At 44.3% G+C, this 284395-nt stretch overlaps 7 protein-coding genes, 3 long non-coding RNA genes and 1 other non-coding gene across 23 annotated transcripts; 6 read left to right on the top strand and 5 right to left on the bottom strand.

Annotated features, from left to right (window-relative positions):
- Window positions 1–382: 382 nt before the first annotated feature.
- REEP1 (receptor accessory protein 1) lies at window positions 383–67467 on the top strand. Of its 6 annotated transcripts, none has more exons than XR_001332214.2 (10): window positions 383–539; window positions 27407–27479; window positions 30269–30345; window positions 32146–32266; window positions 33834–33959; window positions 40823–40873; window positions 46622–46790; window positions 53156–53191; window positions 54067–56913; window positions 57222–57368. XR_001332214.2 is itself a non-coding variant. In XM_088056483.1 (10 exons), the coding sequence occupies exons 1-10, from the start codon at window positions 399–401 to the stop codon at window positions 63623–63625; spliced, it is 1023 nt and encodes a 340-aa protein (XP_087912609.1). In that variant the 5' UTR covers window positions 383–398; the 3' UTR covers window positions 63626–67467. The 6 variants fall into 6 exon arrangements, 5 of the variants coding, with proteins under 5 accessions (XP_087912609.1, XP_014117790.1, XP_014117795.1 ...); XM_088056483.1 differs by lacking the exons at window positions 54067–56913; window positions 57222–57368 and adding exons at window positions 61413–61552; window positions 63554–67467 and having other exon boundaries at window positions 383–568; window positions 33834–33947; XM_014262315.2 differs by lacking the exons at window positions 54067–56913; window positions 57222–57368 and adding exons at window positions 61413–61552; window positions 63554–67467.
- An 808-nt stretch (window positions 67468–68275) lies between these two features.
- On the bottom strand, window positions 68276–70652 carry MRPL35 (mitochondrial ribosomal protein L35). Its single transcript, XM_005518066.3, has 4 exons — window positions 70618–70652; window positions 70379–70529; window positions 68872–69016; window positions 68276–68632 (listed from the first exon to the last, which is right to left on the bottom strand). Exons 1-4 carry the CDS (start codon window positions 70649–70651, stop codon window positions 68444–68446), a joined length of 519 nt encoding a protein of 172 aa, XP_005518123.1. The 5' UTR covers window position 70652; the 3' UTR covers window positions 68276–68443.
- Window positions 70653–71818: 1166 nt separating this feature from the next.
- IMMT (inner membrane mitochondrial protein) lies at window positions 71819–92765 on the top strand. Of its 5 annotated transcripts, none has more exons than XM_005517915.2 (15): window positions 71819–71922; window positions 76632–76708; window positions 77101–77290; window positions 78650–78770; window positions 80944–81024; window positions 82083–82184; window positions 82732–82868; window positions 83858–83961; window positions 85856–85991; window positions 86925–87054; window positions 88696–88710; window positions 89724–89947; window positions 90793–90924; window positions 91364–91493; window positions 91814–92765. In XM_005517915.2, exons 1-15 carry the CDS (start codon window positions 71878–71880, stop codon window positions 92419–92421), a joined length of 2232 nt encoding a protein of 743 aa, XP_005517972.1. In that variant the 5' UTR covers window positions 71819–71877; the 3' UTR covers window positions 92422–92765. The 5 variants fall into 5 exon arrangements, with proteins under 5 accessions (XP_005517972.1, XP_014117660.1, XP_014117649.2 ...); XM_014262174.2 differs by lacking the exon at window positions 71819–71922 and adding an exon at window positions 73998–74018; XM_014262185.2 differs by lacking the exons at window positions 80944–81024; window positions 88696–88710.
- A 334-nt stretch (window positions 92766–93099) lies between these two features.
- PTCD3 (pentatricopeptide repeat domain 3) lies at window positions 93100–110107 on the bottom strand. Its single transcript, XM_014262191.2, has 24 exons — window positions 109998–110107; window positions 108304–108353; window positions 107601–107640; window positions 106540–106585; window positions 105758–105826; window positions 105224–105328; window positions 104719–104842; window positions 103963–104081; window positions 103496–103569; window positions 103103–103190; window positions 102945–103005; window positions 102579–102661; window positions 101768–101912; window positions 101116–101166; window positions 100199–100282; window positions 99628–99656; window positions 99246–99349; window positions 98555–98633; window positions 98373–98463; window positions 97616–97701; window positions 96400–96548; window positions 95498–95539; window positions 94466–94624; window positions 93100–93768 (listed from the first exon to the last, which is right to left on the bottom strand). Exons 1-24 carry the CDS (start codon window positions 110087–110089, stop codon window positions 93681–93683), a joined length of 2058 nt encoding a protein of 685 aa, XP_014117666.2. The 5' UTR covers window positions 110090–110107; the 3' UTR covers window positions 93100–93680.
- LOC148184091 (small nucleolar RNA SNORD94) lies at window positions 102729–102870 on the bottom strand. The gene has a single exon (XR_015772857.1). It is a non-coding gene; the product is annotated as a small nucleolar RNA SNORD94 (small nucleolar RNA).
- A 98-nt stretch (window positions 110108–110205) lies between the features above and the next one.
- Window positions 110206–139548, top strand: POLR1A (RNA polymerase I subunit A). Its single transcript, XM_014263161.2, has 34 exons — window positions 110206–110370; window positions 110842–111046; window positions 112136–112285; window positions 112378–112485; window positions 113413–113498; window positions 113602–113711; window positions 115213–115299; window positions 115956–116058; window positions 116519–116678; window positions 117629–117802; window positions 117970–118092; window positions 118844–119071; window positions 120082–120336; window positions 120687–120878; window positions 121319–121462; window positions 121905–122088; window positions 123351–123433; window positions 123546–123704; window positions 124036–124134; window positions 125045–125197; window positions 125390–125472; window positions 126237–126402; window positions 126892–127113; window positions 128181–128395; window positions 129019–129186; window positions 129836–129971; window positions 130702–130859; window positions 131358–131472; window positions 132061–132177; window positions 132912–133193; window positions 133785–133985; window positions 134733–134850; window positions 136025–136189; window positions 138632–139548. Exons 1-34 carry the CDS (start codon window positions 110294–110296, stop codon window positions 138730–138732), a joined length of 5127 nt encoding a protein of 1708 aa, XP_014118636.2. The 5' UTR covers window positions 110206–110293; the 3' UTR covers window positions 138733–139548.
- Window positions 139549–151328: 11780 nt separating this feature from the next.
- LOC148184092 (uncharacterized) lies at window positions 151329–153557 on the top strand. Its single transcript, XR_015772760.1, has 3 exons — window positions 151329–152415; window positions 152612–152741; window positions 153008–153557. It is a non-coding gene; the product is annotated as an uncharacterized LOC148184092 (long non-coding RNA).
- Window positions 153558–164296: 10739 nt separating this feature from the next.
- Window positions 164297–188253, top strand: ST3GAL5 (ST3 beta-galactoside alpha-2,3-sialyltransferase 5). Of its 4 annotated transcripts, none has more exons than XM_005517914.3 (7): window positions 164297–164463; window positions 176021–176132; window positions 177798–177912; window positions 180561–180904; window positions 182263–182449; window positions 184319–184477; window positions 185649–188253. In XM_005517914.3, exons 1-7 carry the CDS (start codon window positions 164397–164399, stop codon window positions 185910–185912), a joined length of 1248 nt encoding a protein of 415 aa, XP_005517971.2. In that variant the 5' UTR covers window positions 164297–164396; the 3' UTR covers window positions 185913–188253. The 4 variants fall into 4 exon arrangements, with proteins under 4 accessions (XP_005517971.2, XP_014118579.1, XP_005517970.1 ...); XM_014263104.2 differs by having other exon boundaries at window positions 177798–177906; XM_005517913.3 differs by having other exon boundaries at window positions 164326–164463; window positions 176021–176142.
- A 30103-nt stretch (window positions 188254–218356) lies between these two features.
- Window positions 218357–225940, top strand: LOC148184093 (uncharacterized). The gene is made up of 3 exons (XR_015772853.1): window positions 218357–223174; window positions 223394–223479; window positions 225567–225940. It is a non-coding gene; the product is annotated as an uncharacterized LOC148184093 (long non-coding RNA).
- Window positions 225941–239380: 13440 nt separating this feature from the next.
- Window positions 239381–263579, bottom strand: ATOH8 (atonal bHLH transcription factor 8). Its single transcript, XM_014258848.2, has 3 exons — window positions 263157–263579; window positions 248983–249174; window positions 239381–241025 (listed from the first exon to the last, which is right to left on the bottom strand). The coding sequence occupies exons 1-3, from the start codon at window positions 263577–263579 to the stop codon at window positions 241020–241022; spliced, it is 621 nt and encodes a 206-aa protein (XP_014114323.2). The 3' UTR covers window positions 239381–241019.
- A 4418-nt stretch (window positions 263580–267997) lies between these two features.
- Window positions 267998–278656, bottom strand: LOC106628527 (uncharacterized). Its single transcript, XR_001331939.2, has 3 exons — window positions 278327–278656; window positions 271539–272463; window positions 267998–270105 (listed from the first exon to the last, which is right to left on the bottom strand). It is a non-coding gene; the product is annotated as an uncharacterized LOC106628527 (long non-coding RNA).
- Between the last annotated feature and the right edge of the window lie 5739 nt (window positions 278657–284395).

Raw genomic sequence — 284395 nt, forward strand, 5'->3', positions numbered from 1 at the left:
GTTGTACCTGGACACTTGGCAGGGTGTGGGGAAACAGGGAAATCTTTCTCTTTGTGTGGATCGAAGACACCCCTCTACCCCGAGCCTTAGCCTTGCTTTTCCTTTGATGTGAAGTCCGTAGGGTTTCTTTCGTGTCCTGCTCCGCTGCGGTGGTCCAGGAGCGCCCGCGTACCTGCCCGGTGCCGTGGGTGGGGCAGGGACCCCTTCCGCAGCCAAAAGCTCCGCGCACAGCCCGGGGTCTCTCTCTGGGGAGTCCGGCGGCAGCGGGGAGCGTGGGGGGCTCCTCCTCCTCCCGCGGGGGGCGGCTGCGGGCCCTGCCCAGCGTGGGCGGCTGGGCCCGGCTGCGCGTTGGCTGCGGGCGGTGCCGCCAGTGAGGCTGCGCTGAGCTGCGGGGCCGGATGGCCGAGCCGCCCGCCCCGCGCACTCGGGCGGCGGCCGGCAGCGGGCGAGGACACCGGGCGAGCCCTCCCTGCCGGGAGAGCCAGCCCTGCGGCACACGGCAGCGCCATGGTCTCATGGATCATCTCCAGGCTAGTGGTGTGAGTAGCTGCCGCTCGGCACCTGCCGCGTGTGCCCGGGGTGCCCGCATGTCCGCGCGTGTGTGCGTGCGGCGGCCGCGCCGCCGGTCCCGCTCGCCCCTGCTGCGGATACTGGGCTAAATTTAGCAGGTTGTAGTCGGGCCCGGGGCGCTCGGCTGCCCGGCGGGTGAGGCAGGAGGCAGGTGGGTCAGATGGGATTTTCCAGCATAAGAAAATCACCCGGGGGGTGGCGGGCAAAGCGCTGCCGCGCTGTACAGCGCAAGGTGACAGGGGAGAAAGAGAGCGAGGGACATCGCCCGACGCTCGGCCATGGCCGGGCTCGGGTCCGGAGGGGGAACGGAGCATCAGCGGGTGGGAAAATGGACACGGATTTGGGCAGCGGCGCTTTGTTACCGGGCTCGGCGCGGCTGGGGTCTCGCGAGGGGGCGTGGGAGAGGCGGCCGCGGGGTCTCCCGGCCGCCGCCACCGCTTTCTTCTTCTGTTTTGTAAAAGAAATATCAAATATTCCTTCCCTCTTTGCAACTTGCCGCCCACCCTCTCAAAAGACGATCTCGCTCTCCCTTTAACCCGTCAGCCTGGGGAGAAGAAACATGTGGCTCTTTACACTTGTCCTACAGCTTTTCCGTGGCTGAAACTGCTCTAGGTGGGAATACATGTAAAAATTCCCTGAAAAATCTTCCCAGGCAACAGGGGAAAACGGAGCAAGCTCCAGGTATATGTTTATCTGCTCCACCTGAGAAGAGGTTTAGTGAGAAAAAAGAATTTTTGATGCCATTTGGAAAATTCGTGGAGGACGGGGATTACAGGCTTAAGGTGGGGCAGCAGGATGGCTGATCTCCCTTCTGGAAATGTGACTGGGGAGGGCTAATATATGGCATCAGGTGAGTAATTTGCCAGCTTTCTCTGTCATGTACATACAGATGCGTCTCCTGCAGATTCAGGAGGACATCTGTTGTGCTCTTAAGTTATTTTAGAGCGTCTGCAAGGGCCCGTCACTTTCTTTGTCTGAAAGAAATGTGCCATGATGTTGCACCATCAGCATGTTTCCAGAAAATAAATTTCACAGTCTCTTTTGCCATATGAGATGAAACATCAAAAGGAAAACTCACCTTCATCCTGGTTATATTTCTGTATCAATAAGACATTAAATGTCAGATATGAAGATTTTAGTGGGCTCTAGAGTTGAATTTAGACCCCAGAGGTCTGTCATTTGGATTCAGCTGCAGCTAGCCATTATTTGGCTTGCACTTCATTCTGGGAAAGAGTGTTAAATATTTAAAAGATTTAATGTGAACAGTATAACTGTGCAGATATCTCTGCTAGCAATGTGAGATGTAGCATGTATTGTCTAAGGCAGCTTTTCTTTCTTCTCTATTATACTAATTTCCACTTTGAAAAAACCCACATTATCGTGTAACCCAGCTAATCCTCAAGAACAAAGAATATCTACACAGAGATGGTAGTTTAACTTACTTGTCTCAGCACATGCACATCTACACAGATGATTTAATCTAAGACACACAGACTGGGTAAAAATGTGATGGGAGCAGGACCTGGAGCAGTTGACCAGTCAAGTAATTAGCTGAGCACACAGACCTTCCTGTTCTCTTCAGTGTTATCTGAATAACATGTCACAGCATGGACTCAGCTGTGCAGAGGGCAGTACCAGTTATTTGTTACACTGCATTTTCAGTAGCAAATAATGAATATGCAATGTAAATATTAATTATTTAGTAGTCATAGTAATAAGTAAGAATATTGCAAGGAAACCTAGGGCAAGCCTAGCTTGGTCACTACTTTCTTTCCACTGCTGAGTGTACATCCATTCTTTAAGAATATTTTGCACCAGGAAGTGCTGGTTTGTTACAATCCCAGGAAGAAACTCAGACACTTTAAGTATTGCTTAAAACACCATTTGCTAGAGGTAACATTGCAAAAAAAAAGAGGAGAGTATAAATAATCTTACATTCCATCAGATCCTGGAAACCCCGAGGTGTCTGACATGGAAGAGCTCTCCAGTCTGACACAGCACACTATGCAGATCTGTCTGTGGAAAGGTTCTCTTGCACTTTGATCTTTTCAGGTCTCAGAGCATTTTCTTTTTATTTCTAAAGATGTTTCCATTTATCACTTCTACTGCCAGATGAAAAGGATGTTCACAAGAGACCTTTTTGCCACACTTAGATGAAGATGGGCAGGTGGTTTAATGTCAGGTGATGAGCAAATTGCTTCTGCATCCAAGAGGTATGTGCATACCAGACAGGATACACCTGCAGCACAGTACAGGCCTGCACCCATTCAGAGTAACTGTGAGTTGGATCCCTGATTCCTTGTTCTACAGTGGTCTTCAGATTAGGATCATGGCAGAGATTTAATCTGTCTAATCCGGTTTCCCCATCTCATTATGAATCACTAGTTGATCCATCAGTGCAGATAGCTGTGCTTTAAGTACATGTTTAAGTAGAATGGCCACCTGGTTGGGGTTTTTTCCCCCTCTGCTTTTATCTATGTAGCTGCTTTTTCATTAAATCCTATTAACTGATAAGGATTATGAAGAAAGTGGTGTGGTGTGGTTTAGTCACACTGTGAGTGTTGATTTGTGCTCTTATGACTTCTGCTGATCCCCACAGGGGTTATGTCTGATATGACTCAGCTAACAGAAAGGGCTTTAAAACAAAAGCAAGCATTTGCTTTGTCTCTTTGGTGCTTTGCTGCTTCCACTGTCTCTGATTTGGTTGTTACTGGTTCTGTCCTGGCAGTTTCTATTTCTAAAACATTGCTGAAGGAGAACAACCTGTGAGCATTTCTCACCTTTTTCAGCAGGAAGGCAGCTTACTGAAAACCTTCTCTTACCTCATTTCACCTTTAGTGTTTGGGCTTTGTGTCCAGAGTGCTGGCTGGTTCTGTTCTGCCTGCAGAGCTGTGTGCTGGAAACCCTCAGAAGAGAAATGATACCTTCAGAGCAACATATCTGCCATAGCTATGTGTTAAAGATACTATGTTCAGGATCTGCCCTAGGTACTGTACAAATGCGAAACAAAAAGGTAATCGTGTCCCTGGATATCTTTTTCCTCTAAGAGCTCAATTATCATTTTCCTGTGGTACTACTCCCAGGTAGTTTTTTCATTCATCTCAGTGAGAACAAAATCAGGATATTTCTTTTCTCATGGCAGTGGATTACAGATGACTTTTCCACCAAGGGATGCCTGTGATCATTGGAACTGCAATTGTTGCATCTTGGAGTGGCTTGTTCCTATGTCTCTCACAATAACTGGAATGGGATAACAACATTATTTGTGGGTTAATTACAGCCTTTTTTTTTTATTCATCTCTGAGTACATCTCAAAGGACATCCTGGAGCACCTGTATCTCAGTTTCCTCATCTGTGAAGTGTAATGAACTGTTGTGAATTTATTTTCCCTGAGGCAGACCAGAAGGGACCATTGGTCTGTCTCACCAACTACAGGTTATTGCTATCCATTTCAAAGGAGATTCAATTTGCCTCAAATGGCAGAGGCCTCTCTAGGAGAAGGACTTGGGATCTGTCTTTGTCATTGCAGACCAGTTCAGCTACAGTGCACAGCACTGGCAATCCTGGATAACTGCTTTTGGCTCTTGTCTGCAGGCACTTTGAAGTTAAAAGTGGTGTATGTAAATGCTGCCTATTGTATATTGCTCCCCTATTGGTAGGGGAATCCTGTCCCTTCTCAGAAACATGAAACTTTGTTTGTGTGCTTGGGATCACACAGAACAGAAATAAAGGGTTTTGGCTCCCGTTCTGGAAGTTAGACACATCACACTGCCTGTTGAAAGATTTTAGATGTGGAACACGTGGCAGAGGAAGGAAATATCAATAGAAATGAGGCTGGGTTAGACAGGTTATCAGTAGATGATATGATGCTGTGTGATGACTTAGGCATTTGAATTCCTCCTGTGAAAAGCTTAGAAGTACATTGCAAATTAATATAAAATTGTTAAATATGCTCTTCATGGTGAGAATCCACAGCCTTAATTATGCTTTTTTTTGCCTCCATTTATTTTCTTTTAAATCAAAATATCATTAATGGCCTCTCTGATCTCTTATGTTTTGATGTGAAAGAGAATGGCATCCTTAGATATGTTCACTGGGAATTCCCATCCCTGTGTAGAAGCATCAGGGATTTGGAGATCTGTCAGAGGCTTCCTTTCTTCCGGCTATCCCTGGAAGCAGTTGAATTCTGAAAAAAGTCAAAGGGGGAACCAAAAAATTATTTAACCTGCTGAGTGAAATTTCCTTCCCTATCACAGTTTGTTAGCTTTCTCTTTCTTGGTTATTGTGATGATGCTGTTTTAGCAAGGCTGTGAGATTGGCCACCCCCAACCTCATCTGGTGTTAATCTCAGTGCTACTGAGTCAGACATTGATTTTATCTTTATATCTGTAAAGAATTTCCATTTTAGAGAAACTTAGCAGATCCTTCCTCCTCCTGCTTTTCATGTGTATGGGAAGCCTAAAGAAATTTGTGAATGAAACAAAACCTGAAAAGTCTTATAGATATTATCTGAAGGTAGAAAATGATAACTTGTGCCTTTACGAGAGGCAGATCCACTCAAGCAGGCAAGGACTGCTCTCATAAAAGCAGAGTGCAGCTTTAAGCTGTTGGTTATTGATACATCAGCATTAGCATTTCAGTTGATGTATACCACCTGATATATATCATGGATTGGTTATTGATACATCTGCCTTTGCATTTTAGTTGACATGCATCATGTATGTGAAGGTTCTTCATAGCCTGCTTTATTTACTTGGTTTTATTTTCATGGCAGGTGACATGAAGGATTCAGGTATTTGTTGCTCTCTACAGTCCTCACACCAGCAGTGTAAAATTATCTGAAAATACAGCAAAGAACCCAAAATGCTGCTTGAGCTCCCAGCCAAGGCTGTGGGATGAGTTTGCAGTAGACTCTTCTGTGCTCTGGAGCTGGGAAGTAGGAAGAACAGACCACCTGCCATACTTGCAAAGTTTACTGATACACTTTACCTTTATAAAAAGTGGTGTAATCTGTCCAAAACAGAGGCTGCAGCCTTGCACTGCTGCTGTCCTTTGTGTGAAGAGCACATGGTCTCTGTGCCCAGCTCAGTTTGTGTGCATCCCTGCTGCAGCCTTTGGCTCAGCTGAGGGGGCAGAACCTGTTGGTGACAGTAAGTGACAGAGGAGCACCCAGCGCAGGTGCGACATTTGCCGTGCCCTTGATGTGAAATGTGAGCGTGTGATCACGCTGCAGGGGACAGCACTGCCTGCTGCTCTGGCAGCCATGACCCAGATTCTCCTGCCCAAGCACAGATGTGCTGGAAATGCTCCTGGCCCCAATGGGGAAGGTTTTCTGGTATGCACATCACAGATCTTACTGGTTCTGGTGTGGTAAGGAAGGATGTTTTACCAGCCTGGCAGCTATGGAATACAACCAAGGGGCTTGGCCTTTGCAGCTGCCTTTGTACAGCATTTTTCCTTTGTGGGATCTTTTCCATTCACTGTATTAAAGCACTTTGAAGCATTAATTTAGTGTTGTGTCATTAGAGGGATTTTTACTGCCATTGTATGGGTAAGGGCACCAAGACACATGGAGATCAAGTGATGTGTCCAGTATTTCAGAGTAACAGGTAACATATCTCCTCCAGGCACCTTGCTCAACAAATTAATAAAAGGGAACCTGATAAGGGGAATTGGGAAGTGTGTTTGGCTTTTGTATGGATTTTTGGTGGTGTGAGAGAGATAGAGCAAAACTACAAACTTAAATAGATTCTACTGAAGCAGTCAAACAACCAAAGGCTGAAGTATTTTGAATCATGACCTATTCCCTTTCAGATCCTCAGTGCTGTCCTTAGTGTCACAGTCAGCAGAAAGCAGGAGCCAGACTGCTTAATACAGTCTACTAAGTCAGGCATTACATGCCTAAAATTGGTTTCCTAGTCACAGGAGGGAGATTTAGATCCAAGGTACTGGAGCTGTAGTCTACAGATGGCTGGCAGTCCACAAAACATCAGTCAGTGTTTCAGCTCAAACCAGAAACCCTGATACGGGCAGTTATATGCTAACTGATTTATATAGAAGATACCATTTTTTAATTTTTTGTAGTTACAAGTTTTGTAATTATATCTACTGAATTACAGTTTTGTAAAATATTAACATTTCAACATTTTGCCAATTCCATGTGATTTATTATTTGTCATCTATCCTTAAGCAACAGCAGGATATAAAATGAGTTGTGCATTTCTTCCAAGGCCTGGATGGTCCACTGATTAGGAAAGGTTGAGAAGCACTCTTACATGCTCTTACTGCAGTTAACAGAGCAAGACTGGCATCTCTAAGGATCTTCCATCAGGGGTTGTGTGTTGCATGGAGAGCTGTTGGTTCAAGGGGAAATACTTGGTATAAATTGGATGAAGGAGGACACCATACAATCACATCTACTTCTTGGGCAGTTGCTTCTGAATACTGAGTACTGCATTTGTCTTTCTGCTTCTGTGTCTCAGCAGACAGAGCTGATACCTTGGGAACTTTCAGGCCAATCAGGCAAAAGGTGGATAAAGATCTGAGTGCTGCAGAAGTATTGGCCAGATTGGATTGCTGCAGAATCTTCATATGACAGAATTTCTTCTATGTCTTCACTAGGCAGCAAGGATCTGAGTCTAGATTTCCTTTTGTTAGCTTGTCCACTTGGCTGGATTGGGGCCACTCAGATTTCAGGTGGGTCTTGTGAGGTGAAATGGCCTAATGAAGGGATGCATCCAGGTAATCAGGCTCTTTGCAAGTAAAACACTCATATGGCAAAATCTTCCTCACCTGTATGGTTGACGTTAATCACATGCTGCTTTTTGCAGGGAAGGTCTCACATACTTTTGTTATCACTTGTATGCTACTTAGATTGCAAGCTCTTTTGGGCAGCAAGTTCATGTAGTATTTTTTATCTTACAACACTTAGACAGTGGGGATTAGTCTCTATCTGGTTCTTCTAAGTTCTATAGTATTTGAAACAAATAAGGTATGAATACATGCAATTCTCCATTCTAGGTGAATCATTCTTGAGACTGATCCTGCGCTCCTCAGTAATTTCTCTGTGACACTTGCTGGTACAATGTTCATGCTCTGATTTGGCATTTCACATGCATGTAGTAAGACAGAATTTAAACCGATAAGTAAAGTAAAAAGTAAAACAGCTGGTGAACAGGGTGGTGAGAAAGAGCTAGAAGAAGTGACAAAATGAAGACTATGTTTTATCTTTTCATGACTTGTATACTTTTGAAGAGAATGACTGACGTAACAGGACACACCTGTTCATTCCACAGGTAGGACTTGGGAACACACTCCAGACCTGGAGCACCATGCCAGAGCTAGAAACATGAGTGGTGCTTTCCCAAGATTTGTACACAGAACCACTCCATCTTTTGCTATGAGCCTCAGAACAGGCGTAACTCCTTAGCAGAGTACCCTTCAAACAAAGGTGTTTCTTGCAGACACATTTTGCAAGAGAAGGGGAGAGCAAGGGGTTTTAATTTACTCTGGGTGGTAAAGCAGTGATCTGCAGGCTGGTAAAAGTGGTCGCAGAGTCAGAAGCAGGGCAAAGATGGCATCAAAGAGAAGCTGTACAGTAAGTAGAAATGAAGAGCAAGGATTATGTTTCAGAAGCGACACACATTTGTACGGAGGCAGAGGACTGGGTGTCAAGTTGGAGATTTACTCTTGGCAGTGACAGGGGGACAGCTGGTGTCGTGCTTAGGAAAGGCTTGTTTCTTCAAATGCTGCTTGCTGCATCCCTTACTGCTCATGCACTAATTGCTAATAAATAAATAAATATCCACTTTCAAAGAAGGAATCAATAAATTGGTCAGTAAAGCTGCATTCTCTCTTTCCCCTTTCTTTCTCTTGGAGCCAACAGAAATATTTTGCTTTCCAAAAATATCAAATTTTACAAGAGAACAAAACTAATATTGCAGAACCGATTTGTGAGGGGCTACAAAGAATGCCTCTCATGTCTGGAATGCTGTGCCTTTTTGGACAGATCCCAGGGATGCCAGGACCATGTGTGTACCTGCCTGTGAAGTTTCCAGGCAGTCTAATACTATCAGCATTAGTGAACAGTTGCAGCTCCTGTAGAAGAAACACTTCTGTTCTGTTGAGTTCATACTGCCACTTCCTTTCATTCAGCTCATTTATTCTATTTCTTGTTTCTAGCCTATAAATAAATGTTTACACAGGAAAGCCAAAAACTGACAGACATTTCTTGCCTCATGTTTTGAGGGAGGCTTATAACCAATAACCAGCCTCCTACAAGGAAAGTGCTTATGCTGCAGATTTTATATGAGAATACCAAGAACCTGGATTCACTGCAGTGCTGTAAATTCCCTGTGGGAAGAGGGAAAATTGTTTATTCTTTCTTGATTTGGTAACTGTAAAATAGTCCTAGTGATAATGTCTGTCCATGTAAACTACCAGTACTGTTTTTCACATGGTAGAGCCTGATGTGGGTATGAGGTTCCCCCCACTGGAGCAGAATTGGAGGGGTGAGGTAAATATGAATTCTGAGATGAAATTTCCAAGCCAATGGGCAGAAGTCATGGGGTGCTCTGGGATGCTTTACATAGAAAAATTCCTTCTGTGGCAGGGCTCTCCTGGCTGTCAGTCCCTGAGGAGCCCTTATGGAGAAGTAAAACCAGGAATCTTGTGTGGCATTTCAGGAAGAACACCCTTGCAGGGAGGACAGATGGGAATCACCTGGTGATGGTAAAGAGCAGAGCAATCACAGGAAGATGACCTTCTCCATTCACCACAATGTTTCATGGTCACCTTTGTCTTGGTGTCTTCAGCACAAATGCTGTGACACTTGCTGTGGGCATGTGAGGAGAGCTGCTCTCTCCAGCTGTAAGTCACATCAAACACCCCTCATGATGAGGTGGTCGTTCTAGTTTGGGCAGTTCCCACAGGACTGCTCTGGGATGTGCTCTGCCTTAGCCCCTTTTGAGGGTGAGCAGATTGGAGCTCTTGAGCTTCATTCTGCTCATGGAAAGGTTCTGCTTGTCCTGCTGCCTCTTCTGCTGTGGACTTTGGGGGACATGATCTGTGCATAACTAAAATTAGGCCTATGAGCCACTCAGATTATGTGATCCACAAGAAACTATGCCTGGTGTTAGATCAGGTTCAATAACATCTGGCTTCTAAATCCACCTGCAGAATTCATGGTGACATGTGAAAGAGAGAGATGGATGCTGGACCTGCCCTGAGGCTAAAAGGCTTTGAGTTTAGTCATGTATTTAATGGAAAAGATTGAATGGTTTGACTTGAGAATGACTGCAAGACAGGTGGTTATATGAAAATGAATTGATGATCAGTGTTTAGATTCCACTGAGCATATTCCTCTGCAAAAAAAATCCACTATCCTAGCTGGTATCTTTTGCTGGAAATCACAGCAGAAAGGCCAGGGGCATGATGGACAGAAGCACTGAATGAGACTTTCCCCCTTCCAAACAATTTGTCTAGGTCTGAATTAAAACACATTGTCAGGGCAGCCTGGAGGCTGTTTGCATTTTCCCTGGCTTAATTGTACCTGTTTTGTAGCTGAACAAAAGACTCTGCTTTCCAGGTTTATTGTTTTCATTCTGCTTATAAGGATTTCAGTCAAAATAGAAAGATGTTGCTGTTTAGAAAGAACATTAATAATTAAATTGAGATACTCTGGGGAATATACCCCATAAGGCTAGATTTGTTGAATTTAACTAGATCATAATAGTTTCCATGGTAACACACTCTGCTGTCCTATATACAGAAAGGGTCTTTCTCATAGGATCAAATGCAGAGAGGAAGCTGTTTTAAAATATACCTTAAAAACACAAACACTGAACTAAGAGTAAATGGTTTCCTGCATAGATGTTGTAGGAATTTTCTCATGCTTGTTATACTGTGCTCACCTCCTTTCTTAGCTGTCAGAGTGCAATCAGTCAAACCAGTCCCCTGCTGATTCTAATGATTTATGGAGAACCTGAAGTCTAATGATTCTTTCTCAGGATATAATCTATCTCATAGATACATCCACATCTGGATATTTATAAAGCTGTAACTGTCATGAGCCTGCAACAGAGAATTCTGTGGCCCTTCTGAACAGGTCTGCAAAAATCCTTGTGTTCTACTGCCTATCCTGGTGTCTGCTTGTGATCTCCCATCTCACTGTGCTGAGTAAAGCTGGTTTCATCAGTATTTGGTCAGCATTGAGAACCATGTGTATGGTGTGTTCTGTGACAACTGATTACAGCTGGCTCTAAAATGGAAATTCATGGTGATGGCTTAGCACCCAAACACTTAGAGATAATTGAGGAACCACACATTCACTTAAAAGATTTGGAGGTACTTCAATCCATAAGGAACTGCACAAACTCTTTTCCTCTAATCTGTCAAATAGGTGTACCATTTTATGTGTTTAAACAGCCTTGCAGCCATGCGATCAGTTACAAAACCTGTGTTGAAATGAAATGTGATCATCCAAACAAAAAAGATGGAATTCAATAGAAAGCTTCTGAATGTAACTTTCTAAGAAAGAAGTCTCAGTACATGAGGGGAGAAAAAAAGAGTTCATATCTGGAATAATTACAGCTTCTTTATTTTGCCCTTATAAATAGGCTAAGGGGTGCATTGCCAAATTTTAGGAAGAACTGCCACAAAAAATCCCAGTCCTGGCTTGTGGTAAACCTGAGGAATTAAGGCTGGATTTTCTGGAGACAAACTAAATAAATAGCTGAAAAATGCTGTTTCAATGCAACTGTTGATAATTTCCTCATTCCTAGGGCAATATCAGAGCTTCAAGTTGTGTCAACTGGTGCTACTTTTCTGAGGTCAGTGAGTGGTGTAAATCTGCCCAGGTGGAGGACCTAAGTTTGTGTTTGTAGCTCAGAATGGTGAGGTCTTGTAGAGGGTGCCAGCTGCATCCTAGAAAATTGAATATTATGGGACAGAGGTTGGCCAGTTCAATGGAGGACTTGTGTTCTTTATGAGCTTCGAGTTAAACTGCCCTTTGAGTGGTGATAGACCAAGGATAGAGGGCTCCTAAAGGCATGATCCTTTCATTTTAGTATTGGGAATTTCATCACTGAATAGGAATATGGCTTTACGTGCCCTTCAGCAACCAAAGTCAATCAAATGGGCCATCCCAAAGCCAGTAATCAAGACACCTTTGACCTCACCTCTCAAGCTCTGATGAGCCTCACTATCGGACTTTTGTCTAAGAAGTGGTAATATCCACTGAAAGCTGAGGGTGAAGAGCATGGCCACCTTCTCTTTAGATTCAGTCTAAAGAATCCAAATGCCTTTTTGCACCCTAGCACATATATTTTTCAAGCTACTCTAATCACATCAGGCAGGTAGAAACTGTAATTTCTCATGCTTTGTGCTTGTGCCCTTGTGTGAAGCTCTGTTACAGAGGGTGCTGGCTAACTATGGCTGCTGCTCATCCCTGATCCTGACTGCCTTAAACCAGTGCTGCTTTGCTGACTTTCCAGAACCTGGAATCCTAGCAGCTCACTGACAGCCATTTTCAGGACCTGAGGGGATGTGACACATGTGATTGATGATACACACCCTCTGCCTGTTTCTACAAGTTGTTCCTAGATCACTGCAGAATCAGCAGAGCTGCACGAGAGACTGCAGGCAGCCACTGTAAGATTCTTGCCTGCTGTCCGTGAAGCAGGACATGCATTTTAAATTTATAAATACTATGCCTGATTTTGCATGGTACTGGAAAGTGAACCAGTCTGCTTTCCATGTACTTTGTGGCAATTCATATTCAATCTTGTGTAAACCCATTCTGTAAAATCATACCCCCCACCTCCAAGGACTTACTTATAGATGAGATATTTTTCATCTCTTTGATAAAGTGTGTCCTGAGCTTTTTGCATTCAGATGTGTTATACAGCCACTGGAATAGCTCAGCATTCTTTTTCAATTATTATTCTGCTGAGGTCTGCAGATACTTGGCTGTAACAAATCATGTCCCTATTCAAACACTATTATAATTTATGTATATTCTTGAAACCAAGAAACCTCACTCTGGGCAGTCAGGCCATAAATGGCTGAAGTCTGTGTAAATTCAATTCTCCAGACACATTTTATACAGATACATGTGTTTGAAACAGTTTAACCATTTCATTTCAAAATAGCAAGGCTTTATTTAGAGTGGCACTTGCAACATTGTCATCCTTCTGTGTGAATCCCCTTGCCTGGGAAAGAGAACAAACGCTGGACTGTGGCATTTAAACCAGCAATATTAATGAATAAGAAATGGTGGAAAGGCATACATAAGATATCAGGCAGTGTGGGCGTTCTCACAAAAAGTACAAGCTGCCTTCTCAAGCAGCTGCTTATTTAGAAATCTCTGAAATGGTCCTTGAAGAATTGGCTGTCTTCCCCTTTGCTTTCCTCTCAAGTTATTTCTGTGAAATCTCCATCTGGCTCCTAAGCCAATCCTAAGTTTATATTTTATTTTATATTTTGAGTAGCTGCCAGCTGAAAGGTATATGTGTGGGAGGGAAGGTGAGAATGGAAAAGAGGTGAAATCGCTAAGCCAAAAGAAAGAAGAGAGGCAAAGCCTTTTCCGTTCAGAATTGTGCAATGCACTGGCTCCTTACCCAAGCCAAGACAAAGTGGCATTCCTCACGGTGTAGGGATGGAGCTGTGCCTGTGTCACAGGCTTTGATCTGAACACACTTGTGTTTGGGGAAATGCAGAATAGAAGAGAGCAGCATGACTTATCCTTTTTACTCTCTAGGGCTCTCAGCTAAAGCTTGAAATTCAGAGAAATTCAGAAATGAGAAGTCTGTGAGAGATCAAAATTGAATGCAAATGGGAACATGACATCTTCTGTCAGAAGGAGGATTGAGTATCTGGATATCAATACTGCTGTCTTGAGGCATTAAAAAACCTGATGTCTTTTGTGGAACTGGATTTTAAATCCCAACATCTATAATATGTGTGTATATTGCATGGATCTGTGGGCATCAGGTATTTTGATTTGTACTCTGAACCTGCAAGGCTGTGTGCATGCTCTTTTCTGAGAAACTATTGTCTGATACTTTATTTTGAATGGAAATGTTCCTGTAATTACTTCCACGAGATCACCTGATGAGAATAAATGAGCAAATGTGGGAATTGCTAAGATGTGCTCACAGTGAGATTGTCTCACTGTGTGATGATGGGGGTGGCACAGAAGCACTGCCTGGAAGCTGTGACTTCTCTTTCTAGATCTCACACTGCCTGGACTGTGACCAAGCTGCTGATTTCCAGTGGTGAAAACAATTTATTTTCCAGCATGGTCAGTGGAATGTGTAGATATCTGTCACCTCAGCCTTCTCTGAAAGTTTTTATCCTAGGTATCTCTTTGTCCAAAATCTCAGATTGCCAGATGTCATTGTAAAGCTCTCAATATGAGCTGCTGTGCCATGAAATGCTTCAGTAGATACCTGTCCTCACTAGTGAGTCTTGCCTGCAATTTAGGTAATAGGTGGTTGTTAAACAAATGTAATGTAGGTAAATAGTAGTCATGCTGTAAAAATCAGTGGAAGTAAAAAGAAACCCCTTTCTCTCTCTTACCTTTAACTAAAGACACAAACTTCACTTTCTAGCTATAATATTACAGGTATTAAAATCTAGTCTTTGGTGTAACAGGAAAGTGTTTAACCTCTTAAGCTTCAGGGAGAAGCTGTGGTAAGATTGGAAAATACCAGAAATTTAAAAAGAAATTGAATATTGGTCAAACAATACAAAAACCTGGAGGTACTTAAAAAGATAAAATTATTTGGGAGGAATAGGGAAGGAATTGTCTTTTTGTAGCAGAAGTATAGTCAGTTGTGAGATGAATCACGGTGTAGGAAAGTTAGATGGAGAGAGATTTCCAAGTTCAGAAGAGAAGACTTGCATTGTAAAAATCATCCCAGAGTGGCTAAGGAAATGTGTCTAAGTTTCAGTATTTCTGTCTTGATGCATATACACTTGTACATATATACTCTTTGCTGAGCAAAACCAAATATATTTTAGAATGCTCTGTACAAATTGCATGAGATGTATCTGTCCCATGCACCTGCAAAGTGAATTGCAAGTCAGAAATATTTAAGTTCAGCTGCAGTTCTGAGCAATATGCTAGTGCAAGTAAGGGGGATGGGCATGAATTTTGGAGGCTGGGAACTGAATTTCCACCCGGGGTATTTTAGCCCACCCACACTGTGTGCTGGTATGCTCTGAGCCAGAAACAGTGACAATATCCTGACCAACCCAAGCACGTTAAAGGCACAACAGATGCAGCTTTTGTGTGTTAGTATTGCGTGATGGATGTCCAACCAGGGGAATGCATCAGCTGGGCTGATGTGGAACCAAAATGTGCAAAGGGGATCTGAGAACTCAGCTATTTCCCAAAGGCTTGGAGAGAACTAATTGAAAATGGTGAAGACTTACAAAGGTGCTTGTATTTCTGTGCATAGGGTACTGCTGTGTCCTCAGGTACAGTCCTGAAAAGCCTTTTAGAATTATTAGATCAGAAAAATTAAAGATTCCTGGGCCCTGGAGTATGAATTTGTCCAGCTACTAACATAGGTCAATCCTTCAACAGTGCTGAATATAACTTTTCTTAGGATCAGTTTCATGTAATCTTTCTTCATTTAACCTGAAAATACAGATCTCCAGCTTCTAAAGGATGAATTTAGGGGCTCTGGAGGAGATTGTCATTTAAGAAAGCCCTTGGAATCAATTTTAGTTTGATCAAGGCTTTGCAGCCCCTGATCCTTTTAAAAATTATCATAGCATGACTATTAGCTATGTATGGGTAATTTACTTTCCCTGTGAAGTTCCAAGCTCCAGCAGAAGAAAGGATGTGTCATTTTATCTGTAGATATGTACCTTGGGCCATGGTGTTTGGCATAGGGGTAAATAAGCTGATAATGACCTCTCTACTCAAGGCTCTGTGTAAGAATAGATCATGCAACAACATTACCATAAAACCATTATAAGTAAACTGCACAGTTAATGACACAAAGCCTTGTCTGTGAGTATGTGGCTGTGGAGATAAGGGAAATCTAACTGTTCCTCTAGCTCACCGAAAATGGCTAAGCAAGAGAATTAAAGCACTGTTTGTAAATATTCATTTCATCTCCCTACCCCTTTTTTTTAAGCTCTGCTGACAGCACCCATTCTATGTTAAGTCCCAGAGTTAAGACAGTGTGGTGCTGTTTTTCACATGCTTCCCTTAATAATCAAGTAGGTATTCCCCAGCTTAGCTCCTTGGGGACAGGACCAATTGCAAGGGAAAGGGTGTGGTGGGGTTGGGGAAGGTTCTCCAAGCAGCAAGGCAGAATCTCTTCATCATTCAGAGAATGGATGTGCTGTACCTGTGATCATAGGAATGATGTAGTGCTGTTCTCTTCCAGATCTCTTCCAGATCTCGACACAGGGTTGGGTTAGTTAAGAGGAGTAAAGCAGGTTAAAGAAAATTATTGTTCCCCTCTATTTTGCAACTGTGAGGAGATGTCACAGTTGCTGGCAAGAGTAGAGTATCCCATTTGAGTTTCCCTGGTAAAAGGAGAGCCTTGGCAGCATTTAGTCCAGTGGAAGAGGGTTGGAGTTCATGGTGCACCAGGACAGATGAGTGGGATGTTTGTTCAGCCTTAATAAGAAATGGTGAAGGGGAGATGCCATTGATGTCTTTAAAAATGTGGAGGATCATTACAGAGAAGGCTTTTTGAGGAGGCACAGCAAAAGAGGGAGAGACAATGGAAACAAGTTGCAGCAAAGGAAATTCTGATTATATATAAAGAAAAGAATTCTTCAAAGCAGGGGTAAGCAAACATAAACAGACAGGAGTCCAGAGATGAAGATACTGAAAATTTGACTGGACAGGCCCTGGGGCTTATGATTTATCTCTGGCAGGGGATTGGAGCTGCTCCTTTTTTCCTAGGTTAGTCTGGTTCCTCCAGGGTTGAATCTAAATTCAACCAGATTCAACCCTGGAGTAAGTGCTCTTGCTCTGCAGTGAGCATTACCATCAGAAGCTCAGAAGCCAAAGTGCTAGGTGCTGGCTGTCCCATGTGTTCTTAAGGAGAACTTCAGAGGTTCAATAGGTATTTTACATCATGGCTCTTGTGGGTGAAAATGTGAAACAAGAGGTGCCACTGTACTGTCATTTTGGTGTGCTTTTCATTCTGTGTGTGAGCCCAAGTCCACTGTCTGCCCGTGCATCCCGTAATGAGTCTCATACCCCTGCAGGTACTAACAGCCCCCAGACTGTGAAGTGCTCTGGTGTCACCCCTGTGGGGCTGATGCTGCCCTGGGACAGCCCTGAGAGGTGCCAGGCCAGGCTGTTGTTTAGGCTCTCCCAGCTGCTGTTTTGTACCACTTATCCTAACACCATGGTTTAGGATTAGCCACTAAATGGTCATTTTTCTTCTAATTTATTTTAATTAGTGGCAAAGAGTTGTCCTGGTAGTTGAGGCTGAATTCAGCAGATCTGATTGATTATTCATTAGTGGTCCATGGCTTCAGAACAGAGGCGTGTTTCCTTCTGCTTTCGTCTCCCTTATGTCTGGGTTAGACTGGAGGCTGCTCTGTATCAGTTCAGCTCCAGCTGGAGATCTCTGCCTTCACATTTATCTCAGTTGCACCATGCATTTCATTACAATGCTCTTATTAGCTGTACAAAATGGAGGGATTAAAAAGGATGAATGAAATGAGAAAAGACCCCAAAGGAAAGAACTCTATTAAATTCACAAAAGAAACCCTTGTCAAATACCTGTGAGAAAAGACTAGAAGTCTCTTTTTCAAGCTGTATGACAGTTTCTTATTTTCCTTTGTTTTAAAATAAAAATTATGCAGGTCCTAGTAAGAAAGCAGATGCCCAGCCATTCCCTCAAGTGTTTATAGTACCCTGAAGAAATGCCAGTCGGTGTATGTGGGCCAGAAAGAGAAACTTGGTCTGCATGGCCTGTGAACTCCCGGCAATTTTGCAGCTGTTATATTTAGCATGTGGCATTCTGATACCCATGCTAACCAAAGCTTGGAGCTGGACTGAATATTCTGAAATTACCTGTAGAATCATCTTGCCTTAGCTTTCCTATACTCTCTTGCTTTAAAACTGAAGTTGAAAACTGGGCACTGTTCAGGTCATGATATGATTTTTCCTTCTCACTTTCTTATAATTTAAAATAGACATAAGCCACTAATGAAATAATCAGAAATCAGTAGTAATGCCATCAACTTTGATATTCATGTCAATAATATAGTGCACTTTGCAATCTTTGTTTGAGATGTGTTATCAAAATGAGAAGAAATGTTTTAGAGATGTGTATGGGTTTTTTGTTTGTTTGTTTACTTAACTAGGAGGTAGATATTGGCTCTGGAACATGGAGGTTACAACTGAGCTGGGTGCCACTTTTTTTCAGTGAGTCTGGTCCCTCAAAATGTTTGGTCTTCTGGTTTTTCTGGTTCATGTTCTGGATTCCTCAGAGATGTAAGAAAGTCAGCTCCTGATGGAAGGAGTTACACTGTTTACTGTTAATTTACCAGCATCCACCATATCCACCGTACTAGCGGAAGGTGGCCCTGCTCACAGCATGGGGGTTGGAACAGTAGTAAGATTTCATCTCCAAGCTGGCTGTGACTATGCCTGACACCTCTTTCTGTACCAAACTGCTCTCCTTGGCTAGTGGAGAGACCTACCCTGGGTTTCTGTCCTCTGAGAGCTTCTGGAGAGCTCCAAGACCCAGAGGTACTCACAGCAAGCTTGGGACTGCTTGATTTGTTACAGTGGATTGAGTAATTGGTATGCATGGAAAAATGCATGGAAAGTCAATGTTTGTCATTGCTTTAGCTGAATATTTGGGCCAAAGAGATCTTCTGGTTTAATTTTGAAATTACATTGAGCTGAAATATTCCTTGCATTTAGTTAAGCACTTCTAGTAATGTTCTGTCCCTGGGAAGCTGAAGTAACAGTACTCTAAGGAGGTTCTGTTGCAATTGATTTGGATGTGTTATACTTTCATTTAATTTTTTATTCCTGTTTTCTGTCCCATGAGTACACCACAAGAAGTCTAAAGCTGTTTTTCAGTGAGGGGTGGAAGAACAGGAACTACTGTGTTTCTCACCACTTCCTCAGACAGTGGTTTGACACTTATGGTTTGATGGTGGAAGTCTTCCATAACTTGAACTGAGTTATCATATCAGAGAATGTAGTAGGATTATGTTCTCAATTAGGAGAGTGTCTGTGTGTGGTTACACTTCCTAAAAGGTGATTCATACAGTATCAGTCAAAATAATTCCAAAATAATACTTGCAACATGATGTGGTTTTCTATGAAAATAATGCGGAGTTTCTCTGTTGATACGCAATCCACCTTTCTTTAGTCTAGAAATTAGTTTGGTTAGGTTATAAGTTTTTCTGTTCCTTTTCATATCATGAGCCTACCATAAATCTGTAGGCTAACTCACAATGCAGATTTTGGACCATCTGTCATCTCTGGAATATAATATCAGTGCTTCTAAAAAAAGCCTTTTCCCATATAAACATCTCCTGCTCCAGAGTCAGGAAAAGCAGCCCTTCCCATCTAAAATATACCATTTAGTTTTCAAATTGCCATTTATTTGGCTTGGAAAAAACCAAAGCCCTCAAAGCCGAACTATACAGTCAGTACTGGATAGGGAAAGCATCAGAGCTCACAGATCCTGAGCCCTGCATTTTTGGAGCAGTGAAGATCTGACCCGGTCACAGAACAGGAATGTTTTCTTCTCTAAAAGGCACATATTTTACTGCCCTCAGTATCACACTTTGATTAATTACCTCTTCTTCCCCAAAAGAGTGATGAAGCTGTGGGCTGTGCCAGCGCTGGGAGTAAGCTCAGTGCTGTGGGCTGTTTTCTCCTGCGGGGCTGCAGAGCTGGAGCACGGAGAGGGAGGAGCAGCAAATGCCTCTGTCGAGGCCCACAAAACACAGTCTCTCACAGGCAGCTGCTCAGAGCCTCGTGGGCTGTGCTAGGCACTGTGCTCTTGCTGACTGCAGCTTCTCACAGGTCCCACACCAGCCCCACAAACTCTCCCACTCAGACCCTCTTTCAAACATTGTCTGGGTGACAACAAATTCCTCTCTCTCATCAGCGCTCTGGGCCTGGCAGCTCCGCTGAAGGCAGCATGAAGTAGAACAGACCAGATTAGTAAGCCTCTACCTGCAAGGAATTTGTTTCCTAAAATAGCTGCAGAGCTGTGGGGTATTTTTATAGCAGCTACACAGGCATTCTCTGTTCTGAAGGACTGGAAAGAGAACTTTAAAGTGTTGGCTGGAGTGTAAATTGATGGAATTCTGCCTGAGTTTGAAGAGAGTCTGGAACAGTAACCCTGGGAAGGGTTAAGTACCTGCCTAATCTTGAATGGACTTTAAATATGATACTCAAGGATACCCATGTATACATAACCCTGTGAAGACCCTTCACTGCTGGTAGTTTTTCCAGGAATGTCAGGCTTTAGTAGGCATCACGTGCATTATCATAACAATCACAATATTTAACAAGGTTCCTCCATCAGTAAGAGTTATTTAAGCATTTCTATCTTCTTCCTGTAACAGGAAATGTGGAAAAGGGAACAGTGGGGACAAGTTTATCTTATTTAGACCAGTAAATGTAGGATTTACTGTAGGATTTCAATGTGAACAAGTCTAATAGTTCACAGAATCATTGAGGTTGAAAGAGACCTTCATGATCATCCAGTCCAACTGCCAACCCAACGCAACCACTGTCACCCCTAAACCACCTCCCCAAGTGCCACATCCAGACACCTCTTGAACACTTCCAGAGATGGTGACTCACCACCTCGTTGGGCAACTTATTCCAATGCCTAAGCACTCTCCAAGTGAATATTTTTTTTTCTAATATCTAATCTGAACCTCCACCAGTGCCACTTAAGGCCATTTTCTCTCATCCTTTCACTGTAGACACAGCAGAAGAGACCAACCCCACCTCACTACAACCTCCTGTCAGTTCTCAAGAGCAGTGAGGTCTCTTTGTCTCTTCTTTCTCCAGACTAAATAACCTGAGTTCCCTGAGATGCTCCTGGTAGGACATGTCCTCTAAGCCCCTCACCAGCTTTTTTTCACTTCTCCGGACATGCTCCAGCACCTCAACATCATTTTAGAACCAATGGGCTCAAAACTGAACATAGTTCTTGAGATGTGTCCTCACCAATGCCGAGCACAGGGGCACAATCACTTACTTGGAACTGCTGGCCACACTATTGCTGATACAGGCCAGAATTCCTTTTGCCCTCTTGGCCACCTGGACACACTGCTGGCTCATTCCCGGCTTGTTGTCAACCAGCACCCCTCGGTCTCTTTCTGCTGAGCAGCCTCTCAAACCACCCTGCCCCCAAATGCATGGGGCTGTTGTGACCCAAGTGTAGTTGTGTGACAGCTCCAGGCTGGCCAAGGCCAGTTTCTCCACTCATCCCCTCTGCTATGTTTCTTCACCTGTTTGTGCCTGGCCATCTGCCAGCTCCTGTGTGAGGAGTGGCCTGGCTGAGGAAAACAAAAAAGGGTCATGTCAACTGGAGAGGAGTATGTGCTGCTTTGGGAACATGAAGACTGCTTAAATTAGAAGCATCAAGGACAGTCCTTGACTTGCTGTTTCTGCTGGAAGGCCAGTCTGGCGTCCCTGTGCCCTGCAGTTACGCCAGGAGCAGCGATTGGGTTTCAGCAGCCATTACGTTACATTAACCAAGATGAAGTTTCATTTTGCTTCTGTAGTAACCTGTCTGAGAAGTCAGAGGTGGATCTGGATGGAAAGCAGAGCATCTTTGTGTTAGACACAGAGCTTTCCCGGGTCTGCCTTCTGCCTCCTTGGTGTGGGTGTGTACGTGCTTTGGGAGTGCGGATGTGAGGACATGGTCTTAGCAGGTCAGAAGAGCTAAGCAGGTCACCAAGGAGCTGCAGAGGTGCAGAGGAATGTTTCCCAAACAGAGGGGTGTCCTGGGTGGCTGTGCAAGTGGAGCTTTACCTACAACAGCAGTGCATGACTGGCTGAGTGACATGGGCACTCCTGCACGTTTGTCCTTGGGCACTGAACCAAGCTCATAAAGATGTTTGATTCAAGTTGCAAGTGGAGTTTGAAGTGAGCCTAATCTGTCTCAGGGGCATCAGGACCCAGTGCTTTCCTCGAGAGATATGTTTGTCGTGAGTATTCTCAGAGTGTATCAGGATGTCAGTCTGGCATGGTCAGGTATCCACATCTCTTGGGGCCCAGGGTGGGGATGGTGTCAGCTGTTGCCCTGAGGGGTGAGCTGGTGAGTTCCTGACTTCCCTGGAGCCACCATTCTGCTGCACAGTGACTGCAAAGAATTTGCAGGAGCCACCTCCTAGGGAATATAGCCCAGAACCTCCTCTGCAGCTGGTGCTTCCTCCACCCCAGCCCCTTCTTGAATATCAATCATTTGGCCTGTCCAGGGACTCAAATTAACTCTTTCCCTGACCTTGTGCACTGCTAATTTTCACGTCCCCGACTGCTGGATTTCAACTGGGAACCTTCAGTGCGAAGGCAGTGCCGTTTATTTTTAATCTGTGGCACTGTGTGAACATTAATTAGGACTGATAATAAGGAACACAAACCTATTGGCACCCTTCTTGGTGGTATCATTGAGGAATGCTGGCATGGTGACAGCTCAGCTCTCTGTGTAAGAAGCACGCATTAGCCAGTGAACATGTTAAGAAAATAGGAAATGTCTCAATGATTCCTAAATGTGTCCATCCCTGTGAGCAGAAGTTGCCATCTTGGCTGCTGTGTGCCGATGAAATGGGAACATTAGTTATTTATGGGCAAAATAAGGGCTGTTCTATTTGTGTTGTGGTAGTACAATGTTCTAAGTGTTTGGACAGCCCAAACACTGCTGGTGGCATGGTAACTAGAGGAGCAAAACTTGGATGGCTTGGGATGTAGACAGCCCATGCTGGTATATTTGTAACAGCAGGTTACCACCCAGAAAATACCCCTGTGGTTAAAAATGCTCAAGGGAGTGGATGTGCAGGCATTTCTGGAGGTAACCTGAATCCTGGCAAGAACTCCTGAGAATCACTGAGAGCCTTTCCATTTATTTCAGTGGCTACTTTATGGAGCGTAAGAGTTCATTTTGTGGGTAAATGACTTTTCCATGAGGAAAGCAGCATCATCTAATCAGAACTCGAGATGTCCTGTGAGACCCTCCCAGTTCATGGTGGCAGCTCTGAGGCTGTTACCCAGATTCTAGCCTAGAATTCTATCAGGAATACTGTCACATCTGGGATAGCCTGTGCTCTGTGACAGTCAGACCACTGCTCCAGCAGATCCAGATAAGGCACAGAAGGATATAATAGCCAGGTCTGACTGTGGCTGTCCGGGTAAGTGGAGACAGAAGGAACTTTGGTGATGATGCAGCTGCTCCCCTGGAATATGACAGGGTTTGCTAAAGGGGAGCCAACAGTTCAATTGCTTTACTATTCTCCTGACAATCAGGAAACCTCACAATATGGGAAGCTTCATCCTTTCCTGTGTAATTTAATGGTAAACTTGAATAATGAAACCCAAACCCCAAGTCCTACATAATGTAATTATATTAATAAATGCAGTTCATCCATTCCACATAATATCTCCTGGTGATAGAGGAGATTTCTCCCCTCCTTTTGCCTTTGTTTTATTTATTGAGTTGAGCATCCCCTCACACTGCATCAGGAGGAGTAAATAACCTCAGTTATTTGTCTTTGTTGCAAAAAAAAAACAATTACAGCCTTTACAGTCCCTCTTATGGATTGTCCCCAGTGCACTTCCACTTTCCCTGTCTTTCTCTTTCCCCTCCTGCCTTTGTGTCTCTATTTTGACAAAGAATGACCAGAAGCACATGCAATGATCCAGACTGGGGATTGCTGCTGCTGAGGTGCCTAATAGGATTATAGGATTTTCAGCATTAATCCTTATCCTATTCTTTAGGCAGACTGACCTTTTACTTAGATTTTTGCCTCTTCTTGCACAATTATTTGACTCTTCAGTGATTTCTTTAAGCTGCTGTTTTGTCCTTTTTCAAGGTGATTGTAATTGGTGTAGACCTCCAGCACAGAACAGTGTAAGAACTGTCAGGCTGTTGTGGTTATTTGTTTAGTGCTTCAAGTGAGCTTTTCCCAACTCACTGATGGAGGTCACCACTTCCTTGCCTCTCTCTATACCCTGAGTGTGTGTGCTTGCTTTAGCCCAGACTACAGAACTATTCTGTAGCTTTAAATGTAGCAACTACTCTACGTCAAGCTGTGGGAGGTTTGATGATGAGGATATCTGCTTCTGAAGGTAAAAGGGCCAAGGCTTTCCTGAGTACACAGCCCATTCAAAGAAACTTTGAAAGATGGAAATGGATGGGGAGTGAGTTGACTGGTTTCCTAAGGAAATGGGACTTAAGTTGTCTGTTTTTTCCACTGTTGCAAAACTTTTGGATCTGCAAAGTGATTGTGGCCAAAATAGATGGGTCAGAGAGGTCTCAAATAAAAATTTCCTACATTATTCCTAATAATTAGCTGCTGCATAGGAGATTATTTTATAGCACTGTCTGCCAGGAGGTAAAAGCTGCAGTGCTGAGTCCATAGGTAGGTCATTAATTTGTCTGGCCAGCACCAGACAGACAGACAGACAATGCCTGTAACACAGAAGGAGTCACTGCACATCTGAGTCCCAGGTAGCTGGCAGCAGTGGGAGGGAGCTGAGGGGCAGTCCTGTGATTTTTGGGCTGTGGGAAGAAAGTTGAAGATGCTGTGATCTGGTTCAGAGAACATCAGAAGTTTTGCAGAAGAGGAAGAATAGAGAGATGAGGAGGACTGGGGAAATTATATGGTTGGAGTTGGGCTGGACTTGGGCTGCTGTCTCTCAAACTAGGAGGTGTCAGGAGGACTGCCAGGGAACAGCTTGTTTTGGAGGCAAGGGACTGATGTGCAATGGGGGAGCAAGGAGCACAGGAGCTCCAGGGTGTGGGAGAATACATGCAAGGAACAGCAGAGGAAGAGGGTGGTGGCACAGTCATTAAAGGAGAGAAGGGACTGAGGTAGGAGGTGATAAAAGAGCAAACCAACAGTGGTTAGGAACATAATTTTTCAGGCATGGAAAGCAAAGATAAGTTACTTCAGCTTGTTAGGCTGGGATTGGGGGTGACTGGGAAAGCGGGGAGAGGTTTAAACACTGGTGCATCTTGATGGGGTAGAGACCACACAAAGGAGGTGGAAAGGAGACTTGGACAAGGAAAGACTTTATGGCTTTCAAGGGACAGAGGAGGGACAAAGGATCAGCCTCAGGTTTGTGTATAGCGTGCAGAAGGAGTGATTTGGCAACAGTGTGAGCATGGAGATGGAGGAAGGCAGGAATCAACAATAACTTTGATTACACAGGAAGCTTGGATGAGGGGGAAGTGAGAATTATTGTCTTCAGCAGGGTACAGGAATTGAGGGAAGAGACGGAGGATTGATGTGTGTGTTTGGATTAAATAAATTGTGCTAAATTCTGATCCAAAGTCAAGTGAAGACAGTAACTTCAAGAGACTTTTTGGAATATTGCTATATGCAAATATTGTCTTAAAAACCCTGACTGCGCTTTACAGAAATGCCCAAACATCTTTTGTCTTCCATTTGAAGAGTGTGTCCAGAGCTCAAGTGACTCCAAGCCACTTAGTAAGCCACAGCAGTGACAAGACTGGCTTCCAACATTCCTTAAAGCAGTTTTCAGTCTGGTAAACCACAGCAGTAATAAATGCCCATATATGCACACAACACACTGCAAGGCAAATCAGTGAAACTCTCAATCTCCACTTTAGGGAGATCACATCACCTTATTAGCTGTTCCTTGCTCTGCACATGCAAAATTATTCCAATTTCCTTCCCTCACAGGATTTTTTTCCCAAGTATTTATTGTCTGCAACAAACTATTTTCTGGTATGCCTATAAACCATTTGCTTCTTCAGGATCCAGTGACTTTCTGTTACCAGCACAAACTGAGGAAATGAATATCAATCATTCAGTGATTATTTGCAGGAAATAAAAGTGTGAGATAGCAGCCAGCCTAGACCAAGAAGGAAGAACAGTGTTGCAGTGCTTTTTATAAGGAGAGCCAAAAATATTTTTCATGTGCTCAGCTGTTATTTTCTGAATATTGTAGCTTTCTTCCTTTTGTGAACTCTGCCTTCTTTGGATTAGGTCCTGTTACCACTGAACTCGGAGTATTTATTAGCCTCAGTGAGAACAGGATTAAGCCATCATATGTGTGTTCATCCTTGCCTTAACCCTTGTTGCTGTTTGGTGGAATACTGCAAAGGACAAAAACACTTTTGGTTTCCCAGAATCTTTCTGAGTGTTTGTGTCTGATCCTTGCAGATAGCACAAGCTCCTCTGAGTGAAATAGGTTTGGAGCTGACTGTTTCCAGCAAAGCTTTTTTGAAACCAGTGTGATGTCTCTGTAAAATGTTGAATCTCCTCACTCAGTAGCTGCTTTTCTGAAGTCTGCATTGTGCTTAAGGTTCTGCTAATCCATGCTACACTGAGCATGATGAATAGCAGGCAAATTGCCTTTGGTCACTGCTTTGGAAATCAAGATGTCTGCTGGCTCACCCCATTCTTTCATAAATACCTTCTTGAGCTCTGGGAAGTACGATGGTGCACTATATCCCAGAGTGTTAATTTTTAATGTCTTATGCACGTAATGGACTTGACTGTAATTACGAGTCCCAAGGCACACAGTCACTGCTGGCAGGGTGGAAAAAGATGACTGCAGATCTGTGTGGCTCCACAATTAGGGATTGAAACATTGATCATTTTCATTCCCAGGAGCAGAGGAAACGTATGAATTTAAAGCAAAAGCTTCAATGGAAAGATGGGTAGTTGCAAGCCAGTAAACATTACCCTGCAATCTATTAAATTTAGACTTTGCAGCATCATCCTTCTGCATTGAATAAAACTGAAACCTGGGCAGGGCAAAGTGGTTTTGACAAGCCTATGCTTGCGTCCAGAATAATCCAAGTGAATAAGTGTGTAGGCAGTGATGCAGAGAGAACCTAGTATAAAAAATACTGCACATTTTTTTCTCAGTGGTGCTATTTTTAACTTACAGATCCTTGTTTCTTTCTTACATGAAATCTTGAAGCTGACAGCATCCTTTTCAGACTTGAAAATGAAAGGATGCTGTCTGAAAGAACAGTAGAGCTGGGACTTTTAGGCCTGATCATGTTGGTGTATCTTGGTGGGCAGATTCCTCCTCCTCTCATGAGCCCAAATTGACTTTGCTGAACAGTGCAGGGTTCTTCCCTATACCAGGTTTAATGTAGGATAAGGCACCCAAACCTTTGCACCAGTAGAACTTGGATCCTGCTTTATCATCTGCCAGCTTTTTAGAGTACTGAACAGAGGAGGAAGGGATTTTAGACAAATAATTCTCTCTCTGAAAGCAATACTTCCATATTCCTGGTGTCACAGTAGATTGTTTCAAGATCAGATTTTTAATTTCCTCTTGAAAGTGTGGTGGTGGCCTTTTTTGTTTGGTTTGATTATTTTGTTTTGTGTGTTACTCATAAGGTACAGCTTTGGAAACCATTGCAAAAAAAACCACAACATCCTGAATCTCTTCTCTTCATTCAAGTGACTGGTAACAGATGCTCTGAATTCAGTGATGCAAAATCACTCCTGTACTGTACTGTATTTAGTGCACTCAAGCTTAAATCAAATCCCAACACTTTGCATCAGTGCAAAAACCACATTTAAAACACAGGGAGGAAAAAAAAGTCTTTCTCTCTGACAGGAAATCAATTTAATCCATTTATTGTTTGTTTGTTTTTTCCAGGCTTATATTTGGCACACTTTACCCCGCATATTATTCTTACAAAGCCGTGAAATCAAAGGACATCAAAGAATATGTGAGTAATGAGGTTTGTGGCTGTGCTGGGGGGTTGTTTTCTAAGACTGCTCCTCACCACATTGGAAAGGTGTTGCCTGTATTCTGTGAAAGCTTATAAAGCAGTGCAAGGGGCAGACTGGCCTGAAGGTGGGCTGGTTGATTGCTAGGCATAAATGAGGCTTGGGTTTGTGCTTCTGGCTCCAGTGCAGAGCTGATGTGCGCCTTGACAAATGTATGCTGTTCCTCTTGTGGTGAGATAAGCTGACTTAAAAGGTATTTGGCATCCAGAGCTTTGTGTGCTCTTCTTTGTTTCTGAAGAGCAGCATAAATCAAAGCCTTTTCAAAAAGCCTTGAAGCTTTAACTGTTCATTCAAAACAAGGATAAGAGGAGGCAACTCGAAGTTCATGTGGCTGAATCCTCAGACAGAAACATCCTTCCTTGCAGAGCGACCTATTTACAGGCAGGTCTGGCAGCTGGGTGTGCTCTCTTTTCTTTTTGCTGAAAAATCTTCCCTGGGCCCTGGTTACTAAAAGCATATGGGGCCATCAGGGAAAGTGAAATGAAGGAGAATCAAAAGCACTTGGATGCTGTTGGGGTCCTGTAGGATTTGTAGTGCCCTTCACAACCTGAGCTCTTTTAACTTCATTGAACCCAGCTCAGCCTCCAGATCTCCAGAAGACTGACTCTTCAATCTTCTCAGGATCCCGGGAATAACAAGCCCATTTTCTCATCTGGATAACAGCATAGGTGTCCATCCCATTAAATCTTTAGTGCAAACTCAATCTGGGACTCACTGTGGCTGCTAAGAGTTTTGTTTATAATTTTCCTCCTTCAGGAAATGGTTTTGGGCATTTTGAGAGCTGTAAGTGTTACAGAACACAGCAGATACTTAAGGCAAAATGTCTCTGCAGCCCTTACACAACTGTGCTTCTCAGGGCTGCTTTGCTTGAAAATGCTGAAGATGTCACAGGCATCTCCAAGCAGTCTCTGCCACTGATACTTAACATTTCCATAGTCCCTTTCTGGAAGGTATTTTGTTGAAGGGTCCAATTTCTGTTGGAAATTCAATTGTAAAACAGGAACTCACATCAAGTGAGGAACTCACATCAACTCACAAGACACTTGTGGTTGTGACGCAAATATGGGAACAACTGATCTCGTCTGCCCTTACAATTGATTTCACTTTAACATTGCAGTTGTGGCAATGTATCCATTAAGGCTTGATTAAAAAGAAATAAAAATTAAGTAATAATTTAAAATTACATGGGAGGAACCTTCACTTATTAATCAAAACTTATATCACTCTAATGTAATTTTATTCTGCTTGGTAATAGTAATTTTGATGAATGTTTTAGGCTGATCCAAGCCCATCCACACCAGGTCTTGGTTTATGTTTAAAAGTTTTGCTGGCAGTAATGTCTAACTGAGAGAGCCATGTTGGCACTGAGGCTCTGAGGAGTCACAGTTACATAAAAAGTCTGGCAGAAGCTGCACTGGGAAGATGATGCTCTCAGGTGTTTGGCAGTGCCATTATTGCTGTAACGCTACATATAAATATGTACATAAATATACATCCCAGGAGAGCAGCTATATAGCAGAGTGACAGGTGCTCAGGGAATAATTCCAGTACCTACGGGGAAATAGAAACTATCAGTACTGCCCCCACTGTATCGGGGAGAAGATGGGGATATCATTTCTGAGCTGGTGAGATCCAGATTTATTGGTGCCTCCATCTTCCATTCCCCAGAGCAGCACCTGGTGTAGGTATCCCTCTTGTACTGTCTTCCCTCCAACCTTTCCTTAGTCTATTGCAATTGTACCAGCCTTAGCTAACATGGTCCAATTCTCTAATTCATTGATTTTCATGGGTTTTACTTCCTTAAGCTTTCTAACATTCCAGCAAAGTTGCTTAGGGACCTCCATTTTCAAATGCACCTAATTAAACAACAGTTGCCAGTTAAATTAGCAACTTTTGTCTCACCACCTTTTTCCATCCTAAGAAGAACCAATACTAGATACTTCAGAATAGTTGAGCTGTGCTTTTAGATGCCATTTAGTGCTCAGTGAAAAAAATCCCCAAATTCCTGAATTACTTGAAATACTACAGTTTATCTGACCAAGTCACCATCCCCAAAGGCTCTCTTGCTGGTTCCCAAAGGAAACCATCATCCATGACAGTGGAGTTTCTCTAGTTGAACAGAGACAGCACAGCACATGCTCTCACTACCAGTGTGAGGTAAAACAGTCCCCTCTAAGCCCCAGGGAAGGGAATTAAACTATTGCCCTTTCCCTTGTCACTGCATGGGGTGTGGGTGGGAGCAGTCACAACCACTCCAGGGCTGCCCAGTGAGTCAGTAAATTGTGGTGAGTTGATTGTGCTCCTGAACCCTGGGTGACAGGATAGGCAGTTACCTCTTTGCCTTTTCCTGGCTGTAGGTATTATGTAAGTAATTGCATCTTAACTGTTTGGCCAACAACTTTATTTTAACATTTGCTATTAACATGAGCCAAGTGAGATTTTTAAAGCCCTGTGATAGGGCTGTCATGTTCTACTGGCCAGTGGAGTTTCTGCAAGGACAGAGGCTGCTCTTCTTTTCCTAAGACCAGTCCTAAAGACCGCTGTCACCTTCCCAAGGACCGTGTTAATCTGACACATGTTAAGTGGGGCAAACTGGCACCTTCAAGTCTACAGTAATTGCTAAATACACAATGGAGAGGGTGAGGGGGTAAGAATTTATTTTCCCATGAGAGTTATTTTGTGCACTTGTGCCTGTAAGAGATAGTTTGAGACTGTTTTTGTTTACCAGGTCAAGTGGATGATGTACTGGATCATATTCGCGCTCTTCACGACAGCAGAGACATTCACGGATATCTTTCTTTGCTGGTAAGCACCAGAGGGGAGAGGCTCTTTGGCATGAGATGAAAAGAAAATAGAAATATTTACAAGGGGGAAAAAAGGCACACAAATGTGCACTGAGTCCTGTGCACAGGTTCGGCAGCTTCAAGTGCATAGAGGGTTTTTGTCTGCAGGAGACATGCTTCCTTTCTCAGTGCTGTCACAGGAAAAACAAGAAAGTGGAAAGGCTCAGTGATATCTCATTAGTGGGAAATCATTACTGGAGTCTCAGGCCCTGCCTGTCAGGCACAGCTGACTGCCCAGTTGGATGCTTTCAGCAGTCATCACATAAATAACAGTTGATTTAGCTACAGGCAGAGTTTTAGACTTGCCTGGCTGTATCCTACAGTAAATACACAGACTGTGAATCAGGTACAAGCAGCCCTGCAGCACAAGACTATGTAGGTTGCTGTGTGGGTGGTTGTTCCTGGGATGTTTTGCCAGACATATTCCTGGTTAGGCTGGGTTTCTGGTTTTATGGAGAACAGTGACAGTCTGCACTGATGTGGCTCTCTGGTGCCAGTGGAAGGATTCCTGGTGACCTTTGCCAGAATGAGAGCACATGAATTCCCAATTATCAGATTCAGTTCCTTATGGATGCTCAGGTTTGGAAGTGTTTGCTGTTTGCTTGCCCTTTATAGTAAGGCCTTCCTACCAGAAACCAGTGAGATCAGTAGACTTTAGGATGAAAATATAGCTGTAGCACATGGCCCTTACATCCTGTTCCTGCACAGCACTGCATGCCTTGAGTGAGTCCTTCCGATGAAGGAAATCAGGAGAACTTGGCAGCATGTCAGATCTATTGAAAAGGAGATAAAACCATTATTGTCTGTCTAATTTGCATGCAGATCTACCTCTCCTGTGTTCATCTGGAGCTTTGTTATTTTTTATGTGGAGGATGAATTATGTGGGTCTATCAGGAGAATTGGCAGAGGGCTCATCCAGCCTGTGAAATCAAGTGTGCTGTAGAGATCCCCAGTGAGTGGGAGATCAGCCTGGCACATCCATCCTCAGAGTGTCAGACCTGGGTGCTGGCTGGCTCAGTGACAGCCCTGTGTGGCACAGCAGGAACCTGTGTGGGTCCACAGCCATCACAGGTCTGTGCACTGCTCGTGCTTGCAAAAGGTGACAATCAGTCGTTCATCACACTGCTGCCAGCAACATGCTGATGATGCTGGGTGGCCAGTCTTGAGCTCTGGGCTTTGTCCTCCAGAAAAGAGCCTGGATAATTTAATCCCAGGGTATCCCTGGCTGCTTGTTGCAGTTAAAATATGTCCTGCTGGTTCATGTCCTCCATATTTTGCAGCCCTACCTGAAAGTCAGTGTGAATCTGCACCTTTATGTTACTTGGACAACAAAGGTTCTTGTATCTCAGCTTCAGTCGTGTAAATGTTAAGTTAAAAGCTGAGAGGCAAAGAGATGGAAAGTGCATAAATATATAAATATAAATGAAATACTGGTTTGCTGGTTTGGTCTTTGCTTTCTCACAATTACTGGGGATACTGTGAAGGCAACACCTGTGATCTTTGCATATAGAAAACTTCTCTTATCGCACATCAGAATCTCTTCCAGGCCATTAAATAATGGTCCTGATAACCAAGTAAAGATTCACCCACATGTGTCATTGAGATGTGTTCAAAACTGAGTCAATATGCTTTAATCTTTAGATATTTTTGGTAAGCAAAAGCTGCCTTGAGCTGAGCTGGGAAATCCCTAACTGTGCTGAGCATCTCTAATTAAGGCCAGAGGTTAAATTGGGAGCAGACAGTAACCCTCTTTTTCTTCTAGGTTTCCATTCTACTATGAACTCAAAATAGCTTTTGTAGCTTGGCTGCTGTCTCCATACACAAAAGGCTCCAGCCTTCTGTACAGGAAATTTGTCCATCCAACGCTGTCTTCAAAAGAAAAGGTAATCACAGGTGCCTGGATCCTCTCTGGGTGGAACAGAACTATGGTGTGTTTAGTCCAGTCCCTATATCATTCTTTTTTATGGAAGGATTTGGAGCTGCTGATTCTCTTCCTCTATCATTTGATCCCCTCCTTTGGGTTGGTGTTCTTGCTCTTTGTGCTTGTTGTGTTTTTAAATACTGGCATCTGTTCAGTGCACTCACAGTTATTAACTCATCTTTGTGCAGTTGAGGAGCTGGGAGGGAGTAGGATAAAAATACCTCCTGAGCTGCTTTGCATGTACTGGGCGATTATAACTGGAGTACTCTGTTGTGGCTGCATATAACAAATAGAGAAACTTGGTCTGGCAGCCAGGACTCCTCAACTTTGTTCCCAGCTCTGCCTAAAACATTGTACAGAAATGATACAAACAGCCCAGGCAGTCTAAAATGAGCTTAGCAGCTGTGAGCTGCCTGGCTGTGCAGTGTGGTGAAAAACGGCATGTAGCATGTTGAGGTCCTAGGTTTAAAAAATGTCTTGCTCAAATTAAAGATGCTAATTTTGGGAGGGGGATATTACAGCTTGGATCATTTGCCTGCCTGGAAGATTACTGTGGCTGTGAATGGGACACTTATCAGGCAGATCAGTTTGGCTCCTGTGTATAAATGGACCAAGAACAGCTATTGTCACATACCAACATGAAAACTGCTGAGTAACTGTTTCCTGCACTGGCAACTTGGAAATGAAAGCTTTCTGTTTAGCCACAGGCAGTGAAAGAGCAGTTGGATCTCAGTCTTGTCCAAGAAGGACAGTGGGAATCAGTCCCCTGTCTCTGCTTCCCTTTTCTTGTGCTTTTCCCAAGCAGGGCTCATGCATTTTGAGTTGCCAGCTCTTACCTACAGGGAATAAGGAGAGCAGCCAGGAACTCCTCACAGCCTCCAGTCCCTACTAACCCAGCACATGCACCAGCTGAGTACTAGAAGTCATTGCTATCATTATCATCCAGACCCCAGTGTCCTGAGGGAGGGAGAGTAAGGGAAGGAACCTCCCTAACTGTTTCACTGTATATTGAGCAGCATCAAAGTCCAGAAGCTCTAGCCCTACCAGTTCCATGGGCATCTGAGGCTGGACATCTCCATGATGTGCAGAGATATCCCAGATATTTCTGAGGCCACCTGTCCTGGACACAGGGCAATGCAGCTTCAGCTGCCCAGTGTCATCATATGATTATTTTTAACTATGAGGTAATCACATTTGTCTTTGGAGTGCATAGTTCGCAAATGTCTATCAATCCATGTCGTTCAGGCAGATTTCTCTTGCTTCTAGGACCCCAACTTTGGGTCCCAATCTTCCATTTGTAGAATAAAGAGTTCCCAAACCCTGCAATGGGAGTTACTGCCCCCCAGCAAATTTTCCTCTTTGCAAATATTGGCTGTGAACTTTTTTCCAGCCACAGTGGAGGAAATAGGAGACATCCACCTCCATAAAGTATGACCTGACTCTGCCAAGAGTTTGAGGCTGGAAGCACAAGCCTGAACTTGTCCTTCTTGTGCTTTTTTAATTGTTTGTTTTGTTTTCTGCTTTGACAGGAGATCGATGACTGCCTCATCCAGGCGAAAGACCGGAGCTACGATGCCCTCGTGCACTTTGGGAAGCGGGGGCTGAACGTTGCAGCCACAGCAGCCGTCATGGCAGCTTCAAAGGTAAAGGTGCAGGTCAGGATGGTGACTCATTAACATCTTATCTGCATCCAGTGCCAGCAGCAGCCACAGTGTGGAGAGGGAGAGATGGTGCGGGTAGGGATTCTCTCGCTGTTTTGTATAGTGACCTATAATCTTGTGTAGTGACAGGAGAGAAGATGAAGTTCATGAAGGCTGAAAGTTCTTCTGCAAGGCATACACATACCATAACTTGTATATAACTCTCTGCTGAGATGTCATATAAGAGTGAATGGGAAGTGCTATTACACTTGCCTTTGGAGGATGAGTAGCTATTGGATGAGGGGGTCTCATCTGAAGGGGTGTATCCTGTACTCTTCCTGGCTTTGAGCCAAACCCAGAAAATAGCTGTTATCTGTTGTTCCTTTTCTTGCATAAAAGCTGCAAGGACATGATAACTGCATTTTGGGGTCCTGCCCTCTGTCCATGGGCTATCATGGCTTAGAGTCAATGTACACAGTGTGTTTTAGAGATGAGACTTGGCTACTGCAAATAGCAGTTGCAAAAGGATAGTTAGCAGCATATGGACAAGGAGGGTACTGGTAGTAGAAACAACATGAGAATGGGAGTTGAAGGAAGTTATTTTCCTCTGGCAAGTGCTTTTCCTATGACCTCAGGCACATTAGTATGTCTTGGCCTTACTTCCTGCAAAAATGCATAATGCATCCTTGGGAGGCCAAATACCATAAAGTCTATAAAGCCTGTTGAATGCAAGGTATTACAGAAGGGAGGAGCCCAAATCTTGTGCCATGCTCATGGGATCTCAAGGATATGCTAAACCCAAAAATTGTCTCCCTTTTCCCTGCCTAGCATTGTGAGACTATGTTGTCAGGCCTGTCTTCTCCTGAACATTTCTTCTTCATCAGGGAGACTTTTCTAATACAGGGACTGTGAAATAAACAAAATCTGGACTGAAACCTGGGATAAATGTGCAGCTAGGGCAGTGCTGTGTATCGTATGCCCAATGAAATGATATTTTTGTGATGCCTCCAGGACACTTAACACTTTTGCTGCTGCCATGTAAGCCTGAAGAAGTCCCACTGGGGACATAAATAGGCTCTAGGAATGCCAGTTTTGCAGCACTGCCTTTGCTCTGATCCCCTTCCTACAAGGTACTGCAGACCGTCTGTGCTAGAGCTGTTTTTAGGACACAGTGAGAAACTATGTGTGAATCCCAAAGGGATTCTGGCTCCTGTCTAGGTAGCTCCTGAATATGAGAAGCTCAACAGTAACCCAAACCCACAGTGACAACCTGTTCCTCCATCAGGACTGCAACAGTGTCTGCATCAGCTGTTCAACTGGAATGAACAGTCAGCACCACAGTTTTCCTTCCCACTGTTCCATGTTTCTGGGGTTTTTCTTAAGAATCTCTCTGCCTTGAAATGTGGCTCTAGTGGCAATGGAGAAAAGAAGAAGAGTCTCCACAGTACAAGGAAGCTGTTGTTTTTCACAGTTGATGAGACTCTCCATTCAGTGGTGGAAGAAAACAACTCTGTGAACTCCTGTGGTATTACTGTACTGCACATTTGCCAACACAACTTGAGAGAAAACTGTTAAGATATTGCAACCTGTAAATGGGCCTGAAGAGTCCTTCCTGCACACTACTTTGGGGAGGGGAAAATGATTTGTTAATAAGATTGAGAGGTTGTTATTGAAAAGATTGATTGATTTTTACAACAAAGCAAGGACTGTTCAAATGTTTCCTTCAGCCTTGACATTTAAATTACTCTGAATGTATGAGGAAAAAATAGGACCCCTGACTTCCTTCACTACTTTGGCTTGTGGCCTCCAGTAAGTTGCTTGTTTCTGTGTGCCTCAGGGTGCAGATCCAACAGACAGTGTGAGCCAATCTGACAGCTTTCCTCCAAAGTGGGGTAGTGCTGCAGCTCCCAGTGTGCACCAGCATTTTGGACCTCCTCAGGTTATCTCTAATCTATCAGAAATAATCCTGAAAGAAAAATAAAGGGATATGTTCTTTTGACCCTACAAACATATCTCAAGTGCCTGAGCTGCATAAGGAAAGGGATTGAACTGCATTGTGAGGAGCATGGCCAGAGGAAAGGAAAGCAAGATCATCCCTTCCTGGTCTTGGGAAGCAGACAGATTAGCTGTGCTGTTCATGGAACTACACCCCAATCCGATCCCAGTGTGAAATCCAGGAATGGTTAAAGCAGCTTCTGTCCCTTGCCCTTCTGAGATGGAATGTGCTGCTGCTCTGGCAGGGAGAGCTGCCCGGGGTGAATTACAGCCTGGTGTGCTGTGGTGCAGAAGTGCTGAGCTGGGGTTCCTCAGGTACTCAGGATGTGACTGGGAGGGTGTGGAGGTGTCTCCACGTAGCTGTCCCTGCTGCTGTGGAGGGAGTTGTTTCCCAGAGAGGAGTGATACCACAGGCAGGGGTGGGAACTGTTTCTGTTGCCCTGGTTTTCAGCTGCTGTCAACTACATGTCAACGCCCTTACTTGCTCACTTGAGAAGGTATGACTGAGCCAGATTATCCTGCGTGAGAGAGGTTTAAATGACTAATTATCTGGAAAACACTTTGAGCAGACAGATGCCAGACCAGACTGCAGTGCTGTCCCTAGGGAGAAGTTTCTAGGGAAGGAGGAAAGAGAATACTATTTCTAAGGCTTATCATGGCTTTCCCAATGCCAAGATTTAAGGGTATCCAGCTAGTCTGTGATAAGTGTTGAGTGTAGATGGGAAAGTGAGCGGTTCATTTGGTTTCAGCCTTTAAAGGACTGTGTTAAAATTGGAATCTATAGAGATGATGATTTATTCAGAAGCACTGAGCTCCTGCAGCTTCCATGGAAAACATGAGTTTTACCAGCAAGTGAATGTGAGAATTATTTACTGCTTCACTTGGATTACTGGGTGAGGAAAAGATGCTTTTGTATGCAGAAATGAACCCTCAGACTTTGCAAATCAACTTCATTGTAGTGGCAATACACAGTGAGCTGCTGGGCTGAAAAGGGACTCTGTACAGACCTGTTTTCAGTAAATTAGCTGAAAACTAAAGGTTCCTATACCTGGAGAACATGTCTCATGCTGTGCTTAGCCCTGTCCTCTCCTTTCTGTCTGAGCTGTGATCCATCATGGTCTTTTGTCTTTCATGGTAAAATCTTTGGGCAAGGCCTATATTTTAATTCTTTTCATCCATTATATATTTAATCCATTATTTTGTTCATAATATTTTTTAATCCATCATGTTTATCCATCATCTTTTTATTCATGCATCATAATACATCTGGCTCACTGATTACCATTTGTGTGTGATAGGCTGCTGCTTATATATTTACTGAAGGCTAAGATGCTGCAAACTGTGCAAAGCCACACCTTCCTTATCTCTGATCCCCTGTCCCTTTCCCTTTTCTATTTTAAATATCCTATGGTTTCAGTTAGCCAATTGCACACTTGTCCTTCCCCCTCCTCCTGCTCCCTGCCCCTGCTCTGTTTTGTTTTGAAGCCACAGTTGTGCTAATGCTGGCACAAACCTGTGCCAGTTCATTTTACAGGCTGAGGAGCTGTCAGTGTCCCAAGCACTGCTCAGCTGGCTCACTTGGGTGTTCTCTCTCTCTCTCCAGAGAGTCTATTTTTGATGCTCACTAGGCAAACAGAATGTTGCATATCTATCTGGTTTATTACCTCTACTGGGTGCTCAAGACACATCTTTTCTCTGCCCTCAACAGCTCACATCCCCACCAAGGAGCATAATCTCATTTGAGGCTCTAATCCTGCCCTCATCACTTGGTGATTCTGTCACATGTGATGACTTCAAGTGGGTCAGTCCTAAGTGGTAAGATTAAATGACCAGGCAGTAAATCCTGCTGCTCTTTGTGTGTTTTCAATTAGTTACAACTAATTCAGCCATTTCCATTCTTGAAGAGTCCTGGGCACTGACCACCACCATCTTTCCAGCTCACCTTGATGGAGAGAAAAGTGGAAAAGGAGCTTTTGGGTCACAGCAGAAGGGAGCAGCAGCAGCAGGGCAGTTACAGCCCCAGTCATGGCCTTGGCCAGGCAGTGCATCCAGCAGATGGATCCTGGGCATAAATGGGCTTTGCATTGCCACCAGTCAGGTTTCAGTGTAAGCAGCTGGGACACACATGGCTGCAGCAAGGAGAGGCTCCAGAGGCTTGGAAGGAGCGCAAGCCTTCTCCAGCACACCTGTATGTACTTCCTTGCTTTTCCCCACACTCCCAGCAGTTATCCTCCACCTCTCACCCTGAGCCTCCTATCACCTGCTGCTTTGCCATGTCCCCAGTCCCCAACTCTTCTACCCCTGCTTGCTTTCCCAGAAGCCTGCCCAGACCTGCCATTGCCTCCTGTTTTTCTACAACCCACACATCACCAGTTTTACACTCTCCCCCAGCTCTTTCTCTCTCTCTTTCAAGCTCCTGGGTTTCCCAGATCCTGGTTGGATGTAACCTTATCCCCACCCTGAACAAACCAATTCTGCCAAACAGACCCACATCTTTCCCCACCTGAAGACAAATCCTACTCCCAACCACTTAACCATCCCCAAGTTGCAGCCTCAACTCTTCTTTTCAGAGGAGATTTGGAGAAAATATCCCACTGCCAGCAGATCTGTGTACTCCAGAGGTTTCTGATAATGCACCTTCCCCTACCTTTCTCCTGCCCTTCTGCAGGTAAGGTGTCAGAGCAGCGGGTGCTGTGGCCCATTGTGTGCCTGCTTTTATGCAGGGGAGTGGGGCACAGCATGGTGCTGGCAGTGGGCACAGAGCCTTGGCAGGGGAATTTAAATGAGGTGGAGGGAGCAGGCACACATGACTGGTGTCAGTGGAAAGCCCATTTGTGCCTAATAAGTCTGAGAAACAGTCCAGGAGCCTTTCATGGGTGGGGAAATGTGGCTCACGGTGCTGCCGGAGCCAGCAGTCACTGCGTGCATTGTTAAAAGGAGCAGGCATGCAGACAGGCAGGAGGGTTTCAGGATGTGCATCCACCTGCTTAACTAATGCTCAGGAGTTCTTAACTGCAGCCTCAGCAGTTCTCAAACCACCTGTCTGGGCTGGCATTTCTATTCTATTCATTTCTATTTCCACCTTTGGGCTCACCTTCCCCTGGAGGGTTATAGCTTCATTACCTTAGGGTGCCTTAGCCCAAGAAATTTATCAGGAAGCTTTTCGGTACATTTCCTGTTTTTTAAACCAGGACACTGGGAGGGAAATACCGGTGATGATTTGGGCTTTATCCTCTTTTAATTCATTTCTAGTATCCAGCTGGTATAGCCAGTGCAATTGCCCAAAAATCAATATTTAGAGCCCTAATTTACCATGCATTTTTGACCTATTTACTGTGGAAACTGGGAGAAAAATACTTGTGTGTGAGAGATATGCTGCCTTTTGTGACATAGCAGTGGAGAACTGTACTGCTACTTGAATTGGGAGAGGGAGGCAGGGGTGGGGAGCATCCTTTCCCTTAAGATGCTTGATAAAGCCTCTTTGTAATGATTAGATCCCAGTGCTCAGAGGGAGAGTGCTCCTTTGCTGAGCAAACATATGGGAGCACAGTTCTGACCAATCTGCTTAGCACCATATCTGCGATGGCCACATCATGTGCCCTCATCAGCAGCATGGCCTAGAGCTGCAGAGGTCAGGAGGGATTTAGAGTTCACAATTTGAGAAGCCCTTGGGAACACTTCACTGCTATCTCAGCGGGGCTGAGCTTGTTGCTTTTGAAAGTAGCTTCTTTTAAAAGATCCCCATTTGGGATCCAAAATCAAAGATCTTGGAGCTATTTTATGCCAATAAAGAGGAACAACAAATGGCTTTCTTAAAACATATGGTATCATGCCACTGATTACAGTACTTTATATTCTTGTCACATGTGACACATCTTTTATTCAGAAGTCTTTATGAATCTGTTTTTCACAAATCTATAGAATCCCAATGCTGTTTGAGTTACAATCCAGGTAACTTTTTCCAGTTTTTCTTTCATGTTGGCTGTTTGGTTGGTGTCTCCAACAAGCAAACAACACTCACTGAATGCACAGGGCAGCAGAACCAAAAAATAAATTTATACAGAGGGACTAGTGTGGGAGAAACAATAACAAAGAGTTCCCTGGAGAGGAAATTAACTGCACAAACAAAAAAGGGTGGATGAAATTACATTTCCACCATCAACATTAACGTCAGCTGGTTTCCCTTTGAGTCTTTATTACTGTCTGACATTTCCAAACAGGTAGCTCTTCCGGACTAGGCATGGCACGCAGGCCCTGGCCATAAATAAGGATATTGTTTGTAGGATATTTGTGTTTAATATGGTGGCAGAAGCCATTTTTTCTTTCACTCATGCCTGTGCTTAGACCATAAAGCTGATGGTTTTGCTCAGGGCCTGCCTGCAGCCAGACATGAGAAAGCTTCTGTGTGCAAACTCCTGCTCGCTGCTGGGAGCAATTCCCCACTGTCACCCTACTGCTCAGGAGAACTGTCCATCACCAGGACTGAAATGACTGCCACGTGTCCCTCACATAGTCCTGGGCCTAAATTACTCATTAGGCCTGACACTGGGGATTTCTCCAGCGGGAATCATCAATCAAGTGCAAGGAGTGGAGCCCGTTGTGTTTATAATTTGCTTTAAAAACACGTGTTAGGTGACACCTTGTCAGCTGGGGTTATGGAATGGTTTCTCCATCTCTCTGGGGAAGCTGAGGAAGGGAGAACCTATGTTCTGAGGTCTAGTCCACAGGTGGGTGTCCCTGCTTTTTATGTGTATGTGAGTCCCTGCACATGGTGCCCACTGTCATGCTCGTGTCTCACCTCAATTACTTATGCTTCAAATAGATCTTATTCTCAAAGCTTTTATGTGTGTTGCCACAATGGCTCTCTTTTTTCCCTTTGCTAGGTCTCTCAGCTACTTCATTTACACTTGTATTTGGACCAGAAAAAAGGGCAGGTAATCTGCTGAGTGCTTTTACTAACCCCTAACTAATGTCTGCTCCCTGTTAGACTAGTTGTTAGACTAGCTGTTAGACTAGTTGTTTGGACTGTTTTCAGCTGACATTGGTCTGAGGCCAAATGCTGTCTGCTCTGCTTCCAGTGGGTAGATCCTGTGTGCTGAGCTTTAAAAGCCTGTCCTTGATCTCATTAGCAAATTGCCTTCCAAGTCCTCTGCTGGCAGTCGAAGAGACTCCAGCTCCAGGCAGGGAGCTTTGTACATGGAACACTCATTTAACTGGGCTGATTGCTGCTTCATTGGCCAAGCTGCTGTGTTTGCTGCTGTGCTCTCACTAATGGATGCAGAGAGCCTCTCTCCCTCTGCTGTGATCCCTGTGAGGATGGTTGGGGTTGCAGTGGAGCTTTTGAAGGATCTCTGACAGGTGTGGTTGGAGCAGTCCTGCTGACACCGTAGCCACAACTGACATCCTGGGAATGTGCACTACACCCTGTAGGGGACACTGGCAGGATGGAGGCTGCAACATGCATGCAGTCATCTGCGGAGGAGAACTACTAACCACAGTTACAGCAAAAAGAGAGGAGAACATTAACAGATTGACTATTGTGCTGGCAGTGTGCTGAGTGTGACTTAGTGTTCCCTTGCTTGTCTATTAACTGCTAATCCTAAGAGGCAGAAGGCCAGGAGGTGCCATCCTGCATTAACACTGATTGTATTAAAAGTTTCTCTTTTGTGACGTGGCAGTTTTGGGTTCCTGATTTTTCATGCTGTGTCATGGTTTACACAGCTGCAAAATGGAATTTTTTGATATTAGAGGTGTTTTGAAGCCTAAATAATGTTTACAGATTTCTTTAATATTTTTAGACTAAAGGAATGATGAAATCTATAACTGTTATTTGTTTATATTTAGATCATATTCAATGGCACTGTTACATAAATTTCAGGTTTTTAAATTATGTGCTTAATTTTATTTACTTTAGTTTTTGCTACCTACGTACATAAAGTATTTATAATAAATAATTCTATTGAATGTAAACCCAGTTTTTCCCAGACTCCTGAAAAGTTTTAGCTCAAATGGGACTGCAGAGGCTGATTATAAAGTGGTAAAAGAAATTAAGACAGTTCCAGCTCTTTCTGATTAAGTGCCTTTTACAGTGTTTGTCACAATGCAGATGTCAGTTTTTTGAAAGTTCTTCTGATCCTTCTAGACAAATACTGCTTGCATCAGTGTTTGTGCTCTGGACCCCAGAGAGGTTGATGTTTGTTTCTGGAGATGATGATGGTGATGTCTGCAACATGAAGGCAGTGTACAGGTTGCTGGCTCCGGAAGTTCAGTGTTTTAATACTGTTTTGTCATACTCTTTAAGGCAAAAAGGACAGAATGTGCTAGGTGTTGGTGTGGAAGGGGTGTCTGTAATACAGCTGTAATTTTGACCAAATCAGGCAGATATACTTAAATTAGTTTTAGATTAATTACTATGCCACGTGGATGTGAGCTTTAACTTAGAATCACAAATGAGCTTCTGCAGCTTGTCTTGATGGCCAATGCCCTCATACCATTGGTGCAGTCATTAATCTAAATAAGGTTGACACCAATTGATAGCAGTGACTGGGAAGTGATATTACCATGTCTGTTTTAGTATTTGTCTTTTATCCTATTCAGTAGCACTGAGCCCTGGCTCTTCCCTCTAAAAAGAGAACTTGTGAGGTTGGTAGATCCTCAGGGAAGAAGAAGCAAAGGAAGCCTGAAGAGCTCCACTTTCAGTTTGTGCTGTACCTTTACCTACAAGATCAGATGAATGTGGGGACAGATGCACCATAGTGATCAGGGAACAGAGAGACATCTGTCCTACCTGTAAAATCAGAAGTGCCATGCCCACAGGTATGGTCCATGTCTTAAGAGAAGCTGAATGAGAAATTTAGTCCAGGCAGGGTGTCTTGTGCCCAGGGAAATTAAGGCTCAGTTTTCCAGCACCATTTTATGCTTGTGTCCTCTAAAGTCCCAAAAACACAAGTCCCACACTGCCAGCACAATCCTCCTGACAATTGTTGGTGTTCAGTGAGGAGGAGAGAGAGGTGGTGTCATCCTTAGTTCCACAGCCCTCCCAGCCACAATTTTCAGAAGGCTGTGTAATAACATCGAGCTGTTTCTCTGTTGGCACAGTGACATGGTGCTACTACAGCTACTGTCATGATGTTACTGCTGTCACACTCTCCAGGACAAAACTAACCCAGATCTGTGTGGATGTGCTGCAAACATGCCTCTGGCCTGCAGCTTCAGGACATGGATCCTCTCTCTGTGTTGAAATTCCTGGGATATCTCTCATGTCTATAGCAGTTGGAAGAGCATCTGCACAATCATGGCCACAACACTAAACAAAAATCCCCCAAACAGCTGGTCTTCATCTTCCACATGATTGTTTTAGCAAAACACAGCCCAAAACATGTGCTTTGCTAAATCTGTTCTGTTGAGAAATAAAGCTAATAACTTGTTATTTTCTTTTGCTAATAAATGATAAGTCTTTTTGTGGAATAATAAGCATTACACCTGGATAAAGTCTTTATTTCTAAAATACAGCTCTGCAAACCCCCACCATGCTGGCTTTTCAAATGTTTGTGATTTCATATACACCAGCTGCTTATGTAGCAGGGAAATAAAGGTTGGCAAACAATATTTTCCATTTTACTCTGACACCATCCCCATTCTGTGGTAATTTCTGTCACATTTCTATTTGGGGTCAAGTAAAAATGTGGTAACTGGGAAAGAACTATGAGTGTTACACTGTATTCTAGGAGCAAGTAAATAAAGTCTATCCCTGGAAAGGCCAAAGGTGCAGAAACTGGAAAGAAAGGAAATGGAACTCTGCCGGTTTTCACAGGTGTTCAGTGCCTTCATTTAGCCCAGGCCTTTGTTGTTCTTGCCATTTCTGATATTTGGGAAAAATTGTTTCATAGAATGGTAGGAACAGTAGCAGTAATATTTTGCTATTACTTGTCTTATAAACAATCTTTATTTTTGCTGTTAGAAACTCAAGTTAAATTAAAGCAAAAATTCAGAAAAGGAAATTTTAGTTATTTTTTCCCAGAGAAAGTAAAGTTATTTAGCTCAGCTGTTTCAGTCTGTGCTCAAGGCTCTATGTTATATGTTGATGTAATAGACCCGCAGATGACAGGCACATAGCAGGTCCCTGTTTCAAAGCTCTCTCTGGAGCCTTTGATCATTCTATGCTGCTGTATCACAAAAATATTAACACAACTTCTTCATTTTCAATGTGCTGGTGTCATCTTCCCTGCCAGGTTGGTCTGACACATTAATCTTGTCTCTAACCTGACTCATGTCCACATACATAAATTGCTGGCTGGAATGAAATGGAATTTGGGTTAGCTGGCTGAGCAGAGCAGCTGGGGGGAGGTTAAAAGCCTGAGCCCTGCTGACACTTGAGCTGGGTGTGAGGGAGGGATACAGCACTCAAGTTACAGTTCATCACTTGCTAACCCTCTGGCTTTGCTGACCCAGACATTCTGCAATAGCAAAATATTATTTAATGGCCAGCTTGCTCTCACTGGAGATCTGTCTGTTGTAATCAGGCTGCAGGGTGGGATATCTTCTGTTGGCTTTGAATCAGGCACTGAGAATAGGGTGTCTATGCAGGAATACAGTGGAAGTTCCAAAACCCATCAAGAACTGCACTGAGCTCTGGGCAGCTGAGATCTCAGCCAGCTGACCAGCCATGCAAGGCAACTACACTTACCAGCCCCGTAACATTTGCAGAGTAAATGTAGCTTACACTGGCCCAAGAAGATTAACTGGAGATGCCTCTTGGAGTGAGAACATACCCCAAGAGTGGCTCAGCCACTGGCAGGAATAGCCAAAATTCGGGCATCAACTTTTATGCCAGGCTGGAGAACACAAGGGCAAAGGTGAGAGTTTAGCAGAACGTAAGTTCTAAGGACTCCGCTGCCATGCATATAAAATCAGCAACATAATATGTCTTGGTGTATAAGCAAAGGAGCCACATCAATTTAAAATATTCTACTTTTGGAAGTAGAATAGGTTAGTGGGAAAGAACAAAGTAACTCTGCTGCTTCTCTGTAATGTTCTGGAGGAAAGCTAAATGTGGAGTTAGAAAGAATTTTGTACTCATTTTTCTTTTACAAAAAGCTTCAGGCTGAAAAGTTGGGAGATTATGGATCTGTCACCTTCCTTGAACGTAAAAAGTGCAGACTGTCACAGTGACTGTAGGTATAAGCACCTGATGCCCTCACCTCTTACACACCCTAAAAGTAAGATACTGAGGAATTTGTATGAGGTAGAGGCACTGCTTTTCCTTTACTGTGTGTGCAGGATTTCTGAAGTGGTGTTGATAAATCATGAAGTAAATTATTGCTTTGCCTTCCCAAGGGGTCAGTGCCACTGCATAACAGCTTTAGCAAGGAATGTGTCCAGTCTTACCTTCAACTGTAGCTGTTCAGGGTGAGTCCTTTCTCTCTGCCAGGCCAGCACCAGAGTGAATTCTCCACTGGCCTTGACCTGCACCTTGGATCAGGATACTCAAAGCTGCAGCCCAGAAGGGAGCAGTGACATGTTCTGGTCCAGCCCCAGCCTAAGTCCTCTGGCAGCAGTCAGGCTGTGCTGCCTGGACAAATACAAGTCTAGATGAAAGTGGTGGGTGAATTGCTACAGGTTTCCTTATCTTTTTATTAAACAGGACAATATTTACTGTCTGTTATTTGCCTTTCTGATTTCATCTGAGTCAAAGCATCCACTGAGTTTTTCCTAATTTACAGTTGCAGAAAGAATGTTACAATCAGGCTCTATGTGTTTACTTCAGTGTTTTTTTCAAGATTATATGCTATGAAGTATCTTTCAGATCCTCCCCCCTCAATAAAATGTTAAAACATAAATGTAATTTCTATCAGTTATACAATTTATATTCTGAATGTCATTTAATGGAGCTTAAAGTCTGAATGTCATTTAATGTAGCTCAAAAAATCCATGATTCTGTATGGATTGAATTTTCTCGTGTTCCTACTTTACGGCTATGAGGGTTACAGAATACTTACAGTCAACCTTTTGATGAGATGCAGTTTTAAATAGAAAGTGTCATTTTATCAACCCACTCTTTACAGTTACATCCCTTTGAACAAGGAATATCTTTGTTGTAAGATTGAGAATTAGTGAAAAAAGAAAGAAAAATATTGAATTCGTTAATTTCTTCCTTAAGTTGCATGAAAAAAAAGAGATTGTTATATTTCTTGGAATTTAATAATATCTTTTTATTGTTTTAAAATTTCACATTTTCTGTGCTGTGGTAATGTTGTGTATTGCTGAAAATGGCTGGGTGAATATCATAATAGATGATTAGCTTTAAAAGGGAGTTATTTTGATGCGAGCCATTTAATTGTGATTCTGAAGCCAAGCATCTGTTTGACTCATTCCTAGTGAAGAAAAGTACCCTACTAGAAAGATACAACAACATCCTGCTCCTTTACATGTGGCCAAGGGTGCTCTGTACTCAGATCACTGCAATGAAGAATCAGTGATGTTTGCCATGGAACCACTCCAAAAGGAAGAGCCAAGAGAGGGAATGATGCTTTTAGCAACACATTTTTGTCGTCTCTAAGTTACTGGACCACACAACTTTCTTCTCTTCCTATTGTCCTGATGGATGTCAAGGAGCAAGAGAGAGAAAAAGGTCTCAAAATATTGGATCTAACTTTGTGTTCTTTATTTGCTTGTTTAACTAGGGACAGGGAGCCCTGTCTGAGAGACTACGGAGCTTTAGCATGCAGGATCTCTCGACGATTCGTGGAGACAGCAGCAGCACTGTTCCTCCTTCGGTCACTGTACGAACAAGTAGCAAACAGAGCCACCCAAAACCATCCAGAAGTGCATCAGAAGGCACTGGCAGCTCAGGTAAGTGCCAGTGTTATTTTCAGTGTTGTGTTGTCTGGAATATCACACTGTTCAATGAAGTCATGCCCTTGGCAGGAACAGAGAGAAACAGACACTGCAGGCAGCACATACCAGGGTTCACAGGACACAGACTTGCTGTTGACTCTCTTGGCAGTTAGGAGAAAAAAACCAGCATCATCATTTGATGATTACTATTCCTGGCTGGTACAAAGGATGGGACTTGAGCATGCAGAGAAGCCAGACTCTGTCTTTGAAACCTGAGCTGGAGAGTTGGGCTGGGGGCTGCAAGCCATGCTGAAAAACACGTGTCTCCTAAGGACAATGTTTGTTCTCTAACTCTGAAAGAACAAAGACAAGAAATATGCTGTAAGTAAGATCCATTCCTTAGGATTCAGTTAAAAAAATTATTTCAAGTTTAGTTAAAGAAATATTTTTGAGTCCAAATCCAAAACATTTAATTGGAGATAGCTTTGCAGACTAGATCTCAAAAATTGAGACATGGAGGGTTATCCCAAGCAGGTGGCACCAGATGGCTTCTGGGATTCCCACACACCACCAAAGATCACTTGACTCCAGTGCTGTGATGAGAAGCCACGGAAAGTTGCAGGCGTATTGCACTTGGTAGCTTGTGAAACATATGCTGGCAAGTCAGAAATTCAGCAGTTTCAACTTGTGTGTTGAGGTCTATGCAAACACTTGCAGTGTTTCAAGCCTGGGTAGTTGCTACCCCTTCTAATTTGCTTTAGTTATGGAATGGTATTAGAAATGTCTTGTTCATCCTTCCTAATGAGTATCCTTCAAACCTTTTAGAAATTCTGTGAATCAGACTTCTTTTTTTTAATATTGTCTGTTGAATACATTTTCTTTATGGGTAAACTGAAATGTTGGTGCACAGTGGTTTTATTCGCCTCTTTATATAAGGTCTTGTGTACACTTCTCTTGAAGTAATCAATCTGGAAATAAGGTGTTCACACACAGAATATAAAAGTCTTTAAAAAAAATCACATATTTAGACCAAAATTGTTAATGCTACAAAGAAACCATAATTTAGTTATCTTAATTCCACGTTGAGTAGAGCAGCCTTTGTAGTCTTGCTTTTGAGACAGTTAAGTCAGCTCACTTGGCCACAAACCCCTTCTCAAGACACAAGAGTTTTTTATTTTGGTCTGGTTTTGTATCCATAGTGTACAAGGATCTCTCAGATTGAATTTCTGAAAAAATGTTCATAAACTTTCTGAACTCAGCCTAAGTAAAAAAAAATATTGCCTATCAAAAATTTTTGGATTCAGGTAATTAGATTTTTTTTTTTTTTAAATGTAAACTGCACAAATTTGCAAAATCTTCCATGACATCTATCTGTCCCATCTCACTTGGTGATTTCATTGAGGTGCCTAATTCTCCACCTGCAGAGAATACAAACAGACTCCTCTTGCAGCTGGTGGGAAACTCCAGCCATGAGCTTTGCCTTAAAGTGAAGGATACAGTTCTGGTCTCTCCAGTCCTTGTGCTGTTTCATGTGGGCACCATTTTTGTATGTGGTCAGAATGTCTGGAGGGGAGAACTGATCAGTCAGCTGTCATGTGTGTGTGTGTAAGACTGTGATGTGTCAACCAAACTGTGTCACATTGTGAGTGCCATGTTCTGCTGACGTGACACTGCTCCAGGCACACCAAGCCCAGACATAGTTCCATTATTCCACCTTTCATATTTGTTCAGTTGGAGAGCTGGACATAAGCAAGGGACAGACAGAATTTGCCTCTGCCCATTAGTGTTCTATATGCACATGTAATATATGCAAATGTAAGAATGTGCATGAGCAGTCACTACAGAAGAGCAGACACACAGCTCTTTCTCCTGTCTCAAAACCCTCAGATGGCATAAATGTCCCTGTCAGATGTCCCCACTGCCTCACAGAAACATTGAATTCCTCTTTTTGTTACCTGCTTTAGAGACTGTGGGACATAGTCAATGTGGCATCAGATGGAGTCAGCAAAAATGACCCAGACTATGTGTTTGGCATGAAGGTGTTGACTTTTTCAACAGGCAACTTTTCTTAAGAATTACAGAATCTGCTTCTGTTTTCCTGATGCTCTATCACCTTACCTCAACGACCTGTTACCCAAAGTAGACTTCAAGCAGATATTTTTGTTTAGATTTTTTTTTCTTTTTAGAGGTATTTTCCTCTCTTTTTTCCTTCTATCCTAGTCCCACTGCAAATCCACAAATTGTGTTAGCAACATTAAAAAAAGAACCAACACAAAAAGAAACATTGTACCCTTTCCTTCTGTGAGTGCTTTATTCCCAATGTTCTAAGAAAAACCTTAAAATAGGAGGCTAATGATTCCCTCCAAAACCCTAAAGTTTTATATAATTCAAAGAAGGCTTACGTAGATTGTCCTTGACTGCTGCCAGCTAGAATTGTGTCTGCTCCTTGATCTCTTTGTGACCGCATTAATTAAGGGAATTAGCTGAGGGCTGGACTTAAAGGTTATGTTCACAGTGAAGAACACAGAGCCATGCTCTTACCTGGTGTGTTTTCTTTGACTGACAAGACAGCAGAGCTCAGTTTCTGAGTGGTAATAGCCTCACTATTATAGAATTTTAGATTGAGCACTCAGGAAAGAAAAGCAGACCAAAACCACCATCCCTTCTTGATGAGAGCTCTGAAACTCATGTAGTTAGAATTAAGGTACAGCTGGAACAATGATGGCTGAACATAAAAATGCATGTTAACTAAACTAGCCAATAAAAGCAAAATCCCTGTCATGAAAGATGCTGGGAGCTGACCCCACTTGGGTCTGCTGTAAATACCAGCTAGAAGTGGTGGCTTTGCACTGTGGTGGTCCCTTCCTCAGGCACTGATCTTTGCTCTTTTATGCTGAATAGAGTTTCTCTGGGGTTTATATTATTGTTGTTACTATTTTCATTATCATGATGTTATCAGGGGAACTTCAGTTGCAGCTGATGCCTAGCATACCTGGAAGTGTCCAAAGCCAGGTTGGATGAGGCTTGGAGAAACCTGGTCTAGTGGAAGGTGTCCCTGCCCATGGCAGTGGGGATGGAACAAGATGAGCTTTGAGGTCCCTTCCAACCCACACCATGCTGTGATTCTGTTTGCCCATAATCTGTTTTGATGACAAGGTGATGGAACAGCCCAGCTCTGGCTACTCAAACTGTCCAGTAGTAGAGAATGGTGAAGTCAGAGAAAGAAATCTTGATTTCGAGGCAGATTAAAAATACTTTCTTGTACTATTTTTGAGGGATTATTTTTAGTTTGAGTCAATGTGCCAACCTGCCTTACTGGAAGCCTCTAAGATCTCTGTTTTGGGAGACTTTCAGTGAGATATGAGATCAAGAGGCCAGGAACTGGAAGTTCCTCAAGTCAGCTTTGGTGCAGAACAAGTGGTGTACGGAAGCATACTCTGACTTAGAGCAGTGAGGCAAAGAGAAGAGAGGGCTCTTTAGGTTGAACTTAGAGTTGTTTATATGGGTCCCATTCCCTGAGCAATGGAAACACAAGACAGACCTGGTGTGGAACTTGGTGTTGCTGGTCCTGTTGTGTGACCATGTTTAAGAGCAGATGTGATATCTGAAAAAAAGTGATTTGGAAAGATAGGGGGATAGAGAGAGGTCTGTTGTCTTGCCTGCACAAGGAAGGGAGAGCTAAAATTCAGTTTTGTTGATATTAAACCCCCCAGTCCCTCTGTGAGCACCAGCAGTGGTTCAGGTTCTGGTTTCACAACTCTTGGGCAAGTTTCCAAGCCCACTGAAGCATGTGAAAAAGCTCTCCTGACACCAGTGGGCTGTGGCCAAAATTTGGCTGCAGAACCAGGCTACAGAAACACTCAGTCTGTTTTGTTTCCACTTTTGTTATTTTTGTAATGTGAATGGTGCTGCTTAGATGTATTTGTGATTCTTTGAATCCCCTCTTGACACAAAGTACTGTGTGAAGAGCTTGGCATTTTGTAACGACCTCATGCAGATACAGGGAAGGATTTTTTTGCCTGCTGAAGAGTGTCTTATGAGGCCAAGAAATAGAACAAGCAAGAGCTGCTTTTGAGGCATGGAGAATTGCTCCTATTCCTCTACCCTTTGCTATTTTTTTCCCCCTTCTACCTTTTGCTGTCTTTGCTGCCTTTCAGTGGTGCCTGTCCATTGTGCAGCTCTGCTGTGAGGATGGTCCCTCACAGGGGTGAGACAGCTCAGCACACAGTGGGCTCCAGGTGTGTTCACACACATCCCACAGAAAGACCCTTCTCCTCCTCACACCCAGCCAAAAGCCACACCCAGATGACATGAAGAGGCAGAGGCTGCTTTTGCCATGGTTTGTGGGTAGCTGCTGATCCCACAGGTAGCACATCCCATGAGGCAGCAGCTCCAGGGAAACGTGCATACCTTTCTTTGATGGGCACCAAGGACACACAGTGATCCCCTTTCCTCCACACAGCAGGCCCACCACCTCTTCGTCTGATTTTTCACTTCATTCTTGGTTCAGCATTTTTCAGTTCATTGTCCTGGCACCCAGATGATGGCCTGTGACATTTTACTTCAATGCCTGTTCCAACCTGCCCTTTTTTCCACAGGCAGAACTGACCCTTTCCTTCAGGAACTGTAAATGTCATGTGGCTATGCATTGTTATGGAAAACTAAATTCCAGAACAGTATTTCCAAATATTTTTCTAGGGAATCTGTTGTTCTGGCGAATGTCCAGTAACAATCCACATCAAGACTTGTCTTTATTAACAGGAGCTTTTGCACTTCTTAACCTTATCACATTGCCTTAATTTGTGTTACATCACAGGACAGTCAGTGTACAGAGCTGATGCTGCCTGGGGCAGAGAATCACAAATAATGGAGCCACCCTCTGTATTGCCCAAACCCAGTGTTCTTTCTGCTTAAGCTTGTCCCACGATAAGATCATTCTTATCTGGAATGGTTTCAAAGCAGAAATGGACAGTGTGCTTTCTGATACTCTCCATTCCTCTGAGCAGGAGAGAATCAAAGCTGTTTTTTTGGTCTTGTGCTGAAGTACCAAAGGCTTTGCAGTACAGGACAAAGGCGAAGGAGCATCAGTAGTCAGGATGTGTTTGGGTATTCAGTCCCCATCAATGAGAAAGATCTGTGAGAACAACACAGATATATGTTGTCTGAACTCCCAGAGAATAAACTGTTATAAAACAGTGATCAGCTTCCTTCTGTGTAAAATCAGAGGCTGAGCTCACAGCAGATCTCTTAAGGAAGCCCACAGTTTCACAGCAGCATCCTGCCAATGTTGGACTCCCACTAAAAAGGTGTCCAATACCACTAAAACTAACTAAAAGGGTGTAACCCCACTCCTTGCCTCTGGCAAATCTGTCTTTTCCTTTGGATACATTTAAATCTTATTTTTACACGCTGACCCCAGTCAAGGAATCGCTTCAAGTTAAATGCTATCCCTTGCTTCCAGGTTGCTCTTGACCTGGGTCAGATTCTCAAGCCAGTGGAGAGCAGCAGCACAGACATCAATGGGACAAGGAAGGTGGAGGCCAGAATACAAGGGACAGACAGTATCTCCTTTCAGTAGTGCCGCTTTAAAATAACTTTGGAACTATGGAAGAACTTCCTGTGTCTCCAGTGCAGGATAACCATAACTAAAAAAAATCACACAGAGCTCAAACCTTTTGCTTCTTCAAAAACTTTCTTTAATGTGGAGTCGTTGATGCCACTGTGAGTGTTAAATTGAAAGGCCCAAACTGGAAATTTAGGCTGTTTCCTGGAACACAAACTGTGCTCAAGATGAAGCTGTAAACTTTACATGTTCATGAAAGTTTTGAATCACCTGCTTTCACTGAAGGGTCCAATGCAATTTCCTCGGTTGCTTTCATTCTTATGGCAATTCCATCAGGATATTAATTCCTGTAGGACCCTCATGGTTTAGGAAGATCTGGCATGTATGGATAGTTTTCCTTAGAAGCTGTGTGAGTGGTTGCAGCAGCCAGACTTCTACAAGAATTCTAAACCTACTGAAAAAACCCAGGCACATAGCCTTACAAATCCCAGTATTACACCCTGCATTTGTTGCTGCGTTGTGCATCCATGCTGCCATTGCTTATCCACTCTCCCAGGTTCCTTCAGTCAGGAGTGACTTTTGTTCAGTGGTCTGAGAACAGTGCCAAGGAGCTGGACCTAATCCCTTCCTTAACACCCATATGGACACAGCCAGGGAAGAGGCACATTCCTGAGTCTGTGCTCCATGCTGGTCAGTGGAGACACTCATCTCCCTGTGCACATGAGGGCCTTGAAGTCCACTGCAAAATGGTGCCAAGTGTTTTCTAAGAGTGAGTGGCTTCACCTGATGAGTTCCTAATGCTCAGCTCCTCTTTCAGTGTGCACGTGTTGCTCAGTATGCCGACTCCTCAGAGGTGAGTGCTGGATTTCCTGTGTCCTGGTATCCATGCATCCCTTTTGGGCATGGCTGCGTTTTCCAAGCCTGGCTTGCTCCTGACGCTCTTGCTCACAGGGTTTCCTAACACCAGGGGAACAAAGCAGGGGCAGGCCAGGCTGTGAGCGGGTTTGGGAGCTGCGTGTGTGCTGATGGCAAGGACTTCAGTGCTTCTTGCCATACTGACCTGTGTTACCCAAGGATGGGGATTGTTTCTCTGGAGAAGAACTTCATTCCTTTCTCTTCTAGAGGATGTGCCATGTCCTTGCTGTGCAGTCTAATTCCTCTGCCCCGTGTCCCCCAGTGCTGGTGTAAAACCTCTGGGAATGCAGCAAGAGCAATGAACTCAGTCCCAGCCCTGTTTTGCTGTGTTCCCTAAGGATTGGCACATGTCTCTCCATTGGTGGAGAGGACGTTTGTTTTTGTGGTGAGCAGGGTACATAGCAAATCCTAGCAGCAGCCCCTGGTATGACAAAATAGGCTTGGGCTGACTCTTTCTGATTCAATCTCTGGTAGAAGCATTTTTGAAAAATGTCCCCACTGTCCCCAGCATTTTCTGTGCTTACAGACATCAGAGTGCAGTGAATGGTTTAGCTGCCGGTGGTCTTTTCAGTGCTGTGCCAGTTAGCTGGGTTGCTAAGAGCCCAGACATGTCACTTCTGCATTTTTTCTCAGTGACAGATGAAAGGAGTGGGAGAACTCCAATTTGGGCATGCCAGAGGATGGGACTGCCAAGCAGCTTGTCTGGGGAGAAAAAAGAAATACAGGCTGGCAGTGTCTCATGTTGGTGGAAGAAAAAGACCTTTGTAACTCCTTTTCTTCTCATCTCATGTGCTTTTTGTTTATTTTGCACAGTCACCAACCTGGAGGCAGCAGCAGAAGGACTGAAGGATCACAGTGCTGCCACCGTGCTGCAGCCACCTGTGCCTTCCCACAGCCCTGCCCCTGGTGCCAGAGCCCTGTGCAGTGTTGGTGCTTGGAGGCTGATGGTTCCAGCCTGACACAGCCTCCTTGCACCCTGCATGGGTGGCAAACCCACCCATATTTGATTTGTTACGCTTCCTTTTCTGGTTGGATGTGCCATTGTGCAGGGCAATGAAACATGTTTAAGGTGGTATCTGTTGAAACAACCATGAAACGCTTGTATTCACGAGGCATTTTATTAGAATCCTTCTAATTTTAGCCTAAACCTATTTTATGGATCTCACTTCAAAGTGTTATTTATAAAAAGAATCACTGAATCCTTATAGGCTTAACAGTCATGAGGTAATCTTAGGAAAGTCATTTAATGATGCTAAGGCAGCAAACAGTTCAATATGTTTATGAATTGGACCCAATGTAATTTTGATCTTGTTGAATTTGTGTACCCTGCCATTCACATTGGCTTGTTTTACTGTTCCTGCCCCCCTCTCCAATATAATCCAGTCCCTTAGACCATGTCAATAGGGATGTGCCAAGGCTCTATGTCATAGAGGGTTCATTCTGTCTCCACAGTCTGCCCTTTCTCTGTCTCCAAGGCAATAGATGCATTAATGCACCCTCAGACAGTGGCCTGCCATTAAAATGCTCCTTTGTAAGTGCATCTTTGGTAGCCTGGAGAGCTGACTACGTCATGTGAACATTTTTCAGTGCCACAAAAAGCTGGGGGAAGAAAGAATTTAATTTTGTTTAGCTAGGAATAAGTTGCCTTGAGCTATTGGCACTCATCTTTTCTTGGTGCAAACTTCTGTGTAGTCAGTTTTAGAGTCCCATCATTAACAGTTCTCATTTCCAAAGAGTTTATAATCTAAATGGGCAGATAGTCAAGTCTTTTCCTCAAGCAGGGATATTACTATTCACTGCTATAGAGCCTTGGTGCAGTCTTTTTGGCATGAACAGTTGCCTTAATGCTCTTGCAGGTAAAACTCAATTATCTCACTGTCTGACTCACAGAAACCTCCACAACTCTTAGGAGAGCACGGCTGGTGGAGCAAAAGTGCAAGCATTCTGCTCCCTAGATGATATCTGGAGAGAAGGTGTCCTGAGGATGAGGCCTGCAGGTGCCATGGGGTGTGCATTTCTGCAGAGCCCAAAGGCCAGGCTGAGCACAGCCTGAGCCCCCTGAGCTGGACTGTCCCTGGCAGCAGTGGTTCTGGGCTGGCTGCTGCTGGGTTCCTCTCCTCTGGAGCAGGACTATCCCTGGCAGCAGTGGTGGGTTTCTCTGTGCTGAAGCTGTTGGCTCCACAGGAGAGCCCTTTCCTGCCCAGCTGGATCACTCCCACTGGCCTCATGGTCTGCACATGACAAAGCATTGATGCAATTCAGGACATTCATCCTCTGCTCTGGGCAGCTTCACTAAAATACAATCCTGTTTGACAGATGTACTCCAGCACATCTTTTTGAGAGCTCCTATGCCAGCTCCTCTTGCTTTTGTTTGGGGCCAGGCCTTTGCTGGTGAAAGCTCCTTCCAGGTGCTCACCAGAGTTTCTGATTTATCTCCTTTGTGTTCTGTGGAAAGTCAGGCTGCAGCATTCAGGAACAATGGGACAATTATGTAAGAGCTCTTTTTCCCTTTCAGAGAGGACAGAGTGAAAATCTCCAGGGATATCTGTTTGTCTTTTGGCAGTGCTTGGCAAATGCTTAAACGCTGTTTGATATTAAACAATCTTGCTTGGGACCGGCATTTAAGAAGTAACAAAATTATGTTTGGTGGTGTTCTCTCAACTAATGTCTCTTAGGTGCTGTTGCAAAGACCTGGGGCATGGTTGAGAGGGAGAAACCATTTTAATCCTTGCAGAGAATAAATTTATCTATCATGAATTGAAGAATCAGCTATGTATGAGGAGAATTTTTGGGACGGCAAGTACTTGAGGGGGCATTTAATACTAAAATGCTGATCAGAAGCCTTAGGCAGTGTAAGGAATGTGCAGGGACATTAGTGATGAATGGGTCTGTGTTGGGTGTGCACTGCAGGGTTGTGCTCCACAAGGTGACAGATCACACACATCCAGAAGTGCAGCTGACCAAGGATCTCCATGGGACATCCACTTAATTGTGCTTTAAACAAATCACATTATTGCTCTATTGGATGAATCCAACCCCTTCTTTGTGGTATGCTAAGAAGCACACATGAGTTATTACAGTGGAAAGTGCTTTAAAAACAGTAATTGACTTTGTGTCAAGGGGCCTGATTGTACATCTCTGAACGAATTCAATTAAATGGTGTAGGTGGTTTTATTTTGGTTCTTAGCCAGTTTTGCTTCCAGCTCCCATTTGGGGGATATTTTTTGACCTTGTTGAACTTAAAGAACAAACAACAGTTTTCTGTTGCTCTAGGCATTTTCTTCCTTAAAATTTCCCTTTTCTAAATACTGAAGCAAATTTTTACAGGGCTGGTTTGCACCACTTTGCACTGGTGTTTCTGAATAGAAATTTGTGATTTTATTTTTGAGATTTAAAAATAGTTTCTTATTTATTTTGGTTATTTCAGGGAAGAAATTTCACAGGAAATCAATAGTTTTAAAGTACACTTGCTTTTTACCAGCAGAAAGTTAAAACATTAATTGTTCTTTAATAAACTCCATCTGAACGACAGATATGATAAAAGCAAAGATGAATATTTCTGTGTTCTGAAACAATGTTCCTTCCCCCTCTGCACCCAAATGTTTTCTCCTAACAGTTTATTCTTTCTTTTTCTCTATGTAAATATTATGGGACTCTGATGTAAGTGTTACAGATTGCATGAATTTTCCTCTGAGGTGTTTGGAATAGACTAGCACTTAACAAGTCACTCATTTGTGGGATGTGTTTTCATTAACGGATGACTTTGTTGATGTGATTAGGCTTGTTTGCTTTGGTTGCATTTGACTCCAGCTTTGGTAAGGATGTCTGCCTCTGGTGGCTCCTGGGCAGTGTGTGCTGGTATAGTTGGCTGCTCCTAACTCCTTGGTTTGGCAATGAGAACTGCTGGGGAAGTACAGGACTTGGGTCAATGTCTTTTGGAAATGATGGTGAATTTATCTTTGTTGCAGGGGAAAGAAGCTGATGGCCATCGTATAATAAATATCTGTTCTCCTGTGCTTATTAAGTGGTGTGCAAACCTCTTTATATGAATGATCCCCTGGAAAGGCTTAACTTTGGAGAGACTTCACCTTCCATTACAATAATACAATACCTCACTCTTGGTTTGTGTACTGTGTGACTCTGGTTTTCCCCATTGCTCCTGAGGAATTAAAGTGATGGGAGAAAGAAGTATTGTGCCTAGCAAAATAAGGGGAGGTCCAATGTCAAAGTTGCCTGATTCCCACTGTAACTGTACTTAAGTGTCCAGGTTTTTCAGAGGATCTAGATCAAAGTCATTTGTTCACTTGCAATTAGAGTGGACCAGGTCCTGACTTTTGTTGTAGTCATGAAAATCCATAGGAGTTTGCTACAGATTTACATGGCAGCATGGACCAGAGTCTGAACCAAGTGATTGCTGAAAAAAACATCACTCTACTGAATCCCAGATATTGCTGTAGAAAGAGTTTTGCAAGTGAAATTTCTTAGCCTTGTTGAATCACAGAGATCAAAGATTGCAATGATTTGGCCCTGCATTTCCTGGTCTGTGCTGGGTTGTTCCCTGAGGTGCATTAACAGCTCAGATCCCAACCCTGCAGAGCACTCAAACATCTACTTTAACATGAAATGTGCCCATTTTCAGAGCTTCCCACACAATGTGTTGGCTGTATCAGTTCCCTTGGGAGGAATTATAATGGAATGATAGGAACTGGAATTAAGGGATCCATTTCCTTAGACTGTTTATAGTTGGATTATTCTGTCTTGCTTTAGTGGAGAGAGGACTGTAATCTGGTCTGTGCACTGAAAAGGTGTTTGCAAGAGGCAGCAGCAGCTTTAGTCCTGGCACCAGCCCATTTCCCACTTCTGCAGCAGTTCAGCCCTTTCACACAAAGATGTGGAGCCATAAATGTAACAGGTGGAGACACCTAAAACACAGCCTGCCCTGGGATGGGGAGTGAGAGTCTCCCAAAGAGAGTCAGGCAAAGGCCTGGTGTATGATCCACGTTTTCACACAGCCACCTCCTGGCTGTGACAGCCCCTGGGGTTGTTGGCTGCTTCCCTGGAGCAGTGCACGCTGCTGACTCTGCTACTCTGGGGACATCTGATAGTGACCTGGGGCCCTGCAGCCTCGGATCATAAACATGGCTCTTAGAAACATACAGGAGGTCACCCAAGGCCAAGTGCTGTCCTCAAAATGCTCCAGCCCTGACAACATGTTTTGCTCCTCAATCTTTACCTTCTGTGGTAACAAGTTCTGTTGTCCCAGAACCCTTTCATTCACTTTAAACATTCATCTCCTTTCTCACCAGTTCCTTATGTGTGTTTGTTCTTCTGGTTAACCCCCTGCTTTACATTTTTACTCATTCTCTTGGTGTCAGAAATCTGGGTTTTTATCATGTCATCACCATATTCACAAAAAAGAGGAATTTCAGAGATGGGGCTCCCACAGCAGCCACTCTTCAGAGATGAGTTCTCTGCCATCCCACAACAGCAGAATGCTTCCACAAACATGGGACAAAGTCTGACAGATCAGTATGAGCTTGGGTTGCTCACAATAGAGGTCCTTTCCAAGGCAGGATGGGCAGGGAATGCTCCCTTCTTATTCCAGGTCTCAAGGAAAGTGCCATGTGTATTCAAGATCTGTTCTCATCAGTGGCCAGAAAAGTAGTGGAAAAGCCTGGGATAGCCCATCTTCTTCCTTTTTCCAGTTCAGTGAGGCTGAAGCAAAACTGGTTCCCATTTGGCTGGTTTTCAGTGTCCCATTCACAATGATGTGGAGCAGGGAAGAAGAGGGCACCAGCCCAACTTCCAGTGAACTTTACAGACCTCTCAGCTGCAGGGATCAAAGCAGTATGTGCCAGCTTGGAGGCTGAGCTCTCCTCTTGATCTTCATGGAAGCAGCTTCAAGACATGGATGTGATGCTTGGACTGATGGGGAGAATGGAAAAGCCTGCAGGAGACTGTGCCTGCTTTGGAGGTGACATGGGTGGCAGAGCTCCCTGGGTATCTTTTTTGCCCGTTTTTGCCCTTTGCATCTAATTAAAGAGAGAGAGTAGTAACAAAGAAAGCAATGTATGCTGCAAAACTTGTGGGATTCACAGAAGCATTATGAGACTGAAGGTTCCTTCTGTCTCCTTTTCCAGTGGAGTGTCTGGTTGTAGGATGGGAGCAGGGCACATTTTCATTATTCTATCCACTCAGCCTCAGCAGCCAGTGTCTCCTCACTGGTCACTGAGCACCCTAACTCTGCTTCTCCTCCATCCTGTCCCATTCAGAGCAGTTCTCCCTGGTGAAAGTCCCTGTCTGCTCTCAGTGGCACATGGCACATGGAGATGTGTTGTTGTGCCACTGGGTAAACCTCAGTGAGGCCATTAAAAGAAGTCCTGACCCACTTCTACTTCTAAGTTTGACTAAATTTTGATTTGGCTTAGGCAGGCAGCAAAGAACAGCTTCCCCATCCAAGAGGGTCTAAGCTAGGCTGCTCCTGGGTAGATCACTTCCCAAGTGGAGGGATAAAATAGTAAACCAAAATGTTTCTGTACTATTTTGCTATGTGGTCTAGAGAACATTTAATTCTCTGCACAGTGCAGTTTTCACACTACTGTTCTACATAGAAGAAAAACATTTCAGCATTATCCTGGGCCTCTCTGCAACGTGACTATCAACATTGTCAGTACAGCTGGGGAAAACATCAATTTCCAGCTCTTCCTGAAAACCTGCAGTGGTGTCTTCCAGCCTGCCCATGTGAATGGTGATAAAGGGGTAGAAACATGGGGTCAGTGGGCAGAGATGGTGTGCACAGGCTGCTGTCTCGAGCAGCAGCTGCATCCTGTGGGCTGAGAGCTGCTGACTTTAGTTTGGCACTGGAGAGAGCCCCGGTGACCTGCTCATGACTTGTGGTATTGCTGTAGCCAAATCATTTCCCCTCTGTCTGTTACCCAACTGAAAGAGCTGTCGAAGAATTCAGTTCTTTTGGGCTTTAAGAATCCAAAGGGATTAGTAAGTGAAATTAGTAAGTATTAGATGTTTAGGAACACATTGGTTTCAGTCTTTGGGGTTTAGTCTTTGGTCCAGCAGACTCTTATAGACAGGCTGAGACAAGAAGCGTAGAGCATTATTTCTATGTATATTCCCACAACGAAGTATCAACCCAGTAATTCTGATTAGTACCACCTAAACAGCAAATAGTTTCACTCCTACTGTTTTTTGGAATCAAAAAAGCCCTCTCAATTAAACAGAGAAACCTCCAGCCCTGATGGTAAGAAACTATGGAGAGCAGGAAACTTGGTCATGTTGAGTTTCCTCTTCTGTACCTCTTGCTTTGGACTGGTCATAAAAATACTGTCATTTACTCATTTACTGTCAGTATTTAGGCAGCAAATGGATTGTGTTGTGTAACACAACCAGTCCCACAAAGATTGTGCCATAATTTACAAGGATAAGAACCACCAAGTGTTTATGGTCTATAGTTATAAGGCAATAAATTGCCTTCAGGTCCATCAGCAGAGCTAATGCTCCTCCACATTTACTCCAGAAGAGTAACACTCTTCAGTAGACAGAAGAGAGACTTTTCCCTGCTCTGGTTTTCCAGCAAACAACCCACTAGCTGAGGGTTCATTCAATGCCTGGTGAAGCTTTTTGTGAACTTCAGTGGATCTCAGATTGAGTGATTGCCTTGACCACTCTCAGTTTCAAGTCTGTAAGTGCTACTGTTTCCCATTTCTGCATCCCAGACAGGTCTCTCTGTGCTTACCAGAGGACTTCAACACCCATTTGGAGCCTTCTAGAGGAAGCAGTAGATGCAGGAGCTATGGATGGAACCAGCAACTCAAGAAATCAGTTATTTTGTTTATCCCTGAGCAAACAAACAAACAAACAAATCTCTTTCTAGTGTCAACCTCCCAAACATCAGAAGCTGTGAATTTAGTCTCAACTCCCTGTAAAATAATTAAAATAGACTTTATAACGGCTTTGTAAACAAGAGTCTTCTGATTTCTAACCCCACAGCTGCTATTATTAGAGTGTGATGTGTGACTCTTCTGTCTATTAATCCCTGGAAGATGCATGGCTTTGCAGTGAGTGATGTTTGTGTGAATCAAACTATCACTGATTTCCTCATTCCATGTCTTCACATTTAGGCTGCAAATGGCTGTGTTAAATAGGTGAAATAAGTGTGGACATTAGGTATGAGAAGCCACCTGAGACAAACTGTGAAACAAAAGGCTCAGTGTTCTCAGATGATGAAGAGAACGATTGTGCATCCATGAACAAAAGACCCAAAAAGAAGGATCAACCCCTTGAGGTACTTCCATATTGTCAAGGCTCCTCCTTCTGACATTCCTTGATTCTTCAACTGGAATCTTCAACTGAACAAACACCTCTCTTTGGTCTAAACTCACTAAATACACTTTATTTCATGACAACAAAAGAACTAAGGGAAATGCAGGTCTCACTCTATGATTTGCCAAAATTTTAGCAACGTTTTGTTATGGAGGAAATAAAACCCCTGTGGGAAATGCTGTAGGCAGACTCCTTGCAGATCTGGGCAGGGTGGATGGAGCCACAGCCAGCAGCTGAGATCTCTACCTGTGGGAAGCTGAGTTTGTTCCCTCCTTCCATTGTCTCAGTGTGAGGAGGCAGAATGGTGTGGTTTGGTCAGCAGGCACAATCCTTTCTGCGGGGTTGTCCTACCTGTGGGGGCTTTCACCGAAATCTGGGCTGCTCTGTTCTAGCCATGGGAAGGTGCAGCCTCTCCAGCTATTCCCAGAGCTGTCCAGTAGCCTCCCAAAGGAGGCAGAGCTGTTCATGCCCCATTTGAGAGTTTTGGCTGTGCAGTTAATGACAGCTTTAAGAGCCACGTGGTTTCCCAAAGATCAGCCTTCTCCCAAGCTGCGGGAGGTGCTGCTCTAGCTGGCTGTGTCCCTGGGCTCCTAGTTTACAGAGAGCTACTTGGAGCCAGCAGCTATGGAGTCAGGTGTTGTGTGGGATCCATCACTGCCATGCACAGCAGCTTTGCTCCTCACCTCTGCCCCAGCTGTGCTTTCTGGGCACAGCCATCCCATCCAGATCTGTTGTGCTGTTGGGGATTCACCATGGAGACCTGGGGTAAGATTCCAGGCTTGGAAGATAGGGTGAAGTGTTGGATTAATCCCATCTCTGTGAGAAACTACTTTGGTTTATGGTCAAGCTGGAAAAAATAGAGATTTAGGTGGAGTCTGAACAAAACCTCACTGTGCTGCAGTCCCTTGTCTATATGAATATTTATACCTTGCTGCATCACGGGAATGCAGAAATATGGCAGAGTCTTGGGTTTGAAAATCCTATAAAACAGAAATGACAAAGTCCTCTCTTTGGTCCTGTCAGGCTCTTACAGGTAAATACAGGTTAATGCTATTAAGAAAACGAGGCTTTGGATATTTATGTAACTGGAGTAGAAGAGCCTACCACACCTTGCAGTGTTAGTTGATGCTCCACACTGAGAATCTATGCTCTGTTACAACATCTGATAGCTGTTTCTTGTTGTTAATCTCATGAGACACAATGCCACACCTGAACTCTTCTGAAAGAAGAAGACACTGCAGATTGGGGCTTTTCCTTTCATTTGTTTGCTAGCCTAACTGATGTCTGTCTGAGTCTGGAGAATAGGGTTAACCACAGGAAACCAAATTCATGGAGTTGGTCTGCCTCCTCCTGGGCAGTCAGGGCTCCTTGTAAAACTCTGCACCAGCTGACTACAAGGCAGAATTCCAATAGCTGGTTTCTAAAATAATTTCAACAGATTTTGTCTGGCCTCTTTCCCAGGCAAGCAGGTGATTTTAAGGAGTTCTACCTCATGAGAATTATAGGCCCAGTGTGTTTCACCTTGAGAAACCCTACAGCTTTGTAATGCTGTGAGCTGTACCCTCCGAGGAGCTGTGGAGGGGTTGGACAGGGCAGGATGGGCTGGGAGACACCAGAGCTGGATCTCTGCCACCAGTTTGATCTCCAGATCCATGAGCTGCTGCAAATGACATCAGTTTGACCTGGCTCTTTCAACTGTTGAGTTATTAGCAATCTTTAGCCACACCTCTAACCAAGCACCAGAGTGGAAGGTGTTGATGTAACCTGGGTATACAACAGGTTCCTTAAAGAGATTAGTCCTCATCTGGCCATTCATCACTGATCTTCAGGGCCAAAACTTCAGCATTACTTCCTGTGTGGAATGGGATCCTTGCCACAGAGGTCCCATAAAGATGGGTGAGTTGTAAGGAAAGAAAAGATTTTTCCTACTATGCCTCTGACATTTCGTCTTGCTTTTCTGCAGGCACCGCCTAGGACCCTTAGACCTCGCTTCAGGAAGAAAAGTACCTCGTCCTCTGCCACTGAAACAATGTGAGTGCAATGAGCCGATAGCACCAATATCCACAGAATGTCTCTCTTCTGCCTTAAAGAGCTACTCGTTCATAACGTAGGAAACAGCGGTGGGATGGATGTGCTTTGATGTACAGCACTGTAGACATGGCCTTTCTCCCTCCTCTCTCTGCACCCTTCTGTGACACGCTGCTGGTGTTTGTCCCTGATGTGGGTAGGACAGTCTGGCAGGCACCTGCAGGTGAGGGGTCCTGATTTGGTTTGCAGAGTATGCACCCACCCACAGTGTACATTTACAGTTTCATTTGTGTCTGCATAGCTCTTGCTCTGTGAATGCCCAGTGGAAACAACAATAATCTGTTACTCATGATGCGACATTGACAGCGTATTTATTTATGGCTTTATCATGGATGAAGTGGATTTGCAGAACCCATGGATTTCTCTTTCCTCCCTTCCTCCTCAAGACTGTGAATGATGTAACAAATGTCAAAGTACTTTGACTATACAAAATGTCCAAGATTTGTTAGCAAAAGCTGAGCTGTAATTGTGTTTTTCTGCAAGTAAATCACATGCACTGAGAAAATCATTGTGCTAAACCCACAGAGACAGAACCACTTACAGAGGATGAGGAAGTGATGTGCAAGAGAAAAAAAATGGTTCCAGTGATGTAATGAAGGGGGAGTCCTAATTTTGATCAGCCTGAGCCAGGAGAGTATTTTGTGGAAAATGATGTGTAGAAGACCTAAATCCCACCATTTATGGCCAATGTTCTACTGAGAGTTGTAAAGTGTGAGCAAGCCAGGTTTGAGCAAGCTGCAGCAACAGAAATTAGAATTGCTTTAGTGATGCATTTCCAGGGGAAAGCACACCTTTCTCCCCTTCTGCAACAGTGCCAGTCCCAGCATTCTGCTCTGCTGCTGAGGGGCTGCTTTCTGCTTGCATGAGCAGAGGAGAGTGCTGGGTCTGAGCTGCTTTTTGAAGCCTGGAGTTTCTCCTGTAGCATGGAGTTTGGTTAGAACCACAAGAACCAGATGGAGTGATGTATTTGTATCCATATATAAATGAGAAATATTAAAGAAGAGGAAGACATGGTAGGGTTTGTGTATTTGTGCTTCAAGTTGGTGTCTCTTGTAAGTGTTGAGCATGTGAGATTCACACATAAGTTAATTACGTGACCCTTTGTGTTTGCTCTCAGACCTGTCACATAGACTAGCAAAGCATTTAGCATTACGTAGGATGTGCCATCACCAATGGATCAGCACAGGGGATCGATGGTGTCACTGTTCATCTGGCTCAGGTGCAGCAGCCCAGGGTGCCAACAGCCAGCTGGAGTGTGCCAGGCTCAGAGATAACTCTGAAGTGGCCTTTGAAACCATTTCTCTGCTGGGCATGCATCCATATCCCAGCTGCCCATCTGGTGGATCCTTGGGGCCACCCCCACAGCTTCCTACATGTGTGGGAAAGAAAGAAATAAATTACGCACACACAGAAATGTTTATCTGACCTGGCTAGGAAATGGAAAAAGCAAGCAGGTATTTCCTGTGTCTGCCACAGTATTTGGCCTCATTACCTGAGAATTTTATTTCCTTTACATGTGCTGATTCAGTCACATTTTGCAAATTTTTAAAAATTCTTCAGAAAGTAAATTAAAAAAAACCCGGACAAACCTGTCTAAAGAGCAGTTACGGAACAGTCGGTCCCTGGAGGATACTCAGCAAAAGCTTTGAGAAGCTAAGCTTATATATTTTACTTCTAAGCAGCTTTAGAGTTTATTTGATTTCTTTTGGCTAACATTAAAAAGAAATAGGAAAACTGCCTGCACTGTTAGCAGAAAATAAAATCCTGTTGCAAGCAAGCCATGTTTCCCTGCTATGCAATGGGCTGCTGTAAGAAAAAAGAAGCTGACAAGTTTGCACTCACTTATGCCAAATAACCCCAACAACATAGAACTGCATAACATCTGACAAGTTCTAATCTCAGACACACTGTATTAACATTGATTCTCACTAAAACTATTTAATGTGCGTCTAATCTGCTGTTTTACTGTAAACTTGACTGTTTAGCATTTCTTAAGTGCTGAGGTGAAATGTTGACAAGGGAGTTGCCTTATATCTCTCAAAACATTCACTGTATAAATGAGAAAAATAAACCTTTTCATATCTCTGGAAAAGAAGAAATGTATTATCAATGGAGCTGTATATTTGTGTATAAATAGACAGACATGTGAATGCCTGACCTCGTGCACTCGTGCTCCTTGTGCTCCAGTGTTCTGTACAGACGAGAACGGCCACTCGCTTTGATTCCTCACCTTCCTCGCACAGGTTGTTTACAGGGGCTGCCCCAAGTCTGTCAGTTCAGAGTTAGGGCTGCGTGCGTTCATTCCGGATAAACCCCATCCGCGAAGTCTTTTGTTCCAGCTTTTCTCTGGAGCCTCTGCCAACGAGCGAGCACGGTTCAGTGACTCGACTTCCTGCGCTGCTACTGACCCCTCCTGGCAAAGCAGGGTGTGCAGAACCCGGCACGGGAGAGGAGGCAGGGATGGATGGATGGATGGATGGATGGATGGATGGATGGATGGATGGATGGATGGATGGATGATGGATGGATGGATGGATGATGGATGGATGGATGGATGGATGGATGGATGGATGGATGGATGGATGGATGGATGATGGATGGATGATGGATGGATGGATGGATGGATGGATGGATGATGGATGGATGGATGGATGATGGATGGATGGATGGACGGACGGACGGATGGACGGATGGATGGATGGACAGATGCTTCCTAGGCATGTGTTGGAAAGGAGTTCTCAGCTCCCATATCAAGGGAGGGCTATGATATTGGAACTCTGAAGAGAACAGGCCAGCTCTAGGAAGTGGCCTTTACCCCTCCCAAGGCTCCAGTGAAACGTGCATTATTTTAAGCATGTAAAATTGAGGCTGAGGGGAAGGAAACTGCAGCTGGAGATGGTCTGTGGTAACAAGCCTGTGAATGACCTCCCCAATTTACCATAAACTCACTCTCTTATGGAGAGAATAAGCCTGGAGCAGCCCAGTGCAGCCCTCTGTGCCTCCTCTCCTGCCATAAGGGTCAGTGTCAGTGCAGCTCCAGCGGTCACCAACTGCTGAATCAGGATCCCATCAAAAACAAGATAGACTTCATGTGTGTCCTTGTCATCCTGGAATGAATCAGCCCAAAAACCTTGTGGAAGTGCAAACCCAGCACAGAAGGAAAGAAAATCTGGCAGTTTATTCCTGCTAGGAGGGAGAAAGCCACTTGGAGAGAGATGATATGCTCCTTCTGTAAACAACCTGCTGCCTCTGGCTGCTGGCAAGTCCTCGTGTTGTGATGAACCCTTGTGCTCCTCACCCACAGTCTCCCTTTTGCTGTTAGTTTCAGGTACCTGTTTTGCATCCAGCACATTTGAACTAGCAGAGAACACGTTGGGATTTGCATTTAGACAAACTATTTAAGGCTCATAATTGTGCACTTGGTGTGATTTCTTTCCTGTCATGGGTAGAAAAGGTCTGTGATAACAATGGTACACTTGATGCCTCACAAGGATGGCCATTACAACAGTATTCCAAAGGTTGATGTTTTGCTGGTTTTGTTATACTGCTTGATATACATCTTGAATAAAGTCTTAATCTTTTCTTTATTAAAAAAAAAAACAAAAACATCTTTAGTCTGTTCAATGTATCTGGCAGGCCAGAATAATCACTTTGATTGCTGTATTATTTTTATCTGAATTCTGGCTGACTGTATATAGATGTATTCACTAAGTGCTGCATGTCCTTCAGAACTTTCTGTATCATGAACTGGAAAAAGAACAAAATACAGCTACTGAACACTCTGAATAACTAGTGAATTCATTGCAATGCTACAGCCTTGTACAGCAAACCCCCTCTGCTATACAGGCTACCAGGGACTGTCTGCTCAAAAATGGGTTATCGGGGAATGCTAAAGTACTGCTTTCATATGCTTTCTGGAGTATCAGCTTTGTAGAGAAAACGTCTGATCCAACCCTTAGCAAAACCAGGGTCTAGTTGATCTGCTCACTCCAAACAGCCCCCATGATAAATCCTTGGGTTTATTCCATTTATGTGTGACCAGGAACGTGCAATGCAAGGTGTAGTTAGCCTTAAAGGAAAAATAAACAAAATACTCTGACTTGTCTGCCTAAGGATGTCATGCAGAACACAAAGAATAGATTTGGCTACTGAAAAATCAACAGATGACACAAAATGTGAGTCCTGCAATGACAGATGGTGGCCAATATATTTTAAAATTAGTTATAAAACCAGCATGTAGTTGTGAAACTGATTTGGGTTGGTTTTTTTGCCCTACACTTTCTAGCATGGACACAAGGCAAGTGTGTTATTGTGACAGGCAACAATGCTGAGATGGGTTCTGCTCTCCCCTGTCCTCTTCCCCAGAAGACTCCATTCAATGAGCCACCAGTAACTATGGATACACAAAAATAAGATTATGGGGTTATTTAAACATATTTATTTTAAAAAAGTAAGACTAAATATGTTGAATTTTTCACTTTTGATGCTGTTTAGTGTGTTCCTCCATGTCAGACAATCACAGGAAACAACCAGACATCAGAATGTGTGGGTGACCAGACTGACCTCTGCTAAGTAAAACACAAACTGCAGATGAAGATAAATTTGAGTATTCCTTTATTGTGGCCATTGATTCCCATAATTCTGCTCAGATGATATGCACATGTTTATTTAAAAAAAGTACAGGCATTAGAGATGTACATTCCAAAATCCAGACCATGCCACTTGACCACACCCCCTTTCCTAGAGATGTGCAAACCCAACATTTCTACACACGAAGATTTGTGCGGTCGTGGTACTTCTGGAAGGGATCATCAATGTACCAGTTCCTCCTTTTCCAGAAGGAAGTGGTCATTTTATCCAGGAGTTTACACTGTGTCCTCGTGCACAACACAAACTCCCTCAAACGCTTCTTCCGGGCAGCTGACTTCTTCCACAACCTCTTCTTATAACCAGACTGTCGGGAGAAAACACACACAAAAAAACCCATTTCTTAGCAGGTCACTGCAAATACACAAACACAGCCACACTGCTCAGCAAACCTGGATAAATCCCCCACTTTCAGGAAAACAGGAGTCTCTCCACAGAGCTTTTTTTAACTTCCACACCAGCCACTGTCTCTCCCAAGACAAGGTAAACAATTGCACTTTACACTGACTGTAAAGAACAGGCTCTCATTATCCAAAAAAATCTCACCTTTCTCCTAACCCAGAGGCCATTGTGCAACCGGAGGAACCTTTTGACCACAGATTTCACACTTTTCCTCTTTCCTTTCCGTAAGCTGCAGTAGGTGAGGGTCCTCGCTGGCTGCTGGAGTAAGCTTGGAAGTAAAGGTGTGACACTAAAAAAACCAAACCAACCCCAAAACGGGGAGGAAAACAGAACAAGAATGAAACACCTTTTTCTAAAAGTAATCATTGCCTTTATCACACATACACGCATAGAGAGATCAGAAGGGCTGTGGCTTGTTTGAAGGGTAACAAGGATTCCTCTAATATTACAGCACAGCACCTAATGCGTGTAGGATACCAACTGCAGGGCTGGACTCAAACTCATTGTTTCACACAGAGCATCTTTTTTTTTTTTTTTAATCTACTAAAAGCAGTCAAACACTCAGAAGCCAATATTCAGCTGTTACTTGGATTCAGAAATTACTTTTAGAATATTAATCACAAAATAGTTTGAGTTGGAAGGGACCTTGTAAGTCATCTAGTCCAACACCCCTCAGCAGCAAGAGAAACAGTAGTGAGTACAAGACTAATTGTAAAATATGGCTGCAAAGAATATCCTAATTTGCCTCCTACTCCAAGCATTAATGGTGACTGAAGTGAGAGGCTTTGGGGTTAACACAGACCCATTGCAGAGTGCAAAGGTGCCCAAGAGTGTCAGACTGCAGTTTATACATTATACATGTATGCATCTATCTATCTATCTATCTATCTATCTATCTATCTATCTATCTATCTATCTATCTATCTATCATATATAAATATATATGGGGGATGAGGTTAGTCTCTTCTCCCAGGAAACAAACAACGGGACAAGATAAAATGGCCCCAAGTTTTGACAGGGGAGATTTAGATTGACTTTAGGGAAAACTTTCTTCACAGAAGCAGTTGTAAAAGCACTGGCACAGGCTGCCCAGGGCAATGGTAAAGTCACCATCCCTGGAGGGATGTAAAATCTGTGCTGATGTGGCACTTGGGGACATGATTTAGTGGTGGCCTTGGCAATGCTGGGCTAAGGGTTGGGCTTGATGATCTTAGAGGCAGTTTCCAACCTATGATTCAACTATGGCTGTTCAACATATATACTACACATATTGTATATGTTATATGAAATAGCATTGTATCATTAAATATAAAAGACAATATTAACAACATAACATTAATACACACAACAATAAATTATATATTATATATGTTATAGGCTACATAAATTCACAGTATATTAAATATTACGTAATATACATGCAGTAGAATAAAATGTATGTTCTTAAATGTATTTATGCATAAATACATTTTAATATAAATCCATTTTAAATAATTTCTATTTCTATGAAACAATATAATACATATAAAACATATAAGGCATACAAATAAAAACATATATTAAGTACATATATATAACACATATAGAAACTCCTCCATATATATCTGAAACCCCCTTTAAGGGTTTTTCGCACCAGGGAGAAGCCGCGCACCTGCTGAGCACCGAGGGAGTCCCTGCTCGGGGCCGGTTCTCGCCGAGCAGCCGCGGGGTCCAGAGCGGGGCCGGGGCCGGTCCGTGCCCGACGCACCGGGCGGAGGGGCCGCAGAGCGGGAGCGCGCGGGGGGCCCAGCGCCGCAGGATCCCTGCGGGAACACGGGAAAACCTCAGCACAAACGTCCCAGCCAGACACCCCCAGCACCGAAACCACCCCGACACCGCACCGGTACCGACCCGCCAGGGCCCCGCGCGCCGCCGCCGCCGCCATGCCCACGCTGCGCCGGGCGGGGCCGCGCCGGGTCCCGCCCACGGGGCTGCGGCCACACCGGCCCGGGATCCCGCACCGGCCCGGGATCCCGCACCGGCCCGGGATCCCGCACCGGCCCCGGGACCCCGCACAGCCTCGGGACCCTGCACGGCCTCGGGGTCCTTCTGTCCGCCTTGTCCTCCGAACCGGCCCGCTCCCGCTCCTTCCCCCCGAGCAGCCGTCACCTTTGGTGACCGGCACACAATGACCCTCTGTCCCAGGGGCTTTGCGGCCTGTTACCGGAGTCCCCTAAAAACTCCGCCAAGAGGATTTAACTCATTGCGGACATTACTGATGTATTATGATTTTTTTCTCTTCAGGAGTCTGGCCGGACTGGTTGAAGGATGAGATAAAAATGACTTCTGAGAGCTCTGAGCCAGAGAAGGTTTATGAGCGATCTGTGAAAGATTACAGCTGTAAATTGTTGATAAATGCTATAAAATGTGCTGTGTTACATTCAGAGTGGAGGGACTGGAGCATCTCTTTCGTGAGGAAAGGCTGAGAGAGCTGGGGCTGTTCAGCCTCGGGAAGAGACACCTGAGGGGACGCGATCAATGTCCATCAGTGCCTGAATTTATTTGCATCCTATCAGTGCTCAGAGCAGGGGCCAGGCTCTGCTCGGTGCTGCTGGGCAATGGGATAAGACAGAATGGGCAGAAGTTGATGATACCCAGGAAGTTTCACCTGAACACGAGGAAGAACTTCACTGTGCGTGACGGAGCACCGGGACAGATTGCCCAGAGAGGGCGTGGAGTCCCCTCACTGGAGATATTCCAGAGCTGTCTCGTTCCAATCCTCTGCCATGTGCTCTAGGATTACTCTACTTAAGCAGGGAGGTTGAATCAGATGACCAATTGTGGTTCTTTCCAACCTGACCCATTCCGTGATTTTCATTTTTGTTTTATTTCGCTCTATTCCGTCCCGCCCGCCCGCAGGCTCCCCGGAAGGCGCGAGCCCTTCTCCGCGCACGCGTCCCCGCGCGCCTGCACCACCCCGCCCCTCAGGCGTCGCGCGGCCCGCCCTGCCCTCCCATTGGCCACGCGAGACCCGTCACGCGCGGCCGCCCCCTGGCGGGGCGGGAGCGCCCGCGCAGGCGCAGTGCCCGCTGAAGGGGGGGGCGGAGGCGGCGCCGGCAGGACCCGCGCAAGGCGCCTTCCCGCGGGCCGCGCCGCCCCCCGCCCCGAGCCATGCTGCGGGCGTGCCGCCGGGCGGGGCTCGCCGCGGCCAAGCAGGTGAGCGTTCCCCGGGGGAGCCCCGCCACCCGCCCCCGCTGTAACCAGCCCTGCGACCGGTACGGCCGGACCAGGCCTGTGGGGAGGGGGGAGTCCCTGTGACCGCGGCTCGGCGCGCGCTGAATGACTCCGCACGAGCGGGCCGCGATTGGCTGCGCAGCCTTTGACTGGCGGCCGTGACCGCCAACGGAGGCGGGGGGCGGGCGCTGGTCGGTGGGATGTACTACCAGTCCCAGCGTGCACCGCGGCGGGACAGCGCGGGACGGAATGAGGCACCGCCGCAAAAGCACGCGGGGACTCGTAGTCCTGAATGGGGTGGCGGGGCTCCGCGTTGCTTGCTGGGGGCTGTAGTCTCGACCGCCATGCCCGTGCCGGGCCCGCAGCTCCGCTGCGTCGCGCCCGGCCCAGACTCCGGGACAGCGCCGGGAGCTGCGGGCGTTGTCCGTGAGCCGGCGGGGGCTCGGTGGGGACGCGCACGGCTCGCCGGCCCCGCGCGGATGGCGCGTGGATGGGTGGCAGGCGCGCTCCCCGGCGGGGAAGGACGTGACCTTGCCTTTCCCGGCGCGGCCTCCTGCGCAGCCCCTCCTGAACCCGGTGGGTCCGGCCGCCCGAAGGGTCGGGACCGGCGCGTCCCGCTGTGTAGCGTGGTGACACGAGCAGTGTCAGCGCTCATGTGTAAGGGGCTCCTGTCCACGCGGTGGGACACGAAAAGGACACAATACGCGATGCCGAGGGCAGAAGTGCCCGTGGGACTCGTGCTGCATGTCCGGGACCTTTGCCTCTGCTTATCAGCAGAGATAAGGATGGTGATATGCTGTGGAGCCTTTTTAAAGCAGTAGGCCAACTTTAGGAAGCCACAAGGGTTTATAGGTGAGGGTGACTCCTTTTCCAAGGCCCCAGATTGTATTTCAGCTGCCTGATAAAAAATAACCCGATTAGATCACTTTTTTATCCTGCTTTTCATCCCCGTGTTCATTACCCTCTGTTCACACGATTTAGCAAAGGAGAAGCTGTTCTTCCCTCTAAAGCTCCAGCCTTTCCCACTGCAGCAGCTGCGTTTCCTCTGCTGCTCTGAAGGTAACCTGATGCCCACTGAAAAAAGGCTCTGGGTTTGCCTGACTGTGGAAAGTTTCTTCTGGAAGTTGAGAAGACAGAAACCAGGCATTGGCTGATATTTATCACTTGAGGCGATTTGTACGTGCTGGGCCTTTAGAAGACTGTGTCTGGAATGACTGTACAGCTCCGGAACAGCCAGGGTGGTGCTTTGCAGCTGGAAGTTGGTCATCGGGCTATAAATATTTGGTGCAAGAGTCACAGAGTGCTTTGGATTGGAAGAGACCTTAAGGCTTTATCATTTCAAACCCCCTGCCCTGGGCAGGGACACCTTCCACTATCCCAGTTTGCTCCAAGCCCTGTTCAGTCTGGACTTGGACACCTCCAGGGATAGGACATCCACAGGGTTTTTTTTGGGCAACCACACCACCCTCACAGGGGAGAATTTATCCCTAAGAACTGTGAAAACACAGAGATGGCACAGCAGTCTCTGAAGTTTGTTATCTGTACCAGAAAGCTCATGGTGGAGACTGGGAAAACTTTATTCATTCTTTCCTACTGTGAGGTCTGTGCATGGAGCATCACTAAACTTGTAAAAGTAAATTGAGAGAAGGGGATCTTCATCACTTTCAGAAATGTTTTCTGCTACATGTGCAGTGCTGCAGAAAGACTTCTCTCTTGAAATATTTTTTAAGTTTTCTGTTAAAAGAAATAGGGTTTCTAGTAAAAGTATGTGATATTTGGCAGAAGTCTTGAAGGATGGGAAATCAGAGTTCTGTTGTTGTACCTTACCTCTGTCTTACTCTGAAGTTTCTGGTTTCCTCTTTCTGTTTAAATGCATGAATCCTATGTTACAGAAATTCTGGATCAGGATGCTCGAGCTTGATGCCTAAGAGAGGTTGAGCTGGAACTGAATGAGCAGAGGATGGTGTGTCCTGGCCATGGTTATTTGAAGTTACACATAAATTATAAACCTGCAAGGCAAATTTAATTTGTTTTAATGATGTTCTGCCATGCCTTCCTGCTCTGAGCACTATGGCAGGGTGAGTTCACATGGATATCCTTAAATGTCCTTAAATCACTGGGGCTCATAATATTAACCAGACTGAAGGTGAGACATGCCCTGCAAAGTGATTCCTGTGGTGATTAAATAGTAGATAATGAATGTAAAATAATAAGCATTTAAGAAGTTGAGTGAAACAAATATTTTGTAGAACTGCTGGAGAAGGAGGAAGGGGCACCCTGCAGTGCCCTTGCTGTGGGCATCCTTACTGTGTTCGTGCTGCCTCATCCAAAGAACTTTCTCTCTTCTGCAGGATAGAAAGTGGTTTATTTCTGCTTTTTGAAGGGTGCAGCAAAGCACATGTGATGTATTTCTCCAAAATTCTTTGAGGCATTATTACAAATGGCAGGGGTCTAAAAATTTACAAATTCCTGGAAATTATGCAAAGGGGAGATTAGAAACTACCTGCAAGTTTCCAAATTATGGTGATACAGCAGATACAAGCAATATTATTATGGTGGCCAAAAGAGAGCAATGCTTCTTTAAAAATTGATTTTTAAATCATCTGTGGTTTTTTGGAGGTGTTCATGTATTTGTATATGACGGAGGAAAAATTGAACTTGGGATTCTGTTTATAAAATGTGGATACCTACAGATTTTAATTTGCTGTTCCCTGGCTAGCTGTGGAAATCTGTTGCAATGTCTTAAAAGATACAATTGATGAGGGCTTGTTTTGGGTTTAATTACAGCTCCCATTTCAACATGTGTGAATCCCAGTGCCGGAGATGGACGGCCTGTGTTTTGGTTCCTCTCATCTCAAAGAAAAATAAATAGAAATGAGAATTTAATTCTAGAACAGTCCAGGCTGGAAGTGATCTGGAATGATCATCTGGTCCACAGGGCATCTGGACTAAAATCAATAATCCCTCCAAAAACCCCCTTCTGGTGAATAAAACATAAATTCTGAGCTAAGAGAAGCAGGTGTTCTCCTCTGCCTTGGTGGCTCCCTGAGCACAGCCTGATCCCGAGGGCAGGAACTGATGTTTGCTGAGGGTGTAGAGCCATATGGATCCAGTGTTGTTTGCCATCATCAGGTGTGAGTGGGGGTTTTAGCCACCAGGGACAGGGCTGGCCGAGAAGGCAGCTCCAGCCCGAGCAAGGATGTGGGAATGATAATGATGCAGGGTGCAATAGCCTCCAGAAAGCCTGGCCAGGAGGCTCACAAGTGGTGGCTTATTTCTGAGGGAGCACCATCTAAAATAACATCATCCCAAAGTGCTGGAAATTCAGTTTGAACTGATGAACAGAAAATCAGGAGTTTTTCCCTTCTTATTTTATTGGATTGAGCTGTATGCATAATGCTGGATTATTTTGCTCCTCCTGTGCTTCATGGTGTACTGGGAGTCAGGAGCATGTTCAAAAGTTGATAAGAAAATGATTTGTGAGTCTTTTATTAGTGAAATTCCCCTTGAAAGGACCAGTGAAGCCTCAGGAAGTGCTCCTGGGGCAGTGAAGTCAGAAAATCAAAAACATTACAGAATATATTTATTATATTGCCCTTTCTATCCATCACAATCCAGAAAACCACCCACAGTGAGGGCTCCTGAAGGTCTCAGAGCTAAAAGGAGCATGTTTCCTCTCGCTGTACATGTGCTCCTGCTACTAATTAAAAATGCTTTGGCTGCCTTTGTGGAAAGAATAAGAATGCAGTGTTCCTGCCTTTTCCTGTCTGTGCTGTTGGACAGGGATAGGACCTAAACCACAAGAGTTGTGCATGTTATTGCCATGTACAAAAGGCAATAGAAAAAGTTGTCTTCTGGGGTTATGTTGTAGTGAAGCATCTTCCACTTTTTTCTTTTTTAAAGAAAAAATTCCCTGTTGGGCAAAATACCTCAACTGTGGGAAAAGTTCTTTTTGTACCATGTGCTTTGATTTCTCGGGAGTCCTGTACTTCCCTGTTAGTAATTCCCACATGGGGAAAAAATCTCTGAGGGCAACAGCGTGTTTTCTTCTTTCTGTAGTCTTAGAGTAGCTTAACCAGTCTTTCAGAGAAGATAAAAATCTTGGTAATGTGGATTTTGTTACATAGAATATAATAAAATATCACTCTTCATATACTAATTTAATTTATATTGTAATATGATGTCTGTCTGGAAAGTGTACAGGTTATTAGTTCTTTTAAAGAAGAGGTCTTGGTTTGTAAGCTCAAGGAGAATTGCTTGTATATCTTAATAATTAAAAATAGTTTTAAGCATTTAAACAGCTGTTGTGTCCTGCCCTGCTCACAGTGAACTGTTCTAGTGCATGAGATTGAAGTGCATCTGAAACTAACCCAGCTGTCCTGCCCGTTACATAAATCAGCAAAATAAATGCAGAAAGAAGCTGGGGTAGGGGTTTGTTCCTTCTTGTTTTTCAAATTTTAAATTAAATTTTCAAATAATTTAATGGCTGCTTAAAAAGCCCTTAACCTGCAAGTTGCACATGGGAAAGCTGTCCGTGTGTTTACAGAAAAGAGTCCAGCGCTGTTCTAGGTCACAGCTTTCCTACAGACACACTGAGGCTGTGGCAGTGGAGCAAATCAACAAACAGTCCTGCTGTTGAGGGGGAGATGCTTCACTGTGCTCACTGCTAACCCTGCCTCCTGCCCCCACAGAACAGTCGGTGTGTGAGAGCCTCACTCCGTCCATCGCACCTGTACCGTGGATATGCCACCCACTCCGGAGAGTCTGGGTACGTAGCAGGGTTTGGAGGGTGGAACTGGTTCTGTAGGTGCAGTGGCCAAGAGGGAATCTGCTCCTTGGTTTCACATGAGAGCAGACTCCTGGCAGTGGGGATTTTTGTGTGGAGTAACACCTGTTCTCATGTTCCTTGTTTGGTTCAGTCAGATTTAGATGAAGAAATTTAAGATGATCAGTATTTATTGTGGAAGTTGTGGGCTGCCATTGTACCTTCGGGTTAGTCGCTAACCAGTATTGTACCAGGGTGAAGGTGATTTAAAGCAGGTTCTGGGCTTGTTGGCAGATCTTGGAACAGAGTGGTGGTCCTCAGCTGTAAGCTGAAGACTCACAAACTGATGTTTGCCATATAATGTAATTTACATCACTCTCTTCTTTCCTCCTCAGCATTTCTGTGGGCAAAGTCATTGGTGCAGGTCTCCTGTTTGTGGGTGGAGGGATAGGTGGAACCGTCCTGTATGCCAGCTATGACAAACAATTCCGGGAGAGCGTGGAGAAGGCCATTCCCTACTCTGACAAACTCTTTGAGATGGCACTTGGCCCTGCACCTTCCAGCACACCAATGCCAAAGAAACCAGTAAGTGTTTCCCATCCACCCGCACACATTCACTTCTCTGGTTTTTAAAGAGAGTATCTGCACTTAAGTTTCAGATTCTGATTAATTTTGCTTTGTGCTAAGAATTAAAAATGTTTAAGATTCCTTAAATTAAGGTGTAAGAATAATGAACTGAGTTCCTACTTGGTGCTGCAAAAGTGATGCTTGTATGTTTCCTATTGCCATCTCATGATTGTGGTGTGTGGGTTGTAAAACTTATTTTTATTTACATTAAAATAATCAGTAGAATCCCAGCTGAATAGCTGCTCTGCTTATACTCAGAAATAAAATGGGGAGAGAGGCAGGTGACAGGTTGGAATTTAACTGCTTTACTAGAGGTTTAGTGTGTAGTTAGTGGTGTAGCAGAATTACAAAACTTACTCTAACTGAACTTACTTTAGAGAGGACTGAGAACATTCTTGAATGAGTAAAGATTTGAATGGTACAGAGCCAGGCATAAGCATCATACTTTGAAATCTTAGTGGCACTACCATGGAGAAAGGAGAATCTGATACTGCCTTTGGCACAACTACGGAAATTGGAATCTGGAAGTTTCTCTGCTCCTGCATGTGAAAGAAAACACTTCCCAGTAATCAAGAATACTGAAAATCTGCTCTGGCCATGTTTTTTTTGTGCTTTGAGAAGCCATTTGGCTTTCAGGAAACTCAAAATATTTTTAATTGAATTTAAGAAAGTTGTTCTTAATGAGTGGGGGAATATCAGTCGACAAAATTTCCTCTCTTCTCATTTTAGCTACACTTTGTGTGATCATTCAGCTCTTGGTGCTTCCCAGGCACTAGGGAATTTTACAAACCAGATTGATCAGCAGAGTTACTACATCCCCAGTCATGGCTCTAACTCAGATGGTTTTATTTTTACCTTGTGGCTTTCCACAATGGATATTTAGGGATTAATAACATAAAATGTCACAATACTCTGTGTTTGAATGTTTATCTGCCCCAACCAACAGCATCTGAAGCCTTTGAAAAGGAAATCAGTGAAGCCAAACTTGGGGTTTCTTCATTTAACACACTCAGAAGTGTTTGGGATATTTGGGGCATGAAACTATTTGTTTTTTATGCATAATTTAATAAGTAATTATTTATAGTGAAAACCTCCACAATTCTACCTGTATTTTTGGAGAAGTGAAAACTGTGAAAATTCCTTCTGAATTAAAAATCAAGTCAAGACACTAGATAGCTGTTTTCATTTACACTTTGAAGCTCAGATATATGGTACAGACACCTGGATATGGAAAAGATCTTTTCTATTGTACTGGAATCAGTGAAATCCAAACTGTTTGAAAAAACTGATGGTATTTTTCATTTCTGACTTTTCAAGATACATCAAGGTCCACTGAAGATCTCATCTGTAGCAGAAGTAATGAAAGAGTCTAAACAGCCTGCTTCCAAATCCCAAATTCCAAAACCTGAAACTGCTGCTCCTACAGAGGAAAAAGGAGGTAAATTTATAAAATGTCATGTATAAATAAGCAAATGATGTAATGATGCCCTGTATCATATATGTTAGAGGAGATGAAAATTGTCCTTTGAATGGTTGAGGGTAAATGTTGTAATTTCTTAGAATTAATGTTTTATTTTCTTTCCAAGTCATAGCATTTGCCTAAAATGGCTTTAGCTTTTGTTTTGCCCCCTGTTTTTTAGGAAATGTATTTAATTTAGAGGATATTTGGAATCTAAGATGAATAGTTACTAACATTCATAGTTAAGATATGAGACTTGGCAGGACGAGAACTTCAGGTGCTGGACTCTGAGGCTCTTGCAAATACAAGACACTTAATTTTGGATAATTACTGGGCTACTGTAAAGCCAGATCAAATGGAACTCATTTAGAGAGGAGCAGTTGTGATGTCTTTTTATGTTTATTGCTAATGGCTCTGTATGTGTAACTAATATCTTGTTGCTATTTATCTAGGAAATCATCTTCTTCTGGAAATAATAACATCCATATCCAATTAATATGTTTCTACAGAGGAAAAAATTAAGTCTTATGTCCCTGATATTACATTATAGCACTTAGCATGGAATGGTTGGGAAGGGAGCTTAAAAATCATCTCATTTCAACCCCCTGCCAAGGGCAAGGACACCTTCCACTAGGCCCATCCAACCTGGCCTTGAGCTCTTCCAGGGATGGGGCAGCCACAACTTCTTTAGGCAGCCTGGTCCAGTGCCTCACCATCCTCACAATAAAGAATTTCTTCCTAACATCTGATCTAACCCTGCCCTCTATCAGTGTGAAGCCCTTCCCCCTTGTTCAGTCACTCCATGCCCTTGTCAGGAGACCATCTCCAGCTCTCATGTAACCCCTTGTTGGTAGTGGAATGTATTAGAAGCTTTTCCCGGAGCCTTCTCCTCTCCAGGCCCAGTTCTCCCACACTGTCCCCACAGCAGAGATGCTTCAGCCCTCGGAGCGTCTTTGTGGCCTTCTCTGGACTTGATCCAACAGGTCCATGTCCTTCTAATATGGAGAGCCCAGAGGTGAATGCAGCACTGCAGGTGGGGCCTCACCAGAGCAGAGCAGAGGGGCAGAATCACCTCCCTTGACTTGCTGCCTGCACTGCTGGGGATCCAGCCAGGACACAGGTGGTTCCTGGGCTGCCTGTGCATGTGACAAGGTCATGACGAGCCTCTCATCCACCAGCACCCCAAAGTCCTCCCGGGGGCTGTTCTTGATCCATTCTCCCCCCAGCCTGTGTTTGTGCTTGGCCTTGCCCTGACCCAGCTGCAGGATGTTGCACTTGGTCTTGTTGGGCTTGTTGAACTTCATGAGGCTCACACAGTCCCACCTCTTGAGCCTGTCCAAGTCCCTGTGGATGAGCATCCCTTCCCTCCAGCGTGACTGCACAGTTCAGCTGGATGTTATCAGCAAACCTGTTGAGGGTGCATCAATCCCACTGCCCAGGTCACTAACAAAGATGTTAAACAGTCTTAGTCCCAGCAGTGACCTTGAGAAACACACTTCTCACTGGTGTCTGCTTGGACATTGAGCCATTGACCACAACTCTTTGAGTACAACCATCCAGCCAATGCCTTATCTACAGAGTGGCTCAGCCATCAGATCCATGTCTCTCCAGTTTTGACATAAGGATGTCATGCAGGACAGTGGCAAATGTTTTCAGAAATCCAGGGAGATGATGTCACTTGCTCTTGGCTTATTCAGCTCCTTTGTATCTATGGAGGGCCTTATCTGCTTGGTCATCCTGCTCAGGCAGTCTGTAACAGACCCTCACTGTAATGTCACCTGTCCCTGCCCTCCCTTTAATGCAGACCCATAAACTCTTGGTTTGCTCCTCATCCATCCCCAGGCAGAGCTGCATGCACTCCAGTTGGTCATTGACAAAGCGGGTGATTGCACTCCTTGTCTCCCCTGCCAGGCCTTCCTAAAGAGCCTTCATCCTTCCATTCCAACACTCCAGTCACAGGAGCCATCCCACCATGTCTCCATGAAGGGAGGTTCCCTTTTCCTGGGTCCCTTTTCCCAGCAGCTTTGGTTTAAGCCCCTCCTCACCAGCTCAGCAGGCCCCTGGCCGAAGATGTTGTGGCCTGTGCTTCTCTGGCAGACGGAGCCCGTCTCCCCAGCTGTACTAACTGGTGTGTTCTGCAACTGTTTAACAGCAGGCAAGGCTGCAGCACAGATCATCTCTGCAACAGGGGTAGCCATGTCGGTGCCAGCTCCGGGGATACAGACTGAAGAAGGTGAAAAAAATCATATGAATTACAATGAAGAAAACCCAAATCCTCTAGTTTCACGTGCATGCATTCTTGCTTCTGTGTTGGTATTTGTCATTGTTTAAAGGTGTGAGTTTCTGTGCCTTGTGCAGAAAACCTTTGTCATCTGTTAATAGATTTTTAACACAGTGAGAGCTGCGACTGATGCCTGGGACAGGTATAGGTGTGAGCACAAGAGCACTTTGTGCTGAACTGAACTTGCACATTCCAGTTTGCCCTGCTCCTGGTGGCTTTGTGACTGCTGTTCAGTCAGGTATCTCTGCCCAGGGACAAGTGAAGAAACTGTTCACTGTTAAACTCAACAAGAGACATCAGCCTCGAGATGATGATCTCTTCCAGATGAGATTAGATTACATAAATTCTTTTAGTTATGAACACATTTTGTAGAAAGCATGCCAGGGGTAAGTACATGCTGCAGAGTAATATCAGCATTATTCAGAGGTGATCTGATGGGTTTTGTTGCAGCTTGAGGCTGAGAGCTCTGGGCTGTTTCCTCAGTTCAGATGTAACTTGCTGTTGATCTTGAGCATTAGTTAGATCCATTCTTGCTCTTAAAGGCATTTTAGGTGGCTGTAGGCAAGGGAATAGAGTATAATTGTGATCCACCATAGCCTTCTCACTCATCCTTCATTGTTTGGGTTGAGTTTTGTAAGTGTGCCAGAAGAGAACTGAAAAAAAGCAAGAACAGAGATTCACTTGAAATTTAAACTTGGCTCCGTGTTTCTCACTTCTTGCTTTGCTTTTGATTTCTGAGTTTTGTGTAATTTTGTAACTAGACTATGGAAAATCTCCAAATGCATGTCGGGTGTCCGTACTCTTGTCTTTAAGTTGTGAGACTGGCCTTTATAATTATGGATATAAAGATTCTTCAGGTAGTTCCAGCATGGCTTTGAGCAGAAGTCAGATCTACAAAGTGATACCAGCTATAAAAATCAGTTTTGATAGTTACTTCCCTACTAGTAACATCTGTACACCAATTTTGACTCTCCACTTAAGCAGTTTGACTCATTTTTCCTTCCAAATAGGTAAACAACTTGAAGGTTCCCCTGCTATAAAAGAACGCCCCCCAGAAGAAGTTGCGGCCCGGCTTGCCCAGCGAGAAAAAGAGGAGCAAGAGAAGGTATCAGGTGAGTCCACACTGTCACTATTCCTGTGTGTGTTGCATGGGACAGAACTGTGGAATTGTATTGGCTTTATTGTCCTAAGCTCCTCACACACCTCTTGGTTGTTGTCCCTGTCTTGAGTTGGCAGAGGAAGTAGCGGTGAAGTTTCTTCCACCCACTCAGAAGCAACTGAGAATTGAAAAATAATGGAAAATTTGAGATTGGAATGAACTTCAAAGTTCAAGGAAGATACAAAAATTTACTTTTTTTTCTCTTAAGAACCATTAAAACAAATGAACATAGGATATACCTGCACCCCCCTGCAAACCCACAGGAAAGGTCTTCCAGTGGGTGGTGTTTTGCTGTAGGTGCAGCCTTGCCCCTAAAACCCTGCTCCAAATGAGGAGAGCATTTTGGTGACCTTGTTCTGTAGGTGGCTGTTTAGCTCCCAACCTGACCAGTACTTTTAGATCATAGAAAATAATATAAGAGATGTATAGGCTGTAACATGTAATTTTACTAATTATAAAGTCTTTTCTTTATTGTTTAATTGACTTAACTTCTTTTCCAGCCCTTGCAGCAACTCTAGAAGGAGCCTTGAACAAAACTGCTCGTGTAACCCTTCAGGCTATCACTGCCCAGGAGTCAGCTGTGCAAGCAGTGAATGCCCATTCCCAAATACTGAAGGAGGCCATGGATGAGTCTGAGGTAAATTGGGCAAGAGGGGAAAATTTTTCCTTTTTCATTGTATTTAGCAAAACTTTAATCTCAATTAAAAATAAACTTGAAATCTTTCCTTGCAATGCCTTTATATTTATCACAGTTTAAACTTTTCTGCTTGTGAAATGTGGTATAGTTAAATAATACAGAGGTTTTGATTTTGAATTTTGCTGAGTTTTTTTTTTTTCCCAACTCCTCTATGTTCTTTTTGCAAGAAGAAAATTCAAGTTAAGACATAAATAATTTTTACACTGTAGTTTAATTAGTTTTATTTTAATTCCCAATCCTTTTTTTTACCTAGTTAAGGTCACGCTGTCCACCCCAATAATTCCACTGAACTTTTTCCCTTTGCCAACATTCTCTTGCTGGATTTTTTGTTTCTTGTAAGGAAATAGGGAATGTACAAGTGGGTAACATTTGTGGTGTGCCTATGCTGAGGTTTGTGTGGATCTGCCACTGCCCATTCAGTTCTGGAGCAGAGATAAAATCCAGTTGTTAATCAATTAGCAGCAATTAAACATGGGCAACCAACCAAGCACTCAAGACTTAACCTAGTAAAGTAACTGCCTTAAGAGATTGCTTTTAAGCTTATACTAAGCTTTGTTTAAAATCAACCAACTTTGAATGTATTATGGTACTTTAAGTATTAAGCTTAAAAGCAATTTTAAAGTATTAAAGTACTTTTATACGTGTGGAGATTTTCCCCACAATACATTGTGCACCATACAGTGATCCTCATGTATGCTCTTCCCTGTGGTTCAGGGAGAAAAACCATTAAGAATCAAACAAAACCAAAACAAAGTGCTGGAAGATAAACATCACTTGTAGAGCTTCCAGCTGTGCTGTTGGAAAACACAAGAATGGTGCTCAGTTTGAGGGAAATGTTCAGCGACATGTGAATCTCGGCAGGCTTCCACTCTGTGGTAGTAATTGTTCAGTAATTGTAATGACCCTAATGAGGAATCTGTGCTTCCCAGGATGCTGGGGAGAAAAAATCCTCCCAGTGGCGCACGCTGGAGGATGCGCTGAAGGACCGGAGGAGGGCAGTGGATGAAGCTGCCAACGCCCTTCTGAAAGCCAAGTGAGTTGCTTAAGTCTTGGAGTAATAAATGACATTGCTCATGTGAGGGCTGGCAAACACCAGATGAGTTTCTAGAAAGTGTGGAGTCATATTGAATGATCTGTTTGTGCCAAATCAAAAAACAGTTTAATACTCATTAGCGTGAGCATTTTAATTTGACATGTGCAAACCTTGGGTGCCTGTGCACAAAGTCCTCCCTGTAGCAGAGAGTCTGAAACGGTCCTGTTCCTTTTAAGAAGTTGTTTATCTCCTTAGTACTAACATGGAGTGCTGGTAAGTCCAAGCAAGATATTAAAAAAAACCAACACAGTCCTTCTAGTACTATTGTTGAATAATTTTGTTAATAATAAACCTATTAATAAACCTAATAATAGAACTAAGGACTTCAGCCTGAAGAAGGGAAGGCTCTGGGTGCTTCAAGCACCCCAGCACCTAACAGGGCTACAAGAGAGCTGGGGAGGGACATTTTTACTATGGCAGAACAAGGGGGAATGGCTCCAACTGACAGAGGGCAAATTTAGATTGGATATTAGGAAGAAGTTCTTCCATGTGAGGGTGGTGAGGCTCTAGCATGGTTTGCTCAGAGAAGCTGTGGCTGCCCCATCACTGGAAGCGTTCCAGGCCAGGTTGGATGGGGCTCTTGAGAGACCTGTTCTAGTGGAAGGTGTCCCTATTTGTGGCAGGGGGTGGAATGAGATGATCTTTAAAGTCCCTTCAAACCAAACTGTTCGAGGATGACTCCATGAGTGCACTCTGTATATTGAGTCAGTAACATCACCAGCTTCTTTTAGTTGTAATGATGGAATTAAACCTTGCAGCATCCTTTGGCAGTTCCCTGTGTCCACAGAATTGCTTTTAAGCAATTAGACTTTTACTGAGCACATGCCTAAGAAAAACTTGAACTCTGAATGGCAGCACTGCTCGTACCCAGGGGTCTGTATGACCTGTGTTGATGTGCCCTATGTGTGGTCTGTGGGCACTGAAGGAGCAGGAATAAAATGACAAACAGTATCTCCAAGATGACCTTGTAATGAAGTTCCAAGAAATAAATTTGGAAACCCTTTGATGCTTCTAAGGTTGAGAGGGTAACAGCCTCCTTGAAACTGCATGGTCGCTATCACATTGTAAACTTCCCTTATCTTTGGTGTTGCTGTGCTGACTAAAATTAGTGGGAGGTGTAATTGAGTTTTCATTGTTAAAACAAAGCTAATGCAAACCCCACATGCACCAGCTTTCATTCTCTATTGCTCTACTGGATATCTTTGCTTTTATTTATTTTCTTAATTTACTTATTTTAAAGCTTGTTCCTTATTCTAATGAGGTCATTGGAAACCTCCATTGGTTTGAATGGATTTGGAAAAGGAGCATTTTTTCACTTTTTCCTTGATTTCCAATTGTGCTAGAGGAAAGCATTTCTTTCCTAATTACAAAAATCCATAATCTATCTTTACAGAGCCCTATAAATTCTCTCCCATCCTCATTAATCTTCACCAGTCACCATGTCCAAAACACTGCTGCAAGCGTAAGACATCTATATTAAAAATGTGTCCTTGCCGCTGTTACGTGCTGGAAATGTCCACTGTCTAATTCTAACCTAGTTTGACTAATACTAACTCTTTCTAGTGAACTTCCATCTTCCCTCCAGCTAAACCCTGAATACTAATTGCAGTGTAAATAATTCTCATTTTACATGGAATAGCCACAGTGACACCTTTAGATTTCAGGCTGTGGGAAAAAAATAATCCTTAGTCAAAGCATCTTAGAGTTGGTAGATAGGAAGCACCAGTAGAGTTACCCAGTAGTTCTTCCTGTGAGTACCAACAGCATAAAGTAAATTTTTTGGGGTGTGATAAGCCTTGTATGTGTTACACTTAGCAGCTGCTTCTCTTTTCAGAGAGGAGTTAGAGAACACAAAGGGTGTCATTGAGAAGGCCAAGAAGTCTCAGCTGGCAGGAGCCAAACCTCACATTGCTGCTGCAGAAGAAAATCTCCATCATATGATTGTGGACTTGGACAATGTGGTGAAAAAGGTAAAGCTTCCTCAGACTGTAATTTCCTCTAGAGTAGAGAATCCTTGGCAGATTGTGCAAACCACCCATTCCCAAATCCTCTGCAGGGGGTGAGATATTTCACAGAATCACAGAATATGCTGAGTTGGAAGGGACACATCAGGATCATTGAGTCCAACTCCTGGTCCTGCACAGGACACCCCAAGAATTCCACCCTGTGCCTGAGAGTGTTGTCCAAACACTTCTTGAGCTCAGACAGGCTCAGTGCTGTGACCACTTCCAGGGCATTGTGAATTGTAAATGCATCCTCTTATAGCTGTACTCAAGCTTTGAGCTGGTTATATTGCCACTAATCAGACATGGCAAGATCTTCATGAGAAGTGTCCAGGTGGCTTGATGGTGCCAGTCCTTTCTGTTGGCAACTTGTAATTCTTTCCACTTGATTCCAAGGTAATTTACCACAGGGTTAGGGAGGAGTTTGTGTGCTAATGACTTGGTGGTAAATCGCTTTGCAGTTCAGAAGACTGGGAAAGAAATGTAAAGGTGAAGGTTATCTCCCTTTGCAGGAGAGCTGGTAATTCATCAGATATGTTTGGAGTGAATATAGCCTGATAGTAGGAGCATCAGAACTCACTGTGAGCAAAGAAAAGGAGCTGGAGATGTTTTAAGATAAAAACTGAATTCAAGATACTCTTGGTCCTGTACAGGCTACAGACTGGCTCTTACAGTGGGCATGTGAAGCAAAATGGATTTGTGATAGTTCCAGCAAATAATTATTGTGTAAGAGGTTTAATATCACAGGGTGGGTTTTTGTGCTGTCCCAAGCGAGTATGCCTTGTTTGGACTGGGGCTTGATATGTGCCAGTATCCCAGGGCTTGGCTTTAAATTGTATGTGCTTTCAGTTTCAATCCCTGCCTTGAAAACCAAATTAATCTCATCCTTGTTTGTTCCAGGTTCAGGCAGCACAATCTGAGGCCAAGATCGTGGCTCAGTACCATGAGCTGGTGGCTAAAGCCAGAGAGGAGTTCCAGCGGGAGCTCGACAGCATCACCCCTGACGTGAAGCCTGGCTGGAAGGGGATGAGTAAGTCTCCCATTGGAGGGGGGTTACCTCATGCTCGTTGCACTGTGGTTTGTACTGCTTGGCCACTCAATGTCCAGCATCCCAGTTTTCAAATTTTCACAGTATTTGGTTGGTCTGAAGTGAAAATGATTCACAACTAAATTAAGTAAGCTAAAGCAGGCATTATGAAGAGAATTAGTTCTATCTGTGCTGTGTGGGAAGTATCACAAAATGTAGCTCTTGTGTGATAAATAGCATATTGGTTGTATGAACATCTCTCCCCTCCCTGGTATTTCAGGAAGGGAGCCAGTTCATTCCAGATTTCAGTCAAATCTGTGTTAATCAGTAATCAAATACTTGGTTGATTCTGTGATTTAGAGGTATTATAAAACACCGTTTGATAAAGAACTCCCTGAATTTTTCTACATCATCACTGAAACTGAGAGGTTTCATTGTTCATACCCTGCCTGCTGCAGTACATTTTATTTCTGAATTAAACTGACACAGTAACACACCTGTAGCAAGAGCCAGTGCAGCACAAAAGCAGTGCAGTCAGCTCACCCCCAGCAATGCTCCCTGCACACTCCTTGCCTTAACTGCTTTCATTTGAAAGACAAGCAGAGTTGCAGGAGGTGGATTGTGTGTGTTCATTACTGTGGATGAGCTCCTGCAGGAACCCATGTGTAGCATGTCCATGGAACAATTACTGTCTGTGGTAGTTCAGAAAAATGAATTCCCTAAAAACCCCAGCTTTCCAGATATTTCCACTCAGGGTTTAACATAAATGTACTAAGTGATCTCAGACTTTTCTAGCTGATGTGTTCAGAAGCAGCTGTTAAGGCTTTATTTCCAGGTTACAGATTTTTTTATAGAAGTAATAACTGCCATTTGAAAAATAGAAGTGTTGTCAGTATTTCCTTAATATTTTTTTGAAGTATACAATGCAGAATTACAACAGATTTTCTTAATGGTATTTTATGCTTTAGGAATGTAGACCTTAGTCCACAAAATAATTTTCCTGGCTAAATGACTACAGCAGACCTTTGGAATGGTCAGTTTTCATTTAAAAAACGGCCAATCCCACACCCAGTATATGTGGGGAAAACGTTTGAAATTAGCCAATAGTTTGTGGAGTTTGCTTTTGAGGTGTTGCTAATTCTGCAGAAAAAAAACTTATTTAGGCTCTCTGGAGATGGAGCTGCCTTTCCTTGCACAGAAGAAAAATCTTGGGTTTTGCGATCACTGCCATTCTGTGGGAGGAAAGGGAAGCTCCTGGTAGCTTCCATGTGCCCTGTTTCTTACTGGTGACCAACTGCTTCTGTTTAGATTTTAGGTTCTGTAAGAACCTAAAAATGTCAGACTAAAACTTCCAATGTCCTGTTGCACTTTCCTACTTCAAACTTCTGTTCCTTGCTTTGGCTGAATTCAAGTGTCCATCTGTGGGTTTCCAAGGGTGTTTTTAGTGGTTGGGGTGTCTTGGGCTAGGTCTTGCCTGTGTTACAGAGACTTTTATACTCCACACACTGTTCTTCCTTAATTCCTAAGGACTTGGTCTCATGTTTAAGTCACTGTAGATAAGCTCTTAGTTTTCTGTTTTACTTTTGCTTGACTGCCTTGCTGTAGTGAATGTGCATTAACTTTCCCAACTTCTTTCTGTTGCAGAGATAACTGACTTAGGTGAGTTACTGTCACTTGTTCTCGTCCCTTGAAAGTTATCGCTTCTCTTTGTCCTTCTTTATGTTTGTGTGGGGCATGGCTTTAAGTTACAGGCAGTTATCAACAAAGGGTGAAATGTGGCATTGCTAGAATATTTCAGGCTGAGGTATGCCTTGGGATCCTTTCCAGTCCATTTTACACACTTTGCTTAAACCACAAACTGATCTTTTTGTAACACTTTTACATCCAACAACTGAGCTTGGTGCTGCTGGTCAGCTTTCCCACTGGACAATGAGCACCACTGCTCCAAGTCCTTCTGTGCCAGTCCTTTGTCCAGCACTCAACAGCAATGTGATGAAAGACTGTGCAGTCATGCTTTAGACCCTGAAGGAATGCTTTCCCAGGTAGTCCCAGCTTTCCATCCAGATTATTTAACTGGCAGCCAGTGCAAAATGAGCTGCAGCATTTTATAAAGCCCTTCTCAGGTCACCAAATGCTGCAGTGGTAGCTTTGGTCCTCCTCTCCCAGGTACAATGTGGTTATGAATTGTGCTGCCCTCTGAGTAGCCAAATCTGAAGGGTAAAACCTGGGGTAAGGAATCTGATTAGGAGCACTTGATCTTGAGGTCTGTTGAAGAGAAAATGTAATTCTGTATGTCCCTCACAGTGACATTCCCTGCTGCTCTGTGTGCTGGCAGAGGGGAAAATAAGTGGTGGTGTAAAAACCAAGAAATTACAGAGCTGTTGCCAGTCTCTGAGTGTGACATGGATATGGAAGTGTAAATTACAGCTGGGAATATTTTGGAAGAAACGAAGATAATTTCTCTCCTGGAATGAAAATGCAGTTCAGGAAGTGGTCTCACATGGGCATTAGAAGAGGTCAAGGGCTTGAAGTGCTCAGAGACCCTCCCTAGAGCAAGCTCACTGATCAATAACTGCTTGGAGCCCCAGAGTGCTCAAGTGGGAGGTGGGAGGGCACTGCAGTGGTTTCCCTGTGGTTTCTAGTCCCTCCCTCATGCCCTGTGTTTCCTTCAGCTGGGCAGTTGTCCACAGATGACCTGAACTCCCTGATCGCGCACGCCCACCGGCGCATCGACCAGCTCAACAAGGAGCTGGCGGAGCAGCGCGTCCGGGAGCAGCAGCACATCGAGTCTGCCCTGGAGAAACAGAAACTTGAAGATAAAACAGCTTTTGAGGTAGCCGTGGCCAAAGCGCTGGAGCGTCACAAAAATGAGATTGAACTAGAACAGGAGAAGAAGGTAAGGTGGCCTAAAGGACCTGGTTAAATCTTAGGCTCAAAAAGGAGGGAGAAGAGTTAATGGAAAAACCCAAAGGGAAAACTTGGATGTTGTGGGTAGTGGGAGACTTCGCATAGGTGACCCCCAGGCTAAACATGGAAAGGAGATGTTGAGCAAGGAAATGGCTGCAAAGTTGGAATGGTAAAATCATACAAGGAATGACTTTGTGAAGTTACTTGTCTCCTGTTGGAGATAGGATTACTGGATCAAAATAAATCCTAGCATGATTTGGGTTAGAAGGGACCTTCAAGATCACCTTGTTCCAGCCTCCTGCCATGGACAGGGACATTTTCCACTAGACCAGGTTGCTCCAAGCCCCATCCAGCATGATCTTGCGAAGGGGTTGGGGCAGCCACTGCTTCTCTGGGCAGTGGCTTACCACCCTCACTGAAAAGAATTTCGTTGTTGGATCTGACCATGTGTGGCCATTATAGGGCTACGTAGGGAAAAGGTAAAGTCTTACTTATTTATTATTTGGAAGCTCATTTATAAACCAGCTTCCAGTGTTTTGAATATTTGATTTGACATGTTCTGTATTTTTTATATACTATTTTGATAGCTGCGTGAAGTGCTTACTAAGTAACCAGCAGTTACTGACATGGTGAACCACAATTCTATTCCTTAAAATCTTTAGCAAAAGGCTCAGCTGTAAAACTGGACCTCAGCAGGTCTTTAAAATGAAAGACAGGCTCTGTCAGTGCCACTACTCTGAGGTGTCCCCCAGTAATCACTGATGTGATACTGTGGCAGTGTGTGACAAGCAGCTGAGCTGTAGGTGGTGCATTACACCCCTCGTGCATGTCCAGGTGGAAGAGGTGCGGGAGGTGATGGAGAGCGAAATGCGGACCCAGCTCCGGCGCCAGGCTGCTGCCCACACCGACCACCTCAGAGATGTCCTGAAGATCCAGGAGCAGGATCTGAAGACGGAATTTGAGCAGGTAAGGGAGAGGAGTCCCCAGGGGAATTAAAGGGATACTTAAACCCTTGCAAAGCACACGTTTCATGTGACAAGAGCCCTGAACCGTGTTCCAGGGGATTGAAATGGGGGTTGGGGAGGGAAGCAAGCTTACCCTGAGGTGATACAGAGTGCCTCAATGTGTGGGTTTTATTCAGACTGATCTGAAAAGCTTTTGCTATAGGTGATAAATTTTTGACACAATTGCAGTAACTGTTGGATTCATGCCAATAACGTCTCTTACTAGTATATTGTATTTACTGTATGCATGGGCCCAAACAAGGACAATATAATAAATATGTGTTATATATATTATATATAATATAAATATTATATATTTACACATCTATAAATGTGTCTTAAAAATAAGGTAGATATTATTTACCAGCTGTTTCTGTTACTTGTATTACACTCTGTTTCAGAACCTATCAGAGAAGCTCAGTGAACAGGAGATGCAGTTCAGACGCCTTACTCAGGAACAGCTTGACAACTTCACCTTGGATATAAACACTGCCTATGCCAGGCTGAAGGGAATTGAGCAAGCAGTCGAGAGTGAGCACTGAATTTCTCTGTCTTTAAGGACTAAAACTGAGTTCCCCAAAGTCCCCTTGCCCAAACTTGGGCATCTAAACCCAGGCTTAGGCACACAGCTCACACTGCTGAGCAGCCAGCAAACCCCAGATGAGCAATCTGAAGTGGTCCTTCCAAAAGCTGTCTTGTTCTGGCTCTAAACTGTGGGACAGACTTGCTTTAGAGCATGTGCTGAGGGGCAGCTGCTTTGGAAAGCAGAGGGAGGAGAGGGATGGCTGTTGCTGCTTGTTCTCAAAGCCATGTGTCCCCAACTGAGAGCCCCTTCTTGGCTTCCCTTGCAGGTCACGCAGTAGCAGAAGAGGAGGCCAGGAAGGCCCATCAGCTGTGGCTTTCCGTGGAAGCGCTCAAATACTGCATGAGATCAGGCACAGGGGACGGTCCCACGGAGCCCCTGGGGAGCGCGGTGAGGGCCATCCAGGCCAGCTGCGCCGACAACGCCTTCACGGAAGCCTTAATAGCAGCTCTCCCCGAGGAGTCCCTGACACGGGGCGTGTACAGCGAGGAGGCCCTCAGAGCACGGTTCCACACGGTCCAAAAACTGGCAAAACGAGTGGCCATGATCGACGAGACGAGGAACAGCCTGTACCAATACTTCCTGTCCTACGTGCAGTCACTGCTGGTGTTCCACCCTCAGCAGCTGAAGCCACCGGCTGAGCTCAGCCCCGATGACCTCGACACATTTAAGTTACTGTCTTACGCTTCCTACTGCATCGAACAGGGAGATCTGGAGCTGGCAGCCAAATTTGTCAACCAGTTACGAGGAGAGTCGAGGAGGGTGGCACACGACTGGCTCACGGAAGCGCGGATGACCCTAGAAACCAAACAGATTGTGGATATCTTGACAGCATACGCCAGTGCTGTGGGGTTGGGAACAACCCAAGTGCAGTGAGCTAGGATTGGAGCTTTGGAGGCAGTTCAGCTGTTCAGTGCCAGAGAGAAAGCCCACGATCTCCTGAGGGTTCAAACAGAGCTGTTGGCAGGGGCTGGAAGTGGTAAATCAAAGCACGGGTACTGTCTTGTTTCCTTGCACTGTATTTAATTTCACCACCTGTTGTATTTTTATTGGTTTTGAGTTGTCCTGACAACCAACTTCAGGAAGCTTCCCTACAATTTGTGTAAGAATTAATGTTTCCCCATCTTACACGTGGGCTTGTGATCCAACCAAAATAATGTTTGTAACCTGCCATTAATCATTTGCCACTTTGTCAGCTGAATAAAACAAGACTTCAACCACTTGTTCCTGCTGTTTAAGTCTCCTGTTTAAACATCAGCTACAGCTGGGCAGTACAAAAGCTCAGTCTTTCTCCATGACCTGAAGAGTTGAAATTCTAACCTACTTCTTTCAAGGAGCAATAAAGCAAGAATTCACTGCTGTGATTTCTTAATTTGTACAGCATTAAAAAAATGAACCCATCTTTGAGTACAGGATATGTACAAAACTGGTGTCAGAGCACATTCTGTTTCTTGTCAGAGCTGCTCTGCTGTAGTTCTAGAACATCAGGTATTTCTATCAAAGGTAAACTGATTCAACCAGTTTTTGTTCAAGGATTATCAGAATACAGACAGCTTTTATGTCAGCCATTTATTAGAGACAGTCTCCAGCTGTACAAAGTGTAGTTTAACATGTACACTCCCAATACCTGTCCCAAAACACCAAAAGGATGAGGAATAACAACACAGGTGCTGGGTATTGCATTACTTCAGTGTTTATATACAGAGTAAACTCAATATTTAAATAGTTCAGCAGAATTAGATGGAAAGCAATTATATCTGGTGCAGGGTCAAGTGACAGGAGGCCCACAAGAAGTCTTGCTCAAGCTGTGGAAGTCTTGTGCCAGCCTCCAGGGTACACAGCACCCCTCTCCCTGCAGCCTTCCACTCTGAGTGATGCCGTTTACAGGAGCCAGCTCTTGCAGGGGTGCTGGGGAGGAGACCCAGGGTAGCCCACACTGTGTTCTACCTCACCAAGATTTAACAGCTTCCAGCTGGCACACGAGGACAGTATCTTGCCAAGCAGGTCTCGTATCAGAACACTCTGAGTGTTCATCACTGCAGCACCTCCCAGAAGCCATTCCTTCAGTATTCCACTCCTCCAAAGCCTCCTGGTGTCATGGCAATGGTTGTTCCCCATTTGCCCAAGAGGGACAGCTACTCATGGTCGCTGTCACTACTGTCACTGTCACTGCTGTCACTGTCACTGCTGTCACCATCCCACTTGATACTCTCCAGTGCCTTCCTGTGATGTCAAACAGATCAGTCATCAGTCACCTCTTGTGGCTTCTGCTTGAAAAGAGATCCCGAAACGCATGGCAAACACAGAGAACGTTATGGGCTCTCTAATGCCTACTATCCTCAAAGGACAAGTGCACCCAGCATTTGGTGGAAGCACATCCTCTTGGAAAAGCCAGTTCCCCTCAAAGTGGTGAGCTGGCTGTCAGGGGTGCTGGGCTTGTATTTATTCCCTTGGAGCACATCTGGCTCCAAACTGTGGTCCCTCAAGCCCGACCACCATCTGAGGATCATCTGGGCTGGGCTGGAGCAGTGCTGTGAGAGGTGGCCACAAGCCTCAGAACCTGGAAGTCACATGCAGGGCCATCCTGTACCACCCCCCCTGCTTTTGCTGGGCTGCAGCAGTGTCTTCAGGCAGACAGACCCAGCTAGGAAAACATTCTGGGAAAGAAAGGTGATAGCAGGACTGAGCAGTGGATAAGGCTAACCCCACCATGCAAAATTCCCTTCCCTCCTATGTGGGATGGATACAGCATGGAACTGAAAACTTAAGGGCCATTTCAGTCCTGGAGTCAGCACACCAGCACATCATTCTGAAGCCAATCGTCTGCTTCCTTGTCAGAGAAGCCTTTCCAAAAGCACTGCCCCTCCAAGACCCTGGCTACTGTACCCCTTCAACAGTAACATGAAACATTCCAACTTACTTCTGTGTTTCAGAGAGTTCAAATTCCTCCTCAGTTCTGCTTTTCAGCCTTTGCGATGAAAGAAGCCCAAGGGATGCTGCCAGCTTTACCATCTTAATTGCCTCATCTGGGCAATTGGTTTGCTTAGCACAGTTCAAGAACTCATCCATCACTTTGTCACTGCAAAGGCAAAGCCAAATGGTGACTGTTCTCAGGGTCACAGGAGAGGTGCCCATTAATTTATAGCCTGTACTTTAGAGAGGAAGGTGTTAATTTCAGATCTACCAGTCCATCTCTGCTCCTGCCAGGAAATTCAGCTCTGGTTCAGAGGGAAGGCTATGTGGTAAGTTTGGCAACTCCTGTCCCGGCAAAAGAGAGCAGGCACTGAGTGCCACTAGGTGTGTAGCCTTTGGTACCACACACCTTCATGGTGTTCACTGGGGCAAGCTCCAACTTTATTTAAAAAAAACCTGCACCCAAACAAAACCCATTGCTACTCCTGAAAAGTTCTACTTCAAACAGTTCCATCCTCCACAATCCTGAGACAAGCAAGCTGGTGTAGCCCTAACAGGGAATGACCTAAGATGTAGCATTTGACTTGAGAAACTTGTCTGTAGAAATCCAGGCACCTCTGAAACATCTGTGCTTGGTTAAGAGCATGCTGGAATATTTGTGACACGTGGAAACCAGATGTTTGTGAGTCCTGCTCAGGCTGATTTGCACTGCTGAGTTCATCAATGGCACTGCTCTTCATGGCTCAGAGCTTCAGAGACCAACCACTTCACGCCCTCCCACTCTGCACTTTCAATGTGTTTTGGGACAGAAAGCTCTTGGAATACTTCCACTGGATAAACAAACAGCCATGCTCACAGGGACAGACACGTATTCATGTTCTGGAAGTAAATGGACCACTACTTTCAGTCACAATTGAAGGTTGGACTACCTGACCTTTAAAAGTCCCTTCCATCCAAACTATTCTTTCATCCTGTAACAGAAATTCAGGATCTCAGCCAAAGGGGAGACTCAGTAACTGAAGAACCTAAAAATACTTACGTGGGAATCCGATTGATTTTCTGGAAATGCTCCATCATGTTCCTATTCAAAAGAAAAGAAAATAATAATTTCAAAATCCCACATAACAGGAACAAACAGATACTCAACCTCTTGGTTGAGCCTCCACTGACACACAGGTGAGCACAAATTCATGAAACAATCTTTCACATGGATCCCATGCTGTATCCTTGCAATTTCAATCTGTACCAGCTAACTGCACTGATTAGTTTAACACAAAGTATCTTAAACTCTGTGGAAAATGTAAGTGTAGCTGGTGGCAATTTTCCCTTAAACCACAACATATTTTTAGTATTTTAAAATACTCCTTTGTTGATACCTGTTTGTTTCAAATCATGTACATGGAACATCTGTATTTAACAGAAAACAGCTACCTTAAATTAGAGGCTAGATATTTTAACCTGTATTTCAAGTTCAGAGCATGTAGGACAGTACATTCTAGCTATTGGAGTTCTAAAAATAGCCTATTTACAGTTTTAATTTGGGCTGCTGCTAATTAAAAATTTAATTAAACTAATTAATCTCTTTATCAGTTTGAATTCCAAATAGTTCTAAAAATCAGAAAATGGTGAGTTGTGGGCACTCAGCAGTGCTCAGGGAAGTGACTGTCAGACCACACCTTGCCATAAGCAGCTGTACAAAACTCTACACCAGATACTACATTAGTTTCTAAACCATTTTTAAGACAGACAACTGTAACTTGGTGCTAAGAAGGAACAAAAACAAAGAAAAAAACCCAACACATTCCCTGCAGGCTTCATCCCCTCCCTTTGTCTGCAGTGGCATTCCAAGGCATCAGTCATTGGTTATTAGCTTTCGGTTTTTGTAACTAAGCCTTGAGCTGCAGTGTCAGCAAGCCCAGAGCTCAGAGAGCCCACACGTACCAGGCATCCTGGATCCTCCCAGCCCTGGAAAACAGCACCACAACATGGCCCAGAGCACTCCCTGTCCACTCCAATGGGACCTGTGCTGGCCCAGCAGGCTCATGAACAGCTTTGATTTCTTCAGCACACTTGGCAAATGCCAGCTGAATCTGTGAAAACACTGTGCTATTAATACCAAAACCTCTGAAATTAACAGAAGCTTTTCAGTGCGATTTCTCCTGCAGCTCCTACAGGTTTGCTCTGTATGTGATAGAAATTTGTAAATTAATAGTTGTTACCCCAGGACATAAATCTGTCTCTTCTGTAAGGATGGCTGTCCCCACTAGGCAAGGTCTAAGGTGGCTTTGCAGGGACATCCTTCAACACCCTTCAGTTTGAGAAAGCAACTACTGCACTGAAATCTTTGGCAAAATCCCTGAATTCTGCCATGTGCTTCCCCAGAGATGTGGATGGTTGGGCTGCATTACTTCTCCAAACCCTGGTAAGAAGGGATTCTGCTCTGTTAATTTGAGGTTTCTCTATAGGTTGAATCCAAAGGGTTGTTTAGCAGGCCTGGATAAGCTCACATGGATCTGGGAATCTGCAGTGGCAGATGCACTGGAACTGGATCTCTAGTTCCCAAGGATCCCAAGGCTACAGTATTTACCTACAGTCTTGGGAGACATCACTACTCTTTACTGAGCTTCTGTGCTGGGATAGAGTGAAATTTCTTCAGTTTCTTCTTTCTTCCTGTGGGCTTACATGGGGCTGTGTTTTATATTTAAGACGGAAAATGTGTTGATAACACAGGGGTGTTTTTGTTTTTGCTAGGCAGTGCTTAAAGAGCATCAAGGCTCCACCACCAGGGAGTGAGCTGGGGGTGCACAATGTGTATGGTATAAGGAGTTGGGAGGAGAGACCTCTGGGACAGCTGACCCTAAATGACCCGAGGGATATTTCAGACCACAGGTGTCATGCTCAGCACATAAAGCTGGGGAAAGGAGGAACAGGTGATTGAAGTGATGGTGTTTGACTTCCCAAGTAACTTACACATGAGCTTTCCAGGAGCCTGGCCTTCCTAGGGATGGCTGAACACCTGCCTGTGATGGGAAATGGTAGCTGAGCTTGAGCTTTACCCTTTTAACTGTCCCAGTTCCCTCCACCATCTCACAGGGGAGGAGTGAGCAAGCAGCTGTGTGGGGGCTCAGCTGTTCATGGGCATTACCAGCTTCCTTACCTCACTGGGGTGCTGGTCCCTGCTCATCAAAGATAAGAACTCTTCCAACAGGTCTCGTCTCCTGCTAAACCCCAGCTGTTTCACATCTGTATATAGAGAATATCTGTTGTTGGTAGGTGTGACCAGTACCCCTGTTCCCAAATCCTAGCATTATAGTCAGCACAATTTAACAAGGCAGAACCATTCTCTGTGACTGAGCAGGTCACATTCAGTTCCCTCTTTCCCCTCATTTATCAGATCCTGTGCACCAAACACATGAACTAATCTGATTTCTTCTTCCCTTCCCTGCTGGTCTCAAGATTTCTGGGTGACAGCCCAACTACTCTCCCCTTGATAATGGCCTTCAGGGTCCCCAGCACTGACGAACCTGATGGTGGTGATGACCCTGTCATGGAACAGGGAGGGAACAACACACAGCACTGTCTGTAACATGAATTACCAGTCCTCTGAGGGAACATGGACCTGAACTGCTGCTGGACAGTGAGGCCCACAATCCCCCAGAGCCAGAATGCTCCACCACCATCAGCTGAGGATTAAGGACTTGTATTTTTTTTTTTTTTTTTTTTTTTGAGGTGGGATAGATTAAATCTTAACCAAGGATCTGCAGAGGGTCTAGGTGATTCGACACCACAGGCAAACACTGCACCTTATCATAGCTACTCCAAGCTATGGGAAGTTTCCAAACTAGCTCAAACTTTGCACTGCTCCTGGCATTTGTCAGATAAACTGCCTGTGAAGTCATGTGGCCATCACTGACCTTCCCAGACTGAAGGGATCACTTCCAACTGGTTGGCTGCATCCAGTGCTTGAAGGAGGTCCAATATATTTTTAGGTCCTGGATAAAAAAGCTGATGGAGGAAGAGAATAATTTCAGCCACCTGTGACTGCTCCATTTTTCTATGCAAAAGCTCTGCAGCTCTTACCCTGGTACACACTTACTGAAGATGACATTTCTTTGTACCACTTCAACACCACCTCAATTTGCTCCATCATGCACAACAACGAAAAGAATTTTGACCTAGAGAGAAAAAAATGTCCTAATTCAGTTATGGTTGGATCAACCAAACCATACAGAAGTACCAGCAAATGATGGTGTGCTAATCAGATCTGTATTGCAGATCAAGTAAATTTTACTGATTGCAACACTCCATGCAATCAGAAAAGCAGTAGTGTTTCTTACAACAGCTTAATGCTGACACTAGATTACTGGCAGAACTCCATTGTTAAGATACCTGAATCTGTCTCAAATGCAACTTTTGGATATAAGAACTGAAGTAAATTAACCTTGTTACTTGTGTAAGTTCACAAGACAAGCCTGAGTCCTTGATCCAGCGAACTGACTAGGCAAACAACCCTACATGAAGATTTGGTGTTACCTCCAAAGCTGCCAGGGTACACAACAGAATGGTTGCTGTATGGGTGTTGAGATGAACTAATGATTCAAGACAATGGATTTCTGTTCAAAGGCCACAAAATGAAAATAAATCCTAAACAATCACAGGTTTTATGAAGGATCTAATTCCCAAACCCGACATACAATAACCAGCTGGTGTTCAGTGTCTGAATCCTAGTTTGTATTGAAGCTGACAGCAACACACAAGGTGCTAAATACAACCTTCACTTCACTCACCAATAGCCGTTTAACTGATTCACATCCAAGAATTTCCAGTTGTCTCCCTTCTCCAGTGCCTTATTTAACTGATAGGCAAGTTTGATATCCTTAAGATCACAGCACTGCAATAAACCAGTCCGATTTGAAAGCTGTTACCAAATGTAACTCGCAATACTCACAGAGGTACTTGCACATGTCACAGCCATGCAAATTACCAATTAGGGATGAGTCAAGCAAAGAACTGGAGAATTATGGCAGAAAATTACAGGAGGTGATGAGCACAGATGAAATGGGAGACAATGAAAGCTAAATCTTATATGACAGGATGTAAACTCACAGGCAGTTCTCCAACAGCTGAAGGGGCTCAAAGGAATTCTGATGGCAAAGAAGAGGCACTTACCACTTGCATGGCGGTGGTAAAAAAGCTGGCTGAAAGGGAGCAAAGAAGAGTCTGTTAATTTCAAGCTTCCAAGTAAACATAAAACAGCTCATTAACCCAACCTCCCAGAGGATGGATGAGGTATATTCAATTAGAAACTCAATCTGTAGCTCAGTTTGACAATATAGCAGAGCTCTTTGCTTTCTTGGAAGTCTTTGGTGTGGCATGAGTTGGGTGAACTAAAATAGGAAAACACACCCACACCTACAACAACAAAAATAACAAAAAAACCTGCCATTCACCTGATGTGCATCATCTCATGAAACTGCTCCTCCTTAAAATGATCTTGTAAATAACCCTAGGATTTTTTATCACATGGACTTAAAAAAGCTCATTCACACAAGCTACACACCTACTTTCACACAGAAGCCAGTGCAGCAATGCATAGCACAATTCCCACCACTGGAATTCGCCCTTTGTCTCCAGAAATATCAGAAGGGACTGAGAGAAGCAAGCTGCATGCATTTATCCTAGCTGAGTAAAACTACCTGACATTCACAGGTACCTTTTCACCCAAGCTTGAAGTCCTTACCATCATCAGGGTCCTGGGCAGTGAAACTTCGCTTTTCAACCTCATCTAACACCTCAGAGATGATATCTGATGACTGAGCATCGACTGTGGGACAAAGAGACAAACATCACAAATCAGTTGTACCAAGCACCTCCTTAGTGAAGAGCATAACAGCAAATACAATCTGAAATTGGGAACAAACATCATTTTAAACAAATGTAATTTCCATGGTGCTCCACACCAGCTGCAATTTAATTTGCTCTAAAATTTGCCCTCCTATTGCCAGATTTCCACAGCATAGCAGGGCAGATTCAGAAAGATAGAAGTGCCTTCTAATAAGGAATCAAACAGGCCTGGAAGACTACCTGTTAGAAGGCTGCACTGGAAAAAGCAAAGCATTTCATAACCAAACAAAAATTTAAAAAGGGGAAAACCAAAACCAAACCAACCCCCAAACCCCATAACCAAACCCAGAGAGACTCCAGAGAAATTCCTTTATGTTTCTTAAAACACAAAGACTGCAGTTATGGCTACTCTGCCTATTCTCTTCCTATAGCCAAAAGTCTGTGGCCATGGGATCTTAACCCGTTGTGTTCCTGCCTTCTAACAAAGCTGTTTTCCATGACAGCTCTAATGCACAGAACTGTTGCAGGAAACTAACTCCCTGTGCAATTTCATCCCTGTGAGTGGCACAGTATGAAATCACACGCACTGCGGTCAGATCCAGCCTCCACAGTGACTCTAGCATTTGCTCCCTGTATGAGGTTATCCCTTTTTTCACCTAAGCAGAATCAGGCAGCACAGAGAACACTAAGATCACACCCATAAAAGGTTGTCTTTCAATCCATAAGTGAACTGCCTTCACCCATCACATGTGAAAAGCATCAAAGCAGCTGCTACACAAGTCACGTTCATGGCCAAGCTGATAATGCACGTACCGCCTTTGTAATACACGGAGAGGAGATGACCATAGGATGCAAGGCTGGGCTCTGGAAAGCAAAAACAGTTACTGCAACATTCCTGGCTGAGCTTTGTGCTACAGCTCTAATTCACAGTCTGCTCCTCCTATCAGGCAGCATGCATAAATTTAATATCTCTGCCTGCTCACCCTAATGCTAGACCAGACCTCAAGTACACATGCCTGGGAGAGACGATATCCAACACCAGTTGGGGCATTCAATTTCTATGGGGGAGCAGCCAAGCTTCTCTGCTCTAAATTAAAATAAAAAATACTTCATAGCTAGTTTCCCTTCTGCTCATGAATGTAATCTTTAGCCTATCAACAAGCATGCTACTGGGGCAAAACACAACCCACAGGATGTGAAATCAATTATGCAGATATTTTCTGTTTCTGCAATATTTATTTGGAAGAGAAAATCATCATCTAGAGTAAAAGCTTTTTTCTGTAGAGATGCAGATCTACAGACCTGAACTGGCTTGGGTGGCTTGTGAAGTACATGTCCCCTGGAATCAGGGAATCATCATTGTGTTGTGTGGTGCTGAAACCCTGTGTTAGCTGTTCTGTTCTGAAGGTGGCACTGGAATATCTTATCACTGCATATAACAAATACTCTCTATAGGTTCTCTTACCTATATCAAGTGCTTCCATTTCCTTTAATACCAATAAAGACATAGTTCTGCCCACACCACCACATCTTCTCAGACTCTTCAATATGGAATTAAAAGTTAGCAGAGTTGGTTGCACTTTCTGTTGAGCCATGTGAGTCAGGAAGTCCTTAAAACAAAACACCCAAATCCTTAGTGCTGCACATGTTAAGGATCACAGTTCAGCTTTCAGGTGGGTTATCATACATTTCCTCAACCCAAGCCTTCTCACCCCCTTCAAGTGAACAACTCTGCTTTCACTGATTATTTATTAAAGGAGTACTGTCTAATTTTTAATGACCTAAACCCAAGGCTACATTACATCAGAATAAACCTTGGACAACATAGTGGAAACCTTAGAACATAGTGGAAAAATTTTATAGTGACATAAAGTTTTTCCTTATTCATGTGTCAAAACTCAACATTCCATTTCTGTCACAACACCATGAATTAAAATTCAAAGAGTTTTTATCTAAAATTGTTCATTTGTTTTGTCTCCCAGCAGTAATTTCCCCAATTACTTTCTATCCAGGCAGTTCCTGGATCAGGTATGTTCTCACAAGGCTAATCACTCTGGCAAAGGCAAGGTTGGATTTTTCACATTTGCCACTCCTCCAGTTACCTTTTCTGTTTAAACTACTGTACTTCCTTTACAGCAGAAATTAGTATCTGGGGACAACATTCTTGCTTTTGGTCTTTCAACAACTCCAAAATTTTACTAATAAGGCAGACCCTTATTAGTAGAAGAGCCCACACTCTTACCACTTCCCCATCTCTTCTGCTCTACCCTCCTTACCTTGGCTAATTCCCATCTTTCTATGAACCTCTCCTTTAGATATGGGGCTGCTCTGATCAGTGCATTGAAGGTGTGCACATCAGCTGGAAAATGTAAGATAATCCATTTTAAATAACAATTTATAGCCTACAGGAAAGAGTTTGTTCTAGCATGGCTCAGTTTCTGGCAAAGTCTCATGCAAACCTGTTTCCAGTGAGCCAGCCACGTGCCAGCTGCACTGGAATTACCAGTTTGCATTCAGCTCCCATGATCCAGCTGAGGTCCGTACCCCTGCGCCAATCATCACTGCCATGAACAAACACTCCTGTGCCCAACAGGGGCTTCCAGTACTCAGGAGACCACAAAGTACAACCAGGACACACTCACCCTTGTGCCTTTCATTCAGCAAGTCTATGTACATGTCATAAGCTTTAGAATAAGCCCCATGCTGCAAAAACAACAACAACGAAACAACAAATCAATCCTTGACTATGTGAGATCTCATAAGCTGAAAAAATCCCCCCAGCACTGAAGAATAACTTTACCTTCACCATCCCACGGATCATTGTGCAATAGGAGTGTGCATTCCTCTCTGGCATTATCTTGAATATCCTTTCAGCATGGTTGTTCTCCCTAAAACCAATGAACAAGATAAATGTTAAAGAACTAAATAAAAAGATTATTAGGAGAAGGATTCAACATACAGGACAACTAAGGGCTGCACCCCCAAAGACTGACATTCACATATCAGACTTGTGATACTTTAACTGTGGCACCTCCCAGATTTCCATGAACACTTTAAAAGATCAGCAAACACAGGTTTATTTGACAAGCAACACCTGTGAGTATGGGCTGCTAAAAGACTTAGGTCTGTTCTATAACAACAATGCAACTGCACAACCCATGGAACATGGGAATGTAGGCAACATTTTTTATACCTCCATCTGGGGCCAGATGACTGTGAACCTCTTTGAAATTGTCTATTTGGAGCTTTCTGCTCTGAAGCATTCACCTGGAGAGATTTTTGCAAAAAGAAGTTTCGCAGTGTTAAATTAAGATTTAACATCAAATGACATGATTTGCTAACAAAAAGTTCAGCAGCATGGACAAAAGGTGTTTTTTGGTGGGATATATTGGAATAATTTATATCATAACATTCAGGAAGCAGTAAATAGATTGAGAATAATGTTTATGTTATTGAACATATCAACAGCTTTACACAAACTACTGTTGCTATTAGGTCAGTCATGGATTTTTATAACAGAAGTATCTTCTGGGAATGTTGACTGCATCTTATCCACCTTATGGCATCTCCCATGCAGACAGTACAAAAATCTTGATGTCACCTTAATATACTCCCACTATGTATGAAATAAATAAATAGAGATCAACAAGTTTTCCATACCTCTGGTTCTTCCAAATCCTCTTTTTTTTCCTGCTCATTTTCAGGAGTAGGTTCACCATCTCCATAGAAGCATAACAAATCTAAAAGGCTGTTTGTGGTTTCCAGAGATACAGGGGTACCTGTAGAAAATGAGAATTTATGACAGTCAGAGAAAGTGAAGAGCTCACCACCCTGCAGCCATATCAGAGAACCTCTGAACCCCACTTTGCTCTCTTCCAACAAAGACATTCTCTAGCAAGTCCCTAACCCTGCTGTGATACCAATACTGCCACAAACCCACTCATCACAGGAGACAATTTTAACACTGAACCAGAGTATGTTTTTCTACTGAAGCCACTGAAAGGGTAGAGTTTTCCTGACCAAGAAGGAGAAGGAAGTGACAGCTGACAGCCAGAACTGTGAAGCCCAACACAGGAACTGAAACTTCTAGTGCTTTTCATAACTCCTCCTAGGATACACCCTGCTGTGAAGAACACTTTGCATGTTTCACTTTCTATGAAACATTCAAAACCAACAAAAGTATTTTATCTGCTTCCTCTTCAGGAAGTCTTCTCCTTATCACCAAAGTGACAAGTCAGACAAGCACTGGCTAAAATTCTCCAGTAACTACAGAGAACTACTTCACCAGACCAGAGTCAGGCGTGAAAGGAGCAACAGAATCACAAAATTGTCTCCATAGCCTGTGCCAGCTGCTGAAGTATTTTTGGCACAATTCACATAGAGCTCCACCACAGAACCTGGCAGGTGATCACATACCTCCCTGTAGAAGCTGATCAAACATGTCCACAGACTCTTTCACCATCCTAAGGTGGATGCGCTCCCTTAGAGCTTCCTCGCTCACTCCTTCAGTCTGAGGTGTGAGACTCTCAGGCATCAGGCACTAAAAGCAAGAGTGGAAGTCAGTCATAAGTTCAAACCTTCTCTAGATATCCTTACTCTTCACCCAATACACTGCTTGCAGCCCAACAACAGAAGCCCTTTTGGTGATAAAGGACCACACACATCCTCATCCCTCACTTTTATGCCAGGAAGCAACATCTAAACAACACTGCTTTTCTTACTTTTATCTCAAGAACCTGCTATGCTATTGAACTCCCAAGGAAAAATGTCTGCTACAGAAACATAATGGAAATACAGCACTGTGTTCATACTGTCTGCAAAACAGTTAAAAAATTACCCTTTTATCTTAGTTTTGGACCAGTCCAAGTTGATTTCACTGACAAAGCACAAATACAATGAAAAGAAAAAGCAGAAAGCTTACTGGTATGTTTGGCTCTGCAAAAGTCTTGTCAAAATATTGAGGAAAGTTCTTTATGATGTATTTTGCAGCATTTTTCCCAGACTCCTTTGACAATGAATACAGACGCTGCAAAAAAATGAGATAGAACAAGATGGAGAAATACACAAATTACAAGGCTGAAAATTAGGAGAAAAATTTTCTTTAACAATGAACATTTTGATGGGATCAAATTAAACTAATGCGTAATTTTCAACTTACTACAATCACAGGGACAACATTTGGTATTCGTGCCAATATAAGAATGTCTATTCTTTAAATACCATTGTATTCTATTTCCTTGTTAGTCAAGGGACACAGTTCAGACATCTGAAATGCTGCACTACTACCTCAAGTTCAAAAAACATCTCTCATTTAAGAGAGAAGAGAAAATTGCGAAAGTAATCTGCTACTTCATTTTCTTTTGAAATCAAAACCAGGCTTCAATTAGGTGAGAGTATTCACAGCCTAGACAAAGGTAGAAGGGAAGCTATCAAGGATGTGAAAGGAAATACATACAGAATTAGCTGCATTTCTTGGCATAAGGAAAGGGTCATCCTGGAACATGTAATGAGCAGCAGTAGGATCCTGTAGAAAGAAGAGCCCAGCATTGAAAAGCTTATCATTATGTGCACAGGCACAACACACTGCCTCATGGCACAATGAATTCTTCCATCATAACCCCCACCAATGCACGTTTTACAGAAGTTCCTCTTGTTCAAAAAGGCTTAGCCTGTTTGGAAATAGTTTAAAAAATATTTCCATTACACACACACATGGAGGCTAACGTGGTGACAAAAAAAAGGGTCCTTCCTATAACATATCAAGCAGCAAGTGCCCTGCAAAGCAAGTAGGGCCCCAAGTCTAACAGTCTTGGGAAGCTGATGGGACTTGGCAAGTTTTGATTCAATTCACAGAGTTTAAGACAGATGGGATTTAAGAACAGCATCACAGCATTTCCAAGTTTTGCCCAGCAAGAACTGACACTCATTGCACTTTTTAAAGCCTTTCTGGACTGAGATTGGGAAGGATGGTCTGGATTGTGAAGCTGAACTAGTGAAGGAATTTGCTCCCTATATTAGTGAAAACCTTACCAAAGCTTTCTCTGATAACTGCAGCTCTTAGCACATGAATGAGGCTTTAAGGACACAGCAAAACACCCTGAGTCAAAGGGAAAACCCTGATGTCAAAGTCCCATCTCTCATTTATGGCCAAAGCAGAAATTAAAGGCCTCCTGAGCATAAGGGTATTGCACAAAATGGACAACCTGACCCAGCTCTATGACCCACAGAACCACTCACCTTGTTCACAGTAGAAGCCAAGGTCTGGAGCACTGCGAGCTTATCCCTAAACACAAAGGAGTTCAGTCAGTATTCAGTTACAGACTTTGAATGCTTGCATTACATTGTTTGGAGAACAAGCACAGGTTTATCCTGACCCACAAGGATTTTCAGTTCTAGGAAATAATGTTTTTGCTGCACTAGGAAAACAACACTTCTCACAAAGAAAGAGAAAATGCAAAAATGGTCTCACTTCTTAAACAACCCTAGGGACTTTAAAGATTTTGAGGAAAACCACAGGAGCATCTGTTTTCAGCTATTACTCCCACCCTTATAATACATTATCAAAGGAATATCACAGGGAAGAGCCACATAAATAATTCCTTGGAATGCTGCTTCTAGAGCATCTCTGAGGGATAAATGTATTAAGTAACTCTACAAGACATGACTTTGCAAGAAAAACAAACAAACAAATCAAAATCAGGTATCCCAGGATGCCTGTGCCTGTGGAACCTGAAGACTTTGGTTGTTTCAAGCAAACAAAGAAAGGCCACTGAAAGTATTTAGGTGAAGATGGCCTTACTTTAGGTTTACATGCTGACACCATTTGACCATAAACTTAGTTTCTGCTGTACAGTCATGCAATTCCATCTTAAGTGCTCCCAACAAAATAGGCTTTGTTCAGCAGTATGATTTCTAAGCAGGATTTTTTCAGTCAGCTATCAGTGATCAAGTTTTATTTTGCTGGAAGAAATGCATTCACATGCAAACAGCCAAATGAACTTGGTTTTACAGATCTTTAGCAAATGTGATCTTTTACAAAAAAATAGAACTATGCTTAAAAATGCAGTAGTTGTGTTTTTAAAAGAAATGTCAAGAACGCAGTGAACATAATCTGCAGAGAGAGAGTAAGAGTTAAAAATATTCATAGAGCTCCAAATCAGCAGGAAAACCACTAGTGGGACACTGAATCAAGGAATACAGGAACCTCAACTTTCTTCTTCAAATCTGGTGGACAGACTACATTTAGTTGTCTAAGACTGATTTTCTACCAAGAAAGAATTCCAAAAGTAAACACTCACCATGTTTTCCTTCGGGGAAGCACAATTTCTTCTTGAGTTACTGTGAGAAACAATATTAAAATGGTCATTAGAAACAAAGAGATGTTCAAAGAAACTTTTGACCCTGTAAGTTGTAGCTAGGTGGGGTCATACCTTCTCCCAAGTAATAAATGGTAGGACAAGTGCAAAAGGCCTCAAGTTGCACCAGGTGAAACTGAGATTGGGTATTAGGAAAAAATTTCTTCACTGAAAGGCTTGTCAAGCATTGGAACAGGGGAGTGGTGGAGTCACCATCCCTGGAGTGATTCAAGGCATGTTGATGTTGCACTCAGGGATGTGGTTTAGATGTGCCTTGGCAGTCCCAGGTTAAGAGCTGGACTCCACTAACTCAGAGATCTTTTCCAATCCAAGCAATTCTATGATTCTACAAAACTTGATGAGTTAAGCTGATCCAGCTGAAAGTACTAAACTAAGGATTTAAAAATCAGTCTAAGGTAGGAGCTGCACAACTCAGTTCATGCTGCTGGAACACGGAGCTGATTGGTAATAATGTAAGGAATCAAGTTAAGCAAGGAAATTTATGCACAATGAAGACAGGGAGAAAGAAAATCCAAGGAGGGGAAAGAGGGTGTTTACATCCTATCTCCTGACACACTGTGTTGTTAGATTAAAAAACATATGCAAGGAACCATACAACTTACACTTCAACTTGAAGACAACTTACCTTGTGAATTGTCCACAGTCTTCCCAAGAGCAGTACTACTTGAAGAGCTCCTATAAAACAACCAGGAATTTGAATTTATGGCAGTCACATTAATACAGCACAAGTAGAATAGTGAAATTCTATACTACAGGTCAGAATTAACTAAAACATTAGATGAAACTGGAGTGCATTAGAGTAACTGGCAATGTTGCACTGTTAGTAATTCCAAATTATTACCACAGAACTTATATTTGATGCTTAAGGCCCTCATTTTAAGGGACAAGAGGTTATATGTGAAAAATTATACTACAAAAAAAAATAAATCTGTGATTACTCAGTATTGGAGTATAATGTTTTTAAAGTCGTTTTCATGAACTCATGTATCTTAGAAAGAAAATCAGGGACATAAATCAGAAAAGACTTCATGCTTTAGAGATAGGATCATGCTGAAAACAGCTCTTTAAAAAAAAAAAAAAAAAAACTTTAGACAGGAGTAGTGTTCCCAGAAGGAGAAAACCCAAGAGGAATGATACAGGTGAATCAGCCTTGGTGAGTTACAGATGTCCAGATGTCTCTACAGAGGTACAGACGCTCCTCACAAAACCAAAGCTGTGGCATACACAGACACAGGACTCACTGTGCTGAGTATCACAAAGCAGCTGCTTTGTCCTCACTCAAGATGCTGCTTCAAGTCTTTCTAACCACTGTGAACATTTTACTGCTTTTAACACAAACTAAGGTTTACATTAAAATACTTTTACTCGTATTGCTCATGAAGCAACCTAACAGTAAAGCTTTACTGTAACTCTGGCCTTCAGTGCCTCCACACTGACCTTGACCCTGAGGAAGAGGCTGTTAAGGTGTAGTCACAGCTCTGTACTTTACCGTGGCACTGCACAATTCTAGCTGCTCCTGAAAAGACTCGTAAACTGATTAAGTATGATTCTGCCATCCCAAAAATGAGTAATGATTACGCGGTGAAGTGGGACCTTTTCAATTGAGACAGTCCCTAAACAAAACCATTACATTTAATCATGGAATGTTAAGGCGTTGGAAGGGACCTTAAGACCTCTGCTGCCGTGAGCAGGGACACCTTCCACTAGACCACGTTGCTCCAAGCCCCATCCAACCTGGCCTGGAACACTGACAGAGTTGAGGCATCCACAATTTCGCTGAGCAACCTGTGACAGTGTCTCACCATCCGTACAATAAAACATTTCTTCCCAATATCTAATCTAAACTTCTTTTTCCATCTGTACTCATCATTCCTTGTTACTCCTATCACTACAATTCCTAACGAAAGATCCCGCTCTGGCTTCTTGGTAGGCCCCCTTAAGACACTGAAGACAGTTAAGGGATCTCCATGCAATTCTCTCTTCTCCAGCCTGAACAGGCCCAGCTTCCTCAGCCTTGGGACGCTCATCTGCTTTTTCGCGAGACTCAGCTCTAGGAATCGCTTAAACACTCTCTCCCGGGGAGTCTCCGAGCAGCTCAAAGCCAAGGAAGATCCCCGGGAAAGGTGTTCAAAAGCAGGTAAGAGCCCCAGAAGAGGAGCTCTCTCCTGCCACACCGCCCCGACCACGCCGCCACCGCACACGAGCACTGCGCCTGCGCAGCCTTTCCCGCCTCACGACCCACACCCCCAGCACTGCCCGTCCGTCGATTCTCCCCCGGTGCCGCCGCCACCCGGCCCTTCCCTCCCGGCGGTCCCTCACCGATCGCTCTCCCGCCCGCCCGGAAGGCGGCACCGCCGGCCCAGCCACAGCGCCCGCTGCCAGCAGCCAGCCCCGACGCGCCGCGCCGCCATGCCGGTCCCGCGCGCGGCCCTCTGGGAGGGCGGACGGCACCACTCCTCCCGCGGGGGGGAAGGCCGGTACCGCCCGTCCGCGGCGGTGGTACCGCCTGGCCCCGCCCCCCCCGCGGCCCGGACCGCGTGGTGCTGCCCGTGGCGCGGCACTTCCAGCGGGAGCGCGGGATCAGCTGTCGGCCGGGAAAGAGTTCCTCGTTCGCCATGAGGCCGCCCAAAGTGGTGCCGTGGCGGCGGCTGGTTGGGGTGTCCTTCGGGATGTACACGGCCGACGAGATCAGGTGAGGCTCCATGTGTGCGCATCCCGAACTCTGCGGGTGCTGCTGGGCACTACGAGTCCCAGCGTGCCCCGCGGCAGGGCGCCGGCGAGCTGCGGCGGGCTGTGGCGGGCGGCATGCTGGGATATGTGGTCCGGCTGGGCCGTGGCCCAGCCGCCGGGATGGCGGCAGCCCAGTTTTACACCAATTCTTGCACCGCTCCGAGGGGACACACTGACAAAATTATGTGATTTCTGAGCAGAGTGGCTAGAGATGTAAAAGAAATATTTGCTGCAACATGAATGGTTTTGCTCATTGTATCATGAAATCAATGATACACAAATTCCCTTTGTGTACAAAACACTCTCAGAAAGATGTTTCCAGCAATTTAGAAGGTCACACAGATACTAAATGCCCATGCTAGTTGTACCATTCAAGTGAGTATCGTGTCGTTGTTTACTGCCGTTGATTTTTACTCTTTCCTTTCAACTTGAGGAAACTGAGTGTGAAGCCCATAACAAACCCTCAGTACCTGGATAATGTGGGGAATCCGGCTGTAAGTGGACTCTACGACTTGGCTTTGGGACCTCCGGACTCCAAAGAAGTGTGTGCGACTTGCATGCAGAACTTCAGCAACTGCCCCGGACACTTTGGCCATATAGAACTGCCTCTGACTGTCTACAACCCCCTGTTCTTTGATGTATGTACACTTAATTATTGCTGGTGAAAGGGGTGGTGGTGCCCAAGCTGTCATGGAGTTGTAGTAATTGAAAACAGTAAAAGTGCCAAGATCTGTTTTCTCTTTTAAGTGTCATAACAGCAAATGTAGTAGAAAAGCTTTGTTGTGTCATGATAGTTCAATACAAGCAGAGCTTTTGAAAAATATGCTCTTTGTTGTAACTATTGTTTAACTCAATATTGACAAGCATGTGAGGGGGCAATATTCATCCTAAAGTATGTGACTGACTGTAGGATGCTTTAATTAAGTGAACAGCACAGTAAAAATTATCATTTCCTTTAAACAACTACTGCACATGAACAGCTGTCTACTCTTCCAGTTTTTAACAAACCTGAGCTGGGATGAATTTTTGTCCTGAGGTGCTGATCTCACCATTTACAGTAGCTGCCGTTTGCACTCTCTATTAATTGAGAGTCAAAACCTCTCTTTCAAGTGACCAAAGTTAGATGAGGTACCCACTTCTAGCATTGTTCCAGCTTTAAGTCAAATAACTGTATTGACCAAGGATTAAAATTCTGCAGCAGTAAATCCCAGCCTTCAGGCCACAGGGACTGCATGCAGCTGGAGTGAGAGAACTGTGTTAGATAATAACACAGAGCTGTGTTAAATAATAAAACCCACTGATAGTTTCCCAGACCTTGAGGATAATGTGATTGTGTGAAGGATCTTGTAGGGTTGAGACCAGAATGTTTTTTTTACTAGTGTGGGGGTTTGGGTTCCACATTGTCCTCTATGGGGTGAGCTGTTGAGAGCTGTAGTCTCAGTGCTGTGTAAGAGCAGCCTTGGTCCAAGAGCTGTTGTAGATACCACAAGTGTTTCATGTATCTGTTGTGTAGACAGCCTGCAAAGAATTTATCTACAGATCATGCTTTGCATATGAGTTTGGTTGAAATAAATTTTTTTTCAGGCAAATTCTATATGATTAAAATTAACCATTAGTCTAATTTCCCAATTATAGTAACACTGTCTTTAAGTCCAAACAATTGTAGTTACTTGCTTACTGTGCAAGCTAGTACATCTGCCAGGATAACCTTCCCCTTTTCTTTCCAGAAATTATACCTTCTCATCCGAGGATCTTGTTTGAATTGCCACATGTTGACATGTCCTCGAGCCGTGGTTCACTTACTGCTAAGTCAGCTGAAGGTGCTGGAGAAAGGGTTGCTTCATGCTGTCCATGACCTTGAAATCATTCTGAACAGGGCAAGTACTGTGTAATGCTCCATCCCTTTTGGGGTTCGTGGTCTCATAAATCCAAAGCTCTCTGCCAATTTCTTTTCTTCTGTTCCTTTTAGTTTATAGAGCAATGTGCAGATGCAACAGGCTCAGAAATTGAGGAAGAGTTGAATCGCCACGTTCAGGAAATGTTACAAAGCTCTCAAATAAGAGATCGGTGTTCAAATGTAAGTACAGGCAGCACTTCTCCTGAGATCTTGGGCTTTATCCTCTTAAAATAGCAATGTGCAGAACAAAGCTTATCTTTGACTCTGTAGGTGATGGATTCTGAACTGTCTTATGTCTAGACAGCTTTCTGAGGGAAATGTCTGAAATTAAGCTTAAAAAGGATTTTATTTCCCATTAGTATAACTGTTGAGTTTCTGGAAAACAGTGTCTGTGTAGGGAAATGTTTTGATGGTGTAAATACCATATTGAAATCTGATACTGCTGTCAGTACACCAGCTACAGATGCTGATACTTCTCTGTATGATGCTCTGGCTGTTTTGAGGTGCAGAACACATTCTGAGAGCTCATGCATCCAGCAAACTTGCAGAATTAATTACAGTGACATTTTTAGGCAGACTTGTGTAAATGAATTCTAATTCTATTTTAAATGTAGTTTAATGTACATGGTTAGTAAAGGCAAACGAGTAAAGAAGGTATTTAAAAATCTAAGACATTGAGCAGATTTGTTTATAAGCCAAGTTTAATTTCTCAATCACTTGTTTAAAAACTAAGCTTAAGCACTTTGTAAATCATACTTCACGAGCAGTCAAAAGAAGCGATTTTTGTCACTTTTCTACCTTGTTAAGTTATCGTTAGTGAAAAGCTTTAAATTCCAGAAGTAACTTGAAAAATAAGGACTTTATGGAATATATTGAAAAAGGAAGGTGGAGAGCACTGAGGGATGTATGTCTCCAGCAAACAGGAAAATGAAGCAAGATTGCAGATCAAGGCGTAAATTACTGAGTTTGTGGATGTGTGTGCATTGATACTAATAATGCTCATGTTGATAGTTAATGTTAATTGTATAATATTCTTTATATAGGGTGTTTTATTTTTATTAAATTAATTATTTTTAAGACTTGTTTGTTTTTTTTTTCCTTTACCAGGTCAAAAATGTGTGTGAGTGTAGAAATAAACTGATATCACAGTTCTGGAAATCGCATATGGGTTCAAAGAAATGCCCAAACTGCAAGTAAGTTTAACTACATGAGGAAGCTGTTTTCTATTTAAGTGCTGTATTTATATTATCTTTCATCTGCCTGTCCTGTTTGTTTGGGGTTTTTTTTCCCTTTAAGATCCAGGAGATCACTGGTGCGGAAGGAGCACAACAGCAAGCTGACAGTGACCTATCCTTCTACAATGTGCCATAAGTCAGGAGAGGAAGGCATTCTGGATGAAACAGCAGGTGAAATATTTGTCTTCTATTCAAATATATTTGCACTTTTTCCCTTCATTTAAGGGGCACAGATTCTGAGCAGTGACAGTGCACTTGAAGCTCATTTATAAAAAAATGCTGATTATTACTAAACCAGTAAGCTCAGGAGTCAAGAGAGAACCCAATTCCATTAAATTTCTCTTTGAGAGCCTGTTGTGCTTTTGCAGCTTCAAGTGTCTCTGTGTCAGGAAAAGAAGTACAACAGTAAAATCTGTGTCAACTTTAGGGTGGTTTTGGGACACTTCATTTTTGGCACGTAGTTGATTTTCTGATGGATTTTTTAAACAGAGCAACTACAGATAAGATTAATTAGGAGAAAGATGACCAACTTCAGAAAGAAAATCACATAATCCTAACTCTTACGAATGAATTTCCTCTTAAAGAGTGAAAGACAAAAAAGAAAGGTGACACTTTCTAGGATTAATTATCACATTGTTTGAATCAATTTAAACCTCCTTTTCCTTCTCATATCCTTAATCCTTTACACAGTGAAACAGAATTGAAGCAGATATTTATGTGTTATTTAGCCCTTAGGAAAGGTTTCCATAGAAAATTTATCTTGCTTGCTACTCTGTGATTTAAATACTAGATTAAGTCTCTAGAGCTGTGGCTGAAAGCAAAATGGGAAGTATTCTATATTCTGAACTGGGAAGGATCACACATTTAGGTAAACTGTAAATAGCCTGTGCATGGTTAAGCCTCAAAAGGTAGTACCTTTAACCTTGGCATTGATGCATTTCTGTTTGAGGGCTGGAAAGGTTTTCTAGGTGAATGGAGAACTGAACTTTCATTGTGAGAAATCTGCATTTCTGGACCTAAGCCAGAAGAAGAATAGAAACTGAGGTTGTGGGAGAATTGCTTTTAATCGACTTGCGGAAATTGAGATCTAAAATCTGGCGTTGTTTTGAAAATGATTGATCTTTTTGCTTTTCAGTAGCAAAACCAAAGCAAAACCTTCCTCTCCAAAGCAGAGGTAGCTCAGACTCTCAATTATAATATAGATGGATTGCTGGCTGGTGCTACTGTCTCCTTCAGTTGAGTGTTTCATGGGAACCTTGATAGCTCACTGCTAGTACCTGAACCCCACTGGCAGGGTCCCCACCTGCAGGTGACTCTTGATTTGTGTTTTGGTCAGGGGATGAGATCATCTGAAGAAAGGTTCCAGCTCATTGTAAGTCAAAAAAAGCATAAACTTTAGATGTTAGAATGGAGTCTCATTTATGTTACTTATATCTGTATTCAGTAGTCACAGAAATAGTTTCTTTTTTATTTAATTTTGTATTCCCAAAGCAAACATTTAAATGATAATTTTGATTTAGATGCCAGCCAGTATGTTTTGTGTTTATTTCCATTCCTTCCCCGAGCTGGAAGCACTGTAAGCAGGAAAAAATCTTTTCAGAGTAATGTCTTGAGATTTTTTTTTAAATAAGTGGTTTTTTATTTTTTGGTTTTTATTTTTTTTACTTTTCAGGTATTGATGAAAGCCAGTTAGGGAAGAGAGGCTACCTGACGCCAATGACTGCCAAAGATTACATCCTGGCTCTGTGGAAGAATGAAGGTAATGGTTGTGAAGAGCAATATTATTTTGTTTTCTGTACCATTTAGTGGACAAATCTTCAAATCTTCCAGTATGAACTCCTTGTCAAATCTTTGCCTTTCACCTTGAGGGCTCTTGGCTGCAAAATAGGTTTTGTGCAGGAGGACTGGCAGCCAATGAATGCAGAGACCTGGATTCAGTTAACACTTCAATCAGTTATTCTGCAGTTGTGGCTCCCCACAAATCACAACTGTTGTTTGCAGAAAGTGTGATTTTCCTGTGGTGCTGCACCCCACAGTGACACTGGTCAAACACTGAGAATGGATTTATCAGCCCCTTTTTTGAGTTGCCTGTACTCTGCATCTGTCTGCAGGAGAAACCAAAGCAGTTTCCTGAATCAGTCACAGTCAGTAGCTGGAAACTTTCTTCCTCTTGTTTTGCTTTCTCCTTCTGCTATAATCTTTATTTCTGTCCACAGTTGTTTCTAAAATACATGTATGTGACCAAAAAAAGAGTGGCAATTCTTTCTAAACTGTCTGAATGTTTTTATTTTAAGGAAGCTCAATAGTGTTAATTTAGCAGATTATTTTGACTTGGTTGATCAAGTGCATCTGGGGGTTTGGATTCCCAAACAATAGCAATGAGAATGAGTTTGTATTTCTTTTGTATCTTTTTAGGTTTCTTTCTGCGTTATCTCTTCCCTGGGATGGATCCCCATGAGAGTTCAGGATTCAGTCCAGACTTGTTTTTTTTAGATCTTCTTGTGGTTCCACCTTCAAGGTAAAATTTATCCCCCCAAAATTCTTTAGAAATCACAGGGTTTAGTGCATCTAAACAGCATTTGCAGGAGTTGGAGATCCAAACTCCTATAGTACAGACACTGGTCTGCTTTAGTGTCAGTGCAGTGTTTAAATAATAAAAATCACACTAGTAATTGATGATAAGTTCTATTGTAACTTCAATTGTGTTCATTAGAAGACTGAAATACTAATTATGGAAAAAATATGTTTTAGTATTTTAAATTATTATAGAATATTGTAACTGCACAGTACTGATAGAATTTCTTGTTAAGGATCATTCCTCTTTTATGACTGTCCCAATAGAATTTATGAATTTTTAAATGCCCACTGTTAGTTTGGATTATTTTCCATGCATTGAAGATTTAGCTTAGAATGTTTGAGATTTATCATGCTGCTTTTGAGTGACTTCAATCTCCTGAAGTAATTTTGATTTGCTGTAGGTATCGTCCTGTAAATCGCGTTGGAGATCGCCTGTTCACAAATGGACAGACTGTGAACTTGCAGGCTGTGATAAAAGATGCCCAGCTGATACGGAAGCTCTTGGTTTTCATGGCCAAAGAACAGTGTCAGCCAATAAAAATTACAGAAGAAATTCAAACAGTAAGAGTTGCTGGTTCTCTTATTCTTTGCTTTTTTGGATGTGTGGGTTGAGTTCAGGAGGGCTCCTGTTTGAACTGTTCCTGTAACAGTTTTTGTCTGAGCTGTTGGAATATCTGCTGGTGGAGATGTTCTATACCTTGTTTGGTTTTTTCCCTCTGCTTTTTTTACCTGTGCAAAGGGAAAAAAACATTTTTCTCAGATTCTCTTAGCCAGGGATTTTTGGTATTAGATTACTGTATGTGAGACATAATGGGCTCCTGTTTCTGGAGAATGAAATATGTACAGCACAGTCACAATAAAACTTTGCCAGCATCTCATCACATGAACAAGGGCGAAAAGGCACTTCAGCTTCTAAGCCTAATGGAGCCAGTTGTGACTGTGTTTTATTTTTTGACAGTTGATGTCTAAGTAGGACCCAAAACTTCACAAATAATAAAATTAGTAACAATACTTTTCTACTTCTGACAGTTCACATAATTGTATAGTGTAAATAATAATGTATGTCAGCTTGCCTCATTCCATATTTGTTCATCATTTGTGTCATTGAGGGTCTTTGACATTGGACTCAGTTTCAGGGGAACTTGCTTTACATTTCCAGTGTAAAACATTTTGGAAACATTGTTTAGTTACTCAGAATGTAGCCACTAGATGGAGATCTATTCTTGAAACATTTGACAGGAGATCAATGAGTTTTGGATGTGACTGCTTTAGTGGCTTTTAGACTGAAAACAAAGTGATGTAAGTGATAAAAACTCTTGAATTTACGTTATTTTTATCTAAGAATAGGATTTTCTAGTTACAGTGATTCCTAACATGGACTGACTACCAGTGAAAATAATGGTGAATGTTTCTTTTGCTATATTTAATACTGTAATTAATACTACAACTTCAGCATAGTAAGTAGAAGATAATTTTTGTTACGTCCAAGTTTCTAATTTCTGTTTCTGTAGGCGACAGGAGGGGATAGTGAATCCCTGGACCATTCTGTGCTGACAACGATTCCAGGACAGAGCATTGCAGATAAGCTGTACAATACTTGGATACGTCTCCAGAGCCATGTCAACATTGTGTTTGATAGTGACATGGACAAGCTGATAACAGAAAAATACCCTGGTATTCGTCAGGTGTGTAGCAGGTGGAATCTTAATTAAAAAAGAGAAGCTGATGGTGTTAGGAAAAAAGTGAACTATTTGTGCTTAGTACTTGGGCATTTTCATGACACTCATCATTGCAAGAATCCATCTGGTTCTCCATAATTCCAGGTTTTAATTGTTACCTTCTGTTTTCAAAGCTGTTGGAGAAGAAGGAAGGGCTGTTCCGCAAGCACATGATGGGGAAGCGTGTGGATTTTGCTGCTCGATCTGTCATTTGCCCTGACATGTACATTGGGACCAACGAGATTGGCATCCCCATGGTGAGGATAAATAAGGAACTGTGTCTTTCTGGTGCAGCTCAGGACTGAACTGTGCTGCTGACACTTTGGTAGCAGTTTAAAATCTAGATGCTTTCCTGCCCAGTGTTAATAAGAAAGGAGCACTGAAGAGCAGGAAATTCTTACTGTTACAAAGCAAGAACACCACACCTGAGAAAGAGAATTCAAAAAAAAAAAAAAAGCTGTACTTGCTTCAGGGGATTAGGAATTGGTGCAGACTTTAAAAGTAGATCCTGTTTCTCCTGTGGTCTTTGTACAAGGTATTTTTGAAGTATTGCAGCCTTAGGAGAAGGCCATGATACTGTCACAAACTTAGTTCATCCTTAAGGATTTTTAACTTCATAGAGACAACACCAAGCCTGAATTTGAGTTTTTTGTTATGCAATCTTTGCAGAAAATAGTGAACCTGGTGATAACAGGCTTTTTCTCTGTATTTGTTGGCTTATTTGCAAAATCTAAACCCATGATGGCTTACTTTAATTGCTAATTGATTCTTGTACTGCAGTAGAAAATTGTAAAAGGGACATTGTTTCTCTTCTTATGGTAGAGGATTTTAAAACAGAGATGTATTTATTTGGCTGGTATACTGAGGAGGAGATGCATTCAAGAGCTTAAATGAATTTATGTTTGCATTGTATAAGTTATCTTTGACATTGTTTTATCAGTGGCTTTTACACTTCAAAGCCAAAACTGAACAACATGTTTTTTCTCTCCTCTTTTCCCCCCCATCTAGGTATTTGCCACCAAACTGACTTATCCTCAGCCAGTCACTCCCTGGAATGTCAAAGAGCTGAGGCAGGCTGTCATCAATGGCCCCAAGGTGCACCCTGGGGCCTCCATGGTCATTAACGAGGACGGGTCTCGCACAGTGCTGAGCGCCACCAGCCTGACCCAGCGCGAGGCCATCGCCAAGCAGCTCCTCACCCCCTCCTCAGGGGCACCCCAGACAGGGCTGAAGATTGTGAGTATTGGCAGAGCCCTCTTCCACCTCTGGTTGGGGGTGTAGGAAGAAAAATGTGGCACTTTTTCAAATTCTAAACCCCGTTTTTCCATACTGGACTTCACTTCCTTCTAATATGCATGTATGCATATTAGTATGTATGCATATGTATGCATGTATGCAATGTATGTGGCATTCATCATGACAAGGTGCAGAGTATTCTTAGTGGTGGCCTTGGCAGTGCTGGCTGAGCAGTTGGGCTCCATGACCTTAGAGGTTTTTTCCACCTGTGTCAGTTGTTTCTCCTCTGTGCTACATCTTAATCAGCCTTTGAAACTTCCTGACTGTATCTCCATCCCTTGCAAGAGTTTAAAATATACTATTTAGTTACTAGGGCAAAAGTTTTGATGGTTAATAGTGTTTTCACATTGTTACGTATTACTTTGTCTCTCATAAAGGCTTAGCAGAGATTTGAAATTTAAGTCTGAGTATTTCTATGTCAGTTCTTTCAGAACCTGACACAGATTTAAACTTAATAGTATTTAGATTGTATAAACAACATCAACACTCCTGTTGATAATCATTTAAGTGATTATTTGGATGCTACTATCAGAAAAGTTAAAATGAGACTGTTCTGAGAGAGTGTTCTAGATAAGGATATATTGTATTTTACTCAAAGATGAAATGAAGAGATTCCTGGCCTCTGCTTCAGCCACTGGGTCATATTACTACCTTAGTCTAGAGGGTCCAGGGCTGGTGTATTGTGGGAGGTATCAGTTCAGCCCAGTGGGCTTTGGATGAAGAACTGATTGATTGATCACTGTGGTTTGGGGGAGTTAATGGGGAATAGTTGTTTGGTGGCGATCAGAGGGCATTCAGGGAAAAGCAGTCTTGATTCTCTGTGAATCTGTTTTGCACAGAACATGAATACCAGAAAGAAGATGTTTTGGATGTGTGTGTATTTAAAGATAGATTAGTCCTTTCTGAGGCACGACCATGCCTTGTAGGCAGCAACCAAATCTCTCTGGCAGGTGTGTCGGCACATTAAGAACGGGGATGTGCTGTTGCTGAACCGCCAGCCCACGCTTCACAGACCTTCCATCCAAGCTCACAGGGCCCGAATCCTGCCTGGGGAGAAGGTGCTGAGGCTTCACTACGCCAACTGCAAGGCTTACAACGCTGACTTCGATGGGGATGAAATGAACGCCCATTTCCCGCAGAGCGAGCTGGGCAGAGCAGAAGCCTACACCTTAGCCTTCACTGATGAGCAGTACCTGGTGCCAAAGGCAAGCAAAACTGCCAGAGAAATCTATTTCTAGATACAATCACTTTTGTTTATTTTGTCTAATGATAAACTAGATAATTTTTTAAAATTCTGTTTACTTACTTTTGAGGTTTATTTCTGTGTTCTTTCTCCACTTGGGGTTCTGCTCCTCTAAAGAAGACCCAGCACATCCAAACAGTCTTGTTCCTTTGAGAGTCAGTGTCCAGAGGCGATTCAGTAGAGAGTTGTGCTGTAATGATGAGTTCTTTACAAATCACTTAAGTGCTTTTACCCAGGGAAATAATTTTGGGGGCTGGAGGCACACGACTTATTAACCCCCCCATCACCAGCTTTTTGTTGTTACCTCTTTAGGATGGGAAGCCACTTCCTGGCCTGATACAGGATCACATGATTTCTGGAGTCAGCATGACAATCCGGGGCTGCTTTTTCACCAGAGAGCAGTACATGGAGCTCGTGTACCGAGGGCTGACAGACAAAAAAGGAAGAATTAAAATATTTCCTCCTGCCATTATGAAGCCACAGCGATTATGGACAGGAAAGCAGGTAGTTTATCATTTACTGGGTTAAAGAATGCTGGTGGTCTCAAAATGAGCAGAATGCTAGTGCTAAAACCAGTGCTGCTAAGGGTGTTTGTAAGGCCAGATCCCATCAGCATCCTGTGGATTTTGGTGTGTGTTTCTGAGCTGTAAAACCCAACAGACAGCTTTCTTCCTTTTTTTTTTTTTTGTTATATTTTCATGTATCTAAAAACCTCTGCTGTTTTATATTTCTGAATAATGATGTGTCTTAGCTCACTGATCCTTCAGAGGGTAGAGTAGGAGGAGGATATTCCTGCCTTATCAGATTTCCAAGCTTTCAGCACTTTGCTGTCTGTGGAAAGAATGCATGCAGGATGTTGCTTTTCTCAATTCATGCCAGATTTTTTTATGTTGAGAAGCGATTATACAAAAAAAATAATTCCTGCCACTCATCCTCCTTTATAGGTTGTTTCCACTTTGTTAATAAACATCATTCCAGACAATCGTGCTCCACTGAATTTGACTGGGAAAGCAAAAATTGGTGGGAGAGCCTGGGTAAAGGGACCTGCAAAAGGATGTCTGAATCTTGATTCAATGTGTGAATCTCAGGTACGTGACAATTCTGGGGGTTGGACTGGGCTGTGTTGTATTAAAATTGTGTGTACAGTAAAGGAGGGGGAGAGGAACAAGGCAGATAACAAAGTTAGAAGCAGATATTTGACATCAGTTCCTGCCAGAAGTGGGTGATTGAAGGATAGGCCTGGGAGTCAGGAAGGTTCTCTGTGGCCATCACTTAGGTAAATTCCATCTGTTTTTGTTAGACCATGTGTCTTCATTGTCGGACTTTATAGGTGGAAAAATGCAGGTGGTTTTAGAAGTTTCATTTCTGCTATAAATTCTGGAAGTACAGATAATCTGACCACATTTAACCATTCACCAAATGGAAGCTTTTTAAACTTTAAACCAATTTTCGCATAGATTACACAGAAAAACCTGTAGAGGTCATAGTAAGGTTAAAATTGCTGATTCAAAGGTGTGTTTTATTTTTCAGGTTATTATCAGAGATGGGGAATTACTGTGTGGAGTCTTGGACAAAGCTCACTTTGGCAGCTCTGCCTATGGGCTTGTCCACTGCTGTTATGAGATCTATGGGGGTGAAGTCAGTGGGAAAGTGCTGACATGTCTGGGGCGCCTCTTCACTGCTTACCTGCAGCTGTACAGGGGATTTACCATGGGTGAGTACCTGCAGCACTGCAGCACCTCCTGAGGTATAAACCAGACATGGCTGGGCATAATACATGGTATTTCTGTTAATAAAATTCTTCAAGACTGCCCTTGGGTGGGATAGCTGCCTGCCTGCCTTCTTTTTATCTTGTTTTTTTTTGTTGGTGCATAGCTGGCCTTCTAAGCATAAAGAGAAGGTACAGTCTTGAGTATGTCCAACAGTTTCTCTTTTCTGTCCTGCCTAGCCAAAGTTTACACAGTTAATATGTCCTGTGTTGAAATTTTGTTTAGATCAAAACCTTGTGTTTTGCTTCTCTGAAAAGTAATTATTGCATAGAAAGCAGAGCAACTGACAAAGCAAGATGGAAGAACTTTAAGGGCTTGGTGATCAAGTCTTGTGCATCACATTTTGCTGTAAAACTTCTGGTAAATGAGTTTGAAAAGCTTTCATTACAGGTTTTCAAATCATACAAGAGTTATGGAGACACAGTCAACTGTTAGCAGTAGTGAGGGACCAACAGACTGCTGTGAGCCAGGGGAGGGGGAACAGTATTTTTTGGAGTGAGGAAGGTGACTGTTTAACTGTAGGACACAGGACTCCTGAGAGCCAGGGTGCAAAAACTAGTTAGGAAAAGATAACAAGCCTGAGACCACTAGGCAGTTAAAACATCAGAAGAGAAGTGAGGCTGGAGCAGGAATTTGGGATTTGGTGTTTTGACACAGCCATTTTAGTGACCATTTTAGTGTCTGTGGCAGGACTCCTTAAAAACAGCTCACAGGAGTTCAGTTTGCAGTGTTTAATCTGTTCCCCGGTGCTGTCACCTCAAGGATCTTTAATTTATCTTCTAAGAAAAAGCTAAGAAATGCCAGATTGTGAAAAGTTCAGCTAATAGGAAGTTTGATGTGGATGGAAGAAAAAATCCAGTTTGATGTGGCTGGTCCATAAAACATTAGTTTGTGCAAGTGCACCAATTAAGATTTTTAGAGACTTGAAGTTAAGACTTCTTAATTAGGGAGTTGATTTTGCACTCTTACTGCTTAGTTGATGTTGTTATTTTTTTTTTTTTTAATGGCTTACAACTTCTCCATCCAAAAGCTACTCATATTTTTTTTTCTTGTCAAACTGCAGACTCTGAGTCTAACCATCATGATAACTTTCATTGTGATTTTCTTTCCCAGCTCTTCACTCAAAATCCCTGACACCAAATGTGGTTCCTTCCTTGACTCCTTTTTTCAGTTTAGACCATTGTGTTCTGTCTCCCCTCTTTAACAGGGATTGAAGATATTTTGGTTAAACCTGAAGCAGACCGCAAAAGAAAAAAAATCATTGAAAGGTCAAGACAGAGTGGTATTGAAGTAAGTCTGTTTTGCAGATTTATTTTTCCTTCCATAATGCAAAATTTTGGAAATACTGCCTTGTTCAGTCATGCCTGCTTAAATCCTAAAACTTCCTATATTTTACTTTCAGGCTGTCAGAGCTGCTCTTAATTTGCCAGAAGCAGCATCGTGTGAGGAGGTCCAAGGGAAGTGGCAGGATGCCCATCTCTGCAAAGACCAGAGGGATTTCAACATGGTTGATATGAAATTCAAGGAGGAAGTAAATAGTTACAACAATGAAGTCAACAAGGTTGGCATTGAGGCATCTGTGCATACTAATCTTGTTTAACTTTCTTATTAAATTAATTAACGTGGGTAAGCAGTGCCTGACTCTTCTGGAGGCTGAAGCTTTTCCTTCTGTCCCCAGCATGAGGCTCCACATGCTGCCTCTTTTCCTCAGCCTTGTCCTCCCTGAGTGAGAAGATGATTTAATATTCAAGATACTTTTGAAATTATAAATAGGAGTGTTTGTGATTACTCATTGTTTCACTTTGTTAAAGCCTTCCACAGGAATTTCTTGGGTTTATTATTTGATTAATAACATTTGGTTTTGTTCCCTTCTCTCCCCCACAACTCTGTAGGTTTGCATGCCCCTTGGTCTCCACAGGAGCTTTCCAGAGAACAATTTGCAGTTGATGGTACAGTCAGGAGCCAAAGGATCCACTGTGAACACAATGCAGGTAATCACAGCCAGAATATGTTTAGCAGCCACATGTGCTGATGTGATGTGTGCTAGATTATAAAATGTTGGGAGGCTCTTGTGGGGATATCTGATGCCAGAGCAAGGTTTTCATTCGGGACTTTGGCATGGAAAAATATCAGAAGAATGTAACAAAGACCTCAGTGGGTGATGGAAGAGAGTCAGTGTTTATTATAACACTGTTTTTATAATAACACTATTTTTATTATAACACTATTTCTGAATTGCTCCTCAGTACATCAGGATTTACTGAAATAGCAGACCTGCTTTTGAGAAAGAATGCTGCAGTTTATACAAACAAACCTACTGTAGGAGAAATAACTTCTCCTGGCCTCTGTTGGAGACTGACCCTCTTCTTCAACTTCTGAATAAGAACAACATAATCTTTGGTTTTGGTAGAAGTGGCAAGGACACATTTTCATTTTGACATTTGCAACACAGACACTAAGCAAGAGAGACTATAAAAATGTCATCGAAAATGCAGAGAATGACCACAGCTCAAGAGAGAGAGCATTTTGGGTTGAGGTTTTTGTTCTGTTTTTAGTACACTGCTGAGAAGTGGTGACGGTAATGTAGGGACCTAAAAACTATTTACAGTATTTTTAGTTTCACATCTCTGTGTTAAAATAAGCATACAGAATGAGATTTTGAGGTAATGTTGAGGATGAGTCAGGATACTGGAATAACTTAAAAAAACAGGTGAGATCTCCATGCATTTTCTGCCCCTCAGGAGCTAGAACATTTAATGAACAAGTCCACATTGAGCTACAGAGCATTTACTGAATATCTGACATTTTTTTCCTGTATTTTTCAAGACAAATTACTAAGCTTATGTGAATGAAAAGTTGGATGGAAGAATGATGTTTCCTTTCCTTCCTGTCCACATTTAGATTTCTTGTTTGCTGGGCCAGATTGAGCTGGAAGGCCGAAGACCCCCACTGATGGCATCTGGCAAATCCCTGCCATGTTTCCAGCCTTATGACTTTTCCCCTAGCTCAGGAGGATTTGTGACTGGCAGATTTCTCACTGGGATCAGACCTTCTGTAAGTTTAAGGATGCTTGTGTTGATACTAAAGTTTATTTAAGTCTTGGTATTTTAATAGAGAGTATCTGCACTTATAGATAAATGGACTTTGTTCACCCTGTTTTCATAGGAAGCTTTTGAGGAAGAACATAAATTGACAGCTTTGATGCACTTATTAGCAGAATGCTGATGGTATTGTGCTTGTGTTTAGGAATTCTTCTTTCACTGCATGGCTGGCAGGGAAGGTCTTGTGGATACAGCTGTCAAAACCAGCCGGTCTGGGTACCTGCAAAGGTAGGAGGCCTGGTTTAGAATTGGAGCCTTTAAAAGGTCCTTTTGTTGGTTGGTTGATTTTTCTCTTTTTTTCTGAGAGAGTTCTGTAGACAGTAAGTGCCTGTATTGCTTAGATTAAATTCACTGTATTTGATTTTTACAAAATAGTCTGAATGCTGAATGTTTGTTCTAAGTACAATTTTCTAGACATCTAGATCAGCTGGAACATTGTAATTTCAAACTTACCTCTGGCACATAACAGCAGCAGTTTTTCCTTTTGCAGAAATCTTTTTTTCTGGTATAAATATATTTAAGTGTACATGTTCCAGGCAACTCTAGTTTTTCTTGGCCACGTTGTGTGGCTCTTGTCTTTAGTCAAGCAACAACTCCAGTGTATACAGAAGAAAATGGAACTTTTTTAATTGTTTCAGAGGGTAGTGATGAGTGCCAAAGGAGGGATGCCCCTTTCTTTCAGAAAACTGTTAAAGTGTGACAGCAGAAATGGACAGTAATTTACCATTTCATTTTAAATCAGATCAGTCTAAGGAAGCTGGAGGGGAGCAACTGAAAGTTTTGCAAATTAAGCATTTCACATGAGTGTTGGGTCTATAGGATTTTGGCTTCTGGAATTCCTGATCAGCCCTTAACTACACTTAAGATGCTGATGAAAACAGTGTTTTTTGTGTTAGAGTTGTATCATTCTTGTTGCTTTGTAGCCTCTTAACAGCATTTTTCTTCCCTCTTTTTTTTTTTATTTTCCCACCCATTTTTTCCCTCTGAAATAGGTGTATCATAAAACATTTGGAAGGACTGGTAGTTCAGTATGACCTGACTGTGCGAGACAGTGATGGCAGTGTGGTGCAGTTTCTGTATGGTGAAGATGGGCTTGACATCCCTAAAACTCAGTTCTTACAACCTGAGCAGTTTCCTTTCATTGCAGAAAACTACGAGGTAGAACACCTAAATCTTAAGGATTTATGAGGGGTGAAGGGGAGACTGCAACACATGGTCAACATATGGCCTATCTGTCAGTGATCCAGTGGCAAAACTTGTTTGTCTCAATTACTTTCAGAGTAACATACAGTTTTATTTGCCATTGTGTTTAAAGTATGGAAGCAATCTGAAGTCTGCAGCATGATTTAAGCAGTCTCAATTTCAGCAGAGCACTGTCTGTTCTAACTCTGCACTTCAATTCAACAAAAACTTCACTTTTCAGTCTGTCAAGTTTGATAAACTTCCTTTTACCAGTATCACCACTGCTTATTATAGAGTGGTGATAATAACATAAAGTTATAAGGAGCTCTGTCTCAGTTGGGTTGAAAACCAAATTTGAAAATTGTTTTACAGCAGTGACAGCAGATGACCTTTTCAGTTTGCTTTGCCTTTTCTGGGACAGTGAGGACTGAGAGAAGAATAACCACACAGATGACTTTCTGACAGGTAATCCAGAAGACAAACCATCTGGATGAAGCTTTAGCAAGGATGGAGTGTCACCAAGCTAACCAGCACTTCAAAGCCATCAAAAAGTGGCGAGCCAGACACCAAAACTCTCTGCAAAGAAAAGGAGGCTTTCTGTTGTTTTCCCAAAAGAAATTGGCAAGTTTGAAAGCAGAGCTTCCAGGAGGTGAAATAAAGAATGGAAGAGATCCTGCTACATTACAGGTAACACAGAAGCAGTTGAAGTGACCAAACCCTTCAAAAGAAGTTACAGAATTCAGTATCTTCTTTTTTTAATCGCTCTGTGTATCTCAAACTGTGTTTCACAGTCTAACTAAACAAGTTGCCTTTGAAAGGAATCATGTCAACTATGTGGGTGATAAGCTGAGATCTATTAAAATCTGTGGGTCCTAGTGCTAGGGAAGGGACTAAAAACTGAGATAAATGTGTTGTTAGAAAACAGGTCATGTTTGTGAATGGTTTGGAGGGGTTGTTTCTGTTTATTGGTGGGTTATTTGGTTTTTTTCATGTACACAAAGTAAATCTCCCTTGCATGGACAGCTGTCTGCTAGCTGGATGAGAGTCTGTTTGATACCAGAAATTAGAGGGCTGAGACAGCCATGTCTAGTTTTTCCAAAAAACCACTCCTGCTTAAGTCTCTTGTCCATCATGGTCTCTATGATATGGTTTCTAATGAAGATGGTGTGAATGGACACAAAATGCAGACAGGTCCTGCTTCACTGCCTTGCTGTCACAAGGAATTTATCCTGGTGGAACTTGGGCAGTTAGCATGAAACTCCGGGTTGTATATGTTGAGAGATGACTCTGTGAGCTTGTCTGCAAAAGCTGTTTTTCCTAATCAGAGGTTCATTTATTGAGCTATGCTGAATTTGTGTTGCTCTTGACACTTTTTGATAATAAGCTCCTTTTTCATTTCAGCTTTGGACAGGTGAGGTGAGAGTCAGCTACAAGCAAGGGTTTAAGTGTATTGAGTGTTCACTCCCAGTTAAAATCATTCTTTGAGGCCGTATTTCACTGATTTCTGGAGTAGTTACTATGGATACATAAGTTAGGGGATTTTTAAGCATGTAAAGAATCTTGAAATAATTTGGCTTCAAAAGTGCTAAATATCAGGGAAAGGAGAACACTGTGTTTGTAGCTGAGCTGTTTGCTGTGTTGTGTACACCCTTACATTCTGCACAGGTTATCTTTTCCTTCCTCACTGCTGCTTGATTGCTTGTGCTCTTACTGTGGATAAACCAGCCAGCTTAAAATCTTCCTTTTATTTTCAGTTGTTGAAGATGTGGTATGAGCTTGATGAAAAGAAACGAAGGAAGTATCTGAAGAAGACAAATAAGTGTCCTGACCCAAGCCTTGGGGTTTGGCGTCCAGATACTTATTTTGCATCTGTTTCAGAAACATTTGAAAATGGAGTCGAAGGCTATATTAATAAATGGCAATCTGAGAGCAGCTGGAGTTACATGCACCCAGCACTTTCTTCTGATAGGTAAAAAACCTCTGAGTGTCTTCTTCTTTGCACTGAGCCAAAACCCAGAATACCTTTTTGGAGTCAGTTTGCTAAAACTGGAAAGTTTTTACCAAGCCTTTGTGAAACTAAGCAGTGGATTTCAGAATGGTTCTTGAAAGCCAAATGTGCTTAGTGTGCAATGGAGAGGCTCTGGTTATCTGTTCCTTCCAAACCTGATTTTTCCATACTACTGAGGGCTTTAGCAAAGCCTCTCTGGAATAACAACAGTGTATTGCTGTCCCCATACATATAAAATAATACTTTCAAGTAATCTTGAAAAACAAAGTATTCCCTTGATGCACCTTGGAGTTAGCAAGGCAGTTAGAAAGTGCAAGTGGGAGTAAATGGACTCTCTTTTGACATTCTGGGAATTGGCACAGAAATAAAATATAGTTTGGCCAAGGCCCCAGTTCTGTGTTAATGGGCTGTGTTTGTCAGAGCAGATGGGGATAGACAATTTTACAGTTTCTGGAGTGTATTTATCTGTAAGCTACCAGAAGAAATTGTCTCAAAGGTGTAACTATTGAACTGAGCAATGATTGATTATTTTCTGAGTTTTTTGTTGGGTATGTTAAGCTAAATCTCTCATTTCCTCTCTCCAGATTAAAGGATCTGTTGTATTTAAAGTGGCAGCGTTCTCTTTGTGACCCAGGAGAAGCTGTGGGGCTTCTTGCTGCTCAGAGTATTGGGGAACCTTCAACACAGATGACTCTGAACACCTTTCACTTTGCTGGCAGAGGTGAAATGAATGTCACATTGGGTATTCCAAGGTGAGAAAGCTTTGTCCTCAATGGGCCCTTTATTTTAGGCACTTAGGTATGGAATTGTGCTAGGTACACAAGCAGGTATATATGTGAATATTGAGGGTGAACAGTCCTTCAATGTACTTGTAAATTTTGTATGTTCAGAACTATTTTAATGTTTTTCAATTTTCCAGTTATTTTGGTTCATTTTCCAGATACTAAACATCTGTGAAGGCCCCCTACTCTAATCTGATATACAGCAGATCATCAGTTTATTTGGAATAATGTGGTTCCTGACCTGGCCTCATAGGGGAGTGTGGGATGCCTTAAGTGGAAGGGGATTGTGTTCCTTCAGAGAAGCAGGGGAGGGGAAGAACATACAAGGAAGCATCCATCATGCATCTGTAGGAAACAGACCTCATTAGTCCTTCTGTTCTTGGAACAATTTATCATCTATTCTCATAACTGGGGGAATATTCCAGCTGAGGCAGTGAGGCTGCTGTTGTGCTGTGCCTGGTGGGGAATCAGAACAGAGAAAAGGAGCATTGCAGTGTAACCACAGCTCTTGGTGCACATGGCTTTGGTGGAACTGCCAGTTGCTGCATTCTGCCTAATGAAATGACCTAGATAATCATGATTTAATGGCTTAATTCAAATTATTATTCTTTGTTTAAAGGTTGCGGGAAATACTGATGGTGGCCAGCTCAAACATTAAAACACCAATGATGAGTGTTCCTGTGCTCAACACCAAAAAAGCTCTCAAGAAGATGAAACACCTTAAGAAACAGCTCACAAGAGTGTGCTTAGCTGAGGTGAGCCTCTTTTTCAGTGCATCCTTTGAGAGTCAGCAAAACAGACTCTCCTCTTCGAGCTCATCAGTGTTTGCTGTGCCATAACCTTTGCCTTTTTTTCAAGCACATTTTCTTCAGTCTGTAGAATTGGAGGGATTCTGTTTTGTCTTTGAGAAAGCTAATCTGGCTGTGATTAACACAGAGCTCAGGTAGAGACCTTTCTATCCATCCCCCACCCCTTCCTAATCTCACAGAAATGGCTGTGCTCAATAAAAGCAAAGCATGTGTCTCTGTGGAGATTGAATACACTGTGATGTGTAGTTCTGTGTTCCCTCTCTTCCTAAGAGTACAGCTCTGTGCTTTCCTACTGCCCTCCCCTCTCCTGTTCTGCTCTAGTGAGTTCAAAGCAGCAAAGATCAGGTTAAGACTTAGCTGTGTGCTGGGATGCTATCCTGCTCTGTGAGCATGGTCAGTAAAATGAAGCTGTAGTCCCCTTGAGAAGGGTAATCTCTTGTGAAGGAGCTGGGTAGGAGGTGAGGGTGTTCTTCCAGTATTGTCTGAGTTAATTGTTGGGAAGACTAAGTCAAAAAGTGCAGTAGGGTACAGTCCTTTTGCCCAGGAGCAAAGCCAGAAAAGTTTGCCAGTTAGCCTTGTGTAATTCTGGTCTCCTGTGGAAAGCACTGGAACTGCAGGAAGTAAATGAAATGTCTTCATCAAAGGAGTAACATTCCTACTTGGAAATGTTTTGTAGGTCTTGCAGAGAGTGGACATCGAGGAATCCCTGCATGTGAAAAACAAGCTGAACAAGCATCGCCTCTACAAAATCAAATTCCAGTTCTTGCCCCATGAATATTACCGAGAGGAGAAGTGTGTGAAGCCCAGGCAGATCTTGCACTTCATTGAAACAAGGTGAGTTTGCTTTCAGATAATTTAATATTTGCTCTTCTTTTGCCTTTTTACAGGCTTTGCATGTGGTTGATTACAGCTGGTGTGACTTTTAGGGCAACAGTTCCAGCAGATGTGCAGAAAATATTTACACAGTTGCTTTTATGTCTTGAATAAAATTGGTAATTGTATTATTCAAGTCCAGGAATGAACCATCTCTTCTGAAGGTCAATTTGATGTGCAGATTTTATATCCAGATGGGTGTAGAATTTTATGCTTTGGATGCACAGCTACATCTGTGACAGTGACAGAGCTCATAACAACCTTTTGATTACTAAATGAATCAGAAAGGGCTGAGAAAAGTTATTTGCATTATCCTAGAAGTACTTTTGCATACAGCAGGGAATAATATCCTGTTATGAATTGACTGGCTTGTTAACCAAAATAAATAAATTTTTTGACAACTTCAGATTTTCTGTGCCACTGCTGAGCTTTGACGTTCTGAGTTGCTTCTTCTGTCAGGTTCTTTAAAGTTCTTCTGGAAGCAATTAAAAAGAAGACTACAAAGATGGCATCCTTTAATGAAGTCAGCACTCGGAAGACAACTCGGAAGGATTTAGATGATGAACAAGACAAGGTACAAAAAAAACATCACCTGAAAAACACCTCACTTCCTTTCACTGTTGTTGAGAACCAGATTTGGGAAAGTGTAGCATGTTTCAGTGTACACAAAATGTGTGAATAATATATTACAACTTAAATACTTCATACATAAACTGTCTTTGCATTCTCATAAAATTAACAAGGAAATTAAAATTTTTGTGTATTAAATCCTGATTTGCTTAAGACTGTACTCTGAAAATGCCTGTTCATTTTAGCTTCTTTGAGACAAAATCACTCTGCTTGCTCCCAGATCAGTGTCCTGTTGGAGCAGTGGTTGTCAAAACACTGGGGAAGGTCCTTTGTTCATTGAAATGCTTTACATGTTCCTTCTGCCACTCCTCTCCCATCAAGGACTGTCAGAGCAGAGTGACAACTTATCCATCTTGTAGACATTCATCTTGTTAAAAGTTGAAGATTTGTGGACATATAGAAATTAATTTGTCTGTAAAGGCAGAACATTGAACAAGAGATTGTTAAATTCCAGATGTTTGGCTGAAGCCTTATGATGCTATTGATATTTCCTAGCAGTCAGCCTGATTATCTGTCTGTCATGAATTTTTAGACATGGAATAATCTGGAAGCTGTAGCAGAGGAAGAAGAGAACATTGTTGATGCAGAAGTTGATGAAGGAGATGGTGATGCTACAGAAAAAAAGCGGAGGAAGAACCAGGAGGAAGAGGTAGTGACTCTACACTACTCAGCATTGCTCTTTAACTCCCTATTTCTTCTGTGTTTGACTTTGGAAGGAAAACTTCCACTGAAACAAAATGCTGAAAAAAAACCCAAACCCCATGTGAGAAGAGACAGGAAAGTCTAAGCTGTTTCCTTGTCAGCTGAGTTTTCATTTGGCTCTTTCCTGAAGCTGTGTTTTCCATGCATTTGGGTGGATATGTCTGGCAATCAGGCTTCCTGTGCTGAAGTTCACCTTAACTTTACCTTTTGCTAATTTCATACCATTAATTGTTTTCAAAACTTTACTGTGGTTCTTAAAAAATAGTCTCCCTGCATGTTTCTCTTTGTTCAATATTTCATAATTAGATCTTAAAAAATGGAGTGCTGTAATTTCAGCAAGAGGGTGGGGTAATTGAAAATCCTGAGGGAATCCCATCATCAGAGCTGGATTAGGGGAAGAAATTGGACATTCTCAGGGAGCAAACTAAATTCTACTACAGTCTCAACATCCTGCAGCATCCTGGACTGTGCTGAGAAATAATGGCATGATTATAAAGAGATAAGACTGAACTGAATCTGTTGTATTATTTTCTTTACAACAAAATTGCATTTTCTTTGTGCCGTAGGGGGAAGATCCTTGCAGCTCAGCAGTGAAGAACATTCCAGAATTAAACTGTTTGTGGTGTGCTGTGTCTCTGTACAGGTTCTGGCTCAGATAAACACAATGTTACTTCTTTGCAGGTTGATTATGAGAGCGAAGAGGAGAACGAGGAAGAAAACGTTAATGAGAATCCAGAAGATGAAGAGGCTGAATCTGGAAAAGAAGAAGAGACTGATGGTGCTGAAGAGGATCAGAGCAGAGCAGAGGGTGAAGATTCTCAGCATCTTTCCTTTGTGTCTCAGACTAAAAAGGGGAAAGATCGATTGCTTCAGTCAGCAGAGGTGCGAGTGAACGCTGTTGTGGAGAGCCACCCATCCATACAGGATTACACGTTTGACACTGAAAATGAGCTTTGGTGTGAGGTAAGGTGGAACATCTCTGGGTGGATGCACAGTGGAAATGGATCATTTCAGTGCAATGCCGCTGTTTTGTCTCAGCAATCCCATATGAACACAGAAAGTGGCACCACAAATGTATTTTTTTATGTCATTTTCAGTAATTTCTCATTTTCAGACCACCTCATGTAACTTTTTCTAAAAACAATTTTTGGACAGGTTTATTGTGTTTTAATCTTTTAGTGTATGATGGTCTGCTGTGTAGCCCTTGATGAATAAAAATGATGGCTCGAGTGTTGAAAAAAAAGTAAACATCTTAAAGAACAAATAAAAAGCTCAACAGGCACATACCTGTCCCACTCCAAAAAAAAAAAAGCCTGTGCCAAAAAGCTGTCCTTGTAAGTTCAGAGACCTCAAAAGCAATGTGGATGAACGATCCTGGGATGGGGAGTTCACATTACCATCATTCAGCTCTAATTCCAGTCAAACATTTATGTTCCTTAACACACAATGAGGGTAATTCCATTTGTCTGCTTTTTGCCTGAAAAGAAGCATGCTGGTTATTGAGCCTGGTGTTCAAGACTCCTTACACTGTGTTGGGTTTTTTTTCCCCATTAGGTTTCTTTGGCATTGCCACTGACCAAGGTGTACTTCGACCTCTCGTCCCTGCTGGCGTCCCTGGCGCGCAGCACGGTGATCCACGAGGTGAAGGGCATCATGCGCTGCCTGCTGAATGAAAGTACCAGCAAGGAGGGAGAGAAAGAATTCGTTCTCCAGACAGAAGGGATAAACCTCACAGAGCTCTTAAAATACTCTGATGTGTGTAATCTGTTTCTAATCCCAGACTTCAATGATCTTTTGTGTTCTGGGGCAGAGAGTGGATGATGGATGTCATTTCAATTTCTCAGGGGTGATGTGTGGCCTTTTCAGCTCTTGAACTGTCTTCTTCCTCCTTTTTATCCCCAGATGTGTTCAGAGCTCAGCAGAGCCTTTTCTCAAGGGCAGCTTGCAAATCAGTGTTTGTGCAGCAGCCAGGGCTTAATGACAGATGATTTCACACCATTTTTCTCTCTCATGTATCTCTAAATTTTACTTGAGGGTGTTCTTCAATCTCAATGAATTGCAGTGCTTGGAGATTAATAGTTCTGTTATCCCATCTACCCCATAACTCTCCAAATACAGGATTAAGTTCCGTCTTCTCTTTTGCTAGAAGTTCTGGCTGGCTGAGACGCACTGGGCATTGCATTGTGTTGTTTGGAAGACTTTAACATGTTTTTCCAGTGTATTTTGCTAGTTTGCTTTTTGGGATTTCAGTTAATTTTCTCCTGTGGTGAATTCTAACTCCAGTGCTCCTAGTCATGTACTTAATGCTGCTTAGCACAAATCCTCAGAATCATTTTTGTCTGTGTGTGACTCTGAACTGCTGCCTAGTTGTTCTGTAACTGTTGCTGTTGCTTAAGTTCATGAAAAATGGAGGAAAAAAATCTATCTTAGCTTAGCTTAAGTTATTTAGAAATGCAGAGCAGTTATTGTCCTGACTTGTATCTCTGTTTTTTCTGCTTTCAGATTTTGGACCTGAATAGACTTTATTGCAATGATATCCATGCCATGGCTAAAAATTATGGAATTGAATCAGCCCTGAGGGTGATTATAAAGGAAATAAAAGATGTATTTGCTGTATATGGTAGGATTTCTTTGTATTTTTATAGTCTTTAATACCATTAAGATAGGGAAATGCAGCCACATGCTTTCAGTTATGGTTTTGCATGATCTTTTCCTTTATGTGCCTATTTTTAGGTTGCAGGTTTTCATTGTTTTAATGACTTTAGAGTCTTCTGTGAAGACCTTGTTAGTTAATTATTAGGTTTCTCTTAATCAGTAGAAAATAGGTGAGGTTGAATTTATTCCCCCTTCACAGAGTTCTCCCATTCTGGTACATTTTTTGCAAGTTTCAGACCAATTAATTATTAATGTCTGAGGAAGCCAACTGTTGGACTTGTGCCGTGGCCCTGAGAATAGAGTCGATCTTGCCTCACTTTGCCTTTTTAATGGTGGGAATCTAGGCTCCTGGATTCTTATATCTTTCCTAAAATAGCTGCACTGCATTCCCTGTTCTTCTCTCAGATAGATGATTCAGAGATCCCAGCCTGAGGAGGCTGCATGACTTCATAGGCATTCAGTCACTGGAGTGGAGTCTTGCTATGAAATAAACTATTGAAAATAGGGAAGATTAATACAGTGGGAATTTTAGCAAGCAGTTGTACCAAACAGATTTTCCAGCTGTCAGCCCAGAATGGTATGACCTTCAAGTTGTTCAAGAACTGTTCAGTAAATGTTGACAGAGCTGTTAATGATCCCCATTACACTGAGTCCACGAGTGTTATTTAGGAATAAGTGCATTTTTTTTAGTAAACAGGTTTTTCTGTGAATGCCTGATGTCATGCACAGAGGACATCAGAACCTTTCTGACCCTGGGGCCCAGCTAATCCTGGCCACCAGGTGAGGGGCAAGAGCTCTGTCACAGATGTGTGATCCCCTTCTGTGGAAACACTGATGGTGCAGAAGTTTGCTGATTTCATGTAGAGAAACTGCTGCCTTACAACATTCTTAACATTGCAGTTTCCCATTCTTTTCATTTCAATTTGGAGAGATTATGTTTTGTATTAGAGTGAGGTCTGCCTCTCTTGGATATTTGAGGGGAGCAGTTAAGCCAGAGACACACTGCCAGAAAAATGTTAATAGAGATGTTCTCCAACCTTGTTGGATTCAAGGGGTTTGTTTTAGACCTGACTGGTTTAAAAAGCCCCACAGACTTAGCCCTTGAATGCTCTGATGATTGGTTTTTCTTGTGTTTTAAGGAATTGTGGTAGACCCTCGACACCTTTCACTTGTGGCAGATTACATGTGTTTTGAAGGAATTTATAAACCACTGAATCGCATTGGAATTCAGTCCAACTCCTCCCCTCTGCAACAGATGACATTTGAAACCAGCTACAAATTCTTGAAGGAAGCAACGATGATGGGTAAATGATTTAGTATAAGATCTCTTGCTGCAGCATTTCACATATGTTTTGTCATAAATTTGCAGTATTTTCAGTAATGCATAGAAAATATGCCAGAGGCAGAAATTTTAATTAAGTCCTCGCCTAGGAATATGTTCCAGATGTTTTCAGTAAAATTCTGTCAGCTTAAATAAAGCCAGCTCCCACATGTTATCTGTGGGGTCTGTGACTACTTTCTTTAAGAATCAGATGGGCATTTTTACAGCAAACCTTAAGGTTGTTAATATAGCAAAGCTTTATAATGGACCACTAAACCTGCCTTTTTCTGTCACTAATATTTAAATTGTCTTCTCTGCTTTGTTTTTGTGCCTATGTTATAACTTCCATATCTTTACCAGCCTTGCTATTCAGCATTTTATTTTGAGAACAGACCTGGGTGTTACTGTGATTTAGCACCTTTTCTTTGTTTTTTTTTCCCTCAAACACAGACAAAGAGTCAGACTTATTTGTCTAATGGTAGGTTTCTGGTGCCATTTGAGATTCCCAAGAGTATCCTGTTCTCTGGCTGCCGCTCTGGAAGGTGTAGAGATCACATGGCTGTGTGGATAATTTAGGACATTTGGAGCAGCACTAGCCATTTAAGGCCTTCTATCAAAAAAAAACTTGTGTTTTAAGTCTGTCATTTGAAATCTTCTATGATCTCAGCCTTTGGATACTAATTCTATCTCCCTTTTGCGAATAATCTTGGTTTCTGTCACTTGCCAGTCAGGTGCTTGCTTTGCAGGTGCTGCTTTGCTGTGTCCTTCCAGTTCAAATGGGGAGAGCTCTCAACATGATCTCTTCTGTCTTATTCTGCCTTGCATAGTTGTCAGAGATACTTCTATCACTGAATTTGTTTTTTGCTAATGCTGTTTTATACCTCTTCTGGGAAGAAAGGGTTTTAATTAATAGCATTGGTTACGATTGACTTAATTAATCTTAAAATTGTGAAGGGAAAGTGTAAATCCAGGGTGAAATTAAAGAGAAGGGGATGCTTCTTGCTCAGTTTCACCCTCTGGATTTATGTTGTATCACATACTGATTTAGGAATTAAATCAGAGGAGGCTTTTGCCAAGTGAAACGTAATGTATGGATAATATTATGAATAAAGACATTCAGTGCATGCTGACAGAATGGCAGGGTGGCTTGGCAGGAACTGCACTGATTACAAGCAGAGGGAGTTAATGATTTCACCACGCTGGAAATCAAAGTCATAATGGGGATTTCAGCAGCCTGGATCTAATTTGCTTTAATGTAACTGATAACTTGACTGTACAGTTCAAGAGACACTGGGAGGGTGCCTGGGGCCAGTGCCCTGAGCTGTAGGAAGGAGAGGAGGAGGTTTGTGAGGACGTGCAGAGCTGAGGGGAGCAGGGCTGTCAGAGCACAGGCTGCTCAGCAGGGCTCCTTGTGCAGGGAGCAAACTGCATCAGCAGTGAGATCCCCTGGGCTGTTTGCTCAGAGAATGACTCTTTGTTAACATCACATGGGCAAACAGGGCAGCACGACTGTCCCGTTTAATGTTCCAACAAAGGGGCTTTTTTTTCCTTCAGCTGACACACATTTAGGAGCAGCTATTTGATTATCCAGCTGTGGCTGAGATCAGAGCAGTGAGCACATGCCATACACAGTGCTGCGTAGGCTCCTGCCCCCACCCTCTGCATGATGGAAAGCTGAGTTGAAGAGTTGAAGCATTTTGCTCAGTAGAATAAGGATAACCAAACTTAGCAGAAGTTTAACAATTTTAATGATAAACTTTCAGCTTGCTGTAGTTAGGATGAACGAAAAACAGCCCGAATGCTTACAAAAAAAGTGGAATCAAAACAATCCCAGCCAGACATGTTATCTGGAGTGCTTCCAAATTTCTGTGACACTATTTCGCTACAGTGAGTAACCACAAAATCAGAGGAATTCATGGAATGTCTCTCCAGTGGAAAGTTCTCTTCCTATCTAGCCAGAAGGATTTAAAATACACATCAAAAGGATTCATGCTAACAAAGGAAAAAGGCAGCAATGACAAGGGAATCTTTATGGTTTTGCTTCACAGGTATTTTTTAAGTGATCTGTTTTGTCACCAGAATGTGTTCACTGGAAAGTCAATTCTGTGTTCTCTTAGATTTCAGACTATTTTGTCTTTCCATGTGGAATCAGGAGATTTTAGTAATGTGTGACCTAATTATTTGCTTGGGCCAAAGATGGGGATGAGATAATAGTTGTTGTAGGAGGGGTAGCAAGAGTTCTGGACTCTTTAACTCCCAAAAATCCCAATTCAGTCTGAACAGCAGGTGGCAGAACCCTTCTAAACTTGGGGGTGCTGAACCAGATGGCTTCTTGCACATAAACCAACGTGGTTTTCTTACAGCACTGACCTTGAAGAAATCTTTGGGAACCTCCTGATAGGATTTTGTTTGAATTCTGTTGCAGGTGCCCACGATGAGCTGCGATCCCCTTCGGCCTGCCTGGTGGTTGGAAAAGTTGTCAAAGGAGGGACTGGTTTGTTTGACCTCAAGCAGCCCCTGACATAGTGTGTTGGTGGTAACTTAAGGATCTGGTTGAAATGAGAGCTGCATGTGCTCTGCAGCTACGTAGTGAGGGCACGTGCTGTGTCTCCAGACATCTCTGCCAGCAGGTTTCTTTATCTGGATACCCAATGAGCCTTATATATTTAATGAGTATATGAGTTGTCTTTTGATCCAAAGAAACACTTACTGTTCATCAATGTAAAAAAATGAGGTTATTTGTTTACATAGAAAAGAATAAAAAGCAGGAGGCGGTCTGTTTATGCTGTGTGACTTTGGTGAGGCAGCATCCCATCAGGATGGGTAGTATCAGTTGCCATGTGGTCATGAACATGACAAATTTCCTGTACTGGGAATAGCATTCCAAACTGGCAGGTGTAGCTGGGCACTGCTGTGCTGAACCTCAACCCTGCCTTGGAGCATCTGTGCTTGAGGAGTTTCCTCTTCTTTTGCTGCACTTGGTGCACTGACATGAATTTTATAAACTTTAGAGGATGCATTTTCCTATTCTGCTGCTGCATTTATTAAGAAAAATGTGTCTGTGACACAGTTGTTAAATTTCTTTCAGCTGAAGAGTGGAATTCAGAGTTTTCAGTTTTTATAGGTGTTTTCCAATGCTCTTCTAACTTCTTTGGGTAGAACAGATCTCACACAGTGAGAGACTTTTGCTAAAGATTTATTCCTTAAATGCCAACATGAGCTGCTGTAGGAGTGACTACATGAAAGACTCCTGTAAGAATTACCAAAACAGAGATTGTAAACTATTTTTGCTTAAATATTCTGTATCAAAGAGGATATTTAATAAAAGAAATTGCAAAGAAATATTCTGAATGCCCTATTATGTGGTTGTGTTACCAAGGAGAGTTCACTTCTGACTCTGATGGCTGTTAAAATCATGTGGCCCGGGGCTGTTTGCCACTCCTCAGAAATCAGACTCATTTTATATTCTGTTTTAATCAGGATGCACTGCACACAAGTAGTTAAAGCTCTACTTTTTACATGCCATTTCTAACAGATCTCAGTGCCTGATTATTCTCACTGGTAGCTCTGCACCAGTGGGAGTGCCAGAGCAGAGGAGGGCCACTTCCAGTGGGGCTGCACTGAAAGGGATCAGATCAGATAGTGGGACATGCTGATTTAGGATTGTGAAAGATCCTCTGTAGAGTCTTTTGATTGTCTCTGTTCTGCCTCAGCCCCTTGGAACCGTGTCACATGTCCTGCCAATTGCACTGAAGTTTAACAAATGTGTTAACTCAGCAGGTGTCCAGTTTCACTTTGCAAATCTCTGTAAAAGATTTCCTTTGTGTCTTTCTCCAGTCTTAGCACCTGCTTTGTAGTTGTCAAAAACGTCGTTTCAGCAAAGAATCGTGAGAGACTCAGTTGGGTACGGTTTAGCAAACAAATGGGAAAGCACAAACATTGTATAAAATGGCTTTTACTTCCAGGTTAGATCTGTAGTGGTGCAGACTGTTGTTGAGGGATCCCCAAGACGTGTTCACAGTCCTGCAGTGAAGAGCACCTATACTACATTTCCCATCTCACAGTACAGTGCTTTTTGAGGAAGTGTGAGCTCCCTACCGCCAAACGCCGTGGAAAAGGGCTGCAGTATTGCAACAGACAAATGAGAGTTGTTTTTGGTATAAAAGACCCCAAAGAATGAGCAGCAGACATGACTTTGTAGAGAGGAGATCGTGACTGAAAGGCCAGAAGAAGGAAACCATCCCTTCTCTTAGCTGTCTGCTGCACTTCAGGGTGCCAGGATATCCCAATGCTGTGAAAACACGGGAGGAATGAGAAGAGAAAAAGTAACTTCCAAATTTTCTCCCTTTCTTTATGCCCATTAATAATAGTGATCAATCTGTCTGGAAAACTAAAGGGTATAAGCTTGACTGAATATGCACTGCAGGGGTGGGCTGGTGAGTGTATGAACATATGAAATCTGGGGAAGAGGATTTTTGAAAGATGTAATTAGGAGAACTTGGAGTTACTCAGCCAGAAAGAGGAAGCAGTGATCCTCATCTGGTCCCATGTGCTTTGGCAAGCAGGGCATATATAAGCTCTGGGTTCTACCCTGCTTGTACAGATGTGCTTTTGTGTCTTGTGAAGACAGGCTGAGAGAGCTGGGACTGTTAGTCTGCAGAGGAGGTAACTCTGGGGAGACCTTACAGCTGTCTTCCAATACTTAACAGGGAGTATAAATAAGGGAGAATGTTGTTTTACATGGGCAAATAGAGGTGGGATAAGAGGGCACAGTTTTAAACCAAGAGAGATTTACATTAAATGTAAGGGAGAAATGCCCTGTGAAGGTGGTGAGATGCTGGACCAGGCTGTCCAGAGAAGCTGTGGCTGCCCCATCCCTGGAAATGCTCAAGGCCGGGCTGGATGGGGCTCTGAGCAACCTGGTCTACGGGAAGGTGTCCCTGCCCATGGCAAAGGGTTGGAGTGACATGACCTTTAAGGTTCCTTCCAACCCAAACAATTCTGTGGTTCACACCCACTTGCTGATGCAGATTTGTTACCTTTAAGACAGAGATAATAAATGTTTTCAGTGTGTTGGTAACAGTGAATCAGCTTCTATTTGCTCCCGAGCTGGAATGCAAGCTATGTTCAAGTCCAATAAATCATAATAGAAGGCCTGTTTTTCTCAGTAAATGATAAAAACATCCTAAATTGGGCAATGAGAATGGATACAAATAGGAATAAGTTCTTCTTTCATCTCAAAAGCAAAACTAAATATTAGAAGACAGGGAGCAGAAAAGTTTGTTTTCCCAGGTCACTGGTTCCCATGTTGCTCTGCTTGTGTAGGTCAGTAACCAGGCAGTGGCCACAACACAGCTCCCAGAGATCTTTAATCACTGGGAGCTTTTCTGGGCAAACCACTTGAAGCTTGCCAGTAAGTGCTGAAATCTGGAAGCAACCTCATCAGCTGAGGAATTTGGCAAGTGGGAGAGCATGTGTGGCACCTCAGGGACATTTCCCACAAGGTCAGATTGTGGTGACCAGGCCATGCTCCAGGACATGGCTGGCAGCAGGCGGCTGGAGCCAGAACAAAAATCTTTGGGATTAGGACACATGGGAGAACTTGTGAGGACTGCCTATAAGGGCTGAGATCCAAAAAAGTGTTTTGAAGGTTCTGGTGCTGAATGTGGCAGTGTTGATGTTTGGGGTGCATGTGAAGGTGTGAAGATGACTGCTGTGGGTTGGGGGAGAATGAGCTCTGCCTCCCACAGCTTCCTGTGTGGCAAGCAACTCCCTCAGCCAGAGGGGAACTGCAGGAACTTTGTGCCTTGTCAGTTAATACAACTAAAAGAGAGCAAAGGTGAGTTCTTTGACAGGAAAGAGGCAGTGACCCATGTCTGGCCGTGCCCATGAGCCCAGGCAGTCACTGAGGGCACAGAAGCCCCACTCTGGGCTCTATGCAGTGCCCTGAGAGGCTTCAAACCCCCCTCCCACAAGCAGAGGAAAATTTAAATTTTCTTGCTCCAAAACTCCTTGCTGCTGGAAATAACACACTGTTCACAGGGACAAGGGCAGAAGGAGGTCAGCTCCATTCCCAGAGGAAGAGAGAGGAAGCTAGGGCTTTTTTGGAAGACCAGAGAAACCTTTCTCCTTGTATTTGTGCACCTCGTCCAGAAGGGCGGAGGGAAATCTTGCCTCAACACAGTAGTGCAATTAGGTCTTTTCCAAGATTTATGGCATTTTCCTGTGATGAGAAAGACAGGGGTTGTAAGTCCTCAGGGAAAAGAGGGTTATGAAGCCCTGTGAGCACTGTAACTCCCCTGTGAGGCAACCCCCCCATCTCCTTCAGCATTTCCTTTCTATATTAATTCTGATTTACAGTGTAGTACAGGTTTGATGAGGCCTGAAGATGCTCCCAGTGGGAACTGAACACCAGTACTGCAATACCCAATCCTGGATGCTGAGCTGGAGATCCATGGGAATGCAATGGGGTGCTCAGAGGGCTGTAGGGTGGGAAATGAAGGTACCTCCATAGCCTCACTGTCTGCAAGGTCAAAGGGCAGCTAAGCAACATTTTTTATAATGCAAAACTGATCAGGGAGACATCATTAGAGCATCCTCCACAGAGGCCTGCAGAGCTGAGCTGAGCTGTCAGCCAGAGCCATCCCCACAGTCTGCTCCTGCTCCTGTTACAGTGGGTGCCACACAGCCAGGATTAAGCAAGTTGCTCATTAATGATGTTTTACAGTTTCCTGGCTTAGATCCTTCAACAGAGCTGACTGTCCAAACTGTCCTGGAAAAGTTCTAGGTCTGGTCATAGAGATGGAAAGGATGTAGAGCTGTTTTCCTAGGTGCAGTGTGCCCTGCCAGCACTGGGAAGATGAATGATCCCCCTCAGTGGAGCAGCTTTGAGTCTGGTGGGGTTTGTGGCTTGGTCTGTAGTAACACTGCTGTCATTGTTTGGGTTTTGGAGCCCTGCTTGGCAGACAGACAGAATAACGAGTGATCAAGGAGTAGCAGTGGAACAGTAATGCAGACTGCAATAAATACAGAGATGCATTATTAATGGGACATTAAAACAAAAGGGCAAGAAGAGCAAATTGTATGCTGGCAGCTCAACAGCTCTCCAGAAAAGTCCCAGGGCTGTTCCTTGGTAAAAAAAAAAAAAAAATCGATGCTCTGTGCAACATTTTGATACAGGGCTCTTCTTTCTTCTGCTTTCTGTTATACTGTATTTGTTCTGCTTGCCTGGGAGCCTAGGTTTTTTCTGGAAGATGCAGAATTTAAGATGCCTTTTAGCCCCAGTAGCCTCCTGAGTGTAAATAATGCTACAAACCAGGGCAGTGCCCTCATCAACTGTGACTTAATGGATCTTTAATTTTGGCTTAAGCTACAGAACTGGATTTTACAGGAGTGGAAAGACATCAGAGTCTGAATTACTGCTTTTGCAAAGCTCAGGCAGGAGTTTGAAGCTGGACCCAGACTGGTACTAAGGGACAGCAGCAGGAAGGGCCCATTGCATCCCCTCTTTACATAAACACCAGCACCAGGGACAAATTGATGTAATTTTTCAGTAACTGAAGTTCAGGCAGAAGCTTTTGGCTTTGCCTCATGTTTTGGGGCTGGGCCAGAACTCTGGGGAGGAAAGAGCTGCTGAAACAGTTCTTAAGGTGCTGGTGCTTCTACACCTCCACCCACCATGCTGCAGATCTGCTCAGTTATCTCTGCTACAGCCAGATCACGATAAACTCATCTTTCTCCATCAGAGACTGAGATCATGTCCATGGATGTGCTCCAGCTGAACAGGCCAGCAGCAGTTGGGTGACACAAAGCATGTGGTGGGAGCACAGAGAGGATCTATCCCTTTGCCTTCACCAGTGGGCTCTCACTGATCCCACTCTTTGCCACCAAGTGGCTTCAGGTCTCTCTGTTGGTCCCTTGAAGCCAAGTCCTCCCCAGGCAGTGCTTTTACAGTCTCTCTCTCTCAGTGTTACCTTCCACTGCAGAGTTTTCATAGGTGTGGCTTTGGTTTGCACAAACAGCTCTTGCAGCTCTATCTCCGGCCAGGTCAAACTTAACCGTGTCCAGCTTAACTGCATTCCCCTGCTGTGTTCCCGGCACCCCAGTTTCCCAAAAGCCTCGCCCTTCCTGGTGGTGATCATCCTTGCCAGAAGGCCAGGACAGAGTTACCACTCCTGTGATTCATGCTGGCCTGTCCAAGCTGCTGGTGGGGCTGGTGCTGTGGGGAGGGGGAGCGTTGTGGGGAGGGGGAGTGTTGTGGGGAGGGGGAGTGTTGTGCCCCGTGCTGCTGCCAGGGAGGCTGGGGCTGGGCATGGGTCACTGCTGCCTTCTCCTTGTGCCACCCAAAAGTTTCTCCCTCTCTTATCAATACTGAAACCTGTCCCTCCCTTCCTTTGTGTCAAATTCAAGGAACTGAAATTAATTTGGCTTGTTTGGTTTGTTTTTTTTTCTCTTTCCTGCCAACATCTGCCATACCAAGCTGTTTTCACACTAAGCTTTTTACAAGAATGAGTTTGTTCATTCATTTTGGGGATGAAATGGGAGACCTGCAGGGAGAGTGAATGACCGAAGGCACATGCACCTGGTCAGGCCATGGAGTGTAAAGCCAGGCTGGGATTCATCCATTGCAGCTAATCCAAACATTACAGCCCTGGGGCTGTGCTACAGGGGTCTGTGTTTCCCAGGGTCCCTCTGACTGTGACTCTAAATTGCCAGCTGGGCTTAATTCCACACAGTTCTACAAAGCCATGTGAGGCAAATATTTCATTCTCCTGGGATTCATGGGTATTCTTTTAAAGGAAATGTTTAAAATGAATCATAGAATCATTTTGGTTGGAGAAGTCCTCCAAGATCATCGAGTGCAACCCTTGACTTCCTCAGTTTTTTCTCAGCTTAAACTGATGACTTCTGTGATGGTAACAGTCATGAATTTATGTCATGTGGTGGTGGGGGAATTCTCTCAGAGTTTTAATTCCTTGAAAACATTTGGGAATGTTTTTTTGGAAAGAAGTTTCACACTGTGATGGTTACCTGTGAAGGACTTCACCATAAAAACTCAGATCATTAAAGGCAGAAAACAAAGTAAACTCAAAAGATGTTACCTTTAAGAAATATTATGGTATCAGGTAACCTCAGAATATGAATATCTGGAATCATTGCAAATAAAAATAAGTAAATACATCATTTAATTAGTAGTAAAGACCTTGGAAGACTGAAAAGGACACAAGTGAATGAACAGAAGAACTAATGATCTGAGTTTCTAGTAAGCAAATCAGAAAACCTCTTCTCAATGGAAAGATGGAAATCCAGATACCATAGGCTTTCCAAACACAAAAGATTAAACCATCAAGTGGGTTTGTAGCCATGGGTATATCAGAGGCAGACTGTGTCCTGACCCACTTTTGTGGCCAACAGTCCCCTGCTGACAGTTTTGACAAAGAGGTTTTGCCACCCATTGCCTTCCTAAGCCACCCCACTCTGTCCACTGCTCTTCTGGCTTGGTGGGAGCTGCCAGGAAGGTGCCTTTCCCAGGTAAGGATTACTTTTTTCCTGTTTGAAAAATCTGCTGCTAAAGATGTGAATGGCAAATGCTGGCCCATTGTGATGAAGAAGGTCAATATCCACCCTCTCCAAAATCCCCTGCGCTCGCTTGGTAGACCTGGCTCCACCCAGCTCTCAAAAAGTGACCAGGCCTTTGTACCCACTGTGAGGTGACAGAGTTAATTATTACTTTCTAGAGCAAAATGCAAGACCCAGAGGTGAGGTTTTACTGTCTGGGATAAATGAATACATGGAATTTACTTTGGTGATATCAGAGAGGGCTGGTAATCAACACAGCTCTCCACAGCACTGGTCAGAGAGGGGCCAGCAAAGGCTGGAGGACCCCAGCTGAGAAGTCCTGAATTCCCAATGACCGTCAGTCCTGCTATCTCTTCATTAGTGTCCCCTTGAAACATTTCTGGCTGCATCCCTATCCTTCCCACCACCTCTCAGCATGATACCCATGATTCAGGCACCATCCTCAATGGTGCCTGTCTCCCTTTTCTGTACTGTGAGTCAATGCTGAGGCTATCACAGATGTGCAGCTTATTCACCTGCTGCTGATTTGGCCCTCACTACTTTTCATTAATTAAACCCCCAAACCTCCACTCCTTTGTCAGAGCTGTCTGAAATCACGTCCTAGGCCTAAAACATGCCAGGACTGGGGACAGGACAGGGCTTGCAGAGGCTGATTTTGAAGACAAATCAAGCTTTTAAAAAAAAGGAAAGATGTGATGAGGATTTGATACTGGCTTAATCCAGGGCTTAAATGCCAATGCTGAGTTAGGGCACAGCAGGGGTGGTGGTCAGAAGGGAGGTGGAAGAGGCAGCTGAAGGGCAGGAGAGCAGGTTTAGAAATGGCTTTCTACTCCCACTTCATCACTTCTGGTCTGGATCCTGATACAAGCAGCTGTCTTAACCTTTGTACTTATAATATTAAATATATATATATATATATTAGTTATTTATACATATATATGTATATTATTCAAAAATAGTCTTTCAGTTGTGCCTTAGGCAGGATTTCACCCTGCTAAACCCAGCTGCAGTGAGCAGGGGGTTGATCATAGCCAGCCCAAACCCACCACCTTGCTTTGCAAGCAGTGTGTGCCAACTGAGCAGAGCAAAGGGCAGGAGGGCAGCAGAGCTGTTGTTCCCCTCTGTGAATGTGTGTGCATGACAGCAATGCCCCAGTGCTGCTCACACTGTGGCTGTGAGCTGTCCCCATGTGTGGCAGGCTTCCTTGGAGAGGGGCTCCAAAATTTTAAATAAAACCTACTCCTACCCAGCACAGCTCATGAAAAAGAATCCCAGAATCATGGAAAGATTTGGGTTGGAAGGGACCATTAAAATCTACCTAGTCTAAATCCCACAATAAGCAGGGACATCCTCGACTAGATCAGGTTGCTCAGAGCCCTGTCTCAGCTGGCCTTGAATGTTTCTGAGGATAGGGCATCCACCACTTTTCTTGGCAACCTGTACCAGGGTTTTACCACTTTCAATGTTAAAAACTTCTTCCTTATATATAATGCAAATTGACCCTCTTTTAGTTTAAAACAATTACCATTACCCCTTGCCCTATCAATGGGGACACTGCCAGTAGCTGACATTCAATTAAATATTGTATGCAAAGCTGACAACAAATTACAAATGAGCAGGCAGAATTTGGAGCTCTTCTCACTTCACAGGAGCAGCCTCTAATTACACAGAGCTAGCACTTTGCTTCCCCTTCCTATTCCAACCTGTTTACTTGCTCTCCACCATGCTGTGCTCCCATGTTTTGCTCCAGGCAGCAGGTAGGAGAGACAGGAAACAGCTGAGAATTTCTCCAGGGACACTTTTATGGTTGGATTCTGCCAGGTGCCAGCTCTGAAACATCAGGCAGTTTGCACTCAGGCTTAGGAATATAGTGAGGACAATGATGGGCTATTTGTACTGCACTGTGCTACTTTTAAAAGCCCTGGCCCTAAGCTGAAACATGAACGCTTCATTATGGCTCTTAGAAGAGACACACACTATCTTCTCATGGATCCTTCTTCTTTTTAAAATTAGTTCTTTTTAAATTCTCAACGTGGTCCCTTTTTGTTAGCAAAAGCATAACAGGTTATCTCCAAACTATGGTCTAAATGTATGTATATGTGTATATATATGTACATCAATATACATATTTTTGGTGCATCACTTCAACATTTCATGAAAGATTGAGATGCAAATAATATTCCTGAGGAAATCAGAATAGAAGCATTGGACCCAGTGATCCAGCTTTAAACAAACTGTGCAGCTCTGAGCATGCATACAATTATGCATATAAATACAAATAAATAAAAGACTTCCCAGTAATGAAGAAGTTAATCACAGTGATTTCTTCGCAGAGCAATAACTTTATGCAAATAATCTTGAAATTTGCCTGTGCACCTGTCAGCTCAATTGTTTTGACACTGTGTGCAACGAGCCCGTTTATTCACGGTGCCTTTGGAAGGCTGGGAATGAGCAGCTGTGAAGCACCTGAGACTGATGTCCTCATGGCACTGCACATGTGGATGCCTTTAAATCCAGCTCAACTAAGGAGCAAAGAAGGAATTTCCTCGGAGAGACTAATGCTGTGGCTTTTCTGGCTCTGCTAAGAATGGAAAACCAGAGCTTTGCATTGGAAAAGACATATCTGAATGATGGAAAGTTATGGAAAATGTGATTCATGATGAGGTTTAAATGTTGCAGCTGGAAAGTTTGGCTGGGAGTGGAGAACAAGTTGATCCAACCACCAAGAGTGGAGAGATAAAAATCACACAGAGTATTTTTCCCAAACACTTATTTGGCTGAGAGTTCAAAATCACCAGTTCTGGGTTAATGTTTAATTATTGACTATCTGTAAGGAAAGGCTCCTTCTCTGGTGTATCTACATTCAATGGAGAAACACACACCTGAAAAATCATGCAAAATTTGACTTGGGATATTCTGGCTTCCCTCCCTAATTCCAGATTTGATATGAAATGCCCAGCCCAAGGCAGATGGGTGTATCATGGGAGCAACCTCTCACTTCCCCTGCAGTTCATTCATAATTTGGCCCAAGTGTCAGGTGAATGATTTCCCAAATTCCCATTCATTTCCCACACAGACTTTTTAACAGCTGCTGAGCACATGGAACCTGATCCTTGCCCTTTGAACATCCTCCACCCCAGCAGCAGCACCAGGGCTCTCACCCAGATACTCCAGGCTTTGCCTTTGGAGGACGTTGGCAAGAAACAGCTTTAACAGCATAAATGGAAACCAATGCTCACCCAGCAACCATTAAACCAAGGAAATCTTTGCCACAAGATCTGTCAGTGATGAAAATTCTGAAGGGGTTTAAGAAGAGATTAGGCCAGTTCATAGAGGGCAGGGCCCTCAGGAGCTCTGGGGCCCATAGGCCGGGTCACCTCAGCCTCCGCTTCAGAAAAGCCTTCCATCACTTATGGCCAAGGTCTGGGAACTAATAACAGAGAAAGGATCACCCTCTCCCTGCCCTGTTTTTTAGTGGTGCTGCTGGAAAGTTATATTGGGCTATGGACATTTTTTACTAGACTGAGTGTAGGGATTTTTCTGGGGTTGCCAGATGAAACCCTGTGCCTGAGCCTGGTTGTGTGTGGCTGTTTGAAGCCATGGTGAGGAGACATCAGGCTGATTTTATGGTGGTGTTTTACAATTGTTTGATACTGGCACAGTTAACTGGTTCAGGGCAATATCATTTCACCCAATACATACCAAGAGTTTCCATTTTATAACACTGCTCATCTGTACAACTGTGGTGTCATGCCAAATGCAGTCCCTGTGTCTTACACCACCACAAAAACCCCAAATCTTTTAAGCTGAGAGGTTGTTTCAATATTTTCTTTATCTTTTTTTAGCCTTTGGCCATTGATGCTGATGGTGTTAAAACACGAGGAACTGTATCTTTGCTCAGTGGTTTTGCTTCCCAAATTGCTACAGCTCTGGGGGAAGATGAGGTTTAAGGATGTCTCTGTGCTGTGGTGTGCTGCCTTGGTCTCTCTTTCTGTTTTTGGGGAATATGACCATGTTACAGATCCTTGTAGCCAGCCATGGGGTTTTCCTGGTTTTCTGAGCCTGCCCCTTGATGACCTCTCTGATTTTGCCTTGCCCCAGGGTTCAGTGCAGCCTGTTATTTCACTGACTTGTCCAGACTGCTGGGTTGGGAGACAAGAGCCCCAGAGTTTCTGCCCAGTGGTCCTCACAGCTTCTCTTTTCCATCAACTTCATCTCCTTTCTGGCAGGTTTAGCTAGTCAGAAATGCCATTGCTGTAGTTAGTCCTGGCTTGAGGCAGGAGGTGGCACCAATGGTCTCTCCCTTTCCTTCAGTCTGAGCTATTATTCTGGCTGGGGTGCTGGGTTATCCCTTGCAGTGGAGAGCTGAATTTAGAGTAAGCACTATGTGATGGTCCTGCCTGCCTCTGCATCCACCAGCATCCAGGGCAGTGCAGGTGATTCTGGAAGTGCTTTCCTCTACATCCCTTTCTTACAGGGCATAAGGCAGCTTTAGGCTTCAGGTCCGACCCTCACCAGCTAACTGTGCCATCAGGCTGCTGGCAGTGTACAAAGCAGGCTGGTTCTTGCTTCACCAAGTGTCCTGGTGGAGCCAGATGAGAGCTGTGCAGAGTTACAGGCTGGTGTTAAGGCTGCTGACACTGTGGCTGCTGGCAACACCTCTAGCAAGCCTCCCCTCAGAAACAGGGAGACCAAACCCAGCCAGGCTGGAGTCTAAGGCAGCATGCTGCAAAAAGCTGTTTTCAAATTCAGCTCATTAAATTCCCAACACGCATGTATGTTCCAGCACAGCTGGACTTAAAACCATAAATTTAGACCATCTGATATCTGGCCATAGAAAATGACCAGTTGATGACTGACTGAATTATTTTGCTCTTTCATCCTATCTGGACTCTGATCTACATTAACTAAACCAGTCACTGCAACTTTTCTAAATTGATTTTAAATTGACCTAATTAAAGCAGTAAGAGTACATAATGGAGATGTACTTAACCCAATTTAACCCTTCCTTAAATCAATTACACTACAATTCAGTAATTTGCAGGCAGAAGCTAAAACAATTTAAGAAAGTTAGGACAGGTCAGGAACCCTTGTAATGCAGGTAAACTGAAGACCTCAGAGGAATGGGGAACACACTGGTCCAAACTACCCATGGCTATAGTTGCAAATATAATCTGAGCTTCCCATCTGAGTTAGTCCAGGTTCAGCTCACCCCATTTCTCCTGCTGCTCTTTATTTACCATTAAGGTGGTCTTTAGCACTTTAAGGAGAGGGTTGCTTTTCTCTTCTCCCTGAAAGAGAAGGAGTAAAGATATGTCACCTTTTTTATCATTTTATGCAATGCTGTCATCCCTAATTGTCATGTCATGATTAGTAATTGGTGTTGTTAAAGATAATCAGTAAAGTCAAAATTATCATTACATGGCAGTAAGTGGGCTAGATGGGAGAGTGCCCTCCAAACCACCAAGAGGTCATTAATTAGGGTTAAATAAGTACATTTGCTGAGGGATGCATCTGAGTTAGAGATTAGGTTGAAGGGGTGGGGCAATCCTTGCTGCATTGCTCTACCCCTCCAAAGTGGCAACTGCATCACTCCTCGCCTCCTCTTTCCCTTGATGAACTGAATTCTTCTCCAACTGGTCCATAAAGGCACCACCTCCAGTTCTCTCCTGGCCCCTTTCCAGCCAAGTATCAACTCTCTCTTCCAGAAATCAGGAAGCTAAACATACACCCGAAGGAGAAGTAGAAAAGCAAGCAAGAATTTACTAAGAAGCCAAGCATGTGGAGATAAAACCCCAGGAGAAATAGAAGCAGGCAATGAGTGAGGAAGAGATGGGAGCAGCAGACAGAGTGGATGGGGCACTCCATACAGACACCAAACAGACAAGTATCTGCTGCTGGTCTGGGCAGGAAAGCACCCGGGCAGAAACCACAGCCCACACAAGTGTGCAGACCGTGGCCGTGGTGGTGAACCAGTGGTATGGCAGGCAGAGCACCCCCAGGTGCAGAGAGGAAACCTCAACCTTGTGAAAGCATGTGGGAAGAGGTCACCTGGGAGACACCATTAAGGGAGGATAAGAATCAGCAGATCCTTTTACAGACCCAGCATTATTGGGGAGATGAGGGTATGTGCTGTTATCAGAAGCAGTGCCAGGTCACTGTGCAGTCAGCTGAACAAGGTCCTGCTACAGAGAAAACAGGTTCTGGTGAAGAGTTTTCGTTCATGGATGAAGGGAACTGAGGGACAAGAAGGTGGCAGTGAGTTACTGTTGCTGTGATAGTCCCAGAAATGCTGGCTGGGAAAGGAGGATTTAAGGAGTAAGATGATCACTGCAAGTCTGGCTGATCAATACACCTGGCTAACAGCCAAAGGAAGGAGAAACTAAACACTCTTTGCTTCACTGATGTACTGCATCCACTGTGCAGTGTGACACACCATGCAGGCTGAAGGCCAGCAGAAGGCACATCCAGAAAGCTGCTGGAAGCGGGGCCAGGCGTTCATGGTGGTCTGAGCAGAACTGGGTGCGCTGTGCAGGCTGGGAAGCAGCGTGATTAATGTAGGAGACACTCACATGGCAGTCAAACCAGAGGGATGCTGCCAAGCTGGGAGGAGAAAGTAAATCACTTTGGGTAGGTGAGATTTTTTTTTGTTCCAGTTGTATATTGAAATCCCCTCATGGATTCTTCCAGTGCCCGCAGAGAAAAATAGTAGCTGTAGATGAGTCAAAATTGAACATCAGAGAACTGCATGTGCTCTACCTGGCAGGTCTGAACAAAGTAATCCCTAAAGATAAGGGTTATTTCTGAATGTTTTTTATTTCCATAGAAGGCACGATATGTTTTGGGGAACAACTGTGTTTCACAAGGAGCACCACTGACCCTAGAGATGTCACGTCTTGCCTTCAAAATGGGCAAATCTCAGAGAAGGATCTGGCCACCTGTATGCAGAGCATCAGGTAAAAGCAAGTGTAAAACAATGACATGATTATTAGTATTAGATGACAAACCAGTCTCACAGCTAAGTCTTGTTGTTGCAAATATTTTTGGCAGTGTCATTTTAAGCAGACAGCCAGAGGAGCAAGGCACTGATTTGTCTCAATTTGCTACAGGATGGGTGGAGAAATGTCACTTAAAGGGATGTATGCAATACCATTTTTAGTGTGTTACTGATGATAAAGGGTCATAAAAGTTTTAAGCTTTGGTGATTTTTTTTTTTCCTTAGATGACCTTTGTTTAATGAAAACCAACGACAGATTTATTGCAAAACAAATTGTAGTCATTAGAAATCAAAAAAATGAAGTTGTTGCTCTCAGGTGCTAAAACAAGACCTATACCAACAGCCATCATCTTTATCCAGCCCGTCTGGGGGGTTATGAAGCTGGTGCTGAGAAGTTTTCATGGTCTGAGACTTCTGGGACTTCAGTGGAAGCTCTCTTCATTCCAGTTTCATTCCCAGTGAAGGATGGGATGACACAAGCAATGTCAAACCTTGACATTTGCAAAGACAAGAAGCACTAAGGGTGCTTACACTGAATTAGATTATATCTTCACCAGACCTTTTATAAGAGTTTCTGCTGTATTAGAACTCCACTTTTTTTGGTAGGGATAAATAAAGGTGCCTAATAAGTAAACTGATCTCTGTCTTCTTACCAGTAATTAAATAGTAGCAATATTGATTAGAAGAATGACAAATACCTCATTTTCCAAGAGTCTTATCCACCTTACTCTTAATGTCTCTTTTGAGAAGCAAGAAACACCTTCCCCAACACAGAGTAAGTGATCAGCAGCATATACATATGAATATAATTTCTAGAGAATAAAATTACTTTATCAGCAACATTTATAATTCTAATCTGATTAAATATCCATATTCTATGGCTCTTCTGTGTGGTTTGCCAGCTGATGACTCCCTAAGAACTCAGCTTAATTTTGACATCTCTGCTTGCTGCTGCTGCTGAAGAAAAACTGTGATGAGGTGACTCACTGGCATTCATGAGCCATCTGAAATACCACATTTTTCATCTTCAGTTCTGCAGATCCCTGTTCCTGTAATGACTAATTAAATGAGCTTTCTTTTTTTCAGTTTGCTTTTCCACTCTAGTCTTTTAATATTGTTCAGCCTTGCTCAAGGCTTAAGACAAGGTCTATGTATCTGCTTGCCTGACCTTGTTTTTCTGAAATTTGATGCTGGTTTCCCTTGAGGTTTATCTGACCCAGCCTCCAGGCCTCCCACAGTGATGTGGATATTTGAGCCAGGTGCTCTGGGCTCCCTTTGGCAGCAACCAAGAGAAGTAGGCATGTTTAAGGTGGGATTGACTCTCCACCATGTAGCAAGGTCTGCAGCAGGGTGATAAGGCCTCACACAGTTATTAGGATCCCTACAATCATGTGCTGCATCAAGCACCTCCTAAAACCACGGGAAATATTTGCAATGGATTTTATAATGTCTTTTCATTACTGGCTATTCCTACTACTATTAGTGGCAGACATGTTTGTCAGCCACAGAGAGTGCAGTCTGCTGGGGGACAGCAAATGCTTTGGGAGTGTGTCCCACCTATATTTCACTCAAAATAAGTCACAGAAAACATCTTTTCATTTAAAGACTGAGCCTGGCCCCTATGGCCACAGTGGTGGTGAATGTCTTTAGTGCTTGCTTCTTTGCTGTGGAACAGAAAATTAGGACAAAAAACAGTTCTAGGTTTCCCCTGAAGCCACTTCACCCTTGTGCTTGTTAATGCATTGCTTTCTCTCTGATGCTTTTAAACTAGTAAACTTCAGAACAGTAAGTATTTAATAGTGACATAACTGTACTTCCATTTGGGGACGGAAATAAACTATAATGATGTCAGGATGTTTATATGAAAATATTTGTGGCTTTTCTGGTAGGATGCCTCAGCAAAAGAAAACATCATGCAAACAGAAGAGTTCATACCCCTAATTAAAGCAGTAATAATCTTTACAAGGGATTATAACACCAAAGGCCAGGCTGACATCTCTGAAATCCTACTGACAAAGCTTGCTGCCTGTTGCCTTGCTTTCAGCTGTGCCAGAAAACCTCCTGACAAGTGAACTGGAAGCACTTTCAGAGGCACAACCACAGTGTCATTGAGCTGCTCTGGCGCCTGTTGTGCTGCGGTACCAGCACCACCGCAGCGATGCTGCCATGCCTTAGCTCTGCTCTGCTTGAAGTGTTAAACACCACCCTAGGCCTACAAAAGGAATTCTTTATGAAAACTAACTTTAGGGCTAAGAAAAGGCTCACTGGTCTCTAATCACAGGAAAGAAAAAAGTCTGTAAAAGGGCATTTTAGAAATCACTATGTCTTCTGCATTAATATTCCCCACATGTTTTGGAAAGACTTCTCTTTCTGCTACCATTCTCAGCAAACAGATTCCTGGCCAGTTAAAGTCTCAGCTCAAAATAAAATAGGCTTGGGTTGACCTCAGGTTGCATCCCAGAGAAGGAAATTTCTTGGCTCAGCTCAGATTGCCACAGAAGGAAGTGCTGTGGACACTGTCGGAGAGATGGGAATTGCTGTTTGGACAGAAGGGATAATGGGCAAAAAGGGAAACAGCAATGCTGGTAGAGGGGATGATACTGTAGCACTGCTGGGGGGAAAGGAAAAGCCCTGGTCCCTCTCTCACAGTTGGTGCTGCAATGCAGAGCAGGAATGGACAGCCCTTGGGGTACGTTACGAGAGACTATGTGACATCTTTCTGTATCTGCAAGGCAGAGAGCTCTCAGCAAAGCAAGGGAATGTGAACTGCTGCCACATTCACTTGCTCTAGAATACATCAGTCCATCCTAAGTATTCCCCATGTTCCTGTAGAACTCATGTCCTATAGCTGTCAGCTCATGGAGATCACATGTGCTACTATGCAAGGCTTAAAAATAATATTCAAGAAGGTGAATGACAGCTTTTTTCTGATGACAAAAAATGCAAAACCACCAAAACATGTTTCTGCTTGTGTTTTAAAACACAGCATGCTTCCCACAAATTATTTTGATGGTTTCTTGCTCAGCCCACCATTGAAAGCAAAGAGTAAAGCTGCAGTTTTTTCTCTTGGTCTGGCCACAGGGCTGTATTTGTATTGCTGCTTCATTGAGGCAGCATCTAAATGCCCAGGATCTCACAGCCTTTAGCCATGATCTCTCAGCAACAAACCTTGCAGAAGAATGCTCAAAACCAACACACATTCAAAGGTTTGTTTTTTTTTACAGAAATAAAAACAAAAGGAAATCAAAAATAGAAAGAATAGACAATGCAAGTTTAAGTCAAAGTAAAAACATACAGATGGAACATCCAAAGCATGGAGAAGGTCCAAAGATGCCTCCAAGCAATCCTGCAACTGGGTTTTCAGGTTACATGGTTTTGCAGGAAAAATTCTTCATAAATCTATTACAAAATCAAAACCACATAAGTCTGCTGCTCCTTCTCAAATGCCACATCTTAAGCAAGTCATTTGGCAGCAGTGGGAAGGGTAAAACTGGCATGTCTTGGCTTAAGGCACTTGGTTTTGAACTGGCTCACCAGCCTAGCTGGCAAACAACGCTCCTCTCAGCTTTCAGTGTTGATTTATCCTGGCGTAGGCACAACTCTGGCACAACTTCAGTGCTATTAGTGAGTGAGAGTGATTTAACATTTGTACATTTCTAGGAAGAGCAGTTTCATTTCTGCTCTCAGGATAAGACATCTTCCACACGCAGGAAGTGTTGGTGGTTTTACTGCAGTGGAGAGGTTGTCAGGGAGTCCACCCTCTGAATGGGGATCCTAGAAGCACTGCTGAGCCCCCAACTCTAAATGCACACTTTGCCTCCTACCTCTGTATTTTTAGGGCAAGACATGAGCACTCACTGGTCCTTGCTGTAGCATCTCCCCAGATTTACAGAGAAAAAGTGAAAGGACACTCTTTTCCCCAGGGCTGTTGAACCAAAATAATCTGATTTAACAATTACTTGGAGTGGCCTGTCTTGATAAGAGATGTGAGACACTGCTCAAAAGCGAGCCTGAGAAGGGGGGGAAAGAAAGAAATAATGAAGAAGATGGTTTGGATCTGCAGAAGATGACCTAGTCCTGCGTGATCTACACATCTGACCATATGATGGCAGACAGGTAGGTCCCAAACCATGCTGCCCTTGCTGGGCTTAGCATAGGTGGTGGAATGGAGACATTTGCTGGGGCAAGTCTTTGAGAAAATAGCCTTGTTTCTGAAGAAGAAGGATCACTTCTGGGATTTCTATGACTGGTATATGAGAAGCTCCCAGTGCTGCACCAATAAACCCATGCTCTCAGAGCTTGTGTCCTTCCGCTCTGGACTCCAGAGAGCAGCCTCACATCTCCACACTATGAACAAGACTGTTCTAATTTGTCCCTCAAACAGTCTCCATTTTGTCTGGTTTTTTTTAAGCCTTTTAATTGTTTTGTCCTGCTCTGATTCCTATTATGGCACAGTAAAATTGTGTGCTGTGCAGAGCATGCTTTATTTAATTTGTTATGCAGTTCAGAGAAGTATAAGAAACTCTTCAATAACAGATCCTCAGCAGATTCCGAAAACCCTCCATAAACTCTTGACACAGCCAGGCACTATTTATTCACAACATAACACAAAGCAGGACCCTGTCTCTCTGTGGCACATTGTCAAAATACGCTCTTCACGCTTTCTGCAGCTGAGAAAAGCCTTGATATGTTCTGGTAATTGCTCTTGCATCTGTCAGACAATGCTAAATCAGCTCTTCCCTCCTCCTCATTACTCCTTTGGGTTTACAGAAAGCAGAGAAAATGCAGCACACGTCAACAGAGACAGACAGGTTTGGGTGTGTTCAGTTGGTTGGAGGTCAATGATCATCCTTCAGTGTCTCACATAAGCAAAAATCCCCTTCTTCCCAAAGCAAAGACACAGACTTTGATCTCAGGATGTCTCCTGGGATGCATCCTGCAGATGTACCTGCAGTTCAGCAGTCACAGCACTGCTGCCCAGTTATGCATTATATATGTTAATGCCCCAGACAGAGTTAACTTAGGCTTTATATTAGGTAATAACCCTTTTGAGAGAGCATACATTAACTCAATCAACAGCCTGCACATCTGCTCAATTTTCCAGATCTTACCTCTACCTGAAAAGAAGCTCTTCCAGCCCTGAAGCAGAGCTAATAAAGCACTTTCCTCTTCTACAACATCTTTACATCCACATCAGCATGACAGTGTTTGTGCAGGGCAGCTGTAGCCTAAGTGAAGTTCTCTGTTTTATCCACTCACTGTCTGGGGCAGCTCAGCAGTACTCACAGCAAGTTGCCATTCTGCTTCTCCCAAGGAAGTACCTTTTGCCTCTGGCTCATCTGGAACACAGCTCAGGCATCAGCAGTGCTCTTTTGAAGGCTGCCAAGAGGAAGGGACAGGAGGTTTCCTTCAATCACAGCCTTGATAGACTCTTCCTTTTCACTATTCCAATCACTGTAGATCTGGTTCACCTCAAGCAAAGCTGCTGTGAAGATTAGAGTGATGGTTTTCGCACCAGTGCTTTCCAGCCACTGACAGCAGACTGAATCAGTGAAGACACTGGTTCAGCCTTGCAAAGTTGGTATGCCAGATCAGCTGTGTTCTTCATGTCTGAGCATAGGCATGAATGAACAGAGGCTTGCCACGACTTAGCTGCAAGATACTAACCTATGACATTTAAATGTACATACGAAAGGATGAAGGTGAAAGTAAGGGATTGCTTGGGAGATCTGATTGCAGCCCTTCTGTGAGGAGGTCATTGAAAAGAAGGAGGCTCCTCTTGGGGTCCATGGTGGGAAGATGAAGAAACAAATGGGCATCAGTTGAAACACAAGAGATTCTGATCAGATATGAGGAAAAGCTTTTTACTGTAACAACAGTCAAGCAGTGGGGCAGCTTGCCCAGAAAGGTTGTGCAAACTCCATCCGTGGGTATTTTCAAGTCCCAGCTGGATAAGATCTTGAGAAATTTGGTCTGAACCAACCCTGCTTTAAGGAGATTGGAGAAGAGACCTCCTGAAATCCATTCTAATCCAAATTACCATATGTTTCCAATGTGTGTCATTTCTCTGCAGAGTAGCTTATCTACAAAATGGTAAACAACATGCCTTGAAAGTTTGCTTAAGTGATAAAGAATGGCACAAAACAGAGTGTGGTCTGTGGTGTGTACATACTTCCTATTCAACATTTTTTTTTTAGGTCCCTGTTTCATATATACCAAAGGTTACAGAGGATGTACTAAGCAAACAGGGTGATTGAAACCGCAATGTTGAAATTTAAACCAGCAGGCGATAAGTGCCTAACACTTGACTCTGAAGAAATCTACTAATTTGCCTAAACCAAATTCAGGAACAAAAGGATGAACTGTATCAGTGATTTTTATTGCATTTTAAAGATAACTGCTACAGAAACTGCACAGGAATTACTAATGTTCTAGAACAATCAAGCTAAAATTCTCTTAAATACAAAAGAAATCTTGCTAAACAAATCTACAGACTGTTCCTTTTACTTGATGTTTTAGATTGACTCATTTTTCTATTTTAATGGGGACATTTCCAGGAAGGGCTGGGGCCAGGGAGAAAGAATGAGAAGAAAGAAGCTAGAAAATCTTTTAGCAGCTTAGGCTGCTATGGTTATATTTAATATCTCTGGAAGTAGCAGACCACAGACAGTCTTTTGGCCACAGTACGCTCTCTGGCCAGCTAAGCCACAGAGGAGGAGCTGTGACAACCTCCCAGAGCTGTTTGTCTGTGGACTGGATGCTTCCCACTTCACAGAATGCTCCACTCCATGGGCTCCTCTCTTAGATTTCTTAGAAAAACTCTTAGACCTGCAGTATCATAAAACAATTCAAGGTTATACTTGCTCTCTGTTACTAATGCTTTGTGTGGCATTAGGTAATTGCTTAATTGAGCATTTCAAAAAGCATTAATATATTTTTCTCTGCAAATGCATTATTAATATATACATTACAATCTCTGCTGTTAAGGCTTTGTACAATTATTAATAGACTTAAAACACTGAACTGCATGAAAATATTTTCTGCTAGGAAAAAGGAACTCAAAAGGACACAACTCATACCTGGTCTACCATCATTATAAATTAAGTATTTGTATTGATACTTCTACACTCCAACAATCCTAAGCTTGTTGGCACCAGTTGAAATGGGAAATATAAATATTTCTGTTCTGTTTCACATTAATTCACAAAGCCAACTTAGACAGCTGAAGAATAACAAACTGCTTTGCATCCACCCCTTTAGACCACTGACTTCTCCACCATACAATGTACTGTTTTTCTCCAGAGCAGCACACTACCTATAACATCACTCCTTCCATGTAGATTGTATTTAGGATTGCACTGACAATTTGCATTCTCCCAGAAATGAGAAAGACACTACACCTACAAATGATAATTTGTTTTTAATACTTCTGGGAAGAACCCATTAAAGATTTCAATGAGAATTTTTTTTTCACAAAATAGTAGGCAGTGCCAAAAATCGGTGTGGGCTTAAATATAGTACTAAAAGCAGTGAAAGGCAAAACAAAAAGGCAGTGCAAAAACCCTATGCAATTACTTTTTGACCAGAAATAGTTTGGGGAGATTATAACAGCTGGATGATCTGGAGTTGGGAGGTAAAAATAATCCTAAATCTATATAAACTGATATTGGGTTGGCTGAAAGCTCCATCCAGCCCAGCAGTTTCAGACAGAGGTGGATAAGATATGAGTAGGAAGACAGAAAGAACTGGGAAAACACGTTCTGTAGTTCCCCAAAATGTCTTTCCAGCTCCAGAAACTTACAAGTCAAGAACTTGCTGAGTTAGATCAAGAGTCTTTGATGATTTTCCAGCTGCTTTTTAAGCCCATGCAAAAGTTTGTTACCCACTATGTCCTGAAGCAAGGACTTGTGGCTTAACTATAGGCTAAATGAAGCACTATCTCCTCTTGTTTGTTTTGAACCTTCCAATTTCTTATTTCATTTGCTGTAACTCAGTTCCTGTGTCTGATAAGTCAGTGAACAGTCCGGATTCCTGGTTCTTATTTGTATCTCTGAAGATTTTACATAGACTTTGATACTATCTCTCCTTCCCTCCAGACTAAAGAAACCCAGGTGAGTCAACCACGATCCCTTTTGAAGCCCTTCTATTTCTGATAGTTCTATTGATTTTTTAATCTATTCCACTTCTACCACACTATTTTTGAACTAGAACTGCACAGACAATTAAAGATGCAGGTGCAAACAGGGATTGATACAATGGCACTTTTTTTTTCTATTTGTCTCTTAAATTTTAACAATAGTCTTAACATGCCTCAATTTCCATTTTGATCACTGCTGAGCCCTGAGTTGATGTTCTCACAGAACCACCTTTCACAACCTCAAGGCCTTTTTTCTCACTGGTAAAAACCAGCTAAAAGTTTGTCAGTATATATGTGAAATTCAGGATTGTTTTTTTTTCTCATATGTCAGCATTTCATATTTATCAGATTTAATTTCATCTGCCATTTTGCCACTGACTCTATTAGTAACATAAAGTCATTCAGTTTTTCTCAGTTAGCCCTACCCTGAATAGCTCATTATCAGCAGCACGTTTTGTAAATCACTACTGATCTCCATTTCTACCAGTTATTTGTCCAAGTTTCATATCCATTAGCAGCCTTCTTTTTTACTTCCTTTGCGGAGGAATCCTACTGATTGCATTTGGAGACCATCATAGACAGTTAAATGAATTTTTGTGGTCTGTGAGCTTGTTGACTTCTTCAAAGAAAGCTTTCCTGAGACACCAATTTGCTTTAAAAAAGCCATAATGACTTTTCCTAATGTGTCATCTTTTCTATGTGGCCACTAAGTTTTTTATGTTCTTCAGTATAATTTCTACTTATTTGTCTATCAAGGAGATTGGGCTTCCAGGTCTACAGCTTCCACAATCTTCTCCAAAATCCTTTAAAAAATCTGGTATTACATGAGCAACTCTCCAGACCCCTCTGACGCCGAAGTAATTTTAAGTGAGAAGTCAGAGACAGCAGTTAGTACCTGAATCACTTTGTCTCTGAGCTGCTTGACAACTAGTGGTTGAACACCATCTGGTCTCAGCAGTTGGCTGCTGCTCACTTGTTAATGTATTCCTTCATCTTTTATACTTGCACTGTAATCCAAGACATGTTTTCCTAATTATTCCCCTTAAAGAAGTTTACCATTATTGGAGTTTACCCATGTTCATCTATCCCATTCACAAACGCAAAAATAAATTCAGCTTTTCTTTTATGGCTGTATCTTCCCTAGATGTTTTTTCTGTTTATGAAATTATCTATTTGCCTTATAGAGCTGTCAAACTCCAGCAGGCTCCCTGATTTGTTCTAGGAAAGACTTCCTATTATTGTAACTTTTGCAAGCTGACCCTGAAACTTCCTTCTGTATCCTTCTCACAATTTTGTACTTAACCTATCAGAGGTTACAAGTCCTTTATTTTACCCCCTTTACACCTCTGAAAGGTGTGTCTTGTTTTATACTGCTCCTCTGTTTTTGAAAAGGAAGTAGAATGCTACTGATTTTCTTTGTCGTGGTGCTACAAGGGTGTTGAAACCAAGGATGCTACAGTTCCTGCTACAGCGTGGGTCTTTGTCAATAATATGACACTCTTTAGGACCAGGGATTGCTTTTCCTCTTCTGGCTTCCCAAAGAGCAGCCACAGATACTTTCTAAAATGTTAGCTCCAGCCCTACCCCCTCCTGTGACATTTATCCAACTTAATTTGAGTTATTGAAGTCACTTATGATTGTGTTTTCTGCCTCTCAGGCTCTGATCTCCCTGCCTTGTTAGTGGGACTGGTGATGTACTCCCAGTACTTCATTTTTCCTATTTATTTCTGGGACTTCAGTCCACCGAGACCTTATTTATTGATAGAATTAACTGCTAATTGGAGAATCCTCTAAGCTTTCTTTAAAATGCAGCATCATTCATCCACTGTCATGCTTCATCCCGCCTCAAAAATATAACATGTATCAAAACTAATTGTTCACTTTTCCTATCAGCTTTCAAAACATGAACATAAGTGCATATTTGCTGCATCTTTGCTGCAGCTGCTTGCAAAGCCTTGTTGTCTCCTGGCCAAAGCCCAACAGCTGAAATAACAGAGCAGGGAATATTTTGTTTCTGATTTGTATATGTTTTCTCTTGAATCATACAAAAAGTGATCAAGGATCTGCCCTGACTACAACCCATCAAACAGCTGACAGAACAGAGAAGCAATATTGCATCCACTGTCGAAAAAAAGAAGTGCAGTTTAACAGGAACTGTGAAGAAACTACCATTATAAGGATAGAAAACATATCTGTGTTTATCTTGTATAACATTTGAAAGCATCTAAACTATCCTGCTTCGGGACATGCTCTCATCCATCCCTTACAGTGAGGGAACATTTATACACCGGTCAGAAAATAGTGGTTGTTTTCAGATCTCCTTATGTGGCAGCTCTTCTCCCTGAACCATGTAATTCCTTTTTAATTCAGAGTGGCACCTCAGAGACAGTTTTATTGCACCTTCTTTAAGGGCAAACTTTTCCTCCATCAGTCCTGCCATGGCCTCTGCAGTGTATTATGCACTGTACTACCAGCACTAATAATTAGCAGCTGCTGTGCCTGAAATTGCTGATTGTTTTCCATCAATCATCTAGGTTAGGGAACAGTTTATAGATGCCATAGTAATAAGTCAGATACTAAAAAAAAAAAAAAGTAAATTCCTAGCATCACACAGACTGTAATGACTTAATCCATTTTCCTGCTTCATCAGCTTTCCCTCAGCTGGCGCCCAGGCTTCCTCGCTCTGCTCCAGTGGTTTTCCAGCTCTTTATTTGGTGGTGCAACTTGTGACTTCTAAGGCCATGGTCAGATGGGTTTGCAAGGTCGTTTCCCCTCCCTTGCAAGTCAAGCAGCCGCTTAAACGAGGCTACAACTAAATCAGACTTTTGTATTTTTTTACACATTCTGTGGCACGTCGGGTCACAAAAATAATGGTTCCCTAAAACTGCTGCGGAGAGGCCAGAAAGCCCTCACGAGCCAAAGCTTCTGGGAGTATAAGGAACAATAAAAACAGCTAAAACGCTGTAACTTGAGGGGATCGACCTCGTTTTTCCACAGCGGGCGAATGAAGGCACCGGCAGCGAGATAAGGCGGCGGACATGAGGAGGGGGCGGCGGGCAGGAGTCTCTTGGCTGGGGAGGGGGCGGGGGGCGGCTGTGCGTGGTGTGGGAAAATCCCCAAACCCACGATGTATTATTGCGGGGGAAAAAAGGTCAAGAAAGCGCTTATTTGTAATCCCGCCACCGCACAGAAACTGCGGAGCGGAGGCCGCCGCCCTCCACCATCCCCGTGGCGCTGCCTCCGCGGCCGCCCCTCACCGCGGGCGGCGCCCCCGCCCCGCGCAGCGCAGCGCTCGGCCCCCATTGGCTGCGCGCCGCCACGTGCCGCCCCCGCCCGCGCGCCGGCTCCGCTACCTGCGGCGGGGCCGCCCCGCGCCCGCGCCTCATAGAGCCGGGGCCTCCGCTCTGCTCCGCTCCGCTCCGCACCGCGCCGGCTTCACCGCGGACACCGCAGCGGGGTCAGCGCCGGCTCAGGCCGATGCGGCGGCGCGGGGCCTGCGGGCTCGGGCTGGAGCAATCTGCAGGATGTGCGCCAGAGCTTCCAGGTCTCTCCCTCCCTTCCACGCAGGGAAGAGAGGGGATGGGGAGGTGGGGGCTGCGTTCTGGAGGAGATGGGTGGTGGAAGTCGTGTTTGCCTTGGGCTGGAGGGAGAGGATGTCTTAGCTGCGGCTGTATTGAGTTGTTCCTCTGGAGTAAAATTTATAGGCTTCTGCTTCTCTGCGGGATCCGATAGGCGTTTTGTGAGGGATTCTGTCTTTTCATGCTTGGAGTGATGTGAATGCAAACCAGATACGGCTTCTGCTGTTACTGCCAAAACCTTTCTATTTGCTTCAGCGCTACTCGCTAAAGAGTTTCCTGTTTTTTCCCTTTGTGCCGAGATTTGTTTTGTGTTCATTTTTTCTATTTCAATAGGTAAGATCAAAATATAAGGCTGCTGGAGGAGGGATGTTGATTTTGCAGTTCTCTTTAGTGAGGGAAGTTATTAGGAAATGTTCTTAAAATTACTGCATGTAAACAGCTCTGCGGTGGAAAATGACTGGCTTTGTCTCATTTTGGGGAATAGAGAAGATAAAGATGTATATTCATTATTTCTCTAAAGAAAATTCGCTAAGTGCTCTTCTATGCTTCTGAAGTGGATACGTGTTTTTAAACTACACCTTACGATGGAACTGTGCAGATTCAGTCTAGAGAGGGGGGTTTTTCATGCAGGCTATGTTATTCCATCTGTTATGCTGCAGTTAGGTTACTATCTCCCTTTTGGATCATGCAGCAGGAAACCTTGAGCTATCTCCCAAGCTTTCACTCTGCTAGCCAAACTCAGGGAATTTCTTTTAAGAGGTCAAAATGCAGCTGGAGAGTTAGTGCATGAAAGCATTTTGGTGCGTTGTCTGCTTCTGCGGGCTTGATGAGAAATGAGCTCATCCCTCTGGTTTCCTGCAACTTTTTTGGGTTTAGCGTCCTTCCTTCTCTAGAGTTCCAGCAGATTGGTCAAATGATTGACAGGCAGTTAGGAGCAGGATGTAGGAAGACAAACTGTGGTAGCAGAAACTTCCTTTTCCTGAGGAGAATGGGCTAAAACTGTTCAATTTTGTTTGCTTTGCATACTTCAGACGCGAAACATGCCAAGACTGGTGGAAAGTTGGAGCATTTGGTGATCAGGTTGTTTGTTTAGATTAAGAGGCCCTGGAAGACTTCAGTAGTTCCTGAGTTATCATAAAGGCTAAATAACTGAAAAAGACACACACAATGATTCAAACTTGTTATGGTGTAATTTTCAAATGATGTGTGAGTCTGAATGAAACAGAACAGGTTAAAGCATCTCCAGCAGGCACGTCCAGTGCTTCAAAACCACACAACTGTAACTGGACATAGGACTTCAGGCTCATGGAGGAGTCTTCCCTGTCACAAGCAGCTCTCACTGATAATGTCATTCATTAATTATTGAAGACTTCCTTAAAACTTGTGTAGTCTGTTATTTTCCATTACTCCTATGGGAATTCCTATGGGATTCCTTTGCTTCTCAGGAATCTTTTGCCCATAGTCCCTCTTTATGTCCGCTTTTTCCTTTGTGCTTTTGTTTGAAAGGTTTGGTTTTGGCTTTGGTGTTTACATGTTTGATGTATCTAAGGACAAACTCTCAATTTTTGTTTTGCAAAGCTGGACAACCCAAGCTCTCTGTTCTCCTTGGGAGAGGCTCTTCCTTTACCCTTCCCATCAGCACCCTGCAGCCTGTTAGGTCCTGAAGTCTTAGGTTCAGAACTTAAGCATTAAAATTGTTTACGGCTATGTTTTTTTGCTGTATTGCAATTTTATTTTTTGCCTTGTTTTTATGGGAGGTTTTTGGCATTCCCCTCTCTTGCTTCTGTAGGCTCAAGTGTGACTTTACTATGATGTCTTGGAATGTTAAATGATAGTGTGGCAAAAATGCTGCTGTACTATTAACATTGTTCCATAATCCAGTTGTTTGGTGCTATTGTGCTGCATATTTTAGATGTCATATGAAGTATCTTGGCTATATAAGTCTGCTGTTTCCTTAATGCAGTAAAGATTAACGCTATGCCCTGCCTTTTCAGACCATTTCTTTTAGGGAAGACTTCTCTCCTCAAACTTCCCATGTAAGGGGAAATTGTTTTGGCTTCCTTGCAGAGGCTCAGAAATCTCTTCCTCTTGTGCTGGATGACATCACCCAGCTGGTGATAGGTGATGTTCTGGTGCACTGTGCTTTCTTCCTCCCTTCCTGGCTGGCGTGGCTCTTCCTCTGAGTGCTGGAGTGGTGCAGTGCTTCCTCAAATGTGGATCTGTGAGCCTGGGGAGGAGGATGAGAACGGGGAGATGTGCAAAGGGGGGATTTTTAGTAGCAGCTGGCTGCTGTTATGCTGCAGCCCATTCACTGTGTGTGTTTGTGGGCTTCAGCAGATGCTGAGGAGGGGCTGACGTCAGGTTCTGAACATCCAGAGCAGGCAGGCTACTGTTTCTTACACAAGTAGCATGAATGGGAAAAATGGAATTTGCTCCAAAAGGAAAAGGGATGAGAGAGTCTAAAAGCTTCCCTTGTAAGAAATAAACGTTACTTTTTAATAGCACACTCTTCACAACAGCAATACTTCAAGTCACCGATTTCTTCCTGCTTGGCTGGGACGCTGACTTTCTGTGAATCAGAAAAATTCCATACTCAGATGCTGCTTTTGTCTGTCACAAAGCATCAGCAGTGCAATTCAGTGTTGAAGCATATCTTGTTGATGTTTTTTTTGTTTGTTTTATTTGCTTTTTGCTGTTACACGCTTGAGAGCACCTGAAAGGAGTTTCACAGAAAATTCTGCAATATTTGACTAGAGAAGAGGGTGCTGAGGCAGATGTGAAATTAAGGGAATATCCTTGTTTTGAACATTAAACTATCATTTAGAACCTCAGTAAGAGTTCTTTCCCTATAATATTATTTTAGCAGGCACTGTTAATGTCCAGAAATCTTCCTGTGAATGATGCTGAGAGGAAGTGATGGTGTTACACTCTGAGTATCTCTAGTTAAGCTGGTAATTGGACCTTATTTGAGCTGAAACCATTTCTTTTGATGTTCTCTCTGGATGACCCAAGGTTAACAGCAATTTGTAACCTAACTATGTGTATCCTTCCTAAAGGAAAAGAGTGCTTAAGTAGACACAATTATGTAAGGTTGTTAATGGTTTTATGAGCTGGTGGTTGATATTGCAAAGAGGATGTAGGCGTGACCCATTAAATAATTAGAAGAAAACACAAGTAGAGTGTCACAAGGCAAGGATAGAAAAGTCATGATGTCTCTAGGATATTAATGTTGCTTGGTGGTATTCCTGGCTCCCAGAAAAGTAATTTTCACCTGTCATGTTGTTGATGCCTGTGAGAGTTTCTGTCAACTGCTCTGAAATTCTCATTTGGTCCTTGTTTCACTTTTTACCAATTGTGTCCACACAAATAGGGTTCAGTAATAAGTTCTCATTTTCTGAGGAGATGGATCTTGACTAAATGAACTACAGATCATACAGACAGCATTGTTTTAAATTTTTATTGTCTGATAAAAAAACCTTTCCGACCAAAGTGCATTTTGTAAGATGCATTATTCACTAATGTAATCAATATCCTATTGAAGGTGCTTATGACCATATTATAGGCTAAACCTTTTTCTGCCATCACAGATGTATTCTTCAATTAACCAAAACAACTGACTCTATTCATTAAAACAGATGTCAACTGCTTTTTTTCATTCAATAGTCATAGGCACTAAGCAGACAATACTAAAAGAAAGCTTCTGAAGTGTCTAAATATGTTAAACTGCCAACTTTACTGTGGGATTTATATAGTGGCAGATGAAGAAATAATTGGCAGAAGTATTTTTAATTCTTTAATTAAAATTTTTAATTTAATTTTTAGTTAAAATTAAATTTTAATTTTTTTTAAGTTTAAATTTTATTTTTTTTTTAATTTAGCTTCACGTTTGTTCTCTGGTGAGATGTCAGTACCTAATCTGCAACAGCTTCCTGATGCTGTCTTATTATGTCTTGTTATAGGAAGTGGTAGGGTGGTGATCAGGAAATTATTTGAAGATAAACATCTGTTTTGAGTTGCAATGCAAGATGTAACCAAAAGTATGCTATTATCACCTGTTGAAACCAGGTGGGGCAGTGTTCTTTATCTCTTCCATGACCCATCCTCCCTCCAGGGGATATCTTCTGTTATTGGGCCATTGAGTCTCACTGCAGGACTGATAAAATTACATCATCCCATTGTGAGATGCTCCACCCAGGGGGAGGAACCAAGCATTCCTACCTGGATATACTCTGAGACTTGGACCACCACAGGAAGCCTTTCACCATTGGATCCCAGAGAAGAGACCGGACCCATCTGCATCACCAGTGGACCTTCAGAGGGAAACTACACCTTTCTATAGGATCACCGCTTCAACAGAACCACATCTGTCACTCCAGGAGGGCTGCAGCCACCATTTAATCAGACTGCTACCAACACCCTGACTAACAGGGGGTCAGGTTGAATTCTAACTCTGTCAGTGGGTTGTTTTTTTGTTGGTTTTCTTTTCTTGTACTACTGCGTTTTAATTTTAATTTCCTTAGTAAAGAACTGTTATTCCTATTTCTGTATCTTTGCCTGAGAGCACTTTGATTTCAAGATTATAATTTTTGAAGGGGGGTTGTCGTGGTTTACATTTTTATTTATTTCAAGAGAGGTTTCTGCCTTCCTTAGCAGACACCTGTCTTTCTTCAAACCAAGACAACATCCAGACTGAATATATTGCTACCAATCATAACAAAAAAGTCTCTTATGCTTTGGCATGTTTCTAGTAAATCTCCCTCAGCTCATTAACATCACTGGAATTTTTCCTCATGCTTATGGTTTTAAAGGATTTTCATTAAGTCCTTTATGAAGGTATTTCAGTGTTCATTATATCATAGAAGGAGATTTTCCAATCAGACACAGTTCCTTTGGGATAACTTGTCTGTTGTTCTTCTTCCTCCGCCTTTCCTAAGTATTTTGTCAGTATGGGCAAATGGGACCATCCAGATGGAAGGCTTTTTACTTTCCTTGAATAGATTTTAAATCCAGTTTCAACATCAGGGCAGGTTATTAGCTTTCCTGATCTGTTAAACCTGTGTTTGAAATTCAGCTGAAAAATTTGGATTAACTTCTGCAGAAGTCATTGGTAAGTTAACCTCATGAAGTCCATCAAGGTCCCGCACCTGTGTCATGGCAATCCCAAGCACAAATCCAGGCTGAGCAGAGAATGGATTGAGATTAGCCCTGAGGAGAAGGACTTTGGGGTGCTGGTGGATGAGAGGCTGGACTTGATGTGGTCTTTTGACAAGGGCACAGAGTGACAGGACAGGTGGAATGACTTCAAACTGACAAAGGGCGGGTTTAGACTGGATATTAGGAAGAAATATTAGTGCTGTGAGGGTGGAGAGGCCCTGGTGCAGGTTGTCGAGAGAAGCTGTTACTCCCCATCCCTGGAAGTTCTCAAGGCCAGGTTGGATGGGGCTTGGAGCAAACTGGGATAGTGGAAGGTGTCCCTGCACATGGCAGGGGGTTGGAACTGGACGATCCTGTGATTCCATGAAAGCCAGGCAGTCCTTTACTACACTGCAATTTCTGGAGTGCCTCTTGCTAGAGGATGTTTGTACATTTTCCAGATTTGTTGTTTTGTAGCAACAAATTCTTCATGTCAGAAGTGAATGTTTCAAAATTGTTTTTGTATTAAGAAATACTCTGTGATTTGGATAGATAAAAATACCTGGGATTGCAGTTGTGAGGCAGCAGCTTGGCTGTGCAACACTTACAGCTGTGGATTACTTTGTGTGTGATGGGGTGCACAACTAACTCTCCTTAGCTTCAGCATTTTTTTCTTTGCATTATCGTTTTCCCCTTAATTGTTATTGGGATGAGGCTTGGTCCACTGTTGGTTTAAGAAGATTTTTCTACCATGTTTTATAGAAACAGAGGTTATTTGCAAAACTTCTTTTTTATGATTTTTTTTCCAATGAGGAGATAATGTTTGAAAGCATGGGAAGGATCTGGCAGTATCATGCTTTGATAAGGAGACTTGGGAGGGAGAGTCCCTGAGCAGATTTTTGTGCTTCCTGTGCCACAGTAGGTAAGCTGGTACAGTGTTTACTCGTCTGTCATTTTGTTCTTTCCAATATTAGATTTGCTAATACATTTTGTCAATGTATTCATTGACAAAAATCCTATTACTTAAAAATGCCCTGAATCAAGACTGGTTTGCCCATTAAAGAGAATCGAACGGATCTGTGGGATGGATGTAGGAAGGAATTGGGAGAATTTTATACTGATTTTTGAACCAGTTTTGTAATGATGGCCTTAAAGTAGAACAGAAGATGAATAATTTTAAATTTTTCATATTCTTTGGTATCCTGAGAGGCTCTGCTTGGTGACTGGCTTTGAAGCCTAAACCAGAAAAGCTACCACCTAATTAGTCATTCCTTTCATTCCCTTTTTTAATGTCTCAGCCCTAACGTTTTGATTGCTGTGGATTTCAGTCCTGCAGAAGCAAACAAAATCAATCCTAACTGTAAATGTCACCAAACTGCTTTTCATGTTTTGACATAAATCAATAGCATTCTCTTAAAATATTGTATCAATTTTGAAAACCTTATTGAAAATTAATAACTTGTCTATTTGGTCAATAATGAAGTTAGATCGAAATGTGTAATCTTTTCATGGGCCCAATTCTTGGAAATAGTCACAGACATTAATGTTGTAGTTGTCTGTTTTTTGCTATCTGCTTTCTTCAAATGTTTCCAAAATCAATGTGTAAGTTTAAGTTCTCTTAATTATTCTCTTCTAACTTCTTGCATAAAGTTTTGCAGTATATCTGTGGGATTTTTTTTTGTTTTGTTTTCTTTAAAAGCCACAGGACAGAAAATTCATGCAGTATTCATTACTGAATGATGACCACATCTCCAATAAAGAGCTCCAGATTCTTGTGTGAAAACGCCTCTGCTTTTCAACCTTGTCTCTCTCTTTTGAAACAAATGTTGCTCGAAACCAATTAGCTTTTGTGTTCTCCTTTACTGATTTTGGAACTATGTTCAAGTAATTTTGTATCTGATTTAGGGGAGGAGGAATGAAGTGAGCAGGAGGGTTTTGTGTATTTTTTGAATTAGTTTTTGCTTCTGTTTCAATACCTGCTGGGGCCCCACCATTCACTATTCTTAAATCCTTTACATAAGTGTGACTTTGGGTTTCGTTTTCTTGAATTGCTTTGCCCTGAGAGCTTCTTGCTCTTGTTACATGAACTTCAAAGGCTGCTTTGTGCGGCAAGACCTTTCTACTGACTGCCTGGTAAAGCTGGGTGTTTCCACAGCTTCTGGTGGTACTGTGAAAGGGGAAATTTTAAGTGGAAGCATTGCCTGTGTGGGGTTGTAATTTTGGGGGCTTGATGGGAACCTGGTGAGGATGCAGGTGTGCGCATCATGCTGCACTCGTGTGCAGGCTGTCTGCTCCTGTCCCCGTGCCTGCTGAGAGACCTTGGCTTTGTCTTTGGGTAAATCCAGGTGCTGAACATCACCAAATGCACTTTCCAGGGTGTGGCAGTGGTTACTACAACTTGATACATGCTGCTTTTTAGCTTTTAGCATTCACACATGAAAAGACTTCCTGAAGGTTTAAATGAATTGCTTCTGAAATACTCCAAGTGTGGAAGTGTTGTCTACTTAAGAATAACAATGAGACAAAAGTAAATCATGGTGGAAAGAATAACACCACAAAAGCTTTGGAGTATATTGTATTAATGGACAATTTAGCCTTAGCAGCAGCTTTGCACAGACCACTTAAATTCAGCAGATGAAACAAATTTAAATCCCCTGAGTCCTTGGGGATTACACCACAATGAGTAGCAACAGAAAGGTCAATGCAAAGTGTGGTTGTAATACCTCAGTACTACTGAACTATGTTTTGTACACAAATTGAGACATTTGCATTTGTGGCTCTCAAAACAACTATAACAGGGCCCCTTCCTGAAAGAATGTAATGGTGTTTGTATGCAATAGCACCTTTGGTCCTCTGGGATCTTGGCTGCTCTGGTTCTCTCTGCAAATTTGGAGACTTTTTTTATTTTTTTATTTTTTAATTCAGGAATGCTGTGGGAAAGCTGCACTCAAAGGTGCTTGTTACTGCCACCTTGCTCTTTTGAGCACTCTTACACCATTCCAGCCAGCGGAAGGGCTCATTGACTTGAGTAAGAGTGCAGGATCCAACCCTGAGTAATTAAAAAACAAAAGCTGTGCTGGACAGATGCTTTCTGACCTATGTGTTGGTCTATATATATTGACTTGTTTGAGAAAGAATTCATCTGTCATGATTGTAGCTGACAAAAGTCAAACTGAAGTTAACTGTTGCAAAGGAAATGAAAACTGACGTTATCACTTGTTTATGTAACAAAAAAATAACATTGTGCATACTACGAGTTGGACTTGGAAAGGATGTGTTGAGGTGATTAATTAAATTTTCTATTTCACTGTTTCTTTTTGCACATCCAGGATGAATGAAGCAGGGAACAACTGGAATTTATTTTGCTCAGAGGCAAGGATCACTTCCTAATAGCACTATCAGCACTAATAGCACTATTATAATAGCTTATTGCAGTCTTGCATTCCTGTTTGATTCCTTTCTGTCGTCATCACCATCCACCTCTTCAGTTCCTCACTGTCATTCAGATCTCTTGCAGCCTGGTATCAAGTTTGACTAATTCTTTTGTGCAAAATCCATTCTGACCTAGGTTCCTATGGACTGTGATTGAGTTACCTCTTAATGTTTACTCGAGAGAGAATTAATACCTGCATTGTTTTCTAGTAAAAATAGGTGAAGCTTGTTTCCTGCTTTTTCATTTTAAAAAAAGTCCCATTTTATGCTTCTCTGCAGGTGTGTTTGTGGAGATCTGGGGGGGCTGACAGATGTAATTGCTGGCTTGTTTTGTGCTATAGCAGCTTTCAGTGGTCGCATCCCTGCCATGAGCTATCAGTGCTGCTGAGTGATCCCATCCCTTTCCCAAACAGTGCTGAGCGCCTCTTGTTTGTGCTGGTGTGAGACAGTCTCCTCTGAGGTGATCTGATGGAATGCCCTCTCTGTTCTGTGTGGAGCTGTCCTGGAGCTTCCACATGGTCTGCAGGCTGTGTTCACCCTCTGCAGCATCCTCTGATCGCAGCTCCTACTGTGTGTTCTTGCTTCATGAACTGGGGCTGCTCCCTGTGCACCCTGATCTCTATGGATACCCATTACCTCTGAGCTGTGTTAGTGTCAAGGTACTGGATGAGAGCTGCTGAGCTGGCTTCTCTGTGTAGTGTGGCAGGAAGGATGTGTGTTGTAAAAGGTGATGGTACCAGTCCTGCTGGGCTGGCACTGCATACCTCAAGGTAGAGCAGTTCAAGTTGGTGATCCATAATTGACCCTGGGATATGGTCCTTGTAACAATTTTTTTTGACATCTTTACCCATCTGAACTTAAATGATTTATTGCCAATTCTAGCTGAGAGCAAACTGACGTGGATGACAGGTGCTGATGTCAACACCCCAGTTTGGCACCCCTGTGCTGGTTTTATTCAGCAGTATAGATGCAGCCAGTAAAGATGAGGTGTTGCTCTGAGAAAATGAGGAGCTATTAAGGCTTCATAGCTTCCCTGTAACCTGTTTGTTTGTAACCTGGTTTGTCCTGTGTCCTGACAGGTTGTGTGGTAGATAAGAGCTGGATTTGATTTCCAGCTTAACTGGTAGAATTCTGGGGGACTGGGGGATGTCACCCCTTAAATTTCAGTTTACCCAGTTTCAAGACAACCATGATGGTACTGACTTAAAATTTTACAGTGCTTTCAGATCTCAAATGGGCTGAAACAAAGGCCTGCAAACGGGTGTGACAGCTCACAGTCTGTGCAATTAGTAAATACAGTCAAGTGGGGAATTTGAGGTTCTTAGTGATGCCATAACAACCAAGTTACTTTTGTTTGAGGTACGTGGTCAAGGTTCCTGCTGGTAAAAACCATTAGGGTTTTCCTGCCTTGCTCTGTTTTGTGGGTTGTGATCATTTGCATGTGACCCTGAAAGCATGACTTGACTGCTGCCTGCTCTTCAAAGGGTTTCAGATGCTGTTGATCTTTATCTCTCCTTGTCCCACCCTCACAGTGTTTTTTGGCAGTTTGACCTTCTACTGGGATTATCAAATTTGTTACTGAGAAATTACAATTATGCAAAGAGACTGGGTCATCTTCTGAATTGGATACCCTTGAAATTTCAGTGGCCTGGATTTGGTATCTGGAGGGGGTACTTCTCTCTCCTCAGCTCCTTCATCCTGGTGTTTAAGAACATCAGTTGTTTGTCCAGTGTTTTCAAGAGTCAATACAGGCTGGTTCAAATGGGTCATATCCATACCATAAACAATAAAAAGAGGTGGAAAAGAGAATGAGGAAGATCATTCCTAGAGAAAAACCTTCCCTTAGTCTTGCTCTTCTTAGAAATTCCTGTGACAGAACTCTTGGCAGGAGAGCAGAAGAGGTGAACACCTTTGCAGTGGAGAGCAGACAGGGTCAAGTGTCGAGATGAAAGGAAGGAGCAGGGCTGAAATCCTCCCCTGTGGAGCAGCAGGCTGCACCTTTCCATGGCTGGCTGATTAAAGGGAGTGTTGCTCTGGGTGGATAGGAGAGGAAAAACCCTTGCCTGTGTTCCTTCACCCTGGGAAAACCAGCAGGCTCGTTTGGGTGGGCTCTTCATGGGGATTCCATTCTCATGTCTTTGGTTACTGGCAGCAGCCTGGGAGAAGATGATGTGCCAGCCTGCATTTTTCTTTCCAAAATCATTATTGGAGCATGCTGATAGAAATTGTGGGAGCAACAAGATTGCGTCTTGTCAGCTAATGGTCAGTGCCCTGCCCATCTGTGAGGGAGCACTGTGCTGCCCTGCTGGGTTCCCCCATGTTCTGTGCAGGGAGCTGCTGCTGTGCTTCCCTGGTGCTGGCAGCCTCCTGGTCCTGCAGTGCGCCAGGAAGAAATTCCCTCCACACCCTCTCTGGTGCCTGCTGTTGAAGTTGCTGGGTGTGTTGTTGGGCCTGCTGAAGAGGTCAGTGGTAGATTCAGACCAGTGATGGTGAGATACGTTTGCTTGGCCTTGGGGAAACTGGGGAGATTATTTGAAATGTGGGCTCCTGTTTTGAGGATGGCTTGTATGGGTTCTGCATGCTGAAAGCATCCTTGAGGCCTAGTGGGAAGCATAGCACAGGGATTTGATTTTGATTCAGAGATCCTGAGTACCCTGAGTGTATTGTATAGATTGTTTGATCAGATCAAACAAGTGTTTGAGAGTAACTGATGCAATTGGCAATTATTAGACTTCTGGCTTAAGAAGAATGCAAAGACCTGGCAACATTTTTAGAATCATGCAGCTGAAATGAGTGAGTTCTTGATCACAAGGAACTCAGGAGCAATTCAATATTCCTGGCACCCTAACTAAGAATTGCAGTCTTCTCTGGGAAACAAAGTTGTTGCTCCATGGGTGTCCTGTAAACTTTCCTTCAATTCAGCAAAAGTTATGGTAACTTTTTATTTTTTTTTTACAGCAACACTGAGTGACAATAACTCTGTCAAACTGAAAAGTGATCCTTCACCTCCTGTGCAATGGTGTAAGGTGGCTGCACATGAAGATGAGAAGACCAAGCTGGTTTTTAAAAGGTACTCGCAAGTAAGTGTCGTTGTCACAGCTACACAGAGGACAGTTGTTCTACCCCCAGCCTGGGCAATTACAAAATGGATGCAGAAATCAAAGCATGGGATTACCACAGGCTATGAATGGAGGGTTAAGCACACAGCTTTCCGTGGGATGCTGAAAACACTTTCACACAAGGAGCCCAGGCTAACTTGTAGTACCTGTTTTCCCCAGCCAAAGTGAGAGTCTAGTACTTCACTCACAAGTATTTCCAATCTTTTTTGTATGCAGATAAATAACAATGCTGAGACTTCTGTACAGCCTGATAACTGAGGGAATGGCCGGTGGATGTTGAGTGGGTATCCTGGGGAGGTGTTTTTTATATAGTTATTTTGTTGTGAAGATTTCTGGAATGCTACATCAAAAACCTTACTCCATACTCCATTGTTGATAGCTTGACATCAAATTAAAATTAAAAGATGTGTGGACACCTAGATCCAGGACTGTATTTTATACCTAAAATGTTCACTACTATGATGCCACATTAATTTTTAGGTCTTAAAGCTAAAAAACCCAAAGACAAACTGTTACATACACAGGTGGATATAACCTGGATAGTGCAACCCTAGCTGAATCTGGGGATACTTGATTAACTTCTGGAGGAAAACCAGCCTCATTTGTCAGCTGCGAATTTTCTGCTTTCTGCCTGTTGGCTGATCTCCAGGGGTTGCAGCCTAACATGCTAATGAAACTCTTAGATCACCTTCCAGTGGAAAATGTAATTTAGTTAAGTGAGATGTGAGAGCAGCCCTGTGTTTCCAGGGGTCACCTTGTTTGCAGTCTGTACTGCACACTGAGTGCTGGGATTGCATGTTTTGTTCATATAGCACAAGCTTTTTTAAAAAAAAAATTATTGGAAATCTGTATTAACTTCATCTGAAAGAGTTTCAGGAAGCATTGAGCACTTAATAACTTGTACATTTTTAAAGACATTTAAACAAATGTCCAGTCCTTAGGACACAATAGGAAATGAAAATCAATAAGAAAGCTCAAATTATGTACTTGAGCAGCAACCACAACTTTAACCAAATAATGATGTAAGTATTCTACAGATGGGTTTAAACATGAAATGAGCTAACATTTGTTATATTATATATATATTTGGTTGGACTTTTTCTGCTGCTTTTTTTGGGGGTGTAAGTAACTAAGGCTTTTCAGCCTGAGCATCTAAGTTCTGCAGTCTGGCCTGCCAGTGAGTTGAAAATTTTGTTTCCATGACCCAAAATCATGCAATTTGATGTTCCAGCCTTTTTTCCAGCTTGCATGAAAATGTTTTCCAAGATACGACGTTTAAAGAAGAAAAAAAAGTCACTCTTGGTTTCATTATGTGTGGAGAACTGTTTGACTCATCAGAGATGCATTCAAAGCATATGATGCAAGCATTTTCCTTATCCAGGCATCTGTATGTGTTCATACTTTCCTGCAGATAACTTTGAAGAGTTATACAAGACTTGAAATGAACAAAGCAATAGTTGTTGTTTCTTTTTTTGGTTTGATTCAAATGCAAGTATTCACATGAAGTTCAACTGGCTTAAATTTGCTTAAAAATATTGATTTAGTAGTTGACTGAATATCACAAAAAGATGTTTTTGTTTTTCTCTCTTATCCCTCACTGTCCTATTTGTTTTCAGAATTCTTGCACTGTTTGTGGTTGGAGGGTGCTTCCTTTATATCCTCAAATTACATTTTGGCCCTGAGGAATGTGACAGAACAAAAATGCCGTATGTGGACCTCGATCGTGTAAGGGTTGGTATTTTTTGGCTTTTTTTTCCCACTTGGCTTAAAAAAAAAATCTTATTAGTTGACAATGCAAGAGTTATAGGGCGCTGCAACAAAGAGTTAGAATCCTGAAATTATCTGTTGAGAAGAAGTATATTTTACTTCTTTTCATGCCATAGACATTCTGGTTTTTGTTCTTGTAAAGTGATGACAGAAGCACATAGAGAAGCTGAGTTTTTAGGGTTAAAATTAGATAACTGTGACTTTAAGCTTTGAAATGGACATGCCATCATCCCATTTTGTCAGTGCAGATGATACTGGTGATCAGAAGATTGATGCAAATGAAAAGTAACATATTAAAAAACCTAAAACAACCCAAACCTAACATATTAAACCAAAGGGTTTTTTTGGTTTTTTGTTTTTATTATTTTTTTAACCTAAGCCAATTTCCCAGTCTGCTTTGCTTTGTAATTGATCAGATGTTTTTGGAATCACAGGGCAAATATCCAGGAGGGTGCAGCTCCTCCTTAATAATAATTTTTTTCATTTATTCATTCAAGGTGGCAGCTACTTACTTTAGCTACAGATTTGCAAGCAGCTTTTAAAGAGGTGTAACAGACGCCACCGAAGCATTTGCTACTCTAACTATTTGCACTTTATAGCAGAACTTACCTGGCTTAGGGCTGTTAGATTTCTGTCTTTGGATGTCTCAATGCTAAAAGGGAACTTCCAGCAGAGACCCTGGCTTAAGACCATCTCATCTTAGCATTACTGCATGTGCATCCTCCCTGTCTTAGTTTAGGGCAAATTAGGAAGGAAAACTCCAAATGGGGATTTCCCCAGGGAAATGCCCCTCCCCACCAACTGGTCCGGGAAAAGAAAAAAAATTCCTTAGAGAGAAGTGGAAATAGCTGTTTATTTAACAGAAATTGAGTAATATTAAATAATAAAACCTCTTGCTGTTTGATGGGATGGCAAATCTAGGAGGAAAAAAAGTCTTTTTCATGTGGTGTAGCTCGGCTCGCTCAGGTTCTTATCAGTCCCTCCGTCGCTGGAAAGTGCTGAGGCTCAGGCCCAGGTGGGCCACAGGCGTGAGCTCCCGGGGTTTGGCTGGGTGTTCAGTCCAGAGCAGGCTTGCACAGATCCAAGAAAATTGGGAAAAAAACAAACAAAGGTCTAGGGAACTCCTCTGCCTCAGCTAGCTAGAACTAACTAAAAGCCAGAGAGAAGCTCTGTCCCGCTGTCTGTCCGTGCTGCAGACACCACAGTCCCGCCAGCGAGATGTGTGGGAGTGATGTTTTTCCTTAACACAAACTGTGCGCTTCTTCTTCCCCCTCTCTTGCTCTCAAAGCCAGTCTTAAAGGTGCAGAACTTAATATATAATATAAACCAGACGATTGGGGATACCAGTATCATAAAGTCACCCCAGGACACTCCCCCACTTGCCATCATCTTCTGTGCATGTCTTTCCCCTTCTGAGCCTCTTTGCTTCCCTTTTTTTCTCATTTGGCTTGCTTATTTTTTCAATAGTATTCTTGATTCTGAAGAACAAACACATTAAACCAAGCAAACCTGAAGATTTCATGGACTGTGTTTATTGCTATCTCAAAAAGTTTATTGCTTCTCAAAAGAAGTTGCTCAGTCGTGCTTTGCCCAGTGTGGTGTTTATGCAGAAACCTTCGTAATAGTGGTAGAGGAAGTTCTGTAAGTCAATCTTGGTTAAAAAAAAACAAACCAAAAAGCCAGCAGTAGAACTTCCCTCCCTGTTCCCTTAGATACACACTATTATTAACAGTAGATTTGAATCTTGTATCTCTGACCCCTGTTTGCTCATGGGTTTTTTTTAATTACAGTGGAGGAAAAACCAGCCGAGTTGATTGGGAAAGATATGATGCAAACAGGATTTTATTTTAGCTGATAAAAGCAATAACTTTGCTGTTCCTCTTTTTACATCAGATACCAGCTTGCCTCTACAAATTTCTAAAAATGTACACTAATAGTGCTTTGTTTTTATTATGAGGTGATCAGTGTGTAGTTTTGTCTGTCTCTTTAATATTTTTATGCAATATGGAACAGTAGTCTCTTATTTTGGTGATCAGTCTTTAAAAGAAGGCCCGAAACACCCCCTCCTGGCATTCCTTATAAAGTCATGTTTTAGTCATTAGCACTTTAGCAATATTTATGGAAGAAGCATTGCTTCATTCTGGTGAATAAGCAAGTCCAGCTGCTGTTGCACAGAACTTTTACCCAATGAATGGATGCATCTCTGGTGGAATCCTACCACGGGCAGAACTCAGGTCATGCAGCTGAGCAGAGTGAAATTCCACTTGCTGCTAAATTGGACAGATAGAAGTATGTCTAGATTTTTTTATTTGGTGTTGCAAATGGTAGTACAAACTGGTCATTTTCACTTAGCGCCTCTACTAGCCTAAAAATTCTTTAGAAAACCTCATACCCAGGTTTAAAGGACTGAATGGAGTGGAATTCCTCTGCAGGTTTTCACCATGCACTGGCTCATATCTACATTTGAGTAAGTGCTTTAAAATTTCTCTACTTATTCTTTCTTTATTACCCCTGTGTTTGCTAAACTGCTGGTGGTCAGCTGGTGGGCCACATTCCGAGGGCTTTGTGCATTCCTGCATTTCCTGGCTGAAATCTCGTGTGTTTTGTTTCAGAGGGCACAGCAATTTGCCAGCGCCGTACTGCAGGAGCAGTGCCGACCTTCTTACGCGAAGAAAGAGATGGAAAAGTTGTTTGCAGAGAAATACAGCATGGACATATCTCCCTTTGTGAGGAAAAATATAAATGAAGATGAAGCTTTATTTAAATATGAACCTCCTTTTGGATTTCACAAGTTCTTTGATACACTTAAAGATCTCCTTGAACTCTTACCTGAGCATGATTTACCAGAAGATTTGAAGTCAAAGCACTGTAAGCGTTGTGTTGTTGTTGGCAGTGGTGGAATTCTTCATGGATCAGAGCTGGGTCACTTATTGAATCAGTTTGATATTGTTATAAGGTATGTATTTTTCATTTAAGGACTCCAACTACTTCATCATTATTTTATGAACCAACATAGACCTACAAGACTTTCTGAAAGTACTTTTGAGAAATTTACTTGTGACTTGGTGGAATTTGAAGTCTTAGGTGCAAAATAAATTGTCATGTTTAAAAGAAAGGAATTCAGTGTAATTATTTGTGGACTTCAGGTACAAAACTCACATGGGCAGAAACTAGATAGAAGCTAGTGACATCATAGACAGGTAGACAGTACTGGGTTTATTCTTTCACATTTTAAAGCTTTCAAATCTTAAACATCAGGACGTAAGGACTCACCTCAGCTTTTTTCCCCATGGCTAGTTTGAATGCTTATTCAAAAGATTTTTTTATAACAGCTATTTCAAACACAATAAAATTTAATTGGTGTTTCAGTACACAGTTTGCTTACACACTTTATAACACACTTATATTCCCTTATCTTTACGAGGTCAGTGACTGCTTCTATGATTGCCTTGATTTCTGACATCTGAATTACATGCTCTGTATTTATGCCTTCTGAAAAGTATAATTTAAAATGTTGTTTTGGATCATGTAAAGTCACAAATAACATAATACAAGCATTTTCTCAACTTGTTTTGTAAATTAAGGCTTGTTCCCCTTATTAAGGGAATATTTGAGTCAATAGCCCTTATTAAAAGGTAAACAAACCTGTTAGCATGTGGAGGGGCAGAGAACTTGTATTAGCTGTCCTCTGAATTTAGGGCTGCTAAGATTAAGGTGATTTTTCTGTTGATGTGGAGAAGTTTGCAGGACTTGAGCTCTTCTGCAGAACTCATGGAGGGAGATGATGCCGTTTCTGTCAGCAGTGTGCCAGCATCTGTTTTTGCTAAACAGGAGATGATATAAACCCACAGGATGCGTTACATTGCATTGGAGGGATAACTTGTATGACTTATTGTGTGGAATACTCGTGAGTGTGTGTGTGTGTATATATAAATATATATATATGAAAAGGGTAACACAGGCAACTTTCTGTGTGTTTTCTTCCTGTTCTACTTTTAAGCCTCTCTGAGTTGACACAAAGCAAAATATACGAAATTCTGCAATGCTGTCTTAAGTCACTTTACTCTTCAAGCTTTTCTTTCCAAAGTTCTGCACTTGTGCCATTTAATATAGAAATCGAATTGGCTTCCTCCCAAAGAGAAGGGCTGGAAGAGTGAGTGAGGCAAGAACATGGGGGTTGTAAGAAAACACTGTAGTCTGCTCAGTTAAAAATCTGTGGGCCAAAGAACAAGTTTTTGCTTAGTGTCTGATATTTTAATGAGATTGTAACCTGTTTATTTAATATCTCTCCATTGTGGTTTTCTTTTCCCCCAGGTTAAACGATGCACCAGTTCAAGGTTACACAGATCATGTTGGTAACAAAACAACAATACGGATGACTTACCCCGAAGGAGCCCCCTTTTCTGAACATGAGTATCCTCCTGCAAGCTTGTTTGTGGCTGTTCTGTTTAAAAGAGTTGATTTCAACTGGCTTCAAGCCATAGTAAAAAATGAAACCTTGGTATGTAAAGTGACAGTCTCACGTACCCATATTTTTGTTTGTTTTGTTTTCCAGTACTTAAAGAAGCTGATTGATCTGTTACTTCCTGGTTTATTGTGCTGAGGATCTTTTATATAACTTTGTGGGTTTTTTTTAGCTCTGTCTCCTAGTTACAGTTGGACCAGCATTTGTGTTGAAGCCCCATGCTGACAGTAGTACTTCTTTTTTGTGGAGATATTGGTGGTTTTCAGCAGGCTACGTGATATACTGAGTGTTTACTGAAGTGGAATTCATTTCACATTTGGTTTAAGTGACTGTGGAGTCCAAAATAGAAATGAGATTTTTGAATGCCAGTCCATTTTTTTAGCAGCTGAAGTCTGTACTGCTACAATGGGCATACACAGAGTTAACATATAATTGAACATTTGTCTGATGCTCCTAAATTATAAGGTTGTTTATTTTTCACTAAACATTTAAAGAAGTGCTGAGATTCCTAAGGAACTGATGGAAGGGTTTGATGTTTCCAAATTATTGTGAATTGGTGGCTTCTACCTCTTTCAATCTGCAGGCAGATAATTTCAGAAAGTAAAAATTACTGAGAGGTATTTAGAAGGCCTGTCAAGTCTTTTAACAGTTTGATCTATGCTAGTTTAGGTACTCCAAATTCCCTTCTTAATTCTGTGATCTTTACAATATGAGAAGGTCTGTTAAATCTTGATCAGGACTGTCTACTACTGCACAGAAGAGCCAGGAAGATGCATAAGGGACTGGAGCATCTCTACCATGAGGGAAGACTGACAGAGCTGGGAGTGTTTGGCCTAGAGGAGAGATGACTTTTGGGGGATCTTATTAATGTATATAAATATCTGAGGGGAAAGTGCAAAGAGGATGGAGCCAGGCTCTCTTTGGTGGTGCCCAGTGATGGGACAAGAGGGAGCTTGTCAAGTTGAATATCCATCAACATGTTTCTTACAGTCATCTAGACATGGTGTTGAACATCTGGCTCGAGGTGTCTGCTTGAGCCAGAGGAGCTGAACCATGTGATCTCCCTAACTTCAGTGGCTCTGTGGTTCTGTGAACTGAAACCCTACTTCCTTCAAATACTCAGCTGTGAGTTGGCTCAGCTCTCTCAGGCACTGGTACTGAAGTAAACTGATCCAGAGCATGGCTGGGAAAACGGGAGCACTGCAACCTGTGTTTGATCAGTTAAGCTGTTGTTCCTTAAAGCCTGTTTAAAAAAATACATGTCTACGTTGGAGCTGTATCAGTTTTATCATTGGCTTACTGTTGCCGATTTCATGGAAAGACTTGTAGAATTAGTGTGATGTAGTATTTTTTCTTCCATTAGCAGTGGCATCTAACTGACAGCAGTGGCATGAGATCAGAATCTGGGTTTTTGAGTCCTGTGTAAATCCTTTTCTGAAGAGTTGCATTTATCACTGGGTGGATGCTGTCAAACAGCAGCTTTTCACTTCAGAGCTTGAACACAATTGTTTTAAATCCAGTGCTTGCTTTGGAGTGCCTGGTTAATCTTTGTGGGAAACTGTGGTTCCCTTCCTCATTTCTTTAAATATTATTGCCTGCTCAGCTGTGCTGGAGTGGCCTGAAGAGCCCATAGGTGCTGATGAATATGTTGACTGATAAACACAAAGTGCAGTCAAATATTCAGAATAGACAACTATTCCTTCTGCTGTCCTCTCTGCAATTCCAGGTACTTTGAAGGTTTTTCTTCTTTTGGGTCAGTCATTTGATCTATACACTGATATTTCCAAACCACCTTAGCTATAAACTGTTTCCTAAATTTTTCAGGGTCCCTGGTGATGTCTATAACTTGTATACTGTATTTGTCTCAGAGTTTCAGTCTTAACTATATATTTTTATTTCTCTTAGCCTCTGTGGGTGCGACTCTTTTTTTGGAAGGAGGTTGCTGAGAAAATTCCTTTCACATCAAAGCAATTTCGGATTCTGAATCCAGTCATTATCAAAGAGACAGCTTTTGACATTTTACAGTTCCCTGAGCCTCGATCAAAATTCTGGGGTTGGGATAAGGTAAGAAGTTTCCTTTCACCAAAAGGAGACAGTAAATAACAAGGTAAATAAAATAAGAAACTGAAAAATGTTTTGGGCTTGTAACTTTTTCTGTGCAGTTTCTCAGGTAATAGGGAAATTACTGTGCTCTCAAAAGACTCTTGTATTTACTAGTGCAAAATCAAAGTAAGATTTCAGCTCACTTTTTTAGATGAGCTATTTTGTCTCATATTTTGCTGTATGCTGACATGAAATGGCATTCAGAAGCAGTGAGACATAAACTCATTCCAGTGTTTAAAAACTTGCATTTGATGTATGTTAAACCTGTTAAAAGTGGCCCTATTAAGTTAAACCAGCCATTGACTGTAGCCAGATGTCTCCAACTGCAGAGAAAGCAGAGAGCCTGGAAACCAGGCCAGTGTAAAGCAGCCTTCCAGCTGCTGGAATTGCTTTGTATGCCAGAGAATGCTCAGTAGCAGCTGATGGGCATTTCCTCCTTCCATGTCCTTTGCTCCAGCAGTGGTACAGAGTGATGAATTGCCTGGTTTAATCATACACTGCATTTTTGTTTCTTTAATTGCATATTTGAGAAATTTGATGTCACTAGTTGTCTTGAACTACAAAAAATACTAACCACCATCTTTTTTACATTTTGTGTGAAAGCACTTGAGATTATGGCACAAATATCTGAAGGGTCTTCTCACATTTACTTATCAAAATTACGTAATATAACAAGTTGAGTATCTTAATGGTACGGTAGTAAATTTGCCTTCTTCGTGGGTTTTCCACTGAAAAAAGGTCATATTGTAAAGAACACTGTTAGAGAGCCTGTTGTTGCTTAAGAATTAAATAAGTGTACATCAAGAAGTGTCAAGTTTTAACTCTGTGAGGAGCTGTTTGAATGTTTGAAGTGAAGGTTCACTTGCAGCTTAACTACACAGTCAGGGGGCATCTTGCCTTCACAGGAAAAAAAATTGTGTTGACAGCCAAAAGCCAAATACTTAAATTGTATCAGTATTTTGCCCTGGAGTTAGTTTTACTCACTTATTGAATTGATTTTTAGTTGTAGTTTTAATTGATTTCAGTTTTAAAAGAGGAGAGGGAATAGTCATTAAGTTGTGTAAAGTGCTTATAAACCCGATAAAGGACAATATGTTTGAACTGAGCAAATCACGCTGTTCTCCCTTTTTAGAATGTACCTACAATTGGGGTCATAGCAGTTGTTCTGGCCACACATTTGTGTGATGAAGTGAGCATAGCAGGATTTGGATATAACCTGGATCAGCCCAGCACACCTTTGCACTATTACAACAACCTCTGCATGGCTGCCATGAAAGAACAATTTATGCACAATGTGACAAGTGAAACAAAATTCCTGCAAAAACTGATCAAAGAAAAAGTTGTCAAAGACCTCACTGGAGGGATACACTGTGAATTCTGCAGCAAAGACAGCTAGTGACTGACTTGCAGCATGGATAGATTTGTTACATTTCCAGAGGTTCAGCTGGATCAACCCTTTCCCTCTCTTTAGTTCTATAAAGTGTACATGAAATGGATGTGGAGTCCCTGCTGCCTTTTTTAACGTCGTGTTCAAGTTGTTGGACTTTTAAATTAGTTTCCCTGTCAGATTTTACTTTGCACATTTCTGTGAATAGCTATGTAAATATGATTCAGAGTTGAAAGACATCCATTTAAAGTATTTAATGTTTTAAGTTGTCTGAATAAAAGCAGGTTTTTTTGTTTTCAAATGTATATGGAACGCACATAGCTGGCCTGAATTGTCTAATAGCGTACAAGAGTTATTTTCCCCGGATCTGCTGTCTTTGTTGATCCAGTTCTTGGTATCTTGACTCCTTTTCATGCATGCCATGAAAAGAAAGGAATATACTTCTCAAGTCTTTCATGTCTTGAACTTGAGCATTGCATTTACTCTTCAAATATTTATATTATTTTGCTAATAACATATTTTGGGGGGTGAAGGACATACATAGGAGTGGAGTTGAAGGAAAAGGAATTGTTGTGGCAACAACTGAGTAGTAAGTACTTTGATGTTCATGATTGGTATTAAAACCATTGATGTATTGGGTTAGAATCCTGCATTGTGAAGCACATTTGGGCCCAGGGGACTCTGGAAGAGGATTTATCCAGGAGGAGGCTTTAACCCAAAGCAGGTCATTTGCCGTTTCCATTCCTGAAGTCCCACCTAAATGTCTCTAACTAGATTATTTGCAGCAGAATTCAGCTATCCCAATTAAAGAAGTGGCATTAATACAAAATTTGCCCCTTTTTTAAAAATTATTTTTTGAGTGACTTGAGCATTGCTGGTTCTATAAAACACTAGTTTGTATCAATCATTTAGCAATACTTAAATGTATGACTAGGTTACAATCTCCACTGGTTAGTTTTATGATCCTTAAGTAATGAATTATGGACATTGTTAACTTAATAGTTTGCAATGCTGATAACCCTTGTGAAATCCAGTATTGACTTAAATAGTCAGTTGGAGAAGTAGAGTTGTTGGTTTTCCCCCAAGTCAGTAATTGGGTGAGTGTCTAAGTTAAGAAGAAAATCATTTTAAGAAAATAGCATAATCCAATAAAAAGGTGGAGAACTGCTGATAACAGCAAATGTTATAAACCAAAAGAGAAAAGAAAGCTATAGATGTGTGTTCTTGGTGGTGGAAGTCAGTGCATTGCAAAAGCACTGGGCTGTGCAGATCTGTAAGCAAGGTTTTTATGTTTAATATTTTTGTTACTAGTAGCGTATCAGGTATGACTGTTTGCACTGAGGAGTGGTGTTACTCAATCTACAGTATGTGAAAAAAGCTTCCTTTGGCAGTGAAAACTTGTCAGCAAATCAATCAAATGTTGGCCTAGAAACATTGTTCATACTCATGGACTCTTCACATGGTGAATGTTCCCACTTTTCTTTGTTATGCACAAGGATATGAATGAAATTGTAGTTCCAAATTTTATACTTGTGGAAAATGCAAGATTCGGGTGGTTGTGTTTTGGGTTTTTATTCCCTGGAGAGAAGATCTAATGAATGATAATGTTGGAATGCAGGAGCAACAGACTGATGCTCACTGTTATACTAAGAGGCAATAAAAGGACATCAGATAATAAAACATAACTGAAGAAAGTTGTGGACTTCATCTTTCTGAAGTCCCATGTGTCCTTTAAATTCAGTTGTGGGAGCTTGAACAAATTTAAAAATCAGGAGTTCTTGTTTCTGGCACTGTGTTCATAGCAATAATATTAATATAACCTCCTTCTCCATGAAAAATATTAATTTTATACTTGCAATAAATTTCTAGTCTGGGTTTTTTTTGTAAGTATATTATTTAATTAAAAAATATTTCTTGTGTGAAGAGAATTATACAAATAGTCCTTTAGTTAATATATTAAAATGTGGTAACTATTCTCTCCTGGTATTTAAACTGGAAGCAGAATACCTTAATTTCATTTAGTATTTATGAAATTTTGGAAGATTTCAGAATGTGTGTGTTGGGAGGATGTCTTGAATGCACAAGAAGTCTGTGATTCTGAGCACCTGGTCCCTCACCACTTAACTTTGTTCAGCAACTTCAAAATAATCAGTTGATTAATGTAAATGCCAATAGCTTTTTGGAGATGCTGTATTTACTGTCAAATTTGCAAATTGTGCGGATGTAGGATTAGATTTCCTACCTGTATCATGGCTTCTGGTAAAACCTTGTCTGTGGTAGTCTTTGCAGACTCGACACTCTGTGAAATGGCAGCAAAAAGCAATAAACTGATGAAACCACTTTCTACTGATGTATTTGTTGCTCAGTTTTATATTTCTTCTCCCTCCTTTATTAAAGATTTTACATGTCTTGCTGATCCAGTTGAAAGTCCTGATGCAATTCCACATACCCAAAACCAGGGCAGATGGTAGCTGGCAACTTTTTCTCTGTTCATTTATGCCTTTTTAATGCCTATCAGTGGAATTATCTGTCTGGTGCCTGGAAGAGAGAAACCCCTCTTGACACTGACCAAATTGTGGGCTTCCAAGATTTTGAACTTAATGTGTATGTGAGAACATTTTGGACTGGGTTATAGCATTGGCCTTAAAATCATGGGTGTGTCTCCTACAATGGTGTAAACACTGCAGCTTCTGGTCTGTGCCTCAGCCTTGCTGGAAGTGAGATAAGAAGAAAGCTCTGTGTGTTCTGTTGCTATTTCACAGATTTATACTTTGCAAAGAATCTGCATCATCCTTTGTAAATAGGCCTTAATAGTGTTTGGTTAAAAAGTCACCAAAGAGTTTGGGAGCTGTGATAAAGCCATTGTATTCTGCACTGAATTCTTCTTTGTGTAACTCTCTGTAGGAGCTATCACAGCCAGGGACATGCCTTATCTCTTCTGGTATTAATTTTTCCATGGTTCCTGTGCAGGAAGTTGCATAAGGAGACGTGAAGAGCTGCCTGACTGTGGAATGGGGAAGTGCCAAAAAGAGTCACTGCAGCCTGTGATGGGTTGGCATTGAAACTGGGTACTGAACTCCTAGGGACTGTTGAGGTGCTGATAAAGAGCTGAAGAGAGTTCAGCCTCTCTGGTGCATGGATGTGTGTCGATAGCTCCAGCTCTTGTGCTGCTGCAGGAACTCCTGCAGGAAATGGGAGGGCACCAGGGGAAGCAGCTGTGTAGCATGAGTCTGATCCTCTTGCTTGTGCCAAGGGCAGATGAAGGAAGAGCATCTCTGAGACCAGCTCAGCTGCTGTGCCTGCCTTCCTCCAGCCTGCCAGCAGCAAGGTTTTGTACAAGTGCTTGATTCTACCAGCTTAGGAAAAGGTTCTGTCCCCAGAGGGTGGCTGGGCACTGAACAGGCTCCCCAGGGCAGGGGTCACAGCCCCAGCCTGACAGAGCTCAGGGAGTGTTTGGACAATGCTCTCGGGCACAGGGTGTGACTCTGGGGGATGGTGCTGTGCAGGGACAGGAGCTGGACTGGATGATCCTTCTGGGTCCCTTTCAACTGAGGATAGTGATTCTATGGAATGTATGTACAGCCTGGTCAAAAGAGTTTTGAGCCATTTGGCATCAGGCTTGTCCTACATCTCCTGAGGTGCTGGAAGATTAACAACCCGGAGTCCCTAAGGGGCTAATGCCCCTAATACCTTACATCTCTACTTGTCTTTTTGAGCTACACAAATGGAGATTTTCTTGTCACAGTTCCCTCCTTTCTCTGCCTCTGTGACCATTGTGCTTTTCCTAAAACAACCCTGTGAGCAGGGGCTGAAGCACCCACCCTTGTCCCGCATGTGCTGTGAATTACAGATGGGTATAGAGTGTTGTACTTCAGCATGTCCCCAGCCAAAATGGTGGGGGGTTCTGCAAAACTGCTTGCATTTTATAGATGTATAATCCTCTCCACCATTCCCTGGGAAGGAGTTGCAGTGGCTCATAGCTCTGTCCTGGTGTTAGACCTGTACATTGCCATGAGGGAATCCTGCTCCAGCTCTACCCGTGTTCCTTGCTCCTCTCTGTACAGCTTATTCCACCTGTGTGCTCAGAGCAACAAAACTCTTAATTTAAAAGAATATAATAAAAGGATGACAAAAGATCTTTTTTTTTTGTTTTTGGGGGGGGGGGGGGGGCGCGGCGTAACATGTGTTCCTCACAAGCTGCAGTCTAAACTATCACCTGTAGCTGACTTCCTTAAGGACATGACAGCATGCTCAAGGTAGGAGGCAGGAGTTAAATCAACTCTGCTGTGACTGCTCCTGTGGTTTATGTGGATGTGAAAAGCCAGGAATTGCCAGCACTGGGTTGTCAAGTGGGGGAGTGCTTGTTCCAGCAGAATTTACCCTTTTCTCCTTGTCAAAGCACTTGTGCATCATGTCTTTGTGGTTTAAGAAAAAAACCCAGACACACCTGTGACTGAATCTTGACTGAAATTCTGATGCCTGTCAACACTTGTGTTTTCTGTCCTGTGAAGCAGAATTAAAGCTTCTCACACTTAGAGAGTTGAGCAGGGCTGAGCATACATAGTTTACCTCCCTTTGGGGTCATCTGCCTAGTCATTTGTTTTCACAGCCTCCCTCTCCTGTGCTCAGGCCAAAACCAACTTCTTCCAAATTCCTGCATATGCCATAGAGGAGAACAATTCCTTCTTGTTCAGTGCAGCCACTCCTGCTCCTTCCTCGTGGGCAGTGAGGAGCCCTGGCCATTGCAAGGAGGCAGTTCCAGTTTCAGGGGATGGCTTTGGCAGTGGTCAGGCACTGAAGCTGCTTGGAAGGGGCTTCTCAGAATGTGGTGGGCAAATTGCAGAAAGACCCGTTTTCCACAAGCTGGAGTCATCTCTCTGAAAAAGGAAAACTGGAAATCCAAGCAGCTGCAGCAGTGCTGAGCATCAGGCACTTCCCTTCTGTTGATTTTTGTGTTCCTGCTATGCAGCTAAAATAATCTGTAGCTCAAGGAGGTCTTGGGCCTTCAGTGTGTAAGCCAGTATGGAGGGAAGCAGAAACATTGCTATTTGCAAATTTCACCCTTTTTCCATCCCTTTTTCACCTGATCTGAGGTTATAAGATCCCAAACAAACCCATTTTGCAGGAGCTGGAATTACTTTCCCACCGCCTTAGGCTAAGCTAAGGATGAGGAGATGTGAGGACCTGATGGAGCAGACAGAGAAGCTGCAATGAAGTTTTATTTTCAAGTGGTGTGAAGACTTTGGCTGCTGGGTTAAGTGGCTGCAGCAGTGAAACCAGAGAAAACGACTTGGGGGGACAAGGGATATGGTGGGGAGGAGGTTTGGGATAAGCAGGTATGGAGAGGCAGGGATATACACACATCTCACTTGACCACCTGAGTGCAGCCTTAGGAAGGTTTGCAGCAGTTCTGTAGCTGCCAGGATCAACCCTGTTTGTCACTGTGTGCTTGGGTCTTTCCTGCTGCTGTAACATAAATGATCACAAAATAGCTCAACAAAAATTTCTGGCCAACTTTTCCTTTCCACTGAGGAGAGCAGAAGCTTATGAACAGCAGCTGGTGTAGCTTTTCAGGGCTTGGTGTTGCTGTACCTGTAGGAAAAGATCAGGATATGTGTCCTGGGCTGTTTTATGACCCCACTATACTGCTCTGTCCAAGAAAGAAGTGTACAGGTTACCATAGTTGTTCATATTGTACCTTTTTAATGCAAATTCCTCACAAAGAAAGAAGGGTTGGTTTGTTCTATTGGTCAAGTAAAAAGATTACTGTGAGCATTTTCAGCTTTATAGCTGGGTAGAGAGGTCTGGGGTTATTTTTAAGCAAGTTCTTTCCTATTCATAGAAGGAAATAATTGGGTCAGATCATGGCTTAGCTCAAAACCCCAAGGAATTTTCCCCTGCATTGTCATGAGAGTGTCAACCCTGTCACCATTTCTGCTGCCTGGTTTTATCAGGCTTAATTTCTAAGCCTACTCTATGACCCATCTAGCACCTAACCTGCACTCTCAGCCCTTCTTGGAAACCTGATTTAAACTGATTTGTGCCAGGCAAGGGACATAGGTGCAGTTGGACACCCCAGTCCCTCAGCAGCTCTCAGGTACCTTGGTCCAGCTCTCAGACCATTAAGGGAAACTTTGTCTCAGAAGAAGGGGAATTTAGGACTATTATTAGATCCAGGTTTTGCTATGTTCGTGCTTACATAGATGAAAGGAACTGAATGTGAGTTTGTAGCTCTGCAGCCTGGGGGGACACCTGGGGGATGGCTTGGGCTGGAACCTCCCGCTGCAACGGGATATCCTCAGCCACTTCTAACAGCTCAGGCTGCATTAGAAATTTCGATAATTTTAAATACCTGGGTACCGAAAAGCCGTCCCCGTGCCTGAGAGCAGACCTGGGGGCTCGCATTAAGAGATGCTGAATTTTACGCGGCGCTATAAAAACAGATGAGGTGAAATGCCCATGAAAGGAGCTCCTGGGAGGGCTCCCTTTGGTTAGCAAATGCAGCTTTGGGCTCTGCTCCCAGCTGGAGTTCTGGAGGCGTTTCCCATCGGCGGGGGCACCGGGAGCGAGCAGCGGGCGCGCAGCCCCATCTAGCGCCGCTCCGGGATGCGCCCGGCTCTGCCCGAGCATCCCCGGCTGCGGCTGCGCCTCCCCGGCCATCCAGACGGGAAAAAGCCTCAACTACAGACCCCACACACCTAGGCTGCTGCTGGAATGTAAGCCTGAAGTGAAGGGCATGGGAATGAGTCGCTTTCCTTGCTTGACACACAAGCGGAACTCAAGATTAGGGCTTTTATCCTGTGGTTTGTGGAAGGGAGCAGCCTTCAGCTCTAGAGGGAGCATTGCTACACGGGTTCTTGGCCGCTCCATTTCCCAGCGAGCTGGGCTGATGCACGGAGGTCTGTGCAGCCTGACTCAATCCTCTGTGTCACCAGAGAAATTTGGAGGGCCACAAAAATCCTGGGATCTCTGAAAACGTGGCTAGCAAGGGCGCTTGGGCCAGCAGAGAGCAGCTAGTCCGGAGAAGATCATGCATAGGGTCGATAGCAGAGGCAGTGATTGCCTTCTTCCCTCTGTACCATTCTGGGGAGAAGACAAGAAGTAACAGACAAAAGAAGCATCCTGGGAGGTTTAGGTTCAATAAGGAGGTTTTTCTAACATGAGATTAGAGAAGCATGAGTGTGAATTGTGCTGGGAGGGCTTCCAGCACTGGAAAGTTTGAAGACTGTATTGGATAAGCTCCAGCCAGGACTGTTTCAGCTGCAGCTGATCCCACTGTGGGCAGGGGATGGATTTAGCTGCCCTGGGGGAGGAAGGGAGTGTTCTTTCCAGCCTCTCTTTTTGCCCTTTTGATTTGATGTGTGATATTAGACACTGATACTGGGACTGTGGTTACTCACCCTTGCTCCTGAGGCATTTTTGGCTCTCTCCTTATAGGACATGCCATGAAAAAGTCATAGAACTGGGGAAAGACTCTTCCCTGTAGCTAAAGCTGATGCTGGGGCAGAGGGAAGGGAATGCAAGTCCTTGATTCAGAAGGAGCTGTGAGCTGAACTCCCCACCATGGCTGAAATTAGAGCATCTCCTGAACTGATTTAAAATGTACAATCTTGGAAAAAGCACCTTATCAGCTTGCTGAAGTTATTTAGCTGGAGATGTGTCTTCAGGTATGTTTGAGCACTGGGGCTAGATTTTACCTATCTTATTGAGTGGTGATTGGGAATGTCAGCTTAGGAGAGGAGGTCTGGGGACAAAAGAAGTTCACCACTGTGCAGAAATAAAGAGAAGGCTCAAAAATTGCAGGAAACCTGTTCTCTGCACTTCCATTTAGTTTCTCTTTCCTCCTGTGAAAATAATGTGTGAAATCTGGAGAAGCCAGTTGGAGCCAAAGGATGTAATCGACCCTGACACTGTAAAACACTTCCCTGTGAAATCCTGCCTGCAAGCCTGTCCAGGGAGGAGTTGCTCCGTGTCTCGTTGCACTTTCAGCTGGCACTTTGCTTCAGCTGCTCCTTGCACCTGCAGCAGTGGCAGCAGGGGGAGGAGCTGCCAGTGAAAGCTGCAGCACAGGTGGGCTGGGGTGGCCCAGGGGAGATGTGTTTCAGTCTGTGGACAACACACACCTGATGAAGCCACACAGGTGAGGGGAGGGGTGGGCTCTTTGCAGGCACAAACTTGCCCAGCTGGGAGCTGCACTGATTGATGCCCCAGCAGGGTGTGAGCTCTCCCATCAATATCCACTGCAGCTGCTTCTGCCATGTCTGATGTCCCTGGGGAATTTCTTCCTTGTGTTTGAAGAGCCTCTGCTTTGTCTCTACTTCAAGTTTTCTGATCACTGTATCAGTGAAGAAAGAAAGAGAAGTAAAACACAACTGGTTAGGACACTGGCCTGGAAATCTCAAGCATTTTTCCCAAGCTCTGCTTATCTCTGACCCTCAGCCCAATCCTTGACTCTAAAGGGATTGTATGCATACCACTCCTGCTCTTGTTTTGGGATATACTTGCAGGCATGACTTGTTCTTGGCCCCTTAGCTAGTCTTGTGAGCCTGTTCTGACTCTTATTAGGGGATGCAGCCTGTCCCTGATCCAGCCCATGTGACAGTGCAGTCTTCTCCCCCATTCTGGATTGGTTTGCTGGCTGCTGGTGATGGCTGCAGGGTTAAGGCCGTGCAATGAAACCTTTTAGGCTTCCACTCCAGCTGACATTGCTTGGAGGTCTCATCCTTTTTAACCCTAAGCCGAATCCTAAGCATATGTGGGCCAGATAGGGAGAACACCACTGCTCTCTGTCCAAACAGCATTTCCAGATCAGAGCTTTTCTGTCATTTTCCTTTGCAGTCCACAAAAGACAGAGTTGCCATAAAATGATCACACCTGGTAGTACAACTTCCTGATGTATCTGTGAAGAGATCCTGATGTTCGACCCAGCAACTGGCAATCATCAACATGCAGAGTTCCAAATGAAATACATTCCTGGGCAGCTTTCAATCCTTTGACAGAGATATTTCCCAGTGTAAAGCTGCCGTGAAAATGTAAGCCAAAAACATATCATTTCTCAACCAGTGGTGCTAGGAACATGGTTGCAAAATCCAGGAATCAAGCAAATGCACCTGGAGTGATTTGATTCTGGTTCTGACATTTTTTTCCCCATCTGTGCTAGCTGTTCAGCAAGAACTGAATGGTGCTCAATTCATCAGCTCAAAAAACAGCAGTGTGGAAGAAAGGAATAGGAACATCACAGGGAGATGTAAGATGCATGCTACCCCAGCAGGTGAAACTGCAAGCCTGCAGTCACCCCTTGTGTTACCAGCTCCCTGGAAAGAGGGAGGACAAGAAATTGTGTTCTTATACAGAAACAAGGAGTGTTGAAGCCCTTTATCCAGCTCATGTGTACAGACATTGCTCCAGGAGGGCCTGCAGGTCCAGCATTGCACTCCTGTTGGAGGACCGTGGAATACCTCCAGCCTCTGAAGAACACCAAGGGAAGTTTTAAACTGGGGGATCTTTAAGCAGGTCAAATTTTGGTTGTTTCTGGTTTTGTTTTTCTTTTTTTTTTTTTGTTTGTTTTTTCTCCCCAGTTGTTGGGGTTGTTTTTGTTGTTATTTTGTTTGTTTCTTTTTTCTTTCTTGATATCTGTGAGCCCAGGTTGAATTGAGACCCTTGGTTTGGGTCCCAACTCTAATATGAGAGCAGTTTGTATTGTAATGTGCCTGCAGGCTGGGATGCCCACTACAGGCAGGGCAGGTCAGAGGGGATGTGGCTGCCACTCAGCATGTTGCCTTTGCTGTAGCCTACATCTGGCTTTCACTTTGTCCTTAAACAAGTCATTGGCAAGCTGAATGACAAGTATTTCTTTTTTTTTATTATTACATTTACTGAAGAAATAAAGATTATATACTGTGACCTCTGCTTGCTGGTCCCCCAACTTGCTCATGGCCATTTTAAAATAAACTTTACATATGGGGAGAGTTGTTAAAGGTATTACAAGTTCATAAACAATGTAAAAATCTCTGCCTGGGTAGGGGGGAAATAAAGGTAAGTAATTTCCCACCCAGTTTCAGCCAGCTAGCTCTGGCTGCAATACTCGGTGAGAATCCAGGCTTGTTTAATTCTGCTGCTCACTGATCTTCTAACTTTGGCTTTTGCAGGTGCAGTTTTAGGAGTGAATTTAGGGTTACAGAAGCATGATCTGTGGAGTTTTTCAATTTGCTAGAAAAGAGGATGCTTGAAATTTCAGCAGGGAGCCTTTGCAGGCTTTGAGGATGAGTTTCATCCTCACCAGACAGAACTGATGGATTTGATGGCTTTCTTGGTAGCAACGAGCAACGAATCATGTTAGGGTTAGGAAACACAGCCCAGCCTCATCTCTGGGTTGAGACAGAGAGGAAGGATCAGCAGAACTGGGGTGTATGCTCACTAATGCTCTCACTTCTGTGGTTATCCAACTGGTGTTGCTTCTCCTCCAAGGCCCTTCCTGAAGGGAAATCCTGCGGACAGTTGTGCTCTCCTTGGAGAACCTCGCTTGCCACTGGCCTTGTTTTTCTTCCAACAGACAAAGCTTAGTGGACATAAACCAAAAGGGACAAGGGGAGTGTGTGAAGCAGGCAACTTCACTGTGTATTGGGGGAATATCAGAAAGCCTTTTGCAGCAGGCAGGAGATCCCAGGTTTGGCTACAGGACTATAGTCCATAAAATTGCTGGGATAGCTCTGGTTCTTTTTCCCCCAAGAGAGAGGAAACCTTTTCCCTGTCTCATTTGCTTCTTCTACTGATGCCAGATTTCCCTGCGTGAATGCATTTCTTTCCCTTCACACTCTCAGACAGACTTTTCATTGATTGCTGCCCAAATCTGTGGCCTTTACATGCTGGAGCTCAGCTCTGAAACAGCCTCCTTCCAGATGAAAAGGAAGGGTGAGGAGCTAAAAAGCAGTGGGTTTCATTTTTTTATCAATTACAGTGCTTCCCAGGCTATGTGGTTAGAGAAGTGCACAGCTTAGGAAAAATCCAGGCTGAGGACCTGGCCCCAGCATCAAGGATTTCCTTTCTGAGATGAGCTGTTGCTCTGCTGTCCAAAGTAAGGATCTCCCACTGTTTTATGTGATTGTATTGGGATTTTTTTATGTCACACACCTCATTCAAGGGGTGTCTGCACAGAGTTTTCTCATGGAAATTGCAATCATTTTCTGGAACGTGTTGCTGCAGAGTATTGCTGAATCCAGGCACTTAGCAGAATTCAAAGGAAGGTCGGATATTTGTATGGATCACAACTAGTCCAGACCCATCAGGGATTATGCTAACAGTTTTGGGGCAGATCTGAACAGTGCTCTCAGGCCTTAGCTCCTCCTTTTTCCGTAGAGTTTAGGAGGAGGCCCTCATGTTCAAGAGGTTGTAGTCCTCACCCAGCAGAGCCTTGTGTTGTATATGAATCATTCCATCCATCCATCCATCCATCCATCTATCCAATGGTCAGTCCCCAGCAATCCCATACACGTCAGTGGAAAACACTCACCTGGTGAGTGCTGTGCAGCGAGTGCTGGTGGCTGCAGGCTTGGTGGCTCCCAGTCACCCACGTCAAGGTGGCCAGGCTTGAGGGAGCAGGTCAGAACCAATCTGCTTGTTTCCTTTTTTCCTCCATTTTCCAATTTATGCCTGATTTGCTACTGCCCAGTCCCATAAACAGAAGGATGATGATGGTGGTGTGTTCCTCTGCTCCTAAAACTGTTTACCTAACTTTTATTGTTTTACCAGCCATTTTCCTTGTGTTTTGAGGGGATGCTCTTCCTTTTTGCAGCCCCTTGTGTTTATCTTGGCTACCCTCCAGAAACATTTGTTACCAGGACACCTCCTAAGTGCACCTATATCATCTCTGCCTTTTTTGGTAATCACAGCACTGATACATGTGAAATTGTGTCTGGCTGTGTCATCAGTGCTAGAAAGCACCCACACACTCTTGCTTGCTGTGCTGTTTAAGCTTATATTGTGGTTCAAGGGAAGTTAGTAATAACTCTACACTGCTCAGTGTGTTTATAATTTATGGGTGCCATATCTGCATCATCTGAGCAGGCCTTTGTGTGTGGGTGCCTTGGCATTTCTCACTGCTCCAGTTCAGGTTTCATCAACCCTGTGTGCTGCGGGAGGGAGCTGAAGCCTGCCTGGGAGCAGCAGCAACTGCAGGTTTGCCTTCTGCAGCTTGCCCCAGCCTCTCTGTCCTGGGTCTGTGCGGCCCAGCGCGCTCCCCGGCAGAGGGCAATGACAGACAGACAGATGGACGGATGGACCCATGGGTGGATGGATGATGGATGGATGGATGGATGGATGGATGGGGATGGATGGATGGATGGATGGATGGATGGATGGATGGATGGACCCATGGATGGATGGATGGGGATGGATGGATGGATGGATATGGATGGATGGATGGATGGGGATGGATGGATGGATGGATGGATATGGATGGATGGATGGATGGATGGATGGATGGATGGATGGATGGATGGACCCATGGATGGATGGATGGATGGATGGATGGGGATGGATGGATGGATGGATGGATGGATGGATGGACCCATGGATGGATGGATGGATGGATGGGGATGGATGGATGGATGGATGGATGGATGGATGGACCCATGGATGGATGGATGGGGATGGATGGATGGATGGATGGGGATGGATGGATGGATGGGGATGGATGGATGGATGGATGGATGATGGATGGATGGATGATGGATGGATGATGGATGGATGGATGGATGGATGGATGCACACCCTACACCAAGCACGGTTCTGCTCTTCTCTTCAGCCTGGCCGGTTTAGCCGGAGCATCAGCCCCGTGCTCGGCTGGAGGAGGCCAGGCTGACGGGGTCAGGGTTCTGTCTCCCATTTCCCCAGCGGTGCCAGCAGCTCCAGCCCATCAAACCTGAGCTTGGTGTGGCTCTTTGCTAGGATGAGGTGTCAGGGGGGAAGGGTTAAAGAGATCTTTGAACAATTCTTAGGAAGGATTTCTCTTTTTTGGAATAATTTATTTTGAATCAATGTTTCAGTGTGGGCTGGGGGAGAACACAGATGAAATCCCATATTCTGACCGGAGATTTTTGTCTGAACAAGTACACTGAGAGCAGATTGCAGGCTGAGACCTTGGAAGATGATGCCAGGAGAAAACTGCCACCCTACCATATGCATAAATGTAATAACATATGTTTCTTCTTTGACTTGCTACCTCCTCCTCCCTTTAGATTCCCTGGTCACAGACTCTGTGCCTCAAAGTGTTGCACCCAGCCATCAATATGCACCAACAAAACCTGTGTGCTATGCCCAGCAGCCCACTGATCAGTGAAATCTGAAGCAGGAGAGCTGAAATAAAACATTCAATATCAACTTATTAAAAATTCCAGGAGGGTCTTTCTACAACTTGACTATCTCCCAGATTGTCCTGAATAGCACAGTGTCCTCCTTATACTGCAGCTGCTCTTGTGAGGTCTCAAAAGACATGCAGCTCCAGGCCTGGTCAACATTTAGATGGGAGGCCTCCAAGAGCTTTGGCTAGTTGAGAAACAAGTATTAGAGTTTCAGTAAGTGGCATTTTCCTGTCCTGAGTCATTGTTGAACGCTCGCCCGTTCCAGCAGCAGAAGATCTCATTCTTCAGTGCTGTCATTCTGGCACCCAAGAGCTCTCCAAAGTTAAAGCCCATCTTGTCAACACCAGATGCACTGAGATACTCTGGGTGTTTGCTAAAGAGGAGAGACACATGTGCAGGACATGGTCCTGGCACCCATCACAGTGTTAGTGATGGATGGGACCTTGGAATTCAAGGATTGAGCAAAAATCACATTTTTAATACAGCAAGGGTCGAGTTAGGTGATACCAGAGGAAGGAACTTTTGAAGGAGGGGTTCAGATCTCCCTGTGCTTCTCCCTATTACTTGATAGCATCAAATTAACAGTAGCTGGTCCTGACCCTTCCCTCCAAGGGTTGCTAATAGGAACCTCACTTCTCTCACTGTGCCTGTTGCTCTTACAGATATATCACTTGCTGTCTTCTGAAAGCAGAACATCTGTCCAGTCTATGTTTCCCCCAGACTCCTCCAGGTGGGAATCATTACTGATGATTTACACCTGATGATTCAGAGCAGAAGATGGAGAAGATGAGGATGTCCTCCTCAAACAGGAGCAGGACAAACTGCACCTGGAGCATTTCTTTGCTGGAATGAGCTGGATGTCTGGAGGGGACCAGGCTCCATAAGCAAAGGGATTCATCTTGGTGAGACAAAAGAAAATGTTTTATTGCCAGAAGTTTATTGCATGGAATCTTTCCAGTGGCACCCTGAAGCTTCACACAAATTCACAACTAGTTGCAGGGTACAGTATGGAGCAAGGGTAGGTCAGTATTTTAGAGCAAAGCAGCTGTATGACATGGATATTTCTTTTCTTCCTGTGGTCCTGTGTCATTTTAAAGGCTTACAGCTCCAAGATGTCAGTGTGATGGCTCTGGACAGGGTGACATACAGGTAGAAGATACCCTGCACCTGCAACAGCAGGTGTGGAGCTGGGTACCTTTCTCTGAAATATGTAAAGCAGAGGGGAGGAGAGGGTAATTCTGGCACTTCCTGCAGGGCTGGGGACAGCCCGGCCCCTGTGGCTTGATCCTAATCTCTCTGCACTCCAAAATGGTGCATTGAACAGAAATTGCACTCACCAGTGTGTTCACCTGCAGAGGTTTCCCACTGGTGGGGACTTACCTGGTGACTGCTGATGCTTCTGAGGGGGTGCAATTTCCGACATTCCCTTGGGCTGTTTGCAGGGTTTTCCATCTCCAGCAGAAACAAAGAGCCAAATAACAGATTTTCCCTGATTTCATCCTCAGACTGATGTGGGTGGAGAGGCTGTATGAATTACTGAGGACACAGCTAATGCTTTGTGGGGTTCCCAGGAATTTGGCGTGGGCGCCTTCAGCCAGGGCTGTTTTGTTTAAAAAGCAAACGTGAGCTCTTGGGCCTGGCCCTGTGGGATGCTGACACCACCTGGCAGATGGGCTGTGCTCAGATCAGGGCGACTGTATGTGTTTAATTTTGAGCTGGAGGAGGAGAACTGTGGTGAGTCCTGGGTCAGTGACAATGAGGTCTGGAGTCCAGATGTGCAAAGCCTGGCAGCGCGAGACGGGAAGGCTGCTTAGAGAACATTTTGGAAGTCTGGGGGAGTGCACAGTGGGATACTAGATCTCAAATTAAATCTTCAGCCAAAAAGGGAGGAATCTAGCAGCAGTTTTATCAGGCTGGGCTACTGCAGGAATTGCTTTAGTTGCTGGCCAGGAGTGTTGCTGAGAAATTGGATCCTGCAGCAGCCTTATTTGATGGGTCAAGGGAACAGCTTCCAGATTTTGCAAAGTGATTCCTCTCACTCAGAGTATGAGGCAGTGGGGCAATGATCTGGCTTGGGATTCCTGGATGAGCTTTTGAAGGTGCCCAGCATTGAGCAGTGATTTTGACTGAAGGTTGTGCCTGTCTGGAAGGAACATTGCAGAGACAGCAGAGACACATTACTGCTTAAAATCTGCAGAGCTTCTGTTGGTTTTGAAAGCTGAATTATCCTTATTGGTTTACCCCCATGAATGGGGTTGGTGAGGCATGGGGTTGCCCAAAGAAGCTGTGGATGCCCCATCCCTGGAAGTGCTGAAGGCCAGGTTGGGTGGGACTTGAAGCCACCTGGTCTGGTGGGTGTCATCCCTGTCCATGGCAGGGGTGCTGGACCCAGTGATCTTTAAGGTCCCTTCAAGCCAATCTATGATTCCACTGAAAATGAGAAGGAGTTTCTGCACAAATGGTGCTCCTTAGATACAAAATCTTGTGATTCAGCGTTGGTTAGTGATACGAGTGTGAGGTGGCTGTGGTGACTGGCTGGAGCAGCAGGACGGAACTCCTGCAGCAAGGTCGCCCCTGCACATTGCCCCATCTGTTCCTGTTGCTCTTGGCAGGTGTTTAGTGCCTCCTGTGACAAGTATTGTCATGGCTGCTGTGCCATGGATGAGGGATCCATTTCCAGAACAAAACCCAAGCACTTTCCAGCACCGTGACTTTTTTTGAGTGCAGCTTGAGAAGTGAGCAATGCCAAAGTGAACAATGTCAAAATGTGTCTTGAATCTTTTGCAAGGACTGTGGCTGTGAATAGGCAAACCAGACATTTCTAGTGTGCTTTTCTTTCTGCTCATGCTGCTCTTGGTGTGCCTCACATGGTGGGAACCATGCTCATTTTTAAATAGGATATTTAAATATTTTTATTGCATTAAAGCAGGAGTAAAAGGGAAGTAAAAAAACCCAAAAAACAGTGATAAAGAGAAGGACACTGCCCACTGACAGGCAGGAAGGCACCTTGTTGGTGAGAGCCATGGTCTGTGCAAATCTCAGGTATTTCCAGGAATAAACAGCAGCTAGGCGGATTTGAGGGATGTGAATTTTGAATTAAGCACTGAAAGTTCCTGTTATGTGTCTAATAGGTGCCCAGTATCTTTGGTGGACGCAGACAGGGGGAGGAGATGTTCCCTTGGAAAGTTCAGCTGGGACAGATGGTGAAGGGCCTTGAGGAGAAGCCGTGTGAGGAGAGGCTGAGGGCACTTGGTCTGTTCAGCCTGGAGGGGACTGAGGGGAGACCTCAGTGCAGTTACAAATTCCTCGAGAGGGGAAGAGGAGGGACAGACACTGATCTCTTCTCTCTGGTGGCAGTGACAGGAGGCAGGGAATGGCCTGAAGCTGTGCCAGGGAGGTTTAGGTTGGATATCAGGGAAAGGTTCTGTCCCCAGAGGGTGGCTGGGCACTGAACAGGCTCCCCAGGGCAGGGGTCACAGCCCCAGCCTGACAGAGCCCAGGGAGTGTTTGGACAATGCTCTCGGGCACAGGGTGTGACTCTTGTTGTCCTGTGTAGGGCCAGATATTGGACTGGATGATCCTGGTGGGTTCCTTCCAACTCAGCATATTCTATGATACTGCCATGGCAGTAATTTTGGATATAACCCCCCCATTCAACAGAGAGGACCTGCAACTGGTTTGCTGTGGAGGTCTCGAGGGGTTTTCCACAGGTCAGCACTATCAGACACCTTTGTATTACAGGGATGTTCATTTAGCAGCTCTTTGGCGCTAAACTGAAGGTGTCAGCTCAGGTTCACCCACTAACACAGGTCCTTAACTTTGAAGCATCACCTAAGTTCCCTCTGAAGTCAATAGAGATAAATTGCTCTAGACCATAAGGTTTGAATTGCCTCCACAGGCTGTAAAGAAAACACAGAACAGTGAGACATCTTACTAAAAATCTAGAGGGATAGGATGACTCCAGTCCCCCGTCTTCAGCACTCTTGATACTTGCAAAGCCCACTATCCATCATTTTTTGCTCATTTCTCTTTCAAGATGACATCATTAATAATGCTTATGCCTGCAGACCTTGGTGAGGCCCAGAATCCCATCTCACAAGGTTTTACACCAACACAGCTTGTTGCTGTCCTGTTCCTCAGCAATGATCAATGTGTCCCTGTGAATCTTGTAAAGGTTTGGGTTTGCTGTTATGGATTGCTGACATCAATGACAACAAACCCTGAGTGAAGCTCCAGCTCCAGGATGTCTGATGGATAGCTGAGTTGGGGACCTGTGCTGAACCTGGCTGTCATGTCACCTCCCCTCCTCCCACACCCTGGTCCCAGGCCCTGGCTCACTGCAGAGGACCTAGTAAAGAAGAGTGGGTTTTAAAACAGTATCCTATAGAGAAGCATGGCTTCTGCATGGCCAAGAGCCATGTCCCTGCACCACAGGACAACAACACAGCATCTCAGCTCTGCCCTGGGAGCACCTCCTTTTGTTCCAAGCCATTGTACCCTGCTAGGGAGCTCCCAGGAAAGCCTTGGGAGCGGGATTTCAAGAGTGGGTGTTGTGGGGACCTTTCTGCCAGCAGGTGTGGGGCAAAAGGCCAGATGACACCTCAGAGCAGAGCAGGGAATGGGGCAAGCCCTTACAAGGGAATGTACAGTATGCAGGGCACACGCAGGCAGCGTCCATCAGCCAGTACAGTAGCAGCCCGGAATAGCTTGGCTGGGTAGCCCTGCATGAGGGAACTGTCCTGAAATAGGTTGATAGCCCTGATGTTATTTTTGTTGTGCTGGAAACCACAGCCCTGGCATCCTGAGTGGCTGCTGGCTCCCAGGTGGCTGCGCTGGGGTGGGCACATCCTGATGTGGGAAGTGAGGAAGTCACCTTCCAGTTGGGAGAGGAGGGGGATTTAGAGACAAATGGTGGGAGATTTATAAAAATGAGCTTGCAGTGCTCTGTTGAAGAGCAACATGAGCATGGCTTGGGAAGTCAGTAAGTTAGGATGTTGAGGGCCAGAGATGGACGAGAGAGGCCCAGGAAGGAATCCCCATTCCTTCTTGCACTGCTTCATCGTGTGCACTGCAGGCAAAGCTCCACTGCTGCTGCCACCTTTGTCTCTAAAGTCCACACAACACAGTAGAGGATTCTGTCAGAGCCATCATCTTGAAATATGCCTCAGATTGTTAAATACCTCCTAAAGTGACAGTCTCCACAGGGAACTGACCAGTGACCAACCAAATTTCTGATTCAGTTAAAGACTGTCCCAAAAGCAATCTGAGGGCTGTAGCCTTAAATCACTTAGGACCATGGAGTTTATGAGGTCTGTAGAAACTTTCTGACCTCAGTGATTCATTTTTAGCCAAAAAAGCTGTTTTTTAAATCTCAGCATGAGGCAAACTTCAGCAGGAAAATAGTTCAACATTCAAAAGCAAATTTTGCAGAAAAAAAGGTGTTAAGCCTAAAATTTCATATAGGAAAGTTGGGAGGAAAGCTGTGCCAAGCTCCACGTATGAAGCAGGCTCTGACTTACTGTGTCCTCAAAATAAGTGGCCACTTTTATAAGGTGACAATGATTTCCAGATTGCATGTTCCTGCCTGCTGTGAGTGGGGATGAAAGGGGCCAATTTGCTGTCATTGGGCTCCAAGGTGGATCCCTCTTTCTCACTGCATCTGAAAGACAAGCAGAGCAAAGAAATTGACCTTGAAATTGAGAGACTTTTGGGTCATAGGGCTTCAAAGAGTTGTGCTTGAAGACAGTTCTAACTCCTGAGAAGCCTGGGAAGTGACAGCAACAGGACACATGATCAGAAAGTGGAGAAATATCTCCAGAAATAGAAGCACATTTAGCTGCAGCGTGTTCTTCTCCCATGCTCCTTTACTTATGGAATATGAAAGCATGGAGGGATCTCTTCCTTTCCTCCTTCTTGAGACAGTTCCTCAGGCAGATTTGGGGCTTGTTATCCTCTGTGGGAGGGTATGGAGAAAGGGATGTCCTTTGGGTGCAGAGATGTTCCCATGTAGGAGTATTTGAGGATCTCATGTTCTTGTGGCTCCCTGGTGGATCAGGGGAGGCAGTTCCTGTGTTAGAACAGGGAGCTGCAAAATGAGTGTTTCAGATGAAGCTTGAGAGAGGAGGGGTCTGCAGGGATCTCATAGTTTTCACAGTATCTCATCTATGAATTCCTCATCTACTGCTCTTGGAATGAAATGTCATGGCTCATTTATTCTTGTCACTATTGTGAGCTGCTGTGAACACTCAAATTAAATTATACTTTGCTAAAACACCATCAGCATGGGCAAAAGAAGAAAACTACTAATGGGTTTGTCCTGCTCCTCAAAGAATTTAGGTCCTACTTTTGCAACCAGCATCCAAGTTTCTCTTAAAATTTCTCATCCTCCTTAGGAAGGACAAAACCCCTCCTATGGCCCTTCCAGTGAACTTTCTGCCTGGAAACCCCAAAGCTGTGACTTTCTTTAAAGCCTGAAGGGGCCAGCTCTGGATTGTGTCAGGCAGGATGTCCTGGGACTTGAGGTCTTGAGAAGAAGTGATGGATAGGGCAAAAAAACAACAAAAAAAAGAAAACCAAAAAAGGAAATAAAATGGCATTTTTATTTCCTTTCCCAAAGGTCTCCTTAACACCATTGCATTTTGAAACAAAATGTGCAAGAGCCATGTGCTGGAATGGGAAAATGGTCTCAATTCACAAGTGTGGCATTAGCTCCTGGCCTCACACAGTGTTTCTCCAGGGCACATGATGAGGAGGAGAATGTCTTTGGGCAACCCAGAATGGAGAGGACTTTCAAATATTCCATGCCTTCACCTTTCTTGGGAGGAGTGGGAGCACGTTCCTGAAGTCTGCAAACCGAGTACATCTGAGGTGAAAGTGTTTTTGGAATAAATATTAAGCTAGCCAGACATGGGCCATTGCATGGTGGCTTATTGCACAGCTGCAAGAATGCATTTCTCTTTTGGAATCAGGAGAATTACACAAAACAGTTTCTCTCTGATGGTTCCACATTCAGCCTCTCTTAAATCTGATATAATTCCTCACATTTTCAGTCCCCAATGGTCAAAAAGACCCTTAAAACACTTGTGCATCATGGAACAGAAGAAGAGCTGGTGGAGTTTCATGTAAAATGATTTTGTGCCTTTGACAACAGCCATGGATTTTTATTGAAAAAATTCATGTAATGAGTGCTATGGTTGGTAATGGCATCCCCAAGATTGAACCTAAAAGTATGGAAAAATATGATAGGAGGTGTGGTGGGAAGGGTTTATTTGCCCTCATTTGGGATGATACAGCTGGAGTAGATGTGAAAGATGATGTAGCCTGGAAGTTTTTACAGAATGAATTTGAGTTACGGCACCTCAGTTAACCTGAGTATGGTTTAGGTACCTCAGGGATATCAGGGAACCTGTATTTCGTATATGCTTATGCTTTATATAGAATTAAGCCCAAATCTACCTCTGCAATCTCTTTGCAACAGAGCCCTGGTGGGCATGAGCACAAAATTGGTTACAAAAATGGCCAAATTCATGGAAAAATTTACAGTGGGCTTGTTAGCCCTACCTACATTTCCAAACATGGACACTTTGATGGGACCTCAGTGTGATGCTGTTGACATACCTAAAGGATGGGATGCCTTCCAGACTGATGTCCCCAGGGCCTGGGGGCTGCATGCACTCAGCACACAGCCCATGGCAATCTCATGCAGTTTAACAAGGCCAGGTGCTGGTGTTACACCTGAGTCAGGCAATTCCTGGTATCAATCCAGGATGGGGGATAAACAGACCAAACCAGCCCTGCCAAGAAGGCCTTGGGGGTGCTGGTGGATGGAAAACTGGACATGAGCTGGCCATGTGCACAGGCAGCCCAGAAACCACCCGTGTCCTGGGCTGCATCCAAAGCAGGGTGTGCAGGTCCAGGGAGGGGATTCTGCCTCTCTGCCCCGCTCAGGTGAGACCCCCCCTGCAGAGCTGCCTCCAGTGCCAGGGCTCAGCACAGGAAGGACCTGGAGATGCTGGAGTGAATCCAGAGGAGACACCAAGGTGATCAGAGGGATGGAGCACCTCTCCCATCAGGAAATGCTGAGAGGATTTGGATTCTTCAGCCTGGAAAAGAGAAGCTTCAGGGTGACCTAAATCCCTTCAGTACCTGAAGGAAATTTACAGGAAAGATGGGACAAGACTTTTGACAAGGGCATATAGTTACAGAATAAGGGGTAATGGCTTCAAATGGAAAGAGAGTAGGTTTAGATTAGATATTAGGAAGAAATTCTTTGCTGTGGGGGTCAGAAGACACTGGAACAGGCTGCTCAGGGATACAGGAACAGGCTGCCCCATCCCTGAAGTGTTCACTGCCAGGCTGGGTGGGGCTCTGAGCAACCTGGTCTAGTGGAGGATGTCATGTCCCTGCCCATGACAGGGGGTTTGGAATGAGATGATCTTCAAGGTCTCCTTCCAACCCAAACCAGTGATTCTGTGACATTGGGACAACTTAGGTCAAATCTAAGATGTATATCTACGTCTCTGTATTTGCCTGCGTGTCCAGCATATTGACACCTCCACATTAATTTCAGAATGTGGGATGTAGGAGTTGGATGGATCACTTGGATGCATGCTGTGACCTTTGGTGTTTCAAACAGCAGTGCTGTACAGCCACCCCCAAGCCCACCCCACATCTTCATTAATTTAGCCAGATCCATCTGACTGAAAACTACTTTTTGTCATGTAGTCCTTATTGGAAGCCTGTTCTAGGCAAAAGCTTCTCAGAGGGTTGTTTTCTCTCTCTAATTTTTTGCTTAATTTATTCCTGGCCTCTTCATACCCGTTTGTTCCTGTGCCAACATTGTCTTTTAGCTTCAATAGCTCAGCTGCCTCTCTGATGCTTGCCCCAATGTATTTATAGGCAGCAACCGTGTCTCCTCTCAGCTTTCGTTCTGCGGCCTAAATGAGCTTTTTTGGCAGATTTTGGCAGATGACTACCTAGGGAGCAGAGATGTGCAGACACATCTCAGCTGGCCTGACAGGGGCTGGCGCCCACGGCAGCCCAGGGTGTCAGAGCAGAGTGAGCTGAGTGTGGCAGGAGCAGACCCAACAAAGAGCTGCAAGACAACCTGAGCAGCTGATTTCCCTGCTGGCATGTCCTAGGTAGGAGTGCTGGAGTCACACTGCTGTGCTCAAAAGTTGTTGCTAACAGCTGAGGAAGAAGCTGTGCTGGTGCTTCAGGAACTGTGCATGAGAGTGAGAGACCCCAAAGCCAGCTGTTTTATTTTTTCTCTAAGAAGTTTAAGAAGTGGTGCAAGCATGAGACCAAACTGATATTTCTATTCAGAGATGCCTCTTCCTCCCACATCACTCAGCTGGAGAGGCAGTGCATGCTCTATCTCCAGATGGCTTTTAAAATAATATACTGAAGCCTGTCCCACTCTCTCCAGTCTTGGTGGGACATGTGGGTGGAAAAAGAGGCACAAACTGTGGGAACAAGAGGTTTCTGCCTATCTTTGACTTATTCTGGTGTCTACACACAGTTTTCCAGATAGGGTGTGAAGAGATGGAGAGCATGGCTTTGCCACTGATGCATTAGGTGACCTGTGACAGCTATTGCACGTCTCTTTGCTTTCTCATCACACCTTTGGCCCGTGTTCCTCCTGGGGGCTGCATACACAGCAAACAGCCCACAGCACCACAGGGACCCTGCTCTTGGGCTTCCTATGACTTTCTCCAGCAATGCCAGCAATTGCTTCCTGCGTTGTTTATTGTTCCCCTCTGAACCAGCTGCTCACATTGCAGAATTTACAAGGGCTGACGGCAAACCATGGGAAGGAAGTAGAGCTGCATTTTAGCTTATATTTATGTGGTTCTCCTACTTCACCTATGCTTAGGGCTACTGCGAGATTTGTCATCACTCAGCAGTAAGGAAGGAAACAATGAGTCCTTGCCTGAAAGTGACTTTTCTTTTGCAGACACTTTTGATGAAAACAGAAGTCTTCTTGGACTGCTAAAACTGAACTGAATCTGCTGCAGCTGAGGGTGGCACCAGTAATTTGCTTTTCCTGATCCAGTTTGTTTCAGCCACCTGGTTGCCCATCCTGCTGTCTCCTTTATGGTCTCAAACTGTTATTCCAGTGCAGTCTGGCTTCACCTTTTGCCCTTGCAGAAAATGGAACCCCAGGAGAAAACTGAAGCTCCTGTAAAGGACTGCGATGTACATTTTAGGTCTGATGGTGTTCCTGTGGTCAAAAAAAATTCCATTATAAAAATGATTTATTTTGAGGGGAAGTTAAAACATCAATGAAATGTGACCATACATGGACAAGAAAATCCACCCTAGTTATGTGCATCCAATGTTTGCTGCCATGTTGTAGGAGTATTGGATGCAATCACTTTGCATGTGATGTGTTGCTTTGAGATTTGTCCTAATACAAAGGAAGTAACTCTACATGCTTTGTTTTAGGATATATTGGAGAGTTCAGGTGAGGTTCTCACACACAGCTCTAAGAAATATCACAGTAAAGACCAGCTATAGAAAAAGCTTTCACCAGTGCAGAGTTTTTGCTAGGAATAGTACTTGGAGAAGATTATTTCCCTTTTTCATCTGTCTCTCGTCTCTTCCTTTGACAGCCATTCTGATATCAACACACGATTCTCAGCCAGATCAGAACTCTTCAGTTCTGCCTTTCTTGCCCTGACTTGATGTACACTGACCAATTTTGTGAGGTTTATTTTAGTCTCCTTTGGCAGAAGGAAGAACTTCAGAAACATTTTAGTGTGGATGGAGAGCAGGGATTGTTGGAGGCTGGTGCAGCAGAGCCAAAGCCTGGTGGCATGGACACCTTTGTGGGGTAGGACAGATGAGCTCTTTTTCTCCAGTCTGGTGGCATCAACATGAGTACAAGCTGCAGCATTTTAACCCACCAGCAACAGTGGGAGTCGCTCAAAATGAAACAAAATGATCCTGTTTTCCAAACAGCACTCAGCAGGGTCAGATGTTTGTCACAGGGATGGAGAACAAGATGGTTTGGCCTGTGAGGGTCTGAGGACATGCAAGGGCATGCAGGAGGATGTGATCTGCAAACAGCCATGGTGCTGGGGACTGCTGTGGGGTGCCCATCGTGGTGCTGTGACCCACGGGGCTGAGCGTGTCACCGCTGGGGCAGGAGGATGTGGCATCAGCTGGGACGGGCTGAGCACCGGGTCCTGCTGGAGCCACCTCAGGGTTTCCAGGCAGAAAGCAATTTATCAGTCTCTTGTGCTTACTTTCTCCTGACCTGTGTGATCAAGAGCAAATTGCCTGGGATGGAACAAAAAAAGTGAAAAAACGAAGGGGGATGGAGGTTACAACCTTCCTGCTTGCAAGGGGAGGCTGTAAAATGGCACTTCAGGGAAGAGCTGGGTCGTTCCCATTGCAGGGCTGCCGGTGCTCACTCAGATTTTCAGTGTCTGCAAATATGTGCCAGAGGGAGTTGACTGTTGCATTTTTGTCAGCTCCCTCCTCAAAGGCAGGACTTGACATCCTGCTTCTCTTTCCCTCTTATTTGTCTCCTCCCGCCTCCCCTTTTCCCCTGTCCACATGACAGTCATAAAAAGATAATGGAAACAATATGGGAATAGTCCCGGTTAGAGCAGCTTGCTTGTGGATGAGAGCCTCGTGCAGTAGCTGGGGAGGCTGTGACGTCCCTTTGGAAAGCCAGCAGGGGCAGGTCATGGTGTCCTTGTTTCCAAAATCAGTGCTGTGCTAGGACTGTACTGGTGGAGCGGAGCCATTTGGATACCAGGCACTGGGCACTGCGCTGGTGGCATAGGAAAGCCCAAGATGAGGTTACTATATTTGAACTGGGTTTGGTACTGAAATGCTCTTTAGGACAAGGCCATCAGAGGGTGATAAAAGCATCCTGAACTCTCTCCTCCTCCCATCCTGGCCATGGGACTTCCCAGTCCCTGCCAGGCAGTAGCTGCTGTGGATGGCCCTGTTGACTGTAGCCTGCTGGCGGCTGTTTGCAGCCAGGAAGGACAATATGCTGATTGCAGAATCCGGTTTAATTATTCACAGCACATGCCATTAAGAGAAATTGGCTCGGCTTTCTCAGGAGCAACACAACTGACTCACCTTCATAAAACTTGGCTCACATGCTAATTAGATGGCTTGGCTTAAAAAGATTGAGCCCCTATTCTGCCACCAGCTCGCAGGACCAAGTGTTATTTAAAGATCCTGGATTTCCTTATATAAGAGTTCAATTGTTTTTTCAACAGAAAAAAACCCAAGAAAGACTCAAAAGAGAAAAGAAAAAAAGAAAAAACTCAACCCACCCTTTAAACAGAATATAAATTTATACATCATTGAGTTCTTAATTTTCATGGAATTTCTCTCCCCCTCACAGACAGAAGTTGTATATACAGGATTTTAGTATTTCCTCTCCGGCTCCAGCCCCAATTTGAAGGACTGTAAAAGTTTGAACCGATTCCAACAGTGCGCGGTTTGCATGGTCTGTGCTACGCTGCAGAGTCAAAACAGCCCACACAGTAACAGACATGCAGTAAATCTTGGGAGAAGTGTTTCCTTTCTTCACACACACACACACAGAGGATTGAAATTCAATTATAGTTTTAAAATAATACTGAAATTTGGAGGCAGAGGATAAAAAAGCAAGTGTCGCTCCTCACAACGAGGAACGCGGCGCGTTTTTGAAGCAGGATCAGGTTTCAGGGAGCTTGGAGCTGATGATAACGTGTTCAGCATATTCTGCGGTCAGGCTAGTTTGCAAACATGAACTCATTATTACTGAATGATCATAGCAGTTAATTGTCTTTGGAGAGAGATTTAGAGTCCCTTTGCACTGTGTTTTTTGCCTATCCCATGTACTTTTTCACAGATCTCAGGAAGAATAGAATGTAAAACTACAGATCCTCAAATTAGCCTTTAATAATGCTGCGAGACCTGCATGCACCACAAATACAGAAAATCCTTCCTTCTCCCCTGCTTTTTCTCCCTTGCACATATTATAAACAAAGGAAGAGAGCAGCAGGCTCTGTGCCAGATCTACCCTTGTTTTCTCTTTATCTTTGCTTCCATCACGTTTTTGACTAATTATATCGCCGTGCCTGTAGGAGAGGGGCCATATCATCAGATATTTGCAAAATACTCAGCAGCAGCAGCAGCAGCAGTGACTCTGGAGCCCAAAACAACCCAGGACTTTGCTGGCTGAGCGTGAGGCACGTTTTAATAACAGAGTGACACTGGGTCGGGAGTTTGCCAGCGATGCTCACATCAGCGCCACAGCGTGAGGCTGGGCCATGAGAAGGGATGTTGTCTTCTACTGAAAAGGAGGCTGAGTTGTGATTTTGGAGAGGAGAGCAGCCCATTTTGGGGAAACTGTTGCTGTCTCCCATGCAGGAATGAGCCCAGAGGCTGGATGTAAAACCTTTAGTTTTCCTTCCAGGTCAAGAAAGGCTGTGAAAAGGACCTGGCTGAGAGATAAACATCAGAGAATCATAAAACAGTTTGTGTTGGACGGGACTGTAAAGATCATGTAGTTCTAAACCCCTGCCATGGGCAGGGATGCTACCCACTAGACCAGGCTGCTCCAAGCCCCATCCAACCTGGCATTGAACACTCCCAGGGATGGAGAATCCACAACTTCTCTGGGCAACCTGTTACAGGGTCTCACCACCCTCACAGTAAAGATTTTTTTCCTAATATCTAATCTTAACCTGCTCTTTTTCAGTTTGAAACCATTCTCCCTTGTTCTGTTACTACATGCCCTCATCAGAAGTCCCTCTCCAGCTCTTCTGTAGCCCCTTTGGGTACTGGCAGGTTCTAGAAAGTCTCCTCAGAGGCTTCTCCAGGCTGAACAAGCTCATCTGTCTCAGCCCGTCTCCATAGGGTAGATGCTCCAGCCGTCTGGGCATCTCTGTGACTTCCTCTGGACTTGCTCCAACAGGTCCACATCCTTCTTTTGCTGGGGATCCCACAGCTGAACACAACACTCCAGTGGGGTCTCACAAAAGCAGAGCAGAGGGACAGAATCCCCTCCCTTGACCTGCTGGTCACACTTCTTTGGATGCAGTGTTTGTTTTGGTGGAAACATGAGAGCTGGGAAAGAGACTGGGCTGGGGAAGGGGAATACAAGGAGTGGTAGCAAGAACAAGGAGGGCAGCGAGGAGATCAAGCCAAGGAAAGGCAAACACAGCCCTTGAGCTCAAGAGGTCTGATCAACTGAAATGTTTCCAGCTCTGAGATTTGGTGGTTGAACTTTGCCTTGGACCTTCTTGTATCAGGTGTAAAATCCACGGGAATTACACCCTTGCCCTCTTCCACCAGGAATTAGTATTTGTATTTCCAGGGGTAGCTCAAGTACTGCTTTCCCCACTGTTCAGTGGCAAACCCCAAAACACAAAAAGCTCAAAACCTAGGGGAGCTGGGCTGTAGAGGATTGAGATTCGCTCTCTGCCACAGAGACTTAAAAAGTACCTTTGGTTGATGCATTTCTGGAGTACTCAGAAAATCAGCCAGGAGAAAGGAGCAGATGAGCAACATCTCCACCCACCAGTTGAGGTTTGCCCCTCTGCTCAAAGTTGCCTAACTGAAGCCTATGCTACCCAGAATTTCAAAATCTGGTCCTGATTTCCAGTGCCTTTGCTAACAGAATTTGGGTTTGGGCTTGCAGCCGAGCACAGTTCAGTCCTGCATCCCTGTAAGTTTGGATAGAACAGGCTGGAGGGTTGCACATCAGTGAAACATTACTGAAATGTGTCCCTGCCCATGGATTTCAGTAGTCTGCTCTCGTAAGCAGCCTGTTGCACAAGCCACATTGCCTGTGGTTTTTCACTGGTAGCCAGACCAAAGACCAAGGGTCTTTCCAAATATTTTGCATATGTTTCATTCCATCTTTGGTCCTGTCTCTTTCATCTGCAAATACTCTGCCATCCAGTCATTACTTTCACCTGAATCACTTGGTCAACCAAATTTGGCAAAGGCAAGGTGGCCTCATAAATAGTTTGGGTTTTTAATGGATTTGTGTGAACTGCTGGTGGGGAGAGCAGTGACTTGGCCCCCAGAATGAGGCCACAGCCCCCTCCACTTCTGGGCAGTGCAAAGTGTACTGCTGGCCACATCTTTCCTGTCCTGGGAAAAGTTGTAGGGGAAAAGTCTTCAGGAAAATAGGTTTCATTAGAAAAAATAGGTTTCATTAGGCCTGCTACTCCATTTTTTAAAATTCCTTGCAGTTCAAAATCCATTGTTTCAATGCATTTTAAAATATATCTGTCTGGGGGATTGTTTTGGTTTTTTACATCCTCCTTCCAATAGTCCTTTCGCCATGCTGGGGAAGGACTCCAAAAGATGCTTTTCTCAAATTGCTGGTATATTACCCTAGATGTGGCTCCTCTCTAAGACCAGGTTACATAATACGCTGTTACACTTGGGAGTGCTGACACATGACAGTATGAAGCATTCTCCAGTTAGTAACCCCTATTTTGGGGTCTTTGAAGTGACATCATCTCTAACCCCATGGGAGCTGGCACACAGGAAAGATGAACCTGCACCAACATGCCTGAAATTTTAGTGCTGTGTCCAGCTGCTGTCAGTAATACACACAAAGACTGAACTGAAAATGCCATAATAATTGGAAAAACACTGACCTGATTTTTTCTTTTTCCCCCCTGGTTCATTCACATATTTAGGAGTGAAAATGCTTTCACAGCTGATGGCTCAATGTAGGCTGGTTTCCATGCACCCCACAGCTCTGAGAATCCCAATGGATATGTAATTGTCCAAGTCATTTTGGGTCACCAAACAGACAGGTTATTTCAGTCACTGCACATTAAACTTCTGGGAGCCTCTAAAGTGAGGATTTGCTGCCACATAAAACTGGTGTGGGATGGGCTTGAGAGCCAAGATTTGGTAGTATTTCAACAGAGCATTTGCAAGCAAGGGCACCAGAGCCATTAGGGGCTTTGGGACAGCCAGGACCAGAGTGGTAGGGAAAACAAGTCCCTTTGCTAAATGGAGCAACTTTATTTTTGCTCCCTGTTCAGAATGATGCCCATAAGACACTGCCTGGGGCCAGAAGCTCTCATCTACCACACGGGCAGAACAAGAGAAGAGGGCTCTGTTATTCAAAGTTCATTTAAAAATACTTCGATGACTCACAGGGAAGGACAAATTAGCTTAATCTTGCCAACTCTTCGTGGTTTTTGTTTTTTTGTTTAGTTTTGGGGGTTTTTGTTTGTTTGTTTGTTTGGTTTGGTTTGGTTTGGTTTGGTTTTTTGTCCTAGGAGTCTTCAATGCTCATCCAAAAGTGTGAGCTGGGCATCCTGGGGAATGGTTTGGGCAAATTAGGGGGACCACGCTGGGTGGAAGCTGGGGATTTCTCTTCCAGAGAGTCTTTTTACCTACTAGGCCCCTTCATGTAATCTACCCCTGCTGAAGCACAGCATCACAGCCTCTCATTTTGCCTCCTTTTGACTTAAAATAAGTGAAATGAGGGCTGGATGCTGGTGCAATGACTTTCACTATTACAAATCTTGTCACAAGCTGCCACCTGAAGGTGCAATTATGCACCTGTTGCTTTTGTTTTTTGTGCCAGAAACATGGGCTTCTTGTCACTAGGGCGAGTTTCCTGTTGTTTTTAAGCAGAGGTCCCCTGGCCTTCAAATAAACAAACACCAAAGGTGGCATTTCATACCCACTGAAAACTAGTGGTTTAGAGAAAGATATTTCATTGGGATGAGAAGCTGAGCTGTGAGAAACAGAAATTTGTTTGTTTGTTTGTTTGTTTGTTTGTTTATTTGTGTGCCTTAGCTACAGAACCCAACATTTGTAAAAAATTTAGGTCTTGCTCTGGCCAAGCTTAAAATTTGTAGCTTTATTTCAATAACCCAAGAAATAAAAAACATTTTTGTGTCAAGTCAAAATGTTCCCCTGGTTTAAACAAAAATGTTTTATCTTCAGGCAGAGGATGTTCTTCAAATCTACTTCATAGAGCTTTGTATGATGAAACCCTAAAAATCTTTTCTGGCACAGAAGGAGAGCTCATGGTTTTCTCTCCAGCCTGTAGAATAAATTTCCCAGTGTTCATAGAATCATAGAATGGTTTGTGTTGGAAAGAACCTTAAAGATCATGTAGTTCCAACTTCCCTGCCACCAACAAGGATGCCATGGAAAGGAACACCCTGCCCATGGCATATTCATGATGATGCATGAAAGGTTTAACATTGTCAGTAAGAGAAAATGAAAAATCCCACCAGAGGCCTTCAGCAGGGTGACTCAGAGGGCACACTGCAGCCTGTAGACTGGGAGTATATTTTGCACAGAGCTCAGCAAACCATGATGCTTCCCACATTCCTGCAGCTGCTTTTGTGTCTCCTACAGCTCACCTTCCCCTGGGGGCAGCTGAAGCTGGGTCCTGTCACCCCCAGCAGCAGGAGGTGCTGTGTGGCCAGCTCAGGGGACAGCACGCTGCCCCTGCAGTGCTGACCTCAATAATTCATCCCGTGGGGATTTGGAAATGCTTAAGAGTGAAGTTCTGTCCTGTGGTGTCATGGTTTGAGTCAGGAAGATGGGAGATTTTCAGATCACCCCAGGAAGAGGAGGAAACCAAAGTAAGGTCCCTCACAGCCCAAGTGAATGTACTACCCATGAAGCTGCTGGATCAAGGAAGGGGGTGTTGATGTCTGTAAGAGAGAAACAATCATAACTGCATTTTTGGGTAAACTTACTCCCCACTGAAGATAAATAGTCTGGCCTTCTCTGCTAAGTCACAGCCTCCCATTCAAATCTTTGGGTTTTCTGTTCACAGAATGACCTTTAATTGTGTTAAAGGCTCTGCAGATCTCTGTTTTGGAGAGACTGGTAGCTAGAACGGAATGGCTCCTTACGTAAAGCCAAGAGACATGAATAGTTCAAGGCAGCTGCAGGGATTAATGCTTTGCAGGGCAGCTCTTTGTCTTGGGCCATGGAGAGGACTGGTATTTGGCACTCTGCTTTGCTGCATATTTTATGGTCTGGAAGAGGTCTTAACAACTTTTATAATGCAGTCACTCCACAATGGCTCTGTTCAGTGGGGCTGAGAGCTCACTGGTACGAAAATGTGCGCTATTTCCCTTTCTGCATGGGCACATGGGACAGGGTGCTCTCCACCAAGGAATTCCTTCCAGGCAGAGGTAAAAGACTTGCTGCTAGGATCTGAGGTTCCAAAGGTCATGAGACTTAGGGTGGAGCAGTGAGTTTTGGCAAGATGATGCATGGTTTTGGTTTGGTTTCTGCTTTCAGAACGGGAACATGCTCATGTGCTGAGCCATTGGCACTGGGTGCTTGGGGTCTGAGACCATGACCAGTGCTCTGTGATGCCAGACCTGGGGATACAAAGATAACCCTTAACAGACACCAGCTGAAGATATTCAGTGGTAAAAGAGGTGACCTTGAGCCTTTGTAGGACGATCTCTGAGGCCAATTGCTATTCTATGCACTAAGCTCCTGCTGGTATTTTCATTTTAGGCAACTGGAAAACATCTTGGTCTTACCTACTAACTACAATACCTTGCTGCTCTACCAGTTATGATACCAAATTTCCTTCATGCTGCTTCTTTCTTGCAGTTTATTTCTTCTTTCCAGCATATATTTGCTTTCCACTTGTCTATTACAAGAGCATTTCTCTATTCTGGCTCAACCTTTGCTTCCTAAAATCTTGCAGTAAGTCCAGCCACTGCTCTCACTGAGATGGAGAGACAAATCAGGTGCAACCTCCTTCTAGGCTATAGGAAATCTGCAGGGAGGTGGTCTCATTTTGAAATTTTGTGGAGAGGAAATGCACATTCTGTGAGATCATGCACTGTAATATCTGTTGGGAGGAACTAGAGATGCCATGTGCAGTGCTCAGCTCACCCAAACCCCGTCTGACAGGAAAAGGAATTCCTGTGTAATAAAAATTAAGATAATTGCCTATGAAGAAATGATTCATTGTTGAGGGTATTTTCATACACATTAGTGGAGAGGAGGTCAAATTCAGAGAACATAAGATCAAGTCCTGGAAGAGATGACTTTGTTTTTGTCTGAATTACCATTTTGTGTTTTTTTCACAGGTGCTGTTGGGTTCTGTTGTGTTCACTTATTTTTCTGCAGAAAGCTTTAAAGTCCTAAAACTGTGGAAATTCCGAGCAAAGAGAATATCACTGTTCCCTACATGTATTCCACATCTACTGAGGAAGGTATTCCACATATATTGAAGAAAAAAGCTTTTTTTCTTCCAGCACCTCAAAGTGCAAAGCTGAGCAGTCCACCTGGCTCCATCTGAACCCCCAGACCAGACCTGCTCATCTCTGAATGTGAAGAAACTAGGAATATGTAGTTTAAAGGAGTCAGAACTGTGGAGAAGTATCTGGTGCTCCCCCATCATCTGTTCTGATCTTGCATAAACAAACTTCATGTCAAGGGACAGTGGAAGTAAAGTGTGAATTTCATGTTAAAGAAAGAGAAAATTAAGAAGGAGAAAAATGTGGGAGGAATAAGAACTATTATAGATTTTTGGGCTTTTGTGGCTGGAGTAAGGGCAGCTGGGTGGAGGAGGAGGAGAGAGCTGCGGAGGAAATGCTGTTTTACCCTCAGTCTTTCATTTCCCTATAAATACATGTAAGTTCAGGACTACTGGGATTATTTGTAGTGAAGTTTGCTAGGAGAAATAGTGGGGGATGGACTTAGGCGGGGAAAAATGATGAGAAGATGCCTTCAAAATATTCAGAATGAGGAGAGAGGTTCTTGCTGATGTTGGCCATGGGCTTGGAAGACCTTGGTTTTGTGCTGGGGTCAACCATAAGATACTATGCAGAGGTTTCAGCTCATACATTTGTTTTGCAGTCGTAACAGGATTAGGAGAAGATTCTTCACTGAGGGTGGCTGGGCACTGAACAGCTCCCCAGGGCAGCCCCAGCCTGACAGAGCTCAAGGAGCTTTTGGACAATGCTCTCAGGCACCTTCTGGGGTTCTTGGGGCTGTCCTGTGCAGGGCCAGGAGCTGGAATTCATTGGTCCTTATGGGTTCCTTCAAGCTCAGCATATTCTATGATGACTGTGGAGATTCATTTGGGAGTGCCTGTACACCTCCATGGACCTGGAAATGCTGAGTGGATCGTTTCTTCACAGTGGTTCAGAGAAGCCAGAGTCTGTACAAGATAAGAGACCCTTTGACTGAATCCCTTGTGCACTGGGGGTTCTAGCAGTCCCAGCAGTTTGAGGTACCATGTCTTCATCTGTGTAATAATTCCTGTCTTTCCACCAAAGGGATCTAAGAAAGAGATAAAAAGGATGCCTTTGGATCAAATAAATCATCTTCTCGTCTACTTTGGTTCTGCTGAACATCAGCACAGGCATATTAAGAGCAAAGATTTGAAAGCAGCTCTTCCTGTCTGCAAGGAAAGAGCTGGAACAACACCTGATGGATGGGATCCTGACAGGATTAGCAAAAGCCCAGAACTGAGCTTCCAGAAAACATACTGCTGACAAACAGGATTCACAAACTTTCAGATATTGATCTCTGCTTGTTTTTGTGCAATAGTCCAAGGGGTCTTTGAAAGAATATGTTTCACCACTCTGTCCTTCCAGAGAGACCACATGTCAATTTGATACTGAGAGACCTTGGCAGCAGTGGCTGCCTTTCTGCTCATCTCCTTCAGCTGCACTTTCCACAGAACTCTTCTTTTTTTGTCCTCTTTGTCTCCTGCTTAGTAATATCTCCTTCTGTTTGTCCTTGATTTGAACAACTGAGAATGTGCCTATGTGTTCTCTACACTGGATTTTTGAATGAGTGCCTACTGGGCAGCTGGTGTTGTTGGCATTTTGGTCCAGACTGGTGAGAAGAAAGGAGAAGCACTTGGATTCAGAACTCCAAAAGTTGAAACCACCTCATTTTTCATCCCCTTTGATTAACTCGCTGGTTTATTTGCCTGTAACAATGACAAATGACACCACCAGCTGATGCTATCACATTTGGCAGAGTCATCCTGGTTTTGAACTCGTCAATTAAAATTCTACATTTTATGATAATGCATCACAACCTCTTGGGAGAAAAATGGCTCTGACAGATATAAACTAAGTAGGAATCTAAAAGGTTCCCAACAGTATGAACAAATAGTTCCTTCATGTCCTATTTATTCAGAACTAGTAATATTCACCGATGTTGCTCACTACCATGATTATAGGATGTCTGTGTTTTATTCTGATTGGGTTTTTTGTCTGCTTTACTGTGAGTCTAATGGTGATGTTATTTACACCAGTGTAAGCTGGAACTGCTTTCACAAAAATTGACTGCTGGCTTTGCAGTAGTCCAGGCTCCAGAAAGGCTAAAAATGCCTCATCCAAGCAGCTGAGGGCAGGTGGTTGCTTGTTGAAGTAGAGATCTCACCTTTCACTTGAAACCTGGTTCCTGCCTTCCTGGCTTTTCGGAGAGGCTCTCTGAGTGCAGACATCTCAAACCAAGAGAGCAAACTAAAACTTCAAGTGTTGTATTCTTCCCCCCTTACTGTTGCCTGAGGGGTGCCTGGGAAGGTGTCTCTTGGCTATTTTCAGGGCAGATACTGCTGAATGTCAGGGCTTTGCAAGGAAGTTACCCCATGCCTGCTGCATCCATTGATGCCAGCAACAGTTTTGGTCTCCAAGATTCTCTGCTTGTGGAATGGATCAAACCCTCTCCTGTCCTGTGTTGCATCTGAAATATTTTACATCCAATGGGGAGGGACACACCTTCCAGCTCCCCCAGACTACATGCTCCATTAGGGGATCATGAATCCCACCTACTGTCCTAAAATCCAGTTGAATTGCCATCGTGAATTGAACAAGTGAATTCAAAATTTGACCCTGCAAAGTCTGTACCCAAATTCTCATGTCCCTGCAAGCCATAGAACATGTCCAGGAAAAGGAGATAGAAGGAAATCTTCAGGAGAAGCTCCAGGCATGGCTCACAGGGGATTGAACCATTCCCTTGAGTGTTTCCCTGCGAGACAGGAGCAAGAAGACAATTTGGACTTTTTTTGCTAACCCACGCACAGAGGAATGGGGGTTGTGTTCAGACCCACATTTCTGGGGAACAGCTCTAGTAAAATCAGGGATGTGATGATCTGTGCTTGCTGCTGTGAGCTCTGAAGCACATGGAAGAGGAGGATGAGTCAGGAACCACACACCTGGAGCTGTGCAGGAGGCACAGGCAGACCTAAAAGGCCTTGAATTTGACATGAAATCTAATTTTTGCAGGCAAAGCTAGCAGAATGAACGGCTGTGTTCTAAGTCTGACATGTAAAATGCAAAGTACTTGTATCCCCCCCCACCACCTCCTGTGGTGCTGTTAGTAATTAATTCAGCACATCTGCTAATGCTCCTTGTCTCTCTCCACTGCCCATGGCTCTTGTTTAAATGTTAATACCGCATGTGCTACCTTTTATCTGGAGATGAAGATGGATTGCTGTGTCAGACTGGATTTAAATTCATTTTTGCTGTTAAAAATTCAAAATTATATTGAAAGGTTGTATGAAGTCCAAGACCTCTCTGGGCTACTGTGGTTAATTAGCTGCTACAGATATTGTGCATTCAATCAAATTGTTCTCACTGCATTAAATTTGGTTATTAAACACTTAAAATAGTTAAGATATTAGCAATGCTTGATCGCTGGAAGGTCACACTCTTGGTTACTCATCCAGGCTGTGTGTCAGGCAATTTAAGTGCAAATGGATTTGTGGGTTGAAGAGCCCTCTGGGAAGGGATTTGGTAATGGTTGGCAGATTTGCACAGGCACTGAGGATGTAGTGGGAGGCTGGGGCTGATGAGATGAGATGGGTTCTTCAAGCAGCAGATCAGGTGAGATCTGTCCCTGCTTGCAGGTTCCACCAAGGAAACAGTGTTTGTGAGGGACCTACTGAAAAGGTCCTGTCAGGCTGTTTGTAGGAAGGGAGAGGATTGCTCCAAATCAATTCAGATGCGAGTGAAAAAAAGCTTTCAATGATGACATGAAATTGGGAAGGGAGCTACCACACATAAATGGAAATAAATGTCTTTGTGCTGATACTCTGGAAAGCATTGGCTTTTGACAAAGCCTTGTGACCACAGACAAGGAAGACATATCTTGAAGGTGCTTCTGGTGGCACCAGCAGACAGAAGAAAGCTCCTGAGTGGTGGTGTGGGCTTTACCCAGTTTGTCTGAAGGCATCATCAATGTGGCTGAGACAACCTGTGGGGTACCTAACACAGACACCTTCACCTGAGAGATGGGGACACTGAGGCAGGAGGTTCATCAAGGTAACAGACAACAGAAACCTCAGCTTTTCTAGAAACTAACCCAAAGTTTCTCCATTGCTCAGGGTGCACCTCAGTGCTTTGTTGGGGTTATTAAAGACAGCCCTCAGCACCTCTCTGCAGGGATGGTGCTGCAGCATGGGGTCCATATTTCAAAGCAATGCAATTCCTCCTCCCTCCTCACCTGCCTCCTCCGTGTCCCTAATCCTAATGAGGGAATACTCAATTCCCCCAAAAAAGTGCAGCAAGCCGTGCTGCACCCCTGATTCTTATTCCAGGAGCTCCCTAAAAATCACTATTGCTCTCTGCTCCTCTGCAGGAATGTGTGCGCTTGTCTTCATAGGTCCTTTTTTGGGAAAAATACAAAGAAGAGGTTATTCTTTCTCCCTCCACTGGACATGTGCTATCTCCCAGCCCCGCAGCCTGCAGCTGCTTCTCTTTGTCAGAGAATTTTGGCTGGGCTGCAGCGATAATTACACAGCTGGGCAGTGGGAAATCCCGCCCAGTAGCTGACGCCTGCCTAATCGCCGCTGGTTGTGTTCGGAGGCTCCAGGACCTGCTGTAATAACACAGCCACTTAATTAGTCTTTTCCTGAGTAAAGGCCTTGGAAAGCAAAGCAGTCGCAGCTTCCTAGATCCTCTTAACTATGTGAGTACACAACGGGTGAAAACAGCCCCGATAAAGGGCTACAGAAGGAGCTTATGCAGCTGGGTCTTTGCCCTGCCTCAGTTTCCCCTTCTTGGCTTTCTTGCTATCTGGTGTCAGGACAATCCAAATAACACCCACTCCTAGGGCATGGTTTATTACAAGGACATTACAGTTCAAACTGTCAGGATAAATCAATATAAACATTTCCTTCTGTCCCAGGGCTGTCTGGCATTTCACCCACCTCTCCATTTGTGAAGCTCTCACCACAAGCAGCTCCAGCTCACCACCCAAGCTAACTGCTCCATGTGAGTGTGTCTGAAACCAGCCTGTGCTGTTATTTTAGCTTGTTTCTAGGTTTGTATCAATGACAGAGTGTCTCTTCTGTGTTTGGAGAATTCTGAATTCAGAACACTGAATTAACAGTGAGCTGAATCGCAGTAATTTACTGTGCCTGTGTTTTCACTCTGTTGCAACTGGGAAAGCTTTGCAGAGATTTAAACTAATTTATTCCCCTTGCCCTGCTTGCCTTGGGCTTAGGAGACAGCTTTGTTAACCACGGCTCAGCTGACAGCATTGCATTGTGTCAAAGCTTAAATAAACATTGCTGAAAATCAGAGTTAAAAGAGTGTAAAGGGCCATTATTATCCAAACTTGGAAAAAGAAAAGAAAACCCCTCATCTGCTCCTCTTCCTCATTGACCACCCAGCCACCTCATAGTCCTTCATTACTCCCCTCTTGCCTGGACTATGGGAATTTATCAGCCCCTCAGACCCTCCTCCTTATCCCTAACCCATCCCCAAATCCTGACAATACCTTCATCCTCATAACCAGCTGCTGACCTCTCTCCTCCTCACCCACACATTCTTTATTCCTTCCCTTCTCCAACCCACCCCAAATCCATCTACATCTGCCAACAGTTCTTGTCTTGGCTGCTCTCGCCAAACATCCTGCTCAAAGTCCTGGCATTTTTGCTGTGTGGCAATCTCATTTTTGCCTAAATTTGAGACTCTTCACCTCTCCTCTTCCTGGCACACTCTTCCACTGATGTGTGGTGGCCTTCCTTTGCCTGGTCTTCCTCTGCCTGCTCTGGCAGGGCATCAAATAACAACCACAGAAAACATCCAAACAGGCCTTGAAAGTAAGAAAAACTGGGGACTTAAAGGGGGAATGCAGCCATGTCTCTACTTAATTACAAAGACTCCAAGATCTCTTTGGTTAGATGACTGAAATTCAAGACCCAGTCCAAATTTTTATTGTAGTTTGCTTTGTAAAGGTGCAGTATTAAACTCTGGCACTCTGACTCCAGATTTCCTCCTCTGCTGTGCAGTTTCTGGTTTCATTGTTGGGTCAGATCAAAGTTATCCCTGGAGACAGGGTGCCAACACATTCTCCATTCTGAGCTGGGTTTGCTCTTCAGTTCTACCTCCAAATTCAGTGTTCAGAGCAGACATACATTGGTGTTCTTCATTTTCTGTTTAGTCCCTAGCACTGTATTTATGTCAGGGGTTCACAATATTTAATTTTCCTTGTCCATCTTTCACAACCACGTTTTTTGTGCCAATCTTTGAACATTAATAAGGATTGTACCAGCTCTTTGTGGTAGACCGAGGGCCAGCAGCTTTAACAAACCTGTGGGAATTGACGTTCAGGCACTTTGGAGGACACGTACCCGCACCTTCTTCTCCCAGAACCACACACCCAAATGTGTTCCCAGTACAAATACTGCTGAATCCAGACTGCAGATGTTTATTTTCCTTTGCTACATTTCTTATTTCCTGAGAACTGGTATCTCACAGAAAAAGCTCAAGCCCCTCCCAGCTCAGAGTTGTCAGTCCCCCAAGGCAGCTCCACGGCTCTAAAACGTGGCCATGTGGTGGTCAAAACCAGACCAGGATCACCACCCTGAGTCCCCTGGGTGAGAAAAGAGAGGAGGGGAGAGGAGATAAAAGTGAGGGTATGATAGTCCCTCCAATGGGTCTGCTTACAGAGCTCTTGGGTGCAATTGTTCATTCAAAACATTCTTTTTGCTGAAAATGCCTTTTTTAAAAAAAATCAAAAATCTGTGGGAAATGTCCAATTTCAACAACAATTTTAAGGTTTTCATTGAGGAAGAAAAAGCTTGAAAAATGTGCAGTTTTTTGGCAAAAGCAAGCTAAGGAGTTTGGCAAAAACTCAAACAAAAACCAAAAACCAGAAACCCCAAATTGTTTTGGTTTCTGGCCAAAATGTTTCCAGTTTTTGATTGCCAGAAACCAAACATTTTTCAGTTTTTGCTTCTTGAATGAAAACCCCTGAACTTCTGCAGAAAAATGTTAAGATAAGCTTTTGTTTTCACCGATTGTCTTTCATGGGAACACAAACAATTTCTGCCTTTTCCCTTTTTCCTCCGTAGATGGATGTGTGTGACTATGGGAGTGTGATGTTCCATTTCTGAGCTCCATTTGCCTGTCAACCCAAGCTGCAGCACTTTCTCTGCCTGGCTTTATTCCTCCAGCCCTGGCTATCTGCCCATTTCTTGCTGTTCATGGGCAGGTTTGAGCATCCTCTGCAAAACACTTCAGGCCTTCAGCTTCCAGAGATATCAGGAGTATCTGAGGATTGCAAACACATTACAGGACTAGCTGGGCATTATGCAAGATCTGCCCCTCAAAAATCTACCTTCATCTTGGTGGGGAAGACTGAATTAGGTATTTTGGCTTCCTAATTGTGATTTTTGAGCCTTGCTTACCACCCACTGTGCCTGGGATTACACCTGTCTGAGTGTGCATGTTCTGCATTGCTGTGTTCCAGCTTGGATACACTCCCTTAAAAACAATTACTTCATGTGGTGGATCTAGTTAACACTCCTTCCAGCTCTGAGCTGCCTCTGACCCTGCAGATGCTAAGTGTTAGCAGTTGTGCTCTAGCTGCTGTAATTCTCATTACCTCAGTGTAGACAAGACCTGTTTGCACCTTAAAAGCTTTAAAATCTTTTAGGGGAATCCCTATGGAGGGTTTGATGATGGGGGTGTTTTTTTCTTCCCAAAAATGCTGAATGCCAGTATCTGCCAGTCCCTTCACTGGAGCTGTGTGAGATGTGCACTTGTGGCAGCTCAGCCAACTTCTTGCCCTTTACCAGCCTGCTGAAGTCATCGCCAAATATAAAGCCAGGCCCTTGCGCGTTTTCTTCTTGGTTTCAGATGTGAAGGTGACCAGCTGTTGATTGAGTGTTGCAGACATCTTTGGAGAACAGTGTGCACTCAGCTTGGAGATGAAGGGCTAAATTCAGACCATTTGTGCTCTTGGCATGCTGCTCCTCCTCATCTCTGTGTGTTTGCTTTAGAAGTCTGACTGGCTGACATGCCCCGGCCGCCAGCTAATGCGGATTAATTCTGACTCTCTTCAGGCTTCAAGGAAACAGATTGTGGAGGGGTTTTCATCACAAGGGGAATGAAAGAAGCTAGCAGAGTATCTTAACCCAAACCACGTCACCCATTGCTTTCAATCAGAAAGGAGGACAGATGAGATTAACCTCAAAACCACCCCGGCTTCCTTGCGGACACTGCAGACCACAGTACCAAGTAAGAGAGAAATGTGGGAAGAGGATGATTTTTTTTGTAGGAAACTGGACTTAGGACTGTAAGGAACTGGACTTAGTACACCAAGCCCATTCTACACTGGCCACAGAACAGTCATCAGAGGGTGTTGACTTTTGACCACTACTGTTTTTGTTAACAGGAAAAATAAAACCATATGTTGCCTAAGTAGATGCACAAAACTTTTCTCCAAATCCCCACAGACAAACTGTCAGCAGCAAAAGTATTTACTTTGGTAATGCAGCTGGGCTTAATCCCAGCCCCATTGTGTTTGTGCATGCCTTTTCACCACGGAGCTCAATAACATGCTGTTTGCGAAGAGGGTGAATGAATGCATGCAGTATGATTTCGGTTATTAGGCCTATCGGTTACAGCCCGAGACAAAAGGCTGGAGTCAACAATGGTAGCACTACATAGGCCCTGCTCATGCTTCGAGTTAGGCTAAATGGAAATCTCAGTCATCAGTCACGTCAACTAGCCATCAGCTTGAGGTAGGACAGCGGGACTTGGCCTGGTGGTGCAGATCCTCAGCTGGCTTAAATCAGCGTAAATCCAGTGTAGTCCAAGGAGCCACAGCTGAGGATTTTGGCGCCTACTGTCTATTTTTGAGTTTAGTGGTTGTTGAATGCTTAATTCTCTGGGCTGCAGGCTCCTGCAGCTGAGCTGTGGATGTGCTCTCAGGCTGCTTCTTCCTGTCTGGGGGGTCACAAATGTCAGTGAGGTCCCTGGATGGCACCTTTGTGTGCCCCAGCCCTGGGGCAATCCCAAGCACAAACACAGGCTGAATGGAGAGTGGGTTGAGACCAGCCCTGGGGAGAAGGACTTGGGGGTGTTGGTGGTTTGGAAGCTCAGCATAACCCCTGAAGAAGACTGTCAATGTGCTCATGAAGCCCAAAAAGCCAGCTGTCTCCTGGGCTGCATCACAGGAAGGGTGACCAGAAGGTCAGGGGAGGTGATTCTGCCCCTCTGCTCTGCTCTCATGAAGCCCCACCTGCAGTGCTGTGTCCAGCTCTTAGGCCCCCAACATTAAAAGGATGTGAACCTGCTGGAGAGAGTCCAGAGGAGGTCACAAAGGTGATCAGGGGGCTGGAACACTTCTGCTACGGAGACAGGCTGAGAGATCTGGTGGTGTCCTGCCTGGAGAAGAGAAGGCTGCACCTTCCAATACCTCAAAAAGCTTCAAGAGAGCTGGAGAGGGATTTTTCACAAGGGCATTGAATGACAGGACAAGGGAGAATGGCTTCAAACTGACAGAGGGCAGGTTTAGGTTAGGTATAAGGAAGAAACTGTTCACTCTGCAAGTAGAGATGCAGTGGCACAGGTTTCTCAGAGAAGCTGTGGCTGCCCCATCGCTGGATGTTCTCAAGGCCAGGTTGGATGGGGCTCTGAACAACCTGGACTAGTGGAAGGTGCCCCTGTCTGTGGTTGGGAGCTTGGATAGAGATGATCTTCAAGGTTCCCTTCTAACCCAAACCATGTGAGGATTTTATGACATGGCCTCATCAAAATTTGTGTGCAGTGTAACTCCGTGTTTGAGTACTGTGAACACTGAATGTTTTAAACAGGTGCTGGGGGACATCAAACCAGGCACCAAATCTATTGTCTTGTGAGCAAACCTTTGCAATCAAGGGCAAGTCTTAAAGCAGCAGGTCCATGAGAAACTGTTTTGATGCCTTTTTCTTGTGCTGGAAGTGCTGCATGGAGATGAATTTGTAACAAAGAGAGTTGTGCTTTAAGTCTGAGGAACCCTAACCATGGTTAGCTTGGTTAGCATGGTTAGCAAATTATCTGTTCCCAAACACAAAATAAGTGAGGAAGAGGCCAAATTTCCTTTTGTAAGAAATACAAGGAGCTGCTTTTCTCAGGGTAAAGGCTCATAGATAAACCAGATGTTCCCAGCTAAAAGAAGATCTGGTTCTGCTGACACTTCCATAAACCTTTTTTCTAATATAATAAACTTGAGCAGGTTGCTGATAGATTTGTGCAACACAAATCATTCAGACCTGCAAAAAAAACCCCGTAACAAGATGGGTGATTTAAAATATCCTTTGTAGACCTGCACAACAAAGTGAAACACCTGATAAAACTTACAGTCCTAAAATACCCCTGTAAAATATGGGACACTTGTGTTAAAGCTGTTTGGCACCATTTGCTTCACAAAAAATATTACAGTGCCACCAATTATTTCCATAACACCATAATGGGATGAGAAGTTGACATATTTTGGGACAGGGGCAAAGAAAGGCAAGGAGAAATTAAACCAGAGAGAAAGCCCAGCACCTTGGACATGCTCTGGTAACACACACTTTCAGCAGCACAAAGGTATGAATCTATGGCTGTGTCAGAGTATTGCCATCAGTAATATAACCTCATTAAAACACTGACACTGTGTGCTTTGAACTGCACAAAAGAGAAACCTTCTGTCCTGAAGAGCTGGTGGGCACCAGGAGACCAGGGCAGGGCTGGGAGGCTTTGCAGAAGGAACATTGAAGCTAAAGACAATGAGGCAACCATTAAAATGGAAAATGCTGGTATTTTTTCTGGTTTTCTGGGGAGTGGCAAAATGACTCTTTTGTGGAAGAATTTCAGCTTTCAGCAGAGAAAATGATCCTTTTGATATTTTTTTCCCCCAAAGGAGATTTCCTCTCCTTATTTTTTATTTAGGCTGCTGTTGCCACTGAATCTCAAGATTTTCTTCAAAGTTTCCTGTGGGGCATGAGACTGGGAATTAATTTAAATAATTATTTCTGTATGTAAGCTCTAAACCTCTCCATGTTGCCCTCATCCTTCTCCTCCTCATTCAGGGCTCAGTCCCCTATTCAAGATTGTCCTTGAGCAAAGCTGCTTAAAGGGACTCCCAGTGTTTCTTAGCCCCACACATTTTCCTCCTGTTACTTGGCAGTCTTCTGTCCTGCAGCCATGCCAAAACAGCTGCTCGTGGGTTGTGCCGTAATGGGGTCTGTGCAATTTCTTTAAATCTCACTTATTTTGTTTCCCCCTACTTTGGTGCCAAATGTTTTCTTTCACTGACCTGCTTTACAGATGATTGAACAGGTCCTAAGGAGGAAAACATTCAGGGACCTCTTTAGCTGGCTTTGCCTCTGGAAAAATGTCACATGGAAGATGTTAGGGGAACATTTTCTGGCCAGTGCCTTGTGTCATTGAAGCAATCAGCTCTTTGAGTTCAGTCGTGTGCAGAACAAGTTCTCTGCTGATCTCAGTGCTGTGTCTTCCTATGCCAAATACCTCCAGGTAATGAAGGTCTGAGCAGCACATCCAGGGTGGGTATTGCTTGAGAAAGGACATGAGCACGAGTGCTCCCAGAATGGTCACGGGTTGTTGGTTAATGCCATTTTCAAGGCTTCCCATGTCTGTGCTTGGCCGCGGTGCCCAGAGCAGGCTGCTGCGGGAGAGAGGGTTGAACCACAGGAAAATTATAAGTGAGTTAAAACGCTCGTGGCCTCCTCAAGCCAGCTAGGATGCTATTTAAAGGACTGTATTATTCCCTGCTGCATCTTCTGGCCTGCACAGGGAGCTTTCATTAGCACGGCTGGCAGAGAAAGAGAGATAGCGCCTTGGAGAGCTCACGCGGCTTTCCACAACATCTCGGCTTGAAAGAGCCTTTGACTGTGCATCTTGCAAAATGTTTTCTCTGAGCTGTCAAAATACTCATCTGTCAAAGCAGAGGAGTCTGGAATGTGTTATGTGTGCGTTGGTGTACCGCAACCAACAGAGCTGGAGCCGTGGGGAGGGGGGGCACAGCAGGGGCTCCCTGAATCCACCGTGGTCCATGGGGGATGTACGAGGTCCTAGGAAGTATCTCAACCCTTCAAACCCAAGGGGAGTTCTCTCCAGGGGTCACAAATCTTTTGAACCCTCTTAGGTTTGCAAACAAGCGATGTTTTGCTACTCCATCCCTCAAAGAAGGGCAGGTCCCCTGGTTTTCTTCTCTTCCACAAGGGGAGAGGCTCCCAGCAGTGGATGGGAGGGTGCCCAGGTAGGAACACAGGGTCATGTGTCACAGCACACAGTTACAGCCTCCGTGGGCTGAGCTGAGAACCCTCACAGGTGACAGAGCTTCCAGACCTGGTGTGGTCCCATCCTGTCCCAGAAAAACTTTTGTGGGCTGGAGGTTCTCCTGCCTGCGGTGTCTGGGCTGTTGAGGAGCAGGACATTGGCCATCAGTCAGCCTTGAAAACATGTGAGGTGTTGTTGTAATTTGGGATTCAGCTCTCAGGAGTCCTTTTTCTGTGTCTCATGCCCAGCCCTGAGGACATGAAGGCTGTTGAAGGGGGCTGCTCCAACATCCAATTTTTCCTGAGGAGAAGGAAAGCATACTACAAAGCAAACTCTGGTAACACAGGGATGGAGAGGCAGGCAAGCTGCTTTTAGTGAACTCCTGGGCACATCTCTGGAGCCTGTTGGAAGCTGTTTGGAGGCGCTTTATTTCGAGAAGAGATTTTGGTGTCGTGTTGTCAGAAAACATCCAAGTGAGTCCTGATCACGGCCAGAGGGTGTCCTTCAGAGCATGTGGGATGTCTTGGTGGCTTGCTGTGCTGCTGCAGCTCTCCTGATGGTGCCAGGCTGACTCTGGGACAGTGCCAGGTGCCAGCCATGTCCCCAGGGCAGCCCAGGGAGCAGGTTCCTCCCAAGCCGCTCGCTATCAGGAATGCAGGCATAGTGTTTCCATGAGTAAGTCTCGCTTGCAGGGGTGCATGTTTGCAGGATGAGGCCATGGAGCGAATTAGTGACTGAGCTCCTGCCCTGCTGCAGAGCTGACGAGGTACATGTGATGTGGAGCCGGGCAAATGCACGCTCGAGAGCTTTTAATTTCACGCTTCCTGAGCAATCACACTGTTCTTCGTGAAAACTGCAGGACTCTTGGTGGGTTTATTTCTGCATTAAATCTAGCTTTTCTTTAAAAGCAGAAAAGGCTGAAAATGGGGGTGATACAGAGATGGGGTGGATTTGCCTGTGGGCTGGGGCAAGTGTCATCTTTCTGGTTTGGACGATGTGGTGTTGTCCTGCCCTGTGGATGAGACATTGCACGTTCAAAAATGCACATTGCAAACATCTTGCTCAGTTTGAGCTGTGGCCTTTCCCTTCTAAGCACAGTGGATAACAAACAAGGTGTGAGTTAGGGGCGTGCAAGGAGTCCCCAAGCAAAGTCAGAAAGGTTTAGTACCCCCAAACAGCAGGTCCCCATTCAGATCCTGATTGCAGTCTCATGTCATGTTAACATCACGTAGCTGGAGCTGATGTGCTCCCAGAAGGACTAATTATTTTTGATTTTGGATGATGCTGATGTGGCCAGACCATTTCCAGGTCTGAGGTCACCTCTGGGATCTGTGCACCACGTGCTTTGTGCTGCTGTGCTCCCAGCTGTGCACAGAAAGACAATGCTCCTCCACCTCGTGAAGTGCAAGGCAAGAAAGGCAGTAACAAATGTAGCAAAACAGGTTGGTAAATGATTTTATTTTTTTCTTTTTCTCTAATTAACTGACTGCCCAGCCCAATAACCCTAAACACCACCCTGGAAATACAAATCCTTGCCATATTTCTAGTCCTTACCTGGCTTCTAATTCTTTAAATTAATTTTCCCCCATCTAGCAGATAGCACATGGAAAACTTTGGGTTCATGGTCATACTCCCTGTACGGATGTGAGTGCAGTCCAAGCAAATAAATCCTGAGTGCAAGCATTCATACATGAAGAACTTCACACTCGGAAACATGACCACACTAAATTGCTGCCAGAGTTTTAAAGGCAGCTTTTGAAAATATTGGCCCTGCATCTTGTGTTTCTGCAGCGAATGGTTTGATTCATCAGGGAAACACCAGCTAACTGCTCATCGGGCTGCATCCTGGAGATGCAGTGAGCAGAGAGGCTGGGATGGAGACAGCTCTCTGCTTGTACATAAATACACCCTGGACTGATTATCTACCAGAGGAAAAGGAAATCTTTACGATTTCTGCCTTTATTTGCCATGTCTCTGTAATTACAAGGACTTGATATAGAAGAATATCTTTCAAGTATATGAAGCATATGCTCCCCAGAAACACTCAGCAGCAATGTTTTTGGCTCCTGTGACTAATGCTTGCAGAAGGTTTAATTTCCTGACCGTCAGCACCAGGTTTTACTAAGAATGAACATTTTCCCTTTATTTTTCCCCCAGTTCCCAAAGTATTATTGATAGCTGATTATTACTATTTTATGTGAGGTCATAGCAATTAGTTTTGAACTGCAGACCTGCAAATGTGCAGTCTGTAACACTCAGGTCAGTGTTGGAGTGCAGAGGTAGTATATGTCTGTGAGCCACCCTGAGGTTATAAACTCCATCCTGGAGAAGCCAGGAGATTCCAGAGTGAAGACTTGATCTCCAATGTTCCTTTAGCTTTTAGAGACATATGTCTTGTGAAGGACTTGTGACCTTTTTGCAGTGTTTTTGTGCAGGATCTGCTCCTTTCAGCTCACCGAGGAGGCATTGCTCTTCCCAGGAGCACCCCCTCAGCATTTCATGTCAGCCTCATGTGTGCTACCAGTGAGGTGGGACAGCTCTACCGCTCTCAGCCTTGACTGCTTGGGGGCCTGCTCACCCCACAGTTCCTTTCTCTCTTCTGCTGGCTCGAGGCTGTCCATGGGTGTTGCCAACTTGTCTCACTTTCAGCCCTCTCAGCCTTCTTCCAAAACAACTCCCTTGCTTTCCTCTGCACAGCAAGCCCAGGAGTGATTTATGGTGTAATTCATGAGTTATATACTATTATGATGCGTATCATGGAAAGGGACAGAGCAATGGGATATTCTGCTTCGTTGCAAAGACCCCTAAACTTAAGCCCATGGTTTATACTCTCTTACATATTTGGGATGAGGGCCAGGATATTAGGAAAAAGTTCTTCACTGAAAGAGTGCTTAAGCATTGCAACAGAGTCCCCAGGAAAGTGGTGGAGTCACCATCCCTGGAAGTGTTTGGAAAACAAGCAGGCGTGGCACTTTGTGACATGGCTCATGTTGGTGTTCGGTCAAAATTTGGACTTGATCATCTTGCAGGTCTTTTCTAACCTTAATGATCCTATGATTCTATGATTTTATCAGAGGGAACATGCTCATGAGGACAGGACCTCAATTTTAATACCTACCAGTGTTTGAAGTATATGATCTTTTGTTGCACAAAACCCATCCCTGACACTGTCACTGCGACACCAAACTGGTTTCCTGTGCTTAATGCTATGAGAAATCCCTTGGGCTTCAGAAAGATCAAGCACATTGATGCCCCCAAATCACACTTGTTTCAATATTGATACAAAAGGACACTGATTTTATACATTACTGGTGTGTTGTGGGTTAAAATTTTTAAAGCAGTGTCTTGGGCAAGCTTATTCCATGTGTAACTTCGGGTTAAATTTTATAACCCCCAAGCCCTTACCTTTAGAACACACTTAGATTCAATCAGGATTTGCTTGAATTCACTTGGTTATATCTGAGGGCAGCATTTGTCTTTCTCTGCTGCTAAGTGTGGTTACACTTAAAGTGATCCATGAAGGAAAAGGCACAACTAATAACAGTAAAATTAAATTACCAAATACCTATCAATGACAAAGTGTTGTGGAAAACACTTTGATCTGAATAAAACACTTAGCTCTACACAAAATGAAATATTGTCTGGTACCTAGATCTTTTCATAAGCAAGTGGAAACAAATGTAATTATGATAGACAGAGAGAAAAATCAATGTTTTTATTTGAAAATTAGCCTTTTCTGGGTTGTTTTTTCTGGCTGAGACAATCTGACAGCATTTTATGAAATATTTTGATCTGCTTGAAATTGTCTCTCTTTTTTTTTTTTTTTTTTTTTAACCAAAAAGTTGCATTTTTGGCTGAAAATTTTTACTGTATCCAGAAAGGGAAATTGTTCTGTCAAGGGTATTGTAAAAGGCCCCGTGTTTCATTGCCTTTTAATGGAACCTTAATAGAAGTTGGCAGTGCAGATGACGAAGCTGGAAGGCTGCAGTGAAATTTGAACAATCAGAAGTTGTTCTGAGGTTCATGACCATGAGAGAGCCCTCGAAGCCTGTAACTATTCACTCAGCCATAAAAGTGGCTGATCTCATTTCTTCTCATCACGTCCCATCCTCGTGAGAAATGCTCACAACTGCAAGAAGCCCATGGGGGACCATACTATGGCTATTGATTTTAGATGGAAGATGTGCAGATACTGCAGTGAGGATGGGAAGGATCAGCTTCACCAAAAAAAAAAAAAAAAAGCCTTGAAATCTGGAAAAGCTCTTGGACCTGTGAAGGAGAGGATAAATTTAGTCAATGTCAATGTTTCCAGCCTATTCAGAAAAGCCTGACTATGCATTAAGCTGTAATGACCTCTGGCAGACTTTTAATCTAGATGTGAGCATTTTAACTTTCTTTTAAATAAGGAGCATGGCTTCTAAATCCTTTGAAACAGTTGTATCTGAATGGATTTATGTTACTCGCAGCTTACATTGCACCCACTGGACGTTCCTTGGGTTTTTGCTAGAGTATTCCTGAAACCAGAGTTAGAAGAAATATTTCCCAGGGATGACACTACCTGGACTGGTACTTCCCTTGCTCTCCTGCACTGGTTATTTGTTCCTTTTCATTGCTGTACATATTCAAAAGGCTTTTTAGCTCTTAGTCTATTGGTTTGTCTATTGCAGAGCCTTTAATGATGGTTATTTCCTGGTAGTGAATGCTGAACTTGGTCTAGGGGGACCTGTTTGTAGCATAGCTTTCCACAATTACCCAGAATTTACACAGCAATTCCAAGCTTATTATATGGGGCATAGTGTGTAATTACAGGCATAACATATTAGGTCCTAATAGCAGCAAATATATCATTACACAAATCACTCATGTTACTGTGCTGATATTTTTATGTGGAGCGAGTGAATACAATTACTAATAATGACAATACCCATCTTACAGCTGCAGTGTAGTTTGTACCACTGTGACATGGGCAGGGGCAGGAGCAAGGAAATTTCCATGGAAATATGGTTGAGTCCATGAAATACCACATCCCAAAACCAAGATGGAAACCCTCTCTTTATAGTTTATATATGAGAATTTGATTCATCAACACCGTGGAAGAGGGATCCACATTGTCTTGCTTAGATGATGGATCTCCTAGTTATTTATGGGAAAGGGAAATGGTTTTCCAGGTTGGAGTTGTGGAGGGAGGGAAGGAATCCTGTAAATGCAACAGCCAAAAGAGTTGAGGCAGCAGGTCACCAGGTGAGCATGTGGTGTGTCTCACCTTCCAGCTTGGAAAAGCTGTGCTCAGCCCAGGATTTGTAATAAAAGTGCTTCGAGTCATGGTAGACCTCCCCTAAAAGGTGACCAGTGATGCCTGCCAAAGCTATACAGCTTGCAGGGAGAAGGTGTTAGTGCTGGCATTGTCAGACAGCCCTGGGTGTGGATTAAGGACACAGGAGGGGTTCAAGGCCAGTCCTGACCTTTGCATGCAGCTCTGTGAGGGATTTGGGTTCATACATATGGGTTTATGAGGCCTTATGAGTGATTTTGGGTTGATACACATTGCTTAATTAATTTGGGTTGATTAAGCACTGCTGTTCCAGAACTCCAAGATGCATCATCTCAGCCCTTGGCATGAGGGCAGCTTGGTGGAGGGTAGAAACAATGGAGATTTCATTTTCCTGTGCTACTATATCAAAAAGTTCAGGCAGTGACTTTTGTTTCAACATCTATATATTTATATCTGCTGCATAGTTTAGGCTGAAATTTGTTTCCTTTGCTGACAGGTTAACCTGCTTTCTGGGGTCTGTCTGCAGCAGCCCACCAGCACCTTTGCCAACACTAACCTGGATTTACAATGCTGAGCCCCCATTTTCCACAGCAGCAGGACAAGGGTCAGCCACTCTCATTTTGTTAAGGTCTCCAGAGCACTTCAAAGTGACAACAGGAGGAGAACAAAACATAATCTGGGGTCTGCCCTGAGTCATATCCTCAGGGGCACATGATTGGGAGTTATTAACAGGACCTAGTTTGCACTTGGACACCTTACTTTGGGCAGAAAGCTTCTGTTTTGCCACCCTATTTTGGTATGGAAACACCCCAGTTAGAGCAGATGATGAATGGGAACCATGGCAGCCAGAACCAGCCTGCCAAAGTGATTTTATCCAGCCATGTGAAGACTGATGGGTTGGCCTGAGTGGGAGTATTTCTATTGATGTGGGGCAGAGGGAGGAGATGCTCAGCTGAGCCTGGCGAGGGTTGTTGTGCAAATGTGGTTGTGTTGGTCTAGAAATCATATAATCATAGAATATCCTGAACTGGGGAGGACCCACAAGGATCATCAAAGCCCAACTCCCAGCCCTACGCAGGAGAAGCCCAAAAATCACAAGGTGTGCCTGACAGCATTATCCCAACACGCCTCAAACTCTGTCAGGTTTGGTGCTGTGGCCACTTTGCTGGGGTGCCCAACACCTTCCAGGTGAAGTACATTTTCTTAATATCCAACCTAGACATCCCCTGACACAACTTCATGTTGCTCCTTTGGGCCCTAATGGTTACATCCAACACTGAAAGCCACTTCGAGCTCAGTGTTCAAGGATAGAAATGGTAAGAAAAGGTCACATTACTCCCCTGCATCTCTACTGACCCCACCAACCATGAGCAACAATAAAGCCTCAAAAGAAGGGAATCTGGCTTTATGGGGCAGATTATTCCACACATCTTTGAGACTTCATAGAAAGACATGCCTTTCAACCCCTGGCAACTTCAAGCATTGATATAATTGGTGGTACAAAACCTGGCTTGAAAAAGTTTGGATTTAGAGGTGTCTGCAGGACAGAGCTCCTAGTGCAAGAAGAACTTGGCAGCTGCAAAGACATTATTTAACAAGCAGGTAAATGGTGACTACTGCTGCAAATCCTGTGCAGTACTGTGAACAAGTCTGGCAGTGTTGCCACATTTATAAGATGATCCTTTGGTATCCTCTGGTTTGTTATCAACTTGGCCACTAAATTCCTTCAGCAATTGCTAGATCAGAATTTAGGGGAAGAGCTGCTGCCCTTCACCCACCACAACTGGCACCTTTGCAGTGAATGCAGTGTGAGCAGTGGGTGCAGTGCTTTGCAGCCAGGCAATGTCACTGTTCTGTTGTGTGATTTCTGATTAAATACGGCATCTGGGTCTAATATGACATTCAGCATCTGTAAAAAACCCAAATACTTCCCCTTTACATAATCATCTCCCCTCAGTCCAACAGTGGGTCATGGTCAGCTGAGCAGAGCTATCATCCTTTGTGGGAGCTGTGTTTCCCAGGCTTCTGTGCCTTCCCATTCCAATCCACTCCAATACGTGGAGCCTGGGAGCTGGCGCCAACTGGGAGCAAAGGCTTTGGCTCTGCTGACCCCAGGGAGGTGATGGCACGAGGGCTGTTTTGCTTTTCCAGCATGATAACAAACATCATTCCCTTGTTATCTCCAGAGAGGGATCTCTCGGGGAGGGGAGGAGTGAGGCAAGGTCAGCTCTGTACCTTAGCTGACACCACTGTGTGCCTGGCTATGAAAGCCTCCATGGCAGTGTTCAAACACGTATTTGCCATCCTTTGGTAAACATTTATTCTTCTTGTTATTGTCAGGGCTGGTTGGTGGAGCTGGGCTGAGATGCAGGGGCAGTGGCAGGGGTGGCACTGCTGCTCCTCTCGCCTTGTCTGACCTCCCCATGATTCAAAAGCACCCATACAGCCTCTTCAGAGTCTATCTCACTTAAATCAGGCAAACCATTTTATTTTCTTAGCTTTCAGGGACTATCACTCTGCCATCATATACTGGAGGATGGGAATAGAAAGGAATATTTAAGGAAAGTGAATTTGGGAATTTGTAAGTGAGCAACATAATCCCAAGCATATTTCCCTTATTGGGGGGACAAAGAATGCTGTGTGACCTCAAGCCCCAAATGTAACCCAGTGATGCTGTCCAGCTTGTGACTTACGTATTTGCAGCAAATTCCTTATCTATAACGGGCACTGAAAGGAAAAAAAAGGGTAAATAAAGCCTATCAGCAGTATTGTACTGCTGACTCCCCTGCAGACCTTGCTTTACTGATAATTATTAACTCAAACTGAGAGCCATTGCAGAACTCATAACTCATAACTAAAATATAATGGTATTTCTCTAATTAAAAATGCTCGGTGTATGCTTCACTCTGCTCAAAGAAAGAAATGCCACAGAGTTTCCAATGTGTACCAGGATAAATTGGGGTTGTCCCTGTTGCTCTTGCTCAAAACCCAGATGGGAGAATTGCAGCATGGCCATCGCAAAACCCACTGTTCTCTGTTTAGGTCATCTTGTGAAATTGTTGTTTTGTTTGTTTGTTTGTTTGTTTTTCTACTGCGTTCCATTTCCCTTTTTCTCACTGTTTTCTCTGGCTGGGCCACACACACACAGGTCCAGTTTCTTGCTGGTTCTTGAAAGCAAATGCACTTTAAACCCAGCCCTTTGACATGAGTGCAAACAGCCCCTGGAGCATTTCCCTTGGTCAGTGAGCTCAGCCCCTCTCCCCATTATAACCTAAAAAGCTGGCTTTAAAGTATATAATAAAAGACATCGTTAAAAACTGTGCTTTAATAAAGAAATACAAATGACAATCTAAAAATGTATTTTATTGGGCTGCTAATAATGACCAGCGGTGAGAGTGGAGGGGGGAGCAATATAATGAGCTCCTGGGAGGGGGTTTGGACACAGCTGTCCCACGTGTCCCAGAAATCTGCTAGAAGACATCTCGAGCTCACTGGGAGCCAGGGGACTTGGCATCAAGCAGCCTGGCACCCCAGACTCAGGTTTTGCACAGCAGCTCCCCAGCCTGGGGCTCACCAGCCAATTGCTCAGCTCAGGAAATAAAACAGGCAGGCACTGAGGAGTTCAAGTTTTGTATATTCACGTCAGTAAAACAGAGACTATTCCCTCCCTTGCCCAGTGATTCTTGCCTGCCCCATCCCCTCGCCCGGCCCAGTGCCTGGCGATGCCTGGCCAGACCCACTCTGGAGTAAGTCAGACACACGGGAACCTGATTCCCACTGAAGTAGCCAGGATGTGAATCTGGCCTCACAAATAATATTTCCTCTTGAGATTAACAAAACACGTTAATCTTGGTTTGGAAACTCCTATTTTTTCACTTGAAAACAGAACTCTGTCCCTCCATCATTAGCAGATGTCCTGCATAGGAACTGCATTACCTATAAAGTCTGCTTACTCCAAGCAAATGTTTCTCCATCTCTTCTCTTTTTTTTTACTTCAATTTGAAGTGAAAGGTACAGTATAGGATTCAAATGCTTTTGCATTACACCGGTTTCTGACCACTTGAAAAACCCCATGGAAAAAATGACTTCACAAACCTGAAACACCAGCTCAATCATTTTGCTGCACTTCTTTCTGCCCGGCTGAACTTTCTTACAATTTCTTTTTTTTTTCTCTCTCTTTCTCTCTCTCTTTGCTTTGCATGGCACTTTGCTTCTGCTTGTTTAATTTTATTTCTTTATTAAAAAAAAAAAAATTCATAGCTCCTGTTTCAGCTCTCACTTCGTGTCAGTATTTCTACCCTGTGGATATATCGCACAGGCAGGAACATCAGGAAATTGCCCAAAAGGCAGAACTACAGAGTAGCTCAAAGGAAGAAGCAAACCTGAACGCTGAAGTATGGTTTGGTGTTGTCCCAGCTCTTGCCCACACCAAATGCTGGCTCCAGGGCTGCAGGCAGGGAAGAGCAGGCTGGAGAAATAAGAGGTAACTCACAGAAGGGTACAGAAATTGGGCTTTGTCACCGACAGCTGGCTGGCCTGCTTGCCACGATCTGAATGGCACCTCTGACTTTTCTTTGGCTCAAAGATTTAACATTAAGGCAAAAATTAGACACAGTGTAGAAGTTCCATCAAATCTTTGGCACAACAGTAACAACAACAACAACAAAAAATTACTGTACACATGAGCTGAGAGGGTAACATTTCCCAGTTAAGCAAAGGGAAAAGTGCTAAATAAATTGCACGTACTAAAAGGTGGCTCGCTTAACAACAATAAGAAGCATCCCTGTCCTTTTGTTTTTTCTTTTCTTTTCCTTTTTTCCTTTCTGTTCCAGAGATTAAGAAAGTTCCTTGGCCAATCGTCATCTCCAATAGGGGTTTCTGCAAAAAAGCTGCTTTCAGTCTTCATCTGGATCGTGCAACCTTTGCCAAGACCAGATGTAACTCTGGCTGGAAGCTCTTCTGAATCCTCCCTTCCTGGTTATTACTCCTGGAAAGAGAAAGATGCACCATGAGAACAGTGAACACATGGTGTCCCGGTGACTCCTTGCATGGACTGTCGCTGACGCACGCGGGAGCATCCTTGGGGACTGTTGGCCATGGATCTGCGATTTTTAAGAGTTGGGCCCACAGCAGAACCATCTGTAGGTGCCCCAAAGGAGGCCAGAGCCTGCATAGAGGAGAGGGACTGGCAGACAGGAAGAGGAAGGGCTGGGGAAGAAAAACAACACAGTAATTTGGTGTTGTGTCCAACCCCTGATGCAAAAAAAAATTAAAAAATAAGAACTGATGGCAAATATCTGCTATTTTCAGTTCAGGAGCTGATCTCAGAAAGCAAAGGAGTTGCAAGTAGATGGGCCTATGCAGAAGATGGGCTTTCCTTCCATACTTGAGTTGTTGTATTGAGTTTTCTGCAGGCATGGCTGCTCAGTCTGTGGGACTGCAACTTGTCCCACGTGCCTGTGCATCCCCTGCAAGTCACAGCCGTGGCAGATCACTTGGGAAATTACATTGGGCTACAGAATATTATGGCCAGGTCCATAGGAAAATGGTCAACTCCAAACCATGGCAGCTTCAGACAAGGAAAATCTCATCTAAACCCCCTTTGGCATTAAAATAAGTCCCACAAATATCCCACAAATAATCATTAGCACAGTTCAAAACAGAGCAAAAATCCTCAGGGCCTGAGGATTTCATGAGATCACATCTCCATTGTCCAAACTGCCTTCATCACGTGGGCTCTAAATCCTCCTTTAAATAACTTAGGAATTAGAAACTTGGAAATGAGATCACATTTAGCTAGTGCTACCAGCTTTTCTTGCTTTTTGCCAGTGGATTTAAAAATCTTGCAGTGTGCAGTAGAGATTCTGAAAGTCCTTTGGACACAGTCACCAATTCCCTGGACAGGTCAGCCATCTTTCTGTCACTCTTCACAAGGTCAAACTCCTTAAAGCCTGGCCTGAAAAACTTTCTTCCCCAGTCTGTTTTGTTTCTGAACTGCCTCTCCTTTTCCATCACTGGATATTGTAACATCAGGGTATAAAATACTAGTAACCTACTGGTGTTTATTTGATTTATGACTATCATTAGGGCAGCTGCTGTGGGATCAATGATTACACCTGATCATCCATGACAGGCCAAGGGACAGGGGAACCTAAAATCCACCTTTTCAACCCCTCCTGTCAAGTGCAGACCCAGGGAAGCTCAGGACTGCCCCAGGACCATCAAGGTTTCTCTTGATAAGAATATTTCGCTAACAGCACCCAGGTCACCCTCCATGCAATAAATGCTGGTGTCTTCTGGACCCCAGATTCCTGGAGCTGTCTCTGGGCAATCCTACCTAATGCTCCTCAGAGAAGATGTAGAAACTATTGCCCTAATTCAAGACTTTATTTGGGATTTTGAATAAATGAGGTTTAGGTGGGGAAATGACAAACAGCCCTGTGTACTGCCAACACTTCTGTTGGGAACCTCCAAAAATATATATATTAATATATATATATTTAAAAACCTGTAATAGAAAAGTCGGTTGTTTAATTTATCCCACATTTACCTATGGAATGAAAATGTAAAAGAAGGGAAGCAGTGACCGCTGTCATTAATATTAAAAGACAGCAGAGAGATCAAAAGCATTTGTGGGTCTGGGAAAGCAGGATGGCTTTAGGAAGAGGAGTCTCAGGGTCAGGTCTCTGCTCTGAAGTCTCTGCAATTGGGGAAGATCAACCATGGGGGGACAAGGGGGAGGATGTACAAACCAGGCAAGGGCAGGTAAGGGCACTTGTGCTGTACCTTCCAGACAGAGGAATTGGGAAGGGGAATGGAGAGATCCCCCTGCAACATGATGGAGATGCCCAGCACACCCCACTGCCACCACTCGATTGGTCCCCAGGCACTGCCCAATGCTTGGCCATGGGTTATGTTTGGTGGGAACAGGCTCTTTTATTTCCCCCTCCACCCTTTTTCACTCCAGCCAGGAGCTCTGAAGACAGATTTATGATCCTGGGTCTGCTTTAAACTAATAACATCAGAACTCCCATGGCTCTTGAATTTGACAACTGGCCCAATGACCTTGGTGAGTTTGCAGCATCCCGGAGCATTTCAATCTCTATAAATCAAAGCACTTCTGGAATTGAGTCAGCCTTTGTTCCAGGGCTTCTCCTGTCTCTTCTACTCACATTTTCCTTTTGCTGCAGTTACCCAGTGTCTGTGGGGTGGATCTTACCCTATTCTTGGCAACACCCTTGCTACAAAGGGGATGGACCCTATGCTGGGATCCTGCTTCCACCACGGGAGCAAATCCCTGGTTGGTCTTTGTGTGCTGTGACTGCTCCAACACCCCTTAAAGCAAAGGGGCTTTTGGGGTGCAACAGGGGAATCCCACATCACATCTTTTTGTAAGGAAAAGCTTTGGGCCCTTCTCTTTGGGGCACTGATGCTCAACACCCCAGTGGGCCAGTGCAGGGTGTGCAGTGCCTTTGGGGATGCCCTTGGGGTAGCTGCTGCTGCCTCCCTGTCCTGAGCTGGGTGATCTTGCTCCTGAACTTGTCATGAGCCTTAGCACCCATGTCCCAGCTGCAGTCCTTGTTTTGGGCTGCAGGGACATACAAAACACAAGTGATAAGCAAATGAATCTCGCTGCCCTCTCGCTTTAAAGCAGGTCCCTGGGTGGGTAATCCTTCAGCCAGCATGCAGCAGGGATAACTCATGGCCGGGCAGACCCAGGTCCCCTCTGTCCCCCCAGGGATGCTGTCCTGTGGCAGATGGACAGATGGACAGGCGGCTCAGAGCTGCTCTCCTGTGGTCCAGCTCCTCCCTGGAGCCCGCGGAGCTGGCGGCCATGGGGATCAGACTGGCTGGCTGCCCGCTCTCGCCGGCAAGTCCTAGCAGGGAAATGAAGCTATTTTTAAAGAGAAACCTCTGCTAAGCCAAACTGCAGGGAAAGGGAGGTCGAATCTTGTTATGAGACCCCCTCTTCCCCACACAGGATGGGACGCCACGAGGAAGAAATGCCATGCAGATCGTCAAGGTTTTACTGTGCTGGCTCTGAATGGTCCTGATAATCAATATCAGATGATCAATAACAGCAAGACCCTGCAGCCGGGATCATCTGCACAAACCAGGGGGTGGGAGCTGTGGCTTTATCTCGGGGCTTTGTCTAAATAAATCACAAGTCATGATACAGTGTTATCAAAAAAATATGCTTCAAGCAAATGGTTTCAGTGCTGTACAAATCAAGTCTGCCACTACCATTTCTCTCTTATAATATAAACCCTTAACTTGTTCACTCCTGCAAGTAAATATGCCTGCAGAACGATCCCCCTTCCATTTTTTTCTGAGGGGATAAGTGTTACCTACAGAAGAAGCTCTGCTTTTAGCAAAGTAGCAATGAGGGGGACATCAAGGTATGGCACAACACCACAATAACTATTTTATATAATGCAATAATTACATGCATAATGTCAGCCCTTTTAGTGCAGCAGGCTGCAACAAACAGAAAATCTTTTCATTCCATATATGTTTCTATATCATTTAATTATCTGGGAAAAGATATATATACAGTGTATTTTTAATTTTTAATTCCTTGCGTCTGTGCTCATCCACACACACAGGCACAAAAACAAGAAACTAAATTCCAGCCGAAAACTTTTATTGAGCTCCAACTGCTCGCCTGTTATTCATAACCCAGTTTCCTCTCTCACAAAGAGACCTTTCGCATGGTTTTGGTTTTTTTTTTTTTTGAAATGTGTGTGTTTCTTTTTTTTTTTTTTTTTTTTTTCCCCCCTTCTGCCTCGCTAACAGCTGCTCGCAGTGTTGTATCCTGAGTGATGATGAGGTTCTGAAAGTGTTTTTTTGGAACAGATGGCCAGGAGAGAGCTGGGGAATGTGCCAGCAGCGAGCTGGGGAATGCGCCAAGTCCTGCAGTGACTGAGTACTCCGGGTTCCAGCTCGCGTGCCTTTCCCCTGCCCTCTGCCCCAAGTGGCGCCAGCAGGACTTCCCAGCTCGCGCTCCGAACATCTGGAGTCTGCGACTGCCAGAAGAGCCGGGACGGGGGGAGGATGAAGCGGAGAGAGAGAAAAAAACTGCCTCACCCATCCCTCCCTGCTCCGGCTGGGCTCCCACGGCCGTGGCGATGCTGCTGCCTAGCACGGGGGGCTCGTCAGAAGCAACGAGGGGAGGGGAAGGGAAAGAAAAGGAACCTTGCCTCGGGTGTTTGGGGTTTTGGGTGCTGGGTGTGCTGTGCAGGGCGTTTGTCCGCGGTTGGATCCTGCTCTGTGTAGACTGAGCTGCTGTGGTTGTGCTGGTTGCTGGGGAAGTAAGTTCTGCCCCGCAGCTTTGGGGCCAGATCCTGTGGGGCTGGGGGGCTGTGATGCACAGCTCTGCACCCCTACAAATGTCAGTGTCCAGGGACAGCCCCCAGCTGTGCACCCCACAACCCTACCCTGATCCTGAGCTGCTTTCCTGCAGGGCACCAGAATGCAGCCCTGTGGGGGGAAAGCTGGAAAGAAGAGACTGTGGGACCAGCAAGCTGGACCCCAAACATGACAGAATCCCTGATTTGCTTTCAGATGACCCCTGGCCACTGAGGATCATGTGCCATGCAGAAACAGAGTACCTTGGGGGAAAGGAAAACCTGGACTTCCCTTTCTTTTGCTGTTGCATCCTCTGTGCTGCTGGAGAATGCTCCTGGTTGCAGCTGAAGGCAGCTGCCCCCCTTTTTCCAGAACATCAGTGTGGCTCCAGCAAGATTTGGGGCTCTGCTGAGGGTGTTGCAACCCAGATCTCCAACGTGGTGAAACTCTTGGGTGCATGGTTAAGGACAAGGCTTAGCTCAGATAATTTGTATAACCAAGCAAGAGGCAGTTCTAAAGAATGAAAACTATCATCAGAATTCACCACCACCCCCCCACAGCCAGCTTTTTTCCTTCTGTTTTAAGAAAAGGCATCTGAAGCCTCCTTTGTTGCTTATAAATGAGATCTCCCATCACCAAACACCCTCGTTCAAGTCTCAATTGCAAGAACTAAAATCACCTTATAACTGTAGTTAGGACAGAGAAGGGGATTTTTTTTTCCTAGTCAACTTTGAAAGACTAAAGCCAACTTTTCTAATTAACAAAATGGGGACAGAAAGCGGGGGTAAAACCACTCAGTAAATTTCCTATTGCAACAGCAAAAAATGAACAACAACCTAACATTAGGGACACAGGATAATTTGTCCCCAAAAACAAAGCAAAAGGCAATGCACAGTCCAGCAAATGCAACATCTGGAGTCCCTGCCTGCCAAAACAAACTCCAAACAGCTACTTTTCTGTGTGAAAAGCTCACGGTGCCACAGCACATCACAACCAGAGAGCTGAGAGAGTGAGAGAGGCAAACAGACAATAAAATGGAGATGACAGGAGATAAGGGTCTTGTGGACCTAACGTGGAGCTCAAGGAGCGGAGGTCTGTGCTCAGGATCGCTGCGATTTTTTAAAGCAAGAATATAAAAGGAAACTCAAAAAAACAATAACAAAACAACCACCCCAAAGTCGATAATTCAGAGGAACTGCTCAGTGAGCAGTGGTTTCAGAGACCTGATTAAAAACACACAGAGCTCACAAAAACGTGCCGATTTCAACATTAATGAGGGCGCGGCGATTTTGGGCCAAGCCATTGTATCCTCATCCAGCCGCCCGTGTGAGACCCCCCAGGAGAGACATCCCTTCACACCACCTGACAGCCAGAGCTTGGATCGTCGCTGCACAGCCATCCTGGATCTGTAATTTCCCTCTGACAACAGCCTTTTCCTCCCTCATCCTCGCAATTCGCTTGGCTCAAGGAGAAAGGGAGACAAGAGGAGTCCTCCCAAGCCAGGCTTTTCCTCCCCACTCCTACCTACTGGGAATTACCAGAGTTACCTAGTGGTACCTGCTGGTTTTGGCTCATCAGCAGATGGATGTGCTCTTGCCATTACCTGAGCAAATACTGCTGGAAATAAAACTGTACTTGTCATCCATAAGGGAATCTATGTGCTCTGGGGCTGCCTTAAACTTGCAGCAGAACTATAATTTCCAGCAAGAAAAACAAGACAGAGCAGGGATTAAGACCCTGCCTTGGGTACCAAGCCTGGCTTTCTTTTCTGAGAGGGCTTTTGGAGAAGGGTTAGGATGGGTGTCCTTCAAGAATGTGAAGAAAAGGCAGATTTTCTCCTGGTGATGCTGTTTCTGTGGGTTGGTGGTGCCTGGGAGGCAGGAGCTGCCCTGGTAGAGTTCCATTGTTCAGGCACTCTCGATGGGTTTGGGACTTTTTCTCCGCGCATCCGCTCTGGAGAGAACTTTAGAGAGCAAACACCATAAATGGAAGGCTTTTAATTCTTAATTTATTTTTTTAATTAAGGATGGGCCCAGCCCTAACCCTCAGATGTTAATACCCTGGGATTTGGAGCCATTTAAAATCTGGCTACTTGTTTTCTGTCTTTAAGCCTGCATTGGTTTACATGTGCCAAGACAATGAGTCTCAGCCTACTGGGCACCCAAAGCCTGAAGAGCAGCCCCGAAATATGCTGAAACCCATGAAGGATGCTCATTCTCTTCTTTCCCTCCATTCTGACTTTGGGAGGAGATCCAAGACCTAACTAGCAATCTGCTAAAGCCTCACAAAGGATGTTCATTCTCTTTTTGATCTGGAGAGCGGTCCCAAGACCCAACCTCCTGAAGCCCCAAAAACAGTGCTTTTCTTCTTCCCAATCTTAACTTAGAGAGGAGACCCAAGAACCAACTCTCACCTTGCCCCAGGGTTGGTAGCACCACTTGAGTGTCCCTGGGACACCGCTGCCTGTGGCATTACAGACCCCAGAGTGAACCCCCAATTTTGGGCTGTGCCCAGGAGCTTCCCCACAGCTCCCAGTCCCAGGCAGTGCTGTCAGCCGTGGGCAAGCGGTGCCGTGTCTCCGCCTGGCACTGCTGCTCCGCGGGCATAAATACAGCCCGTGACAGCCAGAGGAAGCAACAGGGAGTGTGCTATTGTGTTTATTTATAAACTGAATTGCTGCAGGATGATTTGTTGGGCTAAAGAGGAGGAAAAGTGAGGAAACCTGCCCGAATCAGAGGCAGATCTTAACAACACCGGGGAAGGAGCCTGCTCCCCAGCTTAGCTGCCCATTCATCCATTAAAATCCTGCTGATTTATTATCCCGCCTGACAAGCAAGCTCAGAGAGCAGGGGGAAGTTCAATTCAAGTTTACAAAACTCTTTTTGTCACAAAAGCCTGAACAAAGACATCAATCACTCCTTTAATTCACCCATGTCACTCTCTGAGAGGAAAACTGGCAGAACGCTCTGCTTCCTCCTCCTGCGGCTTGACGATGATTTCACCTAATTGGTTCAGTGTTAAGTAACCTAAAGGAATGCAAGGCATAATTAGATTTAACGTTGTTTCCTCAAGATACCCACATGTCCTTCAGGTCATACATCTTACTAATGTGTTTATACATACAGTGTCTCCATTAGCTACCTTTTTTTTGTTGTGGGGTGATTTTTCTCGGAGATAAGTGTTAGATTAAACAAAACAGAAAACACAGGCGGGTGACAGTGTTTTACAGGCTCCGAAAGGCGACTCAAGGTTGGTTTGGTTTAACAAGTAACAGTCCCAAAATGACTCTTAATAGGATCACGCTCGTGTTGAAACACACGATGGGCGACTAACAGGGGAAGAGCCTGGCGCGGAGGATGGGAGGAGAGAAAAGCTTTTGATTAGGGAGGAATGTGGTTATTACAAGATCAGATGGATGCAGGAGGAAAAGAGAGAGAGAGAAAGGCAAGGGATAAAAAAAATCAGGCAAATTTCACAAGGTTCAGAAAGGAAAGAAACCACTTTGGATTTTTTTTTTTTTTGGCCTTTTTTTTCCCTCCTTTTTGTAACTTTTACCATTATTTAGGGAGTCAGTTGGGGGAGAGGCTGTAACATACCTTCCTTTTTTTAGATCTTCCTTCTGCTTGTAAGGTCCTAGTGCACTGCTCCACGCATTCAGAGAAGCTCATGTTACTGTGGTCAGCGCTGTAATCCAGGTCTGCTAGTCTGGCCAGGGAAAGGATATAGTTACAGGCTATTCTCAAGATGGCCAGTTTGGACAACTTTTGACCATAAGAATAGCAGGGAACCTAGAAAGGGTAACAGGGAAAAAAAAAGAAATAATTAAAAATTAGGCCAGATAAACAAAATATCTTACTTGAAGTAACAAAACAAGTGTGGGTTATTTTCTTAGCAGTTTTAACATAAATAGAAACTCTAGTGATAAAATACCATATGGTCCCAACAGGTTTTTAAGAAGAACTCCCCTGCTGATCTCCATGGGGATGAAAGCAGCACGAAGCCTCTTGATTTCAGCAGGGCAGTTCTGCTTAAAATGTGATGGCAGGATACAGCCCAGGACATCTGCCTGCTGCTCAGTTCACTTTTTGGAGGCCCTGTTTCTTAGAAACCTGCATCCCCCTGCCTTCCAGTAACTTGTCTTGAGTAACTTACTCCCCACAGGTAGCTCCCATGTCATCACAGGTCTTGCAGAATAAGGCAGTAAGAGCATCTACACCACAACCTGGTGTTTTTGTGCTCAAACAACATCAGTTGTGACTTTCAGCCCATGAAAAAACACGATGTTGTTGAGTGGCAAGACCTTGAGGAGGCAGTAATTTCTACCTGCTTAAACAGTCCATCACAGTACCTCACCCAACAAAAGAGACCAAAACAGAGCCTGTTTCAGGGAGCTGGGTGTATCTTATGCAATTAATTTCCTCTTAACCCTAAATATTTCTACTGTAATGTGAAACATTCGAACAATTCCAACAGAACTGAATGCATCTCAATAACTGAGCAGTATATGGCCCCTGCAGCAGAAGGATGGGTTGCTCTTCAACCATCATCCAGCAAAACACTACAACTACACTCAATTTTAGGCATACAGCTTTAATTTGTCCAGCTTAGAGAGAGATCTTCTGTGTTCGATAGGCTTGGGCACCCCATTTTCTAGTTTGCAAAATTGCTGAAGGTCACTCAGCCTTTTATGCACAAGAGTCTATTGCCTATGGGAAACTGAAGCTGTGCATTCATCTGAAATGCATCCAAGCCCCTCAGGTTGTCTGACCACCTGCCAAAGTTTTCACCGTAATCAATCATTGGAATGCCTCAATGTTTCTCTACCACCTGCCCCTGTACCAGTCTCCATCCTCCACAACCCTCTAGGGTGTCACGCTCAGCTTAGGGCTGGAGATTTTTATTTCCTCTTGTCATGCTCATGCCTCAGCTTCTCTCTCTTCCACAGGGACACAAAGATGGGATCACACCTGGAATGCTCTCCCTGACTTTACAGAAGGTAAAACGGGTTCAGCCCCTCCACAAACCCCACAGCAGCCACACACAGATGCCAAAGGAGGAACAGACCAGCTCAAGGCATATATAGGATTTCCCCAAGTGTTCTGCCAGGCTCCAACTACCATCACCTCCCTCACTTCAGCTAGATGTGCCATCCCCATATTTAGCAACCCATGATAGATCTTTTCTATCCATGAACTTGGTCTGGTAAGCTGACCCCTGCTGATTTGGAGCAGCTACATCTTTCTGCAAAACGTTCTCTCCAGTCTATATAATTTTTTTTCTCTTTTTGCTTGTTTTGAACTTGGCTCCTACTGTCTTCCCTTGAGGTACTACAGTGGTGTTTTAGAAGAGAGGACAACAGATATTTATTCACCTCCTGTGTGACATATGTTTTTAGTTCACCATTATCTCTTCAGACTCTTTTCCAAAAGAAAAAGATTAATCCTCCTTAGCAGACAGTTGTATGGAAGCCATCCCATATCTTTGATGACCCTTGCTGCTCTTTCCTGAACCCTTCCTAGTCCCTTTGGAGCTGAGATGATCAGAACACAGAGTGTTCATGTTGTGGGTATATATATCTAACAGATGCTTATGTTCTCTGTTTTAATATTCCTTTCTTGCTAACTCCCGATTTGATTTGTGACTGCTGCCAGACACTGACCTGAGACTTTCCTTGAACCATCTAGAGAAACCCCAAGGTCACCCTTCTCTGAAATAATGGTCAGCTCAGGGTCTATTACTCCATATGTGGACTCTGGTATGGTTTTTTCCATATGCATCCCTTCACTTTATCTGTGTGGTATTTATTTCATCTGCCATATGATTAACTAATCACTCTGAGTCATGAACTTCAGCACAGCTAACAAAGTCATAATTTCAGGTGATGGGACCTGACATTCCCTGTTTAAAGCAGAGCTAAGCTCAGAGTCAGATCCTGATTTGTTCACCTGTGACATTGCTCCCTGTAGGAACTGGCCCTTTTTCCCTACCCCCCATTCCCTGCCTGTACTCTGATCTCTAACCCATGCTCCCACCCAGGCTGTTTGGTTTAGTCTTTCCTAGGGAAGACTTCTGCCATAGTGCTTATGGAAATACAAACTAATTGCCTGGATCACCCTTACCCATGACCACAAGGATTTTAGTACTGTTTTCCCTATGTACAATACAAAGAATCTTTTAGGATCGAAAACACCCCTAAGGACATGGACTCCAACCATTAACCCAGCACTGCCAAGGCCACCACTGAATCATGTCCCCAAGCACCACACCTACACATTTTCTGAGCACTTCCAGGGATGGTGACTCCACCACCTCCCTGAGCAGCCTGTTCCAATGTTTGACCACACTTTCTGTGCAGATATTTTTCTAATACCCAATCTAAACGTTCCCTGTCACAGAGTTGTGCAGAGCCAGAAGGTCCCATCAAGGTCCCTTTTCTCAGGTTGAGCCCCCCAGCTCCCTCAGCTGCTCCTCATCAGACTTGTGCTCCAGAACCTTCCCCAGCTCTATTGCCCTTCTCTGGACATGCTGCAGCACCTCAATGTCCTTCTTGTAGAGAGGGACACACAAAACTGAACACAGGATTGGAAGTGTGATATGGTTGAGGTGCCTCTCCAGAAACCAGCCATAAAACTTCAAATAGTCTTTTTTTAATACACACCATCTGCTACTGATACTCCTGAAAATACAAGGAATCACAGAATAGCTTGGGTTGGGAGGGACCTTTAAAGGTTGTCTAGTCCAAATTCCCCCCTGCAATGAGCAGGGACATCACAGAGAATCTGTTTAAAAGCCCCTTTTTATCTGACAAATCCTCTCTCTAAATCCCTGCCTTCACTTTTTTTGCCAGCATTACGCACCCAGCAATGCCCCTGCCCTCAGTACCTGGTCCCCAGATGCAATGAGCTGAATTATTTTGAAAGCAAGAGCTTCAGGCAGCAGGAACACCCAAGTCTCTTTTGACGCCAATGCAACAAAAACAGCAGAGACCCCAGATCAAACAGCATCAGGAAAGAACAAAGCAAGATGGAAACTAAAATGGAAGGATTCAGTGAAATGTGGGAGTAATTTCAGAATTAGAGAAAGAAGGAAGTTAAATCGAGTGGAAGGAAAATAGACCATGAAATCCTTGAGGCTGATGCACAGACGCTGTCCAGTGACAACACCAGAAGGCAGGCTAATGTCTCTTTTCCTCATCTGTTTTGCTCTTTCTTTTGTGTTTTGGGAATTTTTTTTTTTAAGGAAACAAAAAGAAACAAAACAAAACCCAAACTGTTTTGCAGGACGTGTTTGCTACAAAAGGCAAGGAAGATCTCAGTGCTAACACAGCTGACAAAACCCTCAACTGGGATTACACAGCACTTTTCCCACACTACTGCAGCAGAATCCAAACTGGAACCATATGCCCATGGGAAGAGGTCCACCTTGAGATGTTCAGACAGTCCCGTGATGGGAGTGGGGCACCAACATTAAGAGATAAGAGGTTTTATGCCATGGTAACAGTGTTAGAAAAACTATTTCATAGGAACCCTCCCTGTCTTGGCTCAGCTCCTGCCATTTTAATGTTTCCTTTTGAATTAAACATGGGAAATTAAGAGAGGAATGAGCCACTTAGTTCAGATCAAGAGTCAAAACTTCCCCAAGTGTGTCTGTGTGTAACTCTGGTATTATCTCTTCTTTAACATAAAGTCAACAGGAAAGAGGGGACAGATTTGTACAAATTGCAGTAAAGGGTGTCAATGACAAACCTCGATACCAAGAAATCTCCAAAATCCAACTGAAAACAGAGAGAGTGTTTTAGAGGTGGGAAAAATTCCTGAGGCTGGTGTGGCCCTGCAGGTGTGACCCTCCCAGCTCCCACAGAGTCTCAACACAGATCTTTGGCAGGCAAGAATGTGAGCAGATATTGGTCATGCTCGTGGCAAGGACCAAACCCTCTCCTTCTGTCACCTCCTTGCTCCTCAAGCCTGAACTAAACAGACTTCAGTGCTTGAATGGGGCAGCTGTGAGCTGAGCAGGTCCATGCAGAGTCAGGGGAACCAGGCTTGAGTTCTTGTGCTGTTAATGAAAATATTTCCCTTATCTGACCTCGCCGGTCTCTGCCCAGCAGCAGCACAGCTCACCATCTTGCCTGCAATATTTGCAATGATTAAAAGGAATTAGGAAGGAACTGCAACTGAAATTTCACACCAGTCCTGAGGAATGCAGCTGTCTGCTAGAAAGGCAAGGACACCAGCACCATCCTCGGCTTTGGGACATCAGCACAGAGTGAGCTGGCACGACAGGAGCCAGAGCTTCAGTCAGAGGATGTTTGTTAGTTGTGCCTGCAAAGGGCTCTGCAGAGTCTCATGGGTCTTATCAGGGATCCCCAGGCTGGCAGGAGTTGAAGCAAGGCAAGATGAATACTCCTGGGACATATTCCTGCGCAGAAGAGCCCTTCTTTGGCAGGGAAGTAGAATGGGATGTGACCTAACAGGTCTTTTCTATCCTTGACGTCCAAGATTCAGAGGCAGCGCCCTTGGAAAGCCAGAGATGCTCTCTTTGAAGTCTGTGGGAAGTCTGCCGTGCTCTTGACCTGCAGCCAGCCCTCTCGAGGAAGGCAGGGATCCACTGCAGTTCCCCAGAGTGTCACTGTCATTCACCAAAGACACGGCTGGGAGCTGGTTCTGACATGGCACAGCAGGGAGGGCTGCAGGATGAGGAATGACTCGGGTGAAAGGGTACAATTATCACCGTGCCACATGAGGCTACAGGGCATGTTCACCGTGATGGGTCTGCAGGAAACAACCAGGAGCATCCCATGCACTTTAGGAGCATTAAGCCAGTTCACACCATTGAGCTTCTGTCTGCATATCTCTGTCCTTATCAATAAGATACCATTTCCATAAACACCCTCTGGTCCTGTACAGATAACATCTGCAAAACCAAGTCTGCTTTTACACTGCATGAAAATGCTGGGGGGTAAAGAAGGGTGTTGCGTGCTGGGGGTCCAGATGTCTCTGTTACCATGCTCAAAGTGTGATTTAGCAGCACAGACATGCACAGATCTCCTCCACGTGAAAGTCACACAGGGCAGAACTGGGGCTCCAGGGCACAGCAGGGGATGGGACAGCCCTAAGGCAGTGTTTGTGATGCAGCATAAGCTGAGCCCTCCTGACAGCTAGTTCCACCACAAGCCATAATAACATGCTGAATCTACCTGTCTGCTAATTCATCTGGTTTATTTTTATGCTGGGAGTTAAAACACAACAGAGCCCCTCTCCTTGCCCTCATCCCCCAGGAAAACATTTGGCTGCCTCTCCCCTGCATCCCGACACGCAGCCCAGCAGCGCTGTCTCATTGTTTGTGCTGTGCTTCCTGCCAAAAATATTTCCAGAGGTTCATATAAATGTCCAATACTTAACAGTTCTGGCTTTTGTACATCCCTTTCTAACCCAGGGTGAGTCAGACACATCCTGGGGCTAAGACACCTTGGGGGAACAGTGGCAGGGTGGGGCAGCAGGATTGACAGTGTCCCTTGCTTGTTGGCCCTGAGCACAGGGGAAGCCCCTCTTTCATGATCTCAAATTATCTCCAGGCTGGCATCTGTAGAGTTACTGTGGATATGTGGATGTGAGGTATCCTTCCTCATCCCTGGAAGGATGCCTTGTCCCAAGGCCAAGCTGGATGCGACTTTGAGTAACTTGGGCTATTGGAAGGTGTCCCTGTGCATGGCAGTGGGGTTGGAACTAGATGATCTTTAAGGTTCCTTCCAACCCAAGCCACTCTGTAATTCTATGAGTAAGATCCTTAACAAGCTGAAGGCCTTGCTCAGAATATGATTGCCTGTTTTCAAGACATGTTACATTGTATTTTTGGGAAGGGTTTGGAACCAGCCTTTTTCTCTTTCCACCCAGTTCTGGGGGTAAAGTGAACACACATGGGTCCTTTTTCTTCTTGCAGGACTCATCTGATGACTTGTTTGGTGTGTTCAGGTTCACCAGCAAGGTGACTTGGCTTTCCTACCTTGCTCTCAGCAGCTGCAGGCCCCGAGTCCTTCTTATATTCCAGGTGGGACAATGATGACTTTTACAGCTGTACGATGGAAAAGCCTGCAAGTTTTCCTGAGACATCCTTTAGCAGTCCTGCCAGATCCCTTCAGCCTTGACTCCCCAATGCCTCCTCCAGCACAGCAGCAACCAGGATCCACTGACCACTCCTCTGTGCCACTGGAGCTCACTACACTGACCTGGACCTTTGCAAAGCCAGGTCTTGCTGTGTGGATGTATGGCATGACCCCAGGGGACTACTTCTGGAAAAGGCCCCTATAGAATCACAGAATAGTTTCAGTTCAAAAGGACCTTTAAAGGTCATCTGGTCCAACCCCCTGCAGTGTGCAGGGACATCTTTAACTAGATCAGGTTGCTCAGAGACCTGTCTAGCCTGACCTTGAATGTTTCTAGGGATGGGATATATGTATCACCTCTCTGGGCAACCCGTGTCAGTGTTTTACAAGCCTCATTGCAAAACTTTTCTTTCTTATATCTACTCTAAATCTACCCTCTTTTAGTTAAAAGCCATTATGCCTTGTCCTATGACAACAGGGTGTACTAAACAGTTTGTCCTCATTTTTCTTATAGTCCTCCTTTAAGGGGAAGGGGTGAGGGGTGGGCTGAAAAAAAATCTCCCAGAACCTTCTCCTCTCCAGGCTGAACAATCCCAACTTTCTCAGCCAGTCACTTGATCAGCTTAGTGGCCTCCTCTGTGCTTGCTCCAACACATCCACATCTTTCCTGTGCTGAGGATCCCCGAGCTGGATGCAGCACTGCAGGTGGGACCTCACCAGAGCAGAGTAGAGGGGAAGAATCACCTCCCCTGACCATCTGTGGTGTCACAGTGTCAGATGTTCCACAGAGCTCTAGTCCAGCCAGCAATGGGCAGCTATTCCATGCCATGAGTCTGAGAGGCTTCTGTTTCTCTGCCACCAGAATGCAGAGGCAAAAAAGGGGCAGCCCTGTGCTTGCAATGCAATCCCATCAGTTTGGAAGAAAGCCTCACCCCTGCCTCCCCACTGGGAGCAAAGTGCCCAGGCCCAAACCCAGCTGAAAAACGCCAGCAGGAATGAAAGCAGCACCGCTCAGGCAGGAGCCCCAGTCCTGACCGAGGTGCCTTTGCCTCTTGGGTGGGTCCACGTTGTCAAACAACCCAGCTCCTGGTTCCCTCCCAGCTCCTGGCTCCCCCATCGCTCACATTACAAAAACATGAGTTCACTCCTTGGAGCGAATGAATTGGCTTCCTCCAAACAAAACCTAGGTGTGGTGCTGGGTGAGTTCACCCCGGGAATCTCTTCCAAATGGCAGCTGGTTAATGCTACCCCAGGCCTGGCTCTGCTCAGTTTGGACAGTCCTTCTGCAGCTCCTGCAGATGTTTTGCACCCCCAAAGCCTCCTGCACATCCTCAGGGCACACAACACACCCCCTCAGTACCCTGCCTGAAAAGTATCACATTGCTGGGCTGCAGCAAAGGTCTTACCTTATTGCTGGCTCTTTGAACAACTTCCCAAAAATAATAACTAGACAGAAAGTTACTGGGATTATCAGAGGAGAAATCCCAGGGCTACTGGGCACAGAAAATCTCCTCTGAAAGAGGCTGCCTTCCAGCACTATAGTGTGGAAAGCCTTTTTTGGGTGGTAGTTTAGTAGTGGCCATCTGCATCTCTGAGGCCCAATGGATCCAAAACCCCTGGCATATAGGAGAGCAAGCTCCACTGGAGATAATGGCATTATCAGACTCTTCAGTCACCAGCCACTGTTGGACACCACGGGGTTTTCACCTCCCTTGCTACCACTGCTGAGCCCCAGGAGCTGTCATGAGCCCATGGCAGCTGCAAAGGAGCACAGGCTCCCCCAGCACGCATGTGGCTCTGCTTGCATCCCTGCATGGCACAGGGGACAGTGCAAACCAGGACCAGGATGGGATATATCACCTGAGGAGTACATGTGGCAAACACCAAAGGAGATGCAGGCTGGGAACAAAGAGCCTGGGGAGCTCTGCTGCATGGTACTGAAAAGTGTCCCACCTCCCCACTGCAGCCTGGAAAGGAATTTGACAGTGGATTAAGGCAGGGAGCAGAGGCTGGATTCAAAGCTTGATGGAGAAAAGCAGACTCTTTTCTCCAATTTCAGTGGGAGCCATAAGAAAACACAGAGGTTAACTCAGGGTGGCTGCAGCAGGCAGAGCAAATACCTCCCGACAGGAGCAGGATTTGTAGCAAAGGATAAAATCAGCTAGACAGCAGCCAAGGGAGCAAAAAAGCCCTGTTCTTGGTGACACACAGTCATTGTTTTCAGAATTTTTTGTCCTTTTGCCTGGTTTCTCCCTTATTTTCTTTCCTCCTGTGTTGCTTCAGGCCAGTATTTTGTCATCTTCTTTAGCTGTTAAACCACAGGGCCGCCCCACTCTGGGCTCTAAATATCCATCAGCGTCACTTGGGACTGGCAGCAGCCATGGAGATGCTCTGGTTAAGGCTGGGCCATTCAGTGACAACACACAGCGGTGGCACTGCACGCTGTGTCTGGAAGATGCTCCTGCTCTCCTGAAGTCCAGCTGCATCCCTCCAACAGCCAAACCTTCCTGCTCATCCTTCACCCCCAGAGAGCTCAATGGGTGGTTTGTCTTCAGGAGCTGGGTTTTAAGGCATCTTAGAGTTTCCAGCTGGTGGGATCACAGAGGGATGAGTCACTGGGAATAGTGCTGGGGGATGTCAGCAGGTGACTGAGGATAGCTCTCAGCCTCCCCACCACACAGAAAGGACACGTCAGCGACACTGGTCACAGGCAGGGTCCCGCCTGCAGAGGTGACAAACCACAGCCACCCTTGGGATGACACACAAAGAGGGCGAGCACGGAATGACGCATCCACAGAGCAGCCTCAGCCTCCGCTGGCTTGTGGCTAAGACGCTGCTCAAGCCACAGCTCCTGTCTCCATTTACTGCCTGATTTGTCCCTTCAAACCCCTGCAGACAGTTTGTCCCCACAGCCACAAAACCTCCTCCTGTAGCCTTGAGCTTCTGCTCCTGATGTCCCACCATGCTCCCAACGGGAGCGAGCAGGGTCTTTTCTGCACTGGTTTAACAACAAGCCACAGCAGCCATGTGCATGCTGGCAGCACTAAGTGAAAGGATGTTAGTGTGTGTGTGGGGGGGGGGAAAAACCTCCATTCCAGAAGCTAAAAAGCCCTATAAAACCCTAAAGTATCTCCAGAACTCGTATGAGTGCAGAGAGCAATGCTGTCAGCTGCTGAGTCAGAAAATGTCCTGGCAACACAGTGGTGAAAAGATTTAGAGAAACGCCAATACCCTTCAAGGGAAGATGAATGTCTGTGGACACATTTGCTCGTGGCACAGACTCCAGCTCACTGCAGCTCGATACATCACTCGCTTCAGGAGGAGCTGGACAGCAGTGCTCCAGCAAGAAACCAGATGTGCAAGCAGAGGCAGGCTCCTGACCAGGAAGGCTGCTGTGGTTGTCTCCATCCATCGAGGGAGAGTTTGCTGCCACCTTAGGGTCTGTCAGCACCGCTGAGGAGCTCGATCCCAGCTCCTGGGAGTGCAACATTCTGGTAGGAGCTGGTTTGCTTGGCTGTCCACACAGCCTCAAGGTGAAGAGTACTATCTCCTGCTGGCAAAGGTCTCCAGCAAAAAACCTGGTGGCTAAGGCCATACTGCAAATAAACCTTATGATGGTTCAGTTTCACAGGGATTTGCTGGAGTAGGAATATCTTGCTGCCAATAGGAATTTTAAGACAAAAAATAATAGAGGCAGAATTGCATTGCATGGAGAACAGTTGCTTTGGAGATTGGCAATGTTGTTGTCACATCTTGTCTCCTCCAGATGGTTGCACTGCTTCATGAATTTGAACATCCACCAGCACAGGGGCTGGCAGGAGTCTTCACATGGAGAAGATGACCACAGGTCCTTGTGAACTCAGTGCTATGTCTCTGTCTGCATCAGAGATGTTTGGGTTCACTGGCCACCCACCGTGGCAGGGAGAGGAAGAGGAACATGGTGGAAGTGACAACCCACAGTGTCACATGTGGAGGGTCCTACAGCAGCTGGGGCAGTGCAAGAATTCACTGACCAGCCCTGCCAGGGCATTTGAGGGCAGGAGACCAGTGCTCCAGATAGGAGCTGCACAGTCACAGGGACAGGAGCAGCACCCAGGAGGGACACCAGAAAGGCAGCAGCAGAGGGACAGTCAAGTACAGAAGTATTTCACCACCTCCAAGTGTTTCAGAGCAGGTCAGTGTTTTCCAAGGAGAAATACACTGTTTGTCTCAGAAGTCTGCTGTCAGTGGAAGGACCACTTGGACAAATGATGCTTGGCAGACTAAGGGGGAAAAATCTCTTCCAGACTTAAGAGTTGGAGACCACAAGCACCAAGACCAGGGGGAAGGAGGTGTATCTCAGGAGCATCTGCTCTTCAGTCCCACTTCAGTGCTATGGCCGTATGGCAAAGGCAGCGGCTCAATACAAAGAGAGAGAGTAATGCTTACTCCTGGTGGCTGTGACACCAAGGGGTGAACACACTGGCAATGCCACGTCTCTCCCAACAGCAGGCAGCTTCCCAGAGCTGGCAGCTGCCCGCTTCCCTCCCACCTCTGAGGGGGCCCTGGCCTCCGAGGCAAGCTGGGGACAGCTCAGTCCTCAGGGACACGGCTGGGTTAGCCTCTCCTTGTGTGAAACAACTGTATTTGGCTCTTCCTCCACCAAGAACTGGGAGAAAAAAAAGAACCCACACCCCTTCCTGCCATCTGGAGACTTAGTCGACACAAGCCAAAACATGTGTGCCATATGTACACAGCTGTGGAGCGCAGGGACGCCGCCATCAGCCCATCTGTCCGGTGTGCTGCGTGCCAGTCGCTTGCCCTCGGGTGGGCTGCTGAGACAAGGAGAGTGTCCTGCAGAGAGGCATGACTTCCCTTTCCTCCTCCTCCCCCTCAGCAAGCATGGATGGGCTCCCTGCAGTGTGGCCGTGGTGGGTCTGATCCTGCATGCAATGGGGTGTTATCTCATGTGTGCCAGTGGGGATGGGTATCTTCAGCCTCAAACAGGGTAGGGACAGGGATGACACCTGCATGGGTGTTAGTACCAGTGGCTGAGCAAGGCTCCTGCTTCCAGCAGCTCCACGTGCAGCACCTGACCCCTACCCAAAGGAGCGTGGGGCCAGGGTCGTCTGTGTGCAGGCACGGCACAATCCCCTGCTCCTCGCCCGCCTGTCTGCAGGGACATATCAGTTTCAGTGCCTCAGGAAAAGCCTCCCAGCTGCTTAAGAGCCTGATATGTGATGACAAGGAGGGGACGGAGGACTAACCAAGGACCAAGAAGGGAGGCCTGCAGCAGACAGCACGCAGGGATTGCCTCTCACAAGGGGCTGAAATATGCCCTGGCATGTGGGAAGATGGTGCTGACCTGAGGCAAGAAAAAGTCTCCCTATTTCATGTGCCTCCTCCAGGGCATCTCCATAGCCCTGCTTCCCACCCACTGGCCAAGGTGTGACAGAAAGCAACCTACTGTGTCCTGATCTGAGCTGCACCCCACAAACCCCTCGGCAGTCACCGCTGCGAATGACGTGAGTGACAAGGCAGCGCCGTGCGTGTGTGCAATGAAGATGACTGTCACCTGATGTCACGTACGGCACCAGGCACGCTGCTGGCAGCCCCACAAGAAATGAATACAAATGTCATCCAATGATGGTCGGGACAGCCAGCCCACCCCTCAGCAAATTGCTAGGAAAACCTCGTGGCAAACATTTCCCAGAGAACGATTTCTTTCTCTCTGCAGAGTGAATATAGCTCTGCCAGTATGTTCCTGTGCTGACCCTAGAGACTGGCTTTCATGGGAAGAGAGGACAGCAACTTGTTCTCCAGGCTCTTTGGGCTCCCAGCTGAGTCCACGGCTGAACTGATTTATAGAGACAGGGCCAAGGCCAGGAATCTGAGGCTTTTCAAGAGTTGCCCATTTCCCAAAAGAGTGCGGCTTTAATTTGTTGCCTGCCTGACTTCTACTTGAGGCTCAGCCTAGAACAAGATTGCCAGTGATTTGGGAAATCAGTGCTACTTCCCCTTGCGGTTTTGGTGGTGTAGATGTCTGTCCATGGAGAATTAGACTGACACTTCCAGGCGTGTTACACACAGTCGCCAAACAACCAAAATATGGAAGCAGCTTACAGAAACAAAATATATCAAGTCTGGAGTTTGCATCTACAAGGGGTGGCCTCAGCACTGGGGGACAGCACCCAGCACGGGCTGGATTGCTGGGTTTGTAACAGCAGCAGTCTGATCCCACCACTGCAGAGTGGTCAAAAATGCTCTAGTTTAGTTGCTCAGGGATTTTCTCCTGACATACAGCCATGGTCTCAGCCTCTGAAATCTGTTTGCAGAAGTAGATGATGGGAAAGGATTAACTCTTGGGGTGCAGCCACCCACGACACAGCAGTCACTGAGAAGGGCTGCAGGCAGCATGCTGAAGATAGGAACAGGCACATTTCCTCAAAGCAGGAGAGAGGATTGAGCCCTAAAGAGAGCACACTTGTGGAATGGCTCAGGTTACTAATGTCCAGAGCTCCCCTGCAAGCAGAGCACGCTGCTCCCACCAGGATGGAGGGACCATCCTGGGAGAGGTGATGCTTAGCATCTCACAGTCAGACTCATCTGCAGCCTACAGCCCTCCGAGCCCTGTGCATCTTCTCCTTCCTGCACACCTGGAATAGTCCCATCAGCATTTAACAGAGAGGCAGAAAAGACAGCACAGCTGGGCTTGAACAATGTGACAGCACATATTTGTCTATCACTGCACTGTACACGGTGCCTACATGCAGAGAGGGCTGAGTACAGGGGCCAGGGCACTGATTTATCCTTGTGCAGAAGATGCAAGAGCTTTGCAGCTTCTCTGTATCTCTCCTCATCCTGGGGAAGTGATGGGAGGATTTTGACCAAAACCTTTATCTCTCAAAAGTACCACCCTGACACTGTGGACCTATCCCTTCACAGACAACCATGAGGATTTTCAAGTCCTCTCAGCAAGAAAGCCCAGCACCAGATACACTTCAAACACATACGACAGTAAAAACCACGGGAAACTAACTGGTGGAGGACCACAGCTCAGCTCGGCTATACCTAGCACACAGGGCACATAGAACGTTTCAGAGTCTGCTGCAAAAACCCCAAGGGTTCTGAAGGATCAGGCACCCTGCGCCAAAGTCAACAAGAGCACGGCGCTGCCCAAATTCCCGGTGATCCCTTTGGGGCAGTTCCCGCAGCTGCCCAGCCGGCAAGTACACGTGCTCTTGGTACAGAAGCATCACCCCAGCTCCCAGCTTGACCAAGTCCCTCTCTACACACTGTTCTCACCCAGAGAGATTCCTCGGGTTTGTTTTATTTTTCGCCCTGTATACCACTCTCCCTCAGGGGAAAAAAACACCAAAAAACAGTCCAAAACTTTCTAACTGCAAGCAAATTAAAGGCCCTTATTTATTTATCTTGAGTGTTAGCACAGTTCTAGGGTTGGTACTTCCAGGCATTTTGAACCGACTTCCCCTCCTGTCAGGCGGCCACTCGGCTCCTGCCCTTCACCTCCCCTGGCCCCGGGCGGCGCGGGCGCTCCCCGGTCCCTGCGCACCCTCCAGCCCCGCGGGGGTCCCGGCGTGCAGAGCAGGGGGCGGCCGGGCCGAGCGCTGCCCGGTGCCCCCAGCCGGCGGGCGCGGTGCCCGGCGGTGCCCGGGCGGCGGCAGGTACCTGCTTGCGCAGCGCCTCGAAGGCGGCGCTGATGGTGTGGACGCGGGTCCTCTCCCCGGCGTTGGCCAGCAGCCGCCGCGTCTGCTGCAGCGCTTTGATCTCCGGCGAGACGGCGGACGCCTCGCCCGGCCGCGGGCGGGGGGAGGGGGGGGGCGGCGGGGGGGGGGCGGCGGGGAAGGCGCTGGCGGCGGCGGGGCCGAGCGCGGCGCTGCGCGGCTCCCAGGCGGGCGGCGGGGCGGCGGCGGCGGCGGGGGGCGGTGCGGGGGGGCCGCGGAGCCCGGTCCGCCGCCCCCCCAGCACTTTGACCCCCACGCGGAAACTTTCCCAGCCGCCGTGCTTGCGCCGCAGCCGCCGCAGCCCGCCGAGCTCGGCGGGGCACAGGCGCGGCCAGGGCTCGCCCTCGGCCAGCGGCGCGCTCCGCATGGCGCGGGGCGCTGCGCGGCGAAGCTCAGCCGCGGCCGCTCCGCCGCTGCGCTGCTCCCGATGCTCCCGATGCTGCCGCTGCTGCCGCCGCCCCGCTGCCGCCCATCTGCGCCCGCCCGGCCGCGGCGGGCAGCGGAGCCCCGGCTCCGCCCGTCCGTCCTCCGAGCCGTGCGCCCGGCCGCAGCCCCGCGCAGCTCCCCGCGCCTCCTCCCGCCGCCGGCAGCCGGCCGCCGCGCAGATGAGCGGCTTTAAAGAAACAGGAAGGCTGGCCTTTTTTTTTTTTTTTTTTTTTTTTTTTCCCTCTTCCCAAAACAGCTGTGCTGCCAATCTCCTTTGTTCATCCCCCCCACCCCCCCTTCCCTTCCCTCCCCTCCCACTCCCACTTTCTTCTTTAATCTCTCTCTTCCATGCGATGGAAGAGAAATTCTGCCCCCCGGAGACTCGCCGCGACTCGTGTGCGCTTCCCCCCCAGCCCCCTGCCTTGCTTCCCCGGGGAAATGTGTGATTTGTTTTGGTTTCCAAACCACTTCATCCCGCTTCTCCTCCCTTATCACTGGTTTTCCGCATCAAGACCCTCATCTGCGAGGCACGGGGTGCCTGACTTCACGTTGCCTTCCTAAATGTGCCCGGGAGCGCAGCCGGCACCCCGGCGGGATGGGAAACTGGGGGAGCTCCGGTGAGTCCCACACATCCCTCCCGTCGTTCGCGGAATCCTTCGGTTGCTGCTCCGCCACCGACTCGGACCCACTAGGAAGAATTATTCCACAGTATCAGTCTGCCCTGTTTTTCACAGAGCTAACAAGGGAGCCTGCACATGTGGGTAACTGCTACCAACTTTGGGCTGCCTTCTGCTAGCACCCCAAAACCCCTCAATTCCCCTTACGTCAGCCTCGAGGGAATCAGGGCCAGGGGTTTCTGCAGTGGGCAGATGGTATGTGAGGGAGGGATAGAGAGATGTAGTTCACAGTCAGAGCTGTGGCATAGCTAGGAATAAGCTGCATTTATCAGGATTGTAGGGAAAAAATGGGGTGGAAGGGACTTCAGGAGATACTTTGTAATTTTTAAAAGTATCTCTGTTATTTAGATACTTGTCTTTTCAAGTCATCTAAACCCCTTAGACATTAAGTTGTGCTGAGAATCAATGGGATGCAAGCTGTGAGATGCTTGAATTCATAACAGTGAGAGGGATGTTGGTTCCTCACCCTCCTTCTCCTCCCCTTCCTCCCATGGTATGTCAATCTAGCAGCCATCAGCACTATGTAGGGTGAGGAGAAGGAGCTTCTATTGACCTAGTGTAGGTCCATGATCCAAGACAAGCTCTACCTGATGACTGATTTCCTCTTTCTACTGTGGCCAGGCTGCCCCAGAGCAGATGTTGCAAGGATTTTCTTCAAGTGGAGAAAGCAGAGGTTGTGGAGAAAGTACTGGAGAAGATGTGCCGAGTCCTGGTTCAGCACCGTATCTGTGACAGCGGTGCTCCCTCCTCCATTACCTCCCGTGTCCCAACTGTCACTGTGGTTTGATTTTTCTTTCCAGGAGGACTTTAGGTGAATCAGTTGAAGTCAGAAGTGCCTGACTTCCCAGTGTGGGTAGCAGCACCCCCCTGCCTTGTAGTGGTGCTGGCAAACCGCCCTGATATCCTCAGCTAGAGCCTGTGAATTATTGCTGCTAATGCTAGGGCATGCCTTAATGACTGTTTTCTCCATCTTTCATCTTAGTTCCTCTAACTCTCAAAGCTGAGAGCCAGCAAAGGGATTTTCAGTTGACCATGTTTCTCCCACGCATCCCAGTGAGTGGCAGTAGCAGCAGTCCCTCCAGCAGGGTCAATCCTTCAGTGGGAGCCTCTGTTAAACATTTGGTGGCTCTTCACACCAGAAGAGGACCTTGGCCCAAAATTGCAGTCTCAGCCATTAAATTCTGCCTCCCTAAAATCCCCCTGCTTTTCCAGCTTGACTCCATGAACCAAATTCATTTGGGCAGTAAATAGATAAAGGCCATTAAAACCAAAGGCATTTGCAGCCATTTACACCATTTCCCCCCCTCATTTTTCCCCTAGGGAATGTTTATCTTCTCATGCTGGTTATGTAGTTGCTGCCTTGGCGGTCGCTGCGTTACGGAGTGCTTCCAAGAAGAAACCTAAACCTGAGTGTCCCTAGTCACATAACTGCCCGTCAGGCCTTCCCCTTCTCTCCTTTTAGTATCCTTGTGGTTATGGGTATCACAGGATGGCTGGGGTGGCCCAGCTCAGGGCTGAGTCACGATGGGCCTCGTCCCTCAGTGTGACGCACGGAGGGGTGCACGCAGCCCGTCCCTGCCTGTGCCCCGTTCACAGAGGGGACAGCAGGGACAGCTGCCGGCCACAGAGCACAGACTGTGAGCACACAAACCTGCTCCCACTGTGCTCACCTTCCTTTGCTTCCACAGTTAAAGCAGGGCAAACTGGGTGGGGACTGTCACCATCCAGTTGGGTTGTTCCTGTTTACCTTAACAGAGGTTGAAACTGAAACTTGCTTGGGACTAAGCTGAAGGGAGAGGGATTTAAACTGCAGTGGAAGAGTTCATGCAACCTTTTCTACCAGCTTAAGTTGTTTATATGAAGGTTAACTCTTTCAATTAGGCCAAGGTGTGTTTCCTGAAGAACAAACCCATCCCTTCAGCATATGCCATGGTAGCCCCAGAGCCACTGGTGTGTCTTCCATGTGCAATGGAAATGGGCAGTGATCCCTGAGCTCACCACCTGGCCTCTGGAAAACAAAGCATTGTGGCTGTGCTGGCACTGGAATTTGGTCTGGGGGCGGTGTGTCCTTGTGCAATGCCCCCAGAGAAACATGGCTTTTGGGAGCAAATGTAGAAAAATCTGCAGGTGGTGCTGCCTGCTCTGTGCCATATGGAAGCAGCAGCTCATTCTGCTACATAGTGCCTACGTGTCAAAATGATGGCATGAGGTGAACAACAGATGGAGGGAGTCACCTGGCTGTGAGGGAGTAATGCAGTGACAGGACCATGGCTGTGACTTGTAGTGAAACTTTTGGCCTCTCCTTTCTGCAAAACACGTTGTGCTAGCCTTGTCTGCACTCAGAGCTGTGTCATTTTAGCAGTCCTGCTGCATCCTATGGGTCCATTTTTTATAGATATGGGTAAGGCAGGAACTTGCAGGACATAGACACGCTCCAGGGAAGGTTTCATCTATGGCAGAACCAGGGTGATGGTGCCAGTGTCCTGTGCCACTGCCCTTTCTCCTTCTTGCTGTCCTCCCATTTCCCCCCTTTGTCAGCTCTGAGGTTCTCTGTGCTGGACCTCCAGCCCAGCCCTGTTTGATGTGCCTGGCATTTTTTGATGTGGTGGTGTGGCCATGGCTGCACACTGGTAAGGTGGGAAAGGGGATCCTCCTCTGCTTTGAGAGCGACTAAGAAAATAACTTCAGCACCAGCACCACTTGTCAGGCAACCCTGCTACCTCTCCCTTCAAGGGTAAATAAAGGACAAGAGGAAATGGCCTCAGTTTACAGCAAGGGAGATTTATGTTGGATATTAAGACCACCACCTTTGTGACCAAAAGGGTTGTCAGGCATTGGAAATAATGAAATAAACCCTCTGCCAGTCCTCTGTGAAGGACATAAGAGTCCTGGGTAAAAATCACTGGAGAAGTGTTAACCTCTCCTCCCAGCATCCTCTGTCACTGAGTTACTCAGAGTCATGGATTAACTCCACCCACACAGGGTCAATCTCTCCCTGGCACTACAGCACCATACCCTAAATCAGTCTCTGCCTTCTCCCAGTGGGTGACACACCCTGTTGGGTGGCTCTCTGCCCTGGTAAAAACTAATGTAGATGTAAGAAAAGACTGTGAAACCCCAGAATGTGTCTTCAGACAATGTGTTTTTTAAAAGGGATAAGCAAATAAGAAGGAAAATGGAAATAATCTGCTAGGTGGCAAGAATTAGTTAGGAATTATTAGGTGCAGTTGGGATGTTTGAAAGGCTTGTCTTCAGAGCCCAGGGTAGGTGATGGGGAAAAGACATGCTGCAGGTGGGTGTCAGGGAGATGTCTCCAAAGCAGTGCCCAAAGGACAGGACATTTTCCCTGGGAAAGCATCCTGAGCGTTTCTGAAAGATGATTCAGCTGGTGACAGCCTTGTACTTCTGGAAACCAGAACAGACTCCAAACCCTGTGAAAAACCAGAGCTCTGCACTTGTTAAAAAAGTACAGCTACTCTCATTACAGTTTCCAACATCCTCCTTAGGTAAGAGGAATTATTTTAAAATGCTGTTGAAGAGCAAAACCAGAAGTCTGATTACAAGTGGCAAGATGAGAATATCAATGTGAAGTTGAATCATCAAAGTGAGACTGAGATGCAGGCTTAATTCTTCTTCTTTTAATGTTTAAATATGTGTCATGTAGTCTGACATTATCATTAATAGTCTGACATGTGAGCAGCCATCTTCCTCAGGAGGTTTCAGGGTTTCAGTACGTGTTTCAAAATGTACAAGATATAAGAAAGAAGAAAGGGAAAACTTTTCTTTTTGCAGTAAAAATTCCATCGGGAGCACATTCTTTTATTGTGAAGTATTTAAATAACAACCAAAAAAAAAAAAAAAAAAGAAAAAAGAAAGGAAGAAAGCATTAGCTTGGCAGGCTGAGAGTTTTGTCCAGTCCTTAATCTGAGGATAAAAAAAAAAAAAAAAAGAAAAGAAAAAAAAAAAAGAAAAAAATGTCTCTGGTTTTATAGTTCTATGAAAAATACATCTTAAAAAGCAGCAATTTGAGAATATAGGCAGGCGAGGAGAGGAAAAGTGAGGAAAGGCTGCTGAAACACATGTCTATTATTAGTGAAGAGAACTGAAATTTCTCCAGCATTAGGAAAACCCTGTAGCATTTCTAAATACCCATAAAATGTACAGTGGGAGTTGTAAGAACCTGTAAAGTTGGTGGTCTCTCATCAGTGGGTTGTTTTAAAGCTATTTGGAGACTTGGCAAATGTGCATGGGCAGGATTATGAAAGTCCTCTTGGATAGTATGAAACTGAGGAGGGATAGTGAAATGAGATAGGAAATGAGAATTATTCACACACAATGTAAATTGGAGTCATATCTGTCATTGACTTAAAACTGTATTTCTTTTTAAATGCTTATTTTTTACTAGACACAGTCAATATGCATTTAGAGGAAAAAAGTGCTTATGACAGTCTGCAGCTCAGTTTTGTTCTCTTAGCCTGAATGATGAGATTTAAGTGTCCTCTCTTCTCTTCAGCTGTAACCGTGATCTGAGGTCTGTAAAATATGTTTTGTCAGTTTATCTCAGCAAAGAGCAAAGGGTGAATGCCTTTGTTGCCTGTTCACCTCTCCATGTGGAGGATGTTGCTGCTGTCCTGTGGCTTTTCTGTCTATCAGAAAGAGGTGCAATGATACCCAGAGGCAGAAAAAATGAGGCTTGTGAGAAGAACAGTGCAGTTATGCCAAACATAATGATTGCTTGCAATACAATGCATGAAAGAATAGTGGAGTCTATACTGCTTGAATTGTATAAATAAAAACTGGACACATTTCAAAAACAGATTATACGTTTTAAGCTGGGGACATGATGCAGGAATTACTGTATGAATTGTGTGGAAAGCTGGACTAAATAATCATACAGGTTCCCTCTAGCCCTACCATCACTGAATGTCCAACAGATATCTGACTTTCTGATACATCACCATGCTTCTTGGTGGGAGACACTGGGTCCTCAGCAGTGTTGCAAATCAGTTTGGATCTGCACTCTGCTGCAGGTGGAGAGGCTCAATTTTATAAAGAAGTAGTGTTGTTTAAAGTTAAAAGAAACTGAAGTTCTCAGCCTAGCCCTAGTGGAAGTACTACCTTACCCAAACCAGTGTCTCAGTGCCTCCCTCCAGCTAAGGCAGGGCCATAAATGTGTCCCCAGGGACCTGTCAGAGGCTGAGCCACACTGTGGCAGCTTAGACAGGGCCCCTGGGGCCATCAAGGACAAGGACAGCTCACCCAGGGACTTCAGCAAGGGCAGTGTTGGCTCCAAAATTTCTTGGGTGTGAGATGTAGGGGAGGCTGAATAGCTGGGTAAGGACCTGCAAAAACCTCAACTCTTTCTCCATCTGCGAGCCAATGCACTGATTTATGCACAGTTGCACTGGCAGCTGGTCTGGCTTCAGCTCCATCTGACCTCATACATCATTAAAACCAGTAAAAATCCTCCCATTTGTTTGCTTAGGACCTGTGTGAGGCTGGGAGGTTGTTCCTGTGGTCAGGAGAGGGGTTGTGTGTGGAGATGGACATGAGGTATAGTCCCATCTCTGCCAAAATCCCCTAGTGGGCTGTTCCCTGTAGTGTCCCTGGTCTCCTGGATCCTGGTGAGCAGCAGTAACTTGTCCTGCCTTGCCCCATCCCACCTCCTCACTGTGCTCCCTGTCCCCTACTGCACTAACAAGATGCCCAGTATCACCATTAGCTCAAACTTAGTCACCCCATGTACACACAACATTCTTTAGGCTTTTCTCTTTTGAAGTTTCAGGTCCCCTGGAAAAAAAAAAACAACAAAAAACAAGTGAAAAGGATGAGGTCTGAAGATATTAAAATCTTTCACTTATTGTTCTTTTCTTTCAGAAAAAGGACAGTTAACCTTAAATTGGACATAGGTACAGGACAGACTCTCTTTTAGTTAAAACCTATAAATTTTGGGTGGAAGTTTACTTTTGTGGGTGAGGGCAAAGCAAATATTTGTTTGCCAGATTTTTCAATGATGGCTGTTGACTGTGGTTTGCCAGGTCCCAAGAATTCCCAGTGACTCTTAGTGGTTATATAGAAAGTGTGCAATTAGAGGCATATTTATTCCAAAGTCTCTGGTCAGATTCTGCAGGTGTAAAAGAGCTTTTAATGGTGAAAAGGGAAGAGTACTATCACTGACAGCTTCACTTACATGAGCTAATGTGCTCACATCTCCAGTGGGCTGTTCCCACCATGGTGGAGAAATTGAGGTTTTGGGAAGGTAGAGGATGCTTAGAGAGGCTCCTCTTCCTGGAGATCTTACCATCTGCTAAAGTCTATTATAGTCTTCTATTAATCATTCATCAGAAAGGCTGAATTTTTTATTAGAGTATACCAATGGTGTATTTTTCCACAAAATCTCACATAGCACCTTGTCTCTGGTTAAATTTGAACTTCATGTTGGGATACATTTCTGTAGAGGCATGTTAGTGAATAAGGACATGGGGTCCAGGGTTATTCTGCTATGATTTATCTTGAAATCATAAAATAGAAAGATTCTAAGAAACTAATAATAATAATAATAATAATAATAATAATAATAATAATAATAATAATAAAGGAAGAAGCACATTGAGTGCAGAGTGGTGGTACCTGTGGTACATCACTGCAGCTTCTGGCAGTCAGCAGCTAAGGGATCTCCTGAGGCTGAGTTTGGATTATGGTGTTTAACAGCCCTGCTGCCATCATTACTGTTTTAAGCCCATTTGTACTAATTTGTAATTTTTAGTGCCCATGACAGTCCCATAACTCATTTGTGAGAGAAATGTCCTTTTTTTCTGTTCTTAACTTTGTGTCTCATAATTTCATTAGTGTCTCTCTGGCCCTTGAAGTTTTGAGAAATGGTGCACAATTATTTCCTGTTCACCTTCTCCATGCAAGTCATGACTTCACAGACCTCTCTCAGATCCCCTCTGCTGTATTTTTCTTCCAAGATGAAGGGTTTTAGCCTATTCTGGCTCTTTTGTCTGGAAACTGTTCCCTGTCTCTGGTGTCTTGTTGTGCTTCCTTGTCTTTTGTAGTTCTGCTCTATCCTGTGTGAGATTGACGCATTGGAGCTATGTGCAAAAATTTGTGATATTGCTCTAAAGTCCTTTCCTACTAGTTTTCAATTTTCTCTTTGCTTTTTTAATTCTCATGGAGCACTAAATTCTTATTTTTAGAAAACCATCCAGGGTAGCTCTTACCTTGAAATTTTTCATAGGTTCTCACATTTGTAAAGCCAAGGGAATGGCATCACTCACAACACCATTCCCTCAGTGACAGTCCCAAAAACTCAATTTGTGAAACAGGATTTCCTCCTGCAGATACAACATTTGACTCTTCCACATTACACCTTGCTCTCTGCTGTCTCTAATGTTCTTTTTTAGAATGTTGATCAGTTTGCCTTACACAGAATCACACTTGTGTGTTTTCGTTCCTTCTCTGGAACCTGCTTTTTCATTCTGCATTACATTTATTGCTTTTGTTCTTTTGGCATAGGCTGATTTAAACAGCAGGCTGGCTTTGCACCACAGATAACCATTCAGCAATTTCCTCTCTGGATTTCCATAGAGCTCTTGGGTGAATGCTGACTGGCCTTGCAGATTGGTCTCATTCATTTTATCAGTTTGTTTGAAAATCTTTTCTACTGACGCTTCAGTTTGAGGAATCTCTTCAGATGTGTTCTCCAGGAGGAAAGGCTGCAGGGTGGGATGCATCCTCAGTATTTATTTGACTTTGCTGTCATGAGATAATGTGTCTTGAGTGCTCATTTGTCACATATTGATCATCTATCAGTCTGAACAGCTGTCTGGAAAACCACTTGCTTTGAGGCAGCTTTTGTTATTAGCTTTCAGAGCTTTAGAAAATTGCTTTTCAGAAGGTTTTTTAATACATTTATATTGACTTCTAACATTGGCTTACCTCTGTGCACATTTCTTCCATATTCCCTTTCTGAACTTCATTCCCATACTTTGCTTCTGATAGACTTTATTCTGTTGTTCACTCTACGAACATTTAGGTACTGTTTAAATAAAATCTGTGAGTCCTGAAACCATTTGACTCCTAACTTTCCATTTCAGCTTCCTTTCAGTACAACTCTTCAGTTTTGTGTTACTGCCTGTCAGCATGCTGAAAGTAGAGAAAAAGCTCAATTACTTAAAATATGAAAGATGTGACTGGTAACCAATACATCAGTTTAATGCAGGACTTGGGTTAGTACTCGTCAGTAAATGTCTTCCTACATTTAATATGATATAAAATACAACCCCTGCCAAAATTCAAGGCAGTTCTGCAATACAGTTTCTCCACTTTGGCCTCCTAACATGTTTCACAGCACATAAATGCATACTCTGTGGGCATTATCAACTTTCTGACAGTTTGGTCTGTGAACTTCTCACTTCTATCCTGATCAGGGCCCTGTGGAACAGTGTACCAAAAGAATACAGGGAAAGAAAAATGCCACGATTAGGCAGGGCTCAAAAGAAGTGAATGAGAACAAATGTGCTCAGTGGATATGAATTTGAAGAATACAGTGGTCTGGATAAACAAGATGATGGGCCAGAAATTTGGCCAAAATACATCTAGGAACCCCTTCAAGAAGAAAATAAAACTTTAGCCTGGCATTAAGTTGAAGATTGGGAAGAGCAATGACATAGGGGAGGACCCAGGACAAGGATGGAATGGAAGTCAGGGAGATGTGAATCAGGGATAGGAGAGGTCATGCTCAGGAGATACAATCCCAGCCCAGAAGGATGGTGAGGAGCAGAAAGCAGTGAAAAGGACTCCTTGAACAGTGACTGGTTGAGATAAACCTGCAATCAATCGTTCAAGAAAACACCCAGGTGCTTAGGCACTTTTTTTTCCACCCTGGCTGCAGAGCTCAAAACTAAGGCAGAAGTCAGCAGCGGTATGGGAAATATTTTGGGATACAGCCAGAGAGGACATGAGAGACAGTGACACAGAGACTTCAGGTTCCATGAATAACTCTGAAAATGGGCTGTGAGTAGTGCCTTGCTGTACTTGCCTGTGTTTGTGAAACATGTTGATATTTATTCATGGTATCAGTGGTGTCACCCAAAGCAAAAATAGTCACAGAGTTAACACATGTGAGTTCGAGCAATAGCTTATCAGTGATATTTCTGGGCTTCTCTAAATGTAACGAGATCAACTTCTTCCTAGGTGTCCAGATGTTTTGTTGGAATGTGTTCACTGCTGGTTGAGTGCTTCTTCAAAGGATGAACACCTTCCAGCAAAGCTGTAGAAAGCAGTTTTCTAAATAAAGTCTTGCACCTTTAGGCATGATCCAAAACTAACTTTCCATTGGTTTTCAGAGGCTTTTAGATTAAGCCTTATATGCAGATTTGCCAGTGCTCTCTAATGAAAAACAGTGAAGGATGTGAAGTGCCAGATGGCATTAAGTGGATTTTATTGGGTTTGGAGGTAATGCAGAAACCCTAAACTGAGTGGACCCAGAAATTCTGGCTGCTGAAGTGCGATTCCCCATCTGTACTGAACATCAAGGTGGCTCAAATAAAGGTCAGGGACCCACATTACCGTTCTCTGTTCCACTGGTGGCTTATAAAATATTTTAGGATGCATTGAGTGGGCTGTATAGGAACAGACTGACTAGTTTAGCAGATGTCAGCACTAGAAGAATGTCTGCCATGATCTGGTGTCTTGTCCTTTGATAGCTGTTCAAAGAGCAGGCAGGAAATTGCACTGCTGAAAAATAAATTGGATATTAGCACACCAGAAAGAGCTGATAATGTTTCTCTTTGTGATACCCGGGCTGAGCTGATCAGAAAGCCAACCTCAGCTGCCCTGAAACAAGAGCCTAGTGAAATATGTGCTGTGGCCCTGACTCCAGTTTTCATGTGGACATTTTTATTCCTCTGCTTTCCACCCACCTTTGAGCAGAGCCAAACATGATGCACAGTCAAACAGGACATAGAGGCTCTTTAATTTTCACATTCACCCTAACTTAAAATCATTTTCCTGCTACTGATTGCTCCTAATGACATTCAGAGCCCCTGGTGAATTCCTGAGATAGTAATTTGCTTTCAAATCCACAGATATATCATGATAAGTATCAAACATGGTCACAATCAAGGTGGAAATGGGATGAGAGGAAAGCATAGAATCATTATGAGGATCTATTATGGAGCTTACCTGGAAGGGGGGATAATAAAGATTTCTCTATTTAAAGGTCCAGATGTCTGTGTTCCAACTGATATTTAAAATACATACTGTGCACTGCAGTGGGCTAGGCAAAAGAGCATTTCCAGGGCTGCTGCAAAATATTTACCTCTTAAATGCTTTCTGTCACAAAATTCCTTTGTGGATTAAGCAATTTTTTTTTTCCTTGAGAAGTGACTGTTTCTGGCATGAAATTTCAAATGTTTACTGAAGTTTTATATCTAAAAGCAGAAAGTTTATTTTTAGCTGTTTCTATTTATTTTAAGTAAAAGTCAGAATTATTGTGAGAGAAGAAAACTTGATTTTCAGACCAACTTCAGTCCATTCACTGTTCCAGATGAAGAAGACCCTGAATAATGTAATTTTGAGGCATCAAGCTCTGTGTGAACATTAGAAACTCATAATAGGGTCTTGACTGTTACAAGACTTCACTTCCTGTCATGAGAGAGACTGGAGAAAAACTGGACATGTACGAAGCCTCTAACAACAATTTCTGACAAGCTCCTAAAACCAGTGAAGTTGAAATAACGTGTCCATGTTAAATGTATGAGGGCCTTTAGTGTGAAATATTTTCAGTCATGAAGGCTCTTGGAGAGGTTGGTTGAGTGACTCCCATTCTTGATGGTAGAGACTTGATGGGTTTCCAAAATTTGCCTTGCTCTCCTTTCACAAGCTCTAGGTGCCTGCTGCTGCTGAGTCAATTCACCCTCTTCAGTGCCAAATCCTGAGGCCTGCATGAACCAGAAAAGTAGTTTGGCAAGGTATGAATTTGAGAGTATCTTTCTCTTTGGAGATAAGGGTTTGTGCAAGATATAAAGACACTTGGTGGAAGGGGAAACCCAGTTCTGGAATAGAGAGAAGTGTTTTTGCACATCCTCATATGATGGTGGATATGTTGTTTGAGACTGCTCAGCCCCAAATCCTGGGGAAATTCAGGTTTTTAAGTTCCTTCCAGAGCTTCTTGTGGGAGCTGAGCCTCCAGCCCTGAGGTTCACAGTTGAGATTTGCCTGAGAAAATGACTGCTCCTTTTCCCTGTCATCTCTGCTACCTTCAAACACTGACAGGCCCACAGACCTGCCCCCCATGGGGCCCAACCCAGCCCTGATGCTGTGCCCGGTGCCCACAGAGTTGGGGTACGTGTCTCCAGGCATGGCACATTTGAAGTATTCATTGTTTGATCATTTGGTTCCACAAACAATCCTGCTCCCTCTGCAGGAGGAATTATCCTGTTTTCTGTCAGTTGATTTTGGATCTTCCCACTGAGAAGCGATCCCAGCAGTGAAGAGCTTCTTAATCCCATTACTGCAGAGCCATTCTGAATAAACTGACCCATGGGGTAGAGGCTGTTGCTGCTGAAAGGCTGAGCACAAAAAGGAGAGGTTTAGTTTCTCCTGGGGTTGATGCACAGCCTCTGTTTTGCTGCTGAATTCCCATGTGCCACGGAGGGACCCTGCTTTGTGCCCCTGCCCCAGAGGATGAGAAGGCAGCACCTCTTGGCTCTGCATTGTGCAATTGTCTTGGCCACTGACATGTTGGGTCTGCGGGGGGAGCTGCTAGAAGTGATGTGGGAAGCTCAAACCTGAAGTCATCCTTCTCTGCTTGCCAGCATGAATCATTAAATCATTTGCTTTTGCAGGCTGTGGCCAACTGTAAGCACCCGTGGAAAGGGAGAATTCACTCTCCTTCTGCCTCTGCAGCCACACGGGGCCAGATCCTAGCCTGGTGCCAGTGGCTTAACACTAATGATATTCATTTTTTTCAAAACTAAGGAAAAAGTGGGTTCTATTTGTTTATTTAGTTTTTTTTCCCCCCTCAAATATGGTCTCACCCAAAATCTCTTCATGGTATTGTATAAAGTGCTATTTGGGAAGGATCAAGAACATCTCTGGATGTGCCTGAGCACCTTTCCAGAGATGCCTCCCACTTTCCCACCTTGGCAATATAGGGTAAGAAGGGTAAAGAGAACAAGAAGTTCCTGCATGCAGCTGGAACTCCCTCTTTTACACAGAGGATCTTTTCTCCCTGGCACCTGCTGGTCTGCCAGGAAGTGTCCTGTGTCTGCTGAAGATGAAGCTGGGCTGCCACAGATGGCTATGGGTGAGCTAAAGCTGTCAGACCTGGTTTTGGTTTCTGTTGGATGATCCTTCTGGCAGTGGGAAGGAGGAATTTGTTGAGAAGATGATTTTGTTTAGATTCAACAACTTTCCTAAGCACAAGTTCCTTCAGAAAATCCAAAGATGATGGCAAGCAATGGCTTTGTTTGATTATCTCATCTCACTTCCTATTTTTGAGTGGAAACAAAGTGATTCTTTTTCTCTCAATTACTGAGACAGCCTTCTTTAATGCCAGGCTACAAAGGTGGAAAGGTACAACAGTGACAAAACATAGAAATACCCCAGCAGGCTATGGACACAAAAATATAGAGAAATGGCTTGAGGTGTAGAATAACCACAACTGGCACATGACTTATGGATTACACCCGTCATATGATCAGCCCTTAGCTAGTTATAAATATTATATTAGAAGTATTAGTGAAACCAGATGGGTTGCAACCAGTCCAAAATGTGGTGAGCCTGCGGCCTGAAATAAAGAGGGATGAAGCACAATGCTTTGGCATTAAAAATCATCATCATGCAAGAACCAAGAACTGATGAGGAAAAAGAGGAAAAGTCACATAGCTGGCTGTGCTGTGCAGATGATGCTTGGGAAATAATTTTTCTGCATCTCATGGCAGCAAAATATATTTCCTAAGAGTCTGCAGCCCATGTTGGATGTTTCATCCTGATGCTAATTAGCTCTGGTAATTAGTCAGATTGCTCTTATTTTGGGTGGCCAGTGGAAGAGGAGAGAATGTGGAAGCCATCACCCATTGTGTGTTTCCTGCAAAGGGGCTGGACATAGCAGGACTTTTCTTCTGGATGTGCCCGGATTGCTCGAGGCTGGTGCTCAGGTTGTTGTAGAGGGAGTGATAAAATAGGTAAATGCAGCTTTGTCCATCAGTGCCTCCTTCCCTGACCCCTTCAGATGCTGTCCCTCACGTCTTAGAAGGTTTTAATCCCCAAATAGTCAGTGCCTGGTGCAGCTCTTGCCTTTGGCTACTGAACACACTTCACATCTCCTGTTGTCCCTGTGTTAGCTCTTCTCCCAGAATTTTTTTCTGGCCTTATCTTTGCTTGGAGGTTCCCAAACATTCAGCAATTGCATCATGAGACCCTGAGAGCCTCATCAGCTCCAGAGGCTGGCCCAGGAGCACCAGGAGCACTGAGCACCCCACGATCCGGGCCTGGTGGAGCGCAGCAGGCCGCACACCTTGAGCCGCGGCGAGGAGCATAATTATGATGCATTAGGTGCACCAGCATTTGCAGCCAGCCCCGGGGTTACCCGCGGGGAGGCTGATTTATCCCTGCTCCCAGGGACGGGGCGGACAGCGATCCGGCACCAGAGCGCTGTCGCCGGCTGTTAGCAGCTCGGGGTCGCGCAGGTGCACGGCCAGCCCCGTGTGACAGCCCGCAGCCCGCACAGCTGACAAAATATGCCCGGCATCTGGCACTGTCCCCACGTCTGGGCCTCCGGCTGGCATGCCAGCCCCGGCAGCCGGTGCCTCCCAGCGCGCCCGGGCCTGGATCCTTACACAAACACACCGGGGCGGCTGCAGGAGCGCTGCCAGCCACGGATTTGGCCCTGTCGTGCAAAGCAGCTCTCGGTCGTGCTTCCAGCCCTGTTTGTGAGGTCCTCAGGAACCTCGCCTGTGCCTGCACCTCGCCCGCTTCCCCCAGCCAAATGTGAGTCACCCACCTGGTCCTCCAGAGATGCCGGGCTCTCCACTTGGTCCCTGGGCAGGTCCCTCTGCCTGCTCTTGTCCCTCTCCAGTCCTGCTGAGAGGCTCATGGAGGTGCTGGGGCTTGCAGGCTTGGTGAGGACTGGTTGCATCCATCCTGCCCCAGCCATCAAGGGGAAATTACCTGGCAACTCTCCTCATCCCCCATAGCGAGGAGCTATGGGTTAGATGACTTTAGATGAGCTGCTGGGTTAGATGACTTTAGGCTGTGCCCTTGCCTTGGTGGGTTGTTGAGGGCTGTACGCATTTGCAGCAATACATGGATACAAATGACTAATAATAGGAAAGCATGTGCTAGGTCTACGTCCACTCCTTTCCGTCCCAAAAAGGAATGGGCTCTCTCCAAGAGCCCTAACCTTGTCTTGAAGGCCAGGTCAACATGCTTTGCTGATGAGGTGGCCTGAATTTCATCTCCCTCATATCACTTTTGGTTCTTGGCAGACGTGAGAGTCCGTTGCTTATAATACAACTTACCTCTTTAAAGGGCTGTTCATTTGAAAGGCCTTTAAAAAGAAGCCAATAAAATTATTTCCATGTTCCAGATGGGGAAACTGAGGTACAGGGAACAAAACTGACTTCCCCAAGTTACACAGTAGCACTGAGGCAGAAGCAAATGGCTCAGTCCTGCCTGCCTCTGTTGGCCACCCTGGCTTGATCTGCAGCCGTGGAACACAGGGTTGGGTGGCAGAACTCACCTGTGACATTTATCCTTTGGGGCGATTGAGTGTGTCCCTGCTTTCCTTCCTCACTGCCCATCAGTGCTCCCTTGCACCACACTGAGGGTGTTCCTGGGAAGAAGGAGGCACTTGCAGGCAATTAAGAGTCGAGGTTTTATAGTCAACTACAGCACCTACAGCAGTTATATGGGCTGGACACACTGGTGTGATACTTTTTACAAGAATGAACTACGTGGAAAGGGACTTGGTGAAATGTTTTTTTTTCCCCCTAATACATTGTCAGGAACTTGGTATTTTGTTAAATAATGGTTAAAGATACTTCATGATAAAACCAAATAATTGTCACCGTTGCTGTGCATACACTTTGTGTGAGACAGTCTCTTTCCTGAGACTAAGAAAAGCACAGCAAGGAAAAGTTACAATATCCATTTGACATTAGCAGGATCTGGGGAAAGGAGATTCTTCTCAGAATCACACAAGAAACTGGTGACTGACCTGAGAATGCAATCCATTTTAAATAAAGCCTTGGTCCAGTGATCTAATGACCAACTCTTGTTCAAAGTATGAATCTTAATAAGATGAAAATGGATGCAGAAAAGGAGAGTGATGGAGGCCTTGAATGCTGAGGGCATTTTTGTTCATTCTCCCCTATAGCTGGATCAAGAGGCTGTGTCACTGGGCACCACAGCACGACAGTGCCAGGTCAGGAGACATCAGAAGAGCACAGGTACAGACCCTGCTTAGGAGAGCCCTCAGGGATTCCTAGCTGCTGTCCAAAGCTGTGGTTTGCCTCTGAACAACCATACTTTCTCTCCAATTTTTTCATGGATTGATTAGATTTGTCTTTGCAGTAGTTCTCCTCTCCTCCTTCTGCAGCGTCAGTCTCTTGGGTGGCGTTTTCCTGTGGAGTGGTGACATTTTGGTGGAAATTGGGCGGGTGTGGTGGTGGTGTTTAACTGTGAAAATGCTTCAGAGTGGGACTGAACCCGGCAAGTCTGGAGTCTCAGGTAAAACCTGGTCTTTGGGTTTGCTTTCACGAGAGATACCCTTCCTCTCACACATTGGGTTTCATTCATATGGATGGAGAAGGCAACAACGAGGGCAATTTTACTTCTCCTTTTTACCTCTGGAGAGTTGCCACGGTCGACATCAGCCCATCATGTGCTGGTGACTGTGCTGCATTCATCTGCTGACTGAACACTGATTTCCCCTGTTAGCAAAAAAGGCAGATCCCTAATGCTGCTGCTTACTGCAGGTTAGGCCACCACCTCCCTTAGAGCCTCTCCTGCTGGGACACTTTCCCTCCCTGGCTTATTTGGGCTCTGTGTGCAGCCTGGCACTCTGCACAAATGATACAGCAATGAAAAACTACAGATGTGCAGACAAAAATGCCTGTTGGGTCTTTCCCTCCTCCTGTGCTGTGGGGAGTTAATGGACATTGTTCATTAGGGGAAATTTTCTTTTTGTCTTTTACCTAATTTCTCCATTCCCATAAGAATATTGACCTTGAAAAAAAAAAAAATCATATGGTTTCCCCAAAATATAAACAAAACTCTCTTCTATGGAGTTTGATACTTGTCACTGGAGGAAAAAAGATATTCTGTTTTGCTGGAGGGTATTTTTGGAGGTGCTGCTGTCCCACCCTCCTGCCCCATCCCCTCCTTGGGGCTGCCCACTGCCCTGGCACTGTGCTGCATCTGCTGCCTTGTGCATGGATTCAGGATCCAGGCAGGATTCAGCCTCATCCATCCCAACCACTTCTGCCAGATGTCACCGCTGTGCAGCTCAGCAGACCCACGGGGGTATTCCTGCAGGAACGTGCCTTTCAGAAATACCATTCTCCAGCACCCCAGCCTCAGAACTGCTGGCGCTCTGTTTGCCTAGGAGGGAAAAAAAAAAAAAGCAAAAAAAAAAAAGCAAGCAACATGCACACAGAAGGAAAAAAAAAAATAAAAAAAATCTGAAGGCATCCAGTTGCTCCTGGGCAAATTGCCAGTGATTGAGTGACCTGCTGCTTCCCCAATATTGCATTCCGCTGGCATGTCTTTAGCCCTGGCTGACGCCAGCCATCTAACTCACCCCCAAAGCAAACATTTCCAGTTGGCACTGCTGCCTTGTTTTTCTGAAGAACCGATTCATGCCTCCCTTAAAAGTTTTACTATATCCATTTTTTTTCTATTTTTTTTTTACTTTTTTTTTTTTTTTTTCCCTGGTGTGTGGAGCCACCGGGGAACGGCTGCTGCTTCAGGGATTTCTCCTTAAAATATAGGAGAAGAAAAAGAGAGAAGGGGAGGGGGGGATTTTTTGCCACCTCCCTTTTTAGCAAGCATGATAAATCCATTCAGAGCGCTCGTTGTGCGCGAGTGTGGAAACCTTCTGCTAAAAGAGTTATTCTGCTCTCATTCACAGATAATTGCTCCCCGAGGGGCCGGGCAGAGAGCGAGGAGCAGAGACTGATAATCCGGGAGGACATGGATACAAATATCAGGCTGCTGCGCTGAGTGCCTGCTTAATTTATTGGGAACGAGCTGTTACTCAGCACTTTGCAGGATTAGACCCGCTGTAATTCTGGTATTTAAGGAGAGGCAGAGCCGAACCACAACAACAACCCACCCGGGGCCGCTGTGGAGACGGGCGGCGCTGGAGAGGAGCACATGCTGGTTTATTTTTTACGCTATGGAAAGAATGAGCTTTTAGGACACAAAGTCCTGGCGAGGGGGAGGTGGGAGGGGAGTGAGGGGACAGCCTGGCTCCGTGCTGGCCGCCCCAGCCCAGGTCTGCTGCTGGCAGCCGCTGGTGCCGGACAGGTGGGGACAGCGCCCAGGTGACAACCGGGACCACCACCAGTGCCTGCTGGCTCCCGCTTGGAACACAGAGTGTTGTGTTGATTGTATCTCATCGTGTAGTGAACCAGCACCCCTCTGGTGGGCTGTTCTTATCTAGGACTTCACCAAAAAAAAAAGAGAATTCAGCCCCCTTCCGTCTTCAAGTTTTCCTTGGGCTCTCTCTGCATCCTCGAAATCGGTGTAAATTACCCAGCAGGATGCCAAGAGGCTTGAACAGAGTAAAGAAAGGTGCCTTCTCTTTGTCTTCTCTGTCTTGGCCTGATGGACCTCTTCTTTCATACTGTATTTGGTGCAATTATCTGAATTTTCACTAGCCAGTGAAAAACCCCCACCTTCTGGGAAACCAAAGGCCTGGAAAGAAATGTTTAGACTTTCTGGCCCAGTTGGAAGTTGGAGTGACATTAAAATACAGTGGCCTTTTCTGTAGAAGGTTTCTCTCTTTAAGGAAAATAAATGTATTTATCCAATTGTCTATTAAAGCATCTAACAGAACAAGCCTGAACATGACACTCTGCTTTTCCATGGGATGGTCAAACAAGGACTCTCTGTGGAGTAATTTGGGCTATCTACTTCTCCCAGGTGCCTGGGAATGTTTCTCACTTGAGGCTGTATTTTGAGTACCCATTCAGCCGGGAAAAGAAACTCAACGACCTCTTAAAAACTCATTTTCTCCTTGGGCACATCTTGACACAAACTGTCAAACAAGAAGCTCCCACTCTGTCCATTTTACAGGTGGGGAAACTGAGGTAGCATGGAGAACTAGATTGCTTGAGGAAAATTCTGTTGGATAAGGCCGTCACAGAACACTGTCAATCTTTGTTTAATACAGCTGTTGCAATAAGAGAACTGAATGCTACTTCAGGGTTTCTCCACATATCAAATTATTTTGGAAGAGAAGAGGTTTCTTTGTGGCAGAAGGATTAGCGAACCCTCGTGATGCTGGGATAAATACTTGCTTACAATTCCCTTAAATATTTTATTGGGTAAGATTAATGGTGATTTTTGATCTGGAGGCTGAGGGTTAAAACCCTCAACTGAGGATACTTTCCCAGCTTTCTCCAGTTTTCCCTTCAAAGATCAGTAATTGCTCCCCTCCTCCTCTTCGTGATTCTTGAGTGGTTTTTGGCCAAAACGACCCTGTGCTCGTTTCATAGTAGCAGCTAGAAGAAAAGCTGACAGCTATGAGGTAGTAAAGACAAATGGTGGAAGGGAGAGTTTGGGAAAGCGGGTCTCAGGCTGTGCTTATGAGGAGTGATGACAGCAAACCCGTTTCTCCAGCAGAGTGAAATGTGAAGGGGAATACTTTGCTCTTTCAGGCTGCTAATGTAAATAAAAGGCACACAGAGAGACACGGGTAGGTTAACAATCAATTAAAAGCAAATTTCCCTTCCTGTGTGATATTAGAAGGCTGTGGGTGATAGAACATGAGACAGGGATGAGACACCATGGCAAGTCAGAAGTGCAGAGACTTTAAGCACAGAACTGGGAAAATCAGCCCAGCAGTGGGGTTTCCCCTTTGGTTTGCAGTGTCACCTCCTGTGAGTGCTCGAGGGATACCTTTAAATTCATACAAACAATACATTTGATTTCAACAAGAAGAAAAATGATAATGATCCCACTGATGTCTCAAAACAGGCTACAGGCCTGATGTGATCTGGCTGTGTCCCTCAAGCATCTTAATGGTGCTGAAAACATAAGTTCAGTTCCCTGGATATGTCATTCTTTAGCTGTTGTCTGGTTGGTTGATTTAGTGATGATGTTGTAATTCCATGACATCATATCTAAGTTCTTCAAAGCATTTCCATCTGGTTTCAATGGCATCATCAAGAAGGAGCAGAATGGGAGCATGTGTCCTCAACAAAACCAAAGTTAAATGAGCCAAAAGAAGCTCATTTCAGTCCGTGGTATCAGAGGCACACAAGTGCAGGGCCCATAGCACTCACCTGGATTTCCATGTTTTACAAGCCATGGTTTTTAGTCTGCACTGCTCCTCACTGGTGCTCCTGGTGGGATGAGGCATGGCATGGCCGGTGGCTGCACGCTGGTGCTGCATGAACGTGTGGCAGGTACACCACGTTTGGAACCAGCCACAGTCTTGGCCCCATCATGCCTGATCCAACCTGCCCTGGGAGCTGTGCTTTGGGTGGGTCCCTGGGCTGATCCTGCAGCCTGGTGGGATGGGGAAGCTGCAGCTGGTGCAGGCTCCAGCCCGTGCTCCATGGGCAGGAGGAGACCAAGCCCGTGTAGTGTTGGTGCCTGGGGAAGCTGCTGTCCTGCCGTTGCAGCTACCCTGCAGGCAGGAGGACGAGGGGTGCTGGCTGCCAGCTGTGTCTCTAGGCCTAACCCCAAGTCTGCCCCTGTCCCTGTGTCCCAGAGCCCGCTCCAGCTGTCGGCAGCAGTTCCTGTCTGTGGCTCGGTGTCACCTTGTGCCGCCCCACAGCGTGCCCACCCCATGGACAGGCACAGCTGGGCAGCATCTCCCACAGCACCAATGCCAGGACAA

The sequence above is a fragment of the Pseudopodoces humilis genome, chromosome 6 (assembly GCF_049639895.1).
Source record: "Pseudopodoces humilis isolate 2021_Gansu_Grassland_sample_001 chromosome 6, ASM4963989v1, whole genome shotgun sequence".
Taxonomy (NCBI): Eukaryota; Metazoa; Chordata; class Aves; order Passeriformes; family Paridae; genus Pseudopodoces; species Pseudopodoces humilis.

What these genes read in the sequence shown, in the direction of transcription:
- ATOH8 (XM_014258848.2), bottom strand. Translation starts at nt 263,579, where the DNA reads ATGCGGAGCGCGCCGCTGGCCGAGGGCGAGCCCTGGCCGCGCCTGTGC. An exon ending in TCGAGGCGCTGCGCAAGCAG is followed by an intron (nt 249,175 to 263,156) that starts GTACCTGCCGCC and finishes TACCCTTTCTAG; the next exon opens with GTTCCCTGCTATTCTTATGG.
- PTCD3 (XM_014262191.2), bottom strand. Translation starts at nt 110,089, where the DNA reads ATGGCGGCGCGGCGCGTCGGGGCTGGCTGCTGGCAGCGGGCGCTGTGG. An exon ending in TGGCTTCTACTGTGAACAAG is followed by an intron (nt 105,827 to 106,539) that starts GTGAGTGGTTCT and finishes TTCTTTCTACAG; the next exon opens with GATCCTACTGCTGCTCATTA. An exon ending in AAAGATGGGAATTAGCCAAG is followed by an intron (nt 101,913 to 102,578) that starts GTAAGGAGGGTA and finishes TTTTGTTTTAAG; the next exon opens with GACTTCCTGACTCACATGGC.
- POLR1A (XM_014263161.2), top strand. Translation starts at nt 110,294, where the DNA reads ATGAGGCCGCCCAAAGTGGTGCCGTGGCGGCGGCTGGTTGGGGTGTCC. An exon ending in AGCAGTACCTGGTGCCAAAG is followed by an intron (nt 120,337 to 120,686) that starts GCAAGCAAAACT and finishes TTACCTCTTTAG; the next exon opens with GATGGGAAGCCACTTCCTGG. An exon ending in CCAGCACTTTCTTCTGATAG is followed by an intron (nt 128,396 to 129,018) that starts GTAAAAAACCTC and finishes TCCTCTCTCCAG; the next exon opens with ATTAAAGGATCTGTTGTATT.
- ST3GAL5 (XM_005517914.3), top strand. Translation starts at nt 164,397, where the DNA reads ATGCGGCGGCGCGGGGCCTGCGGGCTCGGGCTGGAGCAATCTGCAGGA. An exon ending in ACCAAGCTGGTTTTTAAAAG is followed by an intron (nt 176,133 to 177,797) that starts GTACTCGCAAGT and finishes ATTTGTTTTCAG; the next exon opens with AATTCTTGCACTGTTTGTGG. An exon ending in CAGTTTGATATTGTTATAAG is followed by an intron (nt 180,905 to 182,262) that starts GTATGTATTTTT and finishes CTTTTCCCCCAG; the next exon opens with GTTAAACGATGCACCAGTTC.
- REEP1 (XM_088056483.1), top strand. Translation starts at nt 399, where the DNA reads ATGGCCGAGCCGCCCGCCCCGCGCACTCGGGCGGCGGCCGGCAGCGGG. An exon ending in CAAAGGACATCAAAGAATAT is followed by an intron (nt 27,480 to 30,268) that starts GTGAGTAATGAG and finishes TTTGTTTACCAG; the next exon opens with GTCAAGTGGATGATGTACTG. An exon ending in CGCTGTCTTCAAAAGAAAAG is followed by an intron (nt 32,267 to 33,833) that starts GTAATCACAGGT and finishes CTGCTTTGACAG; the next exon opens with GAGATCGATGACTGCCTCAT.
- MRPL35 (XM_005518066.3), bottom strand. Translation starts at nt 70,651, where the DNA reads ATGGCGGCGGCGGCGGCGCGCGGGGCCCTGGCGG. An exon ending in GGCGCGCGGGGCCCTGGCGG is followed by an intron (nt 70,530 to 70,617) that starts GTCGGTACCGGT and finishes GTGTTCCCGCAG; the next exon opens with GGATCCTGCGGCGCTGGGCC. An exon ending in GCCTCTGGGTTAGGAGAAAG is followed by an intron (nt 68,633 to 68,871) that starts GTGAGATTTTTT and finishes TTCTCCCGACAG; the next exon opens with TCTGGTTATAAGAAGAGGTT.
- IMMT (XM_005517915.2), top strand. Translation starts at nt 71,878, where the DNA reads ATGCTGCGGGCGTGCCGCCGGGCGGGGCTCGCCGCGGCCAAGCAG. An exon ending in CACCAATGCCAAAGAAACCA is followed by an intron (nt 77,291 to 78,649) that starts GTAAGTGTTTCC and finishes TGACTTTTCAAG; the next exon opens with ATACATCAAGGTCCACTGAA. An exon ending in AGGCCATGGATGAGTCTGAG is followed by an intron (nt 82,869 to 83,857) that starts GTAAATTGGGCA and finishes TGTGCTTCCCAG; the next exon opens with GATGCTGGGGAGAAAAAATC.